The following is a 288,358-nucleotide window of genomic DNA, read 5'->3' on the forward strand; positions in this document are numbered from 1 at the left end:
ACTTGTAATATTTTATTTGTTTTCAGATTCAGGTCCCAGATATTAGTCAGCAGGAGTATTGACTAAGAGAGGCTGAAAGAATGGCTTCACAGTTTAAAGTATCTGATGCTCTTAGTTCAGTGCTAACAATCAATCCAAACTCCAGTTTCAGAGCATCTGATGCCCTCCTCTGACCTCTATAGACACAAAGCAAGCAGGTGGTACCCATATGTACGTAAAGGCAGAACATTCATACACATTAAGTAACGAATGAATCCCCCCACAATGGAGGCCGTACTTGTTTATTTTTTTATTATTTTTCATTAATTAGTTAATTCACTTTGCATCACGATCACAGCTTCTCTTCCCTCCCTCTCACCTACTCCCCTAACCCAATTCCCTCCTCCTTTTCTCCACAGAGAAGGGGACTCCTCCCAGGTATATTAACCTCTTTCAGCATAACAAGATGCAGCAGGGAGAGGTACATCTTCTATTGTAGCCAGAAACAGCAGCCGAGTTAGGGAAAAAGGATCCAAAGGCAGGCAACAGAGGCAGGGACTGTCCCCATTCTAGGTGTTAAAGGGCCCACAGGGAGACCAGGCCGCTCATTTGTTACCTGTATGTAAGGGGTCTAGTTCCAAGGCATGCATGCTCTGCGGTTGGTGTTTAAATATCCGTGAGCCCCTATGGGCCCAAGCTAGTGTATTCTGTAGGTGTTCTTGTGGTGTCCTTGACCTCTTTAACTCCTTCGATCTTTTTTCCCCCATCTTCCACAGAATTCCCCAGCCTTATGTTTAGCTGTGGGTCTCTGCATCTGTTTCCATCAGTCACATTTCCTTAATGAATAAGGTTGGTGAATATTTCTTTCAGTGCTTCTCAGCCAATCAAGAGTTCTCCATCGATAAGTCTATGTATGTCTCTGTAGCCCTTCTTTTAGTTGGATTATTTGGCCTGTTGGTGTCTAATTTCATGAGTTCTTTATATATTTGGATATTAATCTTCTGTCAGATATAGGGTTGGTGAAGATTGTTTCCTATATGCAGACTGCCATTTTGTTCTACTAATAGTGTCCTTTGACTTATAGCCTCTAGATATTTTTAAAGTAATATTTACTGAACTACTATGTGAACCATGAAGAAAACAGATTTTTTCCCACAGAATAGTCATTAACTCACTATCATTATTTGCTCAAGTTTCCAAAGAGTGAACCAATGGATCTTTAATGAGATTCAGGGTTTGTTTAATTTTTTAGTTAAGTATTTGATTTATGTGCTAAAAGTCGGTATGAAATAAGTGGATAAGAAAATGCTGTTTATCTGGAAATCATTTATTTTTTTTTTAAATTATCAAGTCAGCTTTTCTCAAATTGCATTTCTTTATAATGTAAATGATGTTTATGAGAAAACCCTGAAGTTGTAGCAATGGGAATTTAAATTGTATATCATTAATATACAAACAGCAATATTAGTGGTGTCATTTCTTAGTAATATGTACTTATGAATTATTTCTTGTCTGTATCTAGTAAAGTGCTGCCTTACAAAAGCTTAAAGGAGGTGCACTTGGACTACAGGGCCCAGGCAGGGAGGGGATGCTATGAAGCAGAGAGTCACAGAGTCATGTTAAAGACAATGAAAAATAGCTCATGAAGAATGTCTGGAAATGGACAGGCTGGTTTTTATTAGTATTGAGAAAATGGAACATTTACAGTTGTCCTAATCAGTCTTGAATTATGTAAGTTAAAGCAATTTCAATAAGACTAAATCTCATAGAAGAAAAGGACTACACGGAATATAAAAATTCAAATGTACACAAGGAAATGAGGCAGTGGGAGACTGCTTCTGACAAGACCTCTGGTGCCTGGGGATTGGATCTCACCCCCGTGGCAGAGAGACCCTGTGAGAACACAGAGGAGGGGGATGTAGATTGTCCTGATGGGACCTGATAGGCTCTGTACAGATGGTGGGGGAGGAGGACCCCACCTGTCAGAGGTATAGGGGAAGGGCGGGTGGGGAGGGTGGAAACAGGAAGATAAGAGCAGGGGATTATAATCCAGATGTAATGTGAATAAATTAGAATAAAAAAGGAAAATGAAAGGAAAAAACTTGAAGGATAAAGTAGTTCATAAACATATATACATCTGTAAATGGCTCTTCAGTCTTTTTCTTTAAAGTTTCTTAAAATATTAGAAATTAATGTACTTTGGTTTTATGCTATGCTTGCTTTGTAAAACACACAATTATTTATGGTGAGTAAGGAACAGGGTTTCCTTACCATACATTTTTCTCATAAAATATAAAATCAAATGTATGAATAGTCAATCAGATTGTTTAATTCCTTGTTTTCCTTTTGTGTATTGATAAACACCTGCCATTTTTCTGGTACTGTTAAATCAGTGCCCACTTCTCCATTGCAGGATCTATTGGCTTGATGACATATTTGGGTTTTGGCACAGGATAACTTCTGAACTCTTAAAACTTTACTTTTCATGGAGTTTTCTGTTTATTTTCTTTCCATTTAATAATGGGATACACTTGATTAATGTTTGTGGGATTTAAAATTTTTTGTACTGTGGTGAAAATGTGTTGGTTCAAGATTCAATTACATTCTTTTGTATCTTGATGTTCTTATTTTAGTGAATTATCCATATCATACCTGCAGTTTTTAACATGCCTGCCATGCATTTTTTCTTGTACAGAACTTTTTTTCTGCTGTGGGAATTGTGTTTAGATTAACTTACTTTGCTATATATCAGGTTGCCAACAATTTGAACTTAGTCAAAAGAGAAAATTATTTACATTATAGAGAAATATTTTTCTCTATATTTTTGTGAATTCTACCACTTAACTTGGGCATCTGCTTGCCTCAGAGTTATATTAAAAGAAGAATTGGCCACTGAAAATATTCTATGAACACTATGTAATGAAAACAATATTTCTGCACGTTATAGTCAACAAATCCTGTATTCCTTCTCAAAATTAACCTCTCTACTGAGGTGTTTTTTTTCTTTATTAATTTATTCTTGTTACATCTCAATGGTTATCCCATCCCTTATATCCTCCCATTCTTCCCTCCCTCCCATTTTCCCCTTATTCCTCTCCCCTATGACTGTTCCTGAGGGGGATTATCTCCCCCTGTATATCTACTGAGGGCTTTTTTTTTCTGCTTTAGTTGTTTTCTTTGACCAGTGTTTATACATCATTGACATAAATACTAACTAGCCGACCCTCATTGTCTTGATGTGTTGTGTGTCTTACTATCGTTTTTATTTTCCAGCTATATGAATATTTGCATCATGCAAACATATTCCGTTGAATCTTTTATTCCAGTCTCCTTGATCATGATGATTACTAAAATTTGTGAAATTTGCAATTAGTTATTTCTTTAAACTTTTTAAAAAATTTTTTAATTAATTTATTCATATTACATCTCAGTTGTTAGCCCATCCCTTGTATCCTCCCATTCCTCCCTTCCTCCCGCTTCCCCCCCCCACTCCTCTCCCCTATGTCTGTAACTGAGGGGGACTTCCTCCCCCTGTGTATGTTCATAGGGTATCAAGTCTCTCCTTGGTGACCTATTATCCTTCCTCTTTAAACTTACAGTTAACTAAGAATTGAGTTGAAACATCAAGTTTGAGAAAGACCTTCAAAAAAGTGATAAACACAGACGTGTATAGTCATTGTTTCTATGCTAAGGGGAAAGGCGGAAAAGGGAAGTGTGAAGACTATTACAACCTGACACGTGCGTGGAGAGTCATGAGCTCAGGCCCCTGTCATCTTGTTAATAAGCAGTATTTGATTATGTAGAACTAATTTTGAATTAAATATTATTTGCCTTTTGTGACAGTTGCTTTTTTTTGTTGCTTTTCTCTTTCTTTTCATTTAAAATGAGTTAGTAAAGAGTTTTCTACCTAATATGAACTCTGTGTTATTTTCCTACTCTTTGGTGGCACTCTCCTAGAACAGACTTCCTATTTAATTCTATTTTTCTGGACCCATACAGTTTTTCAAACTCAACATACTTATTTTTCCTCAAAAATATACTTTTATATCTTATAAACTATCTTACTTTACTTCTTTTGAAGAAACTGACAAATACGTTAAAAATCTACTGAGTCCTTTGTGACACTTAATGTTATTATTCTGCTTGGCTCTTTATTTTTACTTCATTTACCTGCATTATATTTCTCCATCCGTGACTCTAATTTATGACTCAATTTTGAATAGTCTCAGTTTTATCTGGGCCTGCTATCTATATAACCATAATGCCTCCAGTAAAAGGGATTTGTTTTAGGGTGACTTACTAATGGATGAAGAACATAGGAAAACCAGGGATTATAACTAAATAGCTTATTTCATTTATTACTTTATCTATGGAATTAATTGTAATTGGTACACAATCCTTATATTCCCTCAAAACTACTAAGAATATGTTCATAATTGGAATTTAAAATATTTTTGCATGATCTATCTATATTATTGACATATGTTTATCAATAACAGTATTTTAATACTTCCCATGGGTATGTAAGTTATTTTTAAATTCTCAACTTATAAATAAAGTTGAGGATTAGTTGTTGCAAGTCTTACCCAAATGTCCAGTAGAAAGTGATATGAACTAAACCTAAGATTAATATATACAGTCTATCTCAACTATCCATGTGTTCCAACTCTGAGTAATAATTTGTTTTTCATGAAAATATGTAACACCATTAATCTGTTTCTGAAGACTAATCATTTGGTTCTGTGGCATGTTTAAAAGATTACCTTTACCTTTTCCTTTGCACAAATAAAACAGGTTGCCCTTTGGGATGTTGATATTTCTTTGTTTACTTCTTAATTTTTTCAGTGTATGAAAGCTAACCACCATGCCAAGTAACCTTTAGAAGGATCTTGAACTTTTCCATTGCATTATTTTATTAGGTGGCAAAATCTCTTGTTGTTGGCTGGTTATCTCTATGCTCTCTTTGTATCCTTCAGGCCTTCTGTGATTGAGTAGGTCATCAGAGTGCTCTAGACAGTGAAATGTGAATAAAATGATGTGGACTCATTGTAAGTTAACTTTCCAAACACATTCTAATGCTATACCCAATCTTTCTCTGTGGATGTGCTCTGTTCTGTTGCATCTTTTGATATAACAAGGAGTCATCACTCTACACAAATCTAGTATTACATATAAATCTGATATTACTGGATCTTCATCCATGACAATGATAGCAGATATCTTTGAGAAGCACATTTGAATTGTGTATGTTAATAAATTATTGTCAAAATATGATATATTTTATATTAAAGTGTCTCCCTATTCATTCTTATACCTATTCATCCATCCATCCATCAACCCATTCACTTATGTCTTAAAACTGGGTAAGAATTTAAGTAAATTAAGATTAATTACATGAAATTAAAAATTTTAAATTAATAAAAATAAAATAAATAAATAAAATTTAATTAATAAAAAGAAAATGGTACTGGAGAAGTTATCTATTAAACTTACAATTTTTTATGAAAAATTATTAGAATTAACTTCTTAATATTTCCTGTCAAAGTGGTTTATAAGTACATTTATTGACTAATTTAATTCTAAAGTGTATCATGGAATTGAAAATTATCATTCTAACCTTAAATGCCCACTAGTACTTTAGCTTTAAACATGTACTAAAGAACCTGACTAAAAACATACATTGGTTGTCCCTGAATTAGTACAATTCTCAAGTCAAAAAACCAGCCTATTAATCACCATGGGGTATAGAGATACCTGAAGGGGTCAGGTACTCCACATGGAGACGAATGGAGCCAAGAAATCCAGGAGGAGGGGTTGCTGCAGAGACTGACGCACCAATGAGAACCGCACATGGTGAGGACATAGACCCTCGGCTCAGATGCAGTAGACGGGCAGCACGGTCTCCTTGTGGGTCCCATAACAGGAGGAGTGTGCACTACTTCTGACATGGACTCTGGCCCCCACACATTGTTCACTTCCTCCTGGTGGAAGCCTTCCCAGGTCACAGAGGAAGAGGACACAGGCAGTCCAGATGAGACTTGATAGGCTGAAGTCAGCTGTTAGGGAGGAGGGCTCTCCTTATGAGGACTAGGAGAGGGAGAGAGAGAGGGTATGAGGGAGGAAGGGTTGGGCTGCAAGGTGAGGAGCAAGGGGACTATAATTCACATGTAAAATGAACATTTAAAAAAGAAAAAAAAAGTAAACATTAAAACCAGAAAAGCACAGAGAACAGAGGAGCTAGTTCTATTAATGTTAAGTAGATCAATAACAATATCTGGAACTATTATATTATTTAAAATATTTATCAGTTTGAAATTTTTATTTAAATTTTTTTGTTTCTATGAAAACAAAAGAACTTTTCTTGATACTTTGAAGATAAATGACACATACTCATAGATTTTTGTATGATATGATTTACATATATAGGTGCTGACTAGGCATAGTAAAAGTATGTTATTATTTATATATGTGCCCTTAAATATTGTTTATCTTTTTAATGGTATCAACAAATATTTGTACTTATTAAAATAAGATATTGTTAAGAAAGGGAATAAAATAGATATGCCTAGAAGAGAGGATTTGGAATTGGAGGATCAAGTGGAGAGGGGAAAGTGAAGATTTTGTAAGGGAATACAAGGGGAAACAAGTAAAATTAAGGGACATGTGAAGGGTATTGTAAACTAATACAGTAGAAGCTTCCATATATACATATATATCTATATACATTTCCATACATATTTATATAAATATATTTATATTTATTCATACTACTCCATATATATTTCATTTTATGTGTATGTGTGTGTGTATGTGTGTGTGTGTGTGTGTGTGTGTGTGTGTGTGTGTGAAGTTGATATAAATAACATTGCCTAACATTGGGAGAGACAGAATCCTCAACCAAAAGATTGATATAAAAAATGTGGTATATTTACACATGACATCATGTTTCTTGTAAGCAAATGGCTATAACAGGAAAAAAAATCCAGAATGAGGTAACCCGGACACAAAAGTTATGGTATGCATTCATGTATAAGTGCATATTAGCCGTTCAATAAATAATAGTGAAACTACAATCCCTAGAGTCATAGGTGTTAGGAAAAGTGGGGTCCTGTGGGGGGAACACATAGATCTCCCATGGTTTCTCTGCACAAATTGACAGTAGGACCCTGCTTCCAAGACAATGCCCACACAGTTTCTTGAATGTGGAGGTGCTGAGCTGGTTGGTGCCTGCAGGGAGCCTTCACCGCTATGTGCTACTATCTTTAGTGCTCTGTAGGCAACTAAAAGAGATCTGTGGTCACCTACCCAGCCTCAAGAACTTTGAGCTACAATCTGTCATGCCTGCAAGAGGTGCTGGGGCAATGGTGGCCAGGAAATTGTGGGAATGGCCCACCAGTACCTGATCAGCTCTAGAGAAACTATAAGAGAGAAAGCCCATGCCTGACACTGCCTGGATTGGCCGTAACAGGAAACTGGATAGCCCAGAGAGCAAGGGTAGAACCCAATGAAACAAATTTTTAAAAATCAATGAAATGATTCCTTATGAAGTTCTGCTATACTCATGGATCGATGCCTTGTCCAGTCGCCATTAGGCAGGCTACCTCTGGCAATAGATGAGAGCAAATACTGAGATCTACAGAGAGTGAGTCTAAGTTGAAGGTCTCTATCAGATCCATCTTGTTGGAAGCTCAGGGAATCCCAAGGAAGAAGGGGTCGGAATCATGTAGGAGCGAGCGGGGCTGGAGGACACCAGCAGAACGGTGCCTACTGAATTAACGAAGCATGGACAATGTGGGCTCAGAGAGACGGAAGCAGTAAGCACGGGGCCTTCAGGACATTTCACGAGGTCTTCTGCTTATATGTTGCAGCTGTTAGCTTGGTGTTTTTGTGGGACTCCTAACTTAGCGAGCAGGTTTGTCTTTGACTCTTTTGTGTGCTCTAGGGGCTCTTTTCCTCCCACTGGGTTGCTTTGTCTAAGCTTCATAGCAGGGCTTTGGCCTTGTTTTATTGTATTTTGCTTTGTCGTGTTTGGCTGTTTGTCTCTGATCTTTTTTTTTTTTTTTAAAGGAAATGGAAGAGAAATAGATCCAAGGGAGCGGGAAATTGGGTTGAACTACAGATAGGAACAACTGATTGGGATAGTGTGCAGTGAAGAATCTATTTTCTTTTGTTTTCCTTTTTTTTTTTTTTTTTTTTTTTTTTTTTTTTTTGGTTTACGAGACAGGGCCTTTCTGTGTAGCCTTGGCTGTCCTGGACTCACTTTGTCCTCGAACTCACAGTGATCCGCCTGCCTCTGCCTCCCGAGTGCTGGGATTAAAGGTGTGCGCCACCATGTCCGGTGAATAATTTATTTACAATATATAGTAAAATAATGTAAAAATGAATGAAAAGGTAGCTACTAGTGTAAATGTTAATAACTAAACTGTCAGCAATACCTGCTGGTGAAAGGGAGAAAAATCAATGTTCTCCAATAGTGTGACAGTGGGTATATAAGCCATTTCAAGACCAGCTCATGTTTGGTAGTAGCTGACCAACATATAATGGATTCCACAGTTTGTGTTTGTGCGTGTCTGCGTGTGTGCATTTGCATGTGCATGTACGTGTGTGTGTGTGTGTGTGTGTGTGTGTGTGCGTGTGTGTATTTGAGTAAAGTTTATAAGGTTTTTTGTTTGGGAGAGTTGGCGTGGTTTTATTTTATTTTCTGGGTTTGAGGGCTTTGTTGTTGTATTCGGTTTCTGTTTGTTTTTAGAGGAAGAAATTAAATTTGGGTGGATAAGGAGGAGGGGATTATCTAGAAGAATATTGGGAGAGGAGGAATATGATCAAAGTATATTAAAATTTGTTTTAAAAATAAAAAATACAATATTTTTAAATATGGACATTTATAAAGAATTAATATGATATGGAATAGTTTATATACTCTTAAGAAAATTCCTTAAAATAATATGATTATTTTTATTATTTGAAGAGTTAAAACAAGAGAAATAGTGAATTGATCAATATGACCCAAGTTCTTCTCCCCAACATCACTATGATAGGAAAAACTAAAAATATATTAGCTATAGATACAGTATAGAACAAGTCAAAATAAACCAAAATCCCAGGCCACCTACCCATAGTAAATGATAGTGAGAATACAGTCTAACACACAGCATCAGGAACATATGCGGCTTCAGTCTGTGCATTTCCGGTCTCAGGAGCTGCCAGTCCCGGCAAATGTCCCTGGAAAACAAAGCATTTTCATGCCACAACCTACCATAAACCTCTGCACTATTTATAGTGGTCATTTGGAAACTGTGTTTGATAACTTTTCTCTTTTGTTTCCCCATCTCTGAAACTCTCCAGTCAGCTTGCTGATGTAAAAGTCTGTGTATTTTCTAATGTAATAAGAAGTGTAACAGAAAGCCCACAAGCCAGCAAATATCATCCTTGTCTCTGATGCATGGCAGGAAATTGAAGTAAATAGATTTAAAACTCTGCCATCATAGACGATGACATTAAAGCCATTAGCAATCATAAACCCATTAGAACTCTGGGCACCAAAAGACAGTTATGGAGCTATTTCTTGACCACATTAAAATAAAACATTGATATCATCTTAGTTTCATTATTTAATAAAAGGTTTTGTATAAGGCTTTGCTGTGAACATTCTATTCTTTTCTGTAATGGTACCTTGTAAACAGAAAAAATAGGACATTCCACATCCTTAACTATTTAAAGACACAATGAATATGTTAGAGAAATGGCTCAGTGGTTAAGAGCGCTTGCTGCTCTTCTAGACTACCAAAATTCAGTTTCCAATACCCTTGAGATCTAACAATCGCCTGCAACTCCATTTCTAAGAGGTCTGACATCCTAATGTCCTCCACAGGCACTGAACACACAACACACACACACACACACACACATCATACACACACTTAGATAAAACACACATACACATAATTTGTTAAAAATCTTTAAAATAAGTGAATACATAACAGAGGGAACCATAATCAGTGGTTTCAAAAATGAGGCATCATCGTCAGGTCACTTTATGGACTGAATTGAAGGGGAAGAAGGGATTACCTCAGTCTCCTCTGGATGCTTGCTTAATCTTTCCCCATGCTGGGCTGACACCTTCCATGAATATTCACAATTAACTGTTTTAGCCAGAGAAATGATTGTCAATTTTAGCCCTCTGTAAATAGAACTACAGACAGTAGCAGACTGGGAGGACAAGTTTTAGTTTGATTCCTCTCAGAGATTTACATTAGAAATGGTTTCAAAGAAAAAGAAAATGGCCCTATACTTATATTCTGAACACAAAAGGGGTTTACCATTAACCGGAGGAGGTCCCATGGGGTATAAGGTAGGAAAACTGGGTTTTTAGCTAAGGTCATTTAAGTGAATGATGGTATAAAAAAATGAGAAGTACTAATCAATTTTTTTTTATTTTTTCTTGTTACATCTCAATTGTTATCCCATCCCTTGTTTCCTCCCATTCCTCCCTCCTTCCCATTTTACTAATCAATTTTTAACATGACAAATCATTATCAGTTGTGAAGGATGAATTTGGCATATACTCCCCCAAGTAAGTCTTCATATATTTTATCCTTTTTAAATGAAATAAAGCATCTGTCAATGAATTGTATATTACTCTAATTGCTAACTGCTTTTCCGTCACCACCGTCCTGCAAAGAACAACAGAAAAATAAAAGAAGTTAGAATACACAGCTAAGGTTGAAAAGGATCTGTACCTTAAAAGACAACTAAATACTACTTTAAATACTACTTTTGTGATTCTTTCATTTTATTATTAGCTTATTTATATCATAGTATAGTCTACTTCTCAATATTTTACTGCATTTTATTAATGTACATTAGTTATTTCTAGATCATCTTTAAAATTATTTTAATTCTTTGATAATATTTTTTTTTTACTTTCCCGCAACTTATCCCAGATCTAACTCCCTTTATTGCCTAGCCAAATGTACATCAATATTTTCACAGCCATCACATCAAATTGTGCTGCTCATATATTTTCAATAACGTAGCCTTCTACTTCAATGTAAACTACTTACCTAGGTCTCCATGCTTAGTTAATTAAGTCTGACTTTCCCTGTCCTGTTAGCTACCTATTGTAGTTCATACACCATGCACGAGAGTTTCTAGCCTGCTTCCCCATTGCATGCTGGGATTTGGTCTAGGCTGATCTTTCGCAGACCTGGTGTATGCTGTCAATATTGTGACTTCATATGTGTAAAAGCTTGGTTCTGCCGAGAAGACATTCATCTGCTGCCTCTCACTCTTATTTTTGTTCTGTGCCTTCTTTCACGATGATTTCTCAGTCTGTGAAGATGGACATACTTTATAGATGCAACACATCTCTCATGCTCTGTATTTAACCAGTTTGTGCATCAGTGTTAAAAGGATGCACTGAAATAGATGCTTTTCTGATGAAGCTTGCGAGGTGCACTGATCTAAGGATACAATTCTAAATCATTAAGAGTCAGCGTTAGTATTTTGTCCATTTGTAGATTAATACAGAAGGCTTCCTCGTATGATCTACTATCCAGCCACAGGATTTTGACATTAGTAAAATTATGAGTTTCGTCTTAAAGGATGGAAATGTAATCCAGTAAGAAAGTAGTTGGTTCTTTCTGTGATGTTCATGTCACTCACGTGCCAAGGGGCGTGTCTTGCCCAGATGTTCATTACTGTAGGTCACTCTCCAGCTCTATGGAAACTGGGCAGGAGGGGTGGCTCTCAAAGCTCAGTTCCAGTTTGATTTCTCCATGTCTGTGATTCACAGGTGGTATCTTCAGAAATGGGGTCCAGCCATCTTGTTTTGGAGAAAAATAAATATCATGGACAGATGCTTGTAATGTTTATGGGTATAAGGAACCTCAGTGACAAACAACTTCATTAAGAAAAAGCCCATTCCAGAAATTTTGCTTTTTGTTAGTCTCTTATGTGTAGTTGGAATATTGTCACTCCATTATATGATAGCTCTATTTTAAACATTTTTAGTCTTTTTTATATCAGGGTGTGTATATATTAGGTGTATTCTCTAGTAGTAGATAGGGCTCAGATAGCTTTTTGGAAAATCTTTAGGGTCTTTTATTCCTGCACAAGATTCATCTATAGCACTGTTGGACATACCTTCAAAGGTCTCTATGTCTTACCATGGAGATATCTGGTTATCCATTTCATTGCTGCTCTTCTCATCATGACCAATAAATGGAAATGACCAACAACTGATGAATTGATAACAAAAATAATGTGACACATTACATACACAACATAATGCAATTATTAAATTCATATTTAAATGGGTAGAACATTAAATAACCACACTTGGTGTTATAATCCAGACCTAGACAATTGTCATAAGCTGACCCTTATTTATGGATGTTAGCTTTTAAACATTAGATATGTGTGTCTCACTTGAAATTTCTACAGAGGTAAAGAAACTAATAAGGGACCATGGAAAGGGAAACTTCTATGAACCCAGTGATATTAATGATTTGAGTATAATTATGGAATAGTAATAATTAAATGGGTGTGAATGAATAGAACAGTGTAGAGGCAGGAGTACAAGAAGTGATAAATAACACTATCTCATTTTTTAAAATCCAATTGTTATACAGGATGTAGAAGACAGGATAGTTTAAGTTACAAGAACAATATTTAATTTTGTTGAAAAGTGTTTTGAATATTATTGCAATAATAACTTTCTGGTTAAAAATAGAAATTTAGTGTTTCAACAAGCTAAGTCAAAATTATCACTAAAGCAGTTCAAACTTGACCTCAATTAAAAGCTTATTCAGCTAACACATGAGTGTATATTGATAATAAAAATGGGTTGAAAAGCGCTCGTAATATAATTTTAAAATTAGTATACCAAAACAAATAGGTATACTATTTAAAATTGAATTTTAATAAATGTACTAGTAGTTCAGTGAAACTAACATATATTACTTCATGCAAGTTAGAATGATTATGCCTCTTAGGGACTTGAGTTGCTTTACATTTTCAAGACACAACAGCAACAGCCACACAGAGTTCAACCTGCAAACTAAGACTAGCACTGCTTTCTAGTTGAGCGCAAGATCATGGGTGGTCTGAGATGTGGAATAGTCAAAGGAGATGTTCTGCTTATCATGGATTTGCAAGCAACCTGACTAGTCTTCTTGCCCCACTTATGGCTTAACAAAAACTGTGTGCCTAGCCAGCCCTTGTCCTGGAGGACAGATCTCTTGATTCTATCACAGCATTCAGCCAATCCATTACAAATGTGCTGAGCACACACAGGGTGCTAATTGGAGTTTGGCTTCCCCTGGAGCATGACAAATTAATTTTCTACCAGTTAGAAATAAACAAATCCCCAAAGGGATTTTGTTAACCAGTATGAATTTGGTGCTTTTAAACTTTTTCTGAATTATTTTATACACTTGCCTGAGTTCAAGCAAAACCAAGTTTCAACATATACCTGTTTCTATTCTTCTAAAAAGATTAATATAAATTTCTGCTTAACATGGGTACAGTCTAAAATGTTCTATCTATTGTATAATATGCTTTTAATTTAAACTGAAGCCACTCCAAGGGCGTTTTATGGCGAATGGTGAGAACTGAAGTCAGTATCTGTTAGGAAAATTTTCAAAATGGAAGACAGATGTCAAATCTGATGTTCCAATGTGAAAAAAAAGCTCTGAATATTATTCTACATATCATCTCAAGAAACTTTGGTTCACTCTGCTGTTGTTTGAAAATGAGGATTCAAAATGTTAACATTACTCCGTAGCTTAGCTGAAAACCAACATGTATTGTTATTAAGAAAGCCTCTGAATATGGATCATAACAATTTGTGTATTTAGTGAACAGACTTACATATTATGCAAATATTAAACACAAAATATTTTTTAAAAAATTATTGGGTACTTGGCAAGGCAGTATGAACTTTGACTCAGGTTGACTTGGCTGCCAGCATTCCCACAGAAGGTAAGTCTGGCTACATAACTTTTGGCATGAGATTCCTCCCAGTGGTGACTTACACCAAGGTAAAGGGCTATCACTTACCACTCTGCTGCCATCCCAAGGTTTCTTCCTCCAATGGCTGTCTCCATCTATTGTTCTGCTCCTGCACCAGGATGGGTGTAAGATCCCCCACATCCCTTAAAGAAAAGGTTCCTGCTGTTAGCACTTTAGGTTTGTTTTCCCAGATTTCTATATGATTCACTTATACATTTCCTCATAATTTCCTGCAGTTGCCACATAATCAGAGGATTTTAATAGCCTTTTGATGTAAAAGGAATCTTCCTTTATCCAGGATTCCTATTATTTCAGGGATTTCTAACCTGGAGACCAAGGTCACATGGTCCTCATAACAGCCATAAATACAGCCCAACACATCTTAATATGATCACCTAATATCATACTTTCAAAACGTTGGACATCTGTTTCTGTGAACCAAATTCTTATTTGTAAACCTGTATGAATACACAAGTTTCATGGAATCAACAAATTTCCTTGATTATAGCCTATGATGGAGATATAATACAGATTTAAATCAAAATAGGGTTTGGCTGATAGTTTATTCTTTTTAAAATATTGAATTTAAGACAGCTATTTCTGCCTGGGATACAGCCTTCCAGGACTATGCCTGCTGTATGCAGGAAGGATCAGGCCACCCACAGATTCCCAGTTAAGGACATTTACACTTTAATTTATTTTAATTCAATTTTAAATATAAGCATGCACATTTAAAGACATTAAAGGCTATAAGGCTGAAATATTAGTTTTGACAGACAGAGAATAATGTCCACTAAGTTACATTACACTTCAATCTTATTTCGATCAAATTAATGAGAGCAGGGATTAGATAAGTAACTCTAAAAGGCTACAGTCGGTGCATCCTGTTCTAATCGGTTCTATTACATTCTGGGTCTTGATGTTGTTAGTGGTGTAAATCTGCCTATAAACAAAGAACAACAACAATAAAAGAATCCACTAAAAGCAATCTTGCTTTCTCTTTAAAAAGTAGAGTTCGGTGAATTTCCCCTGTCAGTGGCATTTTCTGCCTCTGAGCTTTCTCTGAGCTATTTCCCTGATCTGTGAGGCAGGCAAGGGATTCTGCCTGCCAGCTTCCTGAGTAGATCTAGGGGAAAATTAACACATCTACCGCTGAGCTCAAGCCTCGCTGACATCTGGTTTACTCACTTCCACAGCACACTTGCGTTGCACCCTATTGCCTTCTTCTTATGAACTGTTTTATCCGGTGGCCCATTTCAAGAAAATGCATTTAACTTTTAGGTACTACTCTGCGGTATGAAGTGTGGCAAATAGGAAATAAAACACCCTTGAAAGCACATTTCCACATAGATGCTGCTATGGTAATCACCGAATAGCAAACCTCAGAACATATGCTCATTTTCATAAACGCTTATGAATCCACAGACATTGGAGAGAGCAGAAGAAACGGATCACACACATCAAGGCATGTCTTTTTGAGTGGATTAGAGCTATTGCGGTCCTAGAAGAAAAATAAGAAAAGTGCCTACACATCTATTTGTATAATAATGGTTTTTCTATGATAGCCAAGAATTTTCAATTAAAATATATTTTAGTATAACTTGTCCAATGAAAGATAAAGTGAAGAATTATGGACAGAGCTAACAATGAGTAAATTGAGACCACGCATGAAAATGTCTCTTATTTCACATTTTATTAGTTACTATTTGTTTTTTTGATAAACAGTGAGTTTTGTGTGTGAGCTGCGGCTGCTGCTGTTGCTCTTGTTTTATATGTACACACTGTCGTAGGTATAGGAGAATGAGCACCTGTGGGGGCAGATGTTGCTTAGCTATGTTTCTCCACCTTAATTTTTGAGAAAGTATCTCACACCAAATCCAGAGTTCTCCAACTAGACTATGTTGGCTGGGCAGCAAGCCCTAAGATTCCCATGCTGTCACCTCCCAGCACCGAGCTTGTAAGGACAGGCTGCCATCGTCGGCCTTTTACACAGGCCCTGGGGATCAAACCCAGATATTCAGCTTCCAAGGTAAGAAATTTACTCAAAGTGTCATCTCTTTAGGCCCGGAAATTGTTTCTGTATTAATCATTACCATACAATGGAGAACTTACTATTTTAAAGTCGAAGTGAAAAGTTTCATAGTCTGTTAAGGTTAAAATGCATTAGAATGTCAACAAAGTGCTATGATGCTCTTTGGGGAATGCAGATGATTTAAATGGTCTATTATTATTATTTTATTTATTATTATTATTATTATTATTATTATTATTATTATTATTATTATTATTCCGTAAGTGTTGTGAGCTAAACATTAAAAGGAAATACATCATTAATAAATAAGATTTATAAATTGGCCTAGTGGTTAAGAACACTTGATACTCCCACAGAATACCTGGATTCAGTTCACAGTACTTAACTCTGGTTCCAAAGAACACAGTCCATTCCTTTGGCCTCTGTACTCACTAGGCATGCATGACGTGCATTTACATATATGCAGATAAAACATTATACCCATAAATACAAACAAATTAGTCTTTTTTCTCTTTTGATCTAGAAAACCCCATTTATATCTGACAGACAAAGTGAAGGTCAATGAAAATAAAATATGTTTTGTAGACTTCTCCGGCCTCCTGTATTGGTTAGAATATTTAACATAGGCAGATGATTAAATGTATATTTTATTTGCCAGATATAAAAGTAACTTTTGTTTCCTAAAATGAAAGCATGAGATGAGAACCATACCCAAGCTAAGAGAATACATGATCTGGGCTGAGTCCGGAGTATTTCCTTCTCTATTATAACTATCCCTAGACCTCGCCCTGGAAGCTTCTTGCTTCCTTACAATCTAGTATTCTAGATTCCATCTGCTAATCTAGGCCTAGAATGTTTCAGTGTCTGAGTTCCTCTCATGTAAACATTTTAAATGATTATCAATATTTAGTATTGAATTGTTATTTTATAAATATCAACAGATACTCCTTTAACAGCTTTACATACAAATAATCACAAAGAGAGGTCGGGATCTATTTATTTAGCCTACTTCACGATGCTGCACAAAAATTACTCCATCTTAAGTCTCCATGCTAGAATAATTTCCTCCCATTCAGATTTCCCACACTATACTTGCTTTTAAATCACCTCCTAGGCTTGCGTCATTTCTCTTGATGTGTCTAGGTCTTCTCCTTATGGCTCCATGCTCTCTTATCTTTCTCCTCCTCTCACTCAATCAGGATGTCCTACCCTATTCTCTGATGTAACTCAGCATTGACTTCTTTGCTTTTATTGACCACACAGAGAACAAAGAATGAATTTCTTTACACAAACTTGAAATTAGAGATACTTAGAATAAACATTGCAATGCTGCCTATATTGATCCACAGAGTGGTGTGGTAAAAGCAGCATTTGAATGAATAAGGGTAAACTGTACCCAGTCCAGAAGAACATTATGCCAACATAAACATAGCTTTTATTTGCCACATATAGCTATTATCTTAACACTAACTGCTTAATAAGTTCACTGCTTTATAGTTCTTTCTGAACCCTGTGTGACTGGCTGGTTCAACTCGGCTTTTTTTTAGCTCAAACTCTTCTCCAAGCTGACTGATTCAAACTAGCTTCTCCCAACTTCTAACTGAATTGCTCTGCTTGGCCTCTAATTCTAGCAATCTGTTCTAATCTTCTGGCTTCTACTCAGTCTCTGGTTCATCCTGTCTTCCTTTGTCTCTAGATTGTTCTCTAGCCAACCTATCTGTTGTAGAATATTTGAACCCATTGTGAACCCTGAGATTGCGAACTGTAAAAACCTGTTTCTTGTTTGGTGTGACTCACTCCTAACACTTACATTTAATCCCAGAACGTTATGCATATTATAAACAGGTGGTTGTGGTGTGGCTCAGCTCTAGCACAGGATTAAATAAAACTAACCCTAGGTCAAGAAGCAGAGCAAGACCCAGCTGACAGAGAGTGAAAAGGAAGGAGGGGCATTGAGTTTAAAGGAATTTAAGACAGTTGGGAGAAGGAGTTCTTTGGTTTTTTTCCTTCTGGGATGTGAGCTCAGTTAAAAGGCTTTTTCTTCTCGGCCATTGGCTGAATAGGAAGATCAGCTGGGTGCTTTCTCTGATACTCTGAGATAGCAGGTTTTTACCCCCAATATCTGGGTCAAATAGAAGGTTTGAGATTTTTCTTTATCAAAACAACTCTTTTTTTTTTTACTTTCTGAATATTGTTCTCTTTTTTTTTATTGACATTTGAACCTACTTTCCCATTTTCTTTCTTTTTTCTTTTTTTTAATTCATAATTTTTTATTAATTTATTCTTGAGATGTATCAAAACAACTCTTGTCTCTGTAAAACTGTTCCAGTAAAAACTGCCTCTGACCACTATGAACTGAACTGCCATCAACTGAATTGCCAAGAACTAAACTCCACTACACTGGCAATAAATTCCCTCCCTGTGCTCTCTTACATAGCTTCTCATGAGAGTTGGACATTTCCTATCTCTGACTCATTCTGTCAAATCTTTCTGATTAGTCACTCTGTCTGCTCCTCAATTAGTTGTCACTTTCAAACATGGCAGCTTCCTTCTACAAACTAACCTTACCTTCATTGCTTTGGATTAAAGGTGTGTACTAAGGGCATGTCCGCACTCCAACCATATCATGCTGTGTAATCCATGAGGGGTCTGTAGTCTTGCAGGTCATATAGACATAGAAGGTCTTTGGGTCTGATCCCTTGTCAGAGCAGCAGAAATGTTAGATGAAAATTCCTCTACACAGATGCATCAAGTCGAAGATTTTGAAAATAGTCTTGATGACCAAAATCATAATCTTTAAAATTTTAATTGATAAGCAATCCTGTCTTCCAGAAACAACTGTTCCTCTAGCAAATGACTCCTTTATTTTTGTTGGTCATCAGTATTATACAATTAATGAGACTATGTATACCATTAATATTATTTAATGCAAAACAAGTATCCTCCCTGTTTAAAGAAATTTTGAATATTTTATATGGATTTTTGTTCACATTTCAGACGTGGTACTAACAAGTGCCCCTTCAGCAGATGAGCAATCATCTGTAGCTTATACATTGGCAGAATGAGCCAAAAGCTTGTTGTGACCCATTTTGAAAATAAACTATTTTGCAAAAAAATTTTTATAAGTTTGTGAACATCAAAAAAATCTTGAATGTATAAAAATAATATTACTATGCTCTGAAGTTTCAGTGTATATGTACCTAAACACATCTGAAATTATCAGATAGGATTCTTCAATGATATTTCAACTCTATGAGTTCCATTTGTACAGAGTGGTACATTGGCAATGTAAGATTCAATTGTCCTAAAATCAGCAGAAAGATTGGTAGTTCATGTCAATGATCAGCAGGAAAATGGATAGTTCAAGATCATATGGCTGGAGTACTGAATCAGTTGAGATAAAAGGAAAAACCAAGGAAGCACTGTCTGCCTCATCTTCTCCTTTGTTAATGTTGTCCTACTTTAATCTTCATGATGTCCATTCCAGGTACCTGACTGACAGTGGTCTATGCATTGGATTAGAATAAAGATCAGGGATGAACAAATGGAGTGGGTACAGAGAACTTTGTATGGGGGAAGTTAGTAAAAAAATACTGTTCATTAGAAATCCCTAATTGTTAGATACTTAATTATGTTGAGCCTTAAATATTGCTAAGTGAGCATTTTACTTTGGTTGAGAATGATGATTTTAAGGAGTCTTCTACAACATTTCATATTCAAATCAGAGAACTGAAAATTGAGTTTACTTACAAAATAGTGTTTATCTTCAACATTCAAATTAGACAGTAAAAATTTTATGGATTAACTGTACAGAAAAAATAGGAAACATAAAGAGTCTTTTAAAGCCTGTGGAAAATATCCTAGGGATAGAAGTGAAGTTAAGGCTACCTAAGGCTGTCTTTTCTCTTTTCAGAATAAATTAAAACTGGCCTAAGAATTATCCCAGTAAATATGTCCACCTTTATCCAGTCTTTTTGTAGTACCTAACACAATCCTCTGCAGTGGTAATTTATGAACATAAATTACTGATTTCCAGTACTCGAGAACCAAGCATCAACAAGTATTTTAATTTATAATGCTACTCCCTCCTCTAAAATGGTGCCTTTCCTTAATGCATTACTCTATGTGTGAAACACTGCTCTCCCATGGCAAATGATGAAAGAGCCAATGGGAGGAAAAGTGGCCAATTTTGTTTTTTAGTAAAAATGTCCTATTCATGGAGAAGAAAACCTCCTCCCACAATCATCTCTTAATACTATGACAGTGATAATGAATTTCAACTAAAGTTTTGGTCCCTAGCAGGGCTCAAATTTGACTGGTCAGTTGGTAGAACAATGTATGGTTTCAGATATTATTGAAAATTATAGTGAGCTAACAGTACTGTAATCTCACAAACATATGAAAAGCTGAAAGTTAAAAGAGATGAGGTGAAGACAAAAGAAGAATTCTAACAAAGTTACAGTGTTGCAGTTTTCAATTCTTTGAAAATGAGATTTCACAAAAAAACTTATATGAATAAGCAACCTAAGTTGAGAAATGGATGGTATTCAGGAACCAGAGAGATAAGATGTATTATAGTTGTCTAGATTTCTTTAAAAAAAATATATACAATGTGCAGACATACAAGATACAGAAAGGGGAACAGAAGTACAGTATCTGAAAGGCTCAAAATGTACAATTTAGTATCCCAGAAACTAAGCTTCATTATAAAAATTGGTACTAGAAAAAATTGAGATCTCTAGTGTTCAAAGAGTTAAATTATCAGCAAGATATGATAAATTTATACATTCACTTAATGAAAAAGTCCTAGGTTACTTGAAATGCAAATTTATGCATTAGAAAAAGAAGCAAATACGTGCATTGAACCATGGCAGGTTAAGTAGATCAGCAACAGACTAGCAATGCCACAGAAGAGCCCTGCCTTTCAGCAGGCTCAACCTAGATTACTGAGTTTATGTGAAGATGAGATTCCGTTAAGAACTTTGAGGCAGATTACATGCTTATGTTTAACATTAAAATGTGATACTGGAAAGTATAGAAGAAACTGTAACAATGATTGAGTTTGATGAAGAGATACATGAAGAGATATGTAAGTCAAAAACAAACAAACAAAAACCGGTATATTCGCAACCTTTGTCCAGGAAGATGGTCTTGTTCTAATTATTCCTCCACCCCTCGGAGAGTTGCCAGAGACAGGGTGGATGCTGCGTAGGAAAGTGGAGAATTTGCTTCTTGAGATGTACAGGACACTCACACTCATTCTGATAAGCAGAAATGACCCCAGGATCTCTGTTTTCAAAGAAATTAATTTGCAAGTAACTTAAAACTTCTCCAGCTAATGGCCCTCCAGGGAGTGCAGCACCTGTTGACAATTGGTTTGCCTTGCTTTTCTTGCAATAACTTTCAAGTTGTTTATCTTCAAACTGAATTTGATGTTTCCTTTAAAAAAAACAAAGAACAAATACTTGAAAAATATTATTTGGAAACTTCACTATTAACTTTATTAATAGATTGATTCATCAGGCAAAACCAGTCAAACACAAACGAACAAAATAAAATGAAAAAAAACCCCACTTTATTCTGATATTCCTACAAAGCAAAAAGACTTGCCAGTTATGAACAGCAGTAGAAAGGCCATTTTTCTAAAGTTGAGAGTATCCTCTGCAAGAGAAAACATAATAAGCAATAATGCATAGTTCAGTGAGCTTAATTTGCAATGAAATATTGAAAAATATTTATTTTGGTAAATTTGACTACAACAAATCCAAACGAAAAATCTGGAGAATGAACACATACGTTCTAAACAATGTTTTTTTTCTAAATAACATTGATGTGGAAATGAAATCACAAGGAAATTACAAAAATATGTGGAACTTTTAATATGAAGACACTTAACGGGGTGGGTGGAATGCAATTCCAGCTGAGACTTGATAGGTGGAGCTCAGATGTTAGGGAAGGAGGGTTCCCCTTCCTGAGGACCAGGTGTTAGGATTCTGCTTCAGTCGGCCTTCCCATAATATTATCATGTTATCTCCTACCTGCCAGAGAGTGTGGCCCTGCCCAGGGTGTCTCTGTCTATCTCTGTCTCTGTCTCTGTCTCTGTCTCTGTCTCTGTCTCTGTCTCTGTCTCTGTCTCTGTCTCTCTCTCTCTCTCTGTGTGTCTCTCTCTCTTTCTCTCTCTCTCTCTCTCTCTCTCTCTGTGTCTCTCTCTCTCTCTCTCTCTCTCTCTCTCTCTCTCTCTCTCTCTCTCTCTCTCTCCTTCCCCTTTTCTTTCTCTCCCCATGCTCATTTAATAAACCTCATATAATGCCTTAATTGTTGCTCACAAGGTTAATTTTAATTCACTGGTTTAGAATTTTGTATATTGATGTAAAATAAGTATAATTTTAGATACAGTGGTATAGAATTCAAATTTAAGACTATTTTTCACATACATGATATATATTTTTACTATAATATGCAGTACTGCACCCATAAAACTCAATTTAATATAAGGTTTACTTCCAATACTTTGATAGTGCTATTGCAGACTGTTTAGGATAAGTAAGTTATACAACTAAGACAGGTTAACTCCTGGCAACACCTGCCTACATCATAGAAGATGATGAGCATCAAAGAACCTCCTTATGGAGATGGCTTCAAATGTGGCAGACAAGCCACTGGGAAAAATGTTCTCTTTACTACCACAGACAGAATTCTGTCTAAAAATGGGCCAGCTTAGATGCAGGTGGAGTCAAATGTCAAACTCTTCCAAGAGAGGGTAAACAAGTCCTCAGTAGCTTCTGCCTCACAGATATGTCTGGCATATGTCTGAAGATGATGTACCAATGTTATAGAGCGTTTGGGCTGGGAGTTCGTGCAGCACTCTCTCCGTCATCCTCTCATTTGGGAAGCTATTACACTGCATTCCCCATAAACTCAGGTGGTTACTTTTATTTCTTCTCAAGTCACTGATGGGGGTGATGACCAGATAGTTTAGTTTTTAAATTCAGCTTAGTTGTTTAGGGGTTAAGATGTTTTTAGGTCTAGATAGATGTTTTAAGTGGCTAATGATGAGATATGATAGATATTGATTTACATTCATAATTTTAGACTCAGTAAGACAGGAAAGGTGCTTTCTTCAAGGCTGGCAAATATAAATAGCAAAAATACTTTGAATGTAACATGTGTGTGTGTGTGTGTGTGTGTGTGTGTATATATATATATATATATATATATATATATATATATATATATATTATTTCTGATTGTTTCATGGTTCTTATTGCTGCAGGTAGTTAATTGTATATATATATATGTAATAATATAAATGTATATTTAAAGAAAATTTAATAAAAATTGTAGAAAGAAGAGTTAACTTTAAACAAATGGAGAAGAAAAAGCCTAGAAGTCAACATCACTTAAGCTAACTCAGAAGAAATAGGTAACTTGCAAAGAATGATAACATGAAATGATACTCACCAAGTAGACAAACAGAACAAAACACTAAGTATAAATAGCTTCACAGTTAAATTACACCACATATTTAAAGATTAATCAATAAAACATTTACAACTATCTCCAAAATAGCATAGGAAAATATAGCTGTTACTTCGTTTTATGATACATTTATTATCTTGATTCCTAAACCATAGGGATATAACAAGAACAGAAGTTATAAAACCATAACTTTTTTGAGAATATGTACAAAAGTCTCAAATAAAAATATAAGAAAGTAAAATGAGCAATATATAAAAGTATTATAAACAATTAGAAACAAACACAATTTTATGGAGACACGTTTGGTTATTACAGAGAGATAAATCAATGTAAATATTATGTAAACAGAATAAGAAGTCATTACAAGGCCTTCATTATTTAGTAGTCCTTTTTCTAAAAAAAAAAAAAAATAGAAAAAACAAGATGGAACTTTCTCAGTCCGGCTAAGGGGTATAAAGATCAGCTTTCATTTGCTGTATTGTGAAATAGGAAGAGCAGTGACGTATTTCTCCCGAGGAGCACAGACATGGCAAGCAGCTCTTGCAGTTTCTTTTGAACATTCTTCCAAAAATTTCCTAGCTATCCTTGAAAAATTTAACTACCAAGTGCACATTATAATATCTGATAAAGCCATAGGAAAGATCAATAAGACATAAGTGAAATTCTACAATCTTTCATAATATCTCCTAAGGGGGTTCTCACTTTGAGTAAAACATAAAAATGTTGGTTTTCTGGATTTTAAAAATTAGATCTTAATTGAAAATTTGTCTCAAAGCCACGTGATCAAAATGCCAGACCAAACACATGTATTCTGATACATATTTGGGTATTCTTCATTGTGCACATTTTACATAATCAGATGACAGGAAAATACTTAAAAATAGCATACTCCTACATGGAGTTGAAAATATATTTTTAATTGTGTTCCTTGAGATATCATACATGCCTGCCATTAGAAATATTATAAGAAGTTTTTATTTCATTGTTAGTGATGGAATTAATCACTGTATACCAAATGATGCAATTATGAGTTTTATTTTGAAAATATTTTTCTGTAGGTGAAATTGACAGGATTTCTTAAAAATTTAGGCCTAAAATTTATTATAATGGAATTTAATATTTCAATATGTTTATTCTATTGCAGTATTATAACAACCACTTATCTAATCTTTATATCATGGAATAAATTCCTATTTGAATCAGCATTGTAATTATTCTCCATAATAATCTCTACGATTTGCTTTAGGTCCTGTTTGCATTTTGAATATTTCTTATAGCAAGACAGGTTAAAACAAGAAAAGAATAGTGAAATAACTAAATCTCATCTTCATTTTCTGCTTTCAAAATAAATTAAATTCAAACATTTCCCCTGCAAGTATATTTTTATGCACAATATATTGTTCCTATAATATTAGAAAATTACTCTAAACCACCTCCAATATTGTTCACGATATTCACAACGTTTATTTTTAATGTATTTAACTCTCCCATGAAGAAGGTCAGTGTAATCTACCTCTACTGATTTTTTAAAAGTCACTTCCAATTGAGGAACAACTGTAGAGAATTTTAACAAAAAGTGAAAGATGTTAATGGGGCACCCAAGAAAATAACTAAATAAAATAAAGTGGCTGGAGAAATGGCTCAGATGTCGAAGACTTGGATGAAGTGATTTCATAAAGCACTATTATTGTAATTTTTAACACTACCTCAAAATAACAGAAGTTGGAAGTCTATGAAGTTCACAATTCTGAATCAAATAATATATCACTGTGTTTAAGAAAAACAAATTCATGTAAACATAAACATAAGGAGAGTATCTAGGTTAAATACCATAGAATACTATGTCAAGGGAATAACAATAATGAGCATTAATAGACATAATTAAGAGCATTAAAATTATAAGAAGTATCTCAAATATTTTAGGGCTTATTTTGAGATTTAATTATGTGCATATGTGTGTGCCTAGATGAGAATATGTTCATGTATAAAATCAGGTGATCACAAGCTGGTGTCTGATCTCCTGGAGCTAAAGTCGCAGGTATCTGAGGAGTGCCTGATATGGGAGCTGGGAACTGAATTCTAGTCCTGTGCAAAAGCAGTATGTCGTCTGAAATACCAAATTATTTCTCTAGCCCTTGAATATCACCAATACTAAAAATGTGGCATTAAAACTATGATTATAAGACTGGAATATACTATGTGAAAAGTAGCTGAAATGCTAAGAAACATTAAAAATTATTTGTTGGAAAAGCAACGGATAGAATTACACAACATTAAATGGTAGAATCCATGCCAAAAGTAAAACATATTGAGAAATATTTACAAGACTTAAAAGAAGCACATAAACACACTGCTGATAAAAGTTAAAAATTTCTTATGCATAGCTGTCAAAAATAAGGAATTTATTTAGCAATAAATGGCCCAATAATCACTGTATTTAAAGAAACTTTACAAGCATATTTTCAACAACTTTCACAGATATGGTTCACTTCTGTCTAAAAGTAAACTACTAAAACCAAACTTTAAATATGAAATAGAAATAATGATATAAAGGGCAAAAGAAAAATGATTTCCATTAGTAGTGTTAAATAAGATTGTTTGTGCTGATTCTATAGTTCTATATCATATCTATAAATATTGTGAGAACTTACCAGAAAATGTCTTTACAATTTTGAATTTTATAACTAAAATTCATAGTATGAGTATTAACCAAAATGGTTCAAAAATGAAATCCTAAAAAAAAAAATGCTATCATATAATGAAGATACTGGGAAAATGGGATGCCTTATTTGTAAAGGAAACAAAATTATATTATCATCATTTGCAAAAGTAAAGAAATGAAATTAATCTACTCAAGGAAAATAAAACACCTGTAAACCATGGTTCCACATCCAGAAGTGCTTGCCTTCTGCTATAAATGATTGATTATCTATCCAGTAGATGACTCTACCGGGCGTGAGGAGATAACCGTAATCCAACGGCCACACAGATCTGCCTTGTTAAAATGCGCGGTTCATTGCACGCCCCACTGCAAATATCAGGGAAAGGAGTTGGTTGACGCGAAGATGAAGTTTGATAGAGACGGGAAGAAGATAAGAGAAAATGTGGTCATGATTATCAGATTAGATTTTACTTGTGTATGAAATTGTGCAATAAGAAATTGGTCAATACCAAGCACAAACTATGTTATCAAAGTTAAAAATAAAGAAGAAAATATGAATCCTTCCTAAAGAGTTTACTAAAAGTTTGGGATACACAGATACTAGAGTGATGTATATACAAATATAAACACATAATTCTCATAGAGGCAAAAATAAATCAGTCACACATGAAAAAGAAAATATTTATTGTGTGTCTAATCTGATAATTTACATATAACAACCAGAAGATGAAACAATAAAATAATGGGATGCCAGCACTGTAAAATACATGAAGAACAAAATGGGATTCTAAGTAAAGAAAGTACAGAAAATATGTAATTATGGATTGTTTCCATGTTGTCCTTAAAAAAATTTAACACCACAAATTTGTGTGACACTGTGCATATTTATATGTAATATGGAGTTTAAGTAACAAAACCATAAGGCTGTATGTGGAATGGAAATATCATCATGTTAACCTGATACATGTTATATATATATATATATATATATATATATATATATATATATATATATGTAAAGAGTATGTATGTTCATATGAATTTTTATCTCTATTAATAAAATATGGTGGAATCAATGTTCGTTGTAGAAATAATCTACTTCTCTGTTGTGAGCAATCTTTCTGATATACAAATCCCCATTAGAAAGGTTTTAATTATTGTTCAAAAATAAAGAAATATAAATTTTTAACATCTCTACATATAATTATCAAAAATTTCCATGGTTATAAAAGAATCTGGAGACCCTGTATTTACATTAAGGTCATTTTACTTTAAAAAAATGATAGAAATAAGTATTTTCATGATATATGCCAAAATATGCAGAGAAAGAATTATAACACAAGAATAAATATTCAAACTAAAGCTTTATTTATTGCCAGATCTTTGACAATGAACTTTGATAAATATTCTTAAATCTTAAGCTATGAGAAAGGAGATACTGCTTATGGAAAGACTAAATATTTTGGAGTTGAAGTCACACTTCATACACTTTATGTTCTATGAACACAAATTGACTTTCATTCTGTCTACAAATAAGTTGGTTATAAAACTAAGCTGAAAAGGTCAGTGTTTCTATTTATTCTGAATTTGTGTTATGCATCAAAGAAGTTGCTTTGTAGTATAGACAATAAACTTTGATATTTTGTAAGACATGTTTTGATGTTTTGTTTTAATTCTCTAATGAGGCATACAAAACATTTCAGGTTGATGTTAGTGATTTATGAGATTATGCAAAATGACTGATGCCCCATATAATGAGTACTCCTGTATTTTAAAATGATTTATTTTATTTATATGTGTAGATGTCAACATGAACTTATTTATACCTATGCTATTAATGTAATAGTAAATACTTAAAATATGCATATTATATATTTATAATTCTTAGCTCCAAACTTATATGTTCCTTGTGGGGAACTGCATTACAGTTAGTTTATTATCATTTTACTTTAGTGAAAAGGGGTCAGCAACTGTGAATATCTTATTTAACTAATGTGGATGTATACTTAATAACTATTAGAATTCTATTGAAGGTAGATCACATGAACAAATTCTAATTACATTAAAAGCTCACTTGATAGATTAGTACAATGCATACAGAATTGGTGTCTGCTTAAATACTTTTATTAAAAGCTATTCATTTTTTTATAACTGCACCTGTATCTGTTCACATTTTTTTAAATAAAGGTCCTTTGAAATTTCAAAGCTTAATACTTCCTCTGTTTTCACCATGTTATGGGGAAAGCTTTTCCTTTGAGGGTTCTCTAGAAGTTACTCTAAAATGTACTGAAGAGATAAATACCCTTCTGATTCCTTTCAAGCAATGGAAGCCGTCCTCATTTATTTTGAAGCACCTAAGTAAGAAATGTTTCCTTATTGATATTGAATTATTGCCAAACACTACATATTTTCCACATTGATGGGAAATCATAAAAAAAACTTACTGAATAGCTATTCATACACAATTTCATACCACAACCGTATCTTGACCCTGCATCTTCAGAATGACATATATTTAAGGACTAAAAATCAGACAGTATTTCAATACAACCAGTCCTCCTGCATATTCTACCTCAAGAACAGAAGATATGGACAGGATTATTTTGTGCCATGTGTATAAATAAAAAATGAGAAAGAATACTCTCTCTCTATGTGTGTGTGTGTGTGTGTGTGTGTGTGTGTGTGTGTGTGTGTGTGTGTGTGTGTATAATGCAGCCAGCAAGGAGTTAATGCACATACAAAGTAGCAGAATGAAGAAATACATGTCACAGTATAAATATAGAATTATGAATGAATTATGACTCGAGTCCCAGTTTTCTAATTAGGAGAGCAATTCTGCTTGGGGATAGAGTATTCTCCTATATCTGCAAATTACATGTTTTAACATCCCTAAAGAATGTTGAAAACTAAATATAACCAAGCTGTACATATGCAAGAAGAATGGGAGCCTGAATTTTCCAAAAAGTGATATGTCTAGACTCACAGCCATACTTTGGGGCAGATCGCAGAATGACTTAGAGAATAGTTAGGGGATAGAAGGATCTCAATGGGACAGGGGTTTCACAAGGAGAACAAGAGAGCCGTCAAGTCTGGGCCCAGGGGGACATACAGAGACTGCTGTACCAATTGAGGACCATTCGTGGAGAGGACCTAACCCCTTGCTTAGATGTAGTCAATAGGTAGTACAGTCTCCTTGTGACCCCTTAGTGTGTGGAGTAGAGGCTGCCTCTGACATGGACCCTGTTTCATGTCACTCATGGATCACTTTCCCCTGACAGGGCAACCATGCCAGCCCACAGAGAAAGAGGATGCAGGCAGCCCAGATGTGACTGGACAGGCTGGGGTCAGATGGTAGGGGAGCAGGGCCCCGCTTTCTGAGGACTAGGGGAGGGAAGAGCAGGAGGGAGGGTGGGACTGGATGGAGACGGGAGGAGCTACCATCAGGATGTAAAGTGAATAAATTAAAAATTAACAAACAACTTAAAAAAGAGGAGGAGGAGGAAGAGGAGGTGGATAATTGAGTGTTCCAAGCAGAGTAAAGGAAAAGGTCATGATAAGTGAAATGTGCAGAATACAGGTCCATCTTATCAGTGCACAAAGGGGGCTTTCATGTAAAAAAGATGATACTGGAGCAGTTGGAGGGAAGAAGTGTTCAGAGAAGGCTGAGAGCAAGGCGAGCTCCTGCCAGGACGGGCACAGCCTGGGCTACATTTCTAAAACACTGTTGCTTGACACACTGACAGTGGATAGCTGAAAGAACTTGGCTGCGAGGAGGAAGACAATCTGGAGCTCCTAAAAACCCCAGTCCTATGAGTGTCCATGAACCACCCCTCTGAGGACTCTTGCTAACTCCTGTCTGTATCCTCCCCTTTGGCTTGCTAGCTCTTGTTGGCAATGGGATTATGTTCATGAGTCTTGGTATCTGTATATGTACCAATTACTACTGATAGATAACATTTTATATCCTGCAATTATTTATAATTATTTTTACAATATATATGTATATACATACATATATGTATTATTGTGATTAGAAAAAATGCATTCATTCTTTTAAATGTAGTAACCAATTTAGAGAAACTTTCTTTTATTATCTCTGCTATGTAAATTATCCATCTACAATAAATGAATCCTTCGATGGGTATGGAATATTAAAAAAAAAATAAAAACATGTTTTCTAAAGGAAAATACTACAAATGTTGAAAATACAGAATAAAATTCAGGTGAAGGGAGCTGACTACAGAAGGCTTTCTGTCCATCAGATCTGAAAGCTAGAGGTTCTGGCTAATTGTACTTTCTTTCAATCAACTAGAAATCATGATATAAACGTGGCATGAATAAACTTTGCTATTGCTTTTGTGAAAAACTGCATGTCCTGTGACAGATTGCTCATGGAAGTCTGGACTCTCCAGAAGCAACTATACCACATAGATGAAAAGTTAAGCTTGCAAATATGGTGTTTGGAAGAGTAAATTGCTATATTCACATTTTTATCATATACTGTTCATTAGACACCATTTCTGCTCCTAATATAAAACACAGAGACAAGGCAAATTGTAGGAGTTTATTTTGCCTTATGTCTGCAGAGGCATAAGAGTCAAGTGCAACAGAAGTGTTTGGGCAGTAAGCAGCAGACGTTGGACCAGAAGCAGGACTCTGGGAGCTTACAGTTAGAGCGCAAACACAAAGCAGAGACAAAGAGAACACTGGGATTTGAAATGTCAAAGCTCCACACCTAGTAATGAACTGCTATCAAGGCACAATTCTGACATACTCCCCCAAATTAGCATCAAATGGGGACCTTGTGTTGAAATACCTGAAATATGGGATAAATTTCTCATTCAGACTAATAGAGAATGTTGCATTATCAATCAGGGGAGAAGAAGAAAACAGGTAATGCCAGTTTACTTGGATATTAAAACCGATAGACCCCAGGACATGGGGTACAAATAGAGATAAGAAAACAAAATTCACAGTGTGTATAAAAAAAGATAAAACTAGAGTCACTAAGGTTACTTAGTTTCTTAACTATTTTTTTCAATGGTAAAATGGTGATAATTATATTTTGTAAGGTTATTATAAAGATAACACTTAAATATCCTGTGACAGTTCTCTGAAAAACAGAAAATGTTCTTCCCAAGTACAATTTTAGAAAAATCTGAAGGAAGAAAAATGGTTAACTTCTAAATTATTAGGTAATTTCTAAGTCAAATAGATTAATACCGGAATGATAGCACCATTCCATTATTTCATTTTTCTAATTTGATATGTAATGTTTACTGTTTTGTTTGAAAATGTATATTTATTCACATACAGATTTTGAAGTTTTATTAACCATTACCAGGCAACCTGGTATTTGTTGACCTGTGGAGAAAAGTGGATATCACTGAGTTCTTTATAAAGGGTAAAATAAATCCAGACCCTCTGTAATTAACTCATAATTATATAAGCAATAAAGGCTTAATTATAAAATTATTAATATGTTCAAATTATGAAGAATTTTCTGGCATTTAATTAACATTTACCAAGGAAAGCAACAGCAAATTAAATATCAATTAATAAAAATAGTGACATTTATTTAGATACTCTATTAGTTGTTACAATTATTAACTTGTTATCTCTAACTTTTAAAATTATGATCAAGTGCATAAATATTCCTATAAATTTTATGTGTTAAAATCTAATTATATTAGTGTCTTGAAATTTTAAATTGATGGCACAGTATCACTCATAATAAGCTTCAAACCTCTCTTTAGTGCCAGTTGATGTATAATTGATATATACTAATTAATACATCCAAATAAACACAGCAACTATGCAGTCTTAAATATTCTTTCTTTAATGTTCCCATTCTTTAAAGGAAAAGCCCAAACATTTAAAATTATGCTAACCCTATAGACTTATCTTTGTTATTAATCAAAATATTGATATTACTTCTCTATGGCTGTTCTGTTATTTTGACTGCTCTATTATTTTGTTCTATTATTTTATACATATTCAGAAAATATGTGTAAGATACATAGGTAGTTGCTTGTGGTGTGTGTGTGAGTGTGTGTGTGTGTGTGTATTTGTGTGTGTGTTCTAGTTTGCCTGTCTTAATCATCTCAATATCCTTTGGAAGTTTAGATACAATATTATATTCTAATCATTAAGTGACTCCTATTGCCAATGGATATGAAAATATGTACAGTGAGTACATTTAAAGTGAGATCTGCCTTTACTCATGAATCTAATGTGTCAATTTCATATGTGATATCTTAAAGATGCATTCTTTAACTTATAACTTAGCTGGGATTTTTATTGATGTGATGAAACACTGTAACTCTAAAGCAAATTGAGGAGGAAAGGATTTCTTTGGATTATACTTCCAGAATGCTGTTTATCATCAAAGGAAGTCAGGACAAGAACTCAAAAAGGGCAATAACCTGGAGGCATGTGCCCATGCGGAGGTCATAGAGGGATACTGATTACTGGTTTCCTTCCTGTGGCTTGCTCAGCTTGTTTACTTATAAAATCCAGGTACTCCTGCCCAGGGATGGAACCACCCACAGTGGACTGGGCCCTCCCCACAGGAATCAATAATTAAAATGCCTTCCAGACATATTTTATGGAGGCATTTTCTCAATTGACATAACTTTTTTTCATATACCTCTTGTTTGTGTGTCAAGTTGAAATAAGACTAGCCAGCATGACTCTTAGTAGTGTATTAACAAAAATATACGTGTTGTGAAAGGCAAGCTGTTTCATTCAAGAAGAACAAAAATATACGTGTTATGAAAGGCAAACTTTCATTCAAGAAGAACAAAAATGTACGTGTTATGAAAGACAAACTGTTTCATTCAAGAAGAGGTAGAGAAAGTTATGTCAGAGACGCTACTCTGTGTGACCAAGTAGAATAACTTGCTTCTTTTTGATATGGTAATTTATACCTTCCCTTTCCTTATTATAAACATTCCCCTATACCTCTCCGACCTTGAAATTCATGTCCTCTTTTAACATCAATTCTTAGCTCCTGTATGTATGTAACTCAGTCTCTATAAAGCTACTTGTATGTATGATTTATAGGCTAATTGTTTAGCATGAGGCTCCTTGGGGAGATCCCTCTACAACTATTTGGTTTATTCAGCTTCTGGAAGTTCATTCCACACAGTAAAGGTTGAGTTGTTTTTCCAGTCCACATTGGCATGTTCACTGGTATCATTCTGGTTCAATTCATCACATTTGGGCAGACAAATGGTTAGAGCTCATAGGTGTGGCTTTTGACAGCAGTAGAAAATACAATCCCATCTCAAATTCCATGATCCTCTGGCTCTTACAATATTTCAACCCTAGTCAGCAATGTTACCTGAGCATTGGGTATAGGGGCGTTTTGTAGAAATTCCCATTTACACTTGAGTTCCACAACTCTACCTACTGATTGGTTGTTATTTTATATAGTGGTCTCCTTATCTTGCATAGAGATTTTCCTTGATGAAGGGTGAGGTTAAACTTATCTTTGGGTATGAGATAAATGCTTATAGAATATTTTTAGGGATTATGTTGGTATAATAAATTGCTGTTTCTTGATTCTCCATTAACCATTGTGTCATTATCACTGAGTAGTTAGCTAGGTTTCCAGTACTAAGCATTATATCTCTCTTATTGATCTTGTGGATCCCTCAGGTAAGTTCAATTGGGGAGAAATTTGGTGCAGTCCAGTTATGTGTGCCGTGTTTGTCACTAATATGATTTATAGGTGTCATAGCTGGGTAGTCCTGTTGATTGACTCCTTTCTTTGAATTTTGCACAGCACTTTCTTACACCACAGAAGATAGTCCCAAGGGTGGGCCATTCAGTACAAGTCCATCAATGATGTCTCTGGGCTCTGTTTTGCCAGTAAAGGCACATTATCTTCCATCCCTGAGTGGTAACCAAGGGCAACAGCAATGGACTGAATTCTTTAAGGGTTTCTTATATAGTTCTGGCCAAAAATGCAAAAGAAGTTTTGTCATGTCTAGTCTTAGGAATATGTTAGTTAGACTTTGTCTCTTATAGGTAGTGTTGCCAGTCCAGAAGAGAAATATTCATTAAAACTATAGATGTATATTTAGCACCAAATTCTGTGTGTAATAGATTTTTAAGGTAAATTGTTCATAATGTGATTCCCAGCGGCTTTTCAGACAATAATATTGATATTTTACTCACTTCTCTTCTGCTATATTTCCTGTTCTACTGTCTCTAAGAAGACTCCCTTTTCCTATTTCTCTTGTATTATGCTATTCCCATATATGTTTCTCTAACCTTCTTCTGTATTTACTTCCCTTTTTCTATCCTATAATAACTGCTTTTTCCATTTTCAATAATAGATCATGTGACCCTGTCTTTCCCAACTTCTGTACTTACCTCTCTTCCTCTTTCAAAGGAGACCCCTTTTTCCCAATTACCAAATGAGATCAATTGTACCCTGCTATTCCCTTCTCTATGACTTGCTACACTCCATCCTGATAATGCTCCTATTTCACATTCTTGGTTTTTATAGTTACTACAAGCTATATAAACACATCTGAAGACTTGTAAGAAGGAGCCTCCAACAAAGAAAAGCATTCAATACTTGACATTCTAGGTTTGGGTTATGTAATTCAGTACCATCTTTTTTAGTTCCTCGCATTTATCTGCATAGTTCATGGTTTTATTTTTTCTTTAAAGAAAGTAGTATTTCCTTGTGTATGTGTCCCACATTTTCTTTATCCATTCATTGGTTGTAGAACATTTAGGTTGGTTCCCTTTCCTAGATATTGTGGGTAAAGCAGATATGACCATGACTAAGAAATATATTGAAAAAATGTTCATCATCACTAGCAATAAAGAAAACCACAAATCAAACTGACGTTAAGAGTTTATCTTACACAACTAAGAATGGCAAAACTGACAATAAAAGTGAGAGTAGATGTGAGAAATAGAAAACATGTATTCACTTTTCGTGAGACTTTAAACTTGTCCAGCCACTAGAGAAATCAGTATAGAGAATTCTTTATAAGCTAAAAATAGATCAGTCATGTGAGATGCCTACCTCACCCCTTAGCAAAAGAGTGTACATTTTACTCCACAGAAAGCTTTGTTTTTAAACACCTATTCTTTTTTTGTTTTTGTTTTGTTTTTGTTTTTGTTTTGTTTTTTCGAGACAGGGTCTCTCTGTGTTAGCCTTGGCTGTCCTGGACTCACTTTGTAGACCAGGCTGGCCTCGAACTCACAGCGATCCGCCCGCCTCTGCCTCCCGAGTGCTGGGATTAAAGGCGTGCGCCACCACGCCCGGCTCTAAACACCTATTCTTTAATGATACATATTATTGCTATTTTTTTTACCCGAGAAAAGTTTACTTTACCAAAGAGTAAAATTCCAGACACATAAAATTTATAAATAGTCAAAAGAACAAAAACAAAACAAAACAACAAGCCAACCAAACCAAAAAACAAAAACAAAAACAAACAAACAAACTGATGATTAAAATCATGGAAGAAGAAATGTAAAGAATCTAATAGCTGGGCGATGGGGAGCAGTGCTGAGAAATGCTGTCCTGGTGTGTTAATATGACTGTTGTACAGGTGCACTAACAATAACTGTGTCTAACCTGAATCAATCTTACACAAAAACAAGCTTGATAACATTTCTGCTGTGTATTCAGATAGGCTCAGAAGGTCCATCCCTGGACAAGGAGCTATTTACAGTGAATGGAGTCTAGGAGGAAGACTCACCCTTGTGTAAAAATGTGGCAAATAGTAGGTGCCCAAGGCCCAAGTGGATAGCCCTATGCCTACATGCATATAGGAATCACTAATAGTAATATGACTGTTGGCTAAAAATTTAAAACTTAGTACAGTTTTCACTGTATTATTTTATTCTAAAATTTCAGAGAATAGTCTTAGAAGCAATTAAAGTTTTCTGGTTAACATGAAATTAAAGCTGAATATTTATTGTTTAAATAATTTTTGACAAGGTGATATGTACAAATTATTATGAAAAGGAAATATGTTCAATGTTTTTCTTTTACCAAATAGCATACAGACCTTATGAATAAAAATTTAAAAGAGGAGTTTGGATTCAAGATGGTGGAGTAAAATGTTCACAGTATCTGAACAGAGGGACAGCTGAGATTTCAGAGTGACCAAAAGGCCGTGCTATGCACCCCAAAACACTAACATTTGTATTTTCCAGGTGTACGGGGAGCTCACAGTCATGGAAATGAGCAGGTTCAACCTCAGGTCACCCAGCTAACCCCAGGGAAACTGGAGTTGGTTCTTAGCCTCTGACCACTTGCCCACTCTCACTATCCTGGTGATGCCTTCTAGGTATCCGGGTCAGGCTGATCTAAACTCAGGCCTACTGATGCCTGAGATCAAGAAAAATAGTCATTGCTCCAAAGCTCAGCCTGTCTGAGACTGGCCAGACCTCTGAGCTCACAGGTTCTCCAAAATGGCTGCTCTGAGCAAGTGCTGTGTCTGTATAGCTGGAGCTCATTAATCTAGAAGCAAGAAATCCAGCAGTGGGTCAGCTGACTCCAGGAATTCTGCAATTGAAAGAAGAGCGCCAGGGCTCCTGAGGCGTCTAGTCAATCCTTAAGATCATACATCTGAGAAGATAAATCGTAATTCCCTGATAACCACCCACCAGCCTGAGGCCATATTAACCAAACCAATGAGAGCAAGAACATCCAGTTTCCTACCCAGGGCTCTTCCAGCATCCCCAGAACTCTAGCAGGCACCAGGAACTACAAGCTGATACCTAGGCAACCAGATGGGCAAGGACCAGTATAAAAATACAATCAACAAAGACAGTTACCATATGGCAAGCAGCCCTATATATCTAAACACATATGAAACACAAGAGAATGACCTTAAATATACACTTATGACAATCATAATGCCCTTTAAATAGGAAAGGAATAAATTCATTAAAAAAAAAATACAAATGATACAGGCAAACAGACTGAGGCCTTAGGAGAGGAAATGATTAAATCACTTAAAGAAATATAGGAAAACACTAACAAAAAGGCACAGGCATCAAACAAATCCTTTAAAGAAATGCAGGAAAATACAAACAAAGAGGGGAAGGAAATCAATAAAAGATTCAAGATCTGAAGATGGAAATAATGATGAAAGCACAAACTGAGGAGATCCTGGAGATGGAGAGCTTAGAGGAAAACAAAACAAAACAGGACCACAGAAGGAAGCATGAGGAACAGAATACAAGAGATGGAGGAAAAAATACAAGTTTAGAAAAAACAATTGAAGAAATTGGTGTATCCCTTAAAGAAAATGTAAAATTCAGGATACAAAATATCCAAGAAATAAAGGACAGCATGGAAAGACAAAAATCTAGAGAATAATAGATATAGAAGAAAGAGAATATTCCAAGGACCAGAAAATACTTTCAACAAAATCATAGAAGAAACTTCCCCAAATCTAATTAAAGAGATGCCTATAAGCATACAAGAGGCATACAGAACACCAAATAGATTAGATAAAAAAAGATAATCTTCCCTCCACATAATAATCAAAACTAAATGTACAGAACAAAGAAAAATATTAAAAGTTGCAAGGGAAAATGCTAAGTAATATATAATGACAAACCTATCAGAATCACATCTGCCTTCTCAGCAGAGACCATAAAATACTAGAAGGGCCTGAGTAGTCATCTTGCAAACTCTAAGAAACCACAGATGCCAATACACACTACTCTACCCAGTCAAACTTTCAATCACACTAGCTGGAGATATCCTGTAAACAAGATATTACAGGACAGAACCATATTTAAGCAATATCTATGCACAAACCCAGGCCCATGGAGGATACTAGAAGGAAAACTCCCACTTGAGGAGGTTAACTACACCCAAAAAGCATATGCATGGAAATTGAACCACTCCCTACTCGATGATACCTGGGTGAGGGGAAAAATGAAGAAAGAAATAATGACTTCCTAAAATTCAATGAAAATGAAGGCAAAGCATGCCCAACCTTATGGGACACAATGAAAGCAGTGGTAAGACAAAAATTCACAGTACTAAGTGCCTTCATATAATTTGGAGACATTTTATAGAAGCAACTTAACCTGGAAGACCTGGACAAAAAAGAGACTGAAAATAATCAAACATAGCACTGAAAATAATGAATTAGGAACAAATATAACAAATTAAAGAATCAACAAAACCTGGAGCTGGTTCTTTGAGAAAATCAACAAGATAGATACACCCTTAGCCAAATTAACTAGAAATTGAGAGACACAAGCCAAATCAACAAAATCAGAAATGAAAAGATGGACATAACAACAGAGAGGAAAGATATCCACATCATCATTAAATCTTACTTCAGAAGCCTATCCTCCAGACATTTGAAAGCATAAAGAAAACATACAATTTTCTTGAAAGATTGCACTTACTGAATTTGAATCAAGATCAGGTAAACAAACAAAATAGTTCTATATCCCCTAAGGAAATAGAAGTAGCCATCAAAATCTCCCAAACAGAAAGGCCCAAGGCTAGGTGGTTTCAGTGTAGAATTCAACTAGACTTCAAAGAAGAGCTAATACCAATACTCTTCAAACTATTCCAGAAAATAGAAAGAGGAGGAATATTGCCAAATGTTCACCCCAGTCACTTTGGTACCTAAACCGCAGAAAGCCTGAAAAAGAAAGAATTTCAGACCAATTTCCTTCATGAAAATTGAAGCATATATACTCAATAAAATACTTGCAACCTGATTTCAAGAATACATTGAGAATATCAACCAAGTAGGCTTCATCCCAGACACACAAGCATGGTTCAATATATGAAAAAAAATAAATCAGTGTAATCCATCATATAAACAATTGATTGAAAACTAAAACCACATGATCATCTCTGTAGATGCCAAAAAAGCATTGGACAAAGTCAAACATCCATTGGTGTTGAAAGCTTTGGGGTTATCAGTGATACAAATCACATACATAAACATAATAAAGGCAATAAACATGAAGCCTATAGGCACAATCAAGTTAAATGGAAAGAAACTGAAAGCAATTCCACTGAAATCAGGGACAAGACAAGGCTGCCCACGCTCTCCTTATCTCTCCAATATAATACTTGAAGCTCTAAAACAATACGACAACTGTAGGAGATCAAAAGTATAGAAATTAGAAAGGAAGAAGTCAAAGTATCATTATGTGCAGATGATATGATAGTATACATAAATGACACCAAAAATTCTACCAGGGAACTCCTGCCGATGAACAACACCTTAAGCAAAGTGACTGGATACAAAATTTACTCAAATAAAACAGTAGCCCTCTTGTAGACAAAAAGCAAATGGGCTGAGAAAGAAATTGGGGGAACAACACCCTTCATAATAGCCACAAATAATATAGAGTATCTAGGTGTAACTCTAACCAAACAAACAAAAGACTTGTATGAAAAGACCTCCAAGTCTCTGAAAAAGAAATTTAAGAAGTTATCAGAAGCTGGAAATATCTCCCGTGCTCATGGGTCAGTAGGATTAACATAGTAAAACTGGGCATCTTACCAAAGTGATCTAGAGATTCAATGCAATTCCAGTACAGGTCTGGAAGGAACAATTCTCAACTTCATTAAAAAAACAAACAAACAATTCTGTATAATAAAAGATCTTCTAGAGGTGTCTCCATCCCTGATCTCAAAGTGTATTATAGAACAACAGTAATAAAAACCAAATGTCCTAGCATAGAAATAGACAGGTGGATCAATGGAATCCAATCAAAGAGCCAAAATTACACTCACACGCCTGTGGACACTTGATTTTTGACAAAGGAGGCAAAACTATGCAATAATAACAAACCAAATAATCCAACTAAAAAAAATGGGGGACAGAGCTAAGCAGAATTTTGTTTCTTTTATTATTGTTGTTGTTTCTTTTTTTCAGGATAGGGTTTCTCTGTGTAGCCCTGGCTGTCCTGAACTTGTTTTGTTGACCAGGCTAGCCTTGAACTGACAGAAATCCCCTTGTTTCTGCCTCCTGAGTGCTGGGATTACTTTGAGAATTTTCCAACAGAAGAATTTAGAATGGCTGAGAAGCACTTAATGAAATGCTCAACATCCTTTATCTTCAGGGAAATACAAATCAAAATGACTCTGAGATTTCATCTTAAACCTAACGGAATGGCTAAGATCAAAAATCAAGAGACATCACAAGCTGATGAGGATGTGGAAAAGGGGAACACTACTCTATTGCTGGTGGGAGAGCAAACTTTGGAAATCAATGTGTTTCTTTCTCAGAAAATTAGCAACAGCTCTATGTCAAGACCCAGCTATATCACTCCTTGGAATATGCCCAAAAGATGTTCCACCATACAATGACGACATTTGCTCAACTATGTTCATAGCAACATTATTTGTAATAGCCAGAAACTGGAAACAGCCCAGAGGTCCCTCGACAGAAGAACTGATAAACAAACTGTGGTACATCTACACAACGGAATACTATTCAGCTATCAAAAGAAAAAACACCATGAAATTTGCAGGCAAACATATGGAGCTAAAAAAATTAGTTCTGAGTGAGGTAACCCAGACCCAGAGGAACACACATGGTATAATTCACTTATATGTGGATATTAGTCACATAATATAGCATAAAAAAACTACAACCCCAAAATGTGAAGAAGCAACGTAACAAGAATGACCCTTGGGAGGATGCTTAATTCTCATTCCAAAATGCAAATAGAACAGACACTGAAAGAGAAGAGAGGGAACAAGATGGGGGCTGACAATAGATGTTCTCTGAAACTCCACCCAGCAGGGGATCAAAGTATATGCTGAGACTCACAGCCAAACTTTGGGCAGAGTGCAGGTAACACTTCTTATGGAGGTGTTGGGGGACTCAAGGACCTGTAGTGGACAAAACCTCTATAGAAGACCAACAGAGACAGCAAATCCGGGACCAGGAAGGCCTGCAGCTTTGCACCAACCAAAGACCATGCATGGAGAGAACCTACGCCCTCAGCACAGAGGTAACCCATAGGCAGAGCAGTCTCCATGTAGGTCCCCTAGTAAGGGGGACAGGGGCAATGTCTGCCATGGATTCTGTTTCCTGCTCTTCACTCACTTTATCCCCTGGCTGGGTGGTCTTGCTAGGCCACAGAGGAAGAGGATGCAGGCAATCCTGATGAGACTTTATAAACTGGCATCAGATAGTAAGAGAGGAAGGCTCCCCCTCTCTGAGGACTATGGGAGGGGGAAAATGGGGGTAAGGAGAGGGAGTATGTTACTGGGAAGGAACAAGGGAGGTGGCTATTATTGGGATGTAAAGTGAAAATAAAATAAAAATAATTTTAAAAATACTAGCAGGTTTTTGGTAATGGAAGTTAGTGAAAAACTATAAATTCAGCAAGCATTGAAAAACTACTTTCATATTAAGAAAAACACTGCCTCTTTTAATTAGGTTACAGTTTAACAAAGTTAACTGTACTAAAATAAACATCTTGATACATTAGGGTATAATTAAATTTGTGAGAAATATTTTTAAATTCTAAATTTCCAACAGAAACAGAGGAAAATGACAACAAAGCAGTGAATACTATTGATGTGTCTATGATGTCCTTTTCAAAACATGTCACATATCAAAGCAGACCTGGATTCTAGGTTCTCCCAGCCTCCCTTAGTCCCTGCCTAGTACAGGGCATGGGTGGCACACCCTGCCCTCTATCCCGAACTCTCCAGTCCAGGCACTGGGCATCCCTTCCCTCAGACGCTCTTTTCTATACAATCCAGACATACATTTTATACTTTCAGCCTTCAGTCAGCTGCACTTGTTTTCCCTTTCTCCCTCCTCATCCCCCTCTTTCCACATGCCGCAGGGTCATGACCACTCTGAATTCACCTAGATGTGTCTGCCCCTGCCTAATATTCTCCCACATACCCATGAAAACCTTTCTCCATCACATCTAGGAGCAGTCATGTCCTTTTATTTCATTTTTATTTTTTTTCATTCGGTATTGCTGAATGCAGACTCAAGTTGAGAATGATAGTAGGCTTCTGTGACAACCTCTCTGCCCATCTCTCACCTCCCAAAAGAACTATCACCAGGAAGCCATTGAAGAGAATTGTAAAACTCGTGATGCTTATGCTAAGGGTTGCTATTCACAGTTAGTTGTTTCTGACATGAATCAGGGCATGGGGAGGACTCTGTTTACTTTAAGGGGCTGGGCATTGGGAGTTTGACCATATTCCAGTGAGTATTAGGGCAACACAAATTGGGTTTGGTATTTTTCCCTTGTTTGGGGTGGGGGAAAGAGGTCACAAACACTGAGGATTATTCCTGGGAGGACTACGAATTGAGCATAATTGGGGGCATTATATGGAATTCCCAAATAATCAACAAAAATACTATGTTATAAGCTGGGTACAGTGGAGCACACCTGTAATTCCAGCACTTGGGCACCAGAGGCAAGTAGATCTCTGTGAGTTCAAGGCCATCCTGGACTACAAAGCTAGTCCAGGACAGCCAAGGCTACACAGAGAAACCATGTCTCAGAAAACCAAAATAAAATAAAATAAAATAAAATAAAATAAAATAAAATAAAATAAAATAAAATAAAATAACAAAATGCAAAAAAGTAAAACCCAAAAACAAAAAAAGAAAATTATTATCATTATTCAAGGCAGTGTCATTTATACATTTCCAGTCAATTTTTATTCAAAATTATAGCAATGTAATATGAAATATCCCATAATAAATCATATATGAAATATTTTAAAATTCAATTATAAAATATGCATACATAACCATGCATAGAATATGTAGTATTCACCATATTATTCTAAAGGAATGCTCACATAATGACTACATTAGCAAAACGTTAGATAGTGCTAGAATTGAAGGCAGATTCCAATGACTTTTGCAATTCAAATTTCATGTCTTTTCACTGCATGCAGCAGTTGTTTTGAATAAATACTTTCTTGTTGGTTTGTGTAGTTATATTGACTGAACATGCATTTTGAAACAATGGTTTTCTATTTATAAACTTATATAAATCATAATAGACATAGATATTCTTCTGTATATTCTTATTTATTCAAATTGTGCTTGAAATTTCAGTCGTTTTTTATTTTGCATCACTTTTCAATATTCTCTGACTGTACAATTCATATATCTGTCCTATTATTGTGGTGGTCTTACTTTTGCATTGTTTGGTTATTGTAAGCTCTGCTTCCTGCAAGAACTCTTATGCTCCTGTGTGAGCATTTCTGGACTCAGGGGTATTCCTGGGTCAGTGGGCGTATGTTCCATGTTAATAGATTTTGCAGCACAATTCCCTCAAGTGACTTGACCAATTTATACTACAAATAGAAACACAGGGACATTTCCATTGATCTACATCTGCCTGTGGTACTGTGTGCTGTTTTACTTCACCTGTTCTGCATTAGCTGTGCACTTGTAGGCTATGTCCATTTACTTAATGAATAAACATCTGAGCATCTTTCCTGAACCTTGTCCACTGGAAAATTCTAATTTGTCATAAGCACATCCAAGACTTGATCTACCTGTTTTCATTTCATTTACTTAAAATTTTTAAAGATTCATCAAGTACCCCAGTTACATATTTTAGACAAAAATATTTTAAAACTCTTAATTTTCAAAACTCTTATATTTAAAATTTCTTATAGTATCTAGCTTATGTTTTACTTTAATAGTGCATGATAAATAATATTGCACCTCGCTAGAATTTAATCATCAAATACCTCTTGATCATGAATTAGTGTTTTTTTGTAACCTATAACCATTTGTTTTACTTTTCTTCTTTATAGCTATAGAATAACCATAAATAACTTTTATTTATGGAATTAATAACTTCATCATTCCTTTTTTTTTTTTCAAAGTACACACACTTAATGCTGAAACCTCTTCTTTACTTAAACTCATACAGGCTCATACAATGAGAATGCAAAAATACAGACAAACACACAAATATATATATATACTCATACACAAATACACACAAAGAACATACACACACATGTCCCGTCCAGCAGGACCAGTAATTACGGGGTCGCGAGGGGAGCCATACCTGAAAAGATGGGACGAGAAAGAAGGAGACGAGACCAAGTAGAACTCCTATCAAGGTCTGTTTATTGAATCAAAAGCAAAAGCTTATATGGGGTGGAAGCAGGAGCCAAGCAGTAGGGGGTCTGAGAATGTCTCCAGGTGATCTCAGCAGGGGAACATCCTGTGGTTCATCTTGAAACAATTCCTATCTTACTTTAGCTAACTATCTCTTGGAAAGTCCCGAGCCAACCCAGCTAAACAACATCTGCAGAGGTCGAAAGGAGGAGGTTATGCAGAGGCTGAAATAAGGAAGTTATGCAGAGGCTGAAATAAGGAAGTTATGCAGAGGCTGAAATAAGGAAGTTATGCAGAGGCTGAAATAAGGAAGTTATGCAGAGGCTGAAATAAGGAAGTTATGCAGAGGCTGAAATGAGGAAGTTTAGCTTTGGAATGGGGCATCAGAATTTTGCCTCAGCCAGTAGATTCTTTTAGCCTTGAATGACCCTGGGCTGGCTCCGGACACACACACACACACACACACACACACACACACACACACACACACTACTCATGGACACACACATAAACAAAAACAGACTCTTCCTTTAAAAAATTAACATTGTCTTTCTTAATTAGAATAAGGCTGGATATTTATACAAGAAGACAAATGAATCAAATATTGAATATGATTTCTCACAATTTATAGAATGGTTTTACTGTTTTTATTTTTATTTTTTTTTAAATATTTATTATGTATACAGTGTTGTGCTTGCATGTACACTTGCACACCAGAAGAGGGCACCAGATCTCATTCTAGATGGTTGTGAGCCACCATGTGGTTGCTGGGAATTGAAGGGCAGCCAGTGCTCTTAACCTCTGAGCTATCTCACCAGCCTCCGGTTCTACTGTTTTTAAAATTGACTTGTATTAAATAAAAATGGATACATTCACATTTAATGAAAAATATGTCAAGAAATTTAGAATTTTTATACGTGCAAGTTTACCTTGAAAATTATGATGAATCTACATATTTTCCTACGCTTTGTAAATGTAATTTTCCTTGTTTTAATATGTAAAACACTGGGGATGTTCCAAGATGGCCGTGCCTAACACACACACCTTGTTTGAGCAGAATGCCAGCGGTGAACGTTCAACAACCCAAGGACTGATTGAGACCCATACCACAACAGCACCAGTAACCCACAGGTGAGAGGGCTCCAAATAGTGTGGAACGTGGTCCCAGGTCCCCATGGGTCTGAAGGCTAGAGCCACATCTGGTGGGTAAGCTACCACTTAAATCCTAGCATGCACTCGTGTCCCCAGGGGCTGTCTGCCAATGTGTGATTTCCCAGGGTGCAGAAACAGCCTCTGCTCCCCAAACACTCTGTGGTTGGTGGGTCACAGCCCTGAGAAGACGGCACAGACTAGTATACAAGTGTATCTAACTACAGACCACCTAGAAAACCCACCAATAACACCTGTGGGCCAAACAACCACTGGAGTTCCTGGGTGTGTGCAACAGCATCTGATTTCCCTGGGCACAGAAAATGCCTTTGCTCCCCTAAAACAGCAGTTTCTGTGAGTCCTAGCTCCCAACAGAAGCCACAGACTAGAACACAAGTGGATCTGTCCGGGTACCCAAGTATTCAACAGCCACAGGCCCCACACAGAGACATCACAATGGGAAGAGGCCAGCATATGAACACAGGTAACAACGCAGGTGCAGTGGATACCACCAGAAAGCAGCAGTCCTGACACCTCAACAAGCCCAGGAGATAATATCACAGCTCAGGCCCCAGAGAAAGATTTCAAATTTGAGATTATGAAAATGATAGAAGTCTTAAAGGAAGAAAATAAATCCCACAAACCAGAACTGGAACACACAAAGAAAGAAATGCACAAAGCACTTGAAGAAACTATCAAACAGGAGAAAGAAATAAATAAAAAGTCATGACCTTAAACAGGAGATCCAAGCTATGAAGAAAATGCAATCTGAGATAATTGAGGAAATGGAAACCCGAGAGGGAGGACAGGATCTACAGACACAAGTATGACCAACAGAATTCAAGAGATGGAGCAAAGACTATCAGAGATAGATGTGACTGAACAAATGGATACAGCAGTCAAAGAAAATGCTGAATCTGAAAAGTTCCTGACACAGAATATCCAAGAAATCTGGGACACTTTGAAAAGACCAAACCTAAGAATCATAGGGATAGCAGAAAAACAACACTCCCAACTGCAGGGTCCAGAAATTATTTCCAACAAAATCAAAGAAGAAAACATCCCTGACCTAAAGAAAGAAATGTCCATAAATATACAAGAAGCCTACAGAACTCCAAATAGATTCGACCAGAAAAGAAAATCCTCCTCCCACATAATAGTCAAAACACTAAAGGTAGAGAACAAAAAGAATATTAAAGGCTGCAAGAGAAAAAGGCCAAGTCATATATAAAGGCAAACCTATCAGAATTACACCAGACTTCTCAACAGAGACTATGAATACCAGAAGGGCCTGGATAGAAGTCCTGAGGACATTAAAAAACCCCAGATGTCAACACAGACTACTGTACCCAGCAAAGCTTTCAATCACCATTGATGGAGAAAGCAAGATGTTCCATGACAAAATCAAATTCAAAGAGTACCTAACCACAAGTCTAGCTCGACAGAACATACTAGAAGGAAAACTTGAAGCAAAGGGGGGTAATTTCACTCAGGAAAACAGAGGAAATAAATAACCCCACACCCACAAAAACAAAATAAAGGAAGCTCACACACACACACACACACACACACACACACACACACATACACACACACACACACATACACACACACACACACACACACACACAGAGAGAGAGAGAGAGAGAGAGAGAGAGAGAGAGAGAGAGAGAGAGAGAGAGAGAGAGAGAGCTTCTATTACTGCCAACATCAAAATAATAGGAACTGTTAACCTCTGGTCATTAATATCACTCAACATCAATGGCCTTATCTCCCCAGTGAAGAGACATAGGCTAACAGAATAGATGCAAAAACAGGACCCATAAATCTGCTGCATACATGAAACACACCTCAGCAATAAAGATAAATATTACCTTAGAATAAAGGGCTGTAAAAAGGTTTTCCAAGCAAATGGATCAAAGAAATAAACTGTAGTAGCCATTCTAGTGTCTAATAAACTAGAGTTTCAACCAAAACCAATTAAAAGAGACTAGGAAGGACACTTTATACTCATCAAAGGAAAAATACACCAAGCTGATGTCTCAATTCTGAACATTTATGCCCCAAATACAGGAGCACCCACATTCATAAAAGAAACATTATTAAAGCTTAAGTCGCACACCGAACCCCATACATTAATAGTGGGAGACTTCAACACCCCACTCTCACCAACAGGTAGATCATCTCAGCGTAAATTAAATGGAGAAACAATGAAACTAATAGACATCATGAACCAAATGGTCCTAACTGATCTATACAAAACTTTTCACCCAAATGCAAAAGAATTCACCTTTTCCTCTGCACCTCACAGAACCGTCTCCAAAATCAACCATATAACCAACCACAAAGCAAACCTCAACAGATACAAAAATATAGAAATAATCCCTGTATCCTATCAGTCCACCATGGATTAAAGCTGGATCTCAATAACAACAAAAACAACATGGAAACTGGACAACTCCCTACTCAATGATAACCAGGTAGGAATGAAATAAAAAAAGAAATAAAAAACTTTCTAGAATTCAATGAATCTAAAGGCACACTATACCCAATGAAAGCAGTGCTAAGAGGAAAATTCATACTAAGTGCCTTTATTAAGAAATTGGAGAGATCCCATATTACTAACTTAACACAGCACCAGAAAGCTCTAGAACAAAAAGTAGCAGACTCACCTAACGGGAGTAGGTGGCTGGAAATCATCAAACTCAGGGCTGTATTCAATGAAATAGAAACAAAGAAAATAATTAAAAGAATCAACAACACCAGGAGCTGGTTTTTTGAGAAAATCAACAAGATACACAAACCCTTAGCCAAACTAACTAAAACAAAAAGGGAAATTAATCAAATCAATAAAATCAGAATTGAAAAGGGAGTAATAACAACAGACAGTGAAGAAATCCAAGGAATCATTAGGTTGTCTTCAAAAGCCTATATGCCACAAAATTTGAAAACCTAAATGAAATGGACAATTTCCATGATGGGCACCAACTACGAAAATTGAACCAAGATCCAATAAGCAAATTAAATAGTCCTGTATCTCCTAAGGAAATTGAGGAAGTCATCAAAAGTCTCCCAATCAAAAGGATCCCAGGACTGATGGATTCATCGCAGAATTCTACAGGACCTTCAAAGATGAGTTAATACCAATTCTCTTTAAACTCTTCCATGAAACAGAAACAGAAGGAAGACTATCAAACTCATTCTATGAGGCCACTGTCATCTGGATACCTAAACCACAGAGAGACTATACAAAGAAAGAGAATTTCAGACCAGTTTCTCTTATGAATATTGATGCAAAAATAATCAATAAAATACTTGCAAACCAAATCCAAGAACACATCAAAAATATTCACCCTGACCAAGTAGGCTTCATACCAGGTAAGCAGGGGTAGTACAATATATAGAAATTCATCAACACAATTCATCATATAAGTAATGAAGGAAAAAAAAACCACATGATCACCTCCCTAGATGCTGAAAAAGTATTTGACAAAATCCAACACCCATTCATGTTTAAAGTTTTGGAGAGAGCTGGAATATAAGGCGTATACCTCAACATAATGAAGTCAATATACAGCAAGCCAATAGAAAATATCAAATTAAATAGAGAGAAACTTAAATCTATTCCAGTGAAATCAGGGACAAGACAAGGTTGTCCACTCTCTCCATATCTCTTCAACATAGTACTTGAAGTTCTATCTAGAGCAATAAGACAAGTAAAGAGCTCAAGGGGATAAAAATAGAAACTATCACTTTCTGCAGATAACATGTTGTATACATAAGTGACCCTAAAAATTCCACCAAGGAACTTTTGTGGCTGATAACCACATTCAGTAAGATGGCTGGATACAAAATCAACTAAAAAAAAATCAGAAGCCCTGCTCTATACAAATAACGAATGGCTGAGAAATAAATTAAGTAAACTGTACCCTTCACGATAGCCACAAATGGTATAAAGTATCTTGTTGTAACTCTAACCAAACAAGTGAAAGACTTATATGAAAAAAATTTCAAGTCTCTAAAGAAAGAAATAGAAGGATATATCAGAAGATGGAAAGACTTCCCATGTTCATGGATTGGGGGAATCAACATAGTAAAAATGTTCATCTTACCAAAGGCAATCTATAGATTCAATGCAATTCCCATCAAAATTCCAATACAATTCTTTATAGACCTTGAAAGATCAATTCTCAACTTCACATCAAAAAACAAAAAACAAAAAACCCAGGATAGCTAAAACAGTCCTGTATAATAAAAGATCTTCTGGAGGAATCTCCACCCCTGACCCCAAGCTGTACTATAGAGCCACAGTAATAAAAACAGAATGGTACAGCCATGGTAATAGGATGGTTGACCAGTGGATTTAAATAGAAGACCCAGAAATAAAACCATACATCTATGGGATTTGATTTTTGACAAAGAGGCCAAATCCATACAATGGAGAAAAGATAGCATCTTCAACATATGGTGCTAGTTTAACTGGATGGCTACATGTACAAAAATGCAAATATAGCCTTATTTATCACCATGCACAAAACTATAGTCAAAATGGAGTAATGATCTCAACTTAAAATTGGACACCCTAATTATGTTAGAAGAAAAGGTGGGGAAGAGCCTTGAACTCCTGGGCAGAGGAGACAACTTCTTGAACAGAACACCAACAGCCCAGGCTCTAAGGTCAACAGTTAATGAATGGGACCTCATGAAACTGAAAAACTTCTCTAAGACAAAGGAAATTGTCAGAACAAATCGCCATCCTACAAACTGGGAAAAGGTCTTAACCAATTCTACTTTTAACATAGAGCTAATATGCAAAAAATATAAAGAACATAGGAAATTAAACATCACAAGACCAAATAACCCAATTGAGAAACAGGGCTCAGAATTAAACAGAGTATCCTCAACACTGGAATATCAAATGGCAAAGAAACACAGAAATGATCAATGACCTTAGTCATGCGAGAAATGCAAATCAAAATGACTCTGACATTACATCTTACACTCATCAGAACAACTAAGATCAAAACCTCAAGTGTTAGCACATGCTGGTGAGGATGTGGAGAAAGGGGAACACTCCTTTACGGCTGGTGGGAGTGCAAACTTGTACAATCACTTTGGAAATAAATCTGGCACTTTCTCAGAAGACTGAGAACAGGGCTACCTCAAGACTCAGCTATTCCACTCCTTGGAATATACCCAGAAGATGCTGCACCACACAACAAGGACATATGTTCAACCATGTTCATAGCAACCTTATTCATAATAGCCAGAACCTCTAAGCAACCTAGATATCCCTCAGTCGAAGAATGGATAAAGAAAACTGTGGTACATTTACTCTATGGAATACTACCTGGCTATTAGAAACAAGGAAATCTTGAATTTTGCAGGCAAATGGAGGGAACTAGAGACAATAATCCTGGGTAACTCAGACCCAGACAGACACACATGGCATATTCTTACTCATAAGTGGGTGTTAGCCACTTAATTCAGGTTAACCACATTACAATTCAGAGACTGATGAGCCAACCACGGTCCATATAGGATGTGGACCTAGACCTCCTGCTCAGATGTAGTAGATAGGCAGCACTGTCTCTGTGTGGGCCCCACAATGTGTGGAGTAGGGACTACTTCTGACATGGATTCAGACCTGCTAATGCTGTTCACTTCCACCCTGATGGCATGGGTCACAGAGGAAGAGGTTATAGGTAGTACAGAGGACACTGGATAAGCTGAGGTCAAATGTTAGGGGAGGGGATGAGGGAGAGGGTGGGATTGGGAGGTGATGACAGAGGAGGTTTCAATCAGGATATAAAGAATTCAAACTGCAGAACAAACAGGTAACTTATATTGCTAATCCCATTACATGGGAACAGCTCCTAGACTGGCTGAGATACAAAGGTCTATGCATAGACAAGGCTTCATGTTGGTCACAGACTCTCTGTGACTTATAATTAGAGGCCGTTCTTAGTATGGCATGAAGGAAGATTTGCAGATGTCTCACTTCTGCTCATACAATGAGCAGAGAACCAGCCTTAATTGCTCTGTACATCCTGCATTCCTTACACCATCATAATGCTAGAATTGTATAATGCTTGTGAGAAATTATGTTTTCAGAACAAAAGACCTAGATGCCGATGCTGAATCAGACCTGGCAGGATTCATTCCTCTCAGCAAGCTTGGTGCTGACATTCTTCACTCTCCATGTTCCAGCCCCAGGCACCTCAGTTGCTGTTACCCATCAGAACAGGACAGCTTCCAAGACAGCATTGTAGAAAGTTTCTGATCCCAATTGCTCCAGCACTTCAGACTGCCCCACACAAAACATTCCTATTAAGCCTGGAATTTCACAACTTAATGAAAAATGAACCACAAATGCTATCCCTGGCTTACTTAACCATTTCCCCAATACTTTTGGTAGGGGGAGGGCTTCAGATGAAATATTCACCTTAATCAGCCAGAAGAAACCTTAAGAAAATGACATCCCATTTCCTCTAAGGAAGGCTGGATAGGTCCCTGTTTACTCTCTTGGTCTACAGATGTTTATTTTCAATGGGAATTAGTTTTAAGTGTTATTGATCTTTTCAGAGAGGAAACTAAGATTGACTCAAGGATGTATCTCTTTTCCTTTCTCTTTCTTTTGTAGGTAAGGAGATAGGAGCTGAAAAGAAGGAAAGGAGGATATAGAAGTATAGAGGGAGGATAGAAGAAAAGGTAGATTATTGAATCTACTCCTCATCTCAAGGCCCTAATTGTTACTCACAAATAAGGTTATTTCTGACTCAATGGTATTGAATTTTGTATATTGATGCAAATAATTCTCATGGCAATAACTAGTCTAATTTTATCACAACAATATAGGTCTAATATATATGATTCTATAGATATATAAGGTAAAATAGTTTAATAGAGTCTTCAAAAACTTCAGAGACCTACAGAACATGACATTTATAGATGTTTTATTATTCTCAAGACTCTCTGAAAACAAGACAAGTTAACTCCTGGCAACACCCAGCCTGCCTCAAAGAAGATGAGCATCAAAGAACCTCCTTATGGAATTGGATTCAAATGTGGCAAAACAGCCACAGGGCAAAATGTCTTCATTTCTACCACAGACAGAATTCTGCCTTAAAACGGGCAAGTTTAGATGCAGGCAGAGTCGATAGTCAAACTCTGCCACACAGAATAAGCAAGTCCTCAATAGTTCCTGCCTCACAAATATGTCTGTCAGACATATTGGGCAAGAAGGCTGAAGATGATGTTCCAATGTTACAGAGAGTGTAGGGTGACTATTCAGGCAGTAAACTGTCTCAGTAATTTTTTAATTTTGGAAGCTACTAACCTGCAGTCCGGGTTCACTCGGGTACTTAAGTTTTATTCCTTCTCAAGTCTCTGATGGGTTTAAAGACCAGATAGTTTAGTCTTTCAATTAAGCTTAGTAGGTTAGGGCCTAAGATGTTTTTAGATCAAGATAGATTTTTTAAGTTAACAGAGATTAGATATGATAGATATAAATCTCCATTAAGAAATTTAGACCCAACAAGATAGGAAAGAGATTACTTCAAGTTTGCCGAATACAAATGGCCAAATCACTATGAATGTAAAATTTAGCCAATTCCTAGTTGTCCTGTGGTTCTTCCTGCTATATGTAGTTTATTTTACTCATGTGTAATAATATAAATGCATATGTTAAAAAAGAAACATAATACAAAAATTTTCAATCAAAAAAGATGTAAAGCACACACACACACACCATTGACTTATTTCTTTCCAAATATGAATGAGACAAGGCTGTGAACTCTATCAGCTTTTATTCAATATAATACTAGAAATCCTAGCCATAATAATAGGATGAAAGGAATACATGAAAGTTATAATACTAGAAAAGGAAAACTCAAATATTCTTTATTTGCACACATGTTTCTATAGTTAGAAGACATCATAAAATATACTAGAAAACTCCAAGATTTAGCAACCACTTATAGAGATGTTGAATGATAAACAAACAATATAACAATGTAGCCCTCACATATCATTAATAAATTTTCAGAGAAAGAAATTAGAAAAAGATCTTATACATAAAAGCTCCAGAACAATAAAGCACATACAATAATTTCATTTTGTTATGTTTGTTATTTTTCTTAGAAATCTCTTCTAACGAGAGATGAAGTAAATGAATCTGGGGGTGAGCAGAAATGGGGAGAAACTGGGAGAAGCAGAGGCAGCAGAAGCTGTAATCCGGATATATTATATGAGTAATACATTTACATTTAATAAAAGGAGGAAAGAATATCAGCCACAAATAAAAATAATTAAATAAAGTAAATAAACATAACAAAGAAGCAAAATAATCTACTATGAAAAAATCAACACACTTGAAATGAAAATCAAATAAAGTATTAGAAAGTGGAAAGTTTCTTAATGCTCTGGAATGCCCTGAATTAATATCATAAACATGGCTATGCAGATGAAATTAATGTAGAGAGTCAATGCAGTACCCACAGATCCAATAATCCATATGGAAAAACAAAAGAGCATGAGTAGAAACTGGAAGGAAAAAGAGCCGCTAGAGGTACCACAATAACAGACGTAATTTATACCACAGAACTATAATGTCAAAGCAAGTCTATGAGGCAGAAATACAGGTGATTTGAAAGATTAGGGCATCCGTAGGTTTACATATTTGAGTATTTTGTCCCCAGTTGGTGGAAGAGCTTTGGAAGAAGGAGTGTGGAGAGCCACAGATAGCAGCACCCCCTGCTGCTTCCTTGGCGCAATGCGCCCTCTTTTGCGCATGCGCAGTGAATAAACCTTCGCGCATGCGCAGTGCGCACCTTTTTGCACATGCGCAGTGAGTAATCCTTATGCGCATGTGCAGTGAGCAAGCCCCCTTATGCACATGCCTGAAGGCATGGCGTGAGGTGGCGTTATTCAAACAAGTCATAGCGGCAGGTGGTGTGATCTGACAAGGCATGGCGTGAGGTGGTGTGATCCGAATGCACCAACCAGGAGTGACGACGTGGAAGTTTCTGATAGGACAGGCACGCTATAAAGGTTCTGTGGGAGCTTTTCCCGGGGTCACTCCAGGATCCTGAATAAAAACTGCTGCAAGAAGAGTTCCCAGTGTTGGTGTCTTTCCTGCTGGACAGGAGCGGCATCGGCAAAGGAGGTCTTGGTTTTTGTCACAAGGTGGTGTTCTGAGGTCTCAAAGTCCATGAAATTCTCAGTTTTCTCTTTCTCTCAACCTAGTGCTTATAAAGCAGACACAAACTTTCAGCCAGTGCTCCAGGCCATGCCTGCCTTCTCCCTACTGTGATGTCATTGACTCCAATCCTCTGATAATCCCTGAACTAAATGCTTTCCTTTATGAGTTGCCTAGGTCATGATATTTTGTCACTGAAATATAAAATTAACTAAAAAATGTATCAACAGAATAGAATAGAGGACATGGAAAGAAACTGGCATAACCCATGCCACCTAATTTTTGAAAAACCTGACAGAAATAAGCAGGGCATAAAGGATAGACCATTCAACAAATAATGCTGCCCAAACTGGATATACATCTGCAGAAGAACAAAAATAGATTCTAGTCTTTCATTATGTACAAAAATTAACTTGAAGCACTTCAAAAGCCTTAATTGAAACCTTGAAATTGCTAAAGAAAAGTACAAAGAATAATCTTAAAGTTATTGGGATAATCAACAATTTTCTGCCAAGATTTCACGCAGCCCCGGAAGTAGGAGTATAAGCCAATGGTTAGGACCATATGAATCAAAGAATAGTTTGTCCATAGCAAAGGGAACTGCAAAGTAAACAGCTGGTAGCCCATAAAGTGAGATGAAATCTTTAGCAACTATATTTCAAAAGGAAGGCTAATATCCAGAGTTTACAAAGAAACTTCCAGAATTAAACATCACCTCCCAATTCAAATGTCAATCAACAAATGATGTAACAAAATGAATATATAACATCAAACGAAGAAACACAAATTGCCAATAACTATTTTGAAAAAGTGTTCTGCATCCTGATTCATCAGGGAAATGCAAATTAAAATTACTGTGAGGTATCACGTAGCCCAGTTGGAATGGCTATCATCAGGAACCTGACAACCTGGAGAGGATCCAGGGGAAAAGGAATTATCATTCACTGTTGGTAGGAGTGCAAATTAATACATCTATTATGTAAATTAGCTTGGGGTTTCTCAAAAAAATTAAAAGTTGAAATGCCATATGATCCAATTATACTATTCCCAGATATATACTCAAAGCATTCTATATTCTACCACAGAAATACTTGCATGTCTATCTACCTTTAATGTTGCTTTACATTATGTTGTATAGCAAGGAAATGAAAAGAGCCTCTCTCCATCACCAGATGGATGGATGGATAGTGAGAATGTGATACATATATGGAATGGATTAGGATTAGGCACAAACTGAAAACTCTTCTCAGGAACTTATTTTAAAATCTATTTAGTTAGTCAGTTTGTTTTTAAATAACAAAACACTTTAAATGACACAAAGGAGATATGTTTTAAATTATTAAAGAAACTATTGCCAAAGTGGACAATAGCCAGAGAAGTCTTCAAGGGTCAAAGCTCTTTCCACTAAACCTGATGACCAGAATCGGATCTTAGGGACCAACAGGATAGGAGAGAACAGACTCCTGCAAGTGGTTTCATGACCTCAACAAGCAAAATGATGGAGCATTCATGCACATGCATGAACACACACACACACACACACACAATGTAAAGAATTAAAATTGAGTAGCGAATATCTATTCTGCATCTTTGCATTCTTCCTACACAATAATATTTATTTTGATAGAAAAGTTGTACAAAATATAATTGAGATAAAAAGAATTGTTTATGTCTTGCTTTTGCTTTTTACTAAATCCTATTAAAGAAAGTAAAGTTTCAAAGGTTGCTTGGATTTTAAAAAAAATCATTATTCCAAAGCACTTTTAACCTAAACATGTGACAAGAAACCCTTAACCATGAGTCTTCTTCTTTTCCTCAGAAACTGACCATAACTTTGTGATATGAATACATACTTCCTTACTGGAAAATTGTTCCATAGCCTGAACTTTTAATTTATTGATTTGAAAGTCCAGATCTTTTGTAATTTATACCTGTGCCATTCTGGAAGCCACGGGCCCTGCTCTGGTAGCAAGGCACTAGTCCCTCAGGACTGGACATTTATACACCAAAAATGAGCAGCTGTTCAGCACACTGGCTTCCAAGCTTCATATTAGCCCCATGCTAATCCATGTATATTTGCAAATTGTTATGATCATTGCTCAGAAATGGCATCAGTTGCAGCTGCAGTGATTCTGAAAATATTTCAGACTTGAGATGGCTGGAACAACACGGGAATTATAATCATCTGACACCCGTCCCTGTTGCTTCCTCCCTTGATTGCACCAGGCAAACACTGGGCAGGATGACTGAGACAAGGAACAAGAACATTTGGTCTTTGGTTCTCAACACCCCAAGTTTCTACTGTCTTCTTTTTTTGCCCTTTTCAAATCCTAACCAACAAGCAAACAGGACTGTGAAAATAGATGAAAAAACCAGCATGCACATAAGCTTCCAGTAAATTGCCATCCTTACAACAGACCGAACAGAATTAAAACAAAACAAAACAAAAACCCTTTCATGGGATGTGATATTGTTATGATATATTATGGTGGGTGTCATTTTCAGTAGTAGTTTTTTTCTTATTCTTCAATTGCTTTTTCACTTTGTGTAGCCCACAATGATTATTTCACACTAAAAAACTAAAGAATTATACTATTCAGGAACTCTTTCTCGGTGCTTTAGAGCCCCCTCTACTCTTACTCCGTGTAGCACTATGCAATGTTTTTCTACTAAGATAACTCTGGTTATTGATGTGTATGAATCTTCTATGGATTATCCAGAAAAACAAACTCATTACTTTCTGTGTATTTTTAAATTCTATTTATTGATGACTTGAGAATTTTATACATTATATTTTAATCACATTAGCTCCCTACCCAAACGCCTTTGAGATCTACCCTTACTTCCATATTTACCCGAGTTTGTGTCCTTGATTTATTTTAGTCTACTGAATCCAATTCTTTTGTCTATATAATGTTGGGTCTGACATAGCCTCACTATTGCCTGTAACTGTAGTTGCAAGAGATTGAACATCTTTTTTTTTTTTTGACCTCTGAAAACATCTATATACACATAAATTAACATATACAGATATGCACACAAAAGTATACATAAGTAAAATTATTTTACATTTATATGTGTGTCTATTTTGCCTGCATATATGTCTTTGCGTTCTGTTTGCAGAAGCGAGAAAAAGATGTCTGATACCCTGGAACTGGAGTATTGATGGTTATGAATTGCTAAGTGTGTGCTCGAAATCCAACCCAGGTCTTCTAGAGGAGTTTCCAGGACTCCTAACCACTGATCCCTCTTTCTAGCCCCAGTGTAAAATTATATTTAAGAACTATCATATTTGATTAAAATGTTTATTATGCTCAAATATATTGTTTTTTTCTTGTAAGTTTTAGTCTGGTTACATTTAGTTGTAATATTATTTTCCCAATCTTATTACTGATATTTACTATTTGCCAAAAATATCATCATAAAATTCTATAATTCAAATAGTCTCTTGGCTTGCTTATTTTCTAAATTATAGAACAGATTAATATTATATAATTTTCATTCTTTACTATGTCCAAAATTTGAGTCACACAGTACAGTTTATATTGTCTAGGCTGATTTTATATTGTTTTCCTTGCTATAAAACCTATGCTAAATTATTTTTCAAACCTCATCATTTAATGCTTGAGAATTTTATCTTGATGGACATTGTAAGTTGAAGAAAATATTAGCTTGATTTAGGTAATCTTCTCATAGTACATTTATGCATATATACATATATATGAATGCTTTAAATATGGATCAATTTTGTTAATGAAGTATCAGTAAAGCTAGAAAAATATACTTATTTCACCATTTGATAAATCAGTCAAAAATGTTAAAACTAAATAGTTCCTCATATAAAACATATAAGAAATCTGAGACACTATAATAAGACCAAACCTAAGAATTATAGAAATAGAAGAAGTCAAAGACTCCAAGCTCCACTGCCCAGAAAACATTTTCAACAAAATCATAGAAGATAGTTTCCACAATCTAAAGAAAGAAATGTGCATAAACATATAAGAAACCTACTGAACTCCAAATAGACTAGACCAAAAAAGAAAATGTTCCCACAATATAATAAAACAAAACACTAAGAGTACAGAAAAAAGAAAGAATATTAAAATCTCCAAGAGAAAAGGAACAAGTCATATATAAAGACAAACCTATCAAAATTATACTAGACTTCTCTACAGAGACTATAAAAGCCAGAAGGGTCTGGACAGATGTCATGCAGAAACTCAGAGACCACATATGCAATCCCAGAATACTATAACCAGCAAAAATTTCAGTCACTATAGATGGAGAAAACAAGATATTCCACACACACAGAAAAAAAACAAGTTTAAATAGAACCTAGCCACTGATCATTAATGTCTTTCAACATCAATGGCCTCAACTCCCCAATAAAAAGACACAGGTTAACAGAATGGATGCAAAAACAGGACCCATTATTCTGCAGCATACAAAAAATGTGCCTCAGCAATAAATATAAGGGTAAAGGGCTGGAAAAATGTATTCCAAGGAATCAGATACAAGAAGCAAGCTGGAGTAGACATTCTAGCATCTAATAATATAGGCTTTCAACAAAAACTAATAAAAAGAGATGGGGAAGAATACTTTGTACTCATCAAAGGAAAAATACACCAGGAAGATGTATCAATCCTGAACATCTATACCCCAAACACAGGAGCATCCACATTCATCAAAGAAACATTACTAAAGCTTAAATCAAACATCAAACTCTACACATTAATAGTGGGAATTCAATAGTGGAAAAATCATCATTGAGACAGAAATAATGCAACTAACAGGCGTTGTGAATCAAATGGACCAAACTACTATCTACAGAGCATTCCACCTACACAATAAAGCATATATCTTCTTCTCAGCACTGCATGGAACATTCTCACAAATTGACCATTTACTTCATCACAAAGCAAACCACAAAAAATACAACAAGATAAAAATATTCCTTTCCGTCTTATTAGGGCACAATGGATTAAAACAGGAATTCAACAACAATTGTAACAACAGAAAGCTTACAAACTCATGGAACTGACCAAGTCCCTATTCAGTGACTAGAACTAGAAACAATCATTCTGAGTGAGGTAACAAAGACCCACATAGACACACATGGTATATACTCAGTTATTTGCAGATATTAGGCACATCATACAGAATAAACACACTACAACACACAGACCTAAAAACTCTAAATAACAAGTAAGATTCTAGGGAGAATTCTTAATTCTCATTCAGAAGGGAAAATAGAATAGAGTTGAGAAGCAGTTGAAGAGAAGGAACTGGATGTGAGCCTACCATAGAGGTCCCTGAAAAACTCCATCCAGCAGGCAGCAAAGCAGATGCTGAGACTCACAGCCAAACTTCAGGGTTGAATATAGGGTCTCTTATGGAAGAGTTGGAAAATAGAAGGTCCTGGAGATTACAGGAGCTCTGCAAGGAGACCAGTGTTCCAAGACAATCCGGGCGAAGGAGGAGGGTGCTGCAGAGACTGATGCCCCAACTAAGAACCATGTATGGTGAGGACCTAGACTTTCTGTTCAGATGTAGTAGGTATGGAGCAGAGTGTCCTTGTGGGTCCCGTAATGTTGTGAATAGGGAGTACTTCTGACATGGACTCTGGTGTGCACATGTTGCTCACTTCCTCCTAGTGGGGCTGAGTTGCCAGGCCACAGAGGAAGAGGATGCAGGCAGTCCAGATGAGACTTCCTAGGCTGAGGTCAGATGCTAGGGGAGAAGGGATCCCCTTTCTGAAGACTAGAGGAGGGGACGAGGGGATGAGGGAGCGAGGGAGGGACTGGGTGGAGTTGAGGGAGGGGGCTACAGTTGAGATACAATGTGAACAAATTAATAAAATAGGAAAAAAAATATAAAATATGTACTATCTAAACTATGACTCCTGAACGTGAGTCCTAGACATTCACATACACACACACAGATGCACGCGTGTGCACTCACAGAGTCTAGTATTTGTTTTGTCTATTGAATAACTCATTTTATCTCAATGTTGGAAAAACTTCCCCTGCTCTGAAAAGTTTTTTTCATCCCCACTACAGTTTCTTTTCTTGTTTATATATTTTAGTATGATAACCAAGACTTTCCCTTTGGTCAATGTAGGCCAATCTCAATAAGCAAAAGTGTTCAAACCCTTCTTAGCAATAAGTATTCCATCCTTCAGCTTTGTACTTATTAACAATTTGTAGATTGTGACCATGAGTAACTTAGGGGTGTGCACTGCAGTGTCCTTGAATGCTTCCAGAATGTTTTATGTACTGAGTAATTGGTCACAGGTGATGTGTACTACACTTTGAGGTAGTAGAAATTTTTGTAGATGTCATTTCTTTGGAAGAATTTGACTATTGAAGACTATTGACTATTGACTCTTGACTCTTTCTGTGTTTCTGGTCACCATAAATAAAGTATGAACTGTGGCTCTGCTATGTGCATTGGTCATGACAATCTACCCAGAAATAATGTACCCTGAGGATCATGAAGTATGGAGGAAACCCTCTGAAGGAAGCTAACATAAACACTTTTCAGTGGTTCCTTAAGGTTTTAGTTATAGCATCAGATAGTCTAATCTATGCATATATATCGCAGAGTAGCTTAGAAGTCTCTGCTGCATTAATGTCTGAAAAAACATAACATTCATTGTACACACACCTTTCCCAGAATTCTAGAGGTGCATACAGTTATTTAAATAAAAAAGCTAGCCAGGGTGTGATTAAGGGTTGTGTGTGGGGTTTCTTTGGCTATTAATATTTTACCTTCCTGTAATGGATGTGTGTATGACTGTGTGACGGTTTTCAGGTGTGTCCTATAATGTGCTCAGGAATAAATGCAGCTTAGTAAATAGCAGAATCTTTCAGAACCCTGTAGTGGAATATGATCCAAGGCATAATCTGAGCTATCCTTTTCCCTCTTGCCCCATTAATTATAAGAGATATTATAATTCAGAAAAGGGTTGCATAAAACACTGGTAAAAGAGTAAATTTAACAATGTAATCTTTCAAATAAGCCAAAAGGAAAACATTTAGTATTCAATGGGAAATGTGATATATATAGTAATTGAATGCTACCAAGGCTCAGAAAAGAAGACAAAATAAGCATAATAAGTCATAGTTGTTAAGGGTAAAGTTGCCTGATCAGCTGAACCCAGCTTTACACAGTGGGTGATTTTTAATTAAATAATTCTACCATAGTGACCACATATTTTTCTTACCAATAATAAACATTTGCCCTGGCAACCCTACATCATAATAATAGGACATTAGATTTCCAAACAAATTAGGGTAAAAATCAGAAAAAAAAAAGTGTTCTCTACATTATAAGGGTATAGAGGAATATATGAGACTAGTTTAACCCAAAAAGTGAACTGCCGACATATGCTTATAATGTTACAGACATACTTACAAGCATACACCCCTTACTAAGAGCAACAACCCATACAGGAGAGTAAGGCTGTCATTTTCGTGATCCCTGGAGAGAGCAAACAGCTCAAAGACACCGGACCGTGTCTTCTAGGATCAGCAAGTATATACAACCTGATTTTACAAATTCACTCAGTGTTCTGTCTCTACTGATGTAAAAATACAAATTATTGACATTTGCTTGCAAGGTTAATTAACTGTATTTTACAAAGGTATTTATATGTCTGAATATAGCAGCTGTATGTTTGGGTAATGCTAATCTAGCATTTTCTTTTTCTGGAGTCCTGGATAGAAATGTTTCTGTGGTTCTGCTTTTACAGGGGAATTTATTGTATTAGGCCACAGCTGTAAATTTTTTCCCTCCAATCCTATAAATTTCTTCTAAATGTTTAATGGTTTATAACTGTAATTATTCTTGTGTGCCAACATTAAACTTTAAAAAGTTTAATTTGGAGACTATTCGGAGAAACTCATCTTTTTTACAGCCTCATAAATAGTTCTTTGATGAAATGAGCAGAGGCTCTGTGTCTGCCCGAGGTGAATACAAATGACACCTCATAGACTGAACGGGAGGAAGCACGTGCCTTGGTGCCTGCAGTGATCAGCCAGTACCGGAGCCAGAGCAACGTGTCCAACAATGGGGCTGGTGATTAGCATGCTTCGCAGCTTTTGCCGTCTTCTCTGTGTTGTCTTTATCTCCACACTTCCCTTCTGCCATGTGCTTTATTCTACAATTTCCTACTATTTCTTACAAACAAGGTAGTGTCGACGAAGTCGCTATGGAATATATAAAATTAGTACTTCAGAAAATATAGACGATGACTTGCATTTAGTCACTGTATAGCACTGCTCTTGAGAACTGAGTAATGAATAGATCCTACCTCTGTAGAGGCTGCCGAGACCAAGGAGAATTCTGGCATCATCCTGTTTCAGAGCCTTGGGAAAATTAGTATTTCAGTTTTAATATGTGCTATGGAGGTTGAAGAGCTATAAAACCCTCTCATATGAACAGTGTCACAAAAATATACTTCTACGTGGAAATTCAGAGGGAATATTTACCTAGCTCAATTTATCAAAGCTTAGCCAGTCACTTATTCACATTTTAATCAATGTCAATAGTGCATCTTCAGGTACGTGGAATGATGCAGATATATTCTCAGAGAAATAAAATGTTTAGTGGACATATTAAAATTCATTATAATGTTAGATGTGTATTCATATTTAACCACTAAGCAAGGATTTTTTGTTTTACATAACTATTAGTAATTAATTTAAATTAGATTTAATATTTAACGAATTATTTTGATTTTATTTTTAGTAAATTTTTAACTTTACGTCCTGATTGTAACTCCCTTGCTGTCATCTTCCTGTCCCATACTCCCTCCTTCATCACCCTCATTAGTCCCCTGGGGCTCAGAAAGGGACAGCCCTCCTCTCTTAAGATCTGACCTCAGCCTATCAAGTCTCATCCTCTGGATCCTCTGTGGCCTGGCAAGCCTGCCCCACCAGAGGGAAATGACCAATTGAGATTATGTAACACTCATCACAGAAAACTGATTAGTAAATATGTGAATATTTAGTTAGTACTAACCTCAGGCTCCAAATTATGCTTTAACAATGATAGATGGATGATATTTATATATTTAATGGATATACCATGTTGAGATCATTCTGACATTAATGATATTGAAATTATATATTATTAAAAACAGCATGTGTTGAGGATTTATAGCTATACAGTGGATGCATATATGAATATGTACCTTTTAAGAAATCATTAAAGTATCTATTTAACTTCAATAATTATCCTCTTAAATTTCAATTTAATGCCTAGTTAAATGTGTTTAAAGCAAATCATTTGAGTTGTAACCATACACAGATAAATGAAATTAAAGATTAAAGGTAGATCTGATTTGTGTCTGCCAAGATTAATTTTTAAGGTCTCAATTAGCATCCTCAAATGTTATATTTAATTATAAATATTAAAAATTAAAATTCCCTAAAATATTAAAATCTTTATAATTATTGAGCAAGTTTTTATACACAGAATAGCATTATATGTTGGAAATAAATGATAACGGGAACACTCAAGGTGGTAAATAACCTAAATCAGGTTGTGCAGAGGTGACACACATTAAGTTCTTCTCAAAAAACTGTCTAACCAAGATAATAATTCTAAATAATATCTGTATAACACAAGTTCTCAAAGAATAGGGACTCTTATACTTCTTCTTACAGACTTTATTAAATGTTGCTGTAGATTTTAAATACTAAATGTGCAATATAATTTCTTTAGTATGTCCAAGCAAACATTGTACTCATTACGTATTTTCAACAATCAGTGATGCAGTTGTTATTTAGCCCTTATATACAGGCAATTCTTTTGCTCATGAAGCCATATCTTAAGTGCTTAGAAACACATCATTTCTATATTAGTAAGTTCATATGAAAACAAAACATGAAATGAAAGTAACATATTGAAACACATGAAAAAACATAAAAATGGAAAGATTGTTCAGAGAAACAGGATGTGATTTTTAAATGAAGAGAAAAAATTAGCATGAATTGAATTTTCACCTGTTCTTGATAATTCTGCAGTACTGATACAGTAAAATGCAGAATTCGCTCCCAGTAGAGCACGGGAACAGGTATGGAAATAACGGTTACCAGACTAGGAAGCAGCAGGTTTTATGTTTAGTTAAGTCCAAGAAGGAAAATACTAAGGAAAATGTTAAGACTGTAGCACTGACTATTTCAGTGAGTGAATGTCATGCTTTTGTGAGATATGTTGAGATCTTTATTTAAATGGATATATTATAATTTTAAAGAAGACAATCTGATTAGTCTATTGTATATCTTTTTGCATAAAATATATAATTCAAATTTAATGTTTACTAAGAAATTAAATAAAAAGCAAATGTTTCATTAGAAAACTAAGACCATGGACTTTTCAATACATACTATTTAAAGAACTGTTTTTGTGCCATTCAATTAAAATTAATGCAATTTCTAACTATAGAACTCCTATCAATATAACATCTCAATAGTATCTGTTCCGGCCATGTTAGATTTTTATGGTATAGCTTGCCTAAGTTCTTCCTTACTGTGAAAAGTCATCTGAAATCCTGTGGCAGCTTAAGTTCTAACTTCCTCTGTTAGACATCACCTTCGAGAGAGAAAAAAAAAGAGGGAAGTAGTTTCCAAAATAGTTAGGAACTAAGGATTAACTTTTGTACAGAGGAGGGGTATTTACTTTTGAGTTAGGATGCTGTATAATGAATTTCATAAGATTCAGGCTAAACTAGCCTGAGCTTGTTTGATATAGTAATATTAAGTGTAATGGTAGCAAAGGAGAGACAGACAGTGCATTAATGGCCACAGTATTTTCTGTCCTGCTTCAGTGCCCATCCCCCTGGCGACAGATTTCAGTTGGAAATTGAGAGCGTTGTCAGTGTGCATGCGCAGTCACTACTTACTTCCTGCTACACTGTCCCCTTATTTCTCAACTACACTTGCCCTTATTCATTGTATAGCCAGAAAGGTTTTCCTGCCTTTCCTAGACATTCAAATGCTTTGCTGTGGCAATGTGTACTGCTGCTGAGTACTAGATGGCAGTTATTTTCACCAGGAGCTCATTACACTACACCCTGTTTCACTGATTCAGATCATTTTAACTGTGTCCCCCTTCTTAACAATACAATATTCACGTGACCTCTAAGACACCTCCATCCTTGACTCTGTGTGGAAATGAGTGCACATGAGAAGCTGCCCCAGGAGCTAGTGAGGTAGCTATCACAGAGGGAAAACAAATGATCTGCAATAGACGCACAGCAAAACCAAATGACGCTCAGCAGAACTGAGCTTCCCAAGTACAAATAGTGTCATATAAATTTCTTATTTTCAGGGACAAAAATTTTAAAAATGTCAAAATATAAAATTAAATTTGATTAACCTTCAGGTCATTTACATATTTACCATTTTCTATATGGTTTGGCAGATGGGTAAGATGGCACTGCAGCTAAGAAGAGCAGCATGAAGTCTTATGAACTGAGTTCTATCCCCAGAACCCACAGAGTGGAAACATAGAGCAGACCCCATAAATTACCTTCTGATCCATGCACGTAGACTGTAGCATAGGTACACATGTGCTCACATGTGTGCATGGTGTTTTGTACACACACACACACACACACACACACACACACACTTCCAACATGTAAAATTTCACTCACTGTCTTGTGAGGGGCCCCAGAGCTGCTGTGAGTTCATGTGTGTAACAACCGTGTCCTGCTCAGACACCAGCCTTTAACAGCACTATACCCCATGGTCCAGTTTCTACATTATTTTTCTCCCATGCCCCAGTGTCAGCATTCCCTGAGCCTTGTGAGAGCTTGTGGAAAACGTGTTGTCTATGTACGAGCGCTCACAGGGCCTCATCCTAAGCACTTTGAGCAATGATAGGGCTCGCTACCAAAACTACACTCCAGAATGAGAAGCTTCATTGACCATGCTTTAAAGTAGCACACATTTATGAATATAAAAGCTAATATTTATTTTGAAGGTACTATGAACAGGAGGCATTAACAAACCACATGGATAAATTCTTCTCATGGGGCCTAGGGTGTCTTTGGCCGAAGTGCACTGGATCAAACCTTTGATCGAGAGTGGATAGTTACATCCATAAACAATCTCGGTATTATACTGGTGACTATATTTTTTGCTAGTGTTATAGTATATGTTGGCTAACATTGGATAAGACTTTCATATCACTTTTACTTAATCTTTCTCTACCTTTATTTTTTTGAGGCAGAGTCTCTCATTGGTTTGACCTCATTGACTGGAGTAAACAATAGGGCAATGAGCTTCAGGGAACAGGCATGAATGTCTCATGCTAACCACTATGCTTGGCTTGTTACAATGGTTATAGGGATCCAAACTCTTATTGTTACACAACAAGAGTGTTGTTGAATGAGCTGCCGTCCCTCCATCTCCAGCTAAGGTATGTATAACAAGAAAGGTTATAGCTATGTGTGATTAGATTTTTAAAAAATGAAGAGAAATTATATAATTCAGGTGAATCTATAGCAGTGTATTATAGGAGGAAAATATAATCTAAAAGCTGTAGATGGGAATAAAATAGAGTACAAATTAACAAAATGGACTAATATATTTACATATGCTATTTATAGAAAAATACATAATATATAATCAATGAAACAAAGAATGGATCTTCAAATGTATTAACAAGAGTAAAATAGAGTGTGACCAGATTGAAAAGTGAGTTCAACATCCTTAACCATCTTGGAAATATGAAATAAAACTAACTTGAAGTTTCATTTTATCCTAGACAAATATGTTAATATCAAAAAATAAGTGACTAGTAGATTTTTCAATTATTTTAGAGGATATATTTTTAGAATATACTCAAATTATCCTCTCTCTGGCTAAAGAGGATATTACATTATGACAGGAAATGCCTCCTCTGTAGGGAAAGGAGCAGGCAATTACATGCTAGAGGCTTAAGAACATGTCTAGGAGTCTGCATAGTCCTTAAAATTGGGTTGCTTGTTTTGTTATTATCAGCTTTTTGGTCTGCTGATATTTTAGGCACCAGTTCTCTGTTAGATATAAGTGGATAAGTGGCAAAGAGCCCATCTTGTGAGCTGCCTCAGTTTCCTTGACAGTTCACAATATCTTAAATTTCATTAGGCCCCATGCATAAGTTGTTGCCCTTTATCCTGAGTAAACAAAATGCCAAAACTAAATCAAATTAAAGCAACTTAAGCCTACTACAAGTCTGAGGCAAAAGTATTCCAAAACAATATACATATGGCAAGATAAATTTACTGCCAAATCCTATTTAACTTTTGCATATGTAGCACTGCTGATCCTGGGGAAAAGTACTTCTCAATTCACTCTACAAACCACCATTACTTTGAATCCAAAACTTCAAGGTTGCAAGAGAAACATTACAATAGACCAATTTTTCTGGTAACCAAGGTAAATGTTATCAATAAGGAAGCTATTAAATATGGCCATGTTAATTTTATCTCTCCATGCAAAGATAGATTAATAGACATTTAACAAAATAGTGTAATATAACACATAAACAGACAGTAGAAAAATCAGGATCATCTTAATTGATATAGAAATGGTACTAGACAAAGCTCAGCATTCTTTCATGACATAAAAATGAAAAGAACAAAAAGACCCTGACTACAATACTAATAACATAATTAATGTTGTACACTTTCTCTCTTGCTTCTCAGTTTCTTGTCTGACTTTACAGACTTTAATCTTTATTTACTCAGTAGCATATATACAAAAGTGGAATAAGAAGGAATAATGAGGTTTTTTTTCTACAGAAATTTGTAAGAGTTTATAAGGGAAAATTGATCCCTGAATACCCAGAATAGCATTAAAAACAGCTGATAGATGTCATCAAGCTGAATCTACATGTTTCAGCCAACATTCATAGATTTCTTTCAACCTATTATTCAGGACTATTTAACATACACACACACACACACACACACACACACACACACACATACATACACACACACACACAATTTCTGTGCATGATTTTGAGTCAGTGGCATGGAAAATACATAGTTTAAGATTAAATCTGTGCACTTCCTTTAACTTGTAAAAGCAGATAATAAGGCCAGACCAGGGTATAAATAATGGTTACATTGTTTGCTTAGAAATGGGCTACATTAAATAATGGTCAAGGGCAAGATAGGAAAGGAAAGCAGATTCTGCCCACAGTTGTAAATAACCTGATCATGTTATTAACTAGGTGGTAATGTCTGGGGAAAATGAGTTTCTGAGAAAAAGTCAGTCTTAACATCAGGGAAAATGCCAATTAAAACCATTTTGAGGTTCCATCTCACCTCTGTCAGGAAGCACTCCTGAAGGAGCAAAGGATACCAAATGCTGTGAAAATGTGGAAAAGTGGGAGCCCTTCTACACAGCTAGTGATGCTGGATCAGTGAAGGCACTGTAGAAGCCAGTGTGAAAGTTGCTGAAAAAAATTAAAATAGGTCTAGTAAATAGCCCAGCTATTTAGCTGTTTTCTACCCAAAGAAAGCTACAAGAGCATGCAACAGAACACTTGGATTACATGCTTATTTCTATGTTATTCCTAATAGTCAAGACAAGGAACACTCCTAAGTGGACCTTAGCAAATTAGTCTGTATATTAAAAGGCATACTACAGAAATACACTGGAATTTAATTTGGCCACTGAGAATGAAATTATCTCATTTTAATAAAAATGGTTCAATTGAGTATTATCATATTAAGGGAAATAAATTGTCAAACTAAGGAAGATAGTCATCAAATGTGTCCTGTCTCACCTAGACTTTAGAATTAAATGTATATATTGCTAACATAAAAAAAAAAAACAAGAGAAACTATGAGAAGACAGGGACAAAAACCAAAAACATTACTTTTTTTCTCCTGTGTTAAGGCTAAATTTAATCATAGTTATGCATTAAAATGTGATGTCTCATTTGATAATTTAATAAGGAAAAATTATTTTTCAAAATTATTATTTTTAAAAAGAGCAATACAAAATTTAGAATATTTATTTAAGAAATCACACAGACATAAATACAAAATGATATTAGTTCAACAAAAGTATGCCTCATTTTCCACTGAGCACTGAAGCATAGACTAATCCACCCTCAGGCCATAATTTATTCAGCATGTATTAGGGAAGTCAAGTCTGTCTAGATTGATGTGAGGACAGAGGCTTCTTTGGTGATACTATGACTTCACTTCATATTTATCATGTAGCAACGAGAAATCTGAAATATAAAAGAAATTTGTTAGGATCATGAGTTAATTTCTAATTCAACAATTTGTGCAGTTGTTTTGTATGGAGGAATCAGAAATGTCACAGATGGTGTCCTTCCTTCATTTCTGGAATTTGAAATCTCTAATCAGGCCCTCTTTGGTTCTAGAACCTATTGTTGCTATAGGGCAGCACAAGGAGAGTTCTTTGCCTGTTGGCAGCCATTCTCAGCTGGACTCTTCTCATAGTCCACCATCAGTTTTAGCCCACGATTTACCAATCACTGTAGGAAAATTTAATATTTTATTTAGCTAAACAGCCTCTTCTTTTCAGGATGTTGTTTCTTTCTAGTCTACCATCTTTACATCCAACTATAAATCTATTTTTTCTATGTCCACAGGAAGTCTGTAGATTCTTTTTTCTCAGTTCTCCTACTTAAAAAAAAATAGATTCTTCTCTCATAAGATACATGCTGGCCAGTTTCCATCTCGTTATTACTGCACTTTTCCTCCTTCCTCTTCCCTCATATCCATCCTCCCTTCATTTCATCTTCAAGAGCAGGACTCCAAGAGATGATAGCCAAGACTACAAAACAAGATACATTAAGACAAGGCAAAGGCTGTCACACTGAGGCTGGACAAGGCAACCCAACAAGAGGAAAAGGGTCACAGGAGCAGGAACAGGAGTTGGACATACACCCACTCCCACAGTTAGGAGCCCCACAAGGACACCACGCTAACATCTATAACATATGCAGAGGACCTGGTGCAGACTCGTGCAGCCCCATGCTTGTCCATCTCTGGGAGCCCATGGGAGCCCTGCTTATTTAATTCAGTGGGGCCATGTTCCTCTGGCCTCTCTTACATCTGCCTTACTTAAGAGAGAGGAAAAATTGTAGGGGCCAGAATGAATGAAGGTCAGCATAGATTTATTTATAAATACACACTTGTGTAAAATTTTATAGGTGTCTAATAAGTGATCAAGCTGATATGTCTAGTGTTGGAAGTCAGGCGTCTCCACTGCCTGTCCCAGAGATAGGTCATCACTAGTTGCCAAGATGTAACACAATACTCCTGTTGCCCCTACAACCGCTCATGAAAGGGCTGATCCCATCCTCCATTCTCTCTTTTCCTTCCACCCTTGTCCAGAGGCAGTCACTGTGTACCCCCTCCTAATAAACAGCCCGGGTGAGATCTGTCCCACGGTGCAACTTTATGGGGTCAATCACTTCTTAAATTGGTGGGGATCACAAAAGACCACTTTTGTGAAGGAAGCGTGGAGGCCAGGGCCATGAAAGATGTGCTTTATGATGCTCTTAACACAGCTGTGAAGTCCAGTGTGTACAGGGCCCGCAGAGCCCTTCCAGTGTTCCGGTGTGGACAGAATACAGAGCATGGGCCTTGGATCACAGGCTCCAGTGAACTTGCCAGCAAGCGTGGCAGAAGGAGGAAATACATCTAGAATTTCCCCTTTTGACTTAATTAAACTTAACTAGAAAAATGCATAATTTGAGAAGGAAATAGAGCTTTCAGATTACGTGGATAAATAAAATAGACGTTTACCATTGGAAACACTGGCTACAATACCAGTAAGTAACAAAGTATGGAGACAATGGAGTGAATTTGCAAGAGATGATAAAACTATGTTGTCTCCTAACGAGTCCCTCTTTGACTAAGTAGACAGACTCCTCTGAGCCCTGGTCTCAGCTAGGTCTCAAACCCAGTCTAAAAATCCCTAAGCACATAAAACAGTTAGTTTCTAACAGCCCTTGGGTAAAAGGATCTAAAGACCCCTTTGACTCCACACCAAGGTGCCAAACTGAAAACAGAGAAACCAACAAACATCCCTCAGACCAGCATAAACTGCATCTTCTTTGTTCAGAACACTGGGGAGTAATGCCTGTGCCATTAGAAACACAGTGAGCCTAATTTTATTAGACTGGCTGACTTTCTGACTTTTAACCCTTTCATTAGAAGCTGATGCTTATATCTTCTGAAGACACTCTTTGTGTCTTTCTAACTCACTGGTTTAAAATTAGAAGTTACATTTTCCTAGAACATCTTTCTAATAATAGTTATCAAAATATATCCTCATTATTTTCACTAGGTTCTAGCTTTGTATAGCATTGGTAAAACCCCAACGCTACTTATTAGAAATTTACACCAGAAGCAACACAAACATCCAGTTTTGACCTTGGTTCAGTATCCTTGCATGAGTCCAGCCTGGTACTACCAATTTGCATGAGTGAGATGTCTTTGTTTTCAGCTACATACTTGTTTGCAGGCTGGCCACAAATATTGGCTTTCAGTATGAGAATTACTGACCTGTACAGCCATTCAGCTCTGCCTTATAAATTTGCCTTAAAACTTATTTCTGGTTCCATTGTGTATTATCAAAGATGTAATATCTCTATTGTGAAATCTTTAAAAAGCAAATGTCTCTTATTCATTATTGATCTCACAGGCCTCAATACCTCCAGTCTCAGCAGGCGGTGGGAGGGGCAGCAGAGGCAAGCAGTTCTCTCAGAGTTCCAGTCTGGCCAGAACCACACCATTAGACACTGTGTCAAAAACTAACCAACAAGAAAAGAAACATGAAATATTAATTAAAGAGATAATATTAGACAGTTGAGTTAAAGGGGAAACTTTTATTTCAAACACTCTCTGCTGCTTCTTACTTGGGAAAGATTAATATTGCAGGTATCTGTGAGAGTAGTTACCCCTTTGGAGCCAATTAATGTTTAATATCCACTTGCAAGAATAGTCAGAAGGAGTAAAGCTATGAGAATTAACTTGACAAAAAAAATCTTTATATGAAGAAACAGAAATAATAATTGGAATTAACACTCGTATGCCCTCTCACAGCTGGACCAATAGGCATGTGAATCAACTTGGAAGATTAACATGATAACACTTCACCAAAGTATTGCTCAGCTCTCTGTGGGTAATTTGAAGTGCAATTGAGCAACGTCATGCAAGAGCTCTGTTTCCTAAGAATAAGTATAGAGATTGCAAAAAGGAGGATGTAAAATATCATTCATTGATGGCAGGTAATTTCTGAAATTAATCTTATTGTGTGCGAATACTTTGTAACCTACCATGTTTTCTCTTCTGGTCATATGCATTGGACATCCCTGTCCTGAAGGCATGGAGGCATAGTCTTCTAATTTAGAGGTGGGAGTTGACTCTGTAGGACGATCTTTTTAAATACCTGTATTCCTCAGAGATAAACGTACACCTTGTTACTTGAGATCTATCATCTTGTTCTTACTTTACAGAAATAAACGTAGTTAGAGTCATATGGAATGTGAAAGGAAGTATGTTTTGAGTGCTTCCCAGTGTTTCCATTCTGTTCTCTAACTCTGTTGGTACTAGTAGTAATGGGATATTCTGTATAAAGTTGATAGATCTTACTGAGGAGCTATGAGCACTTTATCCCTAAGAGTAAGAATCATTCTTTCCTGAGGATGTACCCACTAACTTCCTTCATAGATAATGCCTTACACATCTGCATACAGGAGGCACTAATTGGACTAATTGGTGGAATACTAAAGAAGTATAAAAAAAGACTTGAAGTTTAAGTGAAGCAAAATGAGAAAAGTTTTGGTAGAAAATAGGGCTAAAATATGATATTTTATTGTATACTTGTATAAAATTCCAAAATTTAAAAGTAATAAATATGTATTTTAAAAAATATATTTTACTTTTTGGATAGATGTGCTTTTTAAAGCCATAATACTTAACAAGCTTGTGTTTGTGTTTTTAAAGACCTTATACATTAATAGGAATATACAGTAATATTTTCCTTTTTTTGTTGGTCTATTTGGGTTTGCAGTTCCTTCTGTTTTTGCCATACTACCTAACTGCTGTATCCCTCTTGTTTAAGCTTACATAATACTTCATAATATGTATGTTATATTGCTTTCATGGTTACTACTGTGAACAGAAAGACTACAATGATCCGTCTAGTTACCCCTGGGTGTATATCCAGTATGCAAGTTACCACATAGTATCTGGTAATCTGATTTCTATTTTGTTGAGAAGTATCCATAATATTTTAATTGGTTTTACCTTTTTACATTGTCACCAAGTGTATAAACATCTATTTACATACTGCAACACTTATCTCTTGCCTTTTTAAAATGATAGTTGTTCTAAATATTTGTAAAATTGTTCATTATGATTTTTATCCATATTTCTATGATGAGTAATTTACTCGTTATGTTTTCTTGTATTGCTGGGCAAATCTATGCCATAGAAAATAGTCAGGTCCTTTCTACAATTAAAAATTAATTTTCAAATTAAATATTTTACTTGCATATTTTGAACATTATAAATTTATTAGAAGTTATAGGAAAATATTTTACCATTTTGTTATTTGCATTGTTATATAGCAGAATTGCAGTTAGATGTCATTCTTATTTTCTTTTGATTTTATTGCCAAGACTGTTAGCATAATATTCGAAAAAAAAAAACCCTTTCCTTCTTTTCTGAACACACACACACACACACACACACACACACACACACACACACAGAGTATTGTGAAACAGAGTCTGATGTATCTTACCTATCCATATGTCTATGTGTAGAGTAGCCCTGAACTTATGGTGTTCCTGCCTCCATATGTGAAGTGCTATGGTCAAAGCATTTGCCACCTTACAAAGTTCACATATAAATGTTTAAACTAATTGTCAAGTGAGCTAACTTTCTTTTTTTTTGCTATATATGTGATGACCAGAGAACACCATATGCCGTTACACAATGAGAGCTTACCGTTTCTTGCACTGTAATCCCCTCTGTGTGTTTGCCCTCTGTTTTTTCCACAGTTAGAATGCTCATGTCTCTGTTTTTTCCACAGTTATAATGCTCATGTCTCTGTTTTCTTTGTAAACATACAAGTATCACTCTAAGAGACCAACATTGCTCCAGCCTGATAAACATTAGTAATCAAAATTTAGAAGCCTGAATACATTGTACTTAATCAGTTAACTCCTGATTAACAAGAATTTCTATTGAAAGTAAAACCTAAGGAATTCTTATATATTAAAGAATTCCTCTGTGAAGAAAATTTAAAGTTATTAGGAATTAATAACTCCACAATAACATTCATTGTAACATAATTTCATTTGTGAAACATTTTTATTTCTTCCACCCATTTAAAATTAATAATAAATTTAACCCAATGTTCCTAACAAGCATAATCTTTCTATTCTCAATTTCTTTTCCATTTGATTTCTGTGCCCTGATCTTTACTGTCTGATACTTTATTACAAGTTTCTACCTTTTTCTTATTGTTATATTAAATATATCAGCTCTTTCATGAAGATGATACTTTAAGAAATCAACAAACCATCATATAATTATGTTTATTTCAATATATGCTAGGAGTAACAACAGCTTAATGATCATATAGTTTTGTTAAAATTAACATATAAAATAGTCTAAAATTGCTGAACTATATTTCTTTATTTGGATGACACTGTGTGAATTTCTTTGTTTCTTATTTTAATTATTTATTTACTGTCTTCGGCCATATCAAATTGTGTACTGGTTTAATATCAGAGACACTTACTGTTGCTTATGTACTTGACACTTCTGTCAAGTTAAAAGTCATTGTGATCCACATGTGTTCTTTTAATCTAGAAATGTATATTCAATAATGATTTGGGTCTATGAAAAACTTTTACTGAAGAGGCTGAACACTGTTCTAAGTGATGAAATTATTGCAACTACCTACTTGATTTAATGACATTATGAATCTGCGTTTATTATTCAGTGTTTAAAGCTGAATGATCTATTTATAATAAAATAGCAAATGGTTGTGTTATTTTCTTTAATTTTATTAACTGTTCTCTTTAGGGTTCCTGGAAATTGTAAAAAAAACTTCAAATTTCTTAAGTATCAGCTGAAAATGGTGGATTCAATTAGTTCTTTAGAGAATGTGAGTCCAGGATGGTGCATGCGAAGGCCCATCTACACTGAGAAAGTAACTTCACAAAATCCGATTTCCAGTATCCTTCCTTCAGGATCCATTTCCATCATTTCATTTACTAAATATTGATGCTAATCTTGGTTTACATATGCACGAGTTTCATATCAAAGTGACTTATTCCATATTATTGTTTAAAGCATATCCATGATTGTTTCCACTAGTTTAATTGCTCTCTATTTTGAAAGATGTTAGTTTTTTAAATTAGAATTTCTGTTAGCAAAAATCATTAGTGTAAATGCTCACTTTCTGAACTTCACAAAAATGGAACAAAGAAGGATGGTGGGAGGGAATTTTAGAGAGAGTAACACAGAGGGATAGACTGACAGACACAGAGAGAGAAAGAGAGAGAGAGAGAGAGAGAGAGAGAGAGAGAGAGAGAACATAAGTCACTTTTCTCACTCATTATTGAATTAGATTAGGCTTCTGACTCTTCCAGCTGTCAATATGATAGTGAGGGTTTTATTTATATTTGGCTTTGTTTTGTTTTGACAATAAGAATAAGCTGGCAAACTACTTTTGGAAAAGTTGTTTTAAAGACTTCTGTCACAGTTGCTGTTCTACTTCCATTTCTGTGGCTGTGATAAAACCCCTTGATCAAAGACGTTTGAAAAACATGGCTTGTTTTGGCTTACCATTCTATGATACAGTTGATAACTGCCGAGAAGCCCTGGAGAAAGGAGCTGGAGAAAGACGCTCACAACACCATAGTCAGGCGCAGAGAAAGGGATGCAGCCATGCTGCCTGCTTGCCCCCTCAACGTCCTTCAGTCAATCAGTTCAGGTCTCAAACAAGTGAATGTTACTACTTTACAAGGGATGGGTCAATTAACAGTAAGGATAATCCTTCAAGACACAGCCAATGTGATCTGGTAATTCCTCAACTGAGACTCTCAGCCCAAGAGATTCTATGTTGTGGAAAGCTGAGTTTTAAAACTAAACATTACAGCTACTCAAAAGAAAGTTCCACATTGTCATTAACACACACACACAGACAAAAAAGGTTGGGAATTGCTTTTGGTTTTTAGGCTAATAATCATTTCAGGAAAATCCTAAAATTTGAGTATGACCTAAATGATGGAAACTTTGTCTATAACTTTCCATGTACAATATATATCACACATCACAGTGTGATTTTGATCTGAGACACAGTTTTGTTCTCTTTGTCATCAGCCCCTTTTAATTTCTCATAAAACTCAGCATGTGGCTCTTCAAACAATTTTTTCTTTGAGATGATAATACAATTACACCATTTCTTTCTTTCCTCCATGTTTGCTGCTCTTCTCCAAATTCATGACTTCCTTTTTTTTATTTAATTGTTATTGTATCATATTTAAATATATACATATACTATTTAATATAATATGTTCAAATATTTTAAGTTGGTTATTACATTGAAGATGGAAGTAATCTGTTGGCTTTATTTTTAGGATTATGTACATGCTAGGTCAAAGGGACTACATGATATATCATGTCAGTCCCAGACATCATTTGTGGAATAAACACTTCCAAGTCTGAACAAAGTATGCAGACATTTGTCTCCTGTAATGCACATCTCCCAGCTATATGTGTGATGTGCAGTCCCTATGGTTGCAACAAAGGAGTAGTATCTGAAAACAATTCAAGAAGACTAGGGTAAAGCTGGGAGACAGCAGCAGGACTCTTGCATATCCGAGCTCTGTCTACTCTTCTCTGCTGTCAGGCGATAAAGAAGAAGTGTTCCCTGTAAGCCTTTTCCAAATTAGAATTTGCTTTGTATGAAATGTTCATTAATGGTTCTTGTTTTCTTATCCTGAGGCACACATCTCTGTCAGTTTATGCCTTTGGTAAATGAGTTCATTTTTGTGGCCATTATTTATTATTTGTACTTGTCAGATTTTTAATTATATAATTAAGATGCAATTGGTCTTCACAAATAAAAGATAATCAAAGTGTTGTAACATAGCTGTTGTAAATTCATTCTGAATTTTGAAAACAAAATAAAATTTAAAGATCCAAACTATATGGCATATAACATTTTTTCTTCTTCAAGGATAAGTTTAATCTGTTTAATGAATTAAAGTTTGTACAATATTTGCAGAATGTACAAAAACTCTCAATTCTAGATTAGTAAATGATATTGCCAGGGGTAATATTAGAAATAAAGAACTTTAGAAAATTAAAACTGAGGACAAGCAGGTAGGTTTTCCTGTTTTATTTAATGAAAATAGTAATGTGATGAAAGACTGCTACATAATTCAAATCTATACTGAGATTTCCTTGAGATAACAAAACTGAAACCTAGAAAATATATGTCATCTTCCCAAGGTTATTCATTGCTAGGTTTTCCCTATGCCTTATCATGCCAGGCCAATTCAGAGATATTTACTTTATATCAAATAAACAAGTTAATAGCTTTCATTATACAAATTTCATAAAGAGTTTGGTTGTTTTATTCTTCTTTTCCCTGCTTCTCTCCTTCCCCTGTGCTCCTTGCACCCTTCTGCTCCAGGCTGTGCCCGTTACCTATTATATCACATGGTATTTATTACCTGTCCATCTTCCACAAACATCTATCCATTTCTAAAACATCCTTTTGTCATATATTTTGTCTATAACATTGTTTTGCTTAGTAGTAATATTCATAGCCCAGTTACCCAAACCTTTAGGATGTAGTTCTGAGACGCATAAATGTAAACATTTATAGCAAATTCTACATGGCCATATTCATTTGTTTCTATAAAAGCAGTTTTCTTTAAAGTGAACCTTCTAAATCTTCAAGGTAAACTTACTTCATTAATTTCTTAAATAATAGTGTTTTAGTCTTATGCCCCTTTCCTCAATGCTACAAAATAACTTTTTTCTCTGCTGTAAACTTTTCTTATGTTTCTTCTTGTGCATGAGCTGTGTCTTAAAGCCAGGACTCTGTCTTTTCCCCGCTCCTGTGTGAATAAATCTGACATAGACACATGCAAGAACAAAGCATTCTCAGTGCTCCCTGTGAAGAATCTGCTGACACCTGAACTAGCTTCTATGGAATTTGTTTCTGGCTGATCTTTACATGACCTTTGAAATCCTGGCATCTGACCTGCTTTGGGCTAGGCCTCCATGGCTCTAAGCCTGCCTGCTGCAGGGGCTTTGCCCCCTTCATCTCATATTTCTGGACCTCTCCATCTGTCTTAACACTGTGGGAGCCACGATGGGAAAAGAGAACTTATTTCCAAGCCTTCATGTCGGTCGGTCCCTAATCTAGGAAATACTAAGACAAACACCTCTTCCTATTGGCTGATTTGTCCCACAAACACATGCATGCTGAGAGCTATCCTCATTGAGGGGGAACAATTGAATAAAGAGAAAATATCAGACATGGAGGGATCTTTGACCTTTGCACGCACACACACACACACACACACACACACACACACACACACACACACACACACAGGAAACTCAGCCAAGGAGTCTATTACTTAATGAATTATTCTTAAAGAAGAGATCTACAGATATAAATATTAAAATTTGCTCATGATCATAACTCTAAAAATACTATTTTATAACATCTCTTGCATTTGGGTTCACGTTTTTATTCTGGCTTTGGCCATTGACAGATGTTTCAACATCCTCTGGAGAAAAAGGATGGAGTTCTCACAGGGCGTCTGCCCAACTGGAAAAGGGAAGAGGACACCATCTTCTAATACTGACTGTGCTCCAGAGATTTGTGACTCTATTTCATGGACTTAATGAGTTTGGATAATTGGAAATAAACACTGAAACATTGGTAGAAGCTTTGCTGAATTCTGGCTGATTTCTATGTCCTGTGCTTTCTGCCTTCCACAAATTTTAAACTCCTTGTTAAACTCCTTGTAGTTACTGCCAACCAAAATTATTAGAATCCTACAAAGCAAAGCAAGAGGAAGTAGATTGATTTTTCTCACTGTGTATCTTTAGTTTACAAAGAAGAATTCTCCAGAAAGATTTATTTAGTCACTAGCATGTATAGTAGGATGAAAACACTGTTTTTATGATCTTTGATGCCATGTGGTCATTCAAATTAGAGCAGAGCAGCTGGAAGCCAAGGAATTTTGTCTTTCAAATGCCTTCAGAGAGTTAGGATAGACAAAGGACAGAGCTTAACAGAATTATTATTAATATCCAAGGTTCAAATTGTTACTTGTGAGTATCACGATTCATTATCAAACAAAGGAACAAAATTTCATATAAGCACATGAATTATCAAATATTTACAAGAAACCAACACTAAGTCCAAGATAGAAGCTGTGCTTTTGAAAATTGTATTAAATGAGATGATGGTGAGAACTTTAGTCAAAATTTGTATTTTTAGAATAAGTGTTTATAGCATCACAATGCTTGTAAAGTTTTCAGTCCAGACTTGAACTGGAGAGTCACACTGTATTGAGATTTCTGAGCTGGTCAGCCTTTGGAACACAGACTCTCTCTTAAAAAAAAACAAACTAGCAAACAAACAACAACAACAACAACACACCCACAAATTCCAATAATTCCAATATCAGTAAGTAGTAGTTAGGAGGTGTAGATATTTTTATAGACGAAGTACCAGGATTGCTTTTAAATATTTTCACTCCTGAAAGGGAAGGTACTCAAAGATGGGAAAATGAACAGAAGAAACCCTTCAAAAGTGTCCTTTTCAGGGCAGAGCACATCACATATACAGTACGTAGGGTTGCGTCTGTCTCATAGTGTGAGTATATGCTTCAGACACTAAGTTCTCTAAGCAGCAACATGTTCTGACTTGAGTGACGAAACCTGCGCCTGCAGTTAAAACAACAACAACAAACCCCTTAATGGTCTATGGTTAGTTTGTGAGATGTGTAAAGTGCAAACACATATCTAATGTGTCTTTATTTCTTGTTTCAATAATATCACAAAAATATCATATCAGTTCATGATTTTTTGCTACTGTTGAGAAACATTATAGAACTGTTCTTGCCTCAGGCTTAGATTCTGTGGCTGTAAGGCAGGCCTCTGTGGAGCCTTTGTCCTTCATGTATGTAAGCTCCAGAGTTCAAAAAGACACTGTGGTCTTACAAGAGAAACCACCAAATATCTTACAGAAAGTGTCTCTTTGAAAACACACATAGTATAACTCCCTTCTTCACTTCTTAGTAATTTCAAATTCTGGTAGCCACACTTTATTCCTGTTCCTAAATATCTAATTATGTATTCCTAATTATATAATTATATATGCATACACATATTGTTTTAAGATTATAATATAGTTACTTTTTATATACATATTTATGTGGATATAATATATACAATTTAAATAACAGTTGCATTTTCAACAATGTCTTTCTACAGTTAACAGTTTGGCAGCAAAAATAAAGTTTAAGATAATTAAAGTTTTAAATAATTATGTCGGGAAATATTTTAAACATTTTGTTATAAATGTGCATTAGTTGAAATATTGAGAATCATTCACTAGCTGGAATAAACATATACTTTAAATCTGATATGTAACTTTATGGTATAAGTGCGTTTATTTGAAATTGAAGTCATTTTTAGCATTAAAAGTATTTAATAATGTTTTAAATAAAAAAAAATCATGTCTGTAGTTGTAAGGAATTAATGCTAATGTTTAGAATAAAGCAGTAAAACACATTTTTGTGTGATTTAGGAAAATGCTTCCTGAAAGACTCCGGACATTTGTATGCAAGCACATGCATTCTCTTCTTATGCAAATCTCAAAGATGCTTTAATTTCCCTGAACATTTAATTGACATTATACATTGCAATGAGAGATTTGTACAGAATCACATTAGTATGAAAAAAAGGTTCTTACCGAGCTGTACAAACTGGAAAGCTGAGAAAGAGAAACTGCAAGGAGCAGCTCAGTACACATGACAGGAAAGCATGTGCTCCAGTGGCAGTGACACAGTGTGACAGTTCCTACACTCAGGAAAATTACCACAGTGGTCCGACCTGAAGCCCGGACACTGGCATTTTATTTCCACCTATCTACTCTGTACACAGTGGAATAGAGAGTAATTTCCTGTTTTTGTTCTTGTTGTTTGTTTCTTTGTTTTTGTGTATGTCTGTCTAGAGAGAAGACTGTCACCATATCTGTCCATTTTCTGCTTCTGCCATTCCTTGTACAGTGTCTATGGTGCTCTTCTGGCAAAAATGGAACACTGAGTGTTGTCCTGACAAATAGCCTTTCCTTTGGTCTTTACTAAAACACCTTCAATAGATTCTAATATTTGCTATGGACCAAGTGGGCAAAGCTTATCAGGTTTCAGACTTTGTCCACAATGGATGTGTGTGTGTGGAAGGGCCTTGTTCGTGTCAAAAGAACAATATTTAACTTTTAAAAAAATATTTTATTATGTTTCTTTTTAACATATACATTTAAATTATTAAACATTGTCGCACCTCGCTCGACCGGCAAGAAAGACACGACCACCAGTTCTTCTCTCAAGCGGTTTATTCAGGCTTTGTTTCCATGAGAATCCCCTGAGCCACTCCTGTCACGCTCATTTATACCACCCAAACAGCCAATCACACTAAGCCACGTCTCACACGCTGATAGGCTCGTAGAGGCGGAGCTAATGCAAGCAGCAGGCCTCTTCCAAATAAGGACTTGTTTACCTCCACCTAGGCAGCTCTGGATGCATGCCAGGCGCCATCTTGGGGCGAGGTCCACAAAGGGCTCTTTGGCTCTCCACAAAACATGAGTAAAATAAACTATATACAGCAAGAAGAACCATTAGACAATCAGGAATTATATAAATGTTACATTCATTTGTATTTGGCAAACTTGAAGTAAACATCTTTCCTATCTTGTTTGGTCTGAATTTCTGAATGGAGATTAATATCTATCATATCTCATCTCTATTAACTTGAAACATCTATCTTGATCTAAAAACATCTTAACTCCTAACCTACTAAGCTTAATTAAAAGACAAAATTATTATTTTAAAGATTCTCTGACAACAAGACAAGTTAACTCCTGGCAACACCCAGTATGCCTCAAAGAAGAAGATGAGCATCAAAGAACCTTCTGATGGAGTTGGCTTCAAATGTGGCAAAACATCCACTGGGCTAAATGTTATTGTTTCTTCCATAGACAGAATTCTGCCTAAAAGTAGGCAAGTTTAGATGCAGACAAGAGTCAATGGCCAAACTCTGCCAAGACAGGGTAAGCAAGTCCTCAATAGTTCCTGCCTCTCAAATATGTCTGTCAGATATATTGGACCAGAAGGCAGAAGATGATGCTCCAACGTTATAGAGAGTGTTGGGTGACTATTCAGGCAGGAACCTGTCTCAGTCCTTTTTTTTTATTTTTTCATTTTGGAAGCTGCTAACCTGCACTCTGTGTTCACTTACGTATTTAAGCTTTATGCCTTCTCAAGTCTCTGAAGGGTTTGGAGATCAAAACTTAACTTTTAATTCTAAAAACCATACTGAATTTTCTTAAAGAATTTATACAAGACTCAGTTGAGATACATACAATACTCTATCCTTTGTGAAAAACTGTGACTCTCTCTATTTATCTTAACCTCAATATTCTAAACCTGTCATAAAATTCTGGTTATCTTCTAGCCCACATTTCTGCCCTTTTAGAATACCTTGTTTTTCATCCTCTTGAACAGATATTGAGGTACAATTCTGAGAGATCAGATTAATGTCCCATATTTTACCTTACTCAATGGTTGAGACAGGTCATAGGCACAAAGAGTAACTACTCAGCAGGCTGTGCTAACTTTGTGAGCAATCCAGAGCACGCAAGGCACTTTTCAAAGAATAACAACCTCCATGGCTGCATCACTTTGGGTTGGACTCCAGGCTCTGACACGCACTAGTTAAGTCTTCTCAGGAAAATTTCCTAATTTCCCTACTCTTTATAGTTCTCATCAAAACTGGCATTAAAATTAGAACTTACAACATAGGATGATGCGGTTCAATGACATTGCACATTAAGTAAAACACAGTGCAAGACTTTGTTTGTACATATATGACATAATGTGATAACTACTATTAAATAGCTCTATGATCATACATCCTTTTTCAGTTTAAATGTATATTCACAAGTGAATGTTTATGACACCTCATATAGATAAAGTTTTAATATTTTATATAGGTACATATTATGTAAGTATAACATACATAACTTCAAAAGCCTCATCAAATTAAATATTTTAAATAATATTTAGTTTTCCAAAATATTCTCTTCTTTAAATATTATCACATATTTCAAAGATACTTTTTATCTTGATTTTATAGAATGTTCTCTAGATTGATCTTGCTATTTATCAACACTCTATATATTAATACCCTATGTTAATGCTCTGTGTATTAATCAACTGTTGATAAGTATTATGTGTCAACTATGCTTTACTGATATATGCAACACTTTCATGTTAACCTAATCATAAATATTACTATATTATAGCTTAAGTGCTGTATAGTTTTTTTTAATAAATATGGAGCACATGCTAAATGATGTAAAAATTAGAGAAGTGTACATATATAACATAATGCTATTTCAAAATATACACAGAAAACTTTATAGTGAAAGTCCAATATACATATAGCAATGCCATAGGCAAGCTTACAAATGATTTTTTGTTTGTTTGTTTGTTTTTGTGAGACAGGGTCTCTCTATGTAGCCTTAGCTGTCCTGGACTCGCTATGTAGACTAGGCTGGCCTTGAACTCACAGCGATCCACCTGCCTCAGCCTCCCGAGTGCTGGGATTAAAGGCGTGCTCCACCACCGCCGGCACTTACAAATGATTTTTGTTCTTCAAAGTAATTTCATTAAGTTATAGCCACTCTGACTAGCATGTTGCAAGAGACAATGGAAATTGAGGAAAGTATGAGACAGTTTAGAGGCACAGATATATAAACCTTATGGACAATATAAGATTGTGAACATAGAAAACAGCAGAAAGAATGCACAGTCTGCTGGTAAAGCTTTAGTTTTACCTGGATTCCCATAGGAAGTCGTAATTACTGAAGAGCTTCCACTGATTAAAATGGCAATCCCTTTCGAATCAGTACGCAAAGCACAGCACACAACCTTAATCCAGGGTATTCAAGTGTTTGATGAATAACATTCTCTGATTGTATTTGAAAGGGGGAGAGGGGAAGGGAGGAGAGCAGAATGGTGGAGAACCTGGAAAAAGAGAACAATTATCTAAGGGCAAGCCTTCTCCTCCATGATCGTTTTGTTGCCCCACACTAAGCTCCCACAGCTGGGATCTCTTTCACTCTAGCAAACTGAGGTCTCTCCTGATTAGGTTGCCTCCCTCGAGGATCATAATTCCTAGTGTCACAACAACACAGAAGCAACAACAAAACAGTGGTAACAACAAAGCCTCTGGGGACTGACACTGCTTTCATGTCTGCACGTTGTAAGATTTTGCAAATTGCCTCTGTTTTGTACATGTGCATTTCTTTGGTTATGTTTTTGTGAGCAAAGACAGGCTAAGCTTTCATCTCTGAGCCAGTGCCACTGAGACAGTGGTAAAATTTTCTTCATTGCTCCTATAGCAAAATGCTCTTGCCTTAACCTGTCAACTGATCAGTTTTGAGCTGTTTCTCTAGAAAGACAATGGGACATAGTTGCTTTTGCAAATGGTGTTAATACAAGGTGAGTGTGTGGACACAGTGTTAACCTACACAGTAAATATATGTTTATAATTTGGACCTCCTTTTTATGAAATAATGCTGCAATAATATGTTAAGCTCTTTTACATAAAATATGCATAATTTCTATAGACAAACAGGTGCCTAAACCTTGCTACAAGCTCTTACTTCCCAATTGACTTTCTTTTCACATTATCAGTTTCACCACCAACACCTCCCTTGAGAGTTCTTGTTCAGTTCAGCTCAGAAGTGAGAATGTCTTTTCTGTCTCTCTTTTGGTCATCATGAAAGCAAACCTTAAGGGCATTATGTTTAATAAAGAGACAAATATATGAGAAATAGCAAACTTGGGCCTGCTAAGAGTATTCCAGCCATGTTCTTTGGTTAATAATTTCTACTTCCTTTTGGGATTGGAACTATGCAGCATACTCTTTGTATGGATCCAAAAAGACCCATTCTTCCCCACTGTGGGGTGTCATAGCAATGAAGGGGAAAGAACAAAATGCCTTGTTTTTAATAGCTGAATAGTATTCCATAGTGTATATGTACCACAGTTTCTTTATCCATTCTTCTACTGAGGGACACTTAGGCTATTTCCATGGTCTGGCTATTATGAATAAGGACGCTATGAACATGGTTGAGCATATGTCCTTGTTGTGTACTGGAGCTTCTTCTGGGTATATCCCAAGAAGTGGAATAGCTGGGTCCTGAGGAAGCCCTACATCTTTAGTCATCAGAGAAACGCAAATCAAAACAACTCTGAGATTCCATCTTACACCTATCAGAATGGCTAAGATCAAAAACTCAAGTGACACCACATGCTGGCGAGGATGTGGAGAGAGAGGACACTCTTTCATTGCTGGTGGGAATGCAAACTACTACTACCACTTCGGAAATATATCTGGTGCTATCTCAGAAAAATGGGAATAGGGCTCCCTCATAGAGTTTTCAGAATGCATTGGATAACCTGTGATCAGTGATATGGTAAGTGCACTCAGTCAATGATCAAGATATACAACACGGCAAGCAAAATATGTTAGAAAATCTGAAAATGGGTATATTGAGGAAATTTTGTTATCATTGAACCAAAAAATGAAAAGATCAAGGTGAAAATATATTTATTTGTGAAGTTCAGGCACTTTTGATCTTCATAAAGACAGTTATACATATCATTTAAGTTTAGAGAATTACAAAGAAGCTTTTAGAATTAAATCTAAGTAAAAACTAGCTGATTTCTACAGGAAACAGTTATAATAATTATAGAGTTATAGTTACATATATTGGGGATAAAGCTGGTACAGACCACTGTAGGTCCTGTTAATCTGGTTTGTTGCCAAGGTATGACTGCTGGTGTTGCATGAGTTGTGGAGAGAAGGGCTGAATATCTTTGTGACCAATTCGGAATGATGTGAGAGAGCAAATGGATTTTAAAGCACATTTTCTACTGCAGAACTCTGATCAGACTGGTGTGTTTGCATCTGGAGGAGCAGAAGAGAGTGGATTTGCTGTCCGCCTACTTGTGTCCCTGTCAGGTGAGGCAACGTAAGGGTAGGCAGGGGGCACCTGCAGGATTGTGGAGCTGGAACAAAGCAACAAGATTGGGAAGGGAGTTTGAAAGGATCCACAGGAGATGGAAACGGGGGAACACGGAAAGCTGCCATAGGTATTCAGCTGTAACTAGGTATGAGACTTGGGGGTTTGCTCTGAGGGAACAGAGGGGAAAGAGAAGATCTTTGGCAGGCATACCTTATGCGCTAGCAGGGTTACCTGCTGTCTAAGGAAGTACTGATTAAGAGGGAGTAGAGGGATTGAAAGAGTCAGAGTTTGGGGGGAAATAGTGTCTTTTTATCATGGCAGGACTAGAGCACTCAGGAACTCAAGGTATCTCTGCATAATTTCTGCAAAAATCAGGCCAGTTTATATTCCAGGATAGATCAAGGGTAGGTTCCAATTCTCTATCCATAGTGAACGATCTACTGTTTGCAGTAGGATGGGGAAGAAAGCAAATTTTCTTTAAGAGTGTGGCCTGGTATGTTGATACACCATTCACCACTTAATAGTCTCACGCATGAGTATATATGCTGCACAAATTTTACTCAGTGAGGTGGACACACACACACACACTCACACACACCACCACCACCACAACAACAACAACCATGCCACAAATATATGCAAATAAGATTGCAGTTTAGATATAGAGTGGTAATGTGTATCAGAGAGGAGTTACCAGGAGAAGATAGGAATGAATACGAGAGAAATTCATTGAGTGCATGTGTGACATTCTCAAAGAGCTTCTGTCATGAAAATGTCCTCAGCAGAGAGGAGATATTTTCTCTAGCTCACTGTTACTTATCAAAGATGAGTAAGAATATGTGTCACAGGTAAGAGTGCTGCTTTGCTCCTCACAGCTACCTCGATGCTTCTCTGAATTTTGCATTTGGAAGTTTACGTTGACGGAAGAACAAAGCTAGCCATCTATAGATACCCACGCACTCTTTCATTTTAAAACCTTTGTCCCTCAGACATCACTAAAAATTTTAACTTTTAAGGAAACAAAATGCCATCGTTTTCATAAAGGAGAAGAGGGAGTACTTCATTTCTTTTGACAATCCCTGATTAAATACTAGAAGCTTATTTGTCCCTAGTCATTATGCCATTTTGTTTCTGGATTTAAACCTAATTTCCTCCATGATAATACAAACTAAGCCTGATATTTTTGTAGCTTTTGTTGAATATCACAAAAACATGGTCGTTTTTATAGTTCAGATCTAAATGTATAATAGAATCCAATTTTGTCATTATTCAGTTATTACTCTCTTGACACTAGAAAGCAACAAATATGCCTTATTTGTGTGTACCATCTGCTAAGCACAACACCTGACCCATAGTAAGTAGTTAATAGTCTTATTAGTTAATACATAAAAGACAATGAGAGAGTAATTTTTGAGTCACACAGACAATAATATTTCTGATTCTAAATTATTTTTTCATGTCTACAGTGATTTTTCCATATTTGGCTGTCTCAAAACAGGTCAGCCTCTACATAGGAAGCACTTACACTAGTTCTATTAAAAGCTTCCCAAGTACCAAAATGCACCACTACAGCTGAGGGTCACTCTATGCCTAGGCCCTTCTAAGATAATATTACAAAATCTAATGTAGAAAATAACATTGAAGGAGTCAAATTTATCAGCTGGCAGAAAAGGCAAGGATCAAAATCCCTTTTATTATAGAATACAATCTAGGGATTATACAATTGTTAGCCCCAAAGAATGCAATTATTTTGTTGTCTAAGATGTTAAAGAGAGAATGATGACACCCAGATGCTGCATAACTGAGAGGTCACATGGGGACAGCACCTCAAGACATGACTCAAAGTTCCAACATTCATCCAGACGACACTGCCAATGGATTAGAACAGACACACTTTCCTAGCAATTTCTGCGAATAGAGCCCTACTATAGCCACAGGGGAGTCTGGGTTGGTTCAGACTACTTAGTATGGTCTATCCTACATTATACTGTTAAGTATTTCAAATATCTTTCTCCATATAGCCTTGGAAATGATGATCATAAAGGAATAAATATAAAAGACTATAATGCTTTGTCCTTCAGTTTGGGAGGCTATGGTATCTTCCCTTTTTTCCTTTGTGAACTTTTTCCTCTTTTATGGATTCTTTCTTTTTATTTACTTTTAATTATGCTCTCGTACAATTCATCCCAAGCGGAAATTTCCCTCCATCTGCTCCTCTCAGTGTTTACTCTCCTTCCCTCTCCCCCAGATCCAATTCCCATCCCTTTGACTTCAGAAAAGAACAGGCCTCCCAGAGATATCAACCAAAGACCGGATAACAAGTTACAGTAACACTAGTCACAAACCCTCAAATCAGTGCTGAGCTAGGCATTCTTGTAGGAGTAAAAGTGTCCCAAAGGCAGGCAAAAGAGGCAGAGACACCCCCATTCCCACTATTAAGAGTCTTACAAAAACACCAAGCTAATAGTCGTATTTGCAGAGGACTGAGTCCAGACTCATGTAGGCTATAATTGCTCCTTTAGTCTCTGTGAGCCCTGCTGATTCTGTGGGTCATGATGCATTCTCTGGTGTCCTTAACAATTCTGATTACTATAAATCTTCCCACTCTCTTCCTTAGGCTTCCATGAGCACAAGAAGAGGAACCTGACAGAGATCTCCAGTGGGGGATCTCTCTGTACCTAAGGTTTGGCTGTGGGTCTTGGCATCGGCTCCAATCTGGAAACTGAGGAAATTGAGGAGACCTCTCTGATGATAACTGTGCTAGAAGCAACCAATGAGGTCTCTGGGATGAACAGTAACATGTTTATTCAAACAGTGTTAGGCTTGGGCTCCCATTTATGACATGGTTTTAAATCAGTCATTGGTTGGTCATTCCTACAGGATCTATACCTTCAATGTCCCCACATATCTAACAGGCAGGATAGACTATAGGTCAAAGGTTTTGTGGCTGCACTGAAGTCCTAGTCTCATCACTGGAAGATGGCTGGTTATAGAAAATGGCCTGTTCAAATTTTGTATTCTCCATTTCTAGGAGTCCTCACCGGGATCATCCTTGTAAAATCCAGGGAGTTTTTAGTGCATTAGATGTCAGCCTTTCCTCCCAAATGCCCTCCAATGTCAGTATCTTTTCTCTTCCTTTATCTCTTCCTGCCATCTGATACCTCCTGCTCCCATCACCACCTGCCCTGACTCCAACTGCAAAAATCTATTCTATGTCTCCTTCCCAGGAAACTCCATGCATCCACTTTAGAGCTCTCCTTGGCTCTTAGCCTTTCTGTGTCTGTGTGTTGTAGCATGATTATCACTTCTTTAACAGCAGCATCTACTTATAAATGATACATATCATGTTTGTATTTCTAGGTCAGAGTCACCTCACTAGATGATTTTTTTTCTAATTCTGTCCATTTCCCTGTAAATTTCGTGATGCCATTTTAAAAGCAAATAATTAATATTCCAATGTTTTAAGTGCACCACATTTTCTTTATTCATTCTTCATTTGAGGGACATCTATGATATATCCAGTTTCTTGCTTTTATAAACAAAGCTGTTATGAACATAGTTGGGAAGGGGTCTTTATGATAGGATGGAGCATACTTTGGGTATACTCCCATGAGTGGTATATCTGAGTCTTTAGACAGATCTATTCCCAGTTTTCTAGCTTATTTTTAGTAACTCATGTCACTCATTTTGTTTGTTTATTGTGCTAAATCTTCTTTTCTCCCCCTTAGGTTTTACTATAACTCCAACATTTACCCCTTTTTTTTTCCTCTAGCCAATAATTTCCATATGATTCTGCTTTCTTTTGAATTTGTGGAATCTTTTTCATTAATTGTTGATATTAACCAGCCTCACAGGCTACATCTACATCCCGTATCTAAGGTGAAGAAATTGTTGAAGAAAAGGTAAGTGAATGTTTTTAAGAGCCAGCGGATTAGATTGTTGTGAGATTGTATTTTCCATCAAGTCTCACCAACATGTCTACTTAAACATGAAATGACAAAGGACAGCAAGAGGCATACGAAAACAGACAGGGGGTAAGTTTATGAGTACACTCCTTTGTAAAATTGATGAAATGTACCACACTTTCTTTATCCATTCTTCAATTGAGGGGCATCTAAGTTTTATCCAGTTTCTGGCTATTACGAATAAGACTGCATGAACACAACTGAGTAAGTGTCCTTGTTTTAAGGTGGATCATATTTTGTGTATATGTTCAGGAGTAGAATAGCTGGGTCTATAGCAAGAAATGGTAAACAATCCAGAAGCCCCTCAACTGAAGAATGGATAATGAAAATGTGAAACATTCACACAATGGAAAATTACGGAGCTATTGAAAACAAGGAAATCGTGAAATTCACGTGGAAATACATGAACTAGAAAATATCCTGAGTGAGGTAACCCAGACTAAGAAAGACAAACTTGGTAGATAGTTGCTTATAAGTGGGTATTTCCCATTTAGTACTGGATAATCATACTATAATTTAGTCCCAAAGAAGCCAAGTAGAGCCCAAGAAAAGATGCTTGAATCTTACTCTTAACAGAAAATACAACAGACTTCTCAAGTAGATGGAAGCAAGGAACTTGGTAGAAGAAGGTGTCGGGAGAAAAAGGGGAATGGGGACCAGGTGGTCAGAGACAGGAGGAGGGGAGTGAGTAGAAGAACTTAGAAAGAGAACAGAAATTCACGGGGGGCATCTCTGGGACATACAGCGGTACCCTTAACTGAGACAGTAAATAACTGGTGGAAGTTTTGGCATCGTTAAAAACCCATTTATCAGCCTCATGATGTCCTATTTATTAATTGTTGTCCTTAAGGGCTGGAAGTTGTCTCCTGTGCCAATGTGTTCCAGGCTCTTCCCCACTTTTTCTTCTAACCAACTTAGTGTGTCTGGTTTTATGTTGAGGTCTTTGATTCACTTGGACTTGAATTTTGAGTATGGTGACAAATATGGGTCTATTTGCATTTTTTTTTACCCTAGACAGCCAGTTAGACCAACAACATTTGTTGAAGATACTACCCTTTTTCCACTGAACAGATTTGCCTTCTTTGTCGAAAATCAAGTGACCATATGTGTGTAAATTCATTTCTGGGTCTTTATTTGATTTCATTGATCAACCAGCCTATTGCTGTGCCAGAACCATGCTGTTTTAAGTACTGTTGCTTTATTATACAGCTTGAGATCAGGTATGGAGATTCCTACAGAGGATCTTTTATTGTAAAAGTTTGTTTTAGCTATTCTGGGATGAGAAGCTTCTGTAAGGCAGGAAATACTTCAACAGCACAAAGTGACAGCCTACAGACTATGAAAAGATCTTAACCAACCCTACATCTGACAAAGGTCTAATATCCAAAATATATAGAGAACTCAAAATATTAAACACCACCAAACCAAATAACCCAATTGAAAAATGGGGCTCAGAACTAAACAGAATTCTCAACAGAGGAATGGCTGAGAAACAAAGAAATGCTCAATGCCCTTAGCCATCAGGGAAATGCAAATCAAAACGACTCTGAGATTCCATCTTACACCCATCAGAATGGCTAAGATAAAAAATTCAAGTGACACCACATGCTGGAGAGGATTGGAGAAGGAGGAAAATTCCTTCATTGCTGGTGGGAATGCAAACTAGTACAGCCACTTTGAAAATCTATCTGACACTACCTCAGAAAACTGGAATAAGGCTTCCTCAAGACCCAGCTATTCCACTCCTTGGAATATACCCAGAAGATGTTCCAGCACACAACAAGGACATATGCTCAACCATGTTCCTAGCAGCCTTATTCATAATAGCCAGAACATGGAAACAGCCTAAGTGTCCCTCAGTAGAAGAATGGAAAAAGAAACTGTGGTACATATACACTATGGAATACTACTCAGCTATTAAAAACAAGGAATTCCTGAAATTTGTGGACAAATGGATTGAACTAGAAAGGATCATGAGTGAGTTATCCCAAAAGCTGAAAGAGTCAAATATTATATACTCACTTATATCTGGACACTAGCCCAAGGGGCATGTCCCATGAAAGTCTTCACTTACCAGGAAAGTGAGACAGTTGGGAGGACATCCTACTGGGACGCTAGATGAGAGAATCATGGAAGAATGGGGAAATAGAAGGATTCAGAGGGTCCTAGAAAGCTACAAGAGGAACATATGATGGGCAGATCTGGGCCAGGGGGTCCTGCTCAAACTATGTCACCAGCCTAGGACAATACATGCTATAAATTTAGAACCCCAACTCAAATCTAGCCAATAGACAGGACATTCTCCACAGCTGAGTAGAGAGTAGGGACTGAATTTCACATGTACTCTGGTGCCCCATATTTGACCACATCCCCTGGATTGGGAGGTCTGGCAGCACTCAGAGGAAGGATAGCAGGCTACCAAGAAGAGACTTTATACCCTATAAGTATATCCAGGGGGAAGAGGTCCCCCTCAATCATAATCATAGGGGAGGGGAGAGGGAGAAAGCAAGAGGGAAGGAGGAATGGGAGGATAGTAAGAATGGGATAATAATTGAGATGTAATATGAATAAAATATATATTTAAAAAATAAAAACTCATTGGTGTTATGTAAACATGTTTTGGTTTAATCCCAAGTGTGGGATATGGGGCCTTTTCCAATTTATCCACAACTGAAAACAGCCTCCTGAGAGGACATGGGCTCTTTATCTACAGGAGACTACCTAGCATTGGGGCATGTTTTTTGCCAGCTGGAAAACATCCTGTGAGGACTTTCAGATCCTATAAATAAGAGATTTCAGAGAGAGGTGCAGGAATGATGGGGAGGGAGAAGGAAGTCTACAAGAAGAAGGACTGGAAGAGACAGCCGGAGGAAGAGAAGGCTGTTGTTGCTTTTGCTGTTGCTGACTGAATATTCTGGCAAGAGAAATTGGTATTGCCCCCAAAGAAGACCCTAAGCAGCAAGAAGTAGCCAAACAGATCTATGACAACCCTCCCCACTAACTTTTCTCTTCCCTGGTGTTGAGGTGTTGTAAGGGATTGGAATGGAGATGGGAGAAAGAGTTATAAGAAGCCAAAATAAAAATAGATTTTCAATGTTAAAAAATAAAACTTCAAAGAATTGGAAGTAAACCTTGTATTATAATTGAGTTGTATGAGAAAATACCACATATTAGAGTAGAAATATATTGTGTGTGATATGTTAGATTTCTGTGATGTTCTCTCTATGAGTGTTAACACCACATTAATCATTTTCTCCTGGACCTCATGCAGAACTTTTCTACTGGGACTCAACCTTCATGGTGCTAAGCAACAACTACCCTTCCCACACCATCACATAAGGCTTTAGTTCCTCTAAAATTTGATACCATCCCTTCTAAAACTAATATGGAGTAAGATGTGAATTCCAAGTCAATTATAATATTTAATGTTGGAAATATGGGAAATGTATGAAAGAATAGAAGTCCTTATAAACTAATAATGATATACTTAACAACTTGTTCTATTTAATAGGCAATAATATATTTTCAGAGTGTAGAAAATACTTTTTAAACAAATACAAAACAGAGCCAGAAGGAAATTAAGACTAATACTGTATTAAACGCAAAAAAGAAATAAAGACAAAGACCCTTTTAGAATAACTGGAGAGTAGTAGCTGGCTGCAATTAAGAACTGAAATATGCACTTCTTATTTGACCAATAATGGTATCTTTGTCACGAGATTGATTATCTATGGTCTGTCACTTGCACTACCAAGCAAGTGCACCATATGTAATTACTGCTATGATTTACATCTGAAATATCCTACAGAAGACTCGTGTGTTAGAGACTTGTGCCACCACTTGTGGCTACAAAAGTGTAATGGACAAAGAAGGCACAGTAGGTCAATATGTTGGGGACCTTTCACTCTCTCTCTCTCTCTCTCTCTCTCTCTCTCTCTCTCTCTCTCTCTCATGAAGTGAGTGATTTTATTTTGTCATGGTTTTTCTGCCACATCTAAGTATAAGAGACACTGGAATCAGCCAACCATGGACAACATATTCAAAAATAAAACTTCTTTCCCCTTTTACACTATTTAATTCCAATATTTTATTAAAATGATGAAAAACTAACATACATTTAAACTTGTATCCATCTGTTATAAGAGATGCGTATTTTTATATGTTCAGATTGATTTAAATGTTTATTCTTTGCTGATTTTATTATGATTTAAGGAATGCATATCACAGTTTCTTATTTATTTCCATGCATATCACAATTTCTTATTTCTTTCCAGTTAATCACAGGATAAAAGCTAATTCACTACAGAGAAAGTTTCTTGAAAGAACAAAATCTTTTACCCTAAGCCTCTGGATAGCCTAGCATGAAAGCATCCCATGAGAGCTAACTACAAGCCATGAGGGCATCAGAGATGGTAAAATGCATGACACATGAAAGCAAGCATGAAAATGTAGTGAGATGCTGATGTCACTATTTAACAACAGAGTGAAGATTGTCCTGGTGATTTTCTCTTGCTCCAAACTTACTTTTTCAAAAAGTCTAACATTTAAAATTTTATTTGCTCTGCAAAGAATGACCAACTTCTTTTGCACATTTCCGGAATCAGAGAAGAAAACGTGGCCATTATAAACGGCTGTTTTGAAGTTCATATTGAAAAACAAATTTCTTCCTGTATCTGCGTCTGCTCTGTAATGGCTGATGGGAAAGCTGTTGATTTGCTGAAGCAGTGCAGCAGATGATCAGTGCAGAGCAGCTGCATGTTTATGTCTGAACCACAGACAGGAGATGTGTCCATAAAATATGACAATGTGATTATCAAACTTTGAGATGCGCAATGCAGTGTAAGCATGCACAGAATTGGCTGTGACTGGCAAACCATGAGCTCTGAATGCCAAAATTGTTAGAAGACAATATCTCATATCAATTTTAAGAAGTGTTTGAGATTATTTTCATTATAATACTACATCATTTCTCCCTTACCCAAATCTCCCATGCCCTCTACTCACTCACAAATTTATGACCACTTGTTTTAATTATTATTGCTACACACAAAAAAACACAAATACAAATACACATATACATAGAAAATACATCAAAACAATCTGCTGAGTCCATTTAGTGTTAGATAACCATTTAGGACAATTATTTCTGGGATAGACTATTTTGTTGCCAGAGTTCATTAATTTCTTATATCTCTTCATCTAGTGATAAAGCACACAAAATTTCCCCATTCTACATTGGCATGCCAACTAGTGTTCTTATTGTTCAAGTCTTGTTTAGGCAGCCATGATGTTGAGATTTCATGAGCATAACTTCTCTGTCATAGTTAGAAGGCACAATCATACAGACTTTTGTCACTGATCCTCTGTCACTTTCAATCTTTCTACCTCATATTCTGGATGACATCTGGTCCTAAGGTGCAGGAGTTGTGTTGGGATAGTTTAATTGTTCTGGGCCTTGCAATGTCATTTGTTCTCTGAATTTTGACGGGGTGTGATTTTCTGAATGGTCCCTGTCTGCTACATAAAGAAACTTCTTAGTGAGGGGTGAAAGTTACACTTTATGTGGGAATAAGGAGGAGTATTTAGAATGCAGTTAAAAATTATACTGGTTTAGGAAATGGTGGTAGCAATTTCTCCACTAAGATACAGTACTAGGCCTGACTTCCTTCCAGCTAGTGGACCACTCGCAGGTATTAGGTAGATATATGTACATTTTGGGGCCATCTTCTCATGTTGGTCATTATTTCATTTCATTAACATCACAGTTGTGTAGGGGTATTGATTCATTTTCTTCCTTGGAATTTTGCCTCATGACTTCCCATACTATGAGAGTTGGTCCACAGGGTCAGAGAGAGCTCAAATTATCTAGGAACTAATATTTAAAGTGTCTTCAGAAAAATCACTTGCCTTCAACTTTTGGGGGGGAGAAATGAAAAGAATAGCAGAAGCCTCTATTGACTCAGGAGTCTTCTGCCCTTGGTAAGCAACAACTTTAACACTAATTACTGTTTACTTCCTATTAATCAAACCTCTTTCTCATCATTAGGATTTCAAGTACTAGAATGTGATATTTGAGAGCTACCAAAATTCTATCTACTGCATACATTTGTGCTATGTATAGTTTTATAACTATATTCTAAATCCCATTTAAATATATTTTGCTATATCCAAAGTAAAACTTACACATACTTTCAAAAACATAGAAGAAAAGACAAGAAATTATAAGTCATGATTTCAAGTGGAAGATCCAAAGAATAATGGTTGATAATGTTTTGCCCTGAGCACAGTGAGAATAACATTTACAGAAACAATCTAATATATTAATTGCCAATAATACAGGTTAATTTTTGGTAACACCAAGCCTTCCTCAAAGAAGATGATCAACATCATAGAACCTCCTTATGGAGGCAAATGTGGCAAACCAGCAGTTTGGCAAAATGTTCTTGCTTCAGCCACTGACAGAATTCTGTCCAAAAATGGACAAACTAGGGTACAGGCAGCTGATGGTCTAACTCTACGAAGACAGGATAAGAAGGTTCTCAATAGTTCCTGCCTGACAAATATGTATGTCAGATATACTGGGCCAGAAGGTTAAAGATGATGCTCCAGTTTTATAGAGTATTGGGTAATTTTTTAGGCAGCAAACTGTCTCTGTCATTTTTTTTTCACTTTGGAAGCTGCTAATCTGCACTTGCTGTTTACTCAGGTAATTAATTTTATTCCTTCTCAAATCTCTGATGGGTTGGATTTAATATTTTAATGTTCTATAAAAACAACAATGTAACAGTTAATCAATAAAGTTTATAATAATAAATATAATAAAACAGTTAAACACTTAAATCTTCTAGTATGTAATCAATAAATGCAGCCTTTTATTTTGATCATATTAGAAAAATAATTTTTATGCAATCCAATAAGTAAAGGTGAATTTTTAGCATTATGTCTTTTATTAGATATTTTATCATGCAGAAAAACCAACAATTCTTTGATTTTGTCTTCTCCTTCACCTAATTGGTTTGTGTTAAGTCCACTCTATTTGACAAAAGACAAAGGAGATATTTAATCATTCATCTGAAAGTAGATAATTTATCAGTGACAGAAAAATTTATCAACTTAGGCAGTCTGCCTCTTAGAGTTGTGACTTGTACAAACTTCATGTTTAGAAATATGATAATATTTTATTTGAAAATAAACATAAAATGGATTTTAAAACAAGTCTCAGCAACCTAAGATTACAAATGAGGTTTCTGTATAAACTCCAGCATTTAGGTTCCCATTTCATATCTCTCCTTTACAGTTTGTGAAGCTTGAAATTCACAGTCCCTTCCTTAGCAGTGTATTCTTTTACAGTTGGGCACTTAATGTATGCTTCATTACAAATGCCAACTTACCGTGGCATTGAATATCGTTTGTGTTTTCAAAAACACAAGACAGGAAAATATAGAGATAGAATTTTGAGGGAAAGTGGAGAATGTCTTCTAGTGTCTCAAAGGATATTGTGAAATGTGAATCCCCTTTCTTGTCTTTCCTAAACTTTTTCATTAATTCAATCCTCTCGTTGTTATCATTTTCCTTTGCCGTATATCCCAAATCCTACAATATGACATGTAGTTTGATTCTGATGGCAGAAATTTCTGCTCAGCTTTTCCTGAATCTATAGGATGAACTGCGTCCTCAGGTTTGTCACAAGAGTAGCTTCTTTGGTAGCAATAGTGTTGCAGATATAAACAGCAAAGTCACACTACAGTAGGTCCTCACAGCTAGTGGAGTGACACATTTAAGAAGCTGCTGCTCTGTTCCCTTGTTTCATTAATGTAGACTTGTGAGTATATTATAGTTCCCAGAAGAAACAGAGTAACCCAAACCTTTCAATTTAATGTAACCTGTAATGTCCCTTGTATCCTGTAAAGTAACAAATATACCAGTTTTGGCAATGATGGGTAGTGTGGTTAGAAGTTACAGGATCCTGTCTACTGCAGGAGACACTGTCAACTCCAGGTTTAACTTGAAAAGCATTGCTTCTTTTCCAAAGTGGCAGCTTCATCTCCAATCTCCACCTGTAACTTAGGAGGGTTTTAATTGCTCTGTGTTCTAGCCAGCACTTGCTTATTACCAGTTGTTTTCATAATAGCCATCCTAGTGGTTCAAAGAGCTATCTCACTGTGATTGTGATTTGCATTTCCTAATGACTAATGATGCTGACAGCCACTAATGTGTTCACTGGATTTTTTATTCCTTTTATGAAGATATGTCTATTCAAGTGTACAAAGATGTGTGGTAATGGCTTATTGATTACAGAATTATGGAATAGCCATAGTTTTTATAAATGAATAAGACAGTAAATATTTCAATTTGATTTCTTTTGTAGTTAAATTTATGATATATATCTAAACATTAAAATACATAGATTTATGATATTGCTCTGTAAAGCTTAAGAAACATCAATCTCATTTAATATTCATTTTAACCCATTATAGCTTTTAGTTATAATATTACTTAAAGATTAAAAAGACATACTATTTGTTTATATGCCTGTGTGTGTGTGCACATGTGTGCATTAAGCACCTGTGTATGTAGTGACATTGCCTTTTAGATATAACATGTTTTGTAAAAAAAAAAAAAAAAAGCCTGGCATATATTTACAAAATGCATACCAAAACTGTCTCTTAAAAATTGTGGTAAGTCACAGTTTCATGATACTTATCTAATAATAAACACATGGACATCCTTAGACAATGTCTAACAATGGACTACATAGACATAGGAGTGTAATGCATCTGTGTAGGACTGTAAGCAAGGTGGATTGTAATAAGAAATTTGTTTTTTAATTGAAAGAAGAGTCAAAAAGAGAATATCTCTCTATTTATACCTCTTCAATTACTTCTACTCTGAGTAATATTTATGTTTATTGTTAATATTTCTTTTAAAGATCTAACCCTTCCATGGGGTTTCTGAGCTCTGCCTGATGTTTGACTGTGGCTTGCTGTATCTGCTCCAATCAGCTGCTGGAGTGCATGTCTCTGATGACAATTTGGCTAGGCACCAATTCTAGGAGTATAACAGAATACCATTAGGAATCATTTCATTAACACTTCCCCCATGGTTGGTTCTAACATAGGTCTAAGATCCTGGCCATCACGGCACTGTCAGGCATGGGATCTCTTCACTGCATGGGCTTCAAGTTAGCTCAGTCATTGATTGGCCACTCTCACTAACTCTGAGCCGTCATTGCCCAACATATGTTGCAGAAATGGAAGGTGTGGGTGGTAGGTTTTTGGTGTCCTAGTTCCACCTCTGGGAGCCCAGTTTGGTTATAGAAAATGACTAATATATTCTCCATATCCTCTATTAGCAGGAGTCCTTGGTAGGGTCACCCTTATGGGACCCTGGTTTCCACTGCACTAGGTTTCCACATTGGCCCTGAATGCTCACCTACTGCAATCGTCTCTCCCCGTATTGTCACTCTCTGTTACTCTACCCTACCTGGTGCCTCTTGTGCCCAGCTCCTCCTGCCCTCCTGCCACCCACAAAATCTGTTCCATCTTCCCTCCAAGGAGATTTATGTGCCCCCCAAACCTTTCCTTTTTATCTAATTTGTTTGGGTCTGTGAGTTGTAGTGTTATTATCCTTTAATCTATGAGTACATGTTCTGTGTGTCTTTCTAGTTCTGGGTTGCCTAGTTCACAGTGATGTTCTTCTTAGTTTCAACAATTTGCCTGAAAACTTCATTATGTCATTTCCCTCTAACATCTGAGTGATATTCCATTGTGTGAATGTACCGCATTTAAAAATCTATTCTTCAGTTGAAGGACATCTAGGTTGTTTGTACTTTCTAGCTATTATAAAGAAAGTTACTGTGAACATAGTTGAACAAATATCATTGTGGTAAGATCTAGGGTATATGCCCAAGAGTGGTATAGTTCAATCTTGTGGAAGATAGATTACTAATTTTCTGAGTAACTGCCATATTGATTTAATAGTGGCTATATGAGTTTTCATTCCCAGTCATAATGATAAGTGTTCTCATTGGTCCACATCTTGGCCAACATGAGCTGCCATTTGTGCTACTAATCTTAGCCATTCTTACAGGCGTAAGATGGAATCTCAAAGTTATTTTGATTTGCATTTTACTGATGGCTAAGAATGTTGAACATTTCTTCAAGTGTTTCTCAGCCATTTGAGATTTCTTTAATTGGAATTATTTGTTAAGATATGTACCACATTTTAATTGGATTATATGTTTTTAAATATCTATTTAATTGAATTCTTTGTATTTTTTTTATATTAGTATTTTGTCAGATGTGGAGTTGGTGAAAATAATATCCGAACCTGTAGACTACCATCTTGTCCTACTGGTGGTGTCCTTTGCCTTACAGAAGGTTATCAGTTTCAGGAACTACCATTTATTAGTTTCAGACCTTAATGTTTGTGCCTGTGTGTTCAAGGCTCTTCCCCATTTTCTCTCCAGTCAGGTCCAGTGTATCTGGTTTTAGGTTTAGGTCTTTGATCCACTTAGAATTGAATTTTTTTTTCAAGGAATAAATATGGATCTATTTGCATCTAAACGCAGACATCCAGTTAGACCAGGACCTTTTGTTGAAAAGATTTTCTTTTTTTTTTCAGTGTATATTTCTGGCCTCTTTTTAAAATCAGCAGTACCTAGGTGTTTGAATTTATGTCTGGCTTTTGGTTCAATTCCACTGAACATGTCTATTTTTGAGCCAATATCATGTTCTTTTCATCACTATAACTGCGCAGTACAGCTTGAAATTAGGGACAGTGGTGCATCCAGGCACTCTCTCATTGTCCAAGATTATTTTTGCTTTAGCCATCCTGTGCTTTTTTTTCCACATAAATTTTAGTATTGTCCTTTCAAAGTCTATAAATTGTTCTGGAATTTTGATAGGGACCAAACTGGATTTGTAGTTTCCTTTTGGTAGAATGGCCAGTTTTAAAACTGGGTTAATTCTACCTATCCATTGTCATTGGATATCTTTCCAACTTCCGGAATCTTTTCCAAATTCTTTCTTTAAATACTTGAAGATTTTGCCATATAAATCTTTTACTGGCTTGGTTAGAGTTACACCAATTTATTTTATGTTGTTTGCAGCAATCATGGAAACTCCTTCCCTGATTTTTTTATTAGTCCATTTGTCATTTGTAAATAGGAGAGCTACTTTCTGTTTTTGAGTTTAGCTGTATTCAGCCACACCACTGAAGGTGACTGTCAGCTGTAGGAGTTCACTATTAGAATTTTTGGGATCATTTATGTATGCTATCATATCAACTACAAATCATGGTTCTTTGACTTCTTTCTTTGCAATTTGTATCCCATTGACCTCCTTGACCTCCTTATTACTCTAGCTAGAACTCATTCTATAGGTTCTGAATTTAATTCACAGTTTTTCCTTATTACTCTAGCTAGAACTTATTCTATAGGTTCTGAATTTAATTCAGAGCTCAAAGTTTTCAAGCACAGTCATTAAGTTTCCAAATTACAGAAAAATATTAATTATTGGGACAATGCTTTCAATTTACATATAATGCTTTAGGAACAGAAATTAAATATACATTTCCTTGATATTTGTTAAAATGACAAAGGCATACACATACTAACTTATTAAAAGTAAATTCAAGTGAGAACAGATGATCTTTTATGTATCTTATTAATTGATTAAATATCATAATTTTGGTCTTTGAAAGGAAAACACCTTTCATTTATTGATTGATACTGATAAGTGTTTTCTTTAAGTCTACAGCTGATTTTATCTAACTCTGTATCTAAATTACTCTGCCATTTGAATGTGTGAGAAATTTCAAAATACATTGTCCATGAATGCTGTGAATTTAGAATCTTTCTCTGTTTTTTATTTCTATTTTTGTTTGCTTTAGACTTTGTGTGTTCTGCTTTGTTATTTTTTCCTTTTTATTATGAATGTTTTCATCAGGACTCACTTGAAAAACTGCACTTAGATAATTTTAGCTATTATTATATCCATTTTTGCTTGAGGGACCAGAAATGAGAGTACACAAATGCTCCAATTAAGATACATTGTCTCAGGATAGTTTTCATGGGATGTGATGAGATTTTTCCATGTTAAGTTTCTGCATTAACTAGTTTACCTTATGCTGGGGGCCGTGCAGAAGGAACAGCAAAAACAGCTCTAGAACTCATGGAATGCAGCCCACGGCTTAGCAAACCCATGATGGGCACGTCTTGGTGGGGTGTAATGGTCTTCATGCTGTTATAGAGCATAGCTCTGGTTGTTACCTTTGCAGTCCTTTATAATCCCCTTAATATGTGAATTGTGTGAGTACTATAAAGGGGGCTTCCAGCCCCTCACTGGGCAGTACCATTGGCATACACAATAACAATGCTTGATCTCTTTCAGGTATTGCTGCTGGAGCAGATTAATGATTCAACCACCACCTTTGAAAACAATCTGCAGATGTAGATTGCTAACAGTGATCACTACCCAAAGAATTTTGAAAAGTAGATTGTTCAGCAAGGTTAGGTAAAGATGTTTTTGCTAGTGGCTCTAAAGTAGAGAGTCTTAGGGAAAAATTGATTGTTTAGCAAAGTGAGGTAAAAATAGTTTTGCTATTGGCCCTGATGCAGAAAATCTAGAGACAATTGAAACTGAGAGGAAGTACACTCTTAGTAGTAAAGTTAGGGACTTTTCATGGTTGACAAAGCAAAAACAATGGCTCATAGCAGCATTGGCTGACATGACTCTTTCAATCTGGGCTGGTGACAGGGATGACGATTGATTTCCTTATTCTATTTTTCTGTCCTCAGCTTCCTGATATGATTTAATAAAACTGACTAATGAGTAGACGAGCACCTTTAGGACTTTGAGTAGAAAAGACTGATTATTTTTATTTAGGAATTTAGATTTGCGAATCTTTTAAGATCTTTATAAGATTACTTCTTTTTTCTTTTTTATTATTTTCTTTTTTAAAATATGCATTTATATTATTGCACATATATACAATAGATTACCTATAGCAAGAAGAAACATGACTCAACCAGGAATTATATAAATGTTACATGCTTAGTATTTTGGCTATTTGTACTTGGTAACCTTGAAGAAAATATCTTTCCTATCTTGATGCTTCTAAATTTCTGAATGTAAATCAATCTCCATCACATCTTGTCATTGTCAACTTAAAACACCTATCTAGACCTAAAAACATCTTAACCCCTAAACAACTAAATTTCATTGTAAAACTAAGCTACTTGATCTTCAACTTCATCAGAGATTTGCAAAGGAACAAACTTGATTACCTGAGTATTCCAGGAGTGCAGGTTAGTAGCTTTCCAAATGAGAAGATGACAGAGAAGTGTTGCTATTTAAATAGTCACCCAAAACTCACTATAATGTTAGAGCATCTTCTTCAGCCTTCTGGCCCAATATATCTGAAAGATATATTTGTGAGGCAGGAACTATTGAAGACTTGCTTACCCTGTCTTGGCAGAGTTTGGCAATCCACTCTGCCCGTATCCAAGCTCGCCCTTTTTTAGGCATAATTGTGTCTATTTTACCCACATAACTCAATTATAATACAAGGTTTACCTACAATGCTTGGAAAGTGCAATAGCAAACTGTTTAGGATAAATAAGTTATAAAAATTAAAAGTTAATAGTTTAAATCATGGTCATGTCTATGGCTAGTCTACTTTAATCAAAAGAACATACATCTTAGGTGCAACAGATAGATATGATTCTATAGAAAGATATGGTAAGATAGTTAGACAAGGTCTTCAAAAACCTCAGAGCCATGCAGAATATGACATTTAAAATGTTTTTATTCTTTTAAAGATCCACTGACAAAGAGACAGGTTAACTCCTGGCAACACCCAGCCTCCATCAAAGAGGATGATGAGCATCAAGGAACCTCCTTATGGAGACGGCTTCAAATGTGGCAAACAAGCCACTGGGCAAAAGGTCCTCATTTCTACCACTGACAGAATTCTGCCTAAAAAGATTACTTCTTAGGATAATTGATTCCTTCTTTGCAACCACAAATTGCAGCCTGCCAGTAAGAAAACACAGGCTGGGAAATTACCTTGCTTGCTTATATTCACTCCGTTAACATGTAACAAGTTGCTTCAGTATGTGGATTATTGGAAATAACCTTTTAATCATGTTTTTTCTCACCTGTAATACATAAAACATTTGATCATGTAAAGGTATTGTGGAACATGATTTTCTTGCACATAGCCATTGTAACCACATATTTGTAGAGAAATAGAATGTAAACACATTGTGATATTTGTACCGCTTGAAAGATCTTGCTGGGATATATAAGCTGTGGGAGATATAAGAAGCTTGTTTGAAACTTTTCCCTCCACAAAGATTGTGTAAGTGTATGAGTTTGGGTTGAAATCTTTTACATCTACCAAGATGTGTGTGTGTGTGTATGTATGTATGTATGTATGTATGTATGTATGTATATGAATTGTATTGTTGAAACTTACCTGCTGGTCTGTCTTACTTCATCAAGTGTGTGTGTGTGTGTGTGTGTGTGTTTCTTTTTTTTCCTTCTTTCCTTTTCTTTTATAGATGCCAGCATCAGTGGACACCCACACTAGGAGCCATAAGATTTAGCTCAGTAGGAGCCATCAGCCCTAGCCCCAGTTTGTCACCATCAGTGGAAGCTATTGCAGGCAACATTCAGTTCTGTCCTGGAAGGTTGCCCTCAGAGAAAGTCTACAGGATCACCAGCTAGCCAGACTCAGGAACCATGCCACACTTCAGCTTTCCCTAGTTGATGTTGAAGCTGGACTTTGATATTCTGGCACATAAATAGTAGGCCCTCAATAATCTTATTTTGACAACAAATGCCAAGAGACTGGAGGTAAGTTCATATTGGACAAAGATCTTTAAAGCCATTTTATTCCATCATAAAATAGATTTATTTATCTTTTCTACATCTAGCTTTCTTCACAAACCCCATGGTACTCACTGGAGTACCATGTTTTTCCTAAGAAAAAAGATGTCCAAGAATAAGATTATATGTATACACAAAATCTTACCACCTGATTGTATATGATGTTAACTAGATCTCTGTAAATTGTGAAAGTGTTTACTGTACTTAATATTATTTCACAATACTGATATTTAAAATATAGCAACAGTGGCTGGAGAAGTTGATTAAGAACACTAGGTGGTCTTCCAGAAGATTCCTTCAATTTCCTCTTCCTACAGCCATTGTATCTCCAGTTCCATGGAATCTAATGTCATCTTCTGGCTTCCAAGGATACCAAGCATGTATTTGATGAGCACTCATAGAGTTATCAAAACACAATACACATAAGTGGTAAAATTTTTTAAATTAAAACTTAGAATTATGTGTCTATATGTCAGCCTATCTCTACTTACTATAACCTAGAATTTATAGTTCTATCAGAAAACAACTTCTATATGGTTGTGTTGTAGAAGAATCCATTGGGACTGAGCATTACAACCATGCATTTTTATTAATTGTGGTGTTCTGTATTAATTTTTGGATGTTGAAAGGAAAGTTTCCTTGATGGCAGTTGTATATTACACTTATGCATAGGTTTTAAGATACATATTTAGAATGTAGGACTTACAATTTAATCCTAAATGTAGAATTTAGGATTGAACTAGGTTAGTAGAGGTGTATTTGTGGGTTCTACGCTAGGATCCATGGCTTCACTAGTCTCCTGTGTTGTGTAGGTTTCTACTATCAGGTCTATTTTCCCTCCTGTGGAATAGATCTTAAGTCGGGTTAGAGAGCTGCTACTTATCTTACAGTTACGGAGCTGCTGCTGCATCCTGACTGTCTTGTCCCACGCTGCTCATTGTTGTGGGTTCATAGACATCACAGCTGGTGAGACTCTTGGTTTCCTTAACCCCTCAGAAGTGTGCATGGCACCTTCAGTTACCATGAAAGCCACTCTCCAGGGAGTAGACTTTGGGGTCAATTGCAGCCCACTGGCCTGTGCGCCCTGTGCTTGATGCTCATTGTGTTTCAGCAGTAGGGAGTTACATTCTACCACTGGAAGACAAGCAGGGCAATAAAAATTAGCCTGGAATCTTCAACAATTCAAAATATGGATCCTGATGCTTGTTGTTGGGATTTCTTATTAATGGTCTAGAGTCTTAGAGTCAGCACAAATAGGGAATTTTCATTAAACAATAAATGTTTCTTTATAGGCTGTCTTAAACTGTGAGATACATCATGAATTTTCAGGTCATCCTTGTAGAAGCTCAGGGTAATCTTCACTGCATTCTTTCAGTTTCAGATTATGTGTTGCCAAAGTAAGCACATACAAAGAAGAATTTTAGTTAGTATAATTAATTATTTGGGTATGCATCAATGTATTTCAATCAAATTCATCTCTTACCTCTCCAATTCTCATCAGCTCTACCACCTACCCAACAGGCCTCCTAACTTCCTGGTATATATTTTTTAAAAGATTTAGAGGCATTTTTTTCTAGGGTAGCTGTCTCTGTCCATCCTAGAAGGCTTAGTTAACACTTATTACAGAGTCAGAGCTGACTTAAACTTGACATCATTCTGCCTCCTACTCTCCAGAGCTTGTGCCACAAGCCTATACTGCCAATCCCAGATTAATATTACTAATATAGAAAAGGAAATAAACTAGATATATAAGGAGGAAATTTTAGGCATCAAAGATTTCTACAGCATTGCCTGGGAAAAGGTTCAGCTTTGTCCTTTAAATGTAAACATTTGTTAAAATGATGTTTTTGTTTGAAAAACTATTCCTGTCATATATTTTTTGCTAACAGAACTGATAATTACATTAGTAATTTCATAGAAAAATTTAGAATTAATGAGATGATTCTTTTATAGGAGACCAACATTATTTGTATAAACAATAAACAGTTCTGTCCTGCAATAACAAAATACTTATTGAATATCTCCAATGACACTGATATAATTTATATACATCAAGAATAAATGTGCTGGCCTAGAGGTGTGGTGATGACTTTAATCCCAGTACTCGGGAAGTAGAAGCAGGAGTATCTTTGTAAGTTAAAGGCCAGCGAGTCTACAAAGCAAGTCTAGGGCAGCCTGGGCTATTACACAGAGAAACCTTGTCTCAAAAAAAAAAAAAGCCAAAATAAAACAGTAAACAAACAAACAAACAAGAATAAGTGTGCACTGTTTTGTTGTCAAATATGTTAGAGGAGATCCTGGAAAGCATGGTCTTAGGTGTGGAGTTAATTATCATTTCCAATAAATACTATGGAAGAAGAAAGTTAAGGTCTTTAGCTACATTGAGTGACATTGGACAACAAAACATTATCCAAAAAGATCTGTCATTAGGAGCAAGTTAACTAAATGCAAGGACAACAGGCACAGATGTAATCACTTAGGCAACCTAAATACAAGTAGAGTCCAACAACAAAAATAATGAAAATATGCATCACAATATATTTTTTAATCTTCTGTTATACCCCGTTATACTAAGTTTTTAAAAACTTACATTTTTTACATTGTCTTTATAACATTATTCCTCTGAGTAGTTATAATACTGATGGAATTCAAAATCCTGTAGGAAATTCAAGTACCGGAAACAATAGCATGGCACATTCTTTATTACATTAAATAACATATTGTAGAAAAGTAAATAACCTCATGAATAGTCAGAATTTGTGGTTAAAGAAAGGCTCAGCCCTCCCAACTCTTTAATGTTAAATTTATGTATAAGAATTGCAAAAGGAACCGATGTGCCACAAACCCTAAACAACAGGTGGATCAGTGTCACTTCTACTCATCAATTCTGCAATGATAGAAACACCTTCTATTTATGAACATATTTACTCACCAGATGCTTGGCCAGAGTCCATAAGTTCTCTCTCTACTTAGTTAAAAAAAAAAAACCAATAGACTGTTTCCAAAATTAATCAATTTTGTTAATTTATGGAGGATTTTCTTTTTGTTTTTGTTTTTCTCTTTTTGTTTTTGTTTTGTTGTGTTTTGTTTTAGTGTAGCTCTCTCTATCCATCCTAAAGGCTTGACACTCATTATGGAGTCAAGGGTGACTTAAACTTGACATTGTTCTGCCTCCTACCCTCCAGAGCTGGGAGCACAAGCTTACTGTGCCAAATCTAGACAGGGTTTCTTCATGTAGTAGTCTTAGCTGTTCTGGACTCACTTTGTAGACCAGTGCAGCTTCAAACTCACAGAGAATCACTTACCTCTGTCTCTAGAGTGCTAGGATTAAAAGCATGCACCACCACCCTCAGAAATTTAACTAATTTTACTAAGAAAAAAAAGAAATACTTTGTTATCCATCAGAAGAGTACTTCCCAAATTTTCCAATTCTACTATGGTGAACAAACCTCTCATGTACCTGTTCCTAGGCCATAGTAATAAAAAAAAATTAAAAGAATTTTACAAAATTATAAGGACTGTGAAGATGGGAAGGAAGTAGCAAGAATTTTCAGAACTAAGGAATTATTATTATCATTTTGAAATTTTATTCTGTGAATTAATTCATTTTCCTCAATTACTGAGTTAAATCAATTTAAATTAAAGACATGTAGTTAGATATATGTAGACTATTTGTTAAACTGATGGTATTAGGAACTGAATAGAGCACAGCATGAAAACTGGATGAATTTGAGAATAAACTTTTGAAAAAATATTAGTTATTAACCAAAATATAAATGCTTATAGTTACAGAATACATGCCAATCTTCCAGAATCTCCTTTGTCTTTTCTGTCTGTCTTTCTCGTTGTCTTTCTGTCTCTCTCTCTCTCTTTTTGTCTGTCTCTGTCTCTCTCTGCATCTTTGTTACATTCTCATTCATATATACATTTTTAGAAACATTATGCAAATAAAGAATATATATTTATTTTAGGAAGGCACCAAATGTGTGGGAGTAACATCCATAGAAATAGCATATCCTGATGTCTTTGTGAAATTTGAAATGTTTAAACACTTAAGATGTGAGGCCTTCCTAGGATGAGAGTGTTATTCTCATTGACAGTTGACAGCTTGTTGGACGTTTATACTTGGTAAGTGCACCTGACTCTTATTCGGTGTTCACAGCTCCTTACCTGCCATACAGAGAGTGGCCTTCCTTCACTGTGATGGGAAATGCCTATTTTAAAGTCTCATTCTCATGCAGATGTAAAGTGGCTGAGTGGAGAAAGCCCACATGATCCTGCTCTGTGATGAAACCGCATCTTTAAGTATCAAATATCACGAATGTGATATTGAAAGGAAGCAAACCAGATCAGAATTTTGTTTTTGTCTATCACTGACTGGCCACTGAAAATCAAGCACTTTAGAATAAATTAATAAAGGAGAAAAAAATTAAAAAAAAAAAGAAAATCAAGCACTTTAAAAATGTTTTTTTACCAGTTTTTCTTAAATATCTAGCTTCTTCATTAAATACAATAAAGGCAAAATAAACAAAGATATATAAAGGAATAAGTATTTCTGATACTTATCCAGCTATAATGTTAGATTTTCTGTGTATTCTGTGAGGATTTTCACATGACCCTGAAGACAGAGAAGCTCAAGAGAATCGGTCTATCCTTGAAATGACATTGCTAACAAAGCTCCACAGAGCATCTGTGGCTCAGAGTGCAAGCTAGATTATGAAGGCTCATATAACACCAAGCAACAAAAGGCTTAGAGACAAAAGCAAATGCCAGATATCCCTGGGGTCATACTACAGAGAAGAGATTTGATCCCTTCACAACACAGCCTGCAAAGGCTCTAGAACAGGCATGGTGCTATTGATGCTATTGATGGCCACGTGAGTGGTTGGGGCATATAACATGACTGCAGGCACCAAAAGGAAAAAAAAAAATGCAGCCTGCACTTCAGAAAAGTTGAACGATGTAGCAAGGATAAAGAAAGAACATTTCAATTTTCACTTCAAAATCAACATTTCAGCAAATTAATCTTGTGTGAACATATGGTTTTTTTAATGGTAAATCATTAAAACTGGTCCTACAAACTATAGTATGCCTGTCCACCATAAAGTCAGAAATAGCTACAAATACAACTTCCATGTCACCAGAAGGTAGGCTCCTAAGTTCTCTTAATTGTCCATAAAACATCTCAACAGTTTTAAGGATTATTAGTTGAAAACTCATAAGGGTAGCGGATAATTATTTCTATTATCTTTAAGAAAATAAAAAAATCAATAATTAAACATATTATTTAAGAAACTATTGTTTGCAAAATGAGTTTCAGTCTTTAAAACAAAAGTTAGTGTCCAAATTTGTACCCACGTTTGCTTTCTACAGGCAAAGGAGTATTCACATTATCATATGAAGTTATGGCCTCTGGTCACTGATATCACAAGTTTAAAAAGCTTCTTAGAGGTATAAAGACTTCTCATGAAAACAGTAAGACATGCATCAGATACCTTTAGGATGCTATGAGGTTTTGACTGTGATAGCTTCTAGATTCTTTGGCTCCTAAATACTTGGTCCCTGGTTTGTTGCATTGCTTTGTAAAGCTGAGGATGTATGGTCTTGCTGAAGAGAGTGTGTTACTGCAGTGAGTTTTGATGTTTCCAAAGCTTCCCTGCATCCTTACATTGTTTTGTGATTTCTGATTGATTGTCATTTGTGATGTGAACAATCTTGCTGCAAGGCAGGGTATTTGCTGCCAGGCTTCCCTGCATGGTGGTGATGGATGCTTATCCCACTGAAGAGAGATCTCAAGATAAGTCCTTCTATCTATAAGTTGCCCTGGTCATAGTGTTCTCTCACAGTCATAGAAAAGTAGCCATTACATAAGTGATATTACTTCATGGTGGGAAAAAGACCAAGAGAGTGTAACATTTTATAAACTAAATTATTAGCATATTTAAAATAAAACTTACAATGACACTGTCAATAAATAATTCATAACCACCAAAAGTAATTTCATTAAAATTGAAACAGAGTATTATCAAAAGAAAAATATCAAAAAGTGTTCTCATTGTAAAGATTAAAAGCTAGGCTTGAGAAGAGATAATTTAGTTTGTTTCAATACACAAATAAGAAATTTGAAACAAAAAGCTACTCATGTTTGAATATAAAAGTCTATGCATTACTTCAAGCAGGCAATAAAAATTATAAGAAATCTCATCTAAATGTTATTAACATTGAAAGAGAAGATTAAAGGAAAAATCAAGAATTTTAGAACAGATAACATGTCAGTTATTAAAAGATGAAAGGGAAAAGAGAAATCGAAGACATTCTAGACATTTGTTATTAACAGAACATAAGATATAGACATTTTAAAACCATTTATCACAGAGAGGTTATAGCAGGCACAACACTCTCAGGATCACAAAAGGTTTTTTTGTGGGATCAGATGAAACCCTGCTGGTTTGTCTTACTGCCTTCTTTCAGGAGGCACTCAGTGATGTATGTGGAGACAGACATACAGACACTTAAGTATACATTACACTGTAGCTTCAAATTTTGAAATCATAAATAATAATAAGAGAGGCATGGAATGGAATATGTTGGGATAAATTTAACTAAGGAATTTAAAGACTTGTATCATCATTCCTAATCTCAGCTTTACTTTAGTGTTATAGTAAAAACAAACAACCAAACAACAAAAGCCCAGCATGGTACTAGTATAAAAACAGACATAGAATAAAAGTGAAGACACAAATATAAATCCTTGCACCTATGAAAATCTAGGTTTTTTTTTTTTTTTTTTTTTTTTTTTTTTAACTTAGAAGTCTAGAAATACATGGGACAGAAAATACACATTTGTCAACTATTGGTCACTGTCAAACCAGAAAGCTATATGTAGAAAAACTAAAGTGGGAGTACACTTATCACACAGCATTAAATTCATCTCCAACTGGATCAAGGACTGCATCCTAAGAGTAGTAGGAGAGGGAAGAGAACAGGTATGAACATTTAGTCCCAGGAAAGGACTTTCTAAACTTTAAGATTACAGCATGTCCCAGTTAACAAACGGGACCACAGAAAGCAGAAAGCTTCTGTTCAACAAAGGACACCAAAGTTCTAACGAGGCAGGCTACAGAATGGGGAAAAATCTTTACCACTTACATCCATGAAATACATTTAACTCAAAAATATAAAAATAAAAAAATGTTTAAATATAGGACATGAAGGAAACAGAATTCTTAATATAAAAAACACAAATGGCTTAGAACTATGTTAAAGCCAGGCTTGGTGGCACTTGCCTTTAGCCCCAGCTCCCTGCGGGTAAGAAGCAGGGTAATCTCTGTGAGTTCGAGGCTAGCCTGATCTACAAAGAGAGGCCACGACAGGCAGGCTAAACAGAGAAAATCTGTCTCAAAAACCCAAATTAATTAATTAATATAAGTTAATTAAACCAATTTCTAATTTTTAAATTTAAATTACATAATATTAGCTATCATGCAATCACAAATTAAAATTACTTTGAGATTTTGTATTACCCAGTTGCAATGGTTAAAATTGAAAAAACATGATGACAGTAGTTTCTGAAGAAGATATAGAGGAGGTGGAAAGTTATTCAAGGCTCGTAAGAGGGAAAACATGCCAATACTAATGAAATTAGTGTGGACAATCTTTTTCAGGGGAATAAATAAAAATCTACTGCAAGATCCAGTTATTTCACTCGTGCTAATAAAAAAAAAAAAGGCACCAAAGTGTTCCTGAAGAAACATGTCCAAATCTTTGTTCGTTGATGCTCTGTTCACATAGGCTAGGAAGTGAAAACCCACTACATGTTTATAGAGGAAGGTGAGGCTTTCCACTGATCTTTCAATCTAGTTTATAGCATTTTTCATTTCCATCATTATTTCTGTTTGTTTGTCCTTCATTAATATTCTATCTCTGTTTCTCTCTCTCTCCATCTTTGTCTTTGTCTCTCTCTCTGTCTCAGTTTCTCTCACTTCTCTCTGTCTCTGTCTCTCTGTCTCTGTCTTTCTCTGTGTCTCTGTCTCTGTCTCTGTCTCTGTCTCTGTCTCTGTCTCTGTCTCTCTGTCTCTCTCTCTTTCTCTCTCTCTACTTCATTTCCATTCAAACTTATTTCATTCATATGCTTATGGTCGATCACTTGGAATGTTGTCATGTCTCTGATTTGAACATAGGTATGATTATTCTTTTAAGTTATATGGCTATAAATTTCTTCAGATGACATTCAGGTGGAACCACTGACACAGTATTACAGTATTAGCACCTTGGAGAACAATGTCTTTTCTCAATGTTTTGTCTTGCCTTTGTTTGTGCATACTTGTATTTTGTGAGGGATCATTGAGATGCTTGAATTTTATTATTTTGATTCTATATCTCAATACTGAAGGCAGCACATGTTACAGAACTGACAGCAATGGTCTATTTTTTAGTATATGCTCAGTGTGATGTGATTTCCCTCAAGGGTGAAATGTCAATGTAGCAGAGTAACAGTTTTCAAAACCAAAAGTTTAACTTTATTTTCACCAGGTAAACAAAACTGTTTTAAGAGTTTCAACAAAAGTATGATTAATGGAATCATTAGGGAGAAAGAAAATATATCATTTTCACTATGTGACCAGTCTTGAAAATCTTTTCTGTTGCACCTCAATTATCTTTCCACCTCAGCTCAGGCCCAGCCCCCTTTTTACCCACAGTGCAGCCATTGTTTTACATGTAGCTTGTGATAAAACATGCCTTCTGCCATTCAAGCCACCTAATGGAAAACCGGGCACAGAGGGGTTAAAAAAACAGAGGGGTTGTTTAATACTCCACATAGGCATTTGTGATAATTCATATTAATCCTGATCCTTGTATATGTATGAAGATTTACATACACACGTATAATTAAATATACAATATATAACATATTGATATATAATTATACAAATGTGAGTACCTGGTACATAGTTTCATTTACAGAATTTCATCATACGAAAAAAATCTATCCTAAGTGTCAGCCAAATTTTCACAACAATTTACAGTATGATATGAATCATTGCTGGCTTCTTTGGTGAGCATATGCATGTTAAAAAGCATTTTTATATAATATATTCTGAGGATGATCCCCCACCCCTGCTTCTCTCAGATCTTTCCTGTAGAAATTAACTGAGGAAAGAAGAAACTTTAAATTCTTGTAGTGCTCTCTCATGGGCAAAAGTTTTGCATAAAAGAGAAAATGGAGAAATGCAAAACATAAAACAAAGGGAAGAAAGGCTTTACTTTCTTTATCTGTTAAAATTAATTTCTCTTTTGTTAAAGTTAAAATGCATTTATTCAAATATAAGTGTAGTCTATGTTAATACATGTGTGTTTCAGTTCTCTATTCTTTATTTTTCAACTTGAAGTGTTTTCTTATTAAATAAGACTTTATTGTGCAAATAAACATATTTTCTAAATTAACACAGATAATAGATTTTAAAACCATATCTTAATCTTGAGAATTTGGAAATAATTTCATGTGCCTATAATTTTAAAAATATTACAGTGATCCATCAAAAGTTATATCGGATTAGAAGAATTACAGTCAATTAAAATTTCAATGAGCTATGAAGGAAATCATTATGGCAAAAACCAAATTTTGATTTCTAAAATAGAAATTATTTTTTAGTTGAATACATTTTATTATTCATAGGATATCAATTATCATAATATATCCAGAAAAATATTTTATAAGTTTAATTGGAAATATTAATCCTCTTTTTTTCCTAAAAAAATGAGATGCAAGTATGTTTCATAACCAGCTTAGAAATAGTATCTTTTCAAAAGTTGGCTGTGTAAAACATGAAGAAACATGAGATACAAAACCAAAGAGCTTAGAGAATCTGGCCAGGTCAAGAGTTTGAAGATGAGGACTTAAGAATAACCAGGCTGTGCCAAACACATCTTATTAGAAAAAGACAAGTACATCAGCTTTAGTTCCTACTTTTGATGACAAAACTAAAACCCAGAGAAGGTTGAATAACCAGCAGATTCTGTTCTACACAGTCTTATAGTGTGCCTCTGAAAAGCCAGACAGTTGGCAGAATAAAACCCCAAATATCTAGAGGACTTTGTTTCTCTTTGTACACATAGCAAAGAAAATCAGTTTAGACCTGGTGTAGGAGAGGCAGACTATTAATAAGCATCACACTTAGTCTGTAACTTTTCCATCTCCTCTATTTTGACAATAAAATCCAATAACTTTCAAGATTTGTTTAGAAAGACAAACTGTGTGTGCACATACGTAAGTGTATGTGCATATTTGTGTGTGCTTATGTATGTGCATCTAGGGCAAGTGCAATAGCATGATAGATACATTATATAATGAAATCTGCACTTTGCACTCTCAAAGAATGAAGTGTCAAAGAATTCTTGGCATGCTTTTAAAGAACATACCTTGAATGAGATTCCGGTGACTAGATATGAGATTATTTGATTAATCAAAGCTCATTGGAACACTTTGTTACATTTTATACACTGTAAACTTATGAGCTCAGAATACAGTGTACATGTAAAATTGAAAATACTATTCTCTTATTATTATAAAGGATCTTTACTAATACAATTTAGGATTGAAATAGTTAGAGAATCACAATTTGAAAGTCATAATAGTCATAATCCATCCAGGCAAAATAATCACTGTATTAAAATGGTTTCATCAGCATGACTGTCCTTGTCTTTTCACACAGCCATGAACAGCCAGAGCCAAACCACTTCCAACACTTTGGGTCGGGTCAGTATCATCTTTCCTGTTGCACCTTAATTATCTTTCCACCTCAGCTCAAGCCAAGCCCCCTCTTTACTCTCAGTGCAGCCATTGTTTTAGATGCATCTTGTGATAGAGCATGCCTTGTGCCATTCAAGCCATCTAATGGAAAACCTGGGCACAACACAAAGCCCTGACTCTAACCTTGATACTTTTTATCCAAACAGGATACCTGTAATAGGAAAACACAGCACAAATAATCACAAACTCGGATGCATGATAACAGGTTGTAGAATCTTATAAGACTCAAGTTCCTACTGCCATCCATTCCTAACACCATCCCTGACAGGGTACCGGTAAGTGGCTGTTCTCCTCCATTTTTGATCTGATCAGAGGCACTTCTCAGGAATTGCCTGTCCATGCTTTTTCACAAGGTATGCCATGCTCCCTTTATTCCAGTCATATTTGTACTCAAATGTCATATTTTATTGATTTTTTTAGCCATTAGACTAAGATTTTTCAAATTTTCATTCTAGCTCTTCAACTTAATCTACCTTCTCTATCTTATTCTTGACAAATATTAAAATAGAAACTATTTATTGAGTGTATTAAATTCATTCAACTGGCCTTGTACAGGATATGTCCAGTTCAAGCTCCATATCTCTTATTGCTGGAGTCTTATCAGGGGTGACCTTCATAGATTCCTGGGAGTTCCCGTGGTTCTAGGTTTATAGCTCACCCCAGAGAACTACCCATAATCCAATAGTCTCTACTCTTACTCTTTCCCTCTTTCCTTATTTGATTCTGTGACTCTTAGTGTGTTGAGGGTTTTTTTGTTTGTTTGTTTGCTTGTGTTTGGCTATTAACCCTCTGTCAGATGGATACCCAGAAAATAACTTTTCTCATTCTTGAGTTTCTTCTTCACTTGACAGATATCTTCAACTATATGAAAGCTACTTTAGTTTTACTAGGTAAACTTTTTAGTAGTGTGATGTTGTCATTTGCTTGCATTAATTGCTGTTCAAATGGAGTCCTGCTCAGGAAGTCCTTTTTCTATACCCATATCTTGTAGAATACTGCCTATGTTGTTTTTTCCTGGAAGTTTTAGTGTTAAAGATTCCAAGTTGAGGTCTTTGATCAACTTGAATTTAAATTTTATGCATAGCTATACTCATGGATATGAATTTGTATTTTGTGGTGGTGGTGGTTTTACTATGCCATTACTTGGTTTGGTTATTAATGTCATACTTTCATTGAACTAATCTGGGAAAGTTCCATCTATACCTATTTTAAAAATAGTTTAAGAATGATTGATTGTTGTTCTTGAATATCTTGTGTATTTCTTATGTGTATCTATCTTGGCTTAGATATATTTTAAATTGCTATGTCAATCTCTTTCTTTGTTATGAGTCTGTTCATGGTTCATGTTCTCTCTTTAGTTTAAGTCTGGTAATTTGAATGAATAAAAAAATCCATCCTTTTCTTTTGATTTTCTAACTTAATGAAGTATTACTTTTTAAAATATTGTCCCATAATTTTGTTTACTTTTTGTCTGGTGGGATGTTTACCTGCTCATTTCTGATCTTGTTAATTTCATCCCCCTTTCTGTCCATCTGTGTGTATATCCTTTCTTCTCTCTATATATATTTATCCCCATAAGATAGAGATATATGGATAGATGATAAGTAAACAAATACACTCACAACACACACACATATATAAACAAATATTTTATAGGTTTATATGTATAATATTTAGACAAATATATTATAATCTTAGGATACGTATGCAATTAGAATTATACATTCTATTGTATATATATATATATATATATATATATATATCACAATAAACTAGTTTTGCAATTTATAGCTTATCCATAAACAATCATAATAAAACAAAACAAATACATGACTAACAAAATAATACCACTCATGAGAAACCTCTTTCAAATCACTGATCATGTAGCCCATATAATTTGCAAAACAACATAGATGTATCTTTTGGAACATCTCAGGAGTTGAGGATGGGACCCTATTGCTGAATACACTGTTATTCAGGAGACATAATTGAGTGATCAGAGATGGATATTACCTGCAAATCTCTTTCCTGCAGTCAATCTACAGAAGTTATCATGGATAGGAAGGAGTTAAACAGTCCTATCGAGCTGCAAACTCAATGAACTATGGCTAGGTGTACATAAAGGCATGAGCACTGCATGTTGGTGGCAAGTAACAACTTTCTAATTGGACTAAGACCCAGTCAACAAGAGTGAAATCATGCCAGTCAGTAAAAACCTAGCCACCTTCTTGAAGATGTTGGACCCTGGCCCAAAATGTTGGAACCTGGGAGGCCATTTTGGAAATGGGGTCATCCCAAGAGACCACTCAAGTCACACCAGCTAAGGGGTATAGGTAAAATTTATTACTGATACGTCAAAGGTCTCAATTGTTGATGTGTCAGGGTCCCTCAGCACTCGGGAGATGAAGGACCCCGAGTAGCTGTTACAGGCTAGTTTTAAAGGCAAAAACCACAAAGCAGGTGGAGTTGCTTATCACTGGAATCCATATGGACATTAGGACACCTGGCCTGGGGGAACTTCTTGTGAGGACATCTGATATCTGCAAATTTGCATGTAACTATTCTGGGAATTAGGGTGGAACTCTTGAGGTTAGCAGTTCTGAGAACTGGGAGAAGCCTCTGGGGTCAGAAGTTTAGGTTCTCAGGCCACTGGGCAAGCAAGGCTGGAATTTTACAGTTTCTCACTCACTCCTTCTTTCAGGTGAACCCTGGTTAAATTTGTCCCACGGGCTGAGACACATCATTTGGAGACCACAAAGGGACTAAAAATGAAGATTTAGGTAAGGAACGTTATGTGAAGAGGGCCCCATGGAAAAACGAGTAAAAGACAAGTGAACCATTTCCCCTGAAGTTGCCCACTTCACAGAAGAACGACAAGTTAAACAACATAAACATCGGAAAAAACAATATTAAAAATGCATTCAAAGAGACATTAAAAAATAAGCTTCAAACATGAAGAATAAGGGTAAATAAAAAAGTTAGATGAGTTTTTAAATTTTGTCAATAAAGTGTGCCCATGGTTTCTTAATAATAAAATGGTTAATTTAAAAACAGGGGATAAAGTTGGTAAAAAAAAAAATTACAAGGTCACTATGTTACTAATAGATTTAAAGAGACATATGCCATGTTTTTCTCCCTTTGGGTTTTGATTAGAGATTTTGAAAGAAGATATAAGGAAATCCAAAAGTACTGAAGAAGATGATCTAGAGAGAAAAACTGCTCGCTCTCAAGAACATGACTGGTGGCCTCTGCCTACAATACCCCCAAAACAACAAGATCTCGTTACAAAAATTCACTTACACCTAGGAAAGGGGATTAGGATGAAAGCGGGAGGGAGGGAGGAATGGGAGGATGCAAGTGATGGGATAACAACTGAGTTGTAATCTTAATAAATTAATAAAATTTTTAAAAGATAATTTTGCCTGTTTATCTTTTTAATTAAATTTGTTCATTTTTATTTTATCCACTTTACATCCTGACTGTAGTCCCTCCCTGTCTTCCTCCTGTCCAATCCTCCCTTCCTCTTGTCCCCCCCTCCCCTAGACTTCAGAAAGGGGGAGCCCACCACCCATACCATCTGACCTCAGCCTACCAAGTCTCATTTGGACTGCCTGCATTCTCTTTCTCTGTGGCCTAGCAAGGCTACAATGCCCAGGGGACGTTATCAATGAATGGGCAATAAAGGCCGTGTCAGAGGCAGCCTCTACTCCCTATATTAACGTATTCACATGGAAACTGTGCTGCCTATAGACCACATCTGAGCAGGGGGTCTAGGTCCTCTCTTTGCATGGACCTTGTTTCGTGCATCAGTCTCTGTTGGTCTCCCCTGAGCCCAGAATTGTTGGCTCTGTTGTCGTTCATGTAGAGCTCCTGTGTTCTTCAGGTCCTTCTATCTTCCAACTCTTCCGTAAGTCTCCCTGCACTCTGACCCAAAGCATATGGCAGTAAGTCTCAGCATTGCCTCCATCATCTGCTGTGTGAAGTCTTTCAGAAGACCTATGTAGTCTATGGTAGACTTCCTTTCTGTTTTCTCTCTTCAAGATCTTCTGGTGTCTGTTCTATTTTCTCTTCTGGATGAGAGTTAAACATTCTCCCAAGGGTCCTCCTTACTACTTAGCTTCTTCTGGTCTTTAGATTATAGTGTGTTTATCCTGTATTATATGGCTAATATCCACTTATAAGTGAGTATAAACCATGCATGTCTTTCTGTGTCTGGGTTATTTCACTCAGGATAATTTTTCCTAGTTCCATCCATTTGCCTGTAAATTTCAAGATTTTTTTGTTTTTAATAGCTAAGGCCATACAGATGGTGATAATCTGACTGGACCTCTGCATGTAGAAAAATACAAATAGGTCCATATATATTACCCAGTGCAAAACAAAAGTTCAAGTGAATTAAAGACCTCAACATAAAACCAGACACACCAAATCTGTTAGGAAAAAAAGTAGTGTAGAGCCTTGAACTCATTGGCACAGGAGACAAATCCCTGAACAGAACACTAACCACCAAGGTTCTAAGGTCAACAACCAATAAATGGCACTTCATGAAATTGAAAATCTTTTGTAAGACAAAGGACATTGTCACCGGAAGAAAATTATATCCTATAGACTGGGAAATATTTTCACAACTCATCGTCCTACAGAGAGCTAACACCAAAAAACCAATTAATCCAACTTAAAAATGGGGTATAGAGCAAAACATAGACTTCTCAGCAAAGGAATATTAAATGGTCAAGAAAGACCTAAAGATATGTTCAATATCCTTAGTCATCAGAGAAATGCAAATAAAACAACTCTGATATTCCATCCTATGGCCCTCAAAGTGGTTAAGATGAAAAACCTAAGTGACAACACATGCTGGCAAGGATGTGGAGAAAGTAGGAAACTTCTCCATTGCTGGTGTGAGTACAAACTTATACAATCACTTTGAAAATCAATCTGGCCCTTTCTCAGAAAATTGCTAATAGTGCTACCTCAAGACCCAGCTATACCACTCCTGGGCGGATACCCGAAAGATGCTCCACCATACAACAAGGACATTTGCTCAACTATGTTCATAGCAGCTTTGTTTGTAATACCTATAATCTGGAAACAGCCTTAATGTCCCTCACTTGAAGAATGAATAAAGAATTGTGGTACATTTACACAATGGAATACTATCCATTTATCAAACACATGTTTTATAATTTAAAAAGCACACATTCTTGGAATGTAGCATAGGCTGATCTACAATGTATGACTTCATGTTCTAACTGAAACTGGACTCGAGTTAGTGAGCAAGGAAACTGAATTTCCAGGCTGCTGACCTTACAGGTGGTATATATGTCCATGTGTTGCTAAAGTAAATATTTTCAACATGCAGTGTCAATGGAAGGTCTTATACTTACCAAATGTATAATCAAAAATGAATTTATTACATATGTTCTTTAAAGTGACAGTTCTTTATAATAATGTATATCTTATTCATAAATATGGGAATAACTTTTCTAACAAAAACAAGCAATTTATCCCAGGATTAAGAATTTTAAAAAAGGTCAGTACTGAATTCTAAAAAATATTCTCAATTCCTAGCATCCGTTTTTGTTAACATATTTTATTCCATAATTTATACTGAAATTTGCTAATTAAAATATATCTGAAATTTTTATTGTTTCTTAAAATATTTTATAATTATATATGTGTGCACATATATAGAGTGTACATATATATATATATATATATATATATATATATATATATATATATAGAGAGAGAGAGAGAGAGAGAGAGAGAGAGAGAGAGAGAGAGAGCTGCATCATTGTGATTCTACTGATTCTACAATTGGTTCTTAGTGATTTCTTTTCTAAAAAGCCATAAAATATTTATTCATTGTGGTTTTCCTTAAATACTTTTGGCATTATTTTGTCACAAATAATATATAACCATTTTGCAAAATTTAGAAATTAAGAGGTTTACTTGTATGATAATTGTTCTAATGCAGATTTGAAATGAGTAAATAAAGAACAGCACATAATGTCATGTTACATGATTACAAGTTCTTTTTCTGTTAACTCTCTAAGTTAGTAAACCCTTCATAAAGCTACTAAAATGCACTAAAATAATGGATTTTCAGGCATCAATATTATGCTATTAACTAAATTGCCAACTATCAGTTATTGATGTAGCCCATGAGCGTTAGGTTTTGTTTTGTTGCCCGTCATGTTTTTCTTGTAATTTCTCTGTGCATGTGTGTTTGTAATGGTGGAGGACATTCCATTTCGTATCATACAATTTACTTAATAGCATACCATCAATAGGTTTAATGTAGCAACATAATATGCATCAGGTTTACTTTTAATTAAATGCATATTTTTTTTATCTAGTGAAGGTACGTAACTTACTGGATATAAGCCTAGCTGTGGGCAATTAGTTAACGCATTTAAACATGCAAATATTATGGAGTGTAATGAGAAAGGCCAGTTCTAACTCAAGTTGTGTACACATTTTGAAAGCATGTTTGGAAAGATGTCAAAACTTTAACTATATTCATTATCACTGACCCTAAAATCCCACTTCTGGGAAGCTCTTCTAAAGAAATTATCAGAGATGAAGACAAAGATTTATGTGAAGACACCGTACCATTCCATTATTTATGGCACCAAACATTTGGAAGGAATCCAAATGTCCAGCAAGGGATGATTATATCATAAAGCATCCATTAAAATAAAGAGCTGGCATCCATTATAAAACTTATTTATGCTGAACTTCAAAAATACAGGGAAGGTTTATAAAGCAACGTGAAATGAAAAAGAGCACACGCTTTATATATACAGAATCATACTAACACATAAAATACACATGGAAAAGGGCTAATGATGAGGATTCCTGAGCTGAGCTGATATTTCTTGTTTTCTTAAATTCTTCACATATCCTATATTAAGCATCTATAATTTTTCAAAATTGAAACATATTAAATATCTAAGGATAACATTTGCAGAGAATGTCAGTGGCAGACCTTATTGTCATTCCATCTTAATGACATAATAGCCTTGTTCATGAGAAGATACCATTTTCCCAAAGGCAGTGTAAGGGCATGCACTCCTAATTCCAGTTTCTCAAAAAACTCCATGGAAAGTTTCTAAACTACACTGTTGTAAAAGGAAAATAGAGTTAGAGTCTTATGAAGTTACAGGCTAATGAACACTAACAGCAGGTTCATTCACAATCCAATTACTTGGAAAGTAAATGTACCATATCTAGCTAGTTATATTGTTTAATATTTAATCCTGTGAAATAAAAGCATGAACATTAAAGTTCTATAGCAAACCCTAGAAGCATGAAAATAACATATAAAAGTAACAGATTTTAATGTTTCCACCCCCAAACCAAAACCCTGTAAAATGTCCCTTCCTTAAACTTTGTGTGTGATGTTAGAACATAAGTGAAAGTAGATTTCATTGTCATTTTTCCTTCTGTCAAAAATAATTAAAACTAGATTAAGGTTGTTTCAGTCTTTGTGCTGTCTTCTGGGAATCTGCAATGCATGGTGGGTTATTTTAAATGAGTGTTAGTTAAGGTCACAACTGTTCTTAATTTTTACGGTTAATGTGTCTCTAATAAAAATCATATTAGCAAAATAAGATTGGGATTGAAATTATTAATTTCTGCTTTTTTTGGGCCTTCATAGATGGATAAACTGAGACTTCAGGTTGTCACCTATTCTCAGTACTTATTTTTGCTAATTCTCACCTTAAAATGTGTGTACAGCCAACACAACAGTGGTAAGGCTCGGAGGTACCAGGCCAGTATTTAGCCCACTGTGTGTTCTGATCTGCTGATACTAAGGTAGACTGATGTGGGCATTCAGTTATAGTAATGGGTTCACAGAAATGACATGCTCCTTACTCCCTAAAACTAGTAGTGGCTCAAATTCTTACTGACTGCATTTTCGCTGGTGTGGGAACCCATGCCAAATTCTACCATGTAAGAAATCCTGTGCTTAGACTGTATGCTGTGACCTTCGAGTTGCTGACCTTTACCTCACGAGGTCCTGTGTTCTAGGCTATTCTTGGACTAATTACCTTTGAAAGGAGTAGGGGAGTCTCAGCTTGCAACCACCCAGAGGATCTAGGAAGTTCTTACAAGGAACTACTCAGAGAACTAGGAAGTTCTACAGGGAGCGATTAGGCTATTGTATTCTTGCCCAGGGGCTAGGGTGAGTGAGATAAGAATAGATCCTATTGACCTTGCCCTATATATGTTCCTGCTAGTCGGCAATAAAGTGAATCTTGATCAGAAATTTCCTGACTTGATTCGTTATTTCTCGCGTCTCTGTATCCTACTTTCAATCCCTACTCCCTTGTTCAGGTGAACCCTGATTAGATTTTTCCAGCCGGCCGGGACCCGACAAAACTCAACCCCACATTTTCTTGGGCTCCTTTAATATCTTACTCAATAATATTATCATAGTAATATATGTGTGTGCATGTGTCTGCACGTATATATGTATCTTCATAAAAGAGAGGGAGCAAAATATCTTTAATTTAGGTACCCTCTTCAAACTAACATTAACCATTCATGGATCAAAAATGAAAGACTGGGTAATTATGACTGTATAGTTTTTATTATCCATATTAAGGGCTCTCAACAAATGTTTAGTGGTGGCTATTTATCAAATTTCTTGTAGCTGTCCTCTATGTAAATTCTGGTAGAATTTTTGGCATCACTAATGCATGTCATCCACGAATAACAAAATGCTGACTTCTTCCTTTCCAATTTGTATCTCCTTGATCTCTTACAGTTGTCTTATTGCTTGCTTTAGCTAGAGTGTCAAGCACTATATTGAATAGATACAGACAGTGGGCAGATTTGTCTTGTTCCAGATTTTAGTCTAATTTCTTTGTTTCTATCCATTTAATTTTATGTTAGCTATCACTTGCTATGTAGCCTGTATTGTATTTACATATGTGCCTTGTGTTGTTGATCTCTCCAAGACTTTTAACATGAAGAATAGTTGGATTTTGTCAAAGGCATCTAATGAGATGACCATGTGTGTGTGTGTGTGTTTTTCAGTTTGTCTATATGGTGGATTAATTTGATGGATTTTTGTATAATGAACCATCCCTGAATCCCTGGGATGAAGCTTGCTTGATCAAAGAACACATCTTTGATATGTTCTTGATTAAGTTTGAATGTATTTTATTGAGAATATTCCCATCAATGTTCATAGGAGAACATGGTCTAAAATTCTCTTTCTTGGTTGAGTCTTTGTGATTTAGTTATGAGAGTGACTGTGACCTCATAGAATGAATTTGGCAATGTTCCTTCTAATTCTATTTTGTGGACTAGTTTGAGGAGTAGGGGTATTAGTTCTTCTCTGAAAGGCTGGTAGAATTCTTCACAAAAACATTCTGGCACTGGTTCAGAGACTTTTAATACTTGTTTCTATTTCTTTTGTGGGTCGTAGGACTATTTAAATAGTTTACTTGAATTGATTTGACTTAGCCAGTGAAATCTATCATGAAAATCATCTGGACTTTCCAATTTTATACCTAATGATTCTTTGGATTTCTTTGGGGGTCTGTTATGTCCCCCTTTTCATTTCTGATATTGTTAATTTGAATATTGTCTCTCTGTCTTTAGTTAGCTCAGCTATGGGTTTGTGTATCTTGTTGAATTTCTCAAAGAACCAGCTTTTGGTATTGTTCATTCTTAGAGTTGTTCTCTTTGTTTCAAATTTATTGATTTCAGACAAGAGTTTGATTATTTTCTGCCATGTCCTCTTGTGTGTGTGTGTGTTTGTTGGTTTGTTTGTTTCTTTTTGTCCTAGAGCTTTCAAGTATGCTTTTAAATTGATAGTATAAGATCTGTCCAATTTCTTTTTGAGGGCACTTAGTGTTATGAAATTTCCTCATAGCACTGCTTTCACTGTGTTCCATAATTTTGGATATGTTGTGCATTCATTTTCATTGAATTCTAGAAAGTATTTAATTTCTTTATTTCTTGTCTGATTCATTGGTCTGTGAGTAGAGAGTTGTTCGGTGTCCATTAGATTGTAGGCTTTCCATTGTTGAAGTACAACTGTAATCAATGGTGATATGATAAGATATAAGGAGTTATTTCAATTTTCTTATATTTCTTGCAGCTTGTTTTGTGACCAAGTATATGGCCAATTTTGCAGAAAGTTCTATAAGGTGTCCAGAAGAGACATTCTTTTGTATTTGAGTGAAATGTTCTAAAGATATATGTTAGGTCATTTTGATTTATAACATCTGTTAGTTTCATTACTTCTCTGTTTAGTTTATGTCTCTATCACCTGTCCATTGGTAAGAGTTGGGTGTTCAAATCTCCCACTAATGTGTGGGGTTGGATTGTGATTTGTGCTTTACTAATGTTTCTTTTACCAATATGAGTAACTTGCATTTGGGGTATAGTTGTTTGGAATTGAGATGGAGACTTGGTGGATTTTTCTTTTGAAGAATGTAACATGTCTTTCTCCATCTCTTTTGATTAGTTTTGGTTGAGGGTTTATTTTACTAGATATTAGTATGGGTCCTACAGCCTGTTTCTTGAGCACATTTGCTTGCAAAACCTTTTTCCAGCTTTTTACTATGAGATAATGTATAACTCTGTTGCTGAAGTATGCTTCTTATATGCAGCAGGAGAGTGGATTCTGTTTTCACATGCATTCTATTAGCCAGTGTGTTTTTTACTGGGGAATTGAGTCCATTGATGTTAAAAGATATTAATGACCAATGATTTTTAATTCCTCTTATATTGATGTTGGTGGTGGCTATATGTGTGTTTCTCTTCTTTTGATTTTCCTGGTGTGGAGTTATTTATTTCCTGTATCTTTTTTTTTTGGGGGGGGGCGGGGGATGGGGAAGTTAAACCATTGGTTTCAAAGGTTTTTTTCTAGTACCTTCTGTAGGGTTGGATTTTTGCATAGATGCTGTTTAAATTTGGTTTTGTCATGGTGTATCTTGTTTTCTCTATCTCTGGTAATTAAAAGTTTTCTAGATATATGTAGTAGTCTGGGATGACATCTTTGGTCTCTTAGAGTCTGGAACATATCAGCCTAGGAGCTTCTGGCCTTTAGAATCATGGGTATGTTACATGGCCTTTTTCCCTTGTAGCTTTTAATATTCTTTCTTTGTTTTATACATTTATTGTTTTGATTACTATGTAACAGATTTGGGGGGGGGGGGTTGAGACAGAGTTTGTCTGTGTAGCCTTGCCTACCCTGGAATCACTTTGTAGACCAGGCTGGCCTTGAACTCACAGAAATCCACCTGCCTCTGCCTCCCAGAGTGCTGGGACTACAGGCTTGTGCCACTGCTCCCAGTCGCTTCTGGTATATTAATAAGCATCTCTTTTTTTAGGTTGGGGAAATTTTCTTCTATAATTTTCTTGAGATTACTTTCTGGGCCTTGAGGCTGGGAATTTCCCCTTTCTATTCCTATTATTCTTAGGTTTGCCTTTTCATTGTGTCCCAAATTTCTTGGATGTTTTCTGTCAGGAAGTTCTCATATATAACATTTTCTTTATACTGATGTATCAATTTCTTCTATATTATTTTTCCACCTGAGATTCTATCTATAATCTCTTGTATTCTGCTACTAATAGTTGATTCTGTCACTCCTGTTCTTGTCCCCAGATTTTCCATCTCCAGGATTTCCTCATTTTGTGTTTTATTTATTGCTTATACTTCCATTTTTAGGTCTTAAACAGTTTTATTCATTTATTTTACCTGTTAATTGGATTTTCCTGTATTTTTAAGGGCTGTATTCATTTTCTCTTTAAATGCCTATATTTAAAATTAGATTCAAGGTCATCTTCTTTGGCTTTGGCTGTCTTAGGATATTCAGGGCTTGATGTAGTAAGATATCTAGGCTCTGGTGGTATAGTGTCCTAATTCTTGTTTATTGTGATCTTACCCTGGCCTTTAGCTATCTGTTTGTCCCTGTTGTTGGCAAGATGTTTCTGGTACTGGCAAGAGTCCTTGGAAAATCAGGCAGAACTATTGGCCTGACAGTGGAGCTAAGATGCTTACCTCTGTAGGGTATGCCCCAGGGGCACCCCTCAGACAGGGGATTGGCAGAGAGGGTTAATCTGAATGTTCCCAGGGTCTGGCTGGACTCCTCAGGAAGACAGGCAGAGCAGTGGGTCTGACAAAGGAGCTCAAGGGACAGAGCACAGTTCATTGCCAGTGGCTGTGGCTCGAGGGGCACCCTGAAATCAGGGGTTTGGCAGGGAGGGATCTAACCTAGTTTTTTCCTGGGACCCAGAAGGCTGCTTTGGGAAGGCAGACAGAGACATGGTCCTTAAGATGGAGCTCAGGGGACAGCATGTAGCTCACCTCTCCTGGTTGTGTCCCAGGTGGACCCACCAGGCAGGGAATTGGCAGGGAGTGTTCTAACCTAGGGAAGCTGTAGAACCATGGGACAGACAAGGGACTTCAGGTGACCTAGGTTTATTTTTCTATTGATACAGTTTGCGTATTTTGCCTGAATATAAAAGTATCATTGACAATTATATTTATGATGAAATGGCCTAGTGTCACAGTTCTGTAATCCTAGCACATTATCGGAGGACAAGTTGAAACAGAAGGATCACTATGTCTATAATAGCCTGGGCTATAGAATCCAACTCTGTCATACAAAATCAAAAACTAGATTCCCCCATGATTATATGTACATGCAATAGGCTGTTTTAAGGATCTGCAAAATCAAATAAACATGAACCATATTCTCAAGGCTTTGTTGTTCTTGATCTTTATCTGCTGGGTTGCTATAAATTCCTGAAATAAAAATACTGAATTGAAATATATTTATTCGTACTCTTACATATTTTGCACATATTTGTAGCTTATATAATACCAACCACTAATCTTTTTTTGTTTCATTATGACATGTAAATACTAGAAAGACTTGTCTACTTATTATTAACATTTTAAACTCTGAAATCTAGGGGTTACATAAATATATGTTAGACCATACTTTTTTATCTATAATGTGCATGAAAAATATTTACTAGACACACAGAACCATTTTAGATGCACGGCAGTGGGAAATGACTGTTTCTGCTCTACCTTTACATCTCCGGGTACATGGGTGGGGAATGGCCATATGCAAATGCTTACATTATATCTAAACTAATGAGAGCAGATTGACTACAGGAATTAAAATCACCAGAGAAATGGATTATCATGGCTTCCTAAAGGTTATTATGTGGAGAAAGGGATGAAATAACTCATAGCTATTACTTTATGGAGAATGAATATTTTTAGCTTGATTTAACTGAAATGATCTTGTATTTCCTTTAAAGTGTTTCTGCTGAGATTTATTGCATTTCTGCTAAAATATTTTAAGTACATCTTTAAAGCAAGAATTGTGCTGATTTTGCACAGGAAGCAAATGAAATTTTGTGGTTTAATATTTTAAATAAGTTATTGCAGTACTTATTTAAAAGTAGGAAAGATCTCAATTACTTTATGTAGGAAACAGAAACTGTTATGCATTCTGTAAATTAGATAATGAAATTGCCTATTGTCTATAACAAACTATTTTCCCTTAGTTTGTTTTTTATCATATATTCTTACAAGTATTATACAAAAGATAAGACCGATATTCATTTCATAAATTAAGTAAAAAAGAAAACAAACAAGAAATATAATCCAGAACATATTTGGAGTATCATTCCTACACAAAAAAAATCACAAACTGTGTCAAAAACTGTGGCAAAAATGTTATTTTGAATATTAAATCTAAAGACAGTGCTGAGTGTCATGGCTGGCCTTCATCTTTTGTCTCCTCTATTACACTGTTCATATGCCTTTCTTAACTGGGCCACGGGTTCTTACTGGGTTGTTTTTTTTTTTTTTTTTTGTTATAATTGCTCTATTTTTATTTTTATTTTTTATGGTTTTTTTCTCCTTTATTAATTTATTCTTGTTACATCTCAATGGTTATCCCATCCCTTGTATCCTCCCATTCTTCCCTCACCTTTGACCATGTCCCCTGGAGGGGGAGACCTGGTGGCACTCAGAGGAAGGACAGCAGGTTACCAAGAAGAGACTTGATACCCTATGAGCATATACAGGGGGAGGTAGTCCCCCTCAGGAACAGTTCTTACGGGGTTTACACTAGTCAATATTTCATAAGGATGAAGTATCATTTTAATAATACTGAGAGACACATACTGTTGTCAGAAAGTTTCTTGTTGAGTTTGGCAAAGAAAGATACTAAGTAAAGAAGAAAAGTTTCTAGACTCTGCAAATATACAGACACAAAATCAGAAAGTGGAAGAAGGGGAGAGGTGAGTACAGTGATTGGGGGAAGTGAGGACAGTCAGTTCCTCATGGAAGGATTCCTAATCTGCATTCATTCTCATCCTCTAAACAGGAAATGCCCTTCGTCCACTGTGGTTTGAACGAGAATGTTCTTTACAGGATCAGATGTGTGGCATCTTTGTCCTCAGCTCTTGGTACTTTTGAGTGGGTTTGCAAGGTGTATCCTCAATTGAAGGACTATGTCACTTGGGGTGGATTAAGGTTTCAAAGCCACACTTCATACTCAGATTGCCGTTACTGCATCACACTTGCAAGTTGATAGGTGATTGCTCAGCTGTTCCTGCAGCCATGTGTGCTACTTCCCTGCCATAGGGGACTTTTATCCCTATGAAACTGTACACGCTGACCTTAATTATTGTGTTTTATCACAACAATATATGGGTAAATAGAAAATTTATTAATTGGATTTTGTAATATGAAACAGGCAGAAGGTGCATTCAGGCTCTGAGGGGAAAAAGAACTGATTAAATGAAAATATGGTACAAAGGAAATGCAGCAGATGGGTTTCTATGATAGGGGCTAGGTAGTCCAACAATGTCTATCTATTTGCCAAAGATTTTGAGAACCCAGACTTGGAATCCATTCTGTTCAGTCTTAGACTAGTTTGTCCAGAAGTCTTTACATAGTTCCAAAGTCCAGGACAATTTCAGAAATGCTTCTGGTCTTTAATCTGCATTGGAACAGTAAAGAATCTGGGTTCTGATATCAGCATAGGATGATAACAGCAGTAGTAGAAGAAGAGTTGATGCAGTTGCCAGCAAGGAATAAAAGACAAAAATTGGCAGGAAAAATATAAGCCAGTTTTTCCTTCAGACCTCTTTATATCTGAGCTGCAAGTGGAAGGTATTGCTAGCTATGAGGAAAGGCTTTTACCCCACAGTTTAAGCAAATCCAGTTGAAAACCTGCCCTGAAGCTTGCCTTGTAGTAGATCCCAGATGAAATCAATCTTAAAACCAAGATTAAATGTCATGGAATTCTTTTTGCTTCTCACCTAATGAGGTATACTAAACTTCCCATGACTGTATATGTATACAGGAGTCCACTTGTCCTAGCCACCCTTAGGTGAAGCTATCCTCCAGATTAAGAGGAACTGGCCCAGTGACTACAGCGGTTTTTAGCAAACTGCTAATGTATTTCTGATGTGTTAAAGCTCTATTAAAGTTTTCTGTTTTTATCCTAAAGTGTAAAAAAATAAAATATTATAGGAAGCAGATTATTTTCATGAATTACTGGTACAAGTGAAAATATGCTATATTTCATTCCTCATAATCATATTTAACCCTGGTCACATAGCTCTCATTTACTTGGACAAGCAAAACAAGAGAAGAAAACTTAGGAAACACACAACAAATGATTCAATCAAACCATTCAGTACCAACTTAGGACACAGTGGGAAGATGGGTTCCACTCTCGTAATCCGAGCTGCCACATAAATGTAAGAACCTCAGGAGCAGAAACCGATCATATTGGGAAACTGATTTAACTCTTTGAGTATTATTTGTTCTTTTCAAGAATAATTCCTTTTTAGTATAAATTTATACTTCCCCTTACCATAGCTTGTATTTAAATTATAAGTGAAATTTGAGATTTATCAGTAAAGTTTATGTTGAGACTGGGCTGTGTGGTCTAAAAGCAGTTACAATAAGAACATCAGTCTTTGTTCCCACAAAATGGTTTGTTTTACTAAATGAATGTTTGCACTTTGACTGTGGAGACGGCTTGGTCCTCAGTCATGAGGACCTGAGTTCGGATACCTTGCACGCTGTAAAAAGCTGAGAGTTATATAAACACATGTAATCCCAGTGCTGGGGAGGAAGGCACAGGGGTTTTCCCTAAGACTTTCATTGACAGCCAGCCTAGTAAAATCAGTGAGATCTAGAGTCCGTGAGTGGCCTGGTAGGGAAAGGAACTTACTACTAATCCTTTTGAACTGAGTTTGGTGCTCAGGATGTACATCTATATGGAAGAAGAGAACTGACTCCTGTACGCGGACCTCTAACCTTTAGGCTCACACTTCACAATGCATTATTATTATGCTGGTAAGACAGAAGAAATTATAAAAATTTGTAAGTGGATGGCTCTAGAAACAATCATCATGAGTGAAGTAACCCAAACCCCACTAGCCACTCAATGCATGCTTTTCTTACATGTACATGTTAGCTTTTAAATTTTCAATATGTTTGTTATAATCAGAATAACTTATGGGGTTAGGTACTTACCAAGGGGCCAAGAATGTGGAGGGGATCAATCAAGAAGGGGGAAAATAATATAGTATTATGGAGACACATATAATGAGCCAGAATCAAAGAATAAATGAAGTAGGTAGGAAGAATAAAGTATTTCATGGAAACACAACTAACACTAAATGCCCTTTGAGAAACCACATAGAAATCCACTACTGTGGAAACTCCCATACGTATCCAGTTTGAACCCCATCACAACATAATGGGGAAACTATTCCCCAACTTTATATCTTATGCCACCAACTAAAGCTTCCAATGCTAGGACCAGGTTCCACCATCTTGAGTAATTAAACAAGTAAATCCCATGGAAAGCCTCAAACATCAAAGGCTGTGCTGCCTGTTACTCTCCATAACCTGGGGGTGACATACTGCTGCTGAGGATCTTCTTTACTTATGGCAGGGAACATGGAGTAGCTGAGCTGGTGCCTAACTATAATTTTTACCCCTATTGACTATGATTCACATTGCCAGAAGGTCCTCTGCACGGTATTGGAGGAGAAAGGTGATCAATACTACACAGATATAAATCTTGTCACCCACAACAATGACCTAACTGAAATATATCCTGGTGCAGTAGTAGCAAAACTGATATGAGGGTAGCAAATACGTTTTTATTAGATGTGTTTGCCCTTTAGTTGAGATTGGACCCATATTCAGCATTGCTTTTTTTTTTTTTTTTTTTTTTGGTTTTTCGAGACAGGGTCTCTCTGTGTTAGCCTTGGCTGTCCTGGATTCACTTTGTAGACCAGGCTGGCCTCGAACTCACAGCGATCCGCCTGCCTCTGCCTCCCGAGTGCTGGGATTAAAGGCGTGCGCCATTGCTGAAGTGGCCAAGAATCTGACTTTAGAGGGACATCAAGTTAGGGGTGAGAGAGAACCTTCTGATATTTATTCTACTGATGGAACATAGACATAAAATGATTCCTAATGACATATTGCTGTGAACATAGATTAGTGGATGGCTCATCTCTAAATAAATAAGCTTAGTATTTCAGTAGAAAATAAATAACTTATAGACCCACAACTGGACAATGTATAGAGAGGAAGAGACTTTGGACTACTCAGTCATAAACAAGATGTCTCCTCCCCACAAGATCCAAGGGCCTATGTAGAAGAGGAAGCAGAAAGATTGCTTTGTGGAAGCAGTGTCTTCTAAATGCAATAGGACTGATGTACATATGAACTCACAGACATGGAAGCAAACACAAGATCTGCACATGTTTCCAGGAGGGTGGAGATAGGTCCTTCCCCGAGAATATATCTGCAACTGATACTCTCTGGTAGATGAAGCATCAATGTTTTCCAGTGAGTTTTCACTGGCGTATCAACCATACTCCAGGGAAGACCCCTCGCTCAAGATTAGGTGGCCAACAAAATGAATTCTGTGATTTCTGTTTAGCTTTGTCTGTGGCTTTTGTTTGTTTCCTTTCATTTGTTTTGGCATATGCTTTTGTCTTATTGTTGTTGGTTTTAGTTATCTGAGTTTTGTTTCTGTTGGGGAGGGATATGAAGTTTGGAGAAAGATCTGACAGGAATTGATAAAGGACAATAAAAATCTCTGACTTTGACCCTCAGCCTCTATGCACACACATGCACACACAAATATCTACAAAGTATGGAGTTTTTCAAATTATTTTGTCTAATATAAGTTTATTTTATTAATTATTATAGGTTCTACTGTAAGAAAAAATGTTTCCTGACTGTAAGAATATTAATTAGTTGCCAGACATATTTTATTGGTATCTGTTAATACAAAATTTTTGTTTAGAGTATATGGAAAAATCATAAAAATTTGAATAGTTTTGTGTATAGAAATTCATGAGACAAAATGATTCTGTAAGCATCAATTAAAACAAAATGCCTCACAATGTTACATTTTCATAAAGAATATACACATATGTCTAGAAAAATAACAGATAAAAATAAGGGACTAAAAGTAAAAAATATTGGCAGGGAAGAGAAATCACCAGTGATATTTGGCAAAACAAGCTGCCTCCAACTTGTCATTTTTTGATGTGCTTATGCAGACTCATCTCAAGAACCCAAACATGAGCTACTGTTTCAAGAGATTCTTTTTTTAGTACTCAAAAGCAAAGCCATAAGACTATGGTAATCTTATATCATCCAGACTATTAGTTTCTCAAAAGGGTATCTCTATGCTGAAATCTCTACAAATTTCCTGTGACATGCTCTTAATTTATGTATGTAACTACTTTATGTGAATTAGATTCATACTGCCAAAAGTGAACAGAACTCTTAGCATACACCTTACCAAGATATGGCCAACATTGCCTCACATTGCTTAATAGCACAGCTCTGCCCATTTCAAAGGCTCATTCATGCATTGTGCATTACTTCATTTGTACATGATACAATCTTTAAAATCAATTTTCTTTGCATGAGTTCTATTTCATGGAAAATCTTGTTGATCCAATTTTCTACAATATATTATTGGTACTTAAATGAAATCCCATGTTCTATGATGTATATTATAATACTCTTAATAAAATTCTTGAGTCTGTTAACCAGTTATATCAGTTTAGAATTAAAAAAAGTGAAAATATGTATCATTTTCCTTCCCTGCATATGCAGTTGTAGCTTTCATGTGTCCCCATGTAATGGGTATTTGAATTTTTAACTCGGTGGGAGCCATGATATCATTGTATTGGGATAATAATTTTTTTAAACTTTTTTCCATTTTTGTTGATGTATTCAGATTATATCTCACTTTTTAAAAATATATTTTATTAATTTATTACACATCCCTTGTATCCTCCCATTCCCACCTCTCTCCCATTTTCCCTTATTCCCCTCCCCTATGACTGTGACTGAGGGGGACCTCCTCCCCCTGTATATGCTCATAGGGTATCAAGTCTCTTCTTGCTAGCCTGCTATCCTTCCTCTGAGTGCCACCAGGCCTCCCCATCTAGGGAACGTGGTCAAATATGGGGCACCAGAGTTCATGTAAAAGTCAGACCCCACTCTCCACTCAACTGTGGTGAATGTCCTGTCCATTGGCTAGTCTGGGTAGGGGTTCGAAGTTTACTGCACGTATTGTCCTTGGCTGGTGCCATAGTTTGAGCATGGCCCCTGGGCCCAGATCTGCCCATCATAATGATCTATCTTTTTATTCCCTTGCTTGTCTCTTCTCATTCCTTGTTTCCTCCCTCTTTTACCCTATTCCTGTACCCTAGGTCTGTGAAAGAAGGGGACCTCCTCCCCCACCATATGGTCACAGCCTATCAAATTTCATCTTGGTAGCCTTCCTATTCTTTCTCTGAGTGTTACCAGGCCTCGCCACCAAGGGGAAGTGGTCAAATATGGGGCACCAGAGTTCATTTCAGAGTCTGTTCCTGCTCTCCACATGACTGTGAATAAGGTCCTGTCCCTTGGCTAGATCTGAGTAGGGGTTCAATATTACTTCATGTATTGTCTTTGGTTGGTGCAGTAGCTTGAACAGAACCCCCTGTCCAGATCTGCCCATCATAATGTTCTTCTTGTAGGTTTCTAGGATCCTCTGGATCCTTCTATTTCCCCATTCTCCCATGCTTCTCTCACCTAGAGTCCCAATAGGAGGTCCCCACACCTATCCTAATCTCTTGGTGGGTGAAGACTTTCAAGGGACATCCCTGTTGGGCTAGTGTCCTAGTATAAGTGAATATATACCATGTGAGTCTTTCTGAAACTGAGTTAACTCACTCAATATGATCATTTCTAGTCCCATCCATTTGCCCAGAAATTTTAGGATTTTCTTGTCTTTAATAGATGAGTAATATTCCATAGTGTAAATGTACCACAGTTTCTTTATCCATTCTTCAACTGAGGGACATTTAGGTTGCATCCTGGTTCTGGCTATTATGAATAAGGCTTCTATGAACATGGTTGAGCACATTTCCTTGTTGTGTGGTGGACTACCTTCTGGGTATATTCCAAGGAGTGGAATATTTGGGTCTTGAGGAAGCCCTATTCCCAGAATTCTGAGAAAGCGCCAGAGTGATTTCCAAAGTGGTTGTACAAGTTTGCACTCCTACCAGCAATGAAGGAGTGTTCCCCTTTCTCCACATCCTCGATAGCATGTGCTGTCACTGGAGTTTCTGATCTTGGCCATTCGGATGAGTGTAAGATGGAATCTCAGAGTTGTTTTGATTTGCATTTCTCTGATGACTAAAGGAGGTTGAGCATTTCTTTAAGTGTTTCTCAGCCATTTGATATTCCTCTGTTGAGAATTCTCTGTTTAGTTCTGAGCCCATTTCTCAATTGGGTTATTTGGTTTGGTGGTGTTTAATTTCTTGAGCTCTTTATATATTTTGGATATTAGACCTATGTCAGATGTAGGGTTGGTGAAGATCTCTTCCCAGTCTGTAGTCTGTCGCTTTGTTCTGTTGACAGTGTCTCCTGCCTTCCAGAAGCTTCTCAGCCTCGTGAGGCCCCATTTATTAATTGCATTGTCATTCTTTCTATTCAAATATTGATGAGGATTTTGAAACAGACAAACACGGAAGGCATATGATATGAATATGCAGAGAGGAGACGGCCATCTCCTTTTTTGGAGATTGTTCTGGAAGAGATCCTTCCTTCACAGCTCATAGAAGTAATGAACTCTTCTAGACATCCTTCATGATCTTCCAAAATGCAAACAAAAAGTAAATCTCTGTTGCTTAATCCACACACTCTAAGGTACTTAGATTGAGGAGCCTCCAACATCCATTATGCAGGACATACTACTTAGTTTCTCCTTTTGCTGACTGTGTATTTAATTAATGTTATATTCACTATATTCCTTCATTTAAAATTTTGTTGTTCATGTAAATATTTTATCACTGACTTAAATTTAATGTCATCACATTAAAAAATAAAACATATACTTTATACAAATTTCTTAATGAGACTATTGAGCTACAGTGTTTAAAATGCCAAATCTAGGGGACACATCCATATAGTCTACTTTTAAATACATAGCATAGACCTTAACACTAATAAAGAAAAAAAAACTGCCACTTTCTATTCAGCTTTTTATGTATGCTAAAGAGATATTGAAATATATTATACATACTGAGATCTTTACTCCATAAGTATTCCCAATTTAAGATAATATTTTAAGAATGAAAAATTTCTAGTATTTTAATAATTAAAATAATATTTTATTATTATATTTATGCCATATCCATATTATATTATATATTTATCATAATATGTAATTATATATATAATACTATTGATATTTAGCAATTATTAATTGTACTTATTATGTATAAATTATTATAAGCTAGTTTAAATGTAAAAAAACATTTAATAATTATAATTATGAACATAGTTCTATTAATAAATCAAAAAAATAAAAATGTTAAATATTAAGTATAGTACCACAGATCAATAAATTAGGCAGCTTGCAAATGAACAATGTGATTGCCACTTAATTATACCTGAGGATCCAGGTATTGTTAGAGTGGCTTTGAACTAGAGAAAGCAATCTAGTTGTTATTTTCAAAATTATAACTGATGTTATAATATTTTTATTTGCACTTATGACTTCATAGCGACCCTTACAGCATTTTTAAGCTTTCAAATTTAGTGGTGATCCATAATACTTAAAATATATACAGGTTCAGGTTAATTCATTTTTCATTAAATTTTATAAGTGAAATACAATCTATCTAACTTATGGGTATTGAGGCATGTATGTACCTTTTCATATTAAATGTGATAACTAACAGTAAAGGAATACTCTTTTTATTTCTGAACATCATGAGCGCACATGCCACCTCAGTGCTGGCCTGTGCCGCCTTACCGAGTCAAGGGCGAGGGATTGCGGATTTAACACACCATAAGACAGGCAGTCCTTCCTGCTAAGAGAGCAGCAGCTGGCTTCTATTCAGTGTCCAAAGAGCCTCTTTATAGGCAGCAAAGCAGGAATGCCACTCGCAGGTGAAATCCCTCAAATGGTGATTGCGCACAGAAAGGAAAGTCCGAAGGAAGAGAGGGGCGCGTTCTCAGAGCGGTAACCAGGACTAGCTAACCAACATAAGCACAGACACGGAAGCTGCTAAAAACAAGACATGCAACAGCAAGAGAGGCAGGCAGCACAGTCGGGCCTGGTTCCCACACTGGCCAGATGTGCAACAGCAAGAGAGGCAGGCAGCACAGTCGGACCTGCTTCCCACACTGGCCAAGATGATGATCTGTGCTTCCCATGCCTCAGCTTAATTTGTGTGAGGTTGCTGTTTGACCAGTTTGACAACGTGACACCGTTTTACCTATCAGTCTAATATTAAGAATAAGGATTACCTAACTATGTAGGACATTTGTGATCTTACCTGCAGTAGAAGTGCCATTCAAAAGTGAGATAAATTGTGGCATAGTTACAACTCATGAAAATTTAACTACTAAGCTTCAGTGCTTGTTGTTATATTCTGATAAACAATGAACTTCCTCAATTTTATCAAACATGTATTGCTGTTCTGGCTTTATCAAATATAAAATTGTCAACATTTTATATTCATCTAAAAGGAAACAGAATATACACACACAGACTTCACTACCCATGAATGAGGCTTCATAATGGTGTTTAGTGGTGATTTATGTCAACTTTCAAGGAACCCAGTGATGGATCCCTAAGACCTCTTAATGACATGCTTCAGTCTAAGTCTCTTCTTGAAAAACAAAGTGAGCGAAAGGAAGCAGAAACTATTAAGAAGAGTAATAGACAGTCATAGTTGTATTTCACGTAGTTTCTGTAACTATCCAATGCATGGCTTATAATTCTCTTAATTAAAGCATGGTAGAATGCTGGAGTTTAGTAATCTGTCTCATAATGCTCATAAGCTAGTAGCAATAAACTTTGCTAAATACTAAGTTTGAGAAAATGCTGTGTAGGCAGATGGTGACTATGAGCCTCAAGTCTCTCCCAGAGCTGCAAACAATACCATCTGCTACTCTGCTGATTTCTTTTTTGTTCATTGGTATCAAGTTTAATGAAGGATCACACTTTACATTATAATTTCACATCCTAGCCACAATGGAAGAAGATGTTTCTTCCCTTGCTGTGTACTTGTTCAAGCTAAGAAGAGATTTGATTCTTCCTTTAAAACCCTATTTAGGAACTTTCCCCTTTTTATCTATGAAATGGTAACAAGAACTGAATTCATCCTCTGATTGCAAGAAGGTAAAACATCACACCAAGTATTTGAATAGCGCTTTTCCAAAGTATGCATGTTAGGAAACAAAGGGCTTTGGAAATCAAGGCAGGTGAGAACTACATTTTCCCTAAGTACTATTTAACAGTTTTTAGGACATGGCACATGGGAGAATACAGGATGAAACTCAGCTTACTTCCCAGTTACAAAGTCAGACTTGAGAATTCCAAAAAAAAAAAAAAAAAAAAAAGGTAGAGACTACAGGAAAATACACTAGAAATGCTAATGTGGTAGAGTGCAGAAGTCATTCGAGGTACTTACAGAAGGACTTCCTTGAGGACTCAGTAATATGTGCATCAGTAAGCATGTACTGAGAAGCTATTTGAGCCCTAGAAGAAAGTCCCCAGGACCAGTGAGGTCATAGACCCTGGCCATTACTTGCAGAAGAAATATCCACAGTCATCTGGAAAAGCCACTCAATTCATCTAATTTACAAATTTTGGTGGTTTTAATGAAAATGGACCCCATAGGTTCATCGGGAGTGGAACAAGAGGCTACGTTGCCTTTCTGGATGATGTGTGTCACTGGGGTGGCTTTGAGGTTTCAAGTGATAAATCCAGGCCCAGCATTAATCTCTCTGCTGCCAAGCTCGATGTAGAACTCTGTTACATTTCCATCACCATGATGTGCTAGGGGCCACCATGCTTCCCTCATGATGGCAGTGGACTAAACCTCTGAAATGTGAGCCAACCTCAGTGAAATGCCTTCCTTTATAAGAGTTGCCATGGTCATGATGTCTCTCCCATAGTTAGCTGGGAAGCCACCAAATTCACCCACTTTAGATATGCTGCAGAGAAGCATATTGTTTATAGTATTTACCTTTAAAGTAATGGTAAATAAAACATAAAAAGTATTGACATTAAGACCAAGTAGAATCCACCCAAGTGTCTCGAAATATTCTCCAAGATCAAAGTTAATTAATTCAAGAAATAGACAAATATTTGGCCTTTAGAGAGGTGAACATCTTCTTGTCTTATGCTATAACAAATATTCACAGAAATATAAAGAAGCAGGGAATTTTGACTCAATTAAATATAATATAAATATTATGTATAACAGATAAGTACATTAAAATAGTTACTAATAATATACAAACTTGCTCAAAAATTAAAAAAAGAGGGTATTCATCTCAAGGACCAAATTTCTTCTAAATTCTAAAACAACACCAAAAATCCCTAAATATGTCAAAACTAATCTTTAAAAAAATTATTATTATTTTTGAGATAGGGTTTTTCTGTGTAGTGTTGGCTGTCTTGTACTTACTTTGTAGACCAGACTGGCCTTGAATGCACAGAGATTTGCCTATCCCTGCCTCCCAGAGTGCTGGGATTACAGACATGCACAACCAAGCCCAGTTAAAACTAATTTTTTTTTTTACTATTGTATTTTTATTAAATTTTTTTATTTTTACATATACATTTATATTATTACACATATATACAATAAACTACCTACAGCAAGAAAAACCATGACACATCAGAAATTATATAAATGATGCATTCTTAGTGTTTTGGCTATTTGTATTTGGCAGCCTTGAAGAAAACATCTTTTCTATCTTGATGAGTCTAAAACTCTGAATATAAATCAATATCTATTATATCTTGTCATTATCAACTTAAAACATTAATCTTGACTGAAAAACAATCTTAACCCCTAAACAACTAAGCTTAATTGTAAAACTAAACTATCTGATCTTTAACCCTATCAGAGACCTGATAAGGAATAAAATTGATTACCTAAGTATACAGCGAGTGCAGGTTTCCAAATGAGAAGATAACAGAGACAGTTTGCTACCTGAATAGTCACCCAAAACTCTATCACGTTGGAGCATCATCTTCAGCCTTTTAGCCCAATATATCTGACAGTCATACTTGTGAGACAGGAATTATTGAGGACTTGCTGTCCCTGTCTTGGCAGAGTATGGCTGTTGACTCTGCCTACATCCAAGTTTGCTCTTTTTAAGGCAGAATTCTGTCTGTGATAGAAATGAGGACATTTTTCCCAGTGGCTTGTTTGCCATATTTGAATGATGAGCATTAAAGAACCTCCTTATGGAAAACTAATCATTTTATTGGTGTTCCTTTTTCTGTGAGCCCCCATGGGTCTAGGTTAGTTGGCACTGTGGTCTTCCTGCAGCATTCCTGTCCCCTCTGTGTCCTTCTATCCTTTTCTCCAACTCTTCCACAATACTCCCCTAGCTCCGCTTAAGGCTTGGTTGTGAATAACAGCATCTGATTCTGTCAGCTCCTGTGGATGCCTCTCAGAGAACAGTTAAAATAAGCTCCTGTCTGTATACATAGCAGAGTATTATTAATGGAGTGAGGGTTGGCTCTTTCCCATGGGGAGGGTCTCTGGCTGCCTTGCCTGGCCTCAGTGGCTGAGGAGGAGCTCAGCTCTAATGTGCCCTGATGTGCTAGGGTAGGCTGGTGAGAGGGGCTTCCCTTTTCTCAGGACAAAAGGAGGGGAGGAAGGTTAGAGAAATAGAGTTAAAGGGAGGGACCAGGAGGAGAGGGGGAGGGGTATGATCAGGATGTAACGTGAACATATCAATTTAAAATACATTAACACACACACACACAAACACAAATGTAATCTAGTGAAAATGAAGTTACATTGAAAAATACTACTCTTCTATTAAAAACAAGGAAGTCATGACATTTGTAGGAAAATAGATGGAACTAGAAAGTATCACCAATGTTAGGTGACTCAGACCCAGAAGGACACATATGATATGTACACAAGTGAATGTTAGCCGAAAATTGCAGGTTAACCATCCTGCAATGCACACTCAAAGAAGCTAAGTAACAAAGACGGCCCAAGGGAGGATGCTTGAGTCTCACTGAGAACAGGAAATAAAATAGAAGATGGAGAGCAGGCACTTGGTAGGAGAGGGATGGGGAGAGAAACAGAGGTAGGATGGAGAACTGAAGTCAGTGTGGGGGGGTATCTCTCGGAAAGGGGACCCTGTGGGAGTGACCCTAGCTGAGACTTCTACTAGCAGCGGATACTGAACCAGAAGAAGCCATCTGGAGCCAGGAGAGACTTTGTGTGGATTTAGGGGGACACCAACCCACCCACAAAATCTTTAACCCAAAATTTGTCCTGACTGCATGTTGTGCAGGGCTAAAGATGTAGCAGAGATTAAGGGAACGGGCAATCAATAACTAGCTCGCCTTATGGGATATAAACAACACATGACACTTTATGGTACTCGGCTATGCTGGCAGAGTTTAGCATAATTGACTTCTGAGAGGCTTCAGCTAGCAGCTGAAGGAAACAGATGCTGAGACTCAGAGTAAAACAACAGGTGTAATTGGGGGACTACTGTGGAGGAGGGGCGGGCGGAATTGGGGGACTACTGTGGAGGAGGGGCGGGCGGAATTGGGGGACTACTGTGGAGGAGGGGCGGGCGGAATTGGGGGACTACTGTGGAGGAGGGGCGGGCGGAATTGGGGGACTACTGTGGAGGAGGGGCGGGCGGAATTGGGGGACTACTGTGGAGGAGGGGCAGGCGGAATGAAGGGGCTGGAGGGATCAAGGACACCACAAGAAGCCCGACGGATAAACTAACCTGAGCCTTCCTATGTGGGCTCACAGAGACTGAACCAACAACCAAAAAGCTTACATGGGACAGACCCAGGCCTCCTACACGTATGTACCACACAATTTGCCCTGTCTACAAGATGTGCTTAAGTAAAGGTGTTCCACTAAAGAGGGGTCCAGCTTGAGACCCCTACCATGAGAAGGAGCCCACCACTGACACTAGCTGGAGGGCCAGGAGCTAAAATACAGAGAGCACAGAGACCCAGGAACATCCCCTGTATTACATATATAAACAAAGTATAATAAAACAAAAAAGTAATAAATAAATCAGAAACAGTATCTAGCACTGTGTTCTTACTAATGAATTATAGAAACCATTTCAAGAAGAAATTATGTGATTATTTAACCAACTGGTAGCCGGTAAATAAGAGTTTTATGTCAGTGTGAAAGTCAAAGTCACCATAAGAAAAGAAAAGGATATGCAAATAATCTTCATGAACAAAATTGAAAAAGATCCCTACTTACACTAATAATTCTAATATATTACTATATGTATACATGTATACATGATTTTTGTATAACCATGCTAGATTTATACTAGAAATTAAGGTAAGATTAACAGCCCAAAATAAATTTGATAGATATCATCAAAATAAAAAATTTAAACCCTGCATGATCATTTTAATGTAGACAATAACATTTAACCAAACCAAAGAAAAGGAACACTGGAAAATTAAATAGAAAGTTTCACTCATCCAACACATGGTACCAAGGTAAATTTACATATGTTATAATATAGTTAAACATGAAAGAATGAATCCTTCCTCTCTGAGGTATAGAAGAAAAAGCAATGTTGGTTATATTTCACCATATTAACAATGGCTGCATTCATGAAAATAATAAAATACAAAATCTTTCCATTTGGTCAAATATATAATTCTTGTGCACTCTCTCTCTCTCTCTCTCTCTCTCTCTCTCTCTCTCTCTCTCTCTCCATATATATATACATATAGATAGATAGATAGATATAGATATTTGTATCTATATGAGGGAGAGAAGTCAGTATAATATAGAGATATTTGTTCATCTAAATTATTGCAGGAGAGTCAGCTGCTATTTGTGCTATTTGTATAGTAGGGATTTATCAAGCTCAAAGTATGCTAATAATAGCTATAGTAAACAAAATATGCTAGCCATAGAAAGATAATAATAACACATTTCTTCTCACCAATGCTGCCTTGATTTGTATATGAAAATAGAAGTAGAATTATTTGGGGTAAGAAAATACAATAGAATGAAATGGAATGAAAACAGCAGAAGGTCACAGAGTGAATGTTAGCATACCATACAGGATAAGATGATACTGTCATTACGAAGTCAATTGTTTTATTTTTAGTCTAAAAATACATTGAAAATGTTCATTATTTCTGTTTACTTAAAGTTCAATGAATGTAAAAGTCAAAATGAAACAAAAGACAGAAGCTAAAAAGAGGAACATAAATTCTCTTTATTTAGAAATGGCATGGTTTACAGGCAAAAAAAAAAAAAAATCCTATGGCTCTTACATACAACAATACTTAGAACATTAAATTACTAAGACCATAGGATACAATGTTAAACACAGTAAAGTCAGTTTTTCCATGCTAGTAGAAAAGACCTAAAAATCTATGTACAAAAGTATAAAATTAACAAACTATTTATGTTCAAACAAACATGAAAAATACAACCAACAAGGTTTGTATATTGATATCTACAAGACACTTTTCAGAAAAATTAAAGAATATCAAAGCATATGAGAAGACCTTTGGTGTTTATGAAAAGACAATTCATTATAAATTGATTTACAAGTTCAATATAATCTATGTCAAAATCCCAAGGTGAATTTTATTGAATTAGACAAGTTGAGTTTAAAATTTAATTGAAATGGAAAGGGTCCATGGAAGACAAAGTAATTGAGAAAAAAAAAAAAAAGAAATTTGTAGAAGTTGAACTATCTACAATTTCAAAATTTATTGCAAAGCCACATTAAATAAACTGTGTAACTGGTGGATATATAGGTGTATAGGTCAAAGAAACAAATAAATGTTTATATTTACATATTATTGATTTTGTGTATAGGTATCATGGCAATTTAATGTGTTCAAAAATAAAGTAGATTATTCTTATGTTGTTGTGAATGTTGGTATGGAATGAGGGAATGAGAAAATGGATGAAGATAATATTGTTGAAGCTTATAAGGTCATTAATAGTGTTATCTCTGTGTGTGAGCACTTCTTTATGTTGTATCTTACACTATAAAGGGAGAATGGAAAAATGTCTGCCTCTGAAATTATATTTTCAGAGAGCTATTAGACAAAGAATATTCCAAATACATTTTAGATAAGCAGGATTTTGCCTAGTTTTTTTTCAAATGATTTAATTAGAGTTTGTCCAGGGAATGTTTTGGGAATACATTTTAGATAAAGTAATAATAAGTTATACAATATGTCAATAGTATACTTTCAACACCATATATTTTCATACAGGCTCATGTATAAATATTTATCAGTCTAGATGAACATTAATAAGTTATTGACACTTAAATGTACATCAGTTTCTTTGGATTAACAAAACTACCTCATTTTTAATATGAGAAAATAAATTCATATAGTTAGAAATTATTTCATTTAACATATAACTATATAGTATTTTCATGAATACTTTAGAAAGTGCATCTTGATGAATATATATTATTTATATTATTACAATACGATTTACATAAGAATTCATGTAAAATATTACATGAATATATTTGTATTGAGTTGCAATACTCTGTTCAAATTGTCATATGCCTAAAGTCTTTCATTTTCCATAAATCGTGTAGCGCATGTCAATCCACTCAGAAGCAAATCAATCTGAGTATACAAGACTACAAAGCCTGTCTACTGTCATGATGACATGTGACATGGAAGTGATAGCCAGCTCTCATGGCTCAATAGTTAAGGTGGCTGATTCCTAAACAATTTCATTCCACCGGGTTTTGATCCATCTATATAAATATTAATGAATAAATTCCAAACATATTCCATGATTCTGTTGTAATTCTAAATATAATTTCCAAACCATGATGTTTAACGCCTAGGATATATGAATGAGAGGAAATACACTTAGTAAGATTTTATACTGAAGCACCTCTATTGCTTGGAACTATTTTTCAGTTCTATCCAACAATATGTTTCTAAGATATTACCATTTTGAACTTTCACAGTATGATGGTATTCTAGAACAGTGTAAAAATCTTTTCACCAAAACAAGAGTAAACATGTTTAATTGATGAAAAACATATCAAGTAGTTTTCAGCTGCATTTTCCCTAAATTTACACCACAGTTGCTATGTTATACAGAACAATTTAAAATTTTAGGAGACAGATCTACAGACCACTGGCTCTACTTGACCAAAACTCAAACACAGTAAGATTGGGATATTTATTGAAAGCCATGACATATTGGCTGTTTTAATTATTCTTATCTGAATATGGGAGTATTTTTAAAAGGATTTAGAAAATCTATTATTTAGTTGTTCCTTTATTGAGGCTTCAAGCTTCACTGCGGCTAAGCCATTGCATAGACACACTATCAGTATTCACTTGCTTGAAATATCCTAACAAATATTTCAATTGCTCAGTTCATTTGTAATTTATTTAAATACATCTAAATTTTTTAAATTAAAAATTATATGAACTTGGTGACTTTCACACGTACTCTGGTGCCTCATATTTGACCAAGTCCCCTGGAAAGGGAGACCTGGTGGCACTCAGAGAAAGGATAGCAGGTTACCAAGAAGAGACTTGATACCCTATGAGCATATACAGGGGGAGGAGTTCCCCCTCAGTCACAGTCATAGGGGAGGGGAAAAGGGGAAAATGGGAAGGAGGGAGGAATGGGAGGATACAAGGGATGGGATAATAATTGAGATGTAATATGAATAAATTAATAAAATTAAAAAATATATGAACTTGATTGGCTGTTTTAGTGCCTTTCTTAGAAGACAGCTGTGTGTATCTGTTTACCCTACAACACTTCACTCCGTAGTTATCACTAACCTCCATATCTCCCTCTGTCTGCTGTGTGGAGCTAGGCTAATAAGATCATCTCAGAATAAAATTTCAAATTCAATCAGGAAGCCTAGCTATGAAAGGGGGTTAACTTTTTTAAATACTGTATACAAAGAGGGATAACAATGAAAGAGAGAAAATGGATGAAAGAAACACTCTTAACATCTAATAGACAATATAACTTGATTTCTAGGCATTTCTTTATCTTTATACCTTGTTCTCCTAAATTCTACTTCTAATTGGTTTCATATGCTGTATCTGTTTTTGATGATTCCAAAAATCTACTTTTAATTTTTAAACTTAAGAAAACTGTTGCATATATTATTTACTATGTGTGATTCTAAATATTTTTCATATTAAATTAACTCTTTCACAATTTGTCACTCTGCATAGAGGTATTTGTATAAGAGTCAACATTTTACATATGATAAAACTGAGGTATGAGGAGGTTGTAATGTTACTCCTTTGTTTATGGCTATTTTTATAAATGTAAGCTGAATAAAATATTATCTGAAATAATAAAAAATGTATCTGAGCTGTAAAAATACTTAAGCTATTCTTCCAAACTTAAGAAAAGATAGACTTTGCAGACTTTAAAAAGAAAACACTATGAAATTGGCTTCTGAATGCTAAAAGTAAAACCAAGGAGAATAAAGCAAAATAGAGCCAAGCTACAGTTGGGAATTGGAGTGTCCCCAAATGGTAGGCGTTATAGGACTTGTTGTGGTTAGCTGTGCCATTGACCAGTGCAGAACCTTTGGAAAGGAGAACCAGGAGGGAGACGTGGCTCTCAATGTGGCTGGATTGGTTCACATTCCGCAGGCTGGCCCCTGTTGCTTTCTGGTTCGTTGTTGTTGTTGTTGTTGTTGTTGTTGTTTTGTTTTATTTTGTTTTCATCCACCAAAGGTGGATAGTTTGGCTCCACTGTGTATTGCATCATTGCCCTTTAGGGTCTTCCTAAATACAATTCTGAAGAAAATTGACTAATTTCTTTGATGTCATTAATCAAAAGAAATCTTTGTTCATACCCTTCCCTTCCTTATGAGATAACATTACAACACTATGGTAGGAAGAAAAAGCAAATTTTCTACATGTGTTGACTTCACACTAACACAACATTATCAACCATTTTTTGTCACCCATATCCTTTTAGATCCCAACAATTGATAATCCTAGGCCTTAAATCCCTCTTTCTGTCTACTCTTCTATTTTCTGAGTTAAAGATCTGAAAAAATTCTGTTTCCTGTCATCAAAAAAACATTTAAAAACTACTTTTTTTCCCTTTTATGAGATCAAAAATATCTTCCGTTTAAAAGGATGAAGCTTGTCAGCAGCTCAGTCTTCCATGGAAACAGCTGTTCATTGCATGTTTGAACATATTTGCTTAAGAAATACAAAATTATTAACATTCTAATCCTCTAACCTTTTAAAGCGAGCCAGCTGTGATTATTCACAGCTAGAGCACAGCCTTTGGTTCCAGCTTTGTAGAAACTTCCTCCTTTCGTTTCCCAGAAAATATTATCAGAATGATTTTATATTCTGTCTAGGAACACCATGCCATGAGCAAAACAACCTGAACTATTGGCCTCCAGAATTGCAGAAATATACAAAATTTATAATCCCATTTTCCAGAATAATAATTTCTCCATGCATTTACTTTATTAACAGATAACTTGCTGTGTTAGTATGTGTAAATTTTATAAACACTAGTTTAAGCTGTTTAAAAAATTAACTAGTTTTACCCTCATGAAATAGATGCAATTATCACTCATGCTATTTTTATAGTTTTAAGAAACTACGCCAAAGAGAACCTAAGCAACTTGCCAAGGGCCACACATCTGGTTAGTGCCAATGCCAAGATTCAAGCAGAGGCCGTCTGGCTCCAAACCCCGTGTTCATCATCATTACATTCCGGCATAGCAAGCAGTGAATTAGTTCAGGCTCTTATTCTTTGCATAAATCACTGAAGCCCTAGGAATAGAATGGCTACTATTCCCCTTTCTGACAGACAGACCCCGGCAACACAGAGTTGATCATGGCCCAGAATCCCAATATTGTGAGAGATAAGAAGGAACCGAAGCCCAATGTTTTCTCACCCAACCGCTCTCTGAAGCTCTCTTTCCACATTACTTATTTTTTTTTTCACACATGACAGGAACATACGCCATCCAAAAAGAAGCGTTGCCTTTGCTGTTTGTTGGTGGCCTGGAGTTTGACTTAAGCCACTCCTGTAGCCACTCTGTGCATCTTTATTTCTTAACTGTGAAATACCATATTTTGACCCAGTGAACCACTGCTCAGTCAAACTGGTGGCTGCCGCTTATAGAAAGAGGAGGTATTTGAGAGGCAGTTGATTCCATTTTGAACATGGTATCCTGAAACATCCTTATAATTTTGACTATAGATTACCATTCAAATGAAGAGCACCTATATCTTTCATAATCTCAGTGTGTAGATTACCCTACCATTCTGAAGATGCCATTGATGCAGACATGAAGTAACACTAACCACCATTTGTTAATGTATAGGCTACTTAGCACCCAAGAGTGAACTTCCAAATCTTAAATAAGAATTTACTTATAATAATAAAAGCCGTGTTATATTTTCTAGTTCACTTTTACTTAATACCGCATCTTCCAATTATACTATCAGGATTTTTTTGTTCCTATCAGATATGTGAGGAAAAAATAACATCCAGATGCTTTGATAACACTTATCAATGTGAAGTTTTATTTGAAATCTATTACATTTTACTGGGTCTAAATAAACTTATATACTATACAACCCTAAACCTAAGGATGCTGATACAATTGACAACATATGTAAGCTATTATTTATTTCTTGACTTTCATAAACTTGGGTCATATAAACAATAAAATAACTAGAAAACATTTGGAAAGCAAAAGAGTAAATTGACATATTATTTCACTAATTGGTATATAAGGTCTAAATACATTATGTCTTGTGTTTATATAAATACCAGATTCTAATCTAGTTTTACCAACACATAATCTGCACTTTTGTGGGTGCTGGCATAGATATCTTCCTGCATACACCCATTTGTTGAATTACTCGAGTTTTATTACTATTCTGTCACGTCCAGGTATCATTCAGCTTGAGTGCTGTGATCAACTGGCCTAGGCTCACAGTTTTATAGACTTGCTGTGAAATGCAGACTTCTACATTTATTTACTGGCAACAAAAAGGAAATGAAAAGATCACACAGGAAGAATTATATTTAAGAGATAATTTCAAGATATTACCCAGAACTGTGATTATTTGGTTCTAATTTCATTATGTAATACTTATTGGAGTGTCTTGTCGCATATTCACTGTTGTACTTTCATTTTCAGAATATAAGAAGTGAAGGTCATCAAGGCATGGTGGTGCACTCCTTTAATCCCAGTGCTTGGAAGGCAGAGGCAGGCAGATCACTGTGAGTTCAAGGCCAACCTGGTCTACAAAGCAAGTCCAGGACAGGCAAGGCTATGCAGAGAAACCCTGTCTCAGAAGAAAAAATTGAAAGTCTGTGTATCCCAAATGCCACTTTTCCCTGGAAAGTCACTGAGACTGAGCTTTAACCCCAAAAAGAACGAATACCATAGCTTCTAAGGACTGGGTCCCACATCAACTTAAAGACAAGACAAAAAACTGTTTAAATTTATGTAGCCAATAATAATCATTTTCCCAGTTTTAGAGCCATCTTTTGCTGTGTTCTGTCTCTGTAAAAACAATAATGCTACTGAACACTAGTTTAGTCCGCGGTTGTACGTAAAGAAGATACAGACCTCAGCCTATAAAGGGTGGGCTGGAGTCTCAGTGTAGATCCTGAGAATTCTAAAATGCTCCCACCTGATTTCACTAGAGTCTGATCATACATAACTGCGATGATCCACAAACATGGAGACTGCATCTGGGTGAACAGGACATTTTTTTCCAAAACAAACAAACAAACAAAAAACCTTAATGGATTTGAGGGCTATCTGGGCTTTATAAAGAGTTAACACTCTTTTGACATTCCCATAGAATGTGTGGCACAAACCAAAATCCCACTCTACATTTTAAAGTTTTGCTAATGAGCAAAAGAGCAATAGAACTGACTGCAAAACCAAGTTTATACAAACACTGCCAAATAGATTTCCTTCTAAGAGTAAGAAATTAGAGAAAATTAAATTTAAATATTTATAGATTTGTTCATACAATTATGTCCTGTTTTATTACTTTAATTAATAACTGGATAAACAAATGTAAATCTAATAGTCATTCTAAGAAAAATATGCTACCTGTAGGTTGACCTTTTTTCTTCTTTTCCCTCCAGAAAAGGCAGCTGTGTTTTGTATTTACATTTCCTTTCTTCTGTCATTGGCCTTCATTCAGTTTGAGGATTCATATTTAAATATAAAAATACATTGTAGAAATATGTTTGTTATATATTTATAAAATATTAAATTGTGCTTAGTTTTCTGGTCCGTGCATTTCTCCCTCAGTAGCGTATTTTGCCAATCTGTCCTGTTTCATGCTTTGTAGTTCAATTATTTTCACTCATGTAATAGTCTCAGCAGACACATCACAACGGCACTAACTATTCTCTGATGACTTCTTATTAGCATATTTTTCAGTTTTTTTTAATTAACAACATTCTTATAAATATCTGTTGATTTCATATTTGGTGGGCATGTGAAATTGCTAAGGAAGTGAAATGCTCATTGGTCGGCAAGTGGATATGTGGATTTTTGAGATCCTAGGTATTATTACAGGTTTGCAAAAGAAGCCCGTTTACTTCATGTACATTTTCCCAGTTATTGTCATGCTGCCTTATGAGGTTCTGTTTATTATTTAGAAAATTGGATCTTATTATATATATTTATATATTTTAAGGAGTACTTTTGGAGGATGCAGAATTTCAGGTGGAGCTTCATTTCCCGTAATGCTATAAAAACACCTGAATCTCCTCCTAATTGTCTCTTTTCTCCATATCTATTTTTTCCTTCGTATTCGCTAGATCTACTTTTAAGGCTCTGTCACTTTTTTCTCTGAATCATCAATGTGTTGGACCCCAAATTACTTTTATTTTTTCCTAATAATAATGCAGATTTATACGGCTTTCACTGTTTACCATTGTCACATCTGGGGAATTGATAATCACTTTTCTTCTATTGGACTGTTTTATTTTCTCACTCTAGCCAACCAACTCAATTAATATTATATATGTCTCTACTACCATCCATATTACTTAGTAATTTTTTTGGTCTCCATCTTCTTTGCAAGGAATGCTTAACTCTGGAGTATATATTCATATATAATTTCTCATATAGAGTAGTTTCTCTTATTTGTAAGTTTATAGGCTTTTTTGCAAATGTCCCTACTCAGAAGCTGGCAAGATGGACCATTGGTAAGCACACATACTGCTCTTGCAGATGGCATCTTGGTGGTTCACAACGCGTAAACATTTCTTCAGACCTTCACTTAAGTGTGCACATGTGCCTGTGCATGCACACACACACATACACACACGTACTTTAAAATACAATTGGCAAAATGATCTTGTGGACTCTTCACAGTTTACCTTTGTCCATTCAAATGTTGATTTCTCCATCTCACTCTCTGGATCAATCTGGACTTTTTATTGTGGTGTTTATTCTGAGTGCCTCCTGTTTGAAGTTTGTGTGAACATGTCACCATTTATTCTCTGTGTTGCCAATAAAAACCAGCTAGCTAATGCTGAGCAATATCAAAGAATGGGTGTGGGGTGGGACATTCTGATTCAGTGAGGAGAGGAGAAAGAGAAGGAGTGAATGAAGACATGAGGACAAAACTGGGAAGCACCAAGAGAAATGAGCCTGACCTAGGATATGAGTAAAAAGCAAATATAAAGTGGGAAATCAGAATAGAAGGAAATTATACTGGCATGAAGGCATAGGATGAAATAATTATTGCACAGCATTGCGTTATAGGCAAAGTAAATAGATTTTAATCTCTCTGTGTGGTTATTTGGGTATAAGACTGGTTAAGGAGTAGCTGCTGATATTACTAAAATAATAATTCAATATTAAATATTAATAATCATTCAACAAAATACATATTAAAATCAAAGATATTCATTCATTTGTGATAGCTTTCAATATAATTTCAGGAGTATAATTTTTCTGAATAGTTACATGATTATTCTGTATTATAAACATAACATTATGTATTTTATGAAACACTTGGAAGATACAGAATTCAAGGTGGACCTACTATTCTCTTAATTCTACGAAAACACATCTCTGATCCAAATAATTTCCTAATTGTGTATTCTCTAGGTCTATTTTTTTCTGGGTGTTCTCTCTATCTATGTTTAAAGCTGATTCACTTTGTGTGTGCCCACTTTAGTGAAGGTACATTACATTTCAAGGTTAGCATCAGGTATTTACTTTTGATGTTTGTTATGCACAGGAAGATCGTCTTCCCTCTTCTGGTGTGTGTGACAGCCTTAGGTTGATACCTCACTCCCTGTTTTCAGTCTTTCTCCATATGCTGATACAAACAGCAGAGCCATTGTTATACAAAGCAGCTCACTTCGTCTATACCAATGTTTCATATCTGCCACTTAGTTCAAATACTTCAGCTCATTAAAATTTGTGGATAGTGTTGGGTTTTAGAGTCAGCTTTCCCAACTAGTACTTTAATTTTCCTATACTATTTTTCAAATAAAAACCAGCCCAAAGTCAACCAAATCTCAGGTAGCTTATGGTGAAGATGTTGTGCCTGTACAGACTTTCTATTGCTTGAGTGAAAGTTACTTACATTCTAGCATGCATGCCCTGCCCATAGTGTCATTAATAACGGTGTTCAAAGTGGTCATCGTTACCAGAGGCAGAAAACGATGCAAGTTTCGGTAATTTAACATGTACAGTTTATGTATAGAACTCAATTCATTTTCTCATTGAAAAAAGATAAAATTCTTTTATAATTAGATATGTGGTTTTCAGAAATCAACATTTATATTGCTATATCTAGGAAAAACTAATTAATTTATGCTTTGTTCATTTCTATTCCACTGGATGTTTGTCGAGGGAATTTGTTAAAAGAATATAAATATTTGACAATGAAGGTGAATAGACAAAGGTGAATTCAATAGAGTGTCACAAAGTTAATAGGATAAAAACTGTGCAAATAACTTAGTTGAATTTTCATAACAACTTCCTAATAATGACACTTATTGCTATAAGTCTAATATTTAAGGACAATATTAATATCACTAATCAATTTTATTAGATTTGATAAGAATCCCAAGGGTTATGCTGACATTCAGAAGGCTTACTCTGAACTCGTCTGATGAACTAATAGCCAGTTTTAAATCTTTGAATATTTGTCTCCTCCTGTTTTTCAACAAACATTTGGAGAGAAATTATTTTGGGGGCAGACAACATTCATCCTCAAATAAGGAAGCATTACAAAATATCATAAGAAGTCATTCAAGGAACTGAAACTTATGGGAATATACAGGAGAAATTTAGACAAGCAAGACTCCCTAGGGCAGGAGGGTGCTCAACGGTAGCAAAATGAGGAGTCTAGTTTCCTGCAGAGGAAAAGAGTGATTGGATCTGAGGAGACTACATGGTGCCTTATGTAATGAGCATGATGTCTTTTTTAACAGCATGCCAGTGATCCCTAGTGGGAACTGTAAACCAAGAACAATCTGGAATCTATAGAAATCTCTGGATCTTTCTGGATCTGGGTTACCATCATCAGCTACATAATCCTTTAAATAAAACGGCCACACCTGTCATCCTTCTGCCTGATCTCATGAACACCGTGCTTACCCATTTCTAGCCTAGGGAATTCAGCAAAGAGGATTGTTGGAAATATGGAACAATGATAGGAAGCATTCCATTGCACTCACTTTCAATTATCATTGGCAACTTCAAAAATCCCTGTCTCAAGTAATATCTTATAAATTAAAAATAAAGATTATTGAGAACTGTGTTTTACTTTCCATTCTAGGTAGAGAGATTATATTTTATCCCACCTAATATATACCAAATCATATTCTATACTCTTGTGTGTCATGTTGATAAAATAAGACCATTGGTTATACAATAGTGAAATAAGTTATTTCTATTTATAAAATATTTCTATTGTTTCTTCTTTGTAAATTAAATATTTATTATAAATAACTTGCAAGTAAAAATCACAAACCAAAATTAACCAGACTCAATTCTATATATCTCCAAGAATAAACTATACAGTTAGACTAGTCATTCTGAAAGTGGAAAGTCAGGTTCAGAGCAAATATTAAATAATATCCATTAAATAACTCTACAAGAGAATAAGTAAAACCATAGAACTAGCCAAGTTCTTTAAGTATTTTAATCCACAATTTACCTTAATATATTTCTCTATCTCCAAATACTTAATGGCTTATATCTCAAAGATACAAAAATAACTTATTTTTATATACATTTAAATATTCAGTATAATTAAATGCTTACAGTTGTGGTGACATATGAAGAGAAAACACTAGACATTAAAACTGGGACTTCAGTATATGTATGTATATATGCATATTTTAGCATGTGCAGTGGAACACATAAGTTCTACCTCTAGAAAGAGGTACTCATATTTCAATGAAGTAAAAATTATTGCCTGCAGTTTGTGTGTGAGAAAAGTTATGAGCTGAAATATATGAATACAAATAAATAGTAGCCATGATTATCAATTTTTATGTATTATCATTTACGAGGTTGACTTATTCTTGATTTTGTTATTTTCAATATATATTTAAATGTTTACCTCACCATATGATCCACTCATCCTTACTTTATTTAAGAGGATCATAAAGGAAAGGTGCATATTCAAGGCTTTCTTCAGAATGTGTTGAGTATGTGAAAGATGGATTGTTGTGATAGCACATTATATTTATTTTACCCTAAGAATTCCAATGGAGCAGACTCATCCTCTAAGCTACATGAAATAAAAGATGCTGATCAAAATACTGATTTTTATAGTAGTTGCTCTACCTACCATATTGATGTCAATACTGGAGGATGTTACTATGATCCAAACACTGATATTTTCCCATATTTATAGTAGTTTTTAGGAATCCACATTGTTATTATTCCCACTGTAAATATGAAAAAATTGAGAGATGACTTTTCTTTCCACAGGATCAGTGTCGTGATACACAAATGCAAATTTACAGCATTCAAAATATCCCTTCTCTCTATATTCTGTTCTCTATATATTCTATATTATGTTCTCTATAATAAACTAGATCTTCATATTTCATGTTGTACAAAGATTTTAAACTTAATATTTTTATTGGCAGTTTTCTTTTGTAAGTTTACCATGAAAGGAAGCAATCCAATATTTTTATCTTAAGAACACATAGTAATAAGTATGCTATTTGCATTTTTAAAGAGATAAGCAATTAATCTTTGCTTTTTGTCTGAGAGATTACTAGAGAATGAGAAGGTATCCATGTAACCTTGCAGGGAGACCAGGCCCCAGCACTGTGGATATCAGTCAGGCTAATAAAGAGACTTAGAAAGGAAGAGAATTATAGACACAGATGACAAAAAAACATATGAAAATGAACTAAGAGGAAATAGTAAGATTTGGCATTAATAATGTTCATTGCAAAACTACTATATGTGGTATTTCATGGAAACTAGAAGAAACAACATGGAAGAAAAATATGTCATTTCATGAAATATTTGCCAATTTTGATTGATTAGTGATGAAGTTCCACAAGAGCATCAGTGCCGCATGGTCTGATAATGTGTGGAAATAAGTTATTTGTAGAAAAATGTTTTAATGTACTTAACAGTAGATGAATTAACATACACACACACACACACACACAAATGCATACACATGCACACAGTTCAAATACATATAAATTACTATTGTTCCTATATATATGAATAACTACTACCAGCAAGAGCATCTGAAATGACATCAATCACATTAAAACACTGAACATTCCCAACATTACTGCTATGGGAATACTGTGCAAGAAGAACCATTTTGCTCCTCATATAAAAATTCTTCTGGTAGTCTTACTACTTAATTTCTCTCAGTACTCTGTGAAAATTTTCAGTGGGCATAATACATAATCTTTTATTGGACCATATATATCTTAATTTGTTATTTACTATCATTTACACATGCATGTGTTTACTCTAAACGTGAAGGTTCATGTGGACATATTATGTTCATGAGTTCAAAGACCCTTGTCCAGCCTCTAGTTTCATCTTCTAGAATGCTGTCCACTTCCATTGAAATGGGGCTTTTCATTGGCTTGGAGCCCAGCAATTAGGCTAGACTGGATGACCGTTGAGCCATAGTGATCCTCCATCTCTCCAGCCTGGTGACTATAAGACCATGTTACTAAACTCTGTGCTGTGACTGAAGTCAGGTCCTCGTATTTGTGGGAAACCAAGTTACCACCTGAGCTATTGCTTTATAACCCTCTGTAAATATTTTCCAAGAAATTAAACCAATCAACGTGATAAATCATTGACATTATCACCTGAAATTCATATTAAATTTACTACTTTTTACTGCAAGGATGATATTTCTGGCCCTTTATCTTACAATGTTTTGCTTTTGTTTATATTTTTTGAGATTGTATGATTAGAACCTATTATTCCTACCATCTAGTCCGCAAACAGCTCACTTTACTTTCATTCAAATTAATGCTCTAGTTTTCTCTAAGTGTAAGTGTGTGTGTGTGTGTGTGTGTGTGTGTGTGTGTGTGTACAAACATAAATTTCTCAGTTTATATAATGCAACTGTTATGTCTGTTTTCAGGATAGACTTGTAGGATCAATTTTGTTAACAAATATATTTTATTACAAATTTATTAACTGAGAGTACCTCACTTATAACCTGACTAACCTAAACAATAAGAAAAGATTAAAGAATACAATAATGAAACCATAAGGATATCAGTTCCAAGGAATATTTCTCCTGGTATAATCACCAGGATTTCTTCTGCTGGAACCTGGAGCAACCAGAACCTGGAACCTCAGCTGTAGCCCGGAGCCCCGAAACGTTCCATCAAGCGGTTTTCTCTAAGAGCGTCTCAAAGCGGAGCGATGAACAGCCAAAACTGTCCCCAGTCTCCAAAGGCCCCACCTCTTGTTTTTGGCTCACATTTATACCTCCCCTCAGAATGTGTTCAAGGATATTTTTCAGCTGATTAATAACCAATCTCCCCCACATGGTGGTTCGACTTTTAAGGGGATAAACATCACCTGCTCTCTCTTAAGCCTTTTTCTCATCCCCCACATGTGATCTAAAGACAAAACAAAACAAAACAAAACAAAAAAACATGTTTATCTCTCCTTCACAGACTATTTGGTACTGGAACGCTAATTGGTGTGTTCTTCCTTGGAAAAGCTGTTTCTCACACTCTCAGCATTCCAGAGTGTTCTGTGCCCAAGTCCTCATAAGCTTATCCCTTCCTCATTACCACATCTATTGATGTCTTACTTGCTCAGGTAATGTTTGAGCAGCCTTGTTGGTGTGGCCTCCTAGAAATATGTTAGGGCGACTCACCATCTTTTTCCAATTGCTCCAAAATTAGTTCACTTGAATGGCTGCCATTATTCCTTCATCTTTTCTTCCACTCATTAGATGTACAGAAATCTGGTTATTAGATGAGGTTCCAAATGACAAGGATAGTAAATCAGGCAATATCTTAGGCAGCTAAATGTCATCAAACATATACTTGTAAACATTTCAACTTTCCTAGTAAGTTTTCTGAGAATATTTGGCTGGACCACTGGATATGTATAATTTGTTTTGCTAAAAGGGGTAAGATAAAGTTTCTTGAAAATAAGCATTGGCAAAATAAGTGTGACATCTTTAACTAAGTAGGCCTTATATGTAGAGTTTTGTAGAGCACAGTGTAGAATCTTGTTGCTGAGATTGGACAAAAAAATATTGTTTAACAACAAGCTTGTGTGTAGTGTTTGGGATGTCATCATACTCTCTCAGACTCGGAATTGTAATTATTACTGGCGTTTGAGTATGCTGTGGTGAACTGATTTTGGCATTGCCCCTATAATCAAGTAAGTGATGACCTCATTGTCTGGAATGTATTCAATTGCTAATAAAGAAACTAGAATTGATTCCTTAGTGATGTGCTATAGCCAAAATTTAGGGGCCTGTGTGGGAGTAACAGATCCTTCTTCCTGAAGGCAATGAGAAGACATAGAAAAATGTTTTGAGATCTACTTTATTCTTATATTTTCCAATTTGATGAGGATATTGAGCATGTGTATTACTTAAATAATTTTCAGCTCTATGTTCCTACAACTCCTCCCGTGTTCTCATATTCCTCTTAGATGCACAATCATATTTTTAGATATTGTGGTTAACACACACACACACACACACACACACACACACACACACACACACACACACTATATGCCTGGTCCATTTGATATTGCTTACATGTGTTTAAGAGCTGACTGCTTGGGACTAGATAACCTATTAAGGGGTTAATCCTCAGAGAAAACTCATTCTTCCTCTTTTGACAGCCATTAATTACCTGCTGATCCTCACCCAGGTGTGTGGCCTCCTATAATGCCCCATCCACACTGGTGTGCTGACTGCTATTGCTTTTATTCTGTTACTATTCGGACAATCGTATTATTGTGATTTCATGCACGCAGCATGCCGTCATACCTAGAGGACGCTGCCTACCAAAGGTCATTTTCCTTCTCCTGTTTGTGTAATTGTTCTGCCTACCCCCATCTTCAGAGATATTCCCTAAACCCTAGATATATGTGTTGTAGGTATACCCAACATTTTTAAGGGAAATAATTTTAATATTTACAGTTTTGGGAAAATGATTTTAGTACCACAAGAAGAATAATGTTACTACTTTAGAAGCATTACAATTTAGATGTATAATAGTGTATATACCAGTTAACAGTACAATAATTCTTGGCCTTTTACTCTAGTTAGATAAATTTTAAAAATCTATAACTAAGTAAAGAATAAGTACACAATAGCTTGCATATTGGATAGCACTGTTTACAAGGTATTCTTTTCTATCTATAGTTTTCTTGAAAACTATATGTATTATGCTGTCTTTAAATATAAAACCATGTATTTACTCCACATATTATATAAAAAGCTATATCTATATATCTCTGTGCATGCATATAGACTATGTGGAATGATACACAATACATATATATACACATATATAGAAGTAATATTTATATATTATCTTACAATATAATAATATTTGAAATATATCACAGTTAATAAATTTCAAAAAGTTGAGGTATAGTAACAAGTCATCAAATAAAAAAACTACATAATATTTCACCTTCATTTCTTCCCATGGTTCTGCAAACTTTACATCATATTTATTTTTGTAGAAATTTCTTTCTTCAGTGCTTTTGTCTCATAGGAGAACTTTTCCTCCAAGCAGTTCAACTTCACCCTTGAAGTCATTTCATTGACAAAATTCCTTAGCTATTGCTTTTGTTCATTGATTCCTGGTGGAAATCTGGAGTAACCATCACTTTTATTTCATTGAAAATAGGCCTTTCTTACATATTATATCCTGATTACAGTTTCCCCTATGTCTATTCCTTCCAACTTCCCCTCTCATCTAGTCTATCCCATTTTTGTCTCTCATTAGAAAACAAAAGGACTTCTAAAGGATAAAGAATAGTATAATGTGAGTATTATATATATGTATGTGTGTATATATATATTCCTAACACATTGGAATTGGAAAAATTAAACAAGCAAAGGGAAAAATATCAAAGAGCTGGCACAGGGAACAAAGACTCACTCATTTGCACATTTAGGAATGCCATACATATATTTAAATGGAAGCTGTAATGCATGATTAAAGGACCTTGTGCAAACCAATGCAGGCTCAGTGAATGCTACATGGGTCTCTATGATTTCATACATGCTTTGGTCATGTTTATTAGAGGACCTTGTTTTATGTTTCTTGTTTATTTTGTTTTCTTTTCTTTTTAATGAGCTCCTTTCCTTCTTGCTCTTACACTCTTTCTTTCTGATCTTCTGCAGGGTTTCCTAGCCATGAAGAAAGAGATTTGATGGAGACATCCCAGTTCGGAATGAACATTCCAAGGTCTGTCAGTCTCTGCGTGATGTCTGGATGTGGGTCTCTATATTTGTTCCCATCTGCTGTAGAGGTATGCTTCTCTGATTATGGCAGGGCAAAGTACTGACATATGAGTATAACAGAATGTTGTTAGGAATCACTTTATTGCTATTATTTGTTAGCAGCAGTATTATATATTACCCAGGGCCCTGATCTGTCTAGTATAGGACTGTAATCACTCAAGCAGTGTCACAAATGGGTTCAATTTCATGGAGTAGGCCTTAAGTTAAATCAGGTATTGGTTGGTCACTCCCACAACAAGTTCTGCCCTGCTATTACATTAGCATCCCTTAAAGTTAAGACACCATTGTTCATCCAAGGGTCTATGACAGGATTAATGTTTCTATTTCTATGTTGATAGCATGCAGATTGCCCTCCAGCACCAAAGACACTAGAACATATAGGTAAAGGCTCTAGATAGTTTCAGTGAGTGTGTAGATGCTATCTTCAGCAATAGGTTTTGCCATGAACTTGCGGAGAGCAAACTATAGTCTTGGCAACAACCTGTTTTGTTTGGAAATTCTCATGAGACCTCTTTGGTCAAAAACTCAATTAAAAATGCAATACTTTAACTGGAAGAATCATTTGTTTGCAAGAGATGGCCACTTGGTTCTCCTCCCATTATTTTGCAATTTCAGCTTACACATTGCAGGAAGCTTTTGCTGTATTAGGTTTCCATACTACACCTCAAGTGAACTTAATGTTAGGTGCTCCCATATGAAGCCGAGAAATGTCCTTTCAATAGCTCCAAAGGACTTTGTTAGAATTTTGATGAAGTTTGCGTTGAGTCTGTAACTGTTTTTGGTAGAATAGCCTTTTTTTTTTTTTATGTTTGATAACATAATTTATTTCTAAATAATCCACAAAGAATAAAGCATCCAATGTAAGATACTAGGAAGAGACTATCAGAAAATTCATACTGAATAAAAGGAAGGAAATAACAAAAAAAGTTGAATTGATTTTTTTTCTTTTTCCATTTTTTTTATTATTAATTTATTCTTGTTACATCTCAATGGTTATCCCATCCCTTGTATCCTCCCATTCTTCCCTCCCTCCCATTTTCCCCTTATTCCCCTCCCCTATGACAGTTCCTGAGGGGGATTACCTCCCCCTCTATATGATCATAGGGTATCAAGTCTCTTCTTGGTAACCTACTGTCCTTCCTCTGAGTGCCATCAGGTCTCCCCATCCAGGGGACATGGTCAGAGGTGAGGCACCAGAGTGTGTGAGAACGTAATATCCCTCTCTCCACTTTACTGTGGAGAGTGTTCCGTCCATTGTCTAGATCTGGGTAGGGGTTTAAGGTTTACCGCCTGTATTGTCCTTGTCTGGTGCCTAGTTTGAGTGGGACCCCTGTGCCCAAATCTGCCTATCATAATGTTCTACTTGTAGGCTCCTAGGACCCTCTGGGTCCTTCTACTTTGCCTTTCTCTCATGAATCTCACATCTAGAGTCCCACTAGAATGTCCTCTCCTCTGTCTCTGTTTCCTGGTAAGTGAAGGCTTTCGTGGGACATGCCCGTTGGGCTAATATGCAGATATAAGTGAATATATACCATTTGAGTCTTTCTGCTTCTGAGTTAACTCACTCATTATGATCATTTCTAGCTCAATCCATTTATCCACAAATTTTGGGAATTCCTTGTTTTTAATAGCTGAATAGTATTCCATAGTGTATATGTACCACAGTTTCTTTATCCATTCTTCTACTGAGGGACACTTAGGCTGTTTCCATGTTCTGGCTATTATGAATAGGGCTGCTATGAACATGGTTGAGCAAATTTTCTTGCTGTGTGCTGGAGCATCTTCTGGGTATATTCCAAGGAGTGGAATAGTTGGGTCTTGAGGAAGCCCTATTCCCATTTTTCTGAGATAGCACCAGATAGATTTCCAAAGTGGTTGTACTAGTTTGCATTCCCACCAGCAATGAAGGAGTGTTCCTCTCTCCCCACATCCTCGCCAGCATGTGGTGTCGCTTGAATTTTTGATCTTAGCCATTCTGATGGGTGTAAGATGGAATCTCAGCATTGTTTTGACTTGCATTTCCCTGATGATTAAGGAGGTTGAGCATTTCTTTAAGTGTTTCTCAGCCATTTGATATTCCTCTGTTGAGAATTCTCTGTTTAGTTCCATGCCCCATTTCTCAATTGGGTTATTTGGTTTGGTGGTATTTAATTTCTTGAGTTCTTTATAAATTTTGGATATTAGACCTTTGTCAGATGTGGGGTTGGTGAAGATCTTTTCCCAGTCTGTAGACTGTCGCTTTGTACTCTTTACGGTGTCATCTGCCTTACAGAAGCTTTTCAGCCTCATGAGGTCCCATTTATTAATTGTTGACATTAATGCCTGGGCTGTTGGTGTTCTGTTCAGGAAGTTGTCTCCTGTGCCAATATGTTCCAGGCTCTTCCCCACTTTTTCTTCTAAGTGATTTAGTGTCTCTGGTTTTATGTTGAGGTCTTTAATCTACTTGGATTTGAGTTTTGTACAAGGTGACAGATAGGGGTCCAGTTGCATTTTTTTACACATAGACATCCAGTTAGACCAGCACCATTTGTTGAAGATGCTATCCTTTTTCCATCGAATGGATTTGGCTTCTTTGTCAAAAATCAAATGACCATATGTGTGTGGATTCATATCTGGGTCTTCGATTCGATTCCACTGATCAACCAGCCTGTTGCTGTGCCAGTACCATGCAGTTTTAATTAGAATAGCCTTTTTTTTAAAAAAAAAAAAAACTATATTCATCTTACTGATCCACAGGAATGAAATACATTTATATGTTCTCATGACTTCTTCAATATCTTTCTTTATAGATTTGAAATTTTGATAATGTACATCTTTCACTGGCTTGCTTAGAGTTACTCCCAGATATTTTATATTATTTCAGTCTGATGTGAAAGTTTTTATTTCTCTGATTTCGTTCTCAGCCCATTTGCCATTTGTATATATGAGACTCCTGATTTTTTATAATTAAATTCTTATCTACTTTTTTGCTGAAACTGTTCATCATCTGTAGGTGTTCACTGGTGGAACTTTTAGGGTCAATTATATATTCTGTCATATCACCTGCAAATAAAGATAAATTCACTTTTTTCTTTTCAATTTGTTTCCCCATGACCTTCAGTTGTTTAATTTCTCTAGCTAAGATTATAAGTTGTATATTGAATAATTATGGGGACTATAGACAACCTTGTTTTGTTCCTGATTTTAGGGAAATTGCTTTGAGTTTCTGTGCTTTTCAATTAATCTTGGCTATGGGCTGCTGTAAACTTCCTTTATCAGTTTTTATCTGTATGATTGAAATTGGTTTTATTATAGTTGTCACTGATGAGTTAATCCAACTGTACTAAGAAAACTGTAAATCAAACTTTACTTCAGACTGAACACTTGAATTGCTTCAGAAAGTATATTTAGACCTAGGTCAGATTTTTAAAAATGTTCTTATAAAATCATTTTGTATTACTATGATTTTTTTAAGCTTCTACTGTGTGACTACAAGATCCTCACATTTTGGTAATATGACTCAGACCTAAAAACTATGAACACAATGTAGATATCATACTTTGTGTGTGTGTGTATGCTTTAATGAAAATTTTATTATGTTTCTATTTTAACATATACATTTTTATTTTACACATGATAAATTAACTACATATAGCAAGAATAACCATGAGACAATCATTCTACTGCATGTAGGTTTAAATAATTCTCATAGAAAGTGGGCAAAACCCAAAAGGCCCAATTTCAAACTTGGTTGAAGGCAAAGACCAACTCCTGAAATGGAACTCTGATAGCCACTAATGCTCCATGGCTCCTATACACTTGCACTCACAAACACTAACAAGCACACACACACACACACACACACACACACACACACACACACACACACACACACCATGCTGCATGCATTCCTACATACATAAAATACATAGATACATACAAATACACAAGTAAAAAATATAAAACAAACCAAAGTAATGCAGTGTAATAACTAATTTGTAAAGCACCAAAATTTCCTCTTGAAATTTTGTTTCAAGAGTTCATCAGTTTCAAGAGTTGGTTTCATTTTCTGTGCAAACAATGATTTGTTTTCTATTTCCATGTTAAAGAGTGTGATGTCCCTTCAGTGTGATAGCTTTTACAGATAATGCTGCTGAGAACATTTATGTACAAATATCAGTTGTGCACTTGCTTCTGCTCCTTTTAGGAAATCAGCTAGAAGTGGTAGTACAGAATCTTGTGGGAGAGAGATGCCCAAATTCTTAAAAAAGTGTCAAAAGTAGAGATGTTTTTCTACATTTTCCCATGCCTGTGTCTAGATGTTCCGCATCTGTGTGAATCATCTTTGATTATATTTTTAATTTGTTATCTTCCCAAGCTTATTTAGAAAATTTTGCATTTTATGTTCTTTTACAGTATATAGACCATCACATTCAAAGCACGCTTAATTTTTTCTTTTAAGTTTTAAGGGATAATATTCAGTCTTTTATAATCATGTCTGATATTAGGCTCAAAAACTTTATAGACCTTAAAATAATTGAGTACATGATTAATCTTTGCCTTCTGTTCTCATTTGTGTGAGGAAAAACTGGTGGATTTTGTTAAATAATTCTTTATGTATTCTTGAGATTATCATTTGCTTTAATTTTTTCTAATTATATGGCAGAATATATTGACTAAACAAATCTTTATTTGCATAAAACCCATTTTATTATGATATATTTGTCTTTATATGTTAATAAATATTTGTCATTAGATATATTTTCTTGTCAGAATAATGCTTACTTTAAAGAGTAATTGATAAGCATATATATATATGCATCTTCACCTTCATTGAGTTCATATATAATGTGTAAATAATTTTATGTAGTAATTTCAATCAATAAGCTACTTATTTTTAAAATGAGCTTGAATATAATCATATCTCACAACTAATTTTAAAACATTACAAAAATCCTTGATATATATTTCTTAGAATGAAGCAGTATAAGATAACTGAGAATTAAGGACTGTTTTTTTCTTTTTTCTTTCTTTCTTTCTTTCTTTCTTTTTTTTTTTTTTTTTTTTTTGGTTTTTGAGACAAGGTTTCTCTGTGTAGCCTTGGCCATCCTGGACTCACTTTGTAGACCAGGCTGGCCTTGAACTCACAGCGATCTACCTGCCTCTGCCTCCCAAGTGCTGGGATTAAAGGCATGAGCCACCATGCCCGGCAAGGACTGTTTTTTTCTAAAATGTAATATTTTAAAAATAATTTTGAGATTATATTATAAATACATCATTTTCTCTTCCCTTCACCCTTCTTTTTTTTTATATTAATTTATTCTTGTTACATCTCAATGGTTATCCCATCCCTTGTATCCTCCCATTCTTCCCTCCCTCCTCTTTTCCCCTTATTCCCCTCCCCTATGACTGTTCCTGAGGGGGACTACCTCCCCCTGTATATGCTCATAGGGTATCAAGTCTCTTCTTGGTAACCTGCTGTCCTTCCTCTGAGTGCCACCAGGTCTCCCCCTCCAGGGGACATGGTCAAATGTGAGGCACCAGAGTATGTGAGAAAGTCAGACCACTCTCCACTCTACTGTGGAGAATGTTCTGACCATTGGCTAGATCTGGGTAGGGGTTTAAGGTTTACCGCCTGTATTATCTTTGGCTGGTGCCTTAGTTTGAGCGGGACCCCTGGGCCCAAATCTGCCTATCATGATGTTCTACTTGTAGGTTTCTAGGACCTTCTGGATCCTTCTACTTGGCCGTTCTCCCACGCTTCTCTCATCTAGAGTCCCAATAGGATGTCCTCCCCTCTGTCTCAGTTTCCTGGTAAGTGAAGGCTTTCGTGGGACATGTCCCTTGGGCTAGTATGCAGATATAAGTGAGTATATACCATTTGAGTCTTTACCCTTCTAAACTCTCCTATGTATCTACCTCTCTTTTAAATGCATGGTTACTTTTTAAAAATATTATTACAGACACACATATGTGTGTATAAGTATACATATGTAATTAATATTATATCATATTGCTATACAACCTGCTCAATTCATATAATGTTACTGGTATACATTTATGTTTCCAGGACTGACCATCTTGTATTGAATGACCAATTGGTGGCTTCTTCTGAAGACTGACTCATACAATCATGTATAGTTTATGTTGCAAATTATCGTTAGTAAGATTTTTCCTTACAGTTGGAAATGTGATTTTTTTTCTGTCCTGTGACAGCTCATATTTTACTTAGCTCAATGTACTCACTCATTCCTCTTCTAACTTGAAATACTTGTATCATATAACCACACATTACTCTATTTAGATAAAAATTCAACAGGAATTATGCATAGGCCAGGTGATTATAATACAATTATATGTTCTTAAGCATTCATCTCTATAAAATACTTTTGCCTTTTCCTCAAATTCTCACACTTTACGTAAACTCTGTGCTGGCCTTCATTTTACTATGTCTTAGATTCTCTCAATTCAGATGTCATTTATGTACCATATTTTTTCTTCTTGTACATTTTCAAGGATCACTCTTCCAATGTCTAATACCTAATTAACTTCTGTTTCGTGGATTTTTTTTTCTGTTTGTCTTCTTTGTCTTCCTTTATTTATTTATTTTTGTTCAAGATGGTGATTTAATTATATTCTAATATTTCTCAATGTGGACTGAACACTATGTCTCTTAAGAGAAATTAAGTTTATTTAACAAATTAATAAAATGTTGATGTTTTTATGGTAAAATATAGTAACATTTGAGAATAATACTTAATATATATATCAGAAGTCACACAAAATTTGAAGAAAAATATATCTGAAAATGTGACCTATCAGTAAATTTCAGTAAAGTTTCTGTTAGCACCTCTGCTGTAAAAAGTTAATAAAATGTTGGAAACATGAACATGAAACCCCTGGTGGTTTATTATATCAAGATGATTACACATCTAAATACATATCTAAAATACAAATTAGACTTGAATGTTCAAAGCAATTGCTTGCATGATTGAAGGTACCAAACATATTTAAAAATAATAAAAATAGCAAAATACCATGTTGCCATTATATATTAGAAGATCCAGTAATAAGGTATTGTAGGAACCAGGCCTGACTGGGCTGCCTGCCTGTCTTGCTGTTTCATGTCCTGTTTCTAGCAGCTTCCATGTCTGTGTTTATCTTGGTTAGCTAGTCATGTTTACTGCTCTGAGAACGCGCCCCTCCCTTCCTCGAGACTTGTCCTCCTGTGTGCAATCACCTCTTGAGGGATTTCTCCTGGGGGGAGGATTCCTGTTTGGCTGCCTATAAGAAGGCTCTTTGGAACTCTGGGGGAAGAAGAATAAACTCCTGCTGCGGCTGCTGCTGTGGCTGCTGCTCTCTTAGCACGAAGGACCCGCTGTGTTATTGTGTGTGTGTGTGTGTGTGTGTGTGTGTGTGTGTGTGTGTGTGTGTGTGTGACGAGTTAAATCCGCAGCCCCTCGCCCTCGACTCCGTACTGCGGTGGCCCAGGTGCCACAAGGTATAATTCAAATAGTATTTACAAATATGAAATATGAGCATTCTTAGTGGGACAATTTAAACTATTCTAATGTGTTGTCCCAGTAAACGCTTCTTTAATTTTCAATGTTGATGATCATTTAGAAACTCAAAGAAAGTTTTGATTTAGTACTATTGATTCTGAAATGCAAAGAATGAAATGGAAGATACAGGGAAAACCAGAACAAAGGATGGTTAAAAGGACAGAGAGGAACAGAGGATTATCTTCCTAGTTGGAATTCTAATCAAGATCTAGCGGAAGATAAACTGTGATGTTCCAGGAATCATGCTAAACTTAGGCCTTGCCCGGGAATTTCCACTGTTGGGGTATTATTAGAGGCCTAGCTTGGCAGCACTGGGGAACACAGCAACTCTGCACTTCCTCTGAGCCTGTGTAGCGGAATTGCTTTGCTCTTTAGTCTGTTGAGCAGCCAACATGACTCCGGTGAATTCTGGAACTAGTCCCTAAACGGGTGCCAGGCATGTTGAACGAGCTTCACATTGGGAGCATCTAAGATAGAATGATCATAGCATAGTTAGATTTAAAACGCTCACGAGGCCAAGTTCTGAAGGAAGCAACACAAATTACCAGCCTTCTAAAAGTGCCAACTGTGAGCAAGGAGAAAATGATTTAAACAATGCTTAGCCGATACGAAATATGAAAACTCTACCAAGACAAAACGTAACAGGAAAAGTGTATCACTCAACTGACAAGAAAACAAGAAAGACCACAGGACAAGGGTTTTGTTCTTATCTATATTAAATGTGGTTAAAATAAATTTAAAACCAAAAATAAGTACTATGGTCACTGAAATGTAAAAATACAATAAGATAACAACAACAACAACAACAACAACAAAAAACTGAAATGAGAGGAAAATGCAGTCTTAAATGAAGTAAGAAAGATTAGCTAAATTCAGCTAAGGTTTGGAACTTAAAATGTGGCTTCAGTTTCTCACTCTTAATTCTGAATGGACGATAGGGTGATTTGCTTTTGTTGATAAAGCACAGACACGTCAATCTAATGGGCAGTGCACAAGGGATAAGCTAAGTATCAGTGGATGGACTTCATCTCCCATGATTCTACAGGAGCAAGTCCCATGAACTTCAGCTCTGAGCCAGCTTTTACAGAATGCTAACATTAAATACAGAGTTAGTGTACTTAACCTTTATATTTATTCATAATTGAAATGAACTGATTCATAACCAGTTATTCCTAGCTGCTAAAGGAAATCAATTTTGGAAACTGAAGGGTTTGTTGATGTACATGCCTTGGAATCTAATCAATTGCATACTTCTTGGTATAATTTACAAAAATTAATAATTTGAGTCATTTTTGTAAATAATCGGTGCAAGACATGGCAAAAAATGTAACCAAAGAACAAAAATACAATATGGAAACCCAGATCTAGGTTCCTGAATGGTTAAAGGAGGGTAAAAGAGGGGGATGAGGTTGGTGAGGGGCTTGTTGGAAAATCAGGAAAAGAAGCTAAATGAGAAAGTCAATTCATATTTACTTTACTTTCACACAAAAAAAGAAGCTAATATTCTTCACTGTGCAGAGAGGTGTAGCTGAAACATGTAAGTTATGATAAGATTTAGCCTTCCTACTCAAAATGTGTGTGAGTTGATAGATTTTCCAATGAAGTTAGTAAGGAAAGAGGAACGGAGATAGGTGGGAAGGGAAAATTTTAAAACAAATAATAGTTTTGAGAAATCACAGTATCAACATCTCTGAGAGCTGTGCAGAAATAGAAACCTATGCTGCAGAGTATCAGCCACATCATAAAATCAACAGTTCTCCTTAGTAGACCATGGGCACTTTAAAGCTGGAGGGCCACCAACGTTAAGTCAGGAAGACTTGGGTTTGTGTTTGTGACTTTAGACCAGGCATTATCTCTTATACTTGTTTCTTCATAAAATATGAGGATGTTATTATGTTTTCTGCTCTTATAGTTTTATGGTTTCTCTCTCTCTCTCCTCTCTTTCTGTGTGTGTGTGTGTGATGTTGTTGTTGCTGCTGTTTTTTTTGTGCTCTTTGTTTATTTTTTTATTTTGTTTTGTTTGCTTATTTGTTCCTTTTCTATGAAAGGAGAGAAATAATTGTATGATGTGGAGTTGGGGAGGAACTGGAGGAAGGAAAATCATGATCATAATATATTCAATGAGAAATATTTTAATATATATGCATATGCACACACAGCTGGGAATGTCAATGAGCTCCTTAGTTTAAATCAATATTAGGTTCATGTCATTTATGCTTGAAATACACCATGAGGATATTGGTGAAATCCTAAATACCCATGTAAAAGGCCAGGTAGAGAGGGACACATCTGTGTTGGGAAACCAAAATAAAAGATTCACCCTTGAAAACATTATATGGACTCAATGGGTTATATTTAGGAATACATATCTCTATAAAATACTCATATGCATGCAATGATAATTAATGAAAAAAGTATAAAATTGAGGGTGAAAGGAGAAGCAATAAATGATGTAGTAATTATAGTGGAAAAATAAATGAAAATGAGGCAAAAATAAAAAAGATAGAAGAATTTGGGGAGCTTTCTGGTCACTCAATCTGGTCTAATCACTCATCTCATGGAATCTGAAGTGTGGCACAGCGTGGCACACAGTGTACCCTATTGTCTACATATCTGTATGTGTAAATATTCATTGTAATGAGCCATTGGTCCAGTTTGAGGCCTCTGGCTTCTACTACACTATCAAAACCAGATCCCAATACAGGGAGTGTTTTTGATATTCTCTAGTTGCTCTGTGTAATGAGATCCTGCAACTTTGGATCTGTGGGACCGGCCCCTTCTGGAGCTATAATAGTACATAGATGGGGTAGATGATGGGGAAGACCAACCCAAAACACTTAATCTTAGCCTGAGTAGTAGCTGATTTGCTCAACCAACCAGATCTCCTGAAGATGAACCACTATGCTACCCAAAAATGGTGCAGACCACCCTCCTTAGTGCTGCAGCAGATGAGGGGTAGGAGCAGCTCTCCTGCTCTCGTGGCTTTGAGGCCAGCTCTCCAGATCGACACAGAGTGTGACAGGAGGTGAGGGTTTCTCCCTTGCCCACTCCACATCTTGTGTGCTTATCATCTTGCACTGACTTACCTGGGCGATCTCTACTGTGCTACACAGGTATGTTGCAACGCTTGCTCTTCCAAGTGGTACATCACAGAAGGGGTGGGCCTAGCTCTCCAGAGGACATAGGCCATAACAGTTTTGCATAGCCTTTGGATAGCAACAGGTTCCAGACAGCAACCCAGACCTTGGAGTTTAGCAAGGCCTTTGGGTGTAATATTAGCCATGGACATTTATACAGACCCCAGCTGGTGCATGGCCACAGACTCAGTCATGGCCCTCCACAGGACACCAGGATTTCACTATGGCCTTGGGTGGCAGAGTAGGATACTCACATTATTCCTCTCCATCTTCCCACATAAAGTTAAACCTTTTTTTTCATAGTGCTGAAGCTGTTCTTCGCTTTTCTTGTATTTCTCTATCAATACTTGCACATGGTAATGGCTCTGTACGGGTGGGTCATATGGCGGGTGGGCCTCTGGATGTCTTCAGTTCTCCCATGCTGCCCAGGCCTCTTGGCCTGCTATTTGTCTTTTGATCGTCACATTCATCCAGGGAAGCTGAAGTCACTTGATTTAATGAGGCATTTCCCCAAAAGCATTGAAGGATGCCAAGAACAGCTTCCCTTAAAAATGTTAACCAACTTCTGTTTCAGAAACTGCACTAGACAGTTCATGTTTTCAAAGATCATTTTCTCCACAGAGAAGATAAGAAGTGCTCTATGTCCAGCTTTGGGTTCTTTTTATATGCGCTTTGATTAAGTAGCATTTTAGTTGAGAGAAGTGTTTCTTTCTTTTGCCCCTTTCCTTGAGGAGCAAAGGGGTATTGAATTCCAGATGCAGGTGTTCTGATAGTCAAGGGGAACCAGACATATTAATGAGGTTTGTAGAACCTGGGTTCCTTCTCTGTGGTATATTAAGGCTGGCTTTAGAGTGTATCAGTGGTAGCATTGTTCTTCAGTGCTGACAGGAAGCTTCTACTCTTTTCCATGGTGTCTGATTTCTCTGTTCATGTCCTACAGGTTGGCCATGTGTCTGATTGTTCTGTTACATGGCCTACAGGTTGACCATGTGTCTGATTGTTCTGTTGCATGTCCTATAGGTTGGCCATGTGTCTGATTGCTCTGTTGCATGTGCTACATGTTGGCCATGTGTCTGATTTCTCTGTTACATCACCTACATTTTGGACATGTGTCTGATTGCTTTAGTTGGCCATGTTGTCTGATTGTTCTGTTGTATGTCCTACAGGTATTCAGCAGTGTGCTTGTGGACTCTTTGTACTTTAATAGTTTTGCTTCATTAAAACTAAGGGTAAAATTTCTTGTTCCTTGATTTAGAAGTTTATGTGTCTTAGGCATCAATTTAGCCTTGGTTTTGAGGCACACTCTAGAGTTACCCAAATCCATAATTGAAAGCCCTGTGGACATATTTCCTAAAAAGTGATGTTATCATAGGTGGTAGCAGGCCTGCTCAGGGAAGCTTTCCACCAGGCCCTGAGCCACAGTTTCAACGTAATACTTGTACTGTGTAGTGGGTGCATCCAGCCACCAAAATGCCTTGCTTTTCATGTACTCGTATGCTTATATGCCAATACATATACTACACACACACACACACACACACACACACACACACACACATACACACACACATACATATCAGTATTGTAAATCTAGCCAACATCCATGGATTGAGAGGACATATACAGTACAAAAGACTCTACAACTTACAATTATCTGAACTAGTATACTTTCTAACTGTATTCTAAATGCTCATCTTTTTACTGTAAGACTCAGACCTTTGGAGAGATCTCTAGTCTACTCCCAGAGTCCCTAATGAGAGACAGATTCGGTTGTGGATGTAAATGCAAAGGAATTTGCCAAGGCGCGATGGGATCTGTCAAGCTCTTTCAAGCTGGAGACGCCCAGGAGCAGAAGCATGGGCTTTTTATACCCTTTACAGAAGAAGAACTTAGCAGAGAAACTTAATTGGTTAATAGACTAGCATTGGGACTTTCTTAGTTGGGGAGAGGTAAGTACAGTTTTGGCATAGTGGAAAATTTTAAACACAAGCTGTAACACAAACAAGCTGTCCTTAAGTCAAGCTAGATTCTTCACGGTTTCTCTTGTCCCTGACACACACACACACACACACACACACACACACACACACACACACACACAGTGATCTGATATTGCTGTCTGTCCTTGGTTCAAGCTGGACCTTACACAAGCTGGGTGTCCTTGAGTCAAGCTGGACTCTCCAGAAATTTATATGCTTTGGCTTTAATGGGGGTCCTTAAGGGAGGACTGGGTAGGCCGACTTTTTCCAGACTTTGGCCTTAATGGAGGTCCTTAAGGGGAAGGGCTGGTTTCTTCACTATCAACTGATAGGTTTAGATCTCATGAATCATCACAGTTGCTGAACAAAATGCAGAGAATGAGTGTTTATGGGGTGCCCAATCTCATCTGACTGGGATTGAGGAAGACAACTGGGAATTACTTACCTCAGTGTAGGGCACTTGGACCAAGAATAGCACAACATGGCCAGTATCAGCACTGACCAAAGCACAAGTTTTCAGAACAAAGCTATACAGTATCTAAGGAGTTAGACTCCCTGAATTAATCATTATCTCATTCTCATCTGAGTTTTTGAAATGAGTAATTTGGTGGCAATAAGGATACTATATAGCCCTCATACTAAAATTTCAAAGCAAGAGCTACTCACTGATGACAAAATAAAATTATACTATTTTCTCCTTAAGGTCAACTGTACAATATAACCCAATACATGAGCAAGTTAATCATCAAAACAGTTGAAATGTTAATAACATAGTGTGACTCTAGAAGTCAGTGTTATGCTTTTTCTTAAATTATCTAGCAAATGAAATTTTTTGAAAAATATTTTCAATGGAATGGCTATGATCATTGTTAAATATAGAATAGTCAACTCTGACAAATTCTTTTCAAAAGATAAAAATCAACAAATATCTCCGAGATTACTAAGAAATTCTATAAAAATAGTTGTAGTCCACACTAAAATTCCAAGTCATTATTTAATTGACTTATATAAAAAATGAAAACTATAACAGTTATAAAATCTTACATCTGCCATCTATGGTTTTTTCCTACTTCAAATATATTCCAAGAGTAATAAAAGAAACCGTATTTCTAGGTAAACTAAAATAATTCACATCATACAAATAAATACAATGCATATAATCCAAACTTTCACTGTATAGACTTAGATAAAATGATAATAATAATAATAAGAGCATACTGCAGCAGTTAGGCCAATGAGTGACTTCCAGTCTCTGTTCCTTCTTAATGCTATGAATACTGATGCAAACCTTCTCACCTACACTGCTGTGTATTACACTCAAAATTATTAATTTGAATTTGGTTTACCACAGAATACTTACTGAAATATTTATAGACTTTTTCTATAAATATTCCTGTCCTAGAGGAAAACATTGTTCCTAGCAGGTTTTTTTCCTAAATTGCTCTGACCATAAATTCTAAGATGGAAATTCTCTGAGTGTGTATAGAGTATTTTTTACAATGCCAGCAAGTCTGCCATCACCCTTCATCCTCTTGGTTTGTCATATGGATGGCTGTATTCCTGTGAGGACGCAGGATGAGAACAGCAATGGACCCAATCTTAGACTGAGTGAATACAAAGGGCGACTGTATTCTTGGGTCTTTGAGATATTAACATTTGATTGTTTTATCACAGTTAATCATAATCTCTTCAGATTAATACAATTTCAAAATTTAGCACATTTTTCAAGGTTAAAATTATTATTTTTTTATTTTTTAATTTTTACTTTTAATTTGTTCGCTTCATGTCCTGATGGTAGTCACTTCCCAGTTCCCCCTCCCTCCTTCCTCACCCAACCCCTGTCTCCTAGTCCTCAGAAAGGGGGCCACTCCTCCTATCATCTAATCTCAGGCTATCAGGTCCTGCATCCTCTTCCACTGTGGCCTGGCACAGCAGCCCAGCCAGGGGGAAGTGAACAATGTGTGGGCAGCAGAGTCCATGTCAGAAGTATCCCCTACCCCCCATATTACAGGGCCCACAAGTAGACTGTGCTGCCTGTCTACTACATCAGAGAAGAGGGTCTAGGTCCTCACTACGCATGGTCTTTGTTTGGTGCATCTGCCTCAGCAAATCCCCCCAGATTTGTTGGCTACATTGATCTCCTTAAAATGAATTAAAAATTCTAAAATGTGCTTTTAGAAAATAATCAAGAAATTAGTTTCGGTCAGTTAAGAAACTAAAACTATTTAAGAAATATTTAATAAATATTTATTTGGCACACAGGTTAAAAAATAGCTAAATCAAGATGTGCACCATTTAGAATTATTGGAACTCAGAACAAAAAGCTCAATCTCGCCTTAAATTCAACCTAATGGATTATATGTTTTTGTTATTATTCATATTTAATGTTTCAGAGATGGTACAAACCAGAAGCAAAAAGTTGAGTAAAATACAGAATTTGATGGGCTGGAAGGAGAAAGCAGCAATGAGGACATACCTTCAAATCTCAGAAGGAAACAACTGCAAGAGCCCTGGCCTACAATGTTGTAGAAGTCTTCTGAGCTTCCCAGATCAACAATTCAATCGAACATTTCCTGTGCTTGGCAATGGTTTTTATTGTTGCTGTTATTTTTGTTTTGTTTTGTTGCATTTATTTGATTGGTTGATTTATTGTTTGTTGTTTAGATATGGTATGGATATTTAGAGAAGCATAATTTTTCCAAGTCCCATAAACTATTAATATTCATACACATGCATACGTACATGTATACACATACGCACATAATGCATTCATATGTGTGCTTGTAAATTTAAAGTAAACACAAATTGATGTGTTTCTCTTTAGCTTTTTAAACCATGCTTTGTGTTGTTTACCCTTCCTTTTCTTTTGCCCTTTGACCTCTGTAGTGTCCCCCTTTACTTCCAGAGTTTAAGTCTCCCAGTTTTACCATTTCTTCTGTTACAAAAACTCATTATTGTCCTCCTCTCCAAAGATCCTTCTTCTTCTGCCATGTCTCCTCTTTATATTCTCAGTTTCTGTGGTTATTCCCATTAACAAGTTATGATTTGCGACTAGGATCTTCATATAATAAAAAGCACGCAGTGTTTGTCCTTCTGATTCTGTGTTACTTCAATACACTTTCTAGTTCCATCTATTTGCCTGTAAGTTTCATTAGTTGTTTATGAATTTTATAGCTAAATAAAATTATATTGTGTATAATGCAACATTTTCATTATCCAGTCATCAATTGACGTCCATCTATGTCATTTAAGCTAACCAGATGCTGTGAATAGAGCATCAATGAACATGGATAAATAAGTGTCTGTGGAAGAAACTAGAAACCAAGTGAAGAGGAAGCCTACAGAATGGAGCATAATATTTTCCACTTACATACCTATTTTTGTACCAATACTAATCTGTTTTTATTATTATAGTTCTGTTGAACAATTTTAAACAGGGATGGTGATACTTCCTGTAGTTCTTTTATTATTGATAGTTTTAGATAGCCTGGTTTTTGTGTGTATGTGTGTGCATGTGCTTGTGTGTGTGTGTGTGTGTGTGTGTGTGTGTGTGTGTGTGTGTGCACGTCTGTTTCCATATGAAATTGAAATTTGTCCTTTCAATATCTGTGAAGAACAGTTTTGGAATTATGATGAGGATAACATTAAATTTGTTGACAGCTTTTGGTAAGATGTTCAATATTTATTATTTAACCCTATTGATCCATAAGCATAGGACATCTTTCCATCTACTGATGGTTTCATCAATTTACTCAATTTACTTCCTTAATGTCTCAAAATTTTCATCATACAAGTCTTTCACTTGTATGGTTAGAATATATATATATATATATACACATTATTTGAATCTATTGTGAAAGGTGTTGTTTAAAAGAAGGCATTTAAAAGGGAAACATATAAAAAAAGAAGTCCATTTATCTTTATTTGTAAATAATTTTGTATAATATTTAGATATCTCAAAAACACCACAGCAAATCATGTAGAATTGGTCACGTTCAGCAAAGTGGAAAATTAACAAGTCAAGATTCAGTAACCAGGATCTTTTCTATATAAAAATAACAATCATTCTGAGAAGAATATCATGAAAACACACCAACTTAATGAAAGTGCAACAGGAAATTTAAATATCTAGAAATAAACCTAAGAAAAAAGGTGAACTACATCTGCAAATTTTAAAGCTCTTTTGGAAAAGATAAGAATGAGACAAGAAGGGAAACTCTCCATGCTCATGGATTGGTGGAAATAATATTGTTACTTGGTAACAATTGGCAGAAGTTAGTTGGTAGAAGCAAAATTATTCCTATTTTCAGAAGGTATGATATTATACCAAAAGTCTCAATATGAAATATGGAATTCCAAAATACTAAAACTTTTAATAAAAACCCTTAGGCATTGACCTATAAATACTTTAAACATGACCATTCTAATAAATGAAATTTCTAAATTCAAAATAAAATCATTAAAATCATCATTAATTTTTCACATAAATGAAAAACAATCCCCAAATCAATATGAAACCACAAAATACTCTGGTTAATCAAAGCAATAATAAGCAAAAGAACAAAAGTGAATAAATTAATATAACAGATTTAACACTATAATAGTAAAACCGAGTTATATTACAAAAAAACAGAATATTAGTGCCACAAAAGAAGATATGTTGATCAATGGAACAAAAACAAAAGACCTCCACATAGGTGCATGTAAGATTTATCAAGGTCATATAGAAATTTTCAGTGATGCCTAAAATAAACAATGAAGGAAAGATTATATCATTAACAAATGGCGCTGGGGAAAACTGGATGTCCATGTGTAAAAGAATAAATTGGACCTGTATCTATCACCATGCACAAAACATAAGCTCCAAAAGAAAATACAAAATTATAATGAAACAGATACACAGTGAATTGCCTTAAAATTACATACCATAATATCATTTAGTTTAAGAAACTGGAGCATCTGTATTAAAGTGTTGACAAAAATGACCTCTGTACACAATAAAAAATGAATAAATTTTCCACACCTAGAAATACCAATGGGAAAGGTATAACTGTGATATAGTCCAGTGATACAGGGGAAAAAAAATCCAACATCAAATGTCAAACAATATATGCAAATAAGAAAAGTTTTCAAATATCATGCTGCACAGAGGATGCTTCCCACAGTGCCGAGGAGTCTGATTAACAAGTGGATGCAACAGGGGCTGAGAAATAACAGGTGAGAAGTCAGAAAAGAGTTGATTCTTGGGCGCCGAAAGTTCAGAAAAACAATGAGAATAAGTATGAGGTTATTGAGCTGTTTGATATTCAATATTTTCTGTGTTTAAATGTTTATAACTTTATAATTATAAATTATAATTATAATATAATATAATATAATTAAATATAATTAAATAACTTGCTCCCTTTATATTTCAGTTAATATATGATAAACTGTGGAAAAGTGCAAAAATAAGCAAATGAATTTGTTGTGATTAGAATAGGAGTAATTGGGGCCAGAATTACATAGTTTTCTCTGTCATGGACATGGATATTTTAGTGTAATACAATTTAGAAAGACAAAACAAATTTAATATATATATTATAGATATTTATATATGGCATATGTATATATCATATATATACATATTCACATATATAATGTTGAAACAAAGTAAGATTAATTCACTGAAGATGATGGTAGTTCCTAGAATTATACAGTCCATTCTTCCAAGCAAATAAAAATAATATTTACATAGGTAAAGTTAGTAAATTTTCATTAATTAATAAAGGACAAAGTAGATGAAAAACTTAAATTAATTGATTTTAAGGCAAACATACAGGAATATATATTCCAGGTTTACCTGTAGTATCCACATTACTCTGAGCTATTCATTTTCTGTGTCTAATAACAATACCCTTATTTTTAAAAAAAGAAATAATGATAACCATGTCATTACTTTGTCATCAATCATTTATAATATTATACAACAGAAATGCTTTTCACCGAAAAGTCAATACATTCCTATGACATCACTAAACTACATCATAGTACATATTTAGATACAAATATTAGTATTAAATGTGATTTGGAAAGTTAGGCTAGAAATTAATAACTTAATGGTAGTAGATTTCTCCTTAGCAATATTGATTCTTTACATTTTCTTTACATTTGTAAATGTTCTAACACAATCATGATATGTCTTTGATACTACAAAGAAAATTTATTTTTATTTTTTGATGCCTTTTGAATTTTCAAATCATTGTAACTTCTGAATTGTTACTGAATTTTTCCTGTACTTGCTAGTTATCTAACGACTTGAAGTGTTAATATGTACACACCTGCCTTAAGGTGCTTTCCACCAAAGGACATTCTTCATTAAACACACACACACAACAACAACAACAACAACAACAACAACAACAACAACTCAGCCCCTTCTCACTGAATTATAACTTCAGGAAGTTGCAGAGCACACATTTGAATTAGAAGAATGGAATGCAAATTAAAAATAATGTGTCTATAAGAGTAACAACAAAAAGCTACTAATCTTGGGGCTTTTTTTTTTTTAATCTCATTTGGAAAGTGAAGCTTGATCATTTTTCCTAAGAGTATTATATTGAGAGTAAGTAAATTAGCTGGTAAATGTTCATAAGGTGAGACAGTATATACTTCTCGGGAGAAACAAGGAGTCTCTATACATAGGGAGAAAGGAGATTTATCAGGTGGCAGCCGAGCTAATCCAACAATAGCTGGCTTTGAGCTGAAGGCGCAGGAATCCAGCAGTTGCTCAGTGCACTAGGCTGGATGTCTCAGCAGGTCTTCAATAGGAACAGGAATTTGGAAGCAGTAGGGTCTGATGGACTTGCTAACTGGGTGATAGCCGGCAGGCAAAGCGCAGAGCTGGGTCTTCCTGCCTCAGCATCCTCAGGACCCACATTAAAAGCTTGTCTTTTCTCTGCTCAAAATACATTGATTAAGGGCGTGTCTTTCTGCTTCGAAAGTCTGGATTAGGAGTGGATCTTCCTACTTCAAATTAACTCTCACAGCTATGCTCTTCCGATTTCGAATATTAGTTAATTACAGATGTAGCCAAGAACAGCCATCACAAACAGCAAAGGTTGCTAATTTGACTCCATTCTCAATAAAGCAGGTTGACATATATGTTTTTATATATGTGCACACATAAATGTACACATAGATGCAGACGTATTCAACAATATTCAACAGGATTATTTAACAAGATTACTTAACAATAAATATTATATTTTATTTTTCAAAGGATCCCATGAAACACTATGTACACAATACTGCAAGTTTTAGTATAGGACTGTGGAATATAAGGAGCAACTTAGTCAGACACATCCATTTGTGCTTGACTTTCTTAATGCCTATATTCTCTATGTCATAAACAAACATTGATAAGAAGAGCCCTGGGGAAACTATTTGCAATCTAATTTAATGATGCAATTTTAAACTAAGTTTCAAAGTCACCCCATGTCCTGCTCATCACAGGTCCCTGCTGTGCATCACTGCTGGCTCACCATGCTCTCTCCACCACTATGCCCCTGAGCTAGTGCTTGGCCAATTCCAAACAGAGTGAGCTTAAGAACAAACAGATAACGCAGGGATACTTATTCCACACAAAGATAATAAATATATGCAATGCATTGCTCACTTAGGCCATTGGAGCAGATAATATAAACTGGCTCAGCAGCACAAAATTTATTTCTAACGGAGAGTAAAGACATCAGGAAAACTGGAAAGAGTTGATATCAGTGGCTTAGAGCAGGAGAATGTCAGATATACATAGATGAAGATGTTTCTTTTAATGTTCACATGGCCCCCTTTTCCCACCTCTGTCTCAGTTTTCTTTATGTCTTAAGGTTTTTTTAATTTTCTGGAAACCAATATAATTGTGACTAGCTTAGCAAAAATCGCTGCCGTATACCATAATGTATGCTATAAAGCATGCAGTGATCTTAAAGTGCATAAACGGGCTGCAGATGGCACTGTTAATTTCTATTACAGACTGTAAAACCACAAGGGAGGCAGTGTTTGCCTCACTGCCTTGCTGTTCTACAAGAATGATTTCTGATGGTTTCCCTACTGCACAGCTTTTCTACAAAGGGTTTTTAGAAAGGCCAAAGTGAACGTGCTCACATCTAAAGGAATCTGAGCAAAACAGCCAAGCTGTCCTAGGCTCTGTCATCTGCAAGCCTCCCAGGATCTTACCCTTCTTACGGAAAGGAGCAGGTATCTGTTCTTTTAGAGTGCAATGAACTTTTTTCCTGGGTTTTGTGGATTTATGAAGCATCAACTGCTTTATATCAAATTTAAAACAAAATGTGAAATTCGATCCATTACGTTCTCCTGATGATGAAGAAGCTGAATAAGAACGGACTGTTTTTAAAATATCCACGTATAACACCAAAATGAATTTGCAACAACGCTGTGTTTTCTTCAGTAATGTCAGATGCAGGTTGCCTCCCCTAGGATTACAGCCAATGAACTATCTGAAGTTTTGTTCTACATTCCTTAGTTTTCACATGTCTGGTCCTTATTAAATTAAAAACAAACAACAAAAAATCTTTTCCCAACCACTCAAATGAATTATGTTCAAGACATGGGTTTAGAATGCCTTGTTTTGTGTTCTTGGTGCAACATTTAACACAGGACATTACAGTTCCTTTAACTTACCTGTTTCTTTGATGTCTTATTTAAAATCTAGGATTGATCGAGGTCATATGGTGTTAAAACTAGGCTTAAGAAACAATGAGCATAATTCAAAGCATCTGATAAAGCCATGATAACTTTGGCCAAATCTAATGTAATAGGTTTCGTGTACTTACAATTCCTGACCTTATATGATGTTTATCTATCATGATTTTACATGAAAATGTATGCTTACAAGCAAATTCTTTCCATACAGCCACTGAAGAATCTCTGTGGGGAAAAAGAAAATGTAACTCAACATTTTGGTCTGAATTAGATAGATGCAAGCACTTTTGAATTGAAAGTATTTGCAAGCATGAATGGGAGTAAAGAATAGGAATACATGCATAAAACATGCAGATGGTAAAGTCTTTCAGAATTATTTATCTTTACATTTATTTTTAGCACTTGCCACTGTAGATTCATATGAAGGAGAAGTCATGAACGTTCTCAAGATTTCAAGAAAAAAACAAGAGAACCACTCCATGTGAAGATAACTGCTCTTCACAGATGTGGCTGTCATTTTCCGGTCTGTTTATTTAACATAAAATGTTATTTTCCCACAAGCCAGGTAGTTTTTAAAGACAGAATCTCTTCCTTTAAAAGTAGATATATTCTTTAGAATCTCCTTACTAACCAATATGGTCAGAAGATTAATCCCTCAATCAGGATCAGTGCCTTTCTATCCATTAGTAAATGCTGCAAGTTATGGCTGTGACAATGTTCAGCTGGTGGTGGTGAGTACCTTTAATCCTGGCACCCAGGACGCAGAGACAGGCAGATCTCTCAGTTCCAGGCCAGCCTCGTCTAAAGAGCAAGTTTCAGGCCAGCCAAGAGTACACAGAAATATCCTGTCTCAAAACACACACCCACAAAAGATACTGACTATGAGTTTCAAACTCATTGTATTTTCTCATATTTTATGTATTCATGGGTCCCTTTCCTTCCTATTACCCATGCTTTATTTTAAAATTCATGTGTGGAAACCATTAGTGTATTTGCTAATTGTTCATAACTAAATTCATAACTATGACTTTGAGTTAAAATTTCATCCCATTATACAACATGTAGTATAGACCCAAGATTTCCAAAACCTAACATAAACATTTCCATGATAATCTAATTCACCTCCCTCCTCTCCTACTAGCCACTTGTCAGCATCCTATTGATGGGAACAGACACTGTGATGGCAGCAACTTTTATAAAGGAAAGCATTTAATAGGGACTTGCTTACAGGTTCAGAGGTCCAGTTTATTGTCATATCAGTGGAAAACATGGCAAAATGAATTCAGACATAGTGCTGAAGAAACAGCTGAAAATTCAGTGTCTAGATCTACAGGTATCAGGAAGAGAAATGGTGGGAGAGGGATTTGAAACCCTAAAAGCTATTCTTTTTCTTTTAAAATTTGTTTATTATTATTATTATTATTATTATTATTATTATTATTATTATTATTATTATTATTAGTTTGTGTGTAAGTGTATGCATATGGTACAGGTGCTCTCTGAAGTTCAGATACACCACTGGATCCTCTGTGTTACAGCTGGTTGTAAGCCACCAGGCATGACTTGTGGGAACTAAAGTTCAGATCTCTGCAGGAGCAGGATAATGCTTGAATGCTGAACCATCTTTCTTCCTTTGATATACTATTCACAGAGTCATGCCTACTGCTTCATTCCAGGATGAAAAACATGGCCATATGAACAGTGAACACATAGTGAATATAGCATCAGACTAGACACAATATGGAGCGCTTGTAGCATAGGTGTAGGCAGAAACAACTCTTCCAAAAGAAGGCTAGGAAGCACTTGGCAGAGCTGGTCCTTTCTCACACTCAGGGTAACAGATACAAGTGAAATTTGCTGAAACTATGAAGGCTGAGGGGTGTGGGTGTCAACTTCTGATTATAGACCAGAAGGGAAACTTCCTTTTCTCTAACCATTTATTGGAGAAGAGAGATTCACTTCGTCAGGAAACTTAAAAAGGACCAAAAGTTAGAACAAAATGTACAGCTCGGTTAACGATGCCTAAATCCAGTGGCATTCTAGTAGCTTTGATTCAGATAGGGGAAAAGTAAGAATTTGGGCAGCATTTAGAGAAATGGCTTTCTAAAATATGAGGTCTTCTACTTTGAGGTATATCTTTAATGAATGTAGAGTTTGAAAGACAATAGGGATAAATAATAATGATTCTTAAATATTTAATCCAACAGATGTAAAAATTATTGTAGATGATATACTTACTTGTGTTAAGGACAATAAAATACTCTATAATATAATATACACATATATATGTGTGTGTGTCTATATATACATATATAGCACACATATATTTACAGGCAATACATATTCCCACTCATCAGATAAATATTACCATGAATTATAATGATGGAGAAGAGGGAGAGGTAATCTTATTTTTCTGAGATCACATTAACAGAATCAGGAACAAGCTTGGAAGTAGGTATTGGTACCTAAGCATTGTGAAAAACAAGCTGAGTGAGAAGACATTGCCACCAAGTTCTTTCGAATAGCATTATTAAATGGATGCATTCAGTATATCAGTTGTAAGGAAACCTAACATTATTGAATAATGATTTTTCTAGATTTTTCAGACACATTTAAAATGTTTATGCACATAGAGTATATCCACTTGCAAAATGACAAACAGATTCTTGTGTGCATTGATTGTTTAAACTGAGATGCATACAAAATACAGGTTCTGCAAACTGACCGGTGTGTGTCTGTATCACATTCTCACAGGCTTAGCCAATGACAACTATTTGCTTATTTCTTCCAGCAACCTCACTTGCCCCACCGCTTGTCTGCAATCCATAATCTGAGGTACATTGTTTTTGTCTTGATTCATCATTTTCAAAAACTGTTTAAAACTGAGTTATTTCTCTATTTCTCTAAACTACCATGATAGGAAGCTTGTGACTATTCCTCTGGGTAAGCTAGGCTTTGCGTCACAATATATGCATGAAATCTTTGCACACAAAGATCTCAATCTTTCTTCCTCTGTTACCTATTCTCTGTCTTCTTTTCTTTGTGTTTTCCTTTATATTTTTATGTTTTTTGTTTCTGTCCTCCCTTCTATAGGTATTTCTTCTGTCTGCTACCCTTTTTTTTTTCCTGACTCTTCTTTTCCCCATGTCTTTTCCCCTCTGCACTATAACTGCATAATTCTTTGGGAAATAAATTTGTTACTCAACTTGTCAGGAAGAAGGATGGGTTCAGCAGGCATGGAAGGGGGGCATGAGTGGATAATTGATGCAAACACAAACAAAATAATTCATAGAAAATATGTAATTTGAAAAGGATAAATTATTTTCTAAATTATAATCGCCTACCCTAGTTCTTCACCTAGAAAGCTTATATACATATCCATTACAGTTCAGCTCTCATCTGAAGTTTACATCAATAGCTCAATTTTTTTATTTCTGAATATATGTTGTTCTATACTCATAAAAATATGAAGATTCCGTATTTTACACAATTTATTGTCAACATATTGCCACGAAAGAACCATTGAATCATCATTCATCAATGAATGAATGTCAATTAAGTGAGTTCTGATGTAAGAAGCTTTACTCTAAAGAATGCTCAAAACATGGCATCTTATTTGTAATAGTGTGAATCTTATAAACTGTACAGGCTTAAAGAGTCACAGTACATAAATAGAGCAAGGAACTCACACTTGTAAATCAAAGAAAATGCAAACCATTATGTTGCTGTATGCTTACAGACATATGACTATAAGAATATAATTTTAAACATGTGTTATCCCTGGCCACTCTGAAAGACAGTTTCAATTACAATGCTTGTGAATTAACATGTTTTCCACATAAATTAAATGTTATTATAACTTCAGTTCTTAAATGGGACATACTCAGTTCACTGTTTAAAATTAGAGTTTTCACAGTTGTGTGTGGAAACATCATGTTATGAAATTCGTGTAGTCCCTTTTTGCACATAACTTGAGGAGTAATTAATATTTTTTCAGAGTGTTTTTCAGACAGTTTTTAAATAAGTTGGTTTATCTGATGAAGATAAATAATCACCAAGTATCTTTCTAATCAGCATAATAACAAAAACATGTAAAAAAGTCACTCTGGCCAGAGTTATTAAGAGCACCCTGAAGTCTGTTGTTGCTATTTAATCACTATACTCAACCACTTAGCAGAGTGATCTCTTCCTACGTTTGTGACACATGCAAAGATCTCTGCCAAGCTGGAGAAATAACCTAGGAAGCTGGTTCTCTTTCTGAAAACGAAGTCTAGTGATTGAGAAGCATAGTTCTAAGAAACAAATGCATGGTAAAAAGCTGCTGAGAATATAAGACTGACAAAAACTGGGACTGGTTCCAGTCTGGAAGCAAACGCAGTGAGGGGAATATGAAAGTCAGTTCATGCTGCCACAACAAGATTCTACGATCTAAGTGGCTTAAAAATTGAGGCGTTTCTTTCAAAGCTTTAGAACAAAAGTCCAAGTTCAAGAGGACAGTTAATTCCATTTCTAGAGTGGACTTTTTGCCTAAGCTGCAGGCAGGCTGCTTCAGACCATGTTCTTGGACGGTTGTCTTACATGGGGTGCAGGGGATATGGATGGATAAAGAACACTCTTCTGTACCTTGTCTTTAAAAGACACTGAGATCATCAGGATTCTACCTCTTTGACTTCTTTTAATCTTAACTGCTACAAAAATCACGTTTCTCTAAATATAGTTACACTGAAATTTGTGACTTCAGTGGATACACATGGAGAAGATAAAAAATATTTGGACAACAAGAAATAACTTTTCACTATTGTTCTATATTTCACTGTTGTTCATATGGTGCATGGCTTTGAAAGTGCCTAACCCTGCTCCTTTACAGCACACACTGGGATGAGTAGAGGATGAAGTGCACCCAGCCCAGCACAAACTGACAACAGAGAAAAGTTTTTCTGAAGAGAGAAGCTACTTAAAACAGCTGAAGTCTTTCCACCCCAGCATATACATTTGCCAAATCCTCCAACTTCTTCCCCTTCAACCTTTAGGTTATGTTGATTAATCTTGCAAACATTGTTTTTCTCAATTCGAGGGATTCATACACCAGATGAATAATTCTAATGTAGATCCTGCCTGCTTGAAGTGTAAAGTGCTGCCTGTTGCTCAAGGCTCCTCATACTGAGGAGTTTTCTCAACCCTCTCCTCAGACTCCATGCAATATGCAAACCAGAATTTGTTCTCCTGTTCTTCCTTAAAGCATATTCTGGAATGGAAGATGTATCTCTTCAGGAAAACAAGAATTTAATGAGAGAAGAAAATGCCACTTAAAAAAAAGTGAATCTGAATATGTATCTCTTGAACACAGAACACAGAGGCAAACCACATGTGATAATAAGCTTTCTCAATTTTATCCATGCATAAATTGAAACATATAAGTGGACATATCTGAAATTCAGTGAGAAACTGAAAAAGAATAAGTAACACAATGAATGAAAAGGGTGCCCTATGCATTGAGGAGCTAGAATAGTTAATTCTGATAATTTAGAATGCAAATGAAATGTTAAAGGATAATGTATTGGAGAAAGGAAAAGGTTCCCAGCTTTGAGGAAAAGTGTCAATAGACAAAAAGAAAGAAACAATGGAAAAAATTGAAAAAATTTCACTATATTCATTATACTCCTATTCAGTTGCACTCAAAGAGGGAAGAACATCATACTAGGAGAAACGCCTTCTTACTGTGAAAAATGGATTGTCATAGAAACAAATATTTCTAGTATATTAATTATGTTATGATCATTAAAGGAACAAATATAACAAGGCATTGTATCCCATAGTTACATTTGTTGAAAAGTCATTTTGACTTTTAAGCTACATTTCACCTAAGAGAAACACAAAATATTTTTATTAAATATGACACGTTTTGTCATCTCATTTGTATCTAACACAAAGGTCACTGCTCGGTGGCAGAGCCCTTGTGAAGAAAGTGATCTTGTTTCCCAAGCTGGAGGACCCAGGTTCATCGCCCTGTATTGACTGTGGGTGGAATAGTGAATAGCTGTTTTCTAGTATAAACAAGATTAAATATCCACAGGGTGAGAATTAATTGAAATTAGACCACTACCCAAGCAAAGAAAACCCTAAGCACTGTCTATGTATAAATATAGTATCTTAGAATATTCTAAGACAATACTTGGATAATAGACAAAAATATCTAATAATAAAGTCATTGAATCAGTACAACATTTTACTGAACAGAATTCTTTGTATAATTGGCCATATATTAAACTTACATCACAATTATGAACATATAATTAACCAACTATCAGTTATCATTGACAGCCTTATAAAATTAAAAGTTAGATGCTTAGGAGTGATTTCTTGTTACTTCCTGGTGTCATGAGTACATGAAGGTAAGAAGATGTCAATGCAGGTTACAACAGCAGAGCCAGTGTTGAGATGTCACGAAGGATTAGAGCATGAAAGACTAGGTACATGAAAGGTTAGGTCTGTGATTCAACAACACTTTGAATTGTGCCTTCACTCACACCAATAGTCAATAATCACTCCTGAAATGACTTAATATATAGATTAGTCATGGAGCATAAATATACTAAAATCAATCGATGTTTACGTTAAATGTTATTCTTGACAATTACTCAAAAAAACTTAATTCAAAAGTTAATGACATATTGACTGAAAACTATATGTTATATTTTGTTTATTTATATTGTACATGTATAAAATATGGATAAAAATAGAGAAAAAATGAAACTAAACAGTACAGTTCCATATATTTGTTTTGATATGGATGTTGTGACATATTGATAATTGTAAATAAAATAATCTACTTTTAGTTTTATAACGTTTTCCCTTTTTATTTAAATCTATTCTCTCCTATGGTACATCTCCACTGAGGGCTCCCTTCCCTCCACTCCTCCCAGTTCCCTCATCACCTTACCTCTCCCCCACAATCCCTTGCTCCTGTCATTTCCTTTCCAGAAAAGCAGGCCTCCCAGTGATCTCAACTGACCATCGAATAACAAGGTGCAGTAAGGCAAGGCTCGATGAGGCAAGCCAGAAGGAGGGAAACGCTTCCATGAGCAGGTAAATGATTCAGAGACAAGCCCACTCTCCTTGTTAGACCTAAATAACCACAGCATGTATGCAGCGTGCCTAGCACAAACCCACATAGGCTCCATAACTGTCATTTCAGTCTCTATGAGCCTCTATGACCCATGCTTAGTTGCTTCTGTAGGCTCTGTTCTCCTGATGTTCTTGACCTATCTACTGCCTAAGGTACTTCCCCCCTCCCCCCATCTTTAGCAGAGTTCCTGAACTCTGGCCACTCTTTGTATCTGCCCCAACCAGGTGGTGGAGAAAGCCCCTCTGACAATTGGGCTAGGCACAAATCCTAAGAATATGGCAGATTATCATTAGGAATCATTTAATTGACGTTGTTGTTGTTGTTGTCTATCATGTTTTGTTTAACCATAGGTCTGGATCCTGGCCATCAAGGCTGTGTCAGGCAGAGGCTCCCTTCATGGCCTGGGCTTCAAATTAGAGCAGTCATTGGTTGGCTATTACCACAAATCTGGGACAACATTACCCTAGCATGTCTCCCAGGCAGCACAGATTGTGATTGATGGATTTTGTGTTAGCATTTATGTTTCAGTCAGACTGCTGGAAGCCTAACCTGACTACAAAAGTTGACCACTCAGGTCTCACATCCTCTACCCTCACAGGTTTCAGGAAGTTTCCACTTCACTTAGTTTTTATATTGCCCTCTAAATGCCCAACTATTTGAGTCCTCTCTCCCTATACTCTCTCCCTCTGGCCCTTTCTCCCCAACCTGATCTCTTGTGTTCCCACCTCTACCCACCCCTAGTACATCCATAAGTTTATTTTATTTTTTTCCCAGGAAGATCCAAGTATACCCCCTAGATCTTTCCTCTAGCTATCTTCTCTGGGTCTGTGGATTGTACTGTTATTATCCTTTACTTAACAGCTAATATCCATTTAGAATACATGCCATCTTTGTTTTTCTAGGTCTGAGATGCCTCACACAAAATAAATTTTTCATGCTTTCATCCATTTGCTTGACATTTTCATTATGTCATTTTTCTAATAGTTGAGTAATACTCCATTTTATAAATATACCACAATGTCTTTATCCACTCTTCAATAAAGGGACATCTAGATTGTTTCCAGTTTCTAGCTATTATGAAAGAAGCTGCTATGAACATAGTTGAGCAAGTGTCCTTGTAGTAGCATGGGGTGTCTTTTGGGTATATGCCCAAGTGTGATATAGTTGATTCTCAAGGTATAGGAATACCAATTTGCTGAGGAATTGCTGTATTGATTTCTATCCTGGGTGTACAAGATTTTATTCCTACCAGAAGCCAGAAAGTACCTTTGACATATGGTGCTGGTTTAACTGGCTGTCTGCATGTAAAAGGATGCAAAAAGATCCATATTTATCATCCTGCATAAAACTCAATTCCAAGTGGATCCAAGACTTCAAAATGAAACCAAACACACCGAACCAGAGAGAGGAGAATATACAGAACAGCCCTGATAGTGTCAGGTAGGTACTAAGATCAGTAATTAATAAACAGGAACTCAAGAAACTGAAAAGTTTCTATAGGCAGATGATACCATCAACAGGAGATAATGGCAGCCTGCAGAATGGGTAAAAGTTTCCAACAACTCCACATCAAATAGTGGGCTAATATCCCAAAATACATAAAGAACTCAAAAAACTTGGAATCAAAAAAATTGAATTAAAGAAATAGGGTATAGATCTAAACACAGAATTGTCCTTAAAGGAATCTAAGATGGCAGAGAAACAACTTAAGAAATGTTCAGCACCTTTAGCCATGAGGAAAATGAAAATCCAATCTACTTTAATATTCTATCTTATTGCTGTCAGGCTGGCTGACACAGTTCGTATTGGAAGGATGTAGAGGAAGGAGAACGCTCCTCAACTTCTAGTTTTATTATTTTCTCTACATATGCTATACATACACATACACACAAACACCTAAATATACACATACATATGTTTATACTCATATAAGGACAGAGAATGTAAAGAAAATATTTCAGCACATTATTATAGAGTTTGATTAATAGATTGTCACTGTTCCACTGAAACAAACTTTTCAAAGCGAAGCCAAAAATATGGTTTCAAATTCAGGTTTGAATATCAAAAGCACAATCAATTTAGAAAAGAATATCTTTAATGTAAAATGATACATAAAATACATTAAATAAACTAAAGTGATATTTACTTCTTTTGAATCCATGGTTTTTATTACCATACATTAATATACAGAAATGCATGCATATAACTGAATTTGATCAAATTCATGTACTATGTGACTCCCCATGTTTCTTATCCTTTTCACAACACTGATATTACTGCACTTATTTATTTTTTCATATATTTTCTTAAATATCTAACGTGAGATAAAACAGGTCATTTGTTATTATGAGATCAGTTTACTTCTCTTAACACAATGATCTCCAGTTATCTGCATTTTCCTACGTCTGACAAAAGTCACTTCTTTATGTCTGATTAGACCCACTGTGTATTAAGTGCAACACTTTCCTTTCATCTGTTAACACTTAGATTGATAGGCTAATCCCACTGGAGACACTGAAGGAAGGACCATGACTATCCACGTATGTTGTCTGTAGTGTCCCGACTATCAGCCTGCTGGACATCCTGCTTAGGATACATATACTCTGAAGATGGGATAGTTCTATCTTTATTTTATTGAGGTGAGGTAGTTTCATACTGGTTTGGCTTCTCTTTGGGTATGTTTTCATTCTGACCAATGATGTACGCATTTTTCTCTCATATTGTGCAACACTTGAAATTAGTGGGTTTTTTTTCCAGATTATCATCTTGGCTGGAATGAAATGGAGTGATGGTGTAGTTTTGAATTGCATTCCCTAGACTGCTAAAGAAAATGACATTTTCTTAATGTATTCATTAGAAATCTGTGCTTATTCATTTGCTGAACACTCAGCTCATTTTAATATATATTAATTAAATTATTTTCTGTTTTTATTTAATATTTTGAATTATTCATATATTATGTGTATTACACAACTGTTGGGCCAATGCCTAGCAAAATACTTTACTTGAACCTTTCAGTTGCTTTTTGGTTATATACAAGATATTATATAAAATACTTTTAAAATAATTTTAAAGAAATACAAAATGCACACTAACTAAATTATATACAACTCCCTACTTGCCTAGACTACTACCCTTCTCTCCACAAAATATCTCTCATATCCATGTCTACTTGTTTTGTCTTGTGATCCATTGAGTTTAGCCCAGGCTGTCTCAGTGGCCATGGGTTTAGAGCTATAGTTAGAGCATGCTAGCTTTAGTACATAATGGAGGAGAGTGACTCCTCCAGTATCTATGAGTACTTCATGTATCAGTATATTTTAGAAACAGAAACCATGAGCCTTTCATAATTACTTTTCACAAGATATATCTTCTGTAGCCCAATGTTAGTAACCACGTTTGATTTAAATTAATGATTGCATTGGTTGTATGATCACAGGAGATGGAGTTTAATAACCCTTTGTTCTACTGCCCCTTTCTTACATGCTTCCACTCTCTCTTCCACAATGTTCCCTTCAACCTTAGAAAGGGCCATTTCTTGTTTAGAGTGGAATACACAATCATGCTTATTTTTATTTAAAATATGTACCCTAAACAATTAGAGACTAAAATTAAGAAATTTGTCTTATCTTTCAATTCCTGGGAAGAAACACTATGAACAGGTCAAACAGTAGGAAGGCATATTTATTTGTAGTTATGCTTATAGTTTCTTGGGGTTAGTCCATGTATATCAAGATGGGGACGTGGAAATAGTAAGGCACGCATGATAATTGAATGGAAACATAGCTCAGGATTTTCCTATGATCTACAAGTTGGAAACAAAAAGAAAGGGTGAAAATGGGCCAGGCCCAGTGACATTTTTTTCCCCAAAAGGCCATGCCTTCCTACCCTTTATAAATATCCTGCTTGTTTGGAACCAAATATTCAAATACATGATCCTTTGAATACCAGTCTCATTCAAACCACCACATTACCAGTTAGGAATGCTTTGAAAACCATTATGTGATCATTTGATAACAAACCAGAAGAAGAAAATTATTTACTGTTCAATATTTTGAAATGTTAAATGATTATTCAATAAAATGAAAAACAATATTACTGTTTCATTTTTAAAATGTAAATTTTTTTACAATTTTATTAAATACTTTTACATATTCATTTATAGTATTGCACATATATAAAATAAACTACCTAAAGCAAGAAGAACCATGAAAAAGTCAGGAATTATATATGTTACACTCATAGTGCTTTGGCTATTTGTATTTGGCAGTCATGAAGGAAGCATCTTTCCTATCTTGATGAGTCTAAAATTCTGAATATAAATCAATATCTATCATGTCAGATCATTATCAACTTAACAAATCTATCTAGACAGAAAAACATCTTAATCCCTAAACAACTAATCTTAATTGTAGAGCTAAACTATCTTGTCTTCAGCCCCATCAGAGACTTGAGAAGAAATAAAATTAATTACATGACTATACCCTGAGTTCAAGACAGCAGGTTCCCAAATGAGAAGAGGATAGAGACAGTTTGCTGCCTGAACAGTCACCTAGAATTCTCTATAACATTGGAGCATCATCTTCAGCCTTCTGGCCCAATATCTGACAGAAATATTTGTGAGGCAGGAACTATTGAAGACTTGCTTACCATGTCTTGGCAGAGTTTGGTCATCAACTCTGCCTGTATCCAAGCTTGCCCATTTTTAGGCAAAATTCTGTCTGTGGTAGAAATGAGGATGTTTTACATAGTGGTTTTTGTGCCACATTTGAAGCCATTTCCATAAGGAGGTTCTTTGATGCTCATCATCGTCTTTACGGTAGGCTGAGTGTTGCCAGAAATTAACCTGCCTCATTATAAATGTATTTTAAAATAATAAAAACATCTCTAAATGCCATATTCTGTATGTCTCTAAGATTTTTGAAGATATTAACTATTTTATCTTATCTTTCTAAAGAACCATATCTATCTGTTACACATAGGATGTATATTCTTGTGAAAAAATAGATGAGTAATTGATATAACCATGAGTTGCTCACCTAAAAAAAAATAGCTTGTATGATTTGCTTATCCTAAGCAGCCTGCAATAGAACTTTCAAGGTATTGAAAGTCAACCTTGTATTATAATTGTTGTATGGGTACAATACTACATATTAGAGTAGAAATACATATATGGAGTGTGAAGAAAAATCTTACATTTCAATTCTATACCACTGTAACTAAAATTAAACTTATTTTGCATCTATATACAAAATTCTATACCAGTGAATTAAAAACAACCTTGTGAAGAACAATTAAGGCATTAAGTTAAGGAGTAGATTCACTAATCTATTTTTTGTCCTATCATCCCTATTTGTTTCTATATTCCCCCTTCTTTTTTTAAGCCCCTATCTCCAAACCTAAGGATGAGAGTTAAAGCAAAGGAGAGACATCCTCATGTTCAACCTTGTTTTCTCTCTAAATAAGACCAATAATAACTTATAACCATCTCACAATGAAAATACATATGTATCACCCAAGAAAGCAACCAAAAACCTATAAAGGACAGATTTATGTTGAAATTTCTCAAACCACAGCAGTTACTAACCTGCATTTTGGAAATTCTCAAACTTTTGTAAAAGTTCCCGAGGGAGAAAATATTTTAGTGGGATACTGCCGTAAAGGAATTTAATTCTAGAAAAAAAGACTTCCGATCTTAATCTAATGAAATTAATAATTAATTTATCAAAAGTGCATTTAAATATTTAAAGGGTGAACTTATAAATTATTTGAAATAAATAAATGCCTTTTAAATGCCTTTGTGTTCATTTCCCTCAGAGTGCTTCAAATATTAAATAAGAAAAATGCACTTAAATTGTTTTAAAATATGACCTGTGAGGAATTCATGAGTATTACCAATTCTATGGGATTCAGATTAATCAAATTTATAAACAGGTATGTCAGCTGATTGTAGTTAGTATCATTAGTGGTACAAATCAACTCTTCCTCTACAGACCCTCAACTGTATAAACAAAAGTGCCTAGAGTAACAAACTCACATGTAAAAGTCAAGTACTTTTAAACGGTAAAACAAAATAATAAAACAGTTAGTTGGGTATGGAAAGATTATTTAGTGGCTATGAGCATGAACTTCTAAAGAGGATTAGGTTTGGTTTCTAGGACCAACATCAAGAGGCTCACAACCAGTGCTGAACTCCATCCCCAAAGGATGCGATACCATACTTTCTCAACCATGGGTATTGAACTCAAGTGTGCCCCCCCACACACACCAGCATGTATCAATCTATCCATGAATACACACACACACACACACACACACACACACACACATACACACACAGATATAATAAAAGACATAATAAAAGAAAAATAATTTTTAAAAATTAACTTATCTTGGTAAAAATCAAAGGGTAATTGTAGACATCAAATACTAATGGAATCTGTAGTTTAACTTGACTTTTGGGAGACCAATGTAATATGTAGAAAAACGTATCATTTTTGTCAAATATCATATTGGGGATACTCTAAATAACCACAAAGACACATATACCACAATATACATTTCAGTTTGTTTGTTGGTTGGTTGATTGGGAGCATCCTTTAATGAATACAGTATACTGAAATGGATATTAAATCAAAACAGACAAATTAAGATCTAAAAATATTGAGAAAATGAAAAGCAATTTAGCCAGATACAATTAATTTAACAGAGAAGACTCAAGGCTACATTTTTCAAAATAGGTTCCATTTCATGAATACATTGTAAATAGTTTAATAGTTTGGGAGTCCATAAAATGCCAATTTTTAGCCTAAATGCATGATAAAATGATTAATAATTTTTATTATAAGAAAATACTTATTTTAATTATTCTAACATTTCCCCCAAAGCAGTAACAGTAAAGAGTTTGTGACAAAACTATAGTTTTGTTGTATTGAAAAAATAACAAAGAATTAATGCTAACTTTTATGAAGTCTAACTTTTATAAAGACATTGTGATAGTGTGTGCTTTCTATTCAGGCACATCAGAGAAGGACCAGATATATTTTTTCTGAATTTTCTGTTACTAAGAATGAACAGTGGCTTAGGGGTTTCTGCTTGCAAAATCTCACCCGTTAAGCAATAGATTTCAGGCCACTGTCTATGTGCAATATACTGACTGCAAAGGAATGAGGGAATAGTGAAGTGACAAGACAATTTACATAAACAGGTGACAAAGTAGTCTAAAAAATTTTTAAGTGCACCCCTTTTCTATAGAACATCCAGAGTCAGTCTCTGACTGGGAGAAAATTTAAAGCAAGAAACAGAAAGTTTGATATATGAATGAATGACTTCCTTTTTTGTTTGTTTGTTTCTTTTAAACCTTTATTCTTTCTCATACACTATACACCTCAACGGCAGTTTCTGCTCTCTTCACTCCTCCCAGTCGCTTTTCCAACTCTTTTCATCCAGATCCACTCTTCCCCCATTTAACTCTATAAAAAAAAAATCAGGGCTCCCAGGGATATCCACTGTGCATGGACTTACAAGACGTCGTACTATAATACTGGGCACTAACCCTCACTTCAGCGGTGCCAAGTGCACGCGAAGAGGCAGAGACAGCCCTCACTCCCATTGATGGGAGTTCCAGAAGAGAACCAAGCTACTTAAACATAAAGTAAACGTAGGAGACCGAGCTCAGACTCTTCCATATCCAGGGCTCCTGTTTGTTGTTTCCCTTTCTGCGAGCATCTGTGTGGTTCCATGAGCCTTGCATAGTAACAGAAAATGCCCAATTCAGGACTCTTACGATGGAAAATTACTAGAAAACTTAGGGGTTGTAAAAAAGATATCACTATACACAAAAGGCAGGAATTAAAAAGCCATGATTCTGGTTGTATTCCTTTTAACAATGTCCAATCTGTTATATAAGCGGTTATACTAATGTCAGTTGTTCAAAAGATGCTAAGTGCATTGATTGGCCTTATGATTGATGGGAGATTGATACAAACCACTGATTTGCAATACTCAACTGGCTTGGATATTATTGCAGAATTGTGGAATATTGCTTAAACGCTTTCCTTAGAACATGTTGTAAATAAATATAATGCAAAATTACTGATAATTATAATAACAATCACTAGTCTAAAAAAGCTGGGTATTTTGTTTAAATACTGATAACTCTGTAGGTTTCCTTAAGTTATTCCACCATTTTCAACAGCATAGCACTACTTCCTATCTGTAGGGTAAATTATAGTTGAGCTCTACTACCTTCTCAAGGACTGTAAATAAAGTTGGTTTTTAAATAAAGAACAATGCTGATGCACTATAAGATTGGTCCACTTTAATTCATTTTATGTGCATGTATAGATATGTATGTGTACAGATAATGCCCCTATAGAAACCGGAGTCTAAACAATGAAGAGCCTAGTCCTATGAATGTTTTCCTTCCTTTTGGGTTGTTGACCAACGAAGTAGCAAAAACAACAACAACAAAAAAAAACAAAAACAAAAACAAAAACAAAAAACTCCTAAACAAGAGAAGCAAGTAAACAAACAGAAAATTCAATAAATAAGAAGTAATGTCTTTCTTTCTTTCTTAGACATTTTTCAATTAATGGGAGAAGAAAAATAAGAGGAAAAGGTAAAATGTGTGGCGTAGTCAAGATGCTAAGAGTAATGAGGAAAGAAAGAGATGAAGAACTGCGGAAGCTGAGCTCAGTTTTCACAGAGAGTCTTACAGAGCAAGTGCCATGTAAGCAGGTAAGAACTTCAACTGTGAGCGAGGAATCCTAGTGCCTATGAGGGGTGGCCTGAGCGTCACTACTACTTGAGAAGGATGAGTGAGGACACATTAGAAATAATAACAGCCACATCTGGGCAAGACGTGTAGGTAAATGCACTCATGCCACTACTGAGAACGGTTCGCATGCTACTACGTACTTTGAAAGAAGTGTGATATTACTCATTTAATGTTAAGAATGTTATCTAAGCTTTGTATAATAATAAGACAGAGGTCATTGGATTCTAAGTAAACCCCTAATGAAGCCCAGGGCACTAATTACAATGCATTACTCTAAACATAAGAAGTGAAGAACTTGATATGGATCCTTATTAAGATTTTTTTCTAAAGATTTTATTTTATTATTTTGGCATGTACATTTATATTATTATACATAAATTTTCAAAATTACATACAACACGAAGAATTATGAAACAGTCATAGATCATGTGAATGTTACATTCATGGTGTTTTGGCTATTTGAATTTGGCCACCTTGTAGAAAACATCTTTCCATTCTTGGTGATTCTGAATGAGAATCAATATCTATCATATCTCATCTCTGTAAACTTAAAACATCTATCTAGGCCTAAAATCTTCTTAAGCCCTAAACAACTAAGCTTAATTGCAAGACTAAAGTATCTGTTCTTCAACCCAATCAGAGACTAGAGCAGGAATAAAACTTAATTAACAGACTGAACTGGAGGTGCAGGTTAGCAGCCTACAAAATGAGAAAAAAAAATGTCAGAGACAGATTGCTGCCTGAATAGTCACCCAAAACTCTATAACATTGGAGCATCATCTTCAGCCTTACAGCCAAATATATCTATCTGACAGACATATTTATGAGGCAGGAACTATTGATTACTTGCTTACCCTGTCTTGGCAGAGTTTGACCGTCAAATCTGCCTGTATTCAAGCTTGCCCATTTTTAGGCAGAATTTTGTCTGTGACAGAAATGAGGAAAAAATTCCCAAGTGGCTTGTGTGTCACATTTGACACTATCTCCATAAGGAAGTTCTTTGATGCTTGTCATCTTCTTGAGGTAGATGGTATTGACAGGAGTTAACCTGTTTTGTTATCAAATAATCTTTAGAATATTAAAACCATCTTTAAACACCATATTCTGTAGGTCTCTGAGGCTTTGAAGACCTTATCTAACTATTTTACCTTATCTATCTATAAGATCATATCTATCTGCTAAATCTAGGATGTACATTCTTGTGATAAAAATCGACTGGTAGTTGGCATGGCCATCATTTGATAAACTAACAATTAGCCTGCATTACTTAATTATCCTAAACAGCTTGCAATAGCACTTTCAAGGTAGTAGAAGTAAGCTTTGTATTCTAATTGATTTGCATGAGTTCAATACCCATGTTTTTTTCTTTTGTATTTACTGTATATCTGCAGGTGATATGTGAGGATTGTACTTGCTTAATTTCTGCTCCAAATTATGAACATTGCCAAAGATACAAAATTAAATATGAGGAATCAGTAATTGAGTTATAGTTTTTCTTACAACTTTTGTAGATATAATTTACTATTATTAAGACTTAAAATCTTTAACACGCTGTTAAAAGCAAGTTATTTTTTCATGTGTAACTGACTAAAGAGAGGTGAGTCCATCAAACAATACTGACATGAGTTTACAGCACTCTTTCTGAATTATTCAATAGTTCATCGAAGACTGCTTCTATCTTATGTTCAAGTGGGATATGTTCAATTCAAATTGTTCTACATAACAGGTATAGAATTTTTAAAAACCAAAATCGACCTTCATTTGATGAGTGTCTGTTAAACTATGGAACTAAGGAGTTATTCCTCAGTCCTGTCTACATCTTACCTTCCCAATGGCATCTACCAAGGACTCTAGATTCCTGTCTCACTTTGTTAGAGTTCTTGTGGTATTTCCCCTAATTACAGACAGTAGCCCCTGCATGCAAATCACAATGTCTCTATGGGGAGAGGGGCTTAGTGCCTGTCAAAGATTTATGACATCATACATTTTTACTTGCTATTAGTCACACTGCTATTTTATCATAGCAACATTTCCATTTGCATCTCTAAACTTATTGATTTGAGAATGAAGGGGGTTAGTGATTGGGATAACTTTATATAATCAGAGGAAATTTAAATAATCTTTCCCTGTAAGGCCACATGTTCTTTGCAGCTATTTTTCACTGAGCTGGAAAGAATGATTTAATTGAAAAGGATCATAGCAGACAAGTAGCATGGATTATTAAAAATCTATTTTTGTAATATATTCCTTTGACAATAGAAAAGCTACAATTCATACCCTCACCTTTCTGTTTAAAATTATTATCAAGGTAAGAACAACTTGAAAATGCAGATTGGTGATATCCAATCCACTTGGAAGTGTGGAGACTCCATGGTGTATGTCTCCTCATCATAACCACTGAGCTAAAATTGACTCCTATTGTTGTTATGTTCTTTTATTATTTAAATCAATACCTATGTGAGTCAAGAAAAATCAAAACATTAGAGGTTAAATGTTATTAAATTTAATTCTCATTGTGATTTATGATCCAAAGCAGATAAAAAACATATGAATGTATTGTAAACTGTATTTCTTAAAATTATAAATGTCTAAAGGTGAATTGTTGAGGTTAATCATTTCTATATTTGAGAATAGCATATTATACAGCTATCATCAAACATAATAGGACCAATAAATAGTGTGAAAAGGTCATGCTCTTCTTGCTTATCAACAAGGAGAAAAGCCACATTTAGAAAAAGAAATGTATAAAAAAATTCATGAGATTCTATTAAAATTTTTAATGCAAAAATTATTGCTGTTCTATGGATTATGGTTGTGGAGTTTATTTTATTTGTAGAGTTTCATTTTTCTTTGTCTATGTTTCAAATTTTTCAATTAAGAAACGTACTATAATATTAATTTTAGATAAATCATGTTAAAATACTTTCTAGTGGGATTCTCCCTGAAGTACATACAAGTAACGCACAATCATCGCTTACATCCCAGGAGGCAGAGGAATGACGACTTAGAAAAGCTCTCCTGAACCAAAACAGGCTATTTCTTGAGAGAAATATTTTTCATATAAATAATAGATTTTATTATTTGGACAAACCTTAATGTGTTATCAAGGTAGCTTTGCATGCCTCACTAAACATGTTTTAATTAATTATGACCATCTTTATTAGAAAATATTTTGGTTTCTTATAGTAATAACAAGCATTGCTTAATGAACTTGTTGCTGATTATGCTTATATATATGTATATATATATATATGTTCATATTGTTTGTACACATGCATGCAGGCTACATTGTATTATGTTGTAACAATTGTAGATATTCTTGTACATTTTGTACTGTATTATAAATGTACATATTATTATGTACATCAAAAGCCATAAAGATAGTAGTGCCTAGTATTTTCAACAGTATAATATAAAATATTATTCAACTCCATTACATATGATCATGGATTCACTTTCCAAACACATTCTCTTTATTTTCCTCTTTATATTACATATATTGTGAAGCTGAAAGGTAAAATGGACTGACCTCAGTATTGATTCCCAGGACTGGCTGTCAGAACTGTGCTCTCAAGCACTGCTCTAACCAGCTGGTGATTTAAAGATGGCCTTACCACTGAGATAGGTGAGGCAAAACTATCAAATGATGTGCCAGAGGCAGGTCAAAATGCTCCACATACCAGGTTAGTATAAGCCAGATTCTGTAATGTCAGGACACTTGGTTCTGTGTTGCATGGTACTGAAATAGATCCTTGATATGTGTATTTTGGAGCTTTTAAAATGGATAGATGGATGGATGGATAATAAAAGATTAATTTATTTGCCTCTATTGCATAATTTAATATACATGTAAACCTAAAATATTAAAAAACTATTGAAACTGGTGAAAAATTAGAATATTTCAGGAAGTATTTTCATTGTCCGTAGTAAATTGTAATACCTTGAAATGAGGAGTGAAGTGTTGAAAAAATAAGCAAATGGCCTGGCAGTGGTGGTGCATAGTTTCAGCCCAACACTTAGCAAGCAGAGGCAGGAACTCTGTGAGTTCCAGGCCAGCCTGGTAACAAAGTGAGTCCAGCACATCTAGCCTCAAAGATAAAACACTGTCTTTAAAAAAAAGATGAGCAATTTAAAAACTTCTCATTACAAGTAACACACATCTTTTCCTGACACTAGACATTGTGTTCTCTCATTCACAAGCACACATCAGATGTGTTTGCACCAACTGACTGACAGAAATACATAATTAAACAGTTCTGAGAACCACCCTTCTAAACTAGTTTTTATGAATTAAACCATATGCAAGTAACATTTTAAAGGTAATCGTAATAGTGTTCAGCACAAGAGGAGAGAAGACATCCTATCATTTAAAAAACTACAGAAATTAAATAAATAAATAAATAAATAAATAAGCCAGCATTCTCTTTCTTTAACTCAGTGCACTCATTGCTCTGACCTGACATCTTGAATATGATATCAAAGAGCCTCATACAAAGCTGGATGAAGTAGTGTGTCTCTATAAACCTAACACTTTCATGAAAGATGAGAGGTAGACATATGATCTAGAAGCTTGCAGGATTAGCCAGCTTGCAGTAAACACCAGAAACAAGGGAGACCATACTGCAAAGAAGATGAAGGAGAGAAATAATATTCAAAATTGTGCTCTGATGTCCACATGGTGCATGGCATGTATGTACCTGCATGCCCACATACATACACAAAGGAAAAATAAAAAAATAAATAATAAATATTTTTCATTTAAACAATAGGTTGATAAAGAATCCAACTTGGAAAACTAAATATGCTCTGTTATTTCAGGTAAATGTCTTAATTGTTAATATATACTTTACCACTAAGAAACAGTTTTCCTTATTTTTTTTCTTTTATTGAAAGTAGATTCTTCTCTCTTGACCAGTTTCCCCTCCCTCTTCTCCTCCCTGCTCCCCTGAGAGCCCTGCTCCCTAAGACTTACTCTCTCTGGGTTCCCTCCTCCAGCTTCTACATGAGAAAACCCACTGCTTACACTTAACGCTGTGTTTTATGAATATCTAATATTTTAGTATTTTGAAAAGGTAAAGATGAAATTGCTTTAGGAAACTCCAAAACCATTTTGTTGTATACTTAACATATTATATAAACTATACTTTCCCAATTTTCTATATTTTTAAGTCTGTGACTTACCTTGCCTTCTCTATATTCTTAAGAAAAGCAATATAATATCTACAAAGTGTCAGTATCAGGGGTTGATTCAAAACAAAAGTGGTATTTGAATTAAAATAAATTTTAATTGATGAAGAATCATAATAATTAAATATTTCTTTACAATATTAAACCAAAGCTTGCTTAAAGTACTTTGAATAACTACTCACATTTAGACATAGTGTCTGGGCATACTGCCAATATATTTCAGCTTGAGTAGAAGTTATTTATTTCAGGACTATAATCTACATTTAGATAATTGGACAATCCTCTTTCATGTAATCATTATTACCCATTGAAACAATTTCCACACATGTACACATTATATCCATATATGTATTTATACATAGTATATAACATATACACAAATTTGCTTTTTAGAAATGTATGCACCTATATAATTGTTCATTTATATAAATCAAGACAAACAATCGAAAACAATTAGAGTTTGTCAAAATTTTATTTCTTTCAAACTAAAATAACAAAAACCCTAATATATTCCTTAGAGTTCACAAGACAAGTACTTCTGAAAGTGGATTTTAAATGCATATGAGGAACCAAAGAAAATAAATCTCTGACCACCAAGACAGAGTGAAAGATCAAAGTTTCAGAGAATAACTTCATTGCAAACTAAGAATAATTCAATTGCATATAGTGCCTTCCGGCACCTAAAACAATGGGTCTGCTTGGGTTTCATTATAAATACAGAATCTTTTGTGGAGTTCAGCAATGAATTAAGTCTTAATAATTTGTATGCCAACAAGAGAATTTCAAGGATATGGGTTTCATCTAAATGTGCCTTTCAAAGTTATCAAATATGAAAGGAAGGATTTCATAAGTATTGAAATATGAGTTGGAGAGAATTTTTCTCCTTTTTAAAAATAGACATGCACACCAATATTCCACATCACCATAAGACATCCATCCTATTTACAGCTCTAATAGAGCCCCATTAAGTCACAGCAATCATGTGCTAGAGAACAGGTGTTTAAAATCACTAAATTTGTAAATGGCGTGAAGTTGAGGAACTGTGTTGGAAGCTTTTCATTGGCAGAATGTGGCTACAGTTTCCATGGCAATTTCCCATGCACGGTGATACCTAAATCACACCACTTCTCCAAAATGCAGTGGCAAATACTATTTATTATGAGAACAAAAAGAAACGGGTCGAATTATCACTATCTATTGAGCTAGTAGTTCAATAGAAGAAGATATCCATGGGCAGACTCTCTCTCTCTCACTCGCTCTCTCTCTCTCTGACAATTTTACTTTACATTTTTGTCATCTACATTCATTTATGCATATTTTCTACGCCCTCTGCTGTTAACATATGTTTCAAAGGAAAAATACCCACAGGGCAACAGCTTGTTGCAATAATAATCATTTATGGAGAGAAAATGCCAGTCTTACAAAACACAAATCACATTTGGTGTTTATGCTTAAAGTGGTACATGTTTAGATGCATTAAAATCAATATTCTTTGTAACATTAACCTAATTTTCCAAAGTCCTGTGACATTTCCATGTTCAGCTGTGATTCTGAATTCAAAGTTGATTTCAACATTAGAGTTATATCATGAGGAAGACATAGATTGAGAGGTCACTAAAAAAAACTCAGATTAAAAACAGTCAAATGTAATGGACCACAAGGGCAGTACGTGACCCATTAGCCAGACTCTAAACATGTAGGAGAGGCAACAGCACATGTAGACTTCTACTCTTTTAATAGCATGTACACCTAAGAGGCTAACATTGAAGGCTCTGGTCACTTAAGCTTAGCGCTACAATATGATAGAAATCAAGCAATCTTATACTGCTTTGCATTTAATGTATTGTAATTAACTGCTTATAAAGAGAAGGAACCATACTATACAGATCTTGGCAAATCTATGAAAACAGAAAAGAATGAAATCACTCTAAAACAGAGACACACTGTGATACTGAACAGAACTGAGCTTTCTATTTGTAATAACTTCACTGAAGAACTTGTAAAATAGCTTTGAGGGGGAAGATGTAGCTTAATAATAAAAGCACCCATCACAAAGGAGATAGACAATACACTTATGTGTGGATTATTTAAACTAATAACATACCAGTTATAGACTAAATTGTGTAAACCTATTAGAAAACAAAAAATTATGTAGAATAAACTACCCTATCAAGAGTTCCAATAAAGTTATATTTGCACAGAACTTGAAAAACAAGGTGATTATCCCAGAAATGGAAATATAGTTTTACAATTTCAGAAAGATTTTCTAAAGATCCCTCACCTTACACTATATCTCCTAGGAAGAAGCTATATCCTTCACAATTTCAAATCATCTGAATCATGTTTCTGAGAGGGCAAGAATATGAGTGAGAGACTCAGGAAAAGTGGATGAATCAAAAATTCCAGACAGATGTTAATGATAAGAATTTAATATTTTACCATTAGCAGATTTTTTCCATCATTTGAAATAGAAGGACAACCAAAGGAAGTGAACAGTTTATTCCTCTTCAATTTCCTTAACCACTTAAAATTAATTTGGGGTGAATATGATTGACAGATCATTTTTTAATGTCTTGTCTTGAGGTTTCATACTGAGGAATTACTAAGTGCCCAGGAGAACATGGGTGAGATCTCTACATTCCCTCCTTCATCTATGAACACCCACAATGTGTATCTTCCTGACAGTTAACACGGGTAAGGTTACCTAAGCTTCGTCACTTCAGTTAAGTGCAGCTGAGTTTGTGCAGTCAATGTAATTCGGTTTGTAGAGTTCAGAGGCAGTTTTTCCAAGCAGAGTAATTCTGTGAGCCGCTTAAAGAAGCCAATTTGAATCAATCATCTAGGAGAGGAGTATAGAGCAAGAACAGCTGTGTCGAACCAGCCAGCCAGAGTTCAGAAAGAACTAGGAAGTATGAGACCATTTAGCAGTGAATCTCATAGGCTGAAAATATTCTAGGCCTACTTTAGCAGATGGAGGCTGGATTAAATGCTTGTAACATCACACTTGTCCATAAACGCATAAACATTTATTTAATTCCTTTTTTATGAGTTTGAAGCTTAACTAGATGGGGTCCTGTCCTGGGACCCATGTGGCTGTTTTAAAAATCTACATTCCCTCTACTCCCAGGCATATCTGAATAAGACTGCACTATCTAGCAGCCAACGAGTACAGAGTAGAGGAGGCAAATTGCTCTCTCAGAAACAGAGGCTCATGTGTCCAGCTTTTATCCAGCCGAAGTTCTTTTCAACATTAAGTGTCTCAGATGCGAGGCAACTTGTGTGAAAGATCCAAAGATTTTTAGCTCTCTCTGTGTGTCAAAGAAATATAAAGTCAAAGCTAGTGCTTTGAAGTAAAAGATAATTCTAATGTCCCTTTAGCACTTTTAGTTTGTGTATATCAGTACTTAATAAGTAATATAAAGTATGAGTTAATATTCATGACAGGCATGGTGAACATTTATATCCTGGTGTTCATTCTAAATCGTTTAGAAGAAATAGTGGGCTGGCTACAAATGTCTTCCTGCTGTGATAAAGGCCTCTACTTCTAGTCATGCTTTGTGAAGCAGTTTTTATGTTGCAGAGAAAATACATGTTTCACACATGTGTTTCCTTGCCACACTTCTAATTTCAACCATATATTTGGATTGTTGTTATTAAAATTTTATTTGTTATAATATTAAAGTACTTTGTCAATGATCAATCAAGTAAATCTGAGTTTTCTTTTGCTAATGTACATTTTCCTTGTCTGTTATATAAATATAAAGCATTTTAGAAACATGTAATAAAAAATGAGGGAAAGAGCTGCAAAAAATTAACATTAGTTTTATAACCAATTTTCTATAGTCTTTCTCACAATTATTAAAGAAAGCAATCAATATTTGTGTATATTATAATAACATCTTTTATCAAGAAGGAAATAAATTATTTCCATTTGTAGTGATGTCGCATATTCTACCAGCAGTATCCAATGTCAGTGAAATAGAATTGTATAATTTAACAAAAGTGAAGATTGATTATAGACCATTCTTAAACTTTACTATATTATTAAATTGCTTTGTATGTGACTTTGTGTCTGTCTGTCTGTCTCTGTCTCTGTCTCTCTGTCTGTATGCCTGTCTGTATGTCTCTCTCTCTCTCTCTCTCTCTCTCTCTCTCTCTCTCTCTCTCTCTCTCTCTGTGTGTGTGTGTGTGTGTGTGTGTGTGTGTGTGTATGTGTGTGTGTGTGTGTGTGTGTGTGTGTGTTGAGTATATCAATGTGTAAGTTCACGGAGTCATTCACAAGCCATGACATGAATGTAGGGTTCAGAGGATTGCTTTGAGTTATATAGTTATATAGTTCAGAGTCAGTTCACTCTGACCAGCTCGTGTCTGTGTGTCAGTCTCTGTTTCTCTGTCTCGAGTCATTTCTCACAGAGCATGCTTTTTAAACTGAGCCACACTTTCCTGGATCCCCAGGCCCAGACTGCCGACCATGAGATGCAGTGTTTCAGAGTCAAAAATTGAGTGAACTGATTAATTTGATAAGTGGGGGACCACGGAAGAAGCACATGAAGATAGACTGAGATGGAGAGACAGAAATACTTATACATTATGTATTCCTGTAGGTCTTTCTTAAAATTCTGAAAATTAACACTAGTGCCAAGAAAGCAAAGTGTTGTAATATGGCAAACAAGGCAGTGGCAACGTAGATAATCTGCCAATTTAGCACACGAACTTTCAAAAACAATCATTATTTGAAAGCTTATCACTGCTTTCCTCAAATGTGTTTAAACAAACAAGATAACAAGTTACAAAAGTTCAGTCATAAACTCAGAAGACATTAACCTTCATTTTTAGGAAATGTTAATAATATGTATCACTTGACACTTATTGTTCCAGAGTTCACTCAATAGACATCAATCTATAAGACAAATTGAAATCTAGTTGCTTAAATATTGTAGAGACTATAAGGATGGAAACTATTGTTAACGTTTTTTTTTCCTACATTGAGATACTCAATTCCAAATTGGATTTCTCAATCTGCCTGTTATACTATCATCTCTCTTCCTTGTTATCCAAATACGAGTGTTTTGTTTGTGTTGTTGTTGTTGTTGTTTATTAGCCAGAAATTCAGATATAATACCATCTATGTCCCAGAACATTTTGTGGTTAGAAAAAGAAGAAAAAAAAAACACAGAGAAACATAGACAGAAACAGAGTGACAAAAAAGGGAGAGAATACACACACACACACACACACACACACACACACACACACACACACACCACATAATAAAATTATAAAGAATATATAACATAAAAATATACATAATAAATAAAAATATATGCTATATTTGTAGGCTATGAAAAGGGTAATTACTTTCCAAGACAAAGAGTGTCCTGACAAGCCTTCACAGAACTAAAATATTCTCCTAGGCTACTTCACTCTCCTGTAAACTTAAGGTACTAAGGTCAAATCTAAGATAAGTTAGCTCTGTGTTGGTTAGACAAGTGAAGGGCAAGAGGAATCATTCACTTTTAGTTGGTCTACACTGGTAATGACAACAGTGTTAATAAGCATACAGTTCCCAAGACTGCAGAGTAATCCTAGCTAGGATGTACTGAGACTGCCATCAAACCTCTCTCACCACGGTTTCCTCCTTGGTCCTCATGTTGTTTGCCCATCTGTTTACAAAATGACGTAGGGTACACAAGTGATTTTTGTCTCATTTGTTACATTAGATCTCTGATAGTGCCTAGAATGCTGAAGATGATTTTGATACAACCTCCTGATATTATGAAATATAATTCAGGACAAAGTGCTATGATATGTCGATGGTGTCTGTTGCTAGAGGTGGAAAGAAGATCATGACACAAGAAACATACTTGCAAAATCCCAAAAGGGTTTGTGATTCTGGAGAGAAATGTTTTCCACTATGAGTTTTGGAAAGAACTATGAAAATATTAATATGATCGTTGACATAAAGAAAATAAGAGCTGAAAAGATGGCTTAGTCAGTAAATTGTTTTGCCATAAAACACAGGAATCTTCACTCGGGTCCTTTGGATCCCCAGGCATCGCATGATATCCAAGTGGGCAGTGTACACCTTTAACATCAATGATGGGGGAGCAGAGACAGGAAGAACTCTCAGACTCAGGTGGTTAAAAATCTTAGCCAACTAGCAACCTTCAGTTTCCATAGGAGAATATGTCTCATACTGTAAGGTGGGAGGCAATTGAGGACAGAGAACACATTGATATCAAGATCCACACATGTGCACCTCCATGAAAATATGTACATTAACAAAATATATGTCCATGTACAAAACCCTAACATTTATCTACTACTTCATATGCCAGGCACCAGACTGGGGTATTAAATGACATTAGTTAACCCAGTCATCATTACAACCATATGTCATGTGATTGTCTCCCTATGGTTGACACACAATAAAAAAAAAAACTTACTCTTAAAATACCAGTCTGAGTTCATTTATGTTGAAAATCATTTATTACAAGAAAAAAGCTATAAAAATAAAAAATTATTTAAAACTAATCAATCATGAAGTATATATATTCTAAGATTATACTACATTTAACACACAATATGGTCTTTAACTTATTTAAAACATTTAACTTAATTTGGAGGGGTTAAAAAATGTTAGTGATTGTGACACCCAGAGGAAGGATAACAGGCTACCAAGATAAGACTTGACAGCGTAGGATCATATAGAGGGGGAGGAGGTCCCCCTCAGTCACAGACATGGGGGGGGGGAAGTAGGGGGAAAGCTGGAAGGAGAGAGTAACAGGAGGATACAAGGGATAGGATAACAATTGATATGTAATCTGGATAAATTAATTAAATGAAAAATATTTTAAAAAACAAAAAACAAACTTTTGATTTTATTATAATACTAAGCAGTTTTGCTATATCTATTGAATAGAGACTATGGAGATATTTAAGGTATCTGGATATTTTCATTCAGATATTGCTTTAAATGATACATTTGTGTTCTAATTTTTAAAAAATCAACATGCTAAATAACTAAGTAGAAACAAAAAGACAAAGGAGTAACAAAAGGCTAAATAAGCAGAAAAGGTATCTCCTAATGTGCAGTATACTGTGTGTCTCTCCTTGGCTGTTTAAAGGAATTCCCACCTTAGCCTTTATCCCATTAAACAGGGTAAGTATTATGACATAGAACAGGTGGTGTGTTAACATCTTTGATCATACTATAAACTAAATTTCCATCGTAGGAGAAACTATTGGAAATGTAATGAAAACATAATGAAGTCAACATTCTTGCTTACCAAATGGGACTTTGCAGCTGAGTTAATTGGACGTCAGTGTGAGATGTTGACAGACAGAGAGCAGAATGGAGGGAGAGAGTTAGGAGGAGAATGATTATATCAAAGCACTATATTTTCAGCAGAAGCTTTTACCATCTGGATCCTTCTAGCATTAAGGTAAAAACATATAGCAGGATAAGCATTTTTGGGTTTCAAGTAGGTCTCGCATCCTCCTCTGCACCATTTAGACATGAGTGGGCCCTTGATAAGCACTCACTGATTAATGTTTGGCACTCTGTACTGACAAGCAAGACTCCCTCAGAATTCAATTCTATGGCTAAAGACTATGACACATAGTGTCTGCCAATCATATTTTCTTCTCATGTCAGAAAGAAGCAATATTTTATCAATTTCTAAATTTTTAAATTATAATTTATTAAAATGTATTCAGATTACATCCCCATTTTATCCCCAGGCCTGTATCTTTCCATACCCAGCCTCCCTCCCTCTTCTTCCATATTCCTCTCTGCTAGATCTCTCACAGAATGGGACTCCTGCCCCGCCCTCTGAGCACAGCCTATGAGGTCTCAATGAGATCTCATCCATCCAGGCAGCCTGTATTCCCTTCCTCTGTATGCCTCCCCAAAAAGGGGAAGTTATAGATTCAGGGCCACCAAGGTTTATGTCAGCCCCTGCTCTCTCCACAACTGTGGAGAATGAGGTAGAAATATTTACAAACTCATTGATTTAATTTTTAATTTTAAAATTATATTTATTGAGTGTGTGTGTGTGTGTGTGTGTGTGTGTGTGTGTGAGTGTGTTTGCACAAGTCTGTCATGATAATGTGTTTATTTCAGAGAACAACTTGAAGGAGTTGGCTCTTTCTTGATATGGGTCCAGTAAAATTAAACTCAAGTCGTCAGGCTTGCTGGGAAGCTCAGCAAGCATTTCTATTTGTTAAACTGTGTCTTTGTTCATCCAAATTATCTGTGTAATGAATAGCTACAAACACCATCATAAACCTCATTTCCAAACATCGTGGTTTCTGAAAAGGAAACACATTGTGGTAGAAAATCAATACTCTCCTTATTTCGGATTCCTACCTGCCATAAGCAATCCCTGATGCATCTTCTGTCCGTATAAATTTGGCTCTGTTATATAAAGAGAATTACAAAATCGTGTGTCCCTATGAGTGTAACAAGAATAAATTAATAAAAAAATAAAAAAAAAAACAAAGTTGAGAAGCCAGAGTCCATGTCAGAAGTAGTTCTTATTCCCCATAGGTGGGATCCACAAGGAGACTCTGCTGTCTATTTGTTACATCTGAGCAGAGAGTCTAGGTCCACATTATATATTTTCCTTGGCTGGCACATAAGTCTCTGTAATGTATTGTAGTTATAGTGTATTATATGGCTAATATCTGGTTATGAATGAATATATACCATGACCATCTTTCTGCGACTGGTTACTTCACTCAGGATGACCTTTGGTAGCTCAATCAATATGTCTGCAAATTTCAAGATTTCATTATTTTTAATAACTGAGTAGTATTCAAATGTGTAAATGTACAAGTTTCTTTATCCATTCTTCAGTTTAGGGCCATCTAGGTTGTTTCCAGATTCTGGCTGCTATGAACATAGTTGAGCAAATGTCTTTGTTGTATGGTAGAACATCTTTCAGTATATTTGCAGGAGTGGTATGGATGGGTCTTGAGGTAGAATTTTTCTCAATCTCCTGAGAATGCACCAGAAAGATTTCCAAAGTGCAAATTTGCACTTTTACCAGCATTGGAGGAGTGTTGCCCTTTCTCCACATCCTTGTCATCAGGTGCTATCACTTGAGTTTTTATCTTAGTCATTCAGATAGGTGTAAGATGGAATCTCAGAGTCGTTTTGAGTTGTATTTCTCTGATAACAAGGGACCTTGAGCATTTCTTTTTTTTTTTTTTCTTTCTTTCTTTCTTTCTTTCTTTTTTGCATTTCTTTAAGTGTTTCTCAGTCTTTTATATTCCTTTTTTGAGAATTCTCTGTTTTGTTCTATACCCCATTTTTAATTGGTGGTCTTTAATGTTTTTAGTTCTTTATATAGTTTGGATATTAGCCCTTTGTCAGATGTAGGGTTGGTTAAGCTCTTTTTCCAGTCTGTATGCTGTCATTTTCTTCTGTTGAGAGTGTCATTTCCCTTTTATAATGCTATTTGTTAATTGTTAATCTTAGAGCCTGAGCTATTGATGTTCTGCTCAAGAAGTTGTCTCTTGTGCCAATGAACTCAAGGATCTTCCCCAGTCTTTCTTCTAACAGACGTAGTGTGTCTGGTTTTATGTTGAAATCTTCAATCCATTTGGACTTCAGTTTTGTGCAGGGTGATAGATATGGATCTATTTTCATTTCTTTGCATGTAGCCATGCAGTTAGACCAGCACCATTTGTTGAAGATGCTATCTTTTTTCCATTATATGAATTTGTCTTCTTTGTCAAAAATTAAGTGCCCATACGTATGTGGGTTTATTTTTGGGTCTTCAGTTCAATTCCATTGATTAACCAACCTGTTTCTATGCCAGTACCATGCTGGCTTCATTACTGTTGCTCAGTATATTCCTTGACATCCAGGATGGAGATTCCTGCAGAAGATCTTTTATTGTACAGGATTGTTTTAGCTATTCTGGGTTTTTTTGTTTTCCATATGAAGTTGAGAATTGATCTTTCTTGGTTGGTAAAGAATTGTGTAGGTATTTTGATGGTAATAGCATTGAATCTGTAGATTGCTTTTGGTAAGATGGCCATTATTACTATGTTGATTCTCCCAATCCACGAGCATGGGAGATGCTCCCATCTTGTAAAATCATCAAAGTCTTTCTTCAGAGATTTGAAGTCGTTTTCATCTCTCACTTTCTGGTAGAGTTCCCCAAGACATTTTATATTATTTGTGAATACTGTGAAGGTTGTAGTTTCCTTAACTTCTTTCTCAGCCTGTTTGTCATTTGTATACAGAAGGGCTATTGATTTTTTTAGATGATTTTCTATCCAGCCACTTTGCTGAAGGTGCTTTTCTGCTGTAGGAGTTCCTTGGTAGAATTTTGGGGGTCACTTTTATATACTATCATATCTTCTGCAAATAGTGATAGTTTGACTTCTTCCTTTCCAATTTGTGTCCTGTTGATCTCTTTCAGTTGTCTTATTGCTCTAGCTGGGGTTTTAACAATATATTGAAGAGACACAGAGAGAGTGGACAGCCTTGTCATGTGCCTGATTTCAGTGGAATTTATTTAAGTTTCTCTCCATTTAGTTTGATGTTGGCTATAGGATTGTTGTATATTGCCTTTTCTATGTTTTAGTATGCACCTTGTATCCCTGCTCTCTCCAGGACTTTGAACATGAGTAGGTGTTGGATTTTTTCAAGTGATTTTTATGCATCTAAGGAGATGATCATGAGGCTTTTTTCTTTCAGTTTGTTTATATAATGAATTACATTGATGGATTTCTGTATATTAAACCACCCCTGCATGCCTACCTTGAAGCCTACTTGGTCATGGTGAATGATAGTTTTGATGTGTTCTTGAATTTGGTTTGGGAGTATTTTATTGAGTATTTTTGCATCAATGTTCTTAAGAGAAATTTGTCTAATATTATCTTTCTGTGTTGAGCTTCTGGTGGTTTAGGTATCAAGGTCACTGTCACATCATAAAATGAGTTTGGTAATGTTCCTTCAGATTCTATCTCTGGAAATCTTGTAGAATTCTGTGCTAAATCCATCTAGTCCTCGGCTTTGTTGTTTTTGTTGTTGTTGTGAGACTTTTGATGATTGCATCTATTTCTTTAGCTATAATAGGACTATAATTTTGTTTACTTGATCTTGATCCAATTTTGGTAATTGGTAGGTATTTTTAAAAAATCCATTTCATTTAGGTCTTCAAATTTTGTGGCATATAGGCTTTTGAAGTAAGACCTGATGATTCTTTGTATTTCTTCAGTGTCTGTCCTTATGTCTCCCTTTTTCTTTCTGATTTTGTTGATTTGAATGCTCTCCCTCTGCCTTTTAGTTAGTTTGGCTAAAGGTCTGTCTATCTAGTTGATTTTCTCAAAGAACCAGCTCTTCCTTTTGTTGATCCTTTGAATGGTTTTCTTTGTTTCTAATTTATTGATTTCAGGCCTGAGTTTGATGATTTCCAGCAGTCTACTCTTCTTGGGTGTGTCAGCTTCTTTCTGTTCTATAGCTTTCAGGTGTTCTGTTAAGTTGCTGGTATGGCATCTCTCTAGTTTATTTATAAAGACACTCAGTGCTATGAACTTTCCTCTTAACACTGATTTCATCATGTCCCATAAGTTTTGGTAAGATGTGCCTTCATTTTCATTGAATTCTAGCAAGTTTTTAATTTGTCTTTTTATTTTGTCCCTTACCCAGAGGTCAATGAGTGGGGAGTTTTCAGTTTACATGAGGTTTTAAGCTTTCTATTGTTTCTTTTGTTGTTGAGTTGTGTGGAATTTTAGTTCATTTTCATTTAAAGATTAGTTTTCTTCAATATTTCTTTTTCTTTAAAATTTAGTTTTTAAATCTGAAGTTACCTGTCCTATTTAATTTAGCTATATATTTGTGTTTCTTTTATTTATTAGATATTATTATATAATTAGAACATTTTCTTTTCTTTCCTTTCATTCAAATTATCTCATGGCCTTCTTCACTGACTATTATCATATGTCTATATGTATGTTTATAGATATAGATTGCTAAATATAACCTGTGCTGTCCGTATAATGGCATTTATACTCATGTTTTAAGGGCTTTGATCTTGTTCAGAGGTTTAGCTCTTTCTTCTTTGACCTTGCTGTTTAAACGCCTTTAATTCTTTGATCATATTGTGATTGTTCTTTAAATTCTGTCTTCATGTTTCATGTAAATAATCTTTAATGGAGAATATTTGTGTCATTACTGGCTTTGAAGGACAAATTATCTTGACCTGTTATATTATTTGTTTTATTATGTGATTTATACATATGGACTCTTTGGATTTTTCTCATAATATGAACTTTGTGAATATAAACAGATGAAAGACTTTAAAATAAATGGGGAGCTACAAAGAGAACTTCTTTAAATATTCTTGTGAAATTTATGTAAAATTCTGAAGAAATTAAATATGTTCCCAAGAGTTTTAGAAATCTATACAAAGTCTACATTTCTCCAAAATATCTGGTTTTATTAAAAAAAAAGATTATTTGGCTAAAATTTATTTTTATTGAGCAAGAGTTTGTGCAGGCCCCCTGGGTCCAGCTCCTCTGGCCTTAATAGTCTCCTTGTGGAGTTCCGGAACCCTCCGAGTCCTATACCCTCGCTCTTCCACATCACTTTTAGTGCTCCACTCAGAGTCCTGAGACTCCCAACATGTGTCCCCATTCCCTGCTGAGTATAGTCTCTCAGAGGACATTCTGTTGACCTAATATTCAGTTATTATATAAAGATTATGATTATCTTTCTGGGTCTTGGTTACTTCACTCAGAATGATCATTTCAAGTTACATCCATTTTCCTGCAAATTTCAAGATTTCCTTGCTGAGTAGTATTCCAGTGCATCTTTATCCATTATTCAGCTGAGGGACATCTAGGTTGTTTTCAGATTCCGACTATTATGAATAAAGTTTCTATAAACATAATTGAGCAATGCCCTTGTTGTATGGTGGAAAATCTTTCGAGTATATGCCCAGGAATGGTTTATCTGGGTCTTGAGGTAGCACTATTCATGCGAAAGCGGTTGCACTAAGCAAGGACAGTGTATGCAATGCAGTGAAATTAGACCCTTTGTTCAGATATAGCCAATGACAGATCTTTCTCCATGGTTCTGGGGAGTGTAGACATGAACTCTGGTGCCCCCAATTTGATTACTTTCCCTTGATAGGGAGGCCCTATGGAAACACAGAGGAAGGGGATGCAAGCTATCCAGATGAGATCTCTCCTGTGTAAGAAATTTCTACTAATATCCAATTTGTTCATCAACATTTTGTATATAAATCCATTTTACCTAAAGTCCCAATAGGAAGTTCTCCCCTCTGACCCACTTTCCTGGGTCAGGAAAGTCCTGAATGAACACTTTCATAGGACATTCCCCTTGGGCTAGTGTCTAGATATAAGTGAATATATACCATTTGACTCTTTCTGTTTCTGGGTGAACTCATTCATTATGATCATTTCTACTTCAATCCATTTGTCCACAAATTTTGGGAATTCTTTGGTTTTAATAGCTGAGTAGTATTCCATACTTTAAATGTACCACAGTCTCTTTATATATTCTATTAGGACTTTAGGTGAGAGAAGCATGGGAGAATGAGGAAATAGAAGGATCCAGAGGGTCCTAGAAACCTACAAGAAGAACATTACGATAGGCAGATCTGGGCCCAGGGGTCCTGCCCAAACCATGGCACCAACCAAGGACAATACGTGCACTCAACTTTGAACCTCTACCCAGATCTAGCCAATGGAAGGACATTCTCCACAGTTGAGTGGATAGTGGAGACTGACTTTCACATGAACTCTGGTGCCCCATATTTGACCACATCCCTTGGATGAGGAGGCCTGGTTGCACTCAGAGGAAGGATAGTGGGCCACCAAGAAGAGACTTGATACCCCATGAGCATATACACAGGGAGGAGGTCCCCCTCAGTCACAGTCATAAGGGAAGTGAGTAGAGGGAAAATGGGAGGGAGGGAGGAAAGGGAGGATACAAGAGATGGGATAACAATTAAGATGTAATATGAATAAATTAATAAAATATTAAAAATAAACCAAAATATCCATTTCAGAGTTAATTCATACCTTTAACAAAGTCTTTTAATTTAGTGAGTCTAAAAATATTTGGAAAGGAAGCTTTAGCTTATATCATGCACATATGACTAGCTAAATATCTCTATAAAGAAAAGCACTGCAGCTATGTTTTACTATACTTTTATTATTATATTTTAGTGAGATGTATAGTATATGGAGTAAATTATTTTGAAAATACAGTCACTTCCATAAAACTCCAGTGTAGTTTATTCATATTTACAATAATAGTAAATCTTCCCAAACCATAGCCATAATCATCTGATTGAAGCAAAAAAAGGGTTTCAGAAGAATGGTGTTTGCTGAGCTGCCACAATTTTATTGCAACATGTATAAGGAAAATATAATTATGCTGTAAAGATAAACTTAAAGAATTATGAGCCTGGTTACAGATTAAGACATTAATTCCCTCAATATATGAGTAGTCACTGATAATTTTCATTACCTAGGGCCATTTCTCAACTCTGTGTAAGAACTGCAATAACTCAGTTGTTTCCACAGATCTACACAGGCCCAAATATTTTGTGAGATTGTTTGTTTACTCTTGTCTTCTTTTTTTCAAATCCTTCTTTCATGTGATAGAACCAGAGGAATAATTGTAATTTTCAGCATCTGAGACATTTTGTTACAAGGCTGCATTTTGGACCAGGAAAAGCTGGAGGGATAGTAGTCTTTCAGCTCCACAATTTTCATCAGTCTCTTTCCTCAGGTATCAATGGACCAAGCAGTTACCTTGATCATAAATTTGCTAGTAACTCCCTGTGTTTTCTTCAGTATAAACCTGATTCTTCTTCCAACTTTAGTCCCTTATTTGCCTTTTAAAATCTCTCTCTCTCTCTCTCTCTCTCTCTCTCTCTCTCTCTCTCTCTGCAAGTATGTGTGTTTGCATGTGTGTGTTAAATTGTCAGGTTGCAGGCAATCATATATCACAAAACATACATCAAGTTTAAAGCACAACCTTGGGTACCAATTCTCCTTTTTCACCTTATTTGACACAGGGGTTCTTGTTTTCATTGTTGTGCTCACAGCAGAGAACCTGGTCTATAAATTTTGGAGCATTCTCATGAGTCCAGCTCTTAGCTTTCCTGAACAGAACTGGGATCAAAAGATGTGCTACTGCATTCAGGTTTATGTGTATGTGAGTAAGGTATCTAAACTCCAGTCTCCATACTTGCACAGCTAGTGTTTTAAACACTGAGTGATCGTTTGAGGCCAAGTACAATTTGAGATGTACTAGTTTCTGTGGGATGCATCATTGCATTGACTAGAGGCTTGGGGTGATTACAAAGGAAATCTAAAATCACCAATGTATATAGCAAAAATAATTTTGTCCTTAGATAAATCATAGATCTCTTGGTATATGTAGTCTTCAAGATAGCAATGGTTAGTTGACCTAGTCAGAGACTTTATCTAGTGTTTTAGTATTTTATTCCACCACATCACACATGTGCACACACAAACACACACACGAGAGGAGAGAGAGAGAGAGAGAGAGAGAGAGAGAGAGAGAGAGAGAGAGAGAGAGAGAGAGAGAGAGAGAATTGTAGATTGATGTATGGGAACAAATCCTCCAATAGCAATATGCAACTTTCCTTGTATTTATGTCCTGTCCTTAGTATTGTAGGTCTTTGTGGGTCATTCTTATATGTGTTCTGAAAGAACTTCCAATAAAATCATTTCTATGAGTGGCCTAAAGAATTCAAATAGTCTATCCATGTTAAGAGTTATACAGATTCTACAATAGGATGTAGAAGTTAATATTTTTTAATATTAATCTTCACATTCCACTGTTTTTGAAAATGCAAAATGTGTTATTAATGGGAAATATAATGTTTGTGGCAAAAGCAAAATATTTTTCTTAGTCAACTATGAAGCATTAAAACCAACATGAATATCCTGTACTCTGATGCAAAAAATAGCTATTACTTAATTTCAGTCAAATTTGAAAAAATAAATTAAAGTGCATGTCTTCCAAAAAGCATTAGAGTATCTCAAAGATATTCAAGTCTAATATAATTCTTATTGAGCAGATATCCTGGTGTTGTTTTGCCTAAAATGTCAAGCAAAGATGTTTCTATTTTCAAATTGCAAACATGAAGAAAAATAAGCTGCCCATAACAAATTATGGCATTACTACACAAATGAGCTTATAGAGCAAAACAAAAAATTGCTGGAAATGGGTACTGGATCCATTATTTTGCTGCTCATTCTGTCCCATGTCTATGTGGCTCTTGAAGGGCATTGTTTGTAATAAATACACAAAGCAAGCCTATCTAGAGGAGAGGAATATAACCGACAGAAGTTAAACATCTTCAAGGCGGATTATTGATCAGGTGCAACTTCTGCTACTTCATTGATCATAGGAGTCTGGGAAACACACCAGTGTGGCTTGTATAGCTTGACTTGACATTATATAAGTCACACAGAGGTGAAAGCACTGTGAAATTACCAGGAAAGAACTTCATAAAAAATATAAATCATGATCTTGTAGCAAATAAGCAAGTTTCCAGAAGTCCATAAAGAATATCAAGATGACTATGTGTTTATTGTTCCTAAAGATACACACACACACACACACAGAGAGAGAGAGAGAGAGAGAGAGAGAGAGAGAGAGAGAGAGAGAGAGAGAGAGAGAGAGGGAGGGAGGGAGGGAGGGAGGATGGTATTGTGTCTTTTAACTTATATTTACAAAATACATTTCCCAGAAAAAATGTTTGGTGAGACTGGGCAACAAGAAAGCATGCTTAATCACTATAATAAAAGGGTTTCTGTTGTCTATGCAGATGATCACCAAATCAAATTCAATATATCTGTCAAATGAAATAATGCTATTATGTCCAAAAGTTCTGAGCCAATACTTGGTTATACTTCAGACCTGAAAAATCAGGCTCTATTTTTAAAGTAAAATCTGATTAAAAAATAAAACCGATAAAAAGGAAATCCACAATGTTATTAATAATAGGGTTATCTACTACTTAGACAGAGAAAATTTATTCAAAGAAATCTTCCTATGAAATCATGCATGTGAAAGATACAAAAATCAGTTTCTCTGTTGATGTGGAAGGCTCTTCAGAAATGCCTTCTGTCTACATGGTTACAGAAACACCTGAAAAGTAGCTACATGATGATCTCAAGAGAACAGTTTGAAAACCATTAGCTTATTGAAAACAAAACAATTTGAGGTAATTTGAAATAATGTTGAATCACTGACAACATTGCCAAATGCTTCCTTTGGCACAACTGAGTACTTGGATGTTTCTGTTGATTAATTAGCTATATGGTTCTATGAAAATAAGTAATGCAAATTTTACATTATTTTCCAAAAACTTGCTATTATTATTAACTCAGCAAAATCAAATATTCTTTACTGATACCACCATTTCTCACAGTATAGTTAGATGTTTTATATAGTTCATATTAGTCTTATTTATAGTCCGCTTTCATTCATTTTAATATTTTTCAAGTGAAAGTACTCTATTTTATAAATATATAGTATTCTCATTTTACACATGAACAAAAATATTGAAGTATATATTGAACAGTATTATAGGACAAAAATGTATAATGAGCAGTATTCTATAAATATCTTTATACCATAGTTATTTAAACTGGGAAACATTTCTAGAACTCTCTTTATGCAGCAAAATTAGGACTGTGTCTATGACATAAACTCTATGCTATCTGATTTTCATGTTGAAATGAGTTTTCCAAAGTAAATTAAAATCTCTTTATTAGAGAATCTGTAGCTACCCATGATATATTGGGAAATAAAAACCAGAGAGTCCCTAATGACCACAGAGTGAGCTTTTCTTCAGATACCAGAGCTGCCTCTGATTTCACACTTTCCAATGAGCCTTTGTAACACCTATTGCCCCAAATTCTGCAGAAGTAGAAAGAAGCAAGAAAATCAGTAAGTGTTATCATGCAATTTCCCTTATTTTTCTGTATCCATCATAGCTTATTGAAAACTCTTAATTGATGAATGAGGACTTTATCAAGCCTGGCAGGAGTCATAATGTCTCTGATTTTCCCTGAAATGTATCTGTCATGCAACTCAAAATTGAATAGCCCGTTTGGACCTTAACCAGAGACATGGCACTGACTTAAGATACTCTGAAGGGAATGAATGATTAATGCAGTTTATAGACAGGATAGTGTTTCTTCTGTCTCATGTGCCTTTTGTATGTAATCTCCAATGGTTCAAGTTCAGATGGATCTAATGAAAAAGGACTAGATGTTTTCCACCTTCTCTTCAGATCTGGCTGTACGATTTATCCACTGACAAAATGTGCTAATGAAATGTCACCTTGGACAGCTTGCTAAAGGATTGATGGGCTGAAAGTTTTGCACTTTATTTAACTTTTGCAGGAAAAATGAATAAGTCCTCCAAACTCTGTATGATATAGAGATCTATTACAGTTTTTTAACTCAAGAAGCAGTTTTGCCATTGATGGGATAAGGAACAGGAAGATGGCGGATGGGGCAGTGTTTGTAAATAAGCAAATTGAAAGTGTTTGTGATTTTTATTACGATCCAATTCTGAATTATTGCCAAGTTGAATGATTTTATGAAGATATTTTCCTTTATATACTGGATTGTTATCATTCTATTAGACTGCCAATGAATACCATACCATGGGCCTTCATAACTCATCACTGTATCCTGTATTCTTTGTCTCATTATTACCAAATTCCTAGGGAAAAAGCCTTTTAAGAGACAAAGTAAATTCTCTTCACTGATAGCATCTGATTAACTCAGTTGGTAAAGCATTAGATTTGTATTGCCCCCTACTCACAAAAGTTCATGTTTTATAATAGGTAGCTACTGGAAATTATTATAGGAAGTGAAGATTGTAGACAAAATATTAAGATGTCAGAGAACATAAAATGATACATATTCAGAAAGTCTCTTGATAATGTGTGAGGGAATAAAACAGAAGGTAAACACTAGGTTTCAAACTCAAAAGTGAAGTTGTAAGTTTTACAAAACAAAATATTAAGATGGAAATAATGGCATTACTATGCATTGTACAAATACATGTTCATCAAAATAAATAAATATGTGTTGTATGTTCACCCAGTTTCTGTTTCTCTCTCTCTCTCACACGCACACATACACACTTACACACATGCATACACACTGTTAAATGATAAGTCAATGCAGATCATTTATGAATAAATATCTTATTTTATACAGAATAGTGGATGAGGAAAAGAGAATGCTTTATTCCTTATTCTGATGAGAAAAGCTTATAGACTCTGTCATGGTAAGAAAATAATCCCTAACTTATATTTCGGGTTCCATCATAGTGAAAATTGGAATAGTATCATTACAGTAACAGCATCTGAAATACTAAGTAATCCTGCGCATCTCAGAGGCATATAGAGTAGAAAACATTTTCATGGTTCAATAAAAAGAGAAGACTATCAAGAGGAGCTGTGGCTTAAACTGTGTATCTGACGGTGCCCACTCGACAGCTATTAAACACAGAAGGAGTAACACAGAGAAGGACAGTCAGACGCTGGGACAGAGAGGAGCAAGAGGGCAACTTTGTACCAACTAAATTCCAAAGCATTTCTATATACTTTTATACCTAGCCCAGTGCTCATAGGTGAAGATCATCCTAGTGAAGGAGAGTCTGATGGAAAATGCTGAGAGTCTGGGTCTGAAAATCATTTTGGGAGATCAAAAACAGTTCTAGCTCAGTGTCTTCAGAAACTCCAAATTGAGAAACAACTCTGTTGAGAATCAATTCAATTACTCACTTGACATTAGCACATCATTTCAGGGTATTTCTCCTTTTGGCAGCCCATGGGCAAGATAAAGCAGCCCCTATACATACTGTGTTCCACCTCAGTGAGGTTTAGGAAGATCCTAGGCCTGAGCTTTCAACTGTTAAATGACGAGTGCTTCATAGTCCCTAGTACTGGAGCTGCCTTTCTTAGTGGGAAGCACACACACACAGATAAGGCAGGGGTCACCAAACAGCTAGAATTTAGTGAGCAATTACATGCCAGCAAGAAAGTAGTGTGAGCAAAATATCAGCTGCCTTACAGAGATTTACCTTTTAAATTTATTCTTTGAATATCCAATCTATGGTTATCTAATATATGTCTCTAATAACTGACTGTTTGTTTCCATGTCTCTCCAGTATATGCATGCATTTTTCATGCAAATGACCACCAAAAAGGGGCAAACTTTACTTGAAGATAAGTTTTCTGTTCCTTACATAATTCAGTAATATTTATACCTACAGTATAGAATTCAATAGTTTAAAATATTTCAAATACAAACAGCCAAAAGGCTATGAATGTAATATATATGAATGTAATATATATATATGTATATGTATATATGTGTAATTCCTGATTGTTTCATGGTTGTTCTTTCTGTGGGTAGTTTATTGTACATATAATAATATAAATGTATACATATGAAATATCAAATTAAAAATTCTGAAAAATATTTTAAAAGATTTAATTTGGCCTTTTAATAATTTTAAGCCACAAGTCACATTTTTAACATTTTTTCTTTATGAGGCAAAATAAATGTTGGGATATCAATTTTGAATAGAGATTCACAAAACATACCACTTATACCCAGTTAAGAAGTATACCACTAAATATAATAGGCAACATGAGAGTCAGAGATGAAATTTCTCATTTGAATAAAATATAGGAGCTAATGTCTACAAAATGTACATTTAGAAAAAAAGATCAATATATTTTACATACCCATCAAGCTCTAAATACTAAAATATTCATACAATTCCTACTATGTGTGTTAGAGCTCTAAAAAACCAACAGCTCAGATTTGTGAAACATAAGCATTTGTGAAAATGAAGCACCTACCAATTGTTCAAACTATAATTATTATTAGCGTTTGAGACAAGAAAAATTGTTAAACCCACTTTTCTCAACTGCATCTACTATTTGTCATATATAAGGCCTTTCTCATAGCTTTAACAAACTAATTTAAGTTATAGTGTCCCATATTTTTTGTTTCCTATTTTGGTGATTTTCTGTTTTATTTTGCAATATGCACTTAAAAATATTTCTTTCCTTTGGAAATGATATTATGTCGATTATCCTGTCTACATTTCTTCTCCACCTCCTGCTCTTCTTTCCCTTCTTGTGTGATCCCCTTCTCTCCTTCTTTCCTTCCTTCCTTACTTCCTTCTTTCCTTCCTCCTTCTCCTCCTCCTTCTCCTCCTCTTCCTCTTCATCCTCTCTTCTTCATCTATGTCATCATTTCATCATTTGAAAGATGGTCTCCAGAGGATACCTAATGAAGTCCTAAATGGACTCCCAACATTGGTCCTCCTGTCTCTGCCTCCACCCTCCCACATGCCAGTATTAATGGCATGTTCCACAAAGTCTTAACATATACCTGTTAAATTATACTTGCTCCTCTCGTTACACTCTGGGCTATATTAAAATACATGTTATAAGTTATTGCTTGTCTTTAGAAATTATGAAACAAATCCACAAAACAAAACAAAATACAAATCACCATACATTCAATTTTCAGTTGATACTATGAAGTTGAAATTATGTTTTTAAAGAGTGTTTTGTCATGTTTGGTTGTTGTGTATTGGAAGCCTGCCACTTTCTGAAGGGAAATGGAAGGGGAGTAGATCGGGAAGGTATCAAGGAGGAGTAGAAAGAAGAGAAAAATGCTCCAGATGCACTGTATGAAATAAGAACCTATTTTCAATTAAAATAAATGTTTCTTTCTACACTTCTAAACTTCCTATGACTAGAAATGCATAAGTCCATGGTTTTTGGTCATCTGTTGAAGAAATTTTGGAGGATATTTCTTTAAATTTTTTTCATTTATTGTAATTTATTTACATTACACTGTGATTGTTAACCTCTTGCTTACTCATATCTTCCCATTCCCTCAATTTCCCTTCTGCCCTACCCCCCTCCTTAGACCTCTGATATGGCCCTCCTCCTCCACAATCTGGTCACAGCCTATCAGGTCTCATCAGGATAGCCTGCATCACCTTCCTCTGTGTGCCCAAAAGGCTGCCCTGCCAAGATCAGTGATCAAATCATGGTCATCAGAGAACATGTCAGAGGTTCAGAGGCAGTCCCACTCCCCCCAATCAATGTAGAAAATTAAATGTCCATTGGCTCCCTCTCAGCAGTGGGCTAGGTTCTCTTCATGCATTTTCCTTGGTTGGTACATCAGTTCGTACAGGCCCTGCTGTGTCCAGATCTGCTGGCCTTGACGCTCTCCCTGTGGAGCTCCTGACCACTCCTGGACTTTCTATCCCCCTATTCTTCTATACAACTCTCAGCAGTCTACTCAGGTTTCTGCTTAGAATATCAAGCAGGTTCTCTCAGAGGACATCCAAGTTGGGATAATATCCACATATAAATGGGTATATGCTATGCATATCTTTCTGGTTCTGTGTTATCTCACCCAGGATGATCTTTTCTAGCTCCTCTCATTTGCAGGCAAACTTCAACATTTCCTTGTTTTTAATAGCTGAGTAGTATTCCATTGTGTAAATGTACCATAGTTTCTTTATCCATTCTTTGGTTGAGGGACATCTAGGTTGTCTGGATTCTGGCTATTACAAATAAAGCTGCTATGAACATAGTTGAGCAATGTCCTTTGTTGTATGGTGGAAGATCATTTGGGTATATGGCTAGCAGTGATATAGCTGGGTTTTGAGATAGAACCATTTCCAATTTTCTGAGAAAGGGTAAAAGTGATTTCCAAAGTGGTTGCACAGGTTTGCGCTCCAACCAGCAATGGAGGAGCATTCCTCTTTCTCCACTTCCTCCCTAGCCTGTGCTATAACTTGTTCTTTGCCATTCTGACAGGTGTAAGATGGAATCTCAGAGCCGTTTTCTTCTTCTTATGCTGGAACAATTCTGCTCTTTTTCTTTTTAATCAGTGAACACATTAGATAAAACCCCATCTGTCAGAGGTCTAGAGTAGGGAGACTGGGTGGAAGAGGGAAGGAGAGTGGAAATGGGAAGATACAGCAAGGAGATAACACTGGGGACATAATCTGAATAAATTACAATAAATTTTTAAAAATGGTCTAATCCACTCCTTCAAAACTTTCCTCAGAAATGAAAGCAGAAGGAGGAACCTTACTCTGTAAGATGAGCATGAAGCACAAGTGTTCCTTTGAGATTTCTGGCAATACATTTGAACATAGAGTTCTAAAAGTAACTTTTATTTGCCGGAAGATATTGTCATAGTTGTGGCTTACTGCTGAATAAGCTCACCCTTTCTAGTTCTTCCTGAACTCAGGCTGGCTGGCCCAAATTACTCTCCAAGTTGACCTGATTCACTCTGGTTTCTCTTGGATTCTGACTAAATTTTTCTGACTAGCCTCAAACTAACTGTAGCAAAGTGTTTTTATTTTTTGACTCCTTCTCATTTTCTGGCTTGTTCTCTCTTCACCTGTGTATAGCTTTCTTCTTATGCACCCTGTCTCAATAAAATGTTTCCAGTAAAACTGGCACACAGCACTCCTCTTATCTCTTTTCTGTCCCTGCACTGGTCTTAAGTATCCTCTCTTCCTGTGCTGTTCTTGTGAGAGTTGGGTATACCTTGTTCTCACAAATCTTTCTCTGGTTGATCGTTTTGTCTGCCCCTCAAATAAACTTCACTTTCAAACATGCTTGTTTCCTTCTATAAATGGGCCTTACCTTCATTATTTTGGATTAAAGTTGTGAACTACGGGTGTGTCTGTATTCCAGCCACATGACACTATACTCTAGGGTATGTCTGCATTTCAACCAGATCACATAGACCTAGGAGGTCTTTAGATATAATTCCTTCCACAGAAGCCATGTTGATGGATTAAATTCCCCCTATGAAAATCACAAACAAGCTCTAGCTTGATTTACAGGTTCCTTAAGAGTATGCACTCATCCAATAGATAATGTTACACTAATAAAAGCATTTAAATACGTATAATGCTTGATTCAAGAATTTGGAGGTATTTTTCCCCAAAGGTCTTTGTACTGAAGTCAGAAGTAGTTGACAAGAAATAATATAATATGTTTGTGGTACATTCAAGATGGCGGCGCAAATCGCACACTGCTTCTGATTAATAGGACAACCAGGACTTCGTAGAGATCTAAAGACCAAACTGAGATCTAGAAAACACCAGTGCTGCTGATTCCTAGGTGAGAGGGGTCCATACAGTGTGGAGCATGGGTATTGAATAAATCATACAAAGAATTGCAGGAAAATACACCCAAAGAGATTAAGGAACTAAATAAATCCTATTAAAAAATTACAGGAAAATACATCCAAGCAGATGAAGGAATTGAAAAAATCCTATAAAGAATTACAGAAAAATTCAATCAAACAGGAGAAAGAAATGAATAAGATTACTCAAGACAAAAAGAAGAAATTAGAAGCAACAAAGAAAACATAAGCTAAGGCAATCTTAGAGTTGAAAAACAAAGAGAACAAAAATGATGAACATAAGCCATGCCAACCAAATACAAGAGATAGAAGAGAGAATCTAAAGTGTGTAAGATAAGACTGAAGTTATCGATACATCAATCAAAGAAAATGTTAAAACTAAAAAGTTCCTGACACAAAACATGCAAGAATTCTTGGACACTATAAAAAGGCCAAATCTAAGAATAAGAATAGAAGAAAGAGGGGACTCCAAGCTCCAAAGCCCAGACAACATTCTCAAAAAAATCATAGAAGAAAACTTATCCAACCTAAAGAAAGAAATGCCCATAAACATACAAGACAGAAAAGTAAATCCTCCCACTACGTAATAATCAAAACATTAAATGTACAGAACAAAGAAGAAATAAGAAAAGCTGCAAGAGAAAAAAGTCAAGTTACATATAGAGGTAACCCCATCAGAATTATACCTGTCTTCTCAACAGAGACCATGAAAGCTACAAGTGACTGGTTAAAAGTCATGCAAGCATTAGTAGATTACAGAGGCCAACTCAGACTACTATACTCATCATAATTTTCAATCACCATAGAAAAAGAAATCAAGATATTCCATGACAAAACCAAGTTCAAGCAGTACCTAACCACAAATCCAGCCCTGCAGAAGGTGCTAGAAGTAAAATGCCAACTCAAGGAGGCTAACTCACCCAGGAAAACACAGGAAATAAATAATTCCACATCCACAAATCCAAAACACAGAAACACACACTCTACCACCACCAATATCAAAATAAAGGGAACTAACAATCACTGGTTATTAATATCTCTTAACATCAATGGCCTCACCTCCCCAGTAAAAAGACACAGGCTGACGGAATGGATGTGAAAATGGGATCCATCATTCTGCTGGATACAAGAAACACACCTCAGCAATAAAGATAGACGTTACCTCATAGTAACGGGTTAGAAAATTGTATTCCAAGCAAGTGGACCCAAGAAGCAAACTGGAGTAGCCATTATAGTATATAATAAAATAGATTTTTTAACTAAAAATAATCAAAAGAGATCAGGAAGGTCACTACAACCTCATCAAAGGAAAAATACACCATGATGATATCACAATTCAGAATATCTATGCCCCAAATGCAGGGGCACCCACATTTGTAAAAGAAACGTTACTAAAGCTTAAACTACACATCAAATCCCACACATTAGTAGTAGAAGACATCAATAGCACTCTCTCACCAATAGACAGATCATCAAGACAGAAACTAAATGGAGAAACAAGAAAACTAGTAAACATCATGAAACAAATGGACCTAACTGTTATCTACATAATATTTCGCCCAAACACAAAAGAATACACCTTCTTTTCAACACCTCATGTAACCTTCTCCAAAATTGATCACATACTTAGTATCAAAGCAAACATCAACAGATACAAGAAAATCAAAATAATCCCTTGCAATTTATTAGACAACCATGGATTAAATCTGGAACTCAACAAGAAAAGAAACAAGCTAAAGCCTACAAACTCATGGAAATTGAACAACTCCCTACTCAATGAAATCTTGAAAAGGGACAAAATAAAAAGATTAATTTAAAACTTCCTAGAATTCAAAGAAACTGAAGGTGCAACATACCCAAAGTTATGGGACCCAATGAAAGCAGTGCTAAGTGCCTTTACAAAGAAACTGGAAAGATCCCGTACTAGCAACTTAACAGCATATGTGAAAATTCTAGAACAAAAAGAAGCTGACTCACCCAAGAGGAGTAGACTGCTGGAAATCCTCAAACTCTGGGCTGAAATCAATATATTAGAAACAAAGAAACCAATTCAAATAATCAAGGAAACCAAGAGCAGTTCTTTGAGAAAAGCAACAAGATTGACAAACATTTAATCAAACTAACTAAAAGGCAGAGAGAGACTAGGAAATGAAAAGAGAGACAAAAGGACAAACACTGAGGAAATCCAATGAATCATCAGGTGTTACTTCAAATGCCTATATGCCACAAAATTAAAAAATGTAAATGAAATAGACAATTTTCTTGATAGTTACAAGCTATCAAAATTGAATTGCAAGAAAATGAACAAATTGAATAGTCCTATCTCACCCAAGGAAATAGAGGCAGTCATTAAAGAGTCTCCCAACACCAACAGCAGCAAAAAAGGCCAAAACCTGATGGATTCAGCTCAGAATTCTACCATACCTTGAAAGAAAAGCTAATATCAATTATCTTTAAATTATTTCATAAAATAGAAACAGAAAGAACATTACCAAAGTCATTCTATGAGGCCACAGTCACCTTCATACCTAAAACACAAAAAGATTCAACAAGGAAATAGATTTTTAGACCAGTTTCTCTTATGAACATTGATGTGAAAATAATAAAAAAAAGTCACAAACCAAATTCAAGAACACATCAAAACTATTACTCACTTGACCCTTCATCCCAGGCATGCAGGGGCAGTTCAATATCCTGAAATCCATCAATGTAATTCATCATATAAACAAACTGGAAGAAAAACATATGATCATCTCCTTCAATGCATAAAAAGCGTTTCACAAAATCCAGCACCCACTCCTGTTAAAAGTTCTGGAAAGAGCAGGGATACAAGGCACATATCTAAACAGTATAAAGGCAATATACAACTAGCCTACAGCCAACATCAATCTAATGGAGAGAAACTTAAATAAATTCCATGGAAAATAGGGACAAGGCAAGGCTGTCTACTCTCTCCCTATCTCTTCAGTATAGCCCTCAATATCCTAGCTAGAGAAAAAGACAACTAAAGGGGATTAATGGGCTAGAAATTGGAGAGAAAAAGTCAAACTATCATCATTCACAGAAGATATGATAGTATATTTAAGTGACTCCAAAAATTATATGGAAGAATTCCACAGCTGATAAACACTTTCAGCAAAGTTGTTGGATACAATTTCAACTCAAAATAATCTGTAGCCCTCCTGTACACAAGTGACTAACAGACTGAGAAATAAGTTAGGAAAACTACACCCTTCACAATAGCCACAAATGATATAAAGTATTTTGGTGTAGCTGTAACAAAGAAAGTAAAAGATTTATGTGGAAAAAACTCCAAATCTCTGAAGAAAAAATTTGAAGAAGATTTCAGAGTTTGGAAAGGCCTCCCATGCTCGTGTATTAGGAGAATCAACATAATAAAAATGACCATCTTACCAAAAGCAATCTACAGATTCAATGCAAATCTCATCAAAATGCCCACACAATTTTTTATCAAGCTTGAAAAAACAAATTTTTACCAACCTTGAAAGATAAGTACTCAACTTCATATGGAGAAACAAAAACCCAGTATCGCTAAAACAATCCCGTAAATGAAAGATCCTCTGAAAGAATCTCCAACCCAGATCTCAAACTGTACTATACAGCAACAATAATAAAAACAGCATGGTACCAGCATAGAAATAGGCTGATTGATGAAATCAAGTAGAAGACCCATAAATAAACCCATATACCTATGGATACTTAATTTTTGACAAAGAAGACAGATCCGTACAATGGAAAAAAGATAGCATCTTCAATAAATGGTGCTGGTCTAACTGCATGGCTACATGCAGAAAAATGAAAATAGATCCATATCTATCACCCTGCAAAAAACTGAAGTCCAAATGCATTCAAGACCTCAACATAAAATCAGACACACTAAATCTGCTAGAAGAAAAAGTGGGGAAGAGCCTTGAGCTCATTGCCACAGAAGACAATGTTCTGAACAGAACACCAACAGCTCAGGCCCTAAGATTAACCATTAATAAATGGGACCCTATAAAACTGAGAAGCTTCAATAAGGCAAGGGACACTGTCAATGGAGCAAAATGACAACCTGCAGACTAGGACAAGATCTTCACCAACCCTACATTTGATAAAGGACTAATATCCAAAATATACAAAGAACTCAACTCAAGAAATTAAACACCACCAAACCAAATAATCCAATTAAAAAAGGGGCACAAAATTAAACAGAGAATTCAGAACAGAGGAATATGGAATGGTGGAGAACCACTTAAAGAAATGCTTAACATCCATAGTTATTAGGTAAATGCAACTCAAAACAACTCCAGGATTCCATCTTACAACTATCCGAATGGCAAAGATCAAAATTTCAGGTGACAGCACATGCTGGCAAGGATGTGGAGAAAGGGGAACACTCCTCCATTGCTGGTTGGAATGCAAACATTTACAGCCACTTTGGAAATCAATCTAGTGCTATCTGAGGAAATTAGGAATGATTCTACCTCAGGACCCAGCCATAGCACTCCTGGCAATATACCCTAGATATGCTATAATATACAACAAGGATATATGCTCATCTATATTCACAGCAGCTTTACTGATAATAGCCACAGTTTGGAAACTAACTGGATGTCACTCATCTAAAGAATGGATAAAGAAACTGTGGTGCATTTCCACAATGGAATTCTATTCAGCTATTAAAAACAAGGAAATCTTGAAATTTGCAGAAAAGTGGATGGAACTAGAAAAGATCATCCTGAGTGAGGTAACTGAGCTCCAGAAAGACACAGATAACATATACTCACTCATAAGCAGATATTAGCCACATAATACAGGATAATCACACTACAACAAAAAACCATGTGTGATATGGACCTAGACCTTCTGCTCAGGTGCAGTAGCACAGTCTCCTTGTGGGTACCACATATGAAGAGTAGGAACTACTTTGGACATGCACTCTTGCATGTCCCCCTGGCTGGATGTCCTTGACAGGTTACAGAGGAAGAGGTTACATGTAGCAGTGAAGAGACTTGATAGGCTGAGGTCAGATGTTAGGGAAGAAGGACTCCTCTTTCTGAGGACTAAGGGAGGGAGAGGAGATCAGGACGGGATGAGGGAGGCAGATACAGTAGGGATGTGAAGCATTTAAACTGCAGAACAAGTTATATTGCTAATCCCACTATATGGTAATAACTCTGAGACTGTCTGAGCCATGAATGTCTAGGCATAGACAATGCTTCTTCTTGTCTACAGAACCCCTTTTAATTATTATTAGACACCATTCTTCATGTGGCATGAATGACGATTTACAGATGACTTTTTTTCTGCTCATACAAAGGAAGGAAAACCAGCCTAAATTGTTCTGTGCATCATGCACACCTTATACACTTATAATTTTAGTTCTGTAAAATGCTTGTGAGAAATTATATGCTTTCATAACAAAAGGCCCAGACACTGACATTGGATTAAGCTTGACAGGATGCATTTCTCTCAGCATGTTGGAGACTGAAATCCTGTATTCTTTATGTTCCAGCACCAAGTGCATCATCAATTGCTGATCCTCATCAGAAAAAGACAGCTCCCAGGACACTTTCAAAGAAAGCTTCTAATCCCAATTGGTCCAGCATTTCAGACTGTTCCTCACAGGATTTTAATTAAGACTGAAATTTCTCTACATTTAGAAATTGGAACACAAACACTATTCCTAGCTTGTTTAACTATTTCCCCAATTTTATTTGGGCCCTTAAAAAGGCGTTACTTGTCACAAATCAGCCAGACAAAACCTTAAGAGAAAGATGCCCCATTTCCTTTAAGGGCGTCGGGTAGGTTTTTGGTTGCTTTCTTGGTCTATAGAGGGTTATTATCAATAGAAGTTGGCTAGAAGTTATTATTGGTCTTTTTTAGAGAGAAAACAAAGTTAGACTCAGAGATGTCTCTCTTTTCCTTTATCTTACATTCATAGGTTTGGAGATAGGGGTTGAAAAGAAAGAAGGGGGAATATAGAAATATATAGGAAAGATAGAAAGAAAAGCAGATTAATGAATCTACTCCTCAACTTAATGCTTCAATTGTCACTCACAAGGTTATTTTTAATTCACTGGTAAAGAATTTTGTATATAGATACAAAATAAGTGTAATTTTAGATACAGTGGTATAGAATTAAAATAGAAGATTATTCTTCACACATATTACATATGTACACATATATAATATTATGTATGTATATAATATATTATATATAAAATCTACTCTAATATGAGGTATTGTACTCATGTAACTCAATTATAATACAAAGTTTACTTCCAATATGTTGAAAATGCTATTGAAGCCTATTTAGGATAAATAAGTTATACAAGGTAATTGTTAGTTGATCAAGTCATGATCATATCAATTGCTAGAGTATTTTTATCAGGAGAATATACATCTTAAGTGCAACAGAAGATATGACTCTATAGAAAGATAAGGTAAAATAGTTAGCTAAGGTCTTCAAAGACCTCATAGAGATACAGAATGTGGCATTTAAAAATATTTTTATTATTTTAAAGATTCACTGACAACAAGACAGCTTAACTTTTGGCACCACCCAGCCTACTTCAAAAGGAATAATGAGCATCAAAGAACTTCCTTATGGAAATGGCTTCCAATATGGCCAACAAGCCACTGGGCAAAATATCCTCGTTTCTCCCACAGACAGAATTCTGCCTAAAACAGGTCAGGCTTGGATGCAGGCAGAGTCAAAGGCCAAACTCTGCCAAGACATGGTAAGCAAGTCCTCAATAGTTCCTGCCTCACAAATACATCTATCAGAAATATTGGGCCAGAAGGCTGAAGAAGATTCTCCAACATGATAGAGAGTTTTGGGTGAGTATTCAGTTAGCAAACTGTGTCTGTCATCTTCTCATTTGGAAAGCTGCTAAACTGCATTCCTGGCATACTCATGTAGTAAAGTTCATTCCTTCTCAAGTCTCTGATGGGTTGGAAGACAAGGTAGTTTAGTCTTACAATGAAGCTTAATGTTTTGGGGCTAAGATGTTTTTAGATCTAAATAGATGTTTTAAGTTGATAATGACAAGAAGTGTTGGAGATTGATCTACATTCAGAAATTTAGACACACCAAGATAGGAAAGATATTTTCTTCAGGGCTATGAAATACATATAGCCAGTTCACTAAGAATATAACATTTATATAATTCCTAGTTGTGTCATGGTTCTTCTTGCTATAGGTAGTTTACTGTATATATGTGTAATAATATAGATGTATATGTAAAAAATTAAAAAAATATTTAATTAAAAAATTAAAAAATATTCAAAGATCTTATAAAAATACCAGAAATCCCAGGGGTGGTCATTCCTGAAATCTCAGTAGAAAACAGCAGTACAATGACTCCATAAATTATTTAACAAAGAAATGGATGTCATGTATTGAAAATTCCAGATTTTATGACATGTTTTAGACAAAAAGGTCATAAATGATTAACTTCATTCAGCTTTATTTTTATCCTATATATTTTAGTGAAAACTCAAAAACAATATCATTGGAATGTAATGAAAACTTCCTCATAATATTCTGATTCCTAAACTTCTCTGTCATATGACAAATGGCCGGATTTTAAAACTTGTTTGGAGTGTAGGCTGTGTAACCATGCAGTCGTAAGCTTCCTACAGGAATGCTGCCCAGGGAATTCAATCTGGTCATTAAAATATTCAAATATATGAAGCAAAGCCAAGGAGGAATATATTCCTATCGCTACAATGATCAGAAGGGTGGGACCAAGGTCTAGCCACCGGTCACAGCAAGAGAAATGAAGCCCGAAATCTTTGGAATTCTACTTAATAGTCACTAAAACTATTCTAAAAATGTCAGGTCCTGCACTTTAATCTTTCATTGTGCATTTTCTGCCCATTTTAAAACTGTGATTCACTAAATTTTAGGCCAATGATGAAAATATTTCTATAGTCCATCAAGACAAATTGTAAGCAGGGCTGAAAGGGCATTTTGTGTGGTGATAATTTAATGAAGAGTTGTTCAGAATTAGAATAAAAAAGAAAATCTCAAGACTACACTAAAGCGATAAGCATACACTGAATTATAGCTTAATAGGAAATAAGGGTTTCCATTTGGCATTATCAATATCCTTGATAAAAGAATTTAAAAAACAGACAGTAGACGGGAAATAGGGAAGACAGAAAAATCATACCTACTCTACTTAGAGTCAAATAAAGCAAGCATGTTCAGCAATGTAGTAGGCAAGCTGAAAGGGAGATGGGCTTTAGAGAAACAGTGAGAAAGCTCAGTGTGTCAAGAATGCATGCTTACCTCAGGATATATAAGAAAGAATTGGTGAGCAGGGTGGAGAACTGGACTCAGCTAAACAGCCCAGTAAGAAAAGGGGATTGCTGCTATGACCGAAGAGCTGAGCTCTATACCAGGCAAATAGAGGGTGGAAAGAGAAAGTTGATTCTGGAAATTGTCCTCTAGCATGTATCTGTGCATGTCAGTATGAATACATGAACACACACACACACACACACACACACACACACACACACACACACACACAAATAGTTTTCGAGAAGAAAGAGGCAAAGTTACACTGACTTGAGTTTTAATGTTATAACTCTAAAAACAAACAGGATTCTTAGTGGTACTACACGGCAGAGACTGGCAAGCAGCCTCAGGGGAGGGGCTGCTGGGAAAGCAAGTACATTATCCTATAAAGGGCTAATTATTCCTGCCCTTTCCTTGGCTTGCCTTGTGGTGAATCAAATTTACTGGGAAATAGAATCCTGGCCTGGTGAATGACAGCCCAGCTGGATTAATGCTTTAGGAAAGAGATAACAATAAGTAATGCTTTACTCCTTTGAGGGAAGCCCAATGTTCTATCTCCAAACAATGTCAGAGATAGGACCCAGATTTCACCCCCTCCCACCTCCAAAAGGAAGTAGCTTTCAGTTAACGGATCTCAACCAAGTCTAGACATCTTATAGAATTAGCAGGGAGCCAGGAAGTGGGGCTAAAGCAGTTCATGAGGGCACAGTTCAACCTCACTGGCCATCAATGTTAATAATTCCTCTAACAATAAAAGCTAATGTAACATGATGACTGGGGAAACTGAACCAAAATGCTTCAACTTCATTATTCAAAAAATTGATTCTAAGTAAATACAAAGTATTTTTTCTTTATTACTTGGTATCTTTATGATTTGTTTAAATAATCATTCTTATTAATTCTCTCTGAACTTTATGAAAATACAGTTTGATCCTATTCAAGCCCAACATCCCTTAACTCTTGCCACGTCCACCCCACTTTCCTAGCTCCTCTGCCCCTGCCACCTTGTGCACATTTCTGGTGTAGGGACAACCATTGTGGTCAGAAAGAAAGTACGCTGTTTTATAAGTGTATCATATTCATTGAGACCTTTTTGTGTGTGTGTTCTAATATGAGGGTAACATGGAATTACTGAGAAGAGAGTTCATTCTTTAATACTTGAATGGGTTGTTATGTGGAGCTCTGCTAGGTCCAGCCGATCTATGATGTTGTTTTGGTTCAATATTTCTTTGTTCTTTTTTGTCCATATTATATGTTTTGGGTGAGAGCAGCGTATTGAACTCATCTACTATAACTGTATTGTGGTTGCTCTGGGGTTTATGTCTAGTGGTATATCTTTTATGAAATTGGCTGCTTCTATGCTTATATATGCATGCTTAGGCTGTGCTGGCAGTGTTCCCCTATTGAATGTGAACGGAACCTACTCTGAATAGTTGTGGTTTGAAATGCATTTTATTGGGTGACAGATTACCTATGTCTGTTTGGTTCTTAGTTCCATTTCTATAGAATACTTTTAAGATACTATTTTTAAGATATTTAATTATTGGGTGGTTCCATGTCAAAATACTATTAATGACCAGTCATTGAAGAATTCAGATAATTGAAATTATTATTAAAAAGTATACTTATTATTATTATTATATTTTGTTTTAATTTTGTGCTGTTTTCAGAGACACCTTTTGGCCATTTAATGTCTTTCATATTTTTATTTTAAAATTGGTGACTGTTTTGCTTAATCCTTGTGACATCTTGGGTATATTTACTGTTGGCTTGTTTTTAATTATTTTATTTTTGTACATATACATGTATACCATTAAACATATATACAATAGATTGCCTATGGCAAGAAGAACCACGACACAATCAGGAATTATGTAAATGTTAGTGTTTGACAATCCATTGAGAAATTCATACACACAAGTATTCTTTGTGTTTCAGTAAGTTATGACTTCTGAACAACAATAACAAAAAAAATCAGGGTTAAGACTCCAAAAATCTTTTTTAATCCCTGTGGGATGATTAAGAACTATTGCTCATGCCTTTTCAAAGCCAACCAAGAAAGTTCTTAAGAAGTCTAAGAGTGAGTATAATGCTATGGAATTTCAAAATTGCCGTAGCCAGTAACTGCTGGCATCCTTATTTTTCCACTATGGAATGGGTTTGGCTGGTAAAACTCTCTCTGTGTCACCATATGCTGCTTGCAAAAATGAGTGAGGCAGACAACTGCATGTCATAGTCAGAAGTACTTCAGGTCATTTAAATTTGGGGATATTTTCAGAAGAAATGGGAATTGTTCTATATATGGACTTAGATGGAATATTTGTAATCAAAATAAAAACGGTAACTGTGGCAGCCATTAAGAAAAGCCCCAGCATTTTTTTTATAAGAGCCAGAATCTGGAAACCACCTAGATGCCCCTCAACCAAAGAATGGGTAAAGAACCTGTGATATATTTATACAGTGGATGTATACTCATGCCAGGAATCCCATGCACTTGTTGGGAGAAAGGGAGTTGAACCTGTAATCTCCCTAAGGACTACATTACATTCTTCAGGTAGAGGGTGTGGGGTTCCAGGTCCCAGAGGCAGGGAAAAAGAAGCCTTCCTGACAACATGAGTCTTGTGTTTTGCACTGAGCTCAGGGATTTCCAATAATGGAGGACAGTTACTGAGCAACAGATTTCCCCTCTCCCCCCAAAATCTTCAGTTTTTAGTTTTAAACACTGTTTGGTTTTATCTTTTCTTATTTGAAGAAAGATGTGACAAACTGTAATAGTAAAGGAAATCCCTCGGCGTATTGCAAATATGACCATCACTCTAAGTGTTTTATACATGTAAGGAGAGAAGAGATGAGCTGTATAGTTTACCTCTTCTGTGGTCTGTGTTATGTTTAATAAAACATCCCACTCTAAGATTTTAAATTTCCTTTGGTTTGTCTTTTCTTAAAATGTCTGTCATTGTGTTATTCATGCTTTGACACAAAGTTCTCTTCCTAAACCTCTGCTTTCCTATATGTTTATGGCCTTTTCCTATGATATGTAGAAGTCAAAAAATATGTATTTCACTGAAGATTACAAACAGTGATGATGCTAATGTGTCTAAAATTTATCTCCCTTTATGAACTTAAAAGGATTCTTGTAAGCTACACAAAATCCATTTCTCAGGGCAAGTGGAATCCAGATCAGTACTACCAATCAACAGTTTCTCACTTAGAGGATAGGATTCCTGTCCCTTTTCACTGGTTTTGGGACTCCCCTCTTCCTAACCACCTGAGTGCCATCTTTCTGTACCCAGCACCAGCTGAGTTCTCCATTCCTTGTCATATAAACGCTTCCCTTTGTCCACGCGACTCTCCACACCTCTCTGGTTCAATGGAAGTGGAGGTACCCAACCTCTTCACTGACCTACAATTAGGACAGATCTCACTGGGTGAGAACTGACACAGTTGCTCCAGCCTGCCATTTTGCCTCTGAAAAATCTCTAGTGCACTATATAGGTAACTGAGTCCCTGGGCCAGTTCAGCTGCATAGCTGTGCTCTTTGGTCGCTGTCCAGAACTGACGCATCGATGAAACAGTCTGTGCACCTGCTCTTTGGGTCACTATCTGTTTTGGGGAGTGCGCTAATGGATTACCTACCTCACTTCCCCATTGGAAATATCCAGTCATTTATTACTCCTGACATGCCTTTGGGGTGTCTTTTAGAGAATTTCAAATCCCTGGACCCACATTAAGGGCTTCTAAGCTTACATGCCTCTGCAACCAAACTTGGACAGATCCAAAGCTAAAGCCTTTTAATGATTTCCAGCAGTCTGGTAAAATGGAAAGAAGCTCCCTATATCCAGGCCTTTTCTTTGCTCTCCCAAAAATTTCACACATTGTCAGCATCGTCTCAAGCCTTTTTCTCTTTGCTCTCCCAAGATTTTCAAAAGTATACCTAAAGGGACTTTTCTACCTAATCTACTAACTTTGTCTTCTGCCCACACATAGATACCAGTACCTTGCCAGACATCCCACATCGGGGACATCGTCAAAGCAACTACCTACAAGTGCTCCAGTCCAACCTCAGAAATTGTGCCAGCTGGACCTGCATTGCTCCTCCTAGCTGGACCTGCATTGCCCTTCCCAGCTGCAGATGTTCTCAGACCCTAGACAGCAAATGGAATAGCCTGTTCTTCCTGGCCAACAGTTCTGCCTTTTAAACCCTCTACTGCCTCCCTACTGTCAGCAGGAAGTAGTTAAGATGATTACTTCGCCCCTCATCCATTTGCAAAAGGCTGCAAAGGTGTGCTCCAGGCCCAGGATAAACAGCTCCAGGTTCTCCCAGCACTCCTTGGTCCCTCCCTGCTGCAGGACATGGCTGACATAGCCTGCCCTCAACCTTGACCTTTCAGGGTAGAACTTTTCCTTCCCCTTCACCATATGATTTGGATATTTTGTTGCTATTGCTTTTTTCTCTCTTTTCCCCTTACAGGGCAGCCAAAAGCTACCTCCAATGAACCTACATTTATATACTTTAACTTGTTAACAACTCTTACTTGTTAAAGAAGTATAAATTTACTTATTTGCTTGTTTCTTCCGTTGTATGAAGTCCACAACTACCCCTGCATGAAATAAAACATAAACATTCAGCATCAAGTAGCTAATGTTAGCTTGTGTGGACTCACCTACTTTTTAAAAATATCATATTGAAAAACAAGGCAAATATTATGTTGAAGTTATATGTAAAATAACTTTATCATTTTATCAGATACTCTGGGAAAGAGAAGCAGGGAGAAACTTGTACCGGACAATATTGTCATCAGATTATTGTCCCCAGGAACAGAAGGAGATTAAATTCTTCATAGAAGGGGTTTTCAAGGGCATGACTACTGCTGAGAGTATAGTCCTTAGAATTGGTTATTGGTGATAGCATGAGTTTCTCTCCATAATTCTGCTTTAAAATCATATTACACTTTGTTTGAAGGTGTTAAAAAAAGAAATTGTTTCTGATGACCTTCTAACTAGAAAGAGATATGATTCCTTTATAAAAAGGTATTCTATACTATAGAGAAAATATGTCAGAACCAATTTTTTTTAGTTAGAGCTGCAAGATGGTACATAGAAAATTACCTTAACTATTGCATTTAAAATGGCCTAGAAATGTCTGGCAAGATGAAGCTTACAGTGAATATGTAAAAGAAAAGAGATTCCTGGGCTGAGTTTTTCCCCAGAAAATGACTGAGAATATTCAGTATTACTAAGAAAAAACTTTGAGAATAGAAAAAAGTTGCTGTAAATACACAGTAGAGATAATTCTGTTTAGAAAATAGTAAAGAAAGAATTAAGGAAAAGGAAACAAACCTAACTAGTGAACAGGAAACAGATGAACTGTCAGAGTTGGGAAGAGTCCTAAACCATGACAGGCCTGCCTATAACCATGGTGAGAGGAATTGATTGCCATTGTAAATGTGTCCATCACTCAAAGTTGGTAGGCAAAATTAAAAAAGAAAGGCCACTAGGCCATTGGCTGCTGATCAGTTCCAAAGTACTGGAATATACAAGATATACAATAGCAAGACATTTTCAAAACTAAATTGCTTCTTTTAAATTACTACTTGCATAAAAGAATACATTTGTATCCACCTATCAATTAATATAAGGTACAAATGATTAAAATATGTCATCCATAGTAGAGTCATGTGCAAATGAAAGGCCACTAGTGGTGATATCGCAAACTCTAACCATATATTATCCGCACACACTTTACTTTGGCAAATACAGAGTATTCCTAAGGATAAGGATATCAAGGTAGATTGATCACCATAATTGTTCTCCTGGTGATTTGAAAATTATAAACATGATTAATTTCTTGCTTCTTTCAGCTCATGATTTTGTGAATTCTCCCTAAACAAGCTCTGGGCCTTTAAATGGGGCCACAATGTCATGCTTATTCATCAACACTGTGTAGCACCAACAATGCTGACACCTCAGCTCAGACTCAAGCCTATAGTATGTTACAAATTGCAGTGTGTTTTACTGTACATGCAAAATTTTCTCCTCTAAGAAAGAAATAATGTGTTAGTTGATTATGAAAAATAAAGACCCACAATGTTTCCTATGTTCTTTCACAGAGGTTTGTATCAAATTAATGCATCTCGATCACAGAGTATATGAATATTTAACCTATATATTCCTTTTGAGTTGCTCATTAAGGTTTCATGAAAAAAAAAAACTAATTCAATGGACTTTGGCTAGAGATTGGGCCAGAACTTCTGATGACATCTGTTAGAGCTTCAAATGTCATTCTGACATTTTGTGGTATACATTTATGGAAAGTGGTGGTTTCAACATTGTCAACTATAAAATCAAATTATATGTGGGGAGAAGAATAAAGCAAAATCATATTAGAAATATATGCTTTGAATTTTGAAAATACTGTGATTGTTTGAATGAGAGATTTGTCCTATATTTTCTTGTTACTTTTTAAATGACTGGAAAATGGAATAAGAAAAATGTGTGAAAAGGTTTAAGAAGAGTATTGTGACTCATGGAGCATAGTGGAGCCTTTAAGAGATCTGCATCACTATCCCTATCATCATCTTTACTATTCAATGAAATAAATAAGATTATGTTCCTAAGAAAAATTCCAGAGCTTCAGCCTTGCTAACTTTTAGGCATGACTGTCTTCTATCTTACCTTTTATGGGTGAATCATTGATACAGTGTAGGAGTAGGTATGCTTGGATTCATATTGCTCTGGAAGGAGGCTGAGCCTCACTGTGTTCCTGGGCTGATTTCAACTCAGAATATGCAAATTCCATCATTGGATTGATGAGGAAAAACGTTTGCAAATATAAAATGAATATGTGATCATTAATGCAGGTTGCTTTCAGAATCCAGAATCACAGAAAACACTTGACTGTGGTATGGTCTTGTATGAATTGTGCAGATTAAGAAAGTCTAGGTGAGAAGATTAATCCTACATCTGGGTGGCACCATTACATGGCCTGTTCTCTCAGAGTAAACAGAAAGGAAAATGTAGCCAAGAATGAGCCTTTTTATCTCTGTGGCCCATGACTGGATGCAATGTGATCAGGTGCTTCAGGCTACTGCCACCATGACTTCCCTATCATGGTGGGCTGAACCTACACACTATGAGAACACAATTAAACCTCTCTTTAAGTTGACTTTGTCACTATGACATGAAACATAATTAATATATTATAAAACCCTTTACTTAGCTTTGGAATATGTCTTGATGCCAACAGAGTTTCACAGTGGCCCTTAACATGGAAAATGATTTCACCTATGAGACTTTATGCAAAGCAAATGGACACAAATTCAGTTGTACACACTCAAATTGTACTACTTCTCAGTATTAGAATAACTGGCATAAAGACCATTCCTACCTATGAGAAAGTTGCCTCATCAGTAGCATAAAGTTACTATTTCTCACTAGATAATATTAATTAAAATCAACAACCTTTAATACTGCAGCAATGAAGCCTCTCTTTATGTCCTTAAATATTCTCTTGGTCTAGATTTCTGTTTTCTTGCGTATAACACTGATGCTACATGAATGAGCTTCCTAACCTCTCACTTATCTCTTAAAATATATTTTATTCAAAATAGATTTTAAATATTTGAAATATATAAAGTGCTATATATGAAAAAATTATACCAGATACGAAATGAAATGATATGACTTCCTAAATGTTACAACAAATTTTGTGTCATTTAAATTTCAAAGCAACTTATACACAAAGAAGTTAATTGGGTCCTACAGTTAGTCCACTGTGCAAAAATGTAAATAAAGTATTGTAAATTGCAAGTTTCCTAATGTAAATATATCAAGCCTACCTTTTACATATAACAAATATGACATGGGCATTTAAATTTTTAAAGTAGGAAATAAACATGGACTGTTCCTCTGTAAAAGTCAAAGAGCTGTTCCTGTTGTTCTGGCAGGAACAACAGCCCAGGCACACATCTTCTATGTAGTAAGCGGATCTACTGCACTTCTCTCATAGGCATCACTAGTCCACATTATGCCTGTATCAAAATATTTTAATGAAAATATCAGGTTTGGGGTGCTTAGCATGGAGTTGAGCCTAGGGTTAGTAAGACATACTAGACTGTGTGATATAATACATGTGTTTTTAAGTTGACATGATAATAATTCTCACCACTAATTAAAATAAAGTCATGTAAAGATTATAAGTTGTGAAATCAATAAATACTATAGAGAAATCAGTTCACGTGGTACTATCTTGGTATATACTGCGTAGAGTAGCAGATGAAGCTCAACTGTCTACGTAACTGTTGCTCCGTGGTTTTTCATAGACTGTTCTTTCTCATTATAACTATGCATATCTATTCAGCAATCCATTATAAATGACAAAGTGTTGTACTAATTACACATTGAATAGCTGAAGGATATGTTGTGAGAGACATAAATACTGCTCAAAGTTTTTCACTCAGTCTTTGCATACAACATTACTCTTAATTCATTCTATAATTACACAGACATTACCAAGACACATAATTATGGTAGCAATTTTGTATAATATTAGAAAGTCATACAAGTGTTAGCAATGCTATTCCAAATGAATAAAGAAATGCATATTCTACTAAACTTAATCATCAAAAAATTACTTACCTCAATTGCTCTCTCCTAAGATACCTAGACAATGTACCATAGAAAATTCTATGTCCTATATAGTAGCAACTATAGCTGTATGAGGCTATTTGTGAAAAAGGGGAAATTTCAAAGTCATCCCTTGGATAATCTTTACCCAACAGAAGAGATAATTTTATGTATGATTGTAGGTCTTAAATATAGAGGTGAAATTCAGTGATTGTTTTAAATGAATTAAGCTCATAGTGATTTTTCCAAGGTAAATCATCATATTTTTATTTAATAATCATCTTCATACTTCAACCTGTTTGTTATAATAGGGCACATCTATGCAAATTCTAAATAGAAAAATTTGAAATATATTAATATTTAATATAGTACTTAATAGTCCTTTACTCATTCTTTTTCACCTTTTCTACTACACAGTCATTAGACATGTACTTAACATCTATTTTATTCCAACTAAATGAAATCACTCTTATCTGAAGGAATTCTAATACAAAAAAAGTGCAGTTTACATACAAATTCTATGTGGATGGCAGGATTATTGGCTAATCTACCTGCCATGATGCTCCCTCTCCTGTGGTCTCCATACTGATAGAACAGTCATTGTGACTACAATATGACAGGCAAGTAGGATAATGGAAAGAGAATATTAAATAGTGAGAGGTGTGTGATCTCTTAAAACATCCTTTCTATATATTAAAACATGCCTGTCAAAATTAAATAATAGTGGAAACTACAGAAAAATGGTTGTGTTAGTTGCTGTAGAAATACTTGCCCATCAGAGAAATAATTGCTTATAAAAGAAAGCTAGAAGCTAACAGCTCTGAAAATTGATATTAAGACTCTCACTCTGGTGCGTCCACCAACCCAAGCTGTTACGATATAACCCAACCTGATCTCAGCTAACTCTGTCTTTATAAGAGCACTCTATAAGGTCACTGAGATTGCTTTCTAAACCCTACAAAACTTTCATAGGCTTCTTCCCTCCAACACACTGGTGATACTGCTCCTGAGTAGTACTCTGTATTACTACATCAGGGTTTCCTTGGTCATTAAGTTTTTCCATTGATATTTTCTGAGGAATAGTAGATAAACACAGACTTGCTTTACTTGTGGAATGAGACAGTAGATTAATTATAACTGATAGACACTAATGACAATCATCAAATATAAATATCATTATTTTTGTGTACATTATAAGCATAAAGTTGAATGGAGCTCAAGCTTTGGCATATAGTAGCTCCTTTAAAACAGTTATTGAATGAAGGTGTTTTGGTCACTTTTCTGTGTCTGTGACAAAGCTCCATGACTAAAAATATAAATGAAAGGATTTAATTTGAGGCTCATGGTTCCAGAGCATTAGTCCTTGTCCAGAGTGGAAACATGTCCTGGAGCAGTACTGAGAGCCTACGTACTGATCTGCAAGTTGGGGAGTCAGAGAGAAAGAAAGAGAGAGAGAGAGAGAGAGAGAGAGAGAGAGAGAGAGAGAGAGAGAGAGAGAGAAAGAGAGAATTGAAAATGACATGGCCTTTTTAAACCTCAAGCCTACCTCCAATGACATACCTCCTCTGGCATCATCACACTTCTTAATTCTTCACAAACAGCTCCACAAACTGTGGAACAAGTATTCAAGCATATGGTTTTATGGGAGCCGTTCTCATTCCCACCACAGTAGAGGGAAGTAGCTGTAGTTTATTTTGGCTCATGATTCCACTGGAATATCCACTAGCAGGGAGGCATGGCAGAAAGCTGCCAGTATGGCAACCGGAGGCTAGATATGAAAGCTCATGTCTTCAGCCACGTGTGAAAAGAAGAGGGAATGAACTGGAAGTGAGGTAAGCCTGTGAACTCTCAGACATCTTCCCCCGGTTGCACTTCCTCCAGGTACGTTCTATCTGCTGAAGTTTCCATAACTCTCCAAACAGTAGGCCAAGTGTCCAAAAACCTGAGACTATGGGAACATTTCTCATTCAAACTATGACACGTTGACATGTAGAAAGAAAGATAAAATGTATAAACTTTACCATGCACTGTAGGGAAATGATACTAAGAGAAGTAGCAGCATAAATAATACAGATATATGAAAACTCAATGCTGGTCGATCCAGTGTTTCAACCACACTCTCGTTAAGTAGAGTCTTCCCACTTGCCTTCAAGTTATAAGTAAAAACATACCCACTAATGGGCTGTTAATTTGCCTTTGGTATCATTGAGGAAATTCTCATTTTATAAGCACTGAAGAACATCTTTCCTTAAAGAAATAAACACAATGAATGTTTTTCACTTTTTTCTCTATGCATACATGGGGAAATCATGGCCATACTACCCAATAGTTAACACAGGATACATGTACACTAAACACTATTGAGAAATAAATGAATATCAATTCTGTTTATTTTATGGCCTGAATTATTCTCATGCTATCTGCAAAACTCTGTTTTAGTGATGCAGCTCCAACAGTGACTAGCATAGAGACAAATCATACAAAAATGAATTCAAATATGAATTAGGGAAGAAATGATAGTAATATGAAGAAGGTAGCATATATCTTTACCTTCTTCTAGCATGAGAACATTTCCTAAAGAAGTCATTCTATATTAGGCAAAAGGTTGTAACGGAAAAAGTTCTTAACTGAGAATGAGATTCCAATCCCATATCTTAAATTTTATGTTGTATGTGAATTTATAAAAGTATATGCATGTTCCAAGTTCATATTCTTAATCTACAAAAAGTGAGCTGATGTTTTTATTATAAGGGATGTTATAAATACACCAAACTTGAACTATTTGCAAAGTAATATTATGTCATGTGTGTTTTCACATAGAAAAGTGTCAGTGTGTGGTTAATGGCAGAGCTGGGTCTAGAGTGGATGTTTCCTAAATATCTTGGTGATAGAATGTACTTTGTTATTTATTATGTATATAACTTGGAGAACTCGGAAGAAAGATCAGAAAGTAAAGTTGCTAGTGAAAGGACTGATTTCACATTCCCTGAATTCACATTAACCTTGTAACAGCACAGCACACATCTGTACTTGCTGTGCTTCTTTGGTAAGATGAGAGGTGAAAACAGATGCTCTCAGGCCAGCTAACCTGCTGAATAAAAAAGCTAACAAGAAAAGACCTGTCTCAAAGAATGTCGGAAGAAAAAGCAGACCACAGACACCTAGCCTGTCCTTTGACCCCCACTTGCTTACTTTATTGTATACATATATATATATATCTGGAGGCTCAAATATGTATTCACAGCTCCTTTACCATATGTCTTGTACGGTTCTACTTTTCATTCTATGGTATCTTGAGGAAGTTTGTATTTGTTGTAAGAATTGTCCTGCACCTGTGCAGCACATAACACAGGGAGCTTAATAAACACTGATCTAAAAGATAAAATTGTAATTACTGTTATGAGAAACCTTACTAATGCTTACTAGACACAATTAATTTGTTCTACTAATATTTTAATGAATTTATAGGTACTAAGTAATTTAATCTTCATAAAGTTCCTAACTCCTTACTTAGCTCTAGTTTCAAGAAGCAAAAGCATGAGCTACAGAGATGCTAAGGAATTTACCCAGACCGGGGCAGGGTTCCCAACTACCCATCAGACCCTTTAATTTTGTTCTTAGATTTGCCCAAGTACTTCTCAAATAATAAAATTCTAATTTTATCTATTATTAAACTGCTTAAAATAGTCTCTATTCATTCTATCATAGAGTGCTTACAAATGTATAGGAACAATAGCTCTGGGGTGATATCTGGGGTACTACATACTATCGTTTTTCAATGGACAATACCAAGCAGACACTAAGGACACTTTTCAGAAAGTCAGTTTCCTGTAACTGCTGTAAAAAAAATTGTGATAACACTAGAGGCTACACGCAAATAACAGGAAAATGCACTTACTTTCTGGAAGTCCAAATTCCAAAATGACTCTTGTAAGTTATACTCAACATTTCAGCAGCTCTGATCTCCTCTGGAGACTTCAAAGGAAAAAAAAAAGACAGTCCATTCATTCCTCTGTGTGTAGAAGCTGAGACACGTGTTGTCGTGTGGCCACAGCACTTCAATCTCTGCTCTATGTCTCATGATGTGTCTTTATTTGTTTTCTCGTTCTTCTCAGAGAATTCAGCAAAATCTCCCCACTATCATAATACACCAAGATCCTTAACTAAACCCACCTCTACACTATACCTTTTGCCATGTAAATTAAGCCATGCTTATGAGTTTTGGGATGTGGATATCTTTGCTGACTTCTTAGGCCACCATACAAAGAGTAGCATAAGGAGCGAGTATAGAAACAGTTTCTTAAATCAATTGTCACTGATCTAAGTTGTATATGTCAATGAAAAGATGGAGGTCAAATAAAATGTAAATGTGTTCACATTATATATTCATATGTACATATATATAATTATATGCACATATACACAAAAGTAAACATATTGGCACTGATTCAATCAAGTTACTCTCTTCATCCTCTGTTTCTTTCTTATATGTTATCTAACCTGTTATCAAAAGGTAAAAACTCTCTAAGAATCATCCAACAGTTAATAGTCTATTAATGACATATAGTCTCATTATTTATACAAAACCAGGATCCAATGAAGCCAGTGTGAGCTGGGCATGATGACAGTCAGCTAGACATCTGGCTACTGAAAAGTTATAGAAGGAAGTTCATTAATCCAGGACTTGTTTGGTCTACTGTAGCTTAGAAGACTAAATGAAACAAATTCTGCATTAATTTAGTGGGACTGCACTTTCAAGGTGAAAGCAAAGCACCTAAACTTGAAGTCATAATAAATTACTTACAGGGTTGAGGAAGAAAGTAGAGTAAAGAGGACTAAAATCCTAAAGATGCACCCATTGTGTGATAGCAGGAAACAAGGTGTTAGCTGAGCCCCTTATGCTTTGAAATGATCAGTGATGCTGGTCAAATTAAGAGCAACCTACACAAAAACCGACTTGCTCATCAATTCTCAAATTCCCTCTCCTCCTCAGAACACTGAGGCTAATGCATGGACAAGAAGCAAAGGTTACTTTGTAGGTGAAACAAACATGAATTAGCTAAGTAGATGGAATCAGCTCCATAACCATCATTTTAGAACACATTTCCTTAGTCTTTGTGTTTCTTTTTTAATGTATTTTATTAATTTATTCATATTACATCTCAATTGTTATCCCATCCCTTGTATCCTCCCATTCCTCCTTCCCTCCCATTTTCCCCTTACTCCCCGCCCCTATGACTGTGACTGAGGGGGATTTCCTCCCCCTGTATATGCTCATAAAGGTATCTTTGTGTTTCTTAGTTCATATTTGATGCAGCCAAGAAGAAGGTGTTGGCATTTCCCAGCTCTCGGGACTGTCAAAATGTTACCAGAACAATCCGCACCTTAGGTTTGAGCTTGGCAATGTGTAGTGGGACAGCTATATGTGGACTGTGAATAGATTGCGAGCAATGAAGACAAGCTGTTGGCAAAAGCCGTCCTGTGGACTAAGGCGAATGAACTGATCTGCAGCTAGTGGACACTTAGAACCAGCCTCAGAACATTACCCTGAATGGCTCCAGGGCATCTCTTCAAGCAGATCATTTAAATATTCTACACTGTGGAGTCTCCATTTGCACAAGACAGACTTTGTACATTTGCTTTCTCCTTACCTTTGAAGGCTACTTTATAAACATAAGCTTCCCTAATACTTTCATAAGAAAATTGAACAGGCATAAAATTAATATAATTTCATCATATTATGTTAAACATACTTAAAATATGCCCCGACTTACTTTGACTAATATAAATTGAGGAATTTGCTTAAAGGAATCACTCAAAAGTATTCGTAATAAGAAGTGCTTGGAAGCAAATGATCCAGAAATTGATATTTGGTTATCAATAAAATACATTTATATTCTTTGTACAACATAGTTTGAGCCATAAGAGAATATGCTTTTTAAGAATAGTGATAGTGGCAGTCAGATCCAAGTTCCAGGACAAAGAGAATGCAGGTGCCAGCCTGGGATGATACACAAGGAGACACTGAGCCACAAAAATGTACAAAATAATGTTAATGAAATTTATGGGGCACTAGTGAAAAATCACAGACTTCAAAGAAGTAGCTACAAACACTATTATCAAAGAGTTCTAATATCTAACATCTAAGCTATTTTTATATAATTATGAATAATAGAAGGAATGTAAAATTAAAACACATGTGTGTCTGTTTATTGTGTCAGTATATTGAATAATGTTTATTTCTTACATTTTGCCAAAATTTAACTGTTATATAATGCTAAAATTTCCAAATTATGTATGGAACAAATATCATCTCCTGTAGGAACATTCTGGAATGTTGCCTGGCTTTTGCTTTGCTGTCCTTTCTTTCACTTCCCAAACTCAGCCTGTGCCACCGTCTACACTGGGAGATGTCTCTGTAACTCACAGTGCTACTGTCTGCCCTGGAAGCACACCTCTGTGTGTGTGTCTGTCACTGTCTCTGTCTGTCTCATCCTCTGTCTCTGTCTGTCTGTCTCTGTCTCTGTCTGTCTCACTGTCTCTATCTGTCACACTCTCTGTCTTTGTCTGTCTCTGTGTATCTCTCTCTGTGTTGTCTGTTTCTGTCTGTCTTTCTCCACCTCTGCCTGTCTGTCTCTGTGTCTGTGTCTGTCTGTCTGTATATCTATGTATCTATCTATTTATCTATCTATTTATTTGTCTTTCTCCCTCCCTCCTTGCCTCTCTCCCTCCCAGTAACTCACAGTGCTGTTTAAAAGTTTTGTCATTCACTGTACTCTGAGAGAGTATTTCACAGAAGGCTTCAGGCTCTGTCTAGCTGACTCTCTTCCTGGCTGCCCTTGGGTCATCCACACCATTCACTGAGAAATGCCAAGAAAGAGATTAATGGAGCATCTCCCTATACCCTGATGCCTTCCCAGGGGGGAGAGTTTGCCTCCCAGGCGTCACCAAAGGGGCAGGGAAAATATGCAGAAACCTCATGGGAACATGATCGGAAGACAGCTGGTAGATTTGGCAAGCACATCTCTGAAGAAACTTGTCGTGCAGAAATAATGTGACCTGATTCTCAATTCTCTGTGAATATACATTTTTTTTGGACTGAAGTAAAGAGAGCATCTTACTCTTTGGCTGCAGCTATTTTCAAAATAGTGAGCCAGGTGCACCCCAAAGCAGGTGTAGGTACAATCTCATTAAATTCTTGCACAACCTCAGAGAGAAAACGTCATGCCCATTTTAGCAGTGAAGAGAGCAATGCCCCGAAAGAGTTAACACCTTTCCTGATACACAGTCTTGTGCACTAGAATTCCTGAGCCTTTCAGGGTACCAGGCACTATGAAAAGCCAATATAACCAGGCTGATATCCAAAACATAGCCAGGCAAGAAAGCATGTTTCCCCTCCACCTCACGAAAATCACAGTCGCTCCAGGGAAGCAATCATGAAGGTGACTCTTTGAGGCAGGACTCCTACCTTAGCTGCTCTGGCTGGCTTGCCAGTTAGACGCCCTTTAAGAAAGCAGCTTTCCTATATAAACCAAGCTCCAACCAACTGCTACTGCCTTGAAGCTGAGGTAGCTGCCTTCCTAACTCATACCTTCCGAATGTGGGTTCTTCATTTGGACTTCAAGGTTGAAATACAGTCGGGAGACTAAATGGTAACACATATCCTCACTGTGCCCTTGAGCAAACTGCAGTGGCCAGCAAGCCATGGGAACTCTGAGCTTCCGGGATTGCAGACTGACTGTACCTGCTTCTCAACAAACTCAAATGTCATTTCCTGCTTTCCTTTTGTCACAGACGACTGTCAAGGACACATCTGAGCTTCAAGTTTTCATTCCTCTGGGTTATAAACCTATATATTTAACTTGAAAATGAAATAAAATAACCTAAGTGGCTAAACTCTTTCCACCAATAGGCCTATCTAATCCTTAGAGTCATCTACTTCATATTCAATCAAAAAAGAGCAAGGTTGTGAAGATAGGCTATAGAGGGGAAAGCCATATTAATTCAGGTTCAAGTGCAAAGAGAGAGCCCCCAAGAAAACAACTGAAAGGAGTGAAAGCATTTGTTGTTGTTGTTGTTGTTGTTGTTGTTGTTGTTGTTGTTGTTGTTGTTCAATTGTTTTGCAGAGCTGGGAATTCATCGTAGGAAAAGAGACTGACTGGGAAAAGGGGCACTGTGACTGTAAGTCCCAAAAACGTCAAATGGTCACAGGGATATAAAGTGGCTTCCTTCTTCATCAGCTGGCTCTTGTCATCTGTGAGCTGCTCAGAAGCTCACAGACATTTCCCCGTCAGGAGCTAATTCTCAGGAAACCGAGACTTGCTCCTTTGCCCCTCACATGTCTACCTGGCATGAAAAGAATCTAGACTGTACTGGTTCAAACAGCGTTTAATATTCTGAAATCATAATTTAAGCCATAGATTCTGTTTCCTTCAAGTGATTGCTGTCTGGGGATCCTCATAGCAGCCTTGGGTTTGGAGACGCTCAGATCTGTCCCTGGCTGTCAGAGGCTTGTTTAAGTGACCTGAAGCAAAGGAGTTAAGCATCCCTGGGACTCAAAATCTTCATCTCTAAAGGAGGGATAAAATACCAGCCACCTGTTGTGAAGATCCGGGAGCTAATGTGTCTCCAAAGCTTTCAAATCTCTGGCTCTAAGCATTTTGCTATCAACATATTAAGAACAAAGGCACATCCCCATTTCTTTCACCCAAATGCTGCATTGAAAAGAAGGGTGAAAGAAATGCACACACACACACACACACACACTCACACACACACACACTTGTGTGCGCGCACGCACACACGCACACACACACACGCACACTATTTGAATTCAAAAAGACTTGAAGGTTATTTTGTATTAGTTTGAATTTCAAACTGTTTTTCTCTGTTGTACTCTTGGCACTGCCATTTTTTAAGTACAGCACTTCATTTGCATAGTAATTACAAAGTTTAACAAATAGCATTAATGTCTGAAAGAAAGAGGTACACTCCATTTAAATTACTGACAGTATTACATTACACATTTTTAACTGCAAGTTGAAAAAAAAAAAGCGAGCTACTGCATCCTAATGTGCCTTACAGATTCCCAGTGCTCAGCAATATTTGTGCTTTAAGAAGGTAAAATCTCTTCCTGTGCTCTTTAGCGACTTCTAAAACCCTATTCATAAATACTGATTAGGCACTATTTCACCATAGGACAGAGTGCTGCTGGCACAACTCCCTACTCAGAGCCAAATTGGAAACGTTAGTACAGTAAATTAGGCCAAACGCTCTAGCTGTACTGTACACGAAAGATCATCTTTAATAAATAGATGCTAATGTGGCACTTGGATCGCTTAGAGCTCTAAATGTCAGCCCTTTGTCTTGATTCCCAGAAGTTAAGAAACAAAAGACATTTCTGCATTGTGTGTTATTTCAATGCAAATACAAAGAATAAAGAGCAAACGTGAAACATAAGATTTGTTTTGAGTGTTGCATTGGAACAGAGTGTGAAGAAGGGGAAGTCTCCGCAGCAGCATCCTTATGACAATGTGGGGAAGGCATTGGCCTACGCAATAAGTTAGACTACCGCTTTCTCTCAGCACAAACATTATCTCAATACAAACATTAAAAAGACTATGGAATGAATTGAGGCATGTAACAAAGATTTCTCCACTTTTTCTAACCCACCTACCTACCTGATGTTTCCTTCAAAGTATTTGGAATGACATGATTTGTGTATTCCTCCTCTGAAGTAACCTATATGCATATTCACTAGCCACATTTACTCATGTTTTGTTCAAGAATAAAGAATATCATATTCTCTTTCAGGTAAGAGTTGTACTTTTTTGCATAAATATTCTTTCTTTCCGGTTTTGTTATTGGACAAAAGCTCTTATGTGGTGGAGTGGAGTAGGCAGAGTGAAGAAAGGGAGAAAGAGCTAAAGACAAAGGCATGGAGCATATGAATGAACTGAACAAATTGAGCTAAAAATATACATTCAGATTAGAAAATTCATTCAAATAGAGAAATATTTTTCTTTTTATTATTATGTGTGTCCTAAGATAAAACAGCCTACTCTCAATTACAGAACTTTTCATTGGGCTATATATTAATATGAGTTTCAAAGAAAAAAAAAACTAAACATGGATGATACAAAGTAAATAATATAAAGAACATTTGTCCTGGCTTGGTTGCTTCTTCAAACATCTTAATTCATGTACTGATCTCCATAAAGGCTAGCCTGGTTGTAATAATATCAATGAACAGGTAGGATCAATTAACACCCTTACTAATATAGGAAGCCACTGTAAGCTTCACATATTAATGAATCCAAATTTTATTCATCATTTTAGGTTGAAACATATATCTTCTCTGAATTATTTATCACTGTTTAAGTTAAAAATTAGAATATTCATCAGCTCTCTGTGCTGTCTCTATTTTTGCCAACAAGACACAAGATAGTCATCATTTTTTCTTTTTTTTCTTTATTAATTTATTCTTGTTACATCTCAATGGCTATCCCATCCCTTGTATCCTCCCATTCTTCCCTCCCTCCTCTTTTCCCCTTATTCCCCTCCCCTATGACTGTTCCTGAGGGGGATTACCTCCCCCTGTATATGCTCATAGGGTATCAAGTCTCTTCTTGGTAACCTGCTGTCCTTCCTCTGAGTGCCACCAGGTCTCCCCCTCCAGGGGACATGGTCAAAGGTGAGGCACCAGAGTATGTGAGAAAGTAATATCCCACTCTCCACTCTACTGTGGAGAATGTTCTGTCCATTGGCTAGATCTGGGTAGGGGTTTAAGGTTTACCGCCTGTATTGTCCTTGGCTGGTGCCTTAGTTAGAGCAGGACCCCTGGGCCCAAATCTGCCTATCATAATGTTCTACTTGTAGGTTTCTAGGACCCTCTGGATCCTTCTACTTTGCCATTCTCCCATGCTTCTCTCATCTAGAGTCCCACTAGAATGTCTTCCCTCTGTCTCAGTTTCCTGGTAAGTGAAGGCTTTCATGGGACATGCCCCTTGGGCTAATATGCAGATATAAGTGAGTATATACCATTTGAGTCTTTCTGCTTCTGGGTTAACTCACTCATTATGATCATTTCTAGCTCAATCCATTTATCCACAAATTTTGGGAATTCCTTACAAGAGAGATAAGAAATATCTCCATAAGATTGACCTGTCTATGGGGAAATACATGAGCATTTTTTGATTGATAATTGGTGGATCAAGGTCCATCCCCATTTGGAAAGTGTCACTCCTAGACAGGTGGATAAGAAACAAACCATGAGAAACATTCTACAAGGCAGTATTCTTCTGTGGCTTCTGCTTCCTGTCGGGTCCTGTATCTGGGTTCCTACTTTGAATCACTGCCTTGGCGTCCCTAGATAGACTGGGACAGAGCACAATATACCAGCCAAACAATCCCTTTGTTCTCCAAGTCGCTTTTAGTCATGATATTTTAGCACAGTGGAAACATGACCAAGACAATATTCTTGGTCTTTAATTTTCCACACATACAATGACATTTCAGTATTTTTGTTGTTTTTGTCTTTGTGTTCTACCACTGTATCACGGTTTGAAAATCTCAGAAGGTATTTTCTTTATAACAAATTTTATTTTCTAAAATCTCAAAAATACAATAGTGTATCCTCTGTCAAAGTCATGATGTTTTCACACGAAATTGAGCATTGTATGTTAGATTTGTGTACTGATCCAGGCATGGCTGGATGATGGAATGAATGTTAGACAAACTCCCTGTTAGGCAGAGAGATGAAGAGAGGAGCTGTGACTAACTAATGAAGGAGGCCAACTTCCAAGATGGCCAGACTCCCAAGATGGCCAGCGTCTTTCTCAGCCTTCTGATATGAGGAATGTGAGCAGTAGCTTAAAACAAGGTACTTGTCAGTTTTTTCTCCTGTCCACAGGCCCCTACCTATCCTATTGGGCTGTCTCAACAAGTTCCAGGCCAGATCAGAACACATTACCCAACATATTATGGGCCAATCAACCATGTATCTTTTTTTAACCTGATAAAATATAGAATGGGGGAGGAAAACTCTCCAGACACTTTAAAAAACACACATTTCCAAGAGAAACTGGATTTTTTTTCAGCTTTCTAAGTCTTCACTCTGCTTTGCAAAGACTCTTTCTCTGTGTGAGGTGTATGTTTCTCACCCCTAGGATAGGCTCTTTTCCAACTACCGGTTCTGTGTTCTCCTGTTTACAGGGTTTGAGATTTTCCGCTCCATGTGCCGGGCTCCAGCTTGTCCCTGCCTTTTAATACTTTAACTGGCAGAGAGAGAGAGAACTCGCATAAGACAGGTAGACTGTATCACCAGGGAGACACCTGCGATAAGGATTTCAGCATTCTGCCCAGTTACGTCTCTGTTATACCCAACAAAGCCTTTGAACTTGATCGAATCAAAATAAAACTCTAGTAAGAGCTGTGCTTTAAAATTGCTTTTGATCTCTCTACTGTGGTCTAGACACTGTCTCTGTCTTCTCAAAGATTTATTTCCAATCCTTACCATAGCCAAACCAATAATCTTAATTTAATATGAGATTCTCAACCTCATTCACTCACATAGAGAACAGGAGCTATCGTGTATGTTGGGCTCAAGCACTTTTGTGTCTCCCTGTAATGTTCTGTGTTACAATGATGAATGGCAGATACTTTAGTATCATTGATTGCTTGCAAGCCATCAACATCCGCTTACAGAGTATTTCTTCAGACATAAGTCAGAGAGTATTTTTGAATATCAAAATGAAAATAAGTTCTACAGTCCTTTGTAGGTCAAATAGATACAGATAGTCACAAGATTAATTTTGCTTTATTTCAGCTGTTATTTTTTCATTGCACATGCCACAGAAAAAAAAAAAGAACAGAATGACCATTTCATTTGTGACTACTGGAAATGATCACATGTATTACGTCGGAGATTTGAAACAAAGGATGCCAAGGAAGCACACAGATGGAAGAATGATATGCAGCTTGTATATCTTCAGATGTGCATTCAGGTCAGGAAAACAAGACGAGGGAATCACATAGACGTAAAGAAAATGAAATATATTCCAGGTCCTGCTGAGATGGCATAGGGTGGTATGTACTGATTGCAGGCAAGGCCTCCAGAAAGGCAAAGTTAGCTGCAAGAGAGTCTACGACCTTCAAGGCAATGCCATGGGCATAACACATATCTCCTGAGAGAATGAAGAGGCAGGGCTCCAGAGAGTCCAAGGATGGTGTTACGGGGCTCTCATGATGCTCCAGTGTGAAAGGTCACTAGAAACGTAAACTCCATACAGGGCTTCAGGGATAGACAGCATCTTCAAGTAGTCCTCAAATTGCTGAAAACGGGCAAAATCAAATTTTAATTTGGGATTGGGATAATGAGTAGTTCTAAAAAAAAATTCAGAAAACTATGACATCATATTCAAATGATCTATATTGGTTTTCAATATAGCTGATGATATTTATAAAAAGATTAGAGATTTTTCAAAAGATGTTCTTATGTTCTTATGTTGTATCAATATATTTGATTAATTTCTACAAGCCTCAACTTGGAAATTTACAAGCATTTGAAAGCAAGTGGCATTCAGTGAGCATTCATCCAACAAACAGAACTGAATACCCGTCTATGCTTAGTGAACACTGTGGACTGCTTAATTCATGTTGATTATTCCAATATTCAACATAGTTTCTTTCTTTCCAGAACACTAATTATTTCATGTTTTTATATCATCTCCATCTGTATGAAATGCATTGACCAAAATGATTGTGGTGTCTCCTTTAGTCCAAGGTTATTCCTGTGATTTAAGTTAACAACAGAGTTAAGATACAGACTTATCTCCCTTTCTCACACCCACAGAAAGAAAGATGTCATTTTTGCTTTGCTTTGCTGTGTGTGTGTGTGTGTGTGTGTGTGTGTGTGTGTGTGTGTGTGTGTGTGTTTATCTTTATGTCTACAATCACAAGCAGCTCCCTTTCTTAGAGAAAAAGAGCAAATAACTTCATTAATCTAAATGTGACTTCAAGTACTGTTGCAAGTGCGAGATGAATCTGCTTCATCACATGGCTCTGCCACAACTAGCAAAGTATGTGCACATAAAAGAAAACCAGCAGTTATGAGAATGTGACATCATATATCCACCTTGCTTCCATTGGTTACCTTTTATGTTTAGTCTGAAACTCATATATAAATATGTATTACAAGATACTATATATATAAATATATGAAAAATGACATAATCCTAAACATTAGGATGCTTAACAGCCTGGGCAGCTATTACTACCCTACATTCACTTTCCTAGTTCAGAAAGAGCATGGAAGAAAGCAAAACACAATGTTAAGTTTGAACATTGCTTGTCCAGTTTCTAATATGAAATGCACATTCAGTCACTTGTAAAAACAACACCAACAATGAATATGTCAGCCACTTTGTGTGGGCATCACATCCTCTCCCCTAGATCTGTAAGAGGTGATCATTTCAGAGGAAAACATATTATTACCCTTGGGGAGTGCCATTGTGAAATACATAAAGAAATTGTTTAGAAATTATGTATGATTTAGGTTTCATTTATAACTTAAGTGTAATAAAAACCTTACAAAAATATATGTACACCAATTGTCATGAACCACAGTACTTATAAGCTTTGGTTGGAGAAAACATTATAAATCACTAGGTAATCATGCAAGAAATTAACATGAATACAGGAAAAATTAGTCATTAGTTACACATTTTGGGGCCTCTTACTACATGACCAGCACACTCCTAGACACCTGCTCTAGGACTAAAATTAGATAAAACACCTAGAAGATGGTTTGTTTAGGAAACAACTAAATTCAAATTGTTACAGGGAAGGGTGGTTCTACTGCAGGGCATGCTAGGCTGGCAAAGGGGATAAGTATTATTTTGTGTCTTTCTTAATACTTCTATGTTTTCTGTAGATGATGGTTGTTAAATACCACAATAGCATTTGAACTTCTGAAAACATAATCTCTATTAACATATCTCTATTATGGATAATAGCAGGTAACAGGCTTTGAATTTTACTGTTTGGTTACATTACAAATGAAGAACCAAGCCAATAGGAATTTTAAAATGAGAAACTTTAGACAGTTTCAATCCAGACTCACCAAAATGTCCGAGAAACTGGTGATGCTTAGACTCTTCTGTATTTTGCTTTACCATCATAAGCTAGAAGTCTTTCTGTTATGATATCAAATAGTTGTTTTATTTACATGTTTTGCATCTGTGTTCTAAACATAGGAAAGAGGAAGGAAAGAAAAGAGGGGGAAAGAAATACACAAAGGATGGGAGATAGAAAGAGACAGAAAAATAATATAGGTAGAGAAAAACAGAAGAAAAGAAAACTAGCATATCACTTCATTTTGAAGAATACCCTCCCAAACTCATACCTTTTCTTTGTTTTTAATTTTTTATATATACATATATATTATGATGCATATATACAATAGACTACCTATAGCAAGACCCATGACAGAATCAGGAATTATATAAATGTTACATTCTTAGTTTTTGGCTGTTTGTATTTTAACAGCCTTGAAAAAAACATCTTTCCTATTTTGGTGAATCTAAATTTCTGAATGTAAATCAATCTCTATCAGGTATTGTCATTATCAACTTAAAACACCTATCTAGACCTAAAAACAACTCTTACCTTTTCTGATTCGATTTTATTATCAACAAAATTGGCCTCAAGAATATGGTTTCATTTGTGTTAAAGAAGCTGGAAGGTATAGCTGTTTTTTTCTGCAATGCCTTATTCTTAGCCCAAATTTAGAATGTCTGTGGCTGGTACAGAGAACAAACAAACAAACAAACAAAAACATTAATATCAGGGAAACTGATGCCAGAGGTCATTATCACACCTGAGCTCTGAGTTACTGAGTATCAGGTCTCAATATTTAAAACCTGCAAAGAGGAGGGAAGCAGAAATGAAAAGATGTGTAAAGAGCATGAAATGGAATCTGTAGCATTATAATGAGCCACATTATCTCTAGTTTCTTAAGTAGGAATTTATTTTATACTAATAACAGAGTTAATGTCTTACCCCAAGAGAATTAGTCAACAAAATGCTACAGATTGGGTGACTTGCAAACAAGTGTGTTTCTCACATTTTCTACACTGGGACACCCAGAACGAGGCCACTTGTGAATATGTGTCTATCAAGGTCTCCCGTCCTTTTGATGGCTGTCTTATTGTTATAACATCAATGGTGGAAATGGAACAAAGAAACTGATACTTTTATTATAAGGCTATTCATCTCACTAAAAGCTTCTCTACTCTTGGGCTCTAACCATTGGTTGGGCATTGGAGGTAAGGATTTCAACAAGGAAATCTGAGGGGATCCAAATTATTACATATGTAGGTCACAGAGATTCCAAAGGCCAGTGGAAGGGTGAAGTATAGTTGATATCACGCAGATTGTATTTTCTGACAGTAATTCTTATTCTGCATTTGGTTTTTATAAAAGACAATAAACCATAATACATATAATCTTTAATATAGAAAAATACTGTCTGGGCTGTTGAAATCATTTGTCCTTCAACCCTGGAAACAGATCTAGGAAACACATATTTTGTACTTAAGTGCTGCCCTTTCTTGTTGACCCTTCTGCCATACAAGCAGAGGTTACTCATCACTTGAACTGGCTTGGTTTTCTTCTGGAGAGGAATGTTAACAGTGTTCTGTAAGGTCTGGCCTCTCCAGTTTCGCATCCTCTATGGTGATGGTCCTTTCAGAACACCATCCTGGTGAGCCAGCCAAGGGCAGGCGATTGTGGAAGAGCTTTTTGTCATTTCTCTGTTAGAGTTATCAAAACCAGAGAAGCACAGGGCAGGCCGAGGCAGGGGACCCCTCTTGTCAGGAGGGGTCAACAAGTGCAAAGCACTGCCCCCTCGTCCCTCACCTCCTCAGTAGTCCTCACTGGCTCCATTTTTCCAGATCGTCATTCATGGAACACTGAGAGAAGGAAACTTGGGGAATGCAAGAATGGTGATGTACCACTATGTTCGGTGGTAAAACTCTAGATACCGAAGGATAAGCGCATGTGACACAGGAGAGACTCCAAAACATTCACACTCAAACCCACAACTGCAATGTTGGTGACCAGGAACTGGAGAGTGAGAGGAAGAAGTATGACATTTTGAGAAAAGTAGAAAACCACACTTAAATAGGAGAATCAAATTCAAGAGATTTATTGTACAACCTGGTGACTAGTAAAGTTGTATTATATACTTGAACATCCTAATAATAGATTTTGAGTATTCTCATCACAAGTAATATACAAGAAGCATATATTAAATAGTTTGAGTTGACTTCTCAACACACACACAATATTTACACATTATGTTGAACACCTCAAATATACATACTTTTTCCTTTATTTATTTAATTTATTCATCCCTCTTCTGCCCTATTATCCTTCCCTACACCCCTAAAGAGGCATTCCTTCCCCCTGTCCGACGACAGCCTATCGGGTCTCATCTGGATAGCCTGCGTCCTTTTCCTCCTGCAGAACAGATTTAAACAAACAAACAAAAAAAAAAAGTAGAAAAGTACAATCCAAAGCTAAAACATTAAAAATTTAAAAATATGGAAGGAAGTTTGGGAGGATCGGTTAAACAAATCATCCCATTAGATCTCACTGGCAAACACAGCACAACTGACTGACTTTCAGTGCTGGAAATTGATGTGGTTACCTGATTTCAGAGGCAACGTTTCTGGAGTGCCTTAGTTACTTTTCTATTGAAGAGATACCATGACCAAGGCAACTTATAGAGAAAGAGAGTTTATTGTGGCTTGTTTACAGTTTAAAAGAGTTCGAGTCTATTGTCATTATAATTATAACGGGTAAATAATGGGTAATATGACGACAGGCAGGCATGGTGTTGAAGCAGGAGACTAGAGCTCAAACCCTTATCCCCAAGGACCTGCCAAAGAGAGCCAACTTGGGCTTTTAATACCTCAGTGTTCACAGAATAAAACACCTCCTCCAACAAGGCTATACCTCCTCCCCATTACAAAACAGTTCCTCCTATTTTGGACCATGCATTGGCACATACAAGATTATGGGGTCATGCCCCATCAAGCCACCACATGGAGTAAAAGCTTTTCTCTCAAGAAGCTGAGGGAACTTAATGCACTTCACAGTTTTCCTGAATACATTAGTGAAATCTGAGGCTGTGACTTGGTAAAACTGCTATGTCAAATGCTCAAGTCCTTGAGTTCAATCCTCGGCACAACATAAACTTAAGGTTAAGGAAAAAGCCAATTCCTTAAAGAAAATGTTATCACATTAAACATAAAATTAAAATATTTAATAAGTATATATCTATGAAATAAATTAACTATCCATGCCCAAAATAAAAATTTATCCAGATAGTTTCATTGGGATTAGTAACAAATGTATAATAAGTGTTATTATAAATGCTACTTTTTGCAGAAAATATAGGAAGAGGGGATTATTGAACTTTCTTCATAGCAAACTAAAAACAAGATCACAATAAAGCCATAATAAAAAGCTAAAGAAATAAATCATGGAAGAAAAATAACTCTAACAATTAACAGCTGTTTAACTCAGAAAAGTAACATTAGAAATAAAATCCATCAGTTTAGTAAAGAACACAGCACCCCAGCTATCCTTGCTACCGGTAAAATCCAGAAGATTTCCTTTTGAAATCAAAATGGACACTAAAACTATGTGTTCTTCACATTTTTATTAATCCTAATGCTAGAGTTTATTGGTCATATAATAAGCCAAGAATATTAGAAACTATTGTCAGTTATTATATTGTTATCCTTCACAACTTAACCATAAAACCCTCTTATTGAAAAGCCGGGCGTGGTGGCACACACCTGTAATCCCAGCACTCGGGAGGCAGAGGCAGGTAGATCACTGTGAGTTCAAGGCCAGCCTGGTCTACAAAGTGAGTCTAGGACAGCCAAGGCTAACACAGAGAGACCTTGTCTCGAAAAACCAAAAAAACAAAAACAAAAAACAAAAAACAAAAAACACCTCTTATTGAGACATTGTATACTCCAGTCACAAACCGTGGAGACATCAAGCTAGTGTGCACCTGCAAGCTTCATCCTTACCGGCTAGTTGTTACAGCGCTGGAAGGTAATATGATGCTACCAGAGAGGAGGAAGAATAATCAGTCCTATCCACTTTTGAAACCTGCCAGACACAATGATGAGCAAGCTGGGAAGACATGCCAGGGTACCATGGCGTCACAAACACCAGGAGTAGCCAATAACTTTTGGGTTGGATTTAAGTTTCAGTCCACTGGATGAAACCCATACTTGGCACAATCATTAAGCCAATAACTGACCAGTCATTGTCATAGGCCCTGGGAGAGAAAGTACTGCTATTATTTGGTTAAATGTATGTGGTATCATTGTTATGCCCATAATGCATCTCTCAGCTCTTTGGCAGTAAATGGTGATTAACACAGAAACCAGTAGCTATTCAAAGAGCAGAGAGTAAGAGATGATATAGTGGCTGGACTCTAAATGGGATTTAAATTGTAAGTATCATAACCTTCTTCCTACACCTAATAGTTTATTATAGAAAAGGAGGTAAGAGATTGCAGGAGCCAAGGCTGGAGATATGGCTAGTGGCTAAGAGGACTGGTTGTTTTTCCAGAGGTCTCGGTTCAATTTTTCAGAACTCACATGCTAGCTCCGCACCATCTGGGGCTCCAGTCCCGTTGAATCAGACACCCTCTTCTGACTGCTAGGCACTGTGTGCACAGGGTACACAGATACACATTCTGACAAAGAATCATACATATGAAACAAAAATAAATTCATTTGCCCAAAAAGAGGCAATGGATTACTAAATGGAAAGCATGTCTTTCAGATACAACAGAGCAATTACACATATAAAGTCACAGTGGTTATCACAGCACAAGCTCAAGAAAGGCAAAGTCAGCATAGAAGGGGGCCAGGGGAAACACCACAGCACATTGCTAGCTGAGGAGGTACTGGCAATAGATGCTGGGAGTGATACGTAAACGTGCAATTACGTTTAGCTGGCTACAGCACAGACACCAAATCACTTACACCAAAGAAAAGAAGCCTTAGGTTCACTTCCAAATATGTACATTAAGTGCCTTTGTTAATGACACTCCTTCAATACAAAACAACAAAAAACTGTAAACAGGTGTTTAAGCAAAATATGAATGTCACAACACATGCTGCCACTCAATAAAAGAGAAGTGAAGGACATACTGGGGAGTTATACACAGTAAAAAAAAAAAAAAAAACAACATATACTTAAAAAGTATTGTATTCTAGATGGTTCACTGTATTTATAATATATTATGGCCATTACAAAATTAGAAAATGGAGAACAGATTAAGAGCACATATTGATATTAAGATGAAGAAAGAAAAGTCATGAATGTAACTATGAAAGAGTTGTAACCTCACTGCTGAATTTCAGCTGAGTTTCTCCAGCTGCCCCTCCAACAACCCCACCACCACAGTAACATCTGCTGGCATCTCAGACACACCAACTGGCTGACCATGGGTCTGCTCCGCTGCTCACCTCAGAGCCAAGTTCTTCACACTCTTCACTCTCATGCTCTCCAGCCTGCTCAGTCCGTAGCTCGAATGTGCTGAGCACAGCCAATCACTGCTTGTAGTCATTATTCTTTTTTTTCTTCAGGCACTACATTAATCCAAGAAAATGCCACGTGTAAGATGAGCAACTCAACCCCAGCCCATTTCTCTTTTTGAAACAGACTTTGATAAAGAATAGGAGGAGTCAAGGTCAGAAAAGATGGAATTTTGATCAAAAAGAAAAAGTATAAGGGTAGAAATGTAAATACAGTACATACACATGCAATAAAAGTAAAAGTATTAGAAAGCACATGAAGTTTAAACTAAAATAAAAAGATTAAAGACATCACAATGACTTAAAGGGATCAAGTTCAAGGTGTATGAAGTCTTGGTAGATAACGTCCCTCACTCCTTATTGGCTGATGGAGGAATAGTGATTGTGAATCTCTTTTAGGCTCCATTTGGAAAGAAAATTGATTTAGCTTTCAATCCTGGCTCCCTACACATTTCTCCTTCTCTTTGTTGCCCTGGAATTGAAACTTTACAACATTTCTTCATTAGCAGTTAACCCTTGCCTCAGTGTTTTACAGAAAAGAAGACACATTCATATTTACACTACATATTCACCTACATACAGTATTTCATTTTAATTGCAGACCAAGGCAATCAAGAAATTCTTGTGTCTAGCTCCTAGTTTGGCTTCTCCATGTCATGCATTATCATAAAGGTTAGTTATTTTGTAAACAGTATAGCATGGTAGTTTGGTATTGTGAGTTATTCCTTTGAGAAAAATATAGAAGTTTAAGAAGCATGATGTTCAGAAGTGGGTAAGTCACAGTAATGCCCAAACCACATGATTTTTAGAAGGACTAAAAAAATTATGTTTAGCCGTGAGTCTCAGCATCTGTTTTGAACCGCCGCTGGGTGGAGCCTCTTAGAGGACAACTCCGATAGGCTCCTGTCTGCAAGCATAGCAGGGTATTCTTAATAGTACCAGGGGTTGGCTTTCTCTCATGAGGCGGGTCTTGATATGACTTAATGAGCTGAGGTGAATGGGAAGTGCTGTTCCCCTTTTCTGAGGAATAGTAGAGGGGGTTGAGGAAGAGAGATGAAGGCTTGGACTGGGAAGTGAGGAGGAATAGGGCTATGAACAGGATGTAAAGTGAATCAATCAATCAGTAAATAAAAAGTTTAAATTTCCTTAACGGTCAGCTGATCTCAGCCTCCCATCTGTAATGACTCTTCCACTTACAAGGCAATGCCTTCTTCACTAGGATTCGTAGTGCTTCATATCTCATGATGGTTCATTTTAAGTCAGTTTTCCTAGCATCAAGAAAGAAAAACACACAAAAGAACAATGCCTGAATTTCTGGTACCCCAGTGTTCACACTGCTATGGAAACTGTGCAGTACTTCACCTGATGAAGTATTCGAGTATTAAAGACAGTAGTATCGAACTAATTTTAATTTGTACATGCAGTCATCATAGAGGTCTAGTTTTCCTCCTCCCTTCCGCCCTCACTCTCTCTCTCCTCCCTTCCGCCCTCACTCTCTCTCTCTCCTCCCTTCTGCCCTCACTCTCTCTCTCCTCCCTTCCGCCCTCACTCTCTCTCTCCTCCCTTCTGCCCTCACTCTCTCTCTCTCCTCCCTTCCGCCCTCTCTCTCTCTCTCTCTCCTCCCTTCTGCCCTCACTCTCTCTCTCTCCTCCCTTCTGCCCTCACTCTCTCTCTCCTCCCTTCCGCCCTCACTCTCTCTCTCTCCTCCCTTCTGCCCTCACTCTCTCTCCTCCCTTCCGCCCTCACTCTCTCTCCTCCCTTCCGCCCTCACTCTCTCTCTCCTCCCTTCCGCCCTCACTCTCTCTCTCTCCTCCCTTCCGCCCTCACTCTCTCTCTCTCCTCCCTTCCGCCCTCACTCTCTCTCTCCTCCCTTCCGCCCTCACTCTCTCTCTCTCCTCCCTTCCGCCCTCACTCTCTCTCTCTCCTCCCTTCCGCCCTCACTCTCTCTCTCTCCTCCCTTCCGCCCTCACTCTCTCTCTCTCCTCCCTTCCGCCCTCACTCTCTCTCCTCCCTTCCGCCCTCACTCTCTCTCTCCTCTCTTCCGCCCTCACTCTCTCTCTCCTCCCTTCCGCCCTCACTCTCTCTCTCTCTCTCCTCCCTTCCGCCCTCACTCTCTCTCTCCTCCCTTCCGCCCTCACTCTCTCTCTCCTCCCTTCCGCCCTCACTCTCTCTCTCCTCCCTTCCGCCCTCACTCTCTCTCTCCTCCCTTCTGCCCTCACTCTCTCTCTCCTCCCTTCCACCCTCACTCTCTCCCTCCTCCCTTCCGCCCTCACTCTCTCTCTCTCTCCTCCCTTCCACCCTTACTCTCTCTCTCTCCTCCCTTCCGCCCTCACTCTCTCCCTCCTCCCTTCTGCCCTCACTCTCTCTCTTTCCTCCCTTCTGCCCTCACTCTCTCTCTCCTCCCTTCCGCCCTCACTCTCTCCCTCCTCCCTTCCGCCCTCACTCTCTCCCTCCTCTCTCCCTTCCACTGTCCCTCCCTTGTCTCTCTTCTCTTCATTTCAAATATGTCCCCCCTCAAGGGAGGACAGGTGCCAGATTGTTGCATGAAAAAGTGACAGCTTCATGCCACTTTTTCAACCTAGTAACTGGATTTCATATCTTAAAAACACGTTTTATGTGGCCTTTTATACTGCCATGCTACAAATACTACTATTAGACATAATGATATGGGGTTTTTGATTCATGTTTTATATATGATCCTCACTGTAAATTTTAAAAACTCAGTGCCACACTAGCACTCAGTGGACAACAAGGAAAGTGTCTAAGAGCAAATAAGTAGATGGCAGGTAAATGTTGCCAATGGGGCATGTATATATAGGGCCTGAGCAAGGTGATCCAGGAAAGACAGCCATAGATGGGAGAGCAGCTCATGGAAGCATGTCCCACCTTGCTTTGTGACACGCATTGCAGGCAAGGGCTGCAGGGACATCAGTATCCTGCATATCAGACATTTACCTTACAATTCATAGTAGTAGGAAATTTAAAGTTTTGGAGTAGCAATGAAATAATGTTATGGCTGGGGAGGCCACCACAACACGAGGAACTGTATTATAGGCTCACAGCATTAGGAAGGTTGAGAACCACTGGTCTACAGTGATGTAATCACTGCTAAGTTACCTATGGTTCAGTGGATAGCTTAGCAAAGGCCCTGCTTAAACTCAGTAGGTCTCAAAGCATATGTGAGTGCACATACATATGCACACAAACATATACAGAAACACACAAACACACACAATTGTATACAGATATATACACAAACAGACATGGACCCAAATATACACATATATACACACAAATACACACATGAAAACACACACAGAGGAATGCACATAAACTTAATACGGGGTGGGGAGAAGAGGGTGGTAATTTCATGGGAGAGTTGAGGGTGTGGGCATATGGTAGGAAGGGCAGAAGGGTAGACAGAGAAATTTATTGTATACACATAGAAATTACTAATGGATAACATAATTTAAATACTCAAATATTCTGTGGTTACCCATCTTTATTTTCATCTTGACTGTTTATGTATGCAGGAAAAGATATCACAGCTTATGATTCTAAAATATAAATTATATGAACTTTGTGGTACATTGTCAAAAGTGGAAAGGAAAAAACAAACAAACCATAGGTCTAGAAACGTCAAAAGTAGCTCTTTACAAAAACCAATAAAAATGTGGAAGAAAACTGAATAAAATTGATAAAAGAAAAACTGAAGCTATTTAAAGAAGCATTATACAGCTGTTGTTCCTTCCCATACTAAAATGTGATATTAACGATAACTACCAATCACTGCAGAGTCATTCAAGTGCATTAGCCATGGAGGAGAGTAATAAATTTAGCTCCAGCTTGTTTCTTGTATTGAGTTACTTACTAATGTTAGTGGCGGTGGAATTACTGTGATCAAATGAACACATTTATGTGCACCTGTGTAATTTAAGTGAGACATTAAATCACAAAAATGTAAACAACTGTGTGTGCTATTTGTCAGAAACTTCCAGGGAAAATTGTCAACCGGGACTTTATTGCTGCACTGAAAAATCAGTGTGTGCTGCTAGAACCAGTATCAGGCTCTCAATTTCCACAACAGACTCGACGCTCGGCTAAGATGTCTGGGCCCAGCGTTTGACTGGTAATGTTCTTATTATTGACTGGGCTCATGTAGCAAAAGAAACCTAACTCATTAAAGATCTTGGCCTGTTAAAATACATTTTGTTTTCTATTTTTCACATCAAAGCATTGCTCAGCCATGCATGATCTTGCATGGCCGTGATTTGGAGATGTACGAGGAAGGTTCTGAGGGTAGGCGTTCTCAGCTACATGGCTGTTAAATGCCAGCATAGCCTATGGGAGACTCTCAAAACAACCAAACAAGAACAAACTCTAATTTGTTCATCTCTATCAATGTTAGCAAATAGAAATAGAAGAACCATGCACATTTAACCATGCAAAGTGCAATAATTCTATGAGGTTCCTAACAAGTAAATGACAAGAGAAACAAAAATGGTGTATGTGTTAGACACGCAGCACAATGTGGAACTGTCGCATTTGAAGTGTTCAGAGACACAAGTTGCCAATTATGAAAAGAATAGATCTGGGATGAATTGTATGGAACTCAGAGGAATACAGTGAGATTTTTCTGAACTGTAGTTGACTATAATACTAACCAGTAACTATAAAACATTGGAAAATAAATTATTTAAATGTTCAGTATCCCAGAAACAAAGACTGGGTATGCAGCACATGGGAGTGGATGAATGCTGCATTTAGAAGATTACTTGTTTTACATTTAAAGTTGATCTTTAGAAAAGGTAGAAAAGGGCAACCAGGCAAGTTTCTGGAAAACAATTTGTGTCACTGATTTAACAGCTCAAAACAACAGGATTAAAATTTGAAATGAATTTAATTCAATCTTTTACTTTCCTTCTTTCTATAGTACACATTAGAATATAAAAGTAGATAAAAAAAGAGAAATTATATTTTGTGAAAGTTTGGAAATCAAAAAGAAATAGTTTAGTCAATTTGAAAGAAATAACTTCAGAAAAATCCTTTCAGAATAACTCAATACACAAATATAGTTAATTTTCAGAATCCAAGACATTAAAAGATATTATAGCCTAAGAAAAAGCAAGTAATTTTAGACATTGCTTACAATAACAGACTGTATTGTAATAAGTGTATATCTAAATGTAATTATCTACATGTTCTTAAAACTGTGTGTATTATTATTTTATAATTTATACTTTCTCATGAAATAAGAAGATTGTTCAGAGTACATAAAGCAGGAAGTGATTGTTATATTTTGAAAGTGGTTAGGACACAAAATTATAAGTTTTTTGTAATTTAGGGTATATAACAGAAATCACACCCAACGATAGACTCCAAATTCTCATACTGATTATCTTTTCACCTTTTGTTTCTATTTCTCATTATTTTCCAATAATTTATGAAAGAGTAATTTTCACTTCATAAGAAAGTTAATTAGAATGAGATGAATATTTATACAAAATGTTTTGCTTATTTATTTTCTTTCAGACTCGGAGGCTGGACCAAGACCTCAGGTACATAACATAAAGGTCCAACAGCTATGCTACCTCTCCATAAAATTTATAAAATCTGATCAAAATATATCTGAATAAAAGCCATAAAATAAATTTGCTGTATCAAAGGAATAAAAATGTTAAACATAAGATATGTAAAACAATTTTTATTTAATTTATTATAATTTATTCATGTTGTTATCCACTTGCTTGTATCTTTCTGTTCCCACCCTCCCTCTCTTTTCCTCCCTATTCCCCTCACCTACACCTCTGTCAGTAGAGGACCTCCTACCCCAGTGTATGACCACAGCCCATCAGGTCTCGTGCAAATAGACTTCTTCTGTTCCCCTTCTTCTGTCTCCCTGCCAGGCCTCCCCACCACAGGGAAGTGGTCAGACCAGGGGCACCAGAGTTCATGTCAGAGGCAGTGCCCACTCCCCACCAACCATGGAGAATGAGTTTTTCCATTGACTAGATCTGAACCAGGGGTCTAGGTTTAGTGCATGCATTGTCCTTGGTTAATGCAACAGTTTGTGCTGGTGCCCAGGATCCAGATCTGCAGGCTTTGATGGTTTCCTTGTGATGCTCCTGAGCCCTCTGTGTCCTCCCATCCTGCCCCCTTTCTTGTACACTGCTCTCTGTGCTCCACCAGAGCCCTGCTGTGAGTCTCAGCATCTGTACCTAGCCTAGGCTGGGTGGAGTCTCTCAGAGGACAGCTATGTTGGGCTAATATCCACTTATTTTTTTTGGGGGGGGGAAGGAAAGGTTTTATTTGGCTTACATATCCCAGGTTACAGTCCATTGATGGAAGCCAAGACAAGAACTCAAGGCAGGAACCTCTAGGCAGGAACTGAAGTAGAGGCCTTGTTGGAACCCTGCATGCTGACCTGCCCTCCATGGCTGGCTCAGCTTCTTTTTTGTTTTTTTTTAATTTTTTAATTTTATTTTTTATTATTTTTTTCCTTTATTAATTTATTCTTGTTACATCTCAATGGTTATCCACTTATAAGTGAGAATAAGCTATGTGTGTCTTTCTGGGTCTGGGTTACTGCACTCAGGATAATCATTTCTTGTTCCATCCACTTGCCTGCAAATTTGAAGATTTCCTTGGATTTAGTTGCTGATATATCAGATATAGATGGATAGAGATAGATAGATAGATAGATAGATAGATAGATAGATAGATAGATAGATAGATACATAGATAGATATTTTAAAATATTTAGTCTTGAAATATACATCATGCTTGAAAATGTTTAAGCAAACATTCCCTTTTATTTACTACTCACGGAGATTAAAACTGAAACAACTTCTTGGGATATAATTTGACAGTAATACACATAACTTCACAATCTCAGTAAATGTCAAGGAAAGTTTGAAATTTTTGGACCAAGATTTAATTGTGACAGCATTCATTTTTACATATTTTGCTTCTTTTTAGTTAAAAATTAAAATGCAACTAGTGTCAGATCCAATGATGTATTATCAAAAGAATGAAAATTATATTTTCATCGAAAATGATACTTTTAGGTGTCTTTCAGGTCTGTTTTTTAATGGTGTCATTTAACCCCAGAATTTTTCTATTTAGTTTTTGTCTAGAGGTCTAGTCTATCACTGGCAACGTGATATTAACATCACCTACTATCACTATGTTAGAATCAATTTGTGATTTTAAAAGTAGAAATGGTTCCTTTATGAAATTGGGTGTCATTATTTTTGAGGTAAAAATGCTTAGGACTGTAATATCTCTGGTGGACTTTTCCTTTAGTGAGTTTGCAGTGTCACTCCTCTTCTACTCTGTTTTTTTTTTTTTTTTTTTTTTTTTTTTTTTTTTTTTTTGGTTAGATTATATTGTCTCAGATATTAAAGTGGCTATCCTTGCTTGCTTCTGGTTTGGTTTTTTTTTTGGGGGGGCGGGAATACTTTTATCCATCTTTTACTCTAAGGTAATATCTGCTGTTGCTTGTGACACCATGTTTCTTGACTGCAAGGGAAAGATGTTTACAATCCAATCTTTTAAATTTGTATCTACTATTAGAGATATTATTAAACAATGCATATTAAATTTTGGCATTTTGTTGTGGGGGCACTTTTCCCTCTCTGAATTAACTGTTCCAGGAATATTTATTTCTTTTCTCTGTTTTTATGTATACAGTTAGCTTTTTTTCTTCAAACTGAAGTTTTCCTTTTATTTCTGTAGGGCAGACAGAAATTGCTTAAATTTGTTTTTACTGTAGAATGCTTTTCTCCTCCATTTGTTGACTGTGGTTGATAGTTTTTCTAGGTATAGTAGCCTGACCTGGCACCTGACATCTCTTAGAGTTTCTAGAACATCTGTTCAGGCTCTTCTTGTTTACACGGTATCTTGAAATAGCAAGTGTTACTCTAATGTGCCTGCCATATATGTGACTTTCTCTTTTTTCTTTGCAGCTTTTAATCTATTTCCTTTGCTCTGTACATTTGGTGTTTCAATTATTATGTGTCTTGGGGAATGTCATTTCTTTTCCTGTCTAATGAATGTCCTGTATGACCCTTGCATATGTATAGGCATCTCTTTGTTTTGATTAAGAAAAATTCATTTGTTGATGGTGTTAAAAATATTTCTGTGAGTTTGACCCATGTTTCTTTTTCTTTTATACCTATTATTTATAAGCTTAGTATTTGTCATAGTGTTTCATATTTCTTAAAATTTTTGTGCACAGATTTGTTTTTAAATTTTGTGTGTTTGTATCTTAATTTTGATTAAGCTATCCATTTCCTCTACTTTATCTTCAAGATATGAAATTCTCTATTTTATATTTTTTTTAGTTTGTTGATCAGTCTTACCTGTGGACTCTCTGTTTGATTTTCTGAGATTTTCATTTCAAAATTTATTTCAGTTTGACTTTTTTAGTCATCCTATATTTTTGTTGTTGTTAAATTCTTTTTTGTATTGCTTTATTATTTTACCCAACTGTGTGCTCATGGGCTTCGTTGAGACATTTACTCATATCTACTTTGAAGTCCTTGAAGGTATTCATAATTGCTTCTTTGAAGTTCTTGTCCTGTGCTTCATCTTAATTGGTTTTCTGGGACATATTACAACACAATTTTGGTTTCCCGAAGAGGCATATTTTGTGAGTTGTGTATGCTTGTGTTTGTAGCTAGGAATCTTCAATTATAATATTTGTAGTGTTTCTTACATTTCTTTTTATCTTTTCCTTTTATACTTTTTATTATATATTTTATATATACATTTACATTATTACACATAAATAAATGTAACTCTATATAGAAGGAAGACCCAGGAATTATATAAATGTAAAATTCATAGTGATTTGGCTTTTTTGTATTTGGCAAAGTTGTTGAAGGAAATATCTTTCCTATCTTTGTGAGTCTAATATTCTGAATGAAAATCAGTATCATATCTCATCTCTATTAACTTAAAACATCTATCTAGACCTAAAAACATCTTAACCCCTAAGCAACTAAGTTTAATTGTAAGACTAAACTCTCTGGTCTTCAACCCCATGAGAGACTTGAGAAGGAATAAGTTTTATTTACCTGAGTGAACTGGAAGTGTGGATTAGCAGCTTCCAAAATGAAAATATTACAGAGACAAGTTTTCTGCCTGAACAGTCACCCAAAACTTCCTATAATGATGGAGTATGCTCTCCAGCCTTTGGGCCCAATATATCTGACAGACATTTTAGCTGGGCAGGAACTTGCTTACCCTGTCTTGGAAGAGTTTGGCCATTGACTCTGCCTGCATCCAAGCTTGCACATTCTTAGACAGAATTATATCTGTGAAGAAATGGTGACATATTGCCCAGTGGCTGGTATGCCATATTTGAAGACATCTCCATAAGGAGGTTCTCTGATGCTCATCATCTTCTTTGAGGTACGCTGGCTGGGTGTGGCCAGGAGTTATCTTGTATTGTTGGCAAAAAATCTTTAATATAATAAAAATATCTTTAAATGCCATATTCTGTAGATTGCTGAGGTTTTTGAAGACCTTATCTAACTATTTTACCTTATATATCTACAGAATTATATCTATCTGTTAAACCTAGGATGTATATTCTAGTGATAAGAACAGACTAGTAATTGACATGACCATGATTTGATCAACTGATAAAAAGCTTCTATTACTTAATTTCCCTAAACAGTCTGCAATACCACTTTCAAGGTATTGGAAGTAAACCTTGTATTATAATTAAGTTGTATGGGTACAATATCTCATGTTAAAATAGAAATATTTATATAATTTGTGTGAAAATAATCAAATTTTTACTCTATACCAATGTATCAAAATTAAACTTATTTTTGCATCAATATTCGAAATTCTATACTACTGAATTAAAAATAACTATATTTGTGAGTAACAATTAAGGCATTAAATTGAGGAATAGATTCCATAATCTACTTTTTGTTCTATCATTTCTATATATTTCTATATCCCCCAATCTTTCTTTTCAACCCCTATCTCCATACCTATGAAAGAAAGAGAAGGGAAAAGAGAGACGTCCCTGAGTCCAGCTTCATCTCTGTGTATAAGACCAATAATAAATTATAACCAATTCCTGATGAATATAAGCATCTGTAGCCCAAGGGAGAAAACAAAAACCCAACCCCCAGTCAAATTGGGGCAAATAATACCTTTGTAAGGGACAAATAAAATTTGAGAAAATGGTTTAACAAGCCAAGAATAACATTTGTGGTCCAGCTTCTAAATCTTGAGAAATTCTAGGCTTAATAGGAATTCTATGTGGGACAGTCTGAAATGCTGGACCAATTGGAATCGGAAGCTTCCTTCAAAGCTGTCCTGGAAGCTGTCCTGTTCTGATGTGGAACAGCAACTGAAGCTCCTTGGGCTGGAACATGAAGGATGCATGATGTCAGCATCCAGCAGGCTGAGAGGAATGAATCCTGTCAGGTATGATTCAGAATCAGTGTCCAGTTCTTTTGTTCTGAAAACATAATTTCTCACCAGTATTACACAGTCCTAAAATTATAATTGTATGAGGTGTGCAGGATATGCTATATGCTATTGACATAGACCATATGGTCCATATTGTGCACAGACACTACTACTTCACTCTCTGGTGCTCACTTATGTCCTCATTGTGTATGTGTAAGATGTCAAGGTAAAGGTCCCCACAGGGTGGTTTAGAATAGAGGTCTAACATCTCCAAACAGAACACAGCCTTCCTTACCCAAACTTGTTGATTTTTTAAAGTAGATTGGGAAACCTTTGTTTTGCTATTTTCTATTGCTGGTACAAGGTAATATGATCCCAGTGTTTTTCTTGTCATTTCTGTGGACTCCAGGGCAAATTTTGTATCAATCAATCAATCAATAAATAAATAAAAATAAAGATCACACTGCCTTCTTTCTTCTTTGTGGGGAAAGAGAAGGAAAGCACTTGTAAATCAAATAGTATTTGTAAGTCTGGAAGTAAACAAGGTCTTAAGTACTCATAACCATTAAAAGGTTCTGTTATCACTAACAGTGTAAATTTATGTATAAAGTCAGTTTAAAAATACAGTACATGAGTCAGGCACAGTGGCATACGCCTGTAATCCCAGCACCTGAGGACGCAGAGGCAGGTGGATCTCTCTGAGTTGGAGGCAGGCCTAATCTACAATGCAAATCTAGGATAGACAAGGTTACATGAGCTGGAAGATGACTTAGTGGGTAAAAGCCCTGGCCATAGAAAGATGAGCAGCCTCACATCGACCCAGACCCATGAGTGAGCGAGGACAGTACACAGGTAACCTCAGCAGCCCTCCAACAACATGGCCGGCTGAGGCAGTGTTCTGAACACTCAGCAGCTCACTGGCTCTCTAGCCTGGTGCTAAGGACCAGCGAACAAAAAAGAGATCCTGTCTCAAACAACTGAAAGGAAAGGACCAACCCCTGAAATTGTCCTAAGACCTAGACACAAGTATACACACACACACACACACACACACACACACACACACACACACACACACGATAAAAATATTATTTGGACATGAATATTCATCAAAATAGGGACTGTTAAAAACTATAAACTCAAATAAAAATGTATCTAGAGAAGATTCTAAATTAAAGAAAACTATACATGCACAAGATAATATCAGAAGGCATTTAAATGAAAATTTAAAGTATATTTATTAATGTGTGAAAAGTTTATGTTATGTGTAAAACATATGTTGTTCATACTCCAAGCTTGAGCATAGTTATTTATTCACTAAAGACATAGAGACATACATATTAATTCAGTTTTCAATATTCTTGGTAGTCAAAATTAGGAAATGCTAAGCAATTATTTCCAGACAAATAAGTATCTCACTTCATGTAGATTATAATCTTAAATCCAAAAACAAGTAATTCTGGGAAAGTCTATTTTCTATATTTTACACTGAGAAAATGATATTCAGAAGTGTGAAATGGTTTCTGTGAGGTTGGCTCCCCAGAGAGGGCATTGGTCAGATCATACCCTGTCCTGCTGTCTAGCTGGCCCCAGGCTGAAGTTTCATATCCAACACTGTTTCACTCTCTACCTTTTCCAACCTCTGCCCATCCCCACAAGAGAATGAGGACTAGACAACCTTTTCCACCTCATCTGGAAGTTTTTATAACAACTGGCTCAAATGTTTCACTCTGCTCCTGTGTCTCAAAATTGCTTTAGAAGAGCCACTAGGGTTGACCGTGACAACAAAAGGAAGATTCATATGTAGACAAATTCACAGGGATGCAATCAACAAGCAACGGAAAATGTCAGTGTGTTTAGTCAGTAAACCAATCAATAAAATAATTGCCTTGAAATTTTTAAATATGCAAAATGTCAAAAGTGCTAAAGATATGAATAAGTGTGTTATAGAAATGAAAATAAACTAATAATAAAATAAAATTTCAACAGAACACCTAGTTATTCATACTTGTTTTTTTTCTGATAAACTAAAAAAACAGATTTTACTGTAATAGAGGTATTACAATTTTAAATGTTTTATATTTATAAGAATTAAATATGGTGACATAATGTAATATTCCCACTAGGCTATAGAATAATGGATATCATTCAGTTTGTAGCTAATGTGTGGGGGTATGCACGTGAGTGTGTGTGTTTGTGTGTGTGTGTGTGTGTGTGTGTGTGTGTGTGTGTGTGTATGTTTGTGTGTGTGTGTGTGTGATTCCTTATACACCCAGGAAATGTACAAGAAAATTTAAAAATTCAAACAGAGTATGCCAACAATGTATTTAATTTTTATTTTCATCTTCTAACCAGTGTATGGAAATTACTTCTTTTGGCAGAAGCAATTTCCTTTTTGGCCTGATCAAAGTAAAATAAAAATCCCTGTATGTTTAAATCCATTTTAAACTTCAAAGTACAGGACAGCCTTGGTGTTGGCTTCGTTCTTGCAAGCAGTTGGGTAAATTGACTATATAATGAGTCCTTGGCTGTCCCTAACCAAAACTTTGTTGGACAGGTTCATTTACAATCCTCAAACAGAATGACCTTCCATCTGGCTTAATGGCCCCTGGATTGTTGCAAATGTGACCTGACATTTCCTTATGGGTAAGTTATTAAATTATATCACAAAACACAATAACATAATTTGGTTTCAGAGCCTAAGTGAAAGTGATCACCCTGCAGATTAAGATGTAAAATTCCTTTACAAAATTAAGTTATTCATAATCTGATGCATACCCCCTTGTTTTGTCTGCCATGTAATAGAATTACTTTCCACAGCACAGAAGCTGCAAATATTGATGATGCTGACAGAACAAAAAACAGCATCTGAAGAGAGAGAAAGAACTTTCGAAGGCAGGTATCTGACTTTTGCTGTTATGTGTCTGCAGGGAAATCACCTGTGATTTCTGCTTTTATTCCCTAATGAATCGATCCATTAAGCAGTGTTTCTGTCTTTTCCCTAATAGTATTCGGCACACTTAACACTGTGAGCTGTGATTACTTAATTCATTCTGAAATGTGTGCCTTGAGATGACTGACACTAATATATTTTTAAATTGGGACTATCTTCTGGTTAGCTGCTTCTAGCTTTTTTGAGTTAGTGAAAACTGAACCAACATCTTATCTGTTACTCTGCCCGATTTTTAAATGATTACTTGTGCCATTTTAATAATCTGGATACGTTTCATAGACCAATAAAGTAAAAAAGAAGCAACACATATTTTACAACTATTTATATAAAATATAAAATGTCTCTGAGTCAGATATTTTGCGTTCAGGAGAGAAATACTGAAGGTAGGATCTGCCAGCGAGAAGAAGGAGAATTTCTATTATAATAAGGGCAGTCCTCCAGCATATTTCACAGTGAGGAAGTCTACGCTCCCATGTTTAGCTTTGCATTGGCATTGCCTCTCAGCCCCAAGCATCCCCCTTTGCTCTGCTCCCTCCCAGGTGCTGTCTATTTGTCACCCACAAGCTTATATTGAATACTTTGGTATTACAAGAAGCTTTTGTCTTCCTAGTACATGACTAGGCTTTGTAAAAATCTATGATAGCTATAAAAATAATAATAACAACAATAATGATAAACAATTCTTGATACAATACATGGCCCACAGTAGCAGAGGTTATTTTAGTTCATCTATATCCTAAAGTCTTCTCAATGTACTGAAAGATTCTAGGGATCCTGTGGCCACTTGTGGACTAGCAGACACTTATTCTCCACAGTTAAGATTTCCTTAGTCGGTACGCATCATTGTTTTTTTTTTCCTATACAATGAAGACATTTAAGCACAGATATGTGAAGTTATTTTCTATGGTGATTGGAGCCAGTAAATGGGCAATTGAACGTTGAAGTTATGTATTCTGATCGCACAGCCTGTCCTGGGAGCAGGGGTCCTCTCACCTGTTCGCATGCTCAGGAAGAGCGTCCCATGTAAGAAACCACCTGCAAAGGGCACATTCAACAGGAAGCCTAGTGGGCGCTTTTTCTATGTTCATGAGGGGATTTAGTAGGCAATTATTATCATCTCCAGCCAGGACTGATTTCAAGAAGTTTCAGCTACTTAAGAAAAGAGAATAGAAAAACAGTTTGCATCAATAAGAATCAATCACCTTAATTTAGAAATATCATGCCCCCATCACGATGTGATCGGGATTAATTCTCCTCACAGTCTGTCTTCCAAATTATATCACTTATAACTTTAATTCTGAGATTAAAGTCAATTTGCTGAACAAAACCTTCCCTCGTTTCACAATATTTACTAGTTCATGCATGTTTTAACCTAATTTAGTTATGTCCTTATAAATCCTAAATTCACATCTAGGCAACAATATCAAATTTAGGTGAACTCAAAAAGACTGTAATAAATAATGATTTTTTTCTTCTTTTCTTCTTCTATCACTAAGTTATTGAATAACACCATTTCTACTGATAGTCTATTTTCTCTCCCCTACCTTTCAAAGATGCACACACACACACACACACACACACACACACACACACACACACACACACATACACACTTTATTTTACCTCCCTTCCTTTCCCTCACCATTTCATGTGCTATTGTTTTATTTTAGGTTGGGTAAAGATCTGTAATGCAGTCAGTGACCACAAACTTAGTTGGAATCATCACATAATTTAAATATGTATGGAATCCCGGGCTTTGTGATTTCTCTGTGTTTTTCTCTCACATGGTAGATGAAAGGAAAGAGTGTCAAATAAATTTCATAGACTTTTACGTTGTGATGTTGGAAACCTTGCAATTCATTTCCAAAGTGAAATGTAACTTTATCTATGCAGAAATTTAGAAGAACTAAATAACAGATAAACTAATCAATATTCAATCCTTTAGTTGGTACTCTTGATTTGAAAACTTAAAGCTGGGCATGCTGATCAAGCTAATAACCTCATCCATTCAGCGGAGAAGGGCAATAAGATGGCCAGTTCAAACTTGTGTGGGCTAGAAAGGAAGGTCAAGGCCAGCTGGGAAGTATTAGTGATGCCTTATCTGAAGAGTAATTACAAAGTCTAGGGGGCACAAAAGGCTGTGGGTAGAGCACCCGCCTCATATGTGGGAAGCCATAATTCAGGTCTCACTGCACACACACCAGTAAACAATTTGATGACAAGGTTCATCTATCTGATAAAGTCATAGATATCTATACAGATTTTTAGAGTACTGATTTAGTGATAAGCACACAATGTTATTCACCTTGGTACATAGATGTTATAAGCTAACTTCAACCTACTTCTGTAACCCATCACCCAGCCCAGAGGGTAGCTACTGCAGTGCTTTATTGTTTGCTGAGAGATCATTTTCTTTTGTTGCTCCTCTGATAGTCAGCAATTGTTTCATCTCTTCTTTAGGCACAAACTTCCCCAGACTAAAATTTACTGGCTCTAAGTGTGCAGTTGGCTCTCCCTAACGTTTATTTATAGGGTGAATGTGAACTTGCCAAGCTCTGCAGCATATAACCACAGCTTACCTGTAACAGAGAGGTTGTGGTATACTTTTTTCTCAACTTACTACACTTCTTGGTGACAGAAGTGCACATTCTTTCAACCCTTTTTCATGCATACTCACTTGCAGTTATGTGCATAGATAGCACATGAATACACAGATGGCATGTATGTAAACGGTGCACTTGATACAATAAAACACTTCCCTTATCACAAAGAACAAATGAACAGCAGTGATTCTATCCTCCTGGTATAAAAATCCCACCGACTAACTTTTTAATTTTAAGTTACTAGCATTTCATTATACAAGTTGAAAAATAGTTATTGTTTTAATAATTGACCATTGCTACTTTTAGAAGGTGGCTCATATGAACTTTTCACACTCTATCCTAGTGTCATGTATGTAAAGAACAGTCAGTGGCAATTAATAAAGTAGTACAGCATGAAGAGTAGAAAACAAGAAATTTTTTCATATTTCAAATTTACAAAGATACTGCTAAATCAAAATAAATGTTTCTGTCTTGTTCTCTGTTATTCTTAAAGAAATATCCATTGATCTCTCTCTCTCTCTCTCTCTCTCTCTCTCTCTCTCTCTCTCTCTCTCTCTCTCTCTCTTTCTCACTCTTTCTCTCTCCCAACACACACACACACACACACACACACACACACACACACTCCACCCCACACACACTATACAGCACTAGATTTGAAAATAGAATATTTATGCTATTTACAGTTTTCAATGCCTTCTTGAATAGTGCATTCTACAGTGTCCTCATTCCTCTGGACCAAGGAACTTGAGTCTTGAAAATCAGGTATTTTACTTCCAAAGGTCTGTACCTTGATGCTGTCCACTGACCCTTGCTGTTTTGGTAGCTAATAGTCTTTCCAGGGCCAGGAAGTTGTGGTAAATGTTGTTATCCCAGCACTTGTAAGACAGACAAAAGCAGATCTCTGAAGGCCAGCCTGGTCTACAGAGTGACTGCAAGGACAGTCATGACTACACAGACAGACCCTCTATCAGAAAAAAATGTGAAAAAAGTCATGTTGATGTCTGTTGGCCATGCTGCTGCTTGGGACTATATTAATGTACTTGGCTTGTGCCTCCATCTGAGGCCATGGTGATGTCTGTGGCCAGGGCTGCATTAAGGACCTTGGCCATGGGCAGTGTTTATAGTCTGTACTGTAGCCAGAAATCATGTGGAAACGCATCATCCATAATCCAGCTGACTGTAAAGAGCATGAAACTACTTTCACAGTGATATTGATGATTACCCATGCACAGCGGAGAAAGAGAGACATGGAAGGCTTCTGTGACAGCCCGTAACCCCACCCACCACCACTCCCCCAAAAGATAGCAGTCTAAACCTGAAGTCATCGAAGAGAACTCTTAAATATTGTGACAAAAATGCTAAAGTTGCCTGTGGTGGAGGCACAGGAGGGAACTGACTTCTACTGAAGGGGCAGGCCATTGAGCATTTGATCATGCTTCAGTAAGGATATAGATAACACAAATTGGACGAGTATATTTTTTACTATTTAAAATTTTTATTTTTTCTTTTGAGGGGAGGGCACATGGGTGGGGGTCAGACACGAAGGACTGGGAAACCAGTATAGTCAGGGAGCATGATGTGAAATTCACCCCAAAATCAATAAAAGTATATGGTAAAAATAGTCCTTCTGAGAATTATTTTAATTGAATTGCTAAAAATCTGTTTGCCTTTGCTTACATTCTTGGCATTAGTTATGAAGAAGTTACTCTGAAACTTCCAGAAGCCAGCTGTATCATTTATTTAGCTGTTTAGGGCTTTTATAAAGATGCCCCAGGAACAAATTAAATAATTATCCCATTGAGTATAAAGAAAACTTTACAGAATAATAATAAATAACAACTCAAATCTGAATTTACAGCTTTAATTTTTTTTTTTAAAGATAGATTCTCACTAGGCAGCCTTGGTCAGCTGGGAATTTATTACCTCACTGTGTAGATCAGACAGGCTTCAAACTCAGATCCACATGTCTCCTCTTCCAAAGTAGCCGGGTGAAAGTTGTGTAGCACTTTATATCTGTCTAAGTAAACAAGAAAATAAAAGAGTGAATGCAAGATCCTGTTAACATCGCTAATATCTATGTCATTTAAACACCTGTGTGATTTGCTACTTAATAGGGAATGGCCATACCACTTGGAGTGTGTTTGTTTGTTTGTTTGTTTGTTTATTAACCTGATTATATCCCTTCTTTCTTAGAGGTTCCAGTGTCTACGTTCTCACCTGCAAAGTCAGTGCACTTTGGACCAATCAGTGTTGCAGATTTACAAGTTTTGTCGTTCAGAGAATTTGTTGTCTTACTTCGCTCAGACTTGTAATAAAGTATCCACTATTACAGAGAGTAAGCAGGAAGGCAGAATAAAATAGATGAGAAAGGTAAACAAATAGAGATATTTTAAAAGTAAGCGTTTGGATTGCATGCCATTTGACCTGCTTTTCCCCCACAATTTATCCTGGTTTTCCAAAGTGATCTTCAGATATGTCTCCTCTTGGCCTGTGCAGGAACTAACCAAGATTCCTGAAGTCAGTATACATACTTTGTTATTATTATTCATTATTACTTATTATTACTTAGTGTTATTATTATCATCATTATCATTATTTATGCTACTACTTATAATATTTGCTTCTTTTCTTTTTGTTTTTCCTTTTACTTTGCACTTGGTAGTTCTTCCAAACTAGACTATTAGTCCTGTGGAAATCTATTTTTGTGGTGATTTTCTTTACACTTCAAGGACCTGAGTATTAATCCTGGTACAGTTACTGGTGTCGTCATGAAGGAAGGATAGAATGAATCCTGCATATAACAATTATTTCATGGTAACAAAGAGTTGATATATTTCTGTGGAAATAAAGTGTGTGTTTGTGTATGTGTGTGTGTATAGGCATGTATATATATATATATATATATATATATATATATATATATATACTGTACTTATATCAAAATTGCAAGCTCTCATGAAATGTAATCTTATAATCATCATTGCAATTTTACTTTTGTATATAATTTAGAAAAACCTGTACTACTCTTTTAGATACAATGATTAAAATTTACCAGGAGAGGAACTCTTTTTCAATAAAACAATTTATAATTTTTTTTACTTATATTCAATCTTCAAGCTTTGAATTCAATAAAAATAATTCATTTATATTTAATTTTGTAACATATTTAGTGGTTAAAACTCTCTTTTCTTCCTTCAGGCTCTCTCTCTCTCTCTTCCTTTTTACAAACACATGCACACACACACACACATATCAACATATATCTCACTATAACAAAGTGTTCCATTTTTTCTTATCATTAAGTAGCTTCCTATCTTTGAGGATGTGTAAAGAAAAAAAAAAAAAGAAAATACTGACCTTCCGTTTCAGAATTTTAAAAGAAGGGGTATATCTCAGTCACTTGTAACACATCTTAATTGCTTCATTATATTTTTATAGAGCACCTGAACTTCTTGGAAGCATTTTAATTAAAATGCTGCTTGTTTTATAGTTAAAGGAAATGCAGAAAGCACATATCCTGCAGCACAATCAATCATATTTTCCCCGCTGCAGACTCAGAGTCAGTAACACCCAAGCAGATTAATAAGGCACGGAAACAGTTGAACGCCATCAGAGTTTAGATGTGCGCATCTTCCTGTGCCCAAGCCTCCTGTGAATGTTACCATGATCTTTCCTTGAATCCACCACAGCATTTAATGAGTCGCTGGCCAGATATATTTTGCAGTCTGACTGTCCAGTCACTAGTTTTGTTCATTGTGGGAGAAGGAACATTTTCAACAAAGCTGAATCTATAGGCAGGCACAATTTCATATTGCATTTAAAGGAAGATTCCTTATTATTTTAAGTAGAATTTATTTAGGAAACTAGAAGATATTGCTGAGTCTTCTGTCAAGGCAGCAATGTTTGGTAGTCTTGATTAAATCTCTTAATTATCTGTACCTATTTCTCTTTCTAAAGAAAGCATTCTTTTTCACTAAAGATAGGTGATACACCATGCTTTTTGTATGTTCATGACTAAAAACATTTGAAAGCAGAGAGTACAGAGAGTCAGATTTTAAGGGTTTCTTTTTCTATCTTTTCTTGTTTGTTTTCTTTTTCTTTTCTTTTCTTTTTTTTTTTTTTTGGTAGAAAATAGTTCTTTTGAGCTTTTTAAGAACACTAAGTAAATATTTCTAGGAGTTTCTTATAAAGTGATGTAGTCTATCATAGAAAACTTTGCAACGGTCTTATTCTGTTTTAATGCAAAACAAAACAAAACAAAAACTTAAAGCCACAACCCCCATATTCTGAACCACAGTTATATTCTCTCTCCACTGGAAAACTAAATGCAGTGGACAGCAAGGAGATTCAGAAAGAAGGACTCAGTTGTATCTTTCATTTTTCTACCTACAATTACAAGAAAAGTTTCAAGTTCTTAATATTTTATACCAGAAACTGGGAACTTTTAAAGACCTTGTCCCTTTTCTAGAGTTTTCATAAGCCCAATGAAGTACTTGGTGAATTACCTCTAGAAATATGTTCTATATATTTCTATTTCTGACATTTCTCAGGTCAGATATAGATGTTATATTTAGGTGGATATAAATAATGTGATCCCAAAAATAAGTGATATTTTGATATTAAAATATGTAGACTATGAAGAAACATTCACGAAAGCCTCTGATCAATACCACACTGTGTCAAATACTCTGTTATTAATAATTTTATCAGTTTGATTTACTAAAAATGCCACTGTGCAAGGAGACTCACAGAGTTACCTACATATCAGATGAAGAGTTAACAGCTTAAGTATTTTAGAGCTGGTTTTGAATTTTAAGAATTATAAAATAAAATGGTTAAAAGTATTACTATGAACATACCCTCCTCTCCCCTCCTACTGAAAAAAAAATACAGTCATGCATACCTACAGTATGTATACACACAAACTATCTAAATAGAATTAACCAGAAGAAAAGAGAATATGTAAAATGCTTTAGGCTTAGGATTTCTGCTTGTTTTCCCAGTTCAGAGTAAGCCAACATTATAGATAGAGTCTCCAATTACTCAAGTACTTGTCTTAGAAGAAAGGTTGACGTTAGCAGGAGACTGAATGGCATATGTGTCCATATCATAACGAAGCCCACATGGCAACATACATCAGAGGTTTGAGGAATCCAATCATCAGCCTTGGCAGGGGACAACAGATGCTGGACAGATGAAGGAGGGATAATGCAGCTTCCAGAAGCACAGTATCCTTGCAGACTCCTTGACAACTGAGTTCTGGCCACCAGAACTATAGAAAAATACATTTTTTAAAAACTCATGAAATTTATTATAAATTGTGATAGTCATCCCAAACTAATACATACAATTAGCGCATATATTCATCTTGGAGTTGCTGTGCATTAAAATGAATCTGCACATACACAAAAATTTGATTACTGTGACTGAATTTCTTATTAATATTTAGTCACATAGAAGAAAAACTCAACCATAAACAACATGAGGTCATTTACTGCAGCTTTTGAGCCATTTGCTCCTTTTTTTAAAACGTGGTGACACACACCCTCTGATGTTACCACCAGTTCTCAGTGCTCTCTTTGCACATTCACTCTGCATTCTGGAGGTCCTTCAGCAGATGAGGATGGCGCAGTCCAACTGCGCAGTGAGTTGGCTCTTACAGTATCTGGCCATCCTCCTCAGTTCACACTGAGCAATGTCATTTATTTCTTCATTCATGTAGAACTCTATTGCTGCCCAATGACATCCTCTCTTTTCCTTCCATTCTTTGTGGACATCATACAAGTCAATGCCTTGTTCTTCTGTCTTACTCACCAACCTTTATTTCCTTCCTGTCTTTGCTTTAAAGTTCTTTCTGAG

Source organism: Acomys minous (assembly GCF_964271855.1).
Source record: "Acomys minous genome assembly, chromosome: 1".
Classification (NCBI taxonomy): Eukaryota; Metazoa; Chordata; class Mammalia; order Rodentia; family Muridae; genus Acomys; species Acomys minous.